At 38.3% G+C, this 288358-nt stretch overlaps 2 protein-coding genes and 1 long non-coding RNA gene across 4 annotated transcripts in view; 2 read left to right on the forward strand and 1 right to left on the reverse strand.

Moving 5' to 3' along the window:
- The window catches only part of LOC139083839 (uncharacterized), a 6807-nt gene extending 4006 nt beyond the window's left edge, over window positions 1-2801 (forward strand). Inside the window, exon 2 of the long non-coding RNA XR_011540818.1 lies at window positions 2658-2801. This is a non-coding gene — a long non-coding RNA (uncharacterized lncRNA). The remainder of the gene's footprint in view (window positions 1-2657) is intronic.
- An 8691-nt stretch (window positions 2802-11492) lies between these two features.
- PDGFD (platelet derived growth factor D) lies at window positions 11493-225946 on the reverse strand. Of its 2 annotated transcripts, none has more exons than XM_070623024.1 (7): window positions 225418-225946; window positions 87477-87681; window positions 84282-84462; window positions 41410-41472; window positions 37187-37385; window positions 23402-23616; window positions 11493-14141 (listed from the first exon to the last, which is right to left on the reverse strand). In XM_070623024.1, the coding sequence occupies exons 1-7, from the start codon at window positions 225539-225541 to the stop codon at window positions 14016-14018; spliced, it is 1113 nt and encodes a 370-aa protein (XP_070479125.1). In that variant the 5' UTR covers window positions 225542-225946; the 3' UTR covers window positions 11493-14015. The 2 variants fall into 2 exon arrangements, with proteins under 2 accessions (XP_070479125.1, XP_070479126.1); XM_070623025.1 differs by having other exon boundaries at window positions 87477-87663; window positions 225418-225940.
- DDI1 (DNA damage inducible 1 homolog 1) lies at window positions 122692-125167 on the forward strand. The gene has a single exon (XM_008531861.2). The coding sequence runs from the start codon at window positions 123857-123859 to the stop codon at window positions 125057-125059; it is 1203 nt and encodes a 400-aa protein (XP_008530083.2). The 5' UTR covers window positions 122692-123856; the 3' UTR covers window positions 125060-125167.
- Window positions 225947-288358: the final 62412 nt, after the last annotated feature.

A 288358-nucleotide genomic window follows, 5' to 3' on the forward strand; every position in this document is an offset into this window, starting at 1 on the left:
TCATGTAGAAATGTAAATTTTTTGAGGAGTTTATGAACTACAGAAAATATAGTTAGTTAAAAGCTTGATTTTATTTATCTCAATGAAAGCTCTTGTGACATGAAGAGGAAAAAAAAGCAAGGAATTGTATCCCAGAACCTATGGTTAGCCAAATTGAATCCTGAATGCAACATATCTGTATTAATTTTTGATAGCACATTATTGAGAATTTCCAAAGTCTAATGGTTTAAGCTGGGTTTATCTACCCTTCTTTAATTTTTGTTATTCCTGAAACATCACTTAACCAGGGAATATATTGTTACGGTTCATTGACATTTCTGGTTAATTGCAGATTAACTAGAAAATGATTTTTGCCTCGAACCTTACTGAAATTTTTACTAAAATGCCCACTTTTCTGACAAAACACAGGACCTTTCATTCATTATTTAACAAATAGTGGTTGAGCGGTTGCTATCTTGTGGGCCAGGAACATTGCTGGGCACTGGGGACACAGCTGGGAGGTTTGTCTAATTGGTAGTCAGACAGGACAATTTGTCAGTGTGATGCAGGGAGCTACAGGGTCTCAGCTATGTGACTGCAGTGCATGTCAGGGGATCCCAGAGGAGAGGGAGGTGTCTGTTCAGCCTTGGAACTGGAGAGGGGGAGACTCAGGAAAGAAGGACTCCTAAAAACAGGGAAATGCCGTATGTGAGGCAGAATTATATTCAGGAACTAATTCAGCATGTCTGGAGTGTGATAAGAGTCAGAAATGGTGAGAATGGAGAGTTATGCTAAGGAGTCTGCTCTTTATCCTAAAGACCATGAGCATTGTGGGGGACTAGAATTGGCTACCCCAAGATATATCTCTTTGGCGTGAAGATTATTTTGGACTGGTTACTTAAAAAACTGCAGACAGGAAAGAAACTCTGAAAAGTAGAATTTACTTACCCTTTGTTAAGAGACACTTACATTTGTAAAGGAAATCTCCATCTGTAAATATGTCTCCCTCTCTGTACCAGGAAGAAGGGGGGATGACCTTCTCTCTAGAATCTCTTATCAATGGGGAAGGCTAGGACTTAAATCTACATAATAATCTTACTCTTTTTTAATGTACTTGTCTGGTAACCTCCCTTAACTGACTTCCCCCACCCCCAACATCCTCCTTTGTCTCTAGCTGAAGATGATATTTAAGGTGGTGGCTTCAGCCATTTTGGCAAGTTGCTCAGTTTACCTGAGCCTCTCCCGTGTATACATGTTATAAAGTTCTGTTTAGTGTTCTCCTGTTATTCTGTCTCATGAGAATTTAATTCGTTCTCCAGCCAGAAGGACCCAGAGTGGGTAGAGGAAATGTCTTCCTCCCCTACAGCATGGATCCTTGTGTTTTAGGTAATGAAGTAATAGAATCAAATTTGCATCTTAGAATGATCTCTTTGGGAGCCTTGTAGGAGGTTGATGAGGGGAGGGGCAAAGCTAGGAGCAGGGACATGGTTTAGAGGGTATAGTAGTAATTCAGGCAAATATCATGAAAGCCTGGACTGGCTGAGGATGGAAAGGAAAGGCAGGATAGGAGAAATCTCCAACAGCGTAGTGATTTCTAAAGTGTGGTCCCATGACCAACAATATTAGCATCACTTGGAACTTGCTAAAAATGCTAATGATCAGGTTTCATTCCGGACCTACTGACTGAGAACTCCAGGGGCAGGGCCCAGTCATTCAGATTTAACCAGTCCTCCAGGAGATTCTGATGCATCCTAAAGTTTGAGAACCACTGCTGCAGATTGAGTTACAAGATTTGCTAATTAACTTGATGTTAGAAGAGGGGAGTAGGATGCCTCACAGGTATCTGAGCATCTGCTCTGGTTCAATGGTTCGCAAATTGAAGCACCGATGACACAGGGCCTCATGGTCATTGTCCTCAATATCACTTAAAAGTTTTAGGAGGACCAGCTTAATCTGTAGTTTAAACCGTTCTTTCTCAAATGCACCCTAATTGTTTTTTGTCTCCAACATTCTATGAAGACCTCCTAATGCTGAATGCGATGGTCATTTCTAAATCCTCATCCTGTTTGTCCCTTCAGCAGCATTTGACGCAATTGGCCACACATGCCTTTTAAAAATGCTTTTTCATTTATCTCCAGGACTCCTAGATCAGTGACACTGATGGCTCACTGAAATTAGGATAATTCAAGGAGGGTGTGTTTACAAACAGACTAATTACCAAGATATGAGTAGGATGTAGGGGAAGGACAGGTGGTAGGGCAGGAATTGGGGCCATCAGGAATGGAGTTGTCACCACCTTTGAAAATTTGAAGGCAGGAAGAAGTTACTGAAACTCCAGAGGAAATAGAATTATGTAGTACGAGCCAGCTCAGAGGGGAACAGTGACATTCTGTTGAGGGTCACAGCCATGCTGAAGCAATCTCACAGGGAGAAAATCAGGGGTATACATAGCCTAACTCAGTGGTTCTCAAAGTGTGGTTCCAGACCAGCAACATCAGCATCTCCTGGGAACTTAAACATGCAAATCCTCGTTTCACCCAAGAATTGGATGAGAATCAGAAACTCTGAGGATGGGGTCCAGCACTGTGTTTAACAATCCTCGCAGGTGATTCTGATGCATTCTTAAAGTCGAGAGCCACTGATGTAATCTTATTCTCTTCTTTCTAATCTCTCGTTAGGGATCCTTCCTGTGAGCCAAACCCAACCAGAAGCTGGAGGGAACAGGAGTCAGTTCCATTAAGATCAGCCACCGGGGACAGAGATCCAGGTGGAGAATGCTGAAGAAAGCATCTGGATGTGCAAAGACAAGATGCTCAGCACAACCCCACATGAGTCAGTTTTTCATTTTACTTCACTGGCTGTTCCTGCTCATTATCACTATCCCTTGACATCTTAATCAAGGATGCCCCAGAGTTTGAACTTCTTTTCTATTTACTCTCAACCCCGTTGTGATTTCAGCCAGTCTCCTGGATTTAAATGCAATCTCAATCTATCTAACACTAACAGCCAAATCACATCCCCAGCCCCAACTCTTCCCCTGAACCCTGGACTGGCAAATCCAACTATTTGCTTGACTTCTCTGTGGATGGTTATAGGCACTCCTAACTTACCATGTCTAAAATTAGGCTCCAGATCCCCTCCCCACAGCCAAGCCTCCTCTTGCCATAACATTCCCCATCTCAGTTAATGGCAACTCCATCAGACCTTTCACTCAGCCCCAAACCTTGGAGTCATCCTTGATTTCATCTTTCTTCTAACATCCTACATCCTATCCATAAGCAAATCTTGGCTGCTCTATTTTCCTAATACATCCAGGATCTGAGCACTTTTTACTTCACTGCTGCTCCTACACTGCTCTAGCCCACCACCATCTCTTGCTGGCGTTATCGTTGCATTAACCACCTCCTCATTTGTCTCCTGGCCTCTGCCGCCACCCCCTGCAGTCTATTCTTAACATCACCAGAGTTGTTTACATATGAGTCAAATCATGTAATTCCTCACCTCAAAATCCTGTGGAGACTTCCCGTATCAGCCAAGCTAGGTCATGCTGCAGTATCAGAAACAGAAACAACATCATCAGCTGTTACACAGATTTTTCTTTCTTTCTCAGGGTATATATTTACTGTGGGTCATCAGGGGCTCTGCTCAACATAGTCACTCATGGAACCAGGATGATAGAGGTCCTGCCTTGACATGTACTTACATCATCACTCCAGCAGTGGAAAGAGGATGAGAAAACATGCAGTGGCTTTTTTTTTAATTTATTTTTTGAGGAAGACTGGCCCTGAGCTGACATCCATGCCCATCTTCCTCTACTTTATATGTGGGATGCCTGCCACAGCATGGCTTGACAAGCAGTGCAAAGGTCTGCACCCACGATCTGAACTGGCGAACCCTGGGCCGCAGAAGCAGAACGCGCGAACTTAACCACCGAGCCACCAGGCCGGCCCCACAGTGGCTTTTAAAGATGTCACCCCACTCAGAATTGACACATTCCACTTCCACTCTCATTTCTTTGGCTAAAACAAGGTGCCTTGCTGTGCAATAAACCACTACAAAATCTCAGTCGCATGCAGCAATAAGCATTCATTTGTCATACATCTGCAGGCTGGCTGGGCATCAGCTGATCTAGACTAGGCTAGGCGGGGCATCTACTTTAAGATGCAAGTTGTCTGGGGTAGCTCTATTTAACAGGTTTCTCATCCTCCTCCTAGAGTCAGTGGACATGCCAGGGCATGTTTTTTTCATGTGATGGCAGAAGCTCAGGAGGGCAAACCCCACTGGGTAAGCACACTTCGAGTTGTCACTTGAATCATGTCTACTTCCATCCTGTGGTCCAAAGCAAGTCATGTGACTACAGCCACAGCCAAGGGCTAAAGAAGCATACTCTGTCTACTGTGAAGCCAGGGCGTGGGTGTGGATGCAAAGAAGGGGTGAAGAATTGGGGCAATAATCCAAATAAATAATCCAATCTATCACACATGACCACGCCTAATTTTACGGGCAGAGAAATATAATCCTCCTGTGTACCTGAAAGAACTATTTAAAATATTTGATGAACTCCACTAAAGATCTTTAGTTGGATATGCCAAAGTCCTTACAATGGCCTAAAAGATTCACTGAAATCTGGCTTCCTCTAGCTCCCTAACTTCGTCTCCGACCACCCAACATGGCTCATGCCATTCCAGCCCTACACTAAGGAAGCTTCTACCTCAGGGCTTTTGCAATAACTGTTCATTCTGTCAGGAATACTCGTCTAGTAGATATTTGCATGGCTTTCTCCTTTATGTCCTTTGGGACTTTGCTTTAGATGAACACCTACTAAACCTCCCATCCCCCAACCCTCCTTCTATCACTGTCTCCCCCACTGAGGCAGAAGATTCCAACGTTCACGTAGGATCCTGGGCCTGGGTCCTTGGAGACATTCTAGACTCTTCTGTCTTCCACTATATTTAAAGCTTTGCTTTTCAAAATATCCTGAGACTGTCTGCTTCTCACTTCCTCTACTTCGGCCTTCCTGGATGAAGCCTCCTCTCTCTCCTGAGCCTGTTTCCTTAAGTGATCTATAGCTTCTCTCTCATTTTCCTACAGCCAATTTTCTATCTAGTGACAGATCTTTTAACAACTTGTCATATTTCATATTTCACTCCCCTGCTCAAAACTCTAAGGACATCCCAACACACTCAGAATCCAAACTTCTAACCATGACCCATAAGATGCCCTATGAATTGGCCCTGTTTACTTCTTTCACCCCTGTTTTCTTACCATTGAGTTCCTTGTCCACTCCACCCTTACCCTCTTGCTGTCCACATCATCCCTAGCTTGTTTCTGCCTCAGGGCCTTTGCACTTGCTATTCTCTTTGCCTAGAATGCTCTTCCCCAAGATATTTCCACCCATTATTTCCTGACTTCTTTAGCTCTCAGCGAAAATGTCACCTCCTCAGAGAAACCTTCCTTTGCCTAACTTGCTTTGTTTTTCTTACAGCACTTATCACCGTATGAAGTTATGTATGTGTATATTTCCTGTTTCTACCTTGGTGCAAATTCCGTGAAAGCTAGAACATTGTGTGGTTCATTATCTTGTTCATTGTCCCTGTGCTGAATATTGTGTCTAGCTTATAGTAGATGCTTAATTATTATTAATTAAATGAATGAAGCTTGACGAGAATGTTCATTGATGCCCCCAGGGTCTACGCTTGGGGTTATAGGTGAGAAGGCTTTATGAAGAAATTCTTTAGTCCTGCCTCCTGTCCAATGACTTGGACAGATGGCATTACTATGTGATTCAGGACATGGGTTGCAGAAGAACTGCCTGGAGTTTACTACTTGTTGACCTTCGGTAATTTACTTGAACTCTCCGTGCTTCACTTTTTCATCTTTATGAAACATAACGTTGCTTTATAATAAAAGCTTTAATTTTTCAATTTCATAAAACCAATTATCAGTGGGTTATTATGAAAATGAAGTAAATACACGTAAGTTTCAGAAAAATTCCTAGCACGTTGTAAATATTTAATAAATGAACACAATTATCATAGTCAATATCCATTATTTGCAGCTTCTGTATTTGCAAATTTGCCTACTCCTAAAATTTATACGTAACTTCAAAACTAATACACTCAGCTCTTTTTTGTAGTCATCGTGGATATGCACTGAGTGGTGAAAATTTTGAGTTGTCCAACACACACGTTCTCAGCTAAGGTTGACCAAGTCGACACTCTGCCCTCTTATCTCAACTCTCATACTGAAATAAGTGTCTTTTTCATGGTCTATTTAGTGCCACATGTTTTGCATTTTTATGTTTTTTTGTTGGTGATTTTGTCATTTAAAATGGCTCCCAAGTGTAGTGCTAAAGTCTTGTCTGGTGTTCCTAAGCACAAGAAGGCTGTGATGTGTCTTATGGTGAAAATAAGCTTCATTTAGGCATGAATAATAGTGCTGTTGGCCATGAATTCAATGTTAGTGAATCAATAATATATATTAAATAAGGTGTCTTTAATCAGAAACATTCATAAAACAGGATTATATATTGATCAGTCAATGAAAATGTCGTGGCCAGAGGCTCCCAGAAACCTAACCCTGTATTTCCCCCAGAAGCTATGATTCGGTATTCGCTAATTCAGTGTTTGTTGTGATTTTATAGGACTCAATTACCAGGCATAACAAGAATCAACTGTATATTTTTCCTTCCACTCACTAATCAACTTCTCCAGAAAGTGGTTTTCACTCGAAACCTCTATTTCATCACAATACTTCCTGCCAGAATATTTTATTATCTGACTCACATCTGCACCCTATGACATTCTCAGAACCCAAGAGAGAAATTCCGCCAGACCTCAGAACAGGGGGAATGAGGGACCCCCTCAGGACTCTCAGCTGCCTTCTGAGTGTCGGTGTCCTTCTTCCCTCTCTCCCTTTGCAGTTTGACCTTCTCTGGACTTTTTGGTCTATATGGAAGAAGCATGGCAGCCAAAGCCATTGAGTTTTACATCCTCCCATCCAATTAACTGAAGACAGACTGACTCTCTTCTTGGTTCCGTATATCCTGAGAAAGACTTAGGACCCAGGTTGGGTCAGGTGCTGCAACCCTGGATATTCAGCTGAGGCTGGTATGTGTGTGTGTGGTACTGTGACGTGTTATTGTGGCTGCAAGTCTGTGTGTGATGTCTAGAGTCTAGAGATGCATTGTCTGATGTAGTAGCTCCTGGTGATGATGTGGCTGTTTACATTTAAATGTAAATTAAATAAACTTAAGTAAATTAAAAAGTCTTCAGCCATATCAGTCACATTTTAAGTGCTCAATAGCCATATGTAGCTAGTGGCTACAGTATTGGACAGTGCAGATATAGAACACTTCCAACATCACAAAAAGTTCCACTGGGCAGTGCCACTATAGATAAAATGGCTTTTCCGGGAAGAGGTGTGGAGGTGGTGGGAGGGAGGAGTGTTTCTGGGCAATTACATCAGTACGTATTGGCTACATCTTCTCTGCAATGCTTGATAAAACGGGCCCAGTCTCCTTGGAACAATTTCTTCCTCTGGCGCTCAGGATATTTTTATACTCTTGCAATTGCCCTGTGATCCTTTTCCCCCTCAATCTTCACCCTCCCCAAAGTGACTCAACCATTCCAGTGGCTTTTGACAGCTACATGTTGATGACTCCCAAATTTACATCTCATTCTCAGACCCCTTTTCTGAGCTCCAGACCCACAGACCTAACTGCCTGCTTAATAATATTGCCAACTGGATACGTCACAGACCATTTGACATTAATATCTCACAGTGAATTCTTGATCTACACCACGTCTCCTCCTCGACCCAGGCCCCTCTATCTCAATAAACAGCATCTCTATCTGCCTAGTTTATGATGTGAAAAGCCTTGGAAAAATCCTTGACATTTTCCTCCATCTCATTCTCAACACTCAATCCATCCCTAATTCTGGTCAAATAAACAGTCAAATATTTTTCTAATCTAGCCACAATTTTCTTTTTCTCATTTATAATGCCGCCATCTTAATGCACACTCTCCTTCCACTTTCCCCTGGCTAATATTTATTAAACTTTCTGTTCTTGCTCCAATGTCATCTTCGTAAAGAATTCCTCCTTGCTCCCAATCTAAATTCCACCTTTTAATGTCATCCCAAATTATGCTTTTTTTTTTTTTGAGGAAGATTAGCCCTGAGCTAACATCTGTGCTCATCTTCCTGTATTTTATATGTGAGATGCCTGACACAGCACGGCTTGATAAGCGGTGCGTAGGTCTGCACCTGGGATCCGAACCAGCGGACCCTGGGCCGCTGAAGCAGAGTGCGCATATTTAACCACTATGCTGCCACTAGGCTGGCCTCCATCCCACATTATGCTTCTGTTTTTTCAAAATATAATGGATTATTTATTTATTTGTTTAAGATCTACCCTTCCCTCTCTAGTTTGGTATGAGCAGAAAACATAGCTGTTTTATTGTTCCCTAACTCTGTCAACATCTGGCCCAGGGCTGGGTACTTAACCAGCCCTTGGGTAAGTATTTGCTCAATTTTTGGAATGCATATTTGTGAGCTTTGTGAATATCTTTTTTCCTTTTCTTTGTGGTTATGGACGTCCTTCAGGTTCTGTTCTTCATCTTCTCACGGTTTCAGCTTTGCCACTATAAGGATGACTCCCAGTGAAAATGACGAGACCTGGCTCTTCTGAGAGATGTGTCTTCTTCTTTCAGAATTCGCCTCTCCTTCCTGCCTCCTGTTTTCCCAAGGGAATACTCTTGCAATTCTAATCCACATGACACCTTCCTCCAGAACACCCCCATGCCCGCACTACCCTCCTCATCCAGTCATTAAGACCTTTGCATCTTCTTGTTAACCTTTCTCACTTAGTCCATGCAAATAGCACCCCTTAGAGATTTGCAATGCACAATACACCTCTTCCCGTCTCTGAGGTCTCATTTCTGGCCCTATTGTCTCACCTCTACAACTTGAGGAGCTTCCTAATTCATATCCCTACCCTCATCCTTCCTACAGATTGCCAATTTCCAAAATACAGAGTTGCAGAATTGTTCTGTTGGAAAGGACCTACAGAACATCTTACCCTCTGATTTTGTGAATGAGGAAACACACGTCCAGAAAGTGGCAGACTTGTCACTATACCCAAGGGCTTCTAACTTTCTCTCTGGTACTTTATGACACTTGCAGCCCCCACTATGCTCAGAAGCCCCCATGGCTTCCTCTTCAACATGTCAGAAAAGAAACTCCTTTGCTAGCCATCCGTGTGAGACTTTGTGTAACCAGGTGCTTACCTACTTTTGCAAACATACCACCAATTGTTCCTCTATACATTCCTTTCCTTTCGGCCGCTTGACTGTACTCTCTATTCTCTGAACTGCCCACATTCACCTTACTATTTTTGCTGGGGGATCTGTATTTTTTCTGTTTATCTCACCTAAAACATCTTCCTCTAGTTTCATCTTCTGTTGTGGATCACGGGTTTTGAACCCCTAAGCATGCCTGGTACATAGTATGTTTTAACACATTTTGTTGTTGAATGAATAAATGAAATATTTAATTAGTCAGTTTTCCCCATACTGGCTATGGCTACATTTCCTTTGATGGAAGTCAATAAATATCCACCACCATATTCTGAAGTTTGCACCAAAATGGACAATATTAGGAAATACTCACCTGACGCATTCAACTCTTAAAAAGCAGTGATTTCTTAACAGTTGGCAATTTCACCCTATTAAATGCTCACTTGGGATACCGTGCATTTGCTCTCCTGATCTCCTGAAATGACCCTCACCTCCTGTGCCTCCCCAAAACAGACATCAGTCCTGATTCTCTCTGACTTGAAGATGGGTGGGTAGAGACTGGTGAGAAAGATAGGGAATGTGGAAGTCACAGGGAGAAAAGGAAAGACGAGAAGATACTAGAAGAGAATTTTTGTTGCCATATGGCCTCAACCAAAGATATAAGTTAAAGATGGTGACCCAGAGGCTTTAGTTCTTAAAAGAGAATTTGTACGACAGGCATTATTTAAAATAGAAATGGGATACAAGAGTGATTTTAACATTCGGTTCCTGGCCACTAAACCTGGGAACCAGTATCCAACAGTTTAAAATAATTAGAAAGTCAAATGGTTTTATCAGAAAATGAAGATTTCTTGGCCCATAACTTGCTGCACTGAGTACATTAACCTTTATTATGGACTCAGCTCCATTCTCTTCTAATGTGATCTGGTAAAGAGTTTTTAGAGATCTCTATAGCAATGAAATTTATTTTAAAAAAGAAACAAATTAACTTGCAAATTCGGAACTGTAAGATGTTCAGCCAGCATAAAGTCTTAAATTAAGCGGTTAGTTGCTTATCCATTGTTGATGTCTATTATATTTGGGAGATAGCCCAGTGTCTTACGATAAGTTTTGAAGGGCTGTGTAGTCTTTAGCTAGATTTTTAAGAACAACAGAATTTGAATGAATGTCAATAAAACCAGTCAATTATAAATATTCTATTTTCTACCATATCTGATCAGAAGTGTCAATAAGCAAAATAGTATTTTCTAGGATTTCAGTCATGAATACTAATCCATGCATTTTAATTTAATGTTCTACCAGAGGACCCTAGGAGAATACCAACAATTTGGACATCTGTTGAATTATTCTTTGAGTAATTCAGGATATATGCACATTTCTGGAAATTAACTAAAATTCTTAACCTATTTGCATTAAAATACTGTTTATATACATGGCTAGTATGATTTTTTACATAAAAACCCAAGCATTATTTGAGTCTTTCCCCATCCCTCCCCGACACCTTGACTCATACAATAGCTGGTATTTCCGATGGTAAAATTTATCCCTGCCACAGAACACACATCTCTCTACTCCCTTTCCCCAACAATCTAAAACCACTCAACTAAATAAAGTGGCAGAGTTTCACCCAACACTGTGCAGCTGCTCTTCAGTCTCCAGTAGGATGATGATAAAGACTCAGCTATAAGCAAAGCCAAAAGTTCTTGTAGCGAGAAGAGCCCTCTTTACGCTTTGTACCACCCCTCCCAAGTCATAAGCCCCTAAACTGGTCCTCCTGAGCTGACAACACTGACCCACCAGCTGGGGTGTCCGTCTAGATAGGAAAAGGGGCAGTGAAAGAGAAAGTGGTCTGTGATGTTACTGATTTCAGGCCCCCAAGGAAGACAGAGGCTGTGAACTCTCTTAAGCGAGGAATGTCATGGGAAAATATATTTCATTAAAAGGCCTGTGGGGAACAAACAGTCAAACAAAGAAGCAACAATAAAACAACAAATAACAAAACCCAAGTCCGCATTGTGCCACCCAGCTTGAGGAAAGGGCCAGGGCAAAAGCCTGTGGTCAAGGAACAAGGTTTGCGTTCTTTCAACATCCTAAAACCAAGCCCTCAGAAATCACCCAATCTTGTCACTCCAAACAACTGTGTGCATTTGTGAAAGCAAGCTTATAACACTGTACACCTTTTAAAACTGCCATTGAGTACTAAATAATGAAGTAGTTTTGTTCAAAAGCGGTATTTATTTTTCATGAAGATAAGAGGCATATTACATTTGCTATAGACAAGACGATGAGAGGAAAAAGCTGCTTGTTACCGATATGACAAAAGGACATAAAAAATTCTACTTATGAAAGTGTTCTGCTCTATAAGAACATATTGAATGAAAGGCATTATTCCAGGTGAGTGAGCTGTGCCGAAATGCGGATTTATTAGGGTTTGTTTTGAAATGTAATTTGTACGGCGAGCTTTTTATTCCTTTGATGGCAATGAAACAGATTTATTGACTACGTGTTGAAAGTGCAATAGATAACAGATAACCAAGGGAGAAGTTTTAATAAAACACTCAAGAAAGAAGAAAGAAAAGTGAGGGAATATGCCTGCTTACATTTCAGCTAATAAATAAAAAGTACAGATAGGGCTTTAACTGAAAACCATCCTGGTTATTGCAGCCTGGAAGGTTTATTGAAAATGGAGTAGAACACTCTAATTTTTCACACTTACAGCTCCGAGGTGAGCTGAACAAGCTGGAGTGATGTAACACACATTTTGATTTGGATCCAGGAAACTGATGTTTTCATGGGAAACCTGCAAGTGGTCATGAAGGGGAAGAGCGGTTCCTGTTATGAGAGTGTCCGCCTCGGCTATTTCTGATTTTGGACAATTGAGTACTTAATTTTACCACTCACCCCCTGAGGTAAAAACACTGGACGTTTTTAGGGAAGTTTTGAAAGTACTTTAATAAGCATAGGCCTTTCATTTCCAAGAGCTGGGAAGAAATGAGCTACTAAGGATAGTTGAGAACTTGGTCCTGAGAGCACCATGCTTAGAAATCCAAGTATATTTAGGCCACTCCTCTGACACTGGGACTTAATGAGCCCCTGTCACAAATGCCTCACTCAAATTGGTAGTCAGTAGAGCCCTGGACTCCTGGAAGAAATCAGCTCTCCTTCTTTTCTCTCAAGGCAGGAAGAAAAATGTAGCGCTCTCTGAGCAGCCCCTGGGCTATCTTGATTTCAGAGTTGCTCTCTTAAGAGTCTTGCTTTGCAGACTGATGAATCACTTCCTATGCCTGGAGGCAGTCTCCTTTCCAAGAGACATGAAGGAGCCAGGGAGGAAAAATTACTCTAAATACCAATACCAACCATCAATGCAAAACCAGGTTTCTAGCAGTAGAACAGGGCCAAACTCGAGCTCCCACCACTTGTAGTGTCACTTCTTCGAACAAGCTCTATAGATTTAGAAAGAATGAGATCCCAGATCTGATTTCACTTAGTTCAGAAACAGGAATGCAGAGTGGTGAGTGAGTATCTGATTAGGGATTTACATCAATAAAATTGGCTTGTTTTAATACACAAAAGCTTTTAGGTTATAAATATTCCTTGAGGGCTTGCCAAATATAAAATGCCATTGTAAATCCATGTCTGTATATTGAAGAGACAGGAACACAAAAGCAAGATACATAAAATTAATTGGCACTGTTTGGAGAGTTTGAATCCATTATCAAATATGGATCCTGTCAAATATTCCATCCAATTTCCAGTTATGTTAATACTTCGATGCTCACTTTTTTGACTTTCAACTGCCTCAATCTTTCAATGAACACTGTTTTGACAGGCTCATGTAGACTCCCCACGCCATTCTCCAAAGGAGTTACTACTGTGGAGGGATGTTTGGAAAGGAACAATTCACAATTCTGCTACAACTTATAAACTGTCTCTCGTAAGATTATAATAATAAACTTTCTGAGAAACTTTTTTTGAGACAGGTGTTAAATGAATTAGCACGCCTCAGCAAGATACCTAAAAAGAAGATTTAATGACTTAATTTCTAAGGCACCTATATTACTATGGCATGCTTTTGGAGACAGGTGATTATTGTCTAAATAGGTAAGTATGTGGTGCATCTTATGGGAAAAATGGTTATGTTTGTGCCTTTTTCTCAGAAACCATATTTTTCCTTTCTTATAATTAAGAAGTATCCGTAAGAAAAGCCCATCTATTGGTTTTTAATATCCAAGGCGTTTTCTTGAAAAGAGCAAGATCCAAAATTGTTTCGTGATTCCAAATTTAAAAATAAACAAATTAATTCTTCCAAATTTTCCAAAAGCATGTTTCATGTATATAATATGTCTCCTATTTTGTGAAAAGATTTTAAGGGTCTAAATAACTCAACCATATGTAAGCTCTGGTGTACCTGGTTATATATACTGAATAAACCATTTGATCTATTTACACATAGACATGGGGATACATATATATATTTGTGTGTGTATATATATATATATATCCTGAGACACTATTATTAAATGCAATCCTATATTCTTGGATATAGAAGTTGATGATACACCTTTCTACTTGTCACAGCACTAACAAAGCTAGGTTGAAACTCAGCAACCGCTTGTATTCAATGCTTTGCAGGCTAGTAGTAAGTTCGGTTGCTGGTGGGAGAAGGGTCTCTTGCCACACCCTCCTTAAACTAAAGGCTCTTTCATGCTTAACGTAAGTATTGTATGTGCACATTCTTTTATCGAGGTGGTCTTGAGCTGCAGATACAATCACACCGCTCATGGTGATCCAACTGGATGTCAACGAGAGCCATGTGCTTCGCTCTGCTCCTCCTCTTGAAATGGCCAGGTTCAAACTTTAATACCTAGGACAAGAAACATATTTGCTGTTAGAAAGCCCCTGGAGTTTAACTCAACTAGATAGCACTTATTCTCTTTATGACAACTAGTTCTTAACCCTTTGAGAATCCAGAGAAAATTATGGGCTCACTATTAGAAGGTACATATGCAAATATTTTTACAAGCCATCATCAATTCCTCGAAGTAGAGGGGTCTAGTGATCCCAGAGTAATGCCTCCTGCAATTACCTACCTGCAGTACCAAGATGACCTCAGGTGTCCTAGCAGGTATTTACCGATGGCTTTCTAAGGGCCTGCTTTGTGCCAGGTGCTGTCCCAAATACTATCATAAAGATTCTTCTGACCAAAGGATGTGTTACAGAAAAATACAATACCAAGCATATTATTATCTCTGTGGACAGGACAATGAATAAAGTCATGAACGTAATATGCCGGTATGGCTAAATGTTTGATTGACATAAAACATTTTGCCCTGATGCAGGTCATTAGTGGCCATAAAAATATGAAAAGGTGTTTGTGTTCACACACACTTGTTAATATATAATAGCTTTTACAATTCAAAACAAATCAGGCTCCACTAAAAGCTTTGTACATGAATACCTGTGTATCAATACAGCATTTCTTAAATTAATAAAGTATATCCTTAATTTTTTAAATCAATAAGTTTAAACATAATTTTTTAAATTAGTAAGGTTAAGTAGAAGCTAACTCTTCCCGCTGTGGCCTTCATCGAAGTCAAACAGTAGCAGCACACGCACAAATGCTCGGAAAATTACATACTCGCTTTAACATACACTATATAGTCAGTTTAATCGCTTCTCTTCTTCACGTTCTTAGGTTCTGATTAGCCTTTACTTTTGATCTTGTTCTATTCTCCTTTCAGACTGTAAACTCCATCACGGCACCATCAAACAATTATGTAGCATTTTACAGTTTTCAAAGAACTTGCACAGCCGCACTATTTCTTTTGCCCTCAGGTGAACCTTGTCACCCAGTAGAGGAGACGTCTTCATTCCCATTTTGTAGATTAGGGAATTGAGACTCTAAAGGAAGCTCAGTGCCTTTTGGACCCAGGAGCAGGGCTTTTTCCTCCAGGCTCCTAGCACACTCCGACCCAATGCCTCTCCAATGTGCCTGTGATTTCCTTCTGTGTCTCAAAAGTGTGTTGGGCCCCACATGTGAGCGGGCGTGGTGACCTGCTACACTTTGCTTGGTATACTTTGGTCTTAGATGAAGGTTAGACATGGTGAAATCTTGCTTTCACATCTGTATAACTTTTCACGGCTTTCCCACAATTCTTTACAATAAATTATATTCTCAGCAATTTTCTCATCCTCACATTACCAGTGTGAAGTCATAAACAAACCAAAACCATGTCCTAGGAAAATAGGCCCAGAGTCCTCAGTACACATGCATCATAGTATGTGCACCCACTTTACTTTAGTATCTAGCCAAGCTGTTCCATAGGAGTTCCAGGGAGGAGGAGAATGAATCACTGTATTTGTTCAATGTTCCATCAAGCTAGGGCGCCTGGACTCTGCTAACACAGAATGGACATGGAGTCCCATTTGTAGAAGAGCTTCAAAAGAAGATTAATGAGTACAAAATTGGGGGGAAAAATAACATCCTAAGAGAGTTCATGAAGAATGCGCAAGTCTCAAAAGTATTTGATATTGGTAAAGCTGTCCAAATGCCTTTTTTTTTTTTTTTTTTTTTTGCTGAGGAAGAGTGCCCTGAGCTAACGTCTGTTGCCAATCTTCCTCTTTTTTTGCTTAAGGAAGATTAGCCCTGAGTTAACATCTGTGCCAATCTTACCCTATTTTTTTGTATGTGGGACACCTCCACGGCATGGCTGGTGAGTGGAGTAGGTCCATGCCCAGGATCTAAACCTACAAACCTGGGCCACAAAGTGCAGCATACAGAACTTTAACCACTCGGCCCCTGGGCCAGGCCCCCAAATGCCAGTTTTGATAGCTAACTGATACCTTTTTCTCTTGCAATTTTGCCATACTTACAATATGTATCACACACTCTCATATGATGTATTATGCATTCTTTCTATTAATTCGATTATAAGCACTCTGAGGGCAAGGAGAGCAAAAATAATCACTTACATTATTGAGTATTTACTAGATGCCACACACTGTTCTAATTGACTTGGCAAATACTAACTTACTTCGACTTCACTGCAACACTATAGGTACCATTAGGTACTTTCCTAATTCTGTCCATAGATAAGGAAAGAGAGAGATTATGTCACTTGCCCAAAGTCACAGAGCTAGTAACTGGTGGAACCAGAATTTGACTCTGCATGGACTAGCTCATGCCCTTTTCTCTGAAATTGAAACTTTTGTCTCTACAGCTCAGCAGTATATTGAGAACATAGTGGCTGCTAAAGAAATGTACCTGGGTGAACGTGGTGGGTGATGCCACCAATGCAGAAGTATGGGGGTGTGTGTTCATGTTCTCTCCTTTTTACTTCCTCCCTGAATCTCCTCTATGCCACCTCCAACAAACACAGGGGACAAAATAAGCCAGGAAATAAAGCAAAGGCCAAAATGAAGTGGCCCATACTTTGGACCACTTTTAATCCTTTGCAATTTTAAAATAAAATTTAAAGTACTGAGAGCAGAGTTACAATGACATTTGCCTTTCCCTGCTCCTGTGTTCTCTCCTGCTGGGTGAACAAGAAAATAAACTTGTTGCTTCTCCATGAAAATATAAGTTAAAAAAGCAATGGCTGAAGAATGCATTACATTTTTGGGTATTAAATAGCCCTGCCCATGACAGATATAAAAGCCCTACTGTGCCATATTTGGGCAGAGTGCCCTGGAAGCAGTTAGAGACTGGCGTCCTACAGCTTTGCCAAGAATTTCTCCAATATAAATTAGCCACTATTGTCCAAGACTATCTCCATGTAAACTAGATTTAGGGGTTGGCAGAAGCAGAGAAGGGAAATGGTTCCTAAGAAGATGAGCATATGATATGTATTCTCTGTTTAAAGAAGGCCATCATGAGAGCCTAATAACTTGCAACGACTAGCATCTATAAATTCAGTGCTCTGTCGATTTGCTTTCTCATCTGACAGCAAACAAAAGTGTGTGCTCTGGGATGAGAGCAGAGCCTGGGCAGTTTTTCTAACTGGTCTGATTGTTCGGGGATTTTCCCTGTGTTTTATATTAAGCAACATGAGGACAGTATATATGTGTTTTGCTGATAAGAAGAGAAAAATGAATTGGCAGACACTTTCCCAGACAAGACAGGAAAGCACTGTTTGAACAAAGTGGAAATTGGACTGCTTTTCTGGCTGATCACAGCACTGATGTTCAAAGCTTTCAGACCATGTAATAGTCTTAGGTTCAGGTACACAGCATTGAACAGAGGAAGAAAGCAAAGCTGATTTGAGAGAGCATGGAAAGTTAAAAGAAAAATGAAAAGCCTTTATCTGAAAAAGCAAACTGGCTGGTTATGGGTTATCTGGTCACCTTTAAAGGGAAAGAACTATTGAATTAATTACAGCCGCTGAAGGACACTTGCTAATAGGTGCCATCACAAAATGCTTTCCTATTTTCTGAGCTATGAGTCACAGCTGCAAACACACACGCTGAAATAAAAATTCACTGAGGAGCAGGCAGCCATTTCTTAGCACCTATCAGTGAAAATGGAAAAGTTGACGCCTCTCTACCACCTGGAAAACCACATGAAGCCAGGCAAAGTTGACTTTTATTAAATGGAGAATGACTGTGTCAGTTGGTGTCTTACACAGCACTACACAAAGTCAAAGATGCTCAGTTTGCAATTACCATATCACAAACGATATTTAACTATAGTTACTCGCCTTGTTGCCAAAAAACCACTGAATGAATCATTGCCATAAAGCTGTTACAGTAATAAAACAATACTAGGCAGAGAAGCTATCTGCTGAGTTGGGTTCTTGTTTATTGACAATATAAAAAAAGGTTGTTAAGGCCTTGTAACAGTTTTCAAATTAATGGCTGACATAGGAACACAAGTACATATTTCAGGACAAATGCATTATATAAACCTGAATCATTAAGAGTTTATTTAAGATTCTATCCAACTTCTAAAGCAGGCAGTATTCAGTACACATATAGTTTCTTATTTTAAGAAAAAAAAAAGGCTTCCATATTTTTGCTTCCATTTTTACTTCTGTCATGCTTATAGCCTCTATGAAAAATGTGCATAGAGTTAAGATTTTTAAGGGCTAATAGTCAATTTTTCTGAAACCTAAGTGACTACAAGCAAAAATATTTTGAGAAGGGATAACATATTATTTTCTACCTGGATAGCTGCTCAACTTGCAGGCAATAGTCACAGCAGAGGCTGAGGGCTGTCCTGGAAGGACTGATACCAAGTCATAAGACACAGCACTCACAAAGAAAGATACAAATGACAGAGTTCAGCAACGTTTTGCTGACAAGTTAAATTTGAAGGTGACCAAAGTGTGGGGGTATAGTTAGGGTCTATAAAACGCTCATGAAGTTTGAAAATGCAATACTGACATCTGTAGACATTAACTTCTAATAGAAATTTCTGTGAGCACTCTGGGGTTACCATGGGGGGCATTTAGCTGTACTCGTACCTTTACAGAACTAAACAGTTAAATGATTTTGGCGGCTCCTTAGAGGGTCAATGACTACATGTTCAGCCTTCCCATTGCAGAACACATAATGGAAGCCTAGCTGGGCACCAAATTTCAGAGCGTGGCATTGGCATTGAGTATCAGTCATGACACAGATGGGTCTTGTCTACCTGAGGAGTATCATGCCCCATGACAGGTTTGCTCAACTTCCGCAGGAAGGCCAGATGTGATGCTAGATCTAGAAGGGAGAGGATGTGAGCCTCTCGTAGTACTTAAACGAGAGTCCATTCACTTGGTGAGTCATCAGGGCTGTAAGGAAGTCAGAACTCAGAAAGCTAGCCCATGCTCTTAAAAAAATTCCACCCACATCTGTTTATGCTTTACAATCTTCAAATGCTTTCATTCACCCAGTATCCCCAGGAGGTAAGTAGCACGGGTGTTATTTTTGATGAGTGAATCAACTTTTTATAGCAGTCTATAAACATCAATTGCTCCAGATCATATCTTTATTCTTTTGCATTTACCTAGCACTTCAACGTCCCATTTGTTTATATTCCTTTCACAATTTCAGTAAGATAAGATTTTGGGGGGTAGGATAGAGTGTAACGATTAATGGATATCATGTAATTTCACGTCTGTCTGGGAACTCAAAACTGTAAATTAGTGTGGGGATTATCTGAAGAAACCTGAGGCCCTGGGAGGTTTTAAGCAGCTGGTTCTAGGTGGTCTCTCATGTGGCAGAGCTGGAACCAGAATCCACATCTTCTCTCTTCTAGTTGTGCACTTTTTTCGCTCTATTTTCCTCTTTCTCATAGGAAAACAGAGGAAAGAGGAAAGGCCTGCAAGACAGCTGTGTCATGGTCTCACTCAAAGAAGGAGAAAGGAGAGGAAGTAGGGAGACTCTATAAGCTCTAGAAATGCTATTTCCAGAAAAAGAACAGAAAAGAGATTTTCTTGACTTTTGTTATGGTTAGTTATAATTATTACCCCAAATCTCATTGCCTCTGCCATTGAGTAGAAATTCCTTGAAAAATTTTTTTTCCTGTCTCCTTGGTCTCAATTTGCAATTTTAGCTAAATTTGTTTCAATGACAGATGCTTAAAATACGTAAAACCTAAAAGTACTATTGTTTGATCTCAATTCTGAAGCTCAACATTTTATTACCTCTAATCTTCTGTTTCATATATAAATATCTGCTTACATTTTCTAACTCTTAAACTGTAATAGAAAGCAAATATTTAATACTAAATTCTACATTAAAATAAAAAGAATCCTCTAAAGTCACTTTCTCATTTTGTCCAGAGACAGAAATAATTCTAGATGTTATAAGTGTGCCAGAAACAGAGATGGATCCAGGATTGTGCTGTTCAAAATGGTAGCCACTAGCCACGTGTAGTTTTTTACATTTAAATTATTTAAAATTAAGTAAAATTAAAAATTCAGTTTCTTAGTTGTGTTATGTACACTTCAAGTGCCCCATAATCACGTGTTGCTAGTGACCACCATATTGAACAGCGTAAACCTGGAACATTCCCATCACTGCAGAAAGTTCTCCTAGAGAGTTCAGGAGGTTATGTCAACATCATGAAAAAATCATGAGACAAAGGACAGAGAAAATTAACTTCTTGTCTCTCTGCTGCTTCCTAAGTTTTTGGCTGTTGACTGAATGGACATAGCCAGGGAACCAGATGATGAATAACAGTAAGCATTAATTTAAAAGGTCACCATATTTCTAAGAAATATCCTATTTCTTCATTATGCATTATCAAGGAAAGATGAGAACTGAAACAATAGCATCTTCTATTGTCTACAAAATATGTTTTCTGGAGCCTCTCCTTTTTAAAAATCACTACCCAAAGTATCTTTTATATCCTATATATTCCAAGAGGCATAGAATGGTTGTTAGGAAAAAGGATACCTATAAAACTTTTTAGAAAAGGAAATACTAAAGATGGTAATATGGTATTGCACAGTGAAGAATGCTCAAACCCCTACAGGAGAAGTAGCAGGACCTGTGAAAAGAGCAATGATATTAGCATCATTAGGAGCTTTATAATTTCTTGGATTTTATTCCTTAAATGTTGAGTATTGAAATATTTGTGGAGCGTCACACAGCTGCTTATGTGACAAATTCTAGTCACCCTCTTAAGGTTGCTAATCGCCTATAGAAACTCATTTCACATCTCCTCAGTTACAACCAGGAGTGGGGGAAACTGGTTTCTCATTTCTCTGAGGTAAGAATACAGAGAACTAACAGAAGACGAAGATATTTCCATAATGAACCTAGCCCAAGCACCATTTCTGGAAATGGAACAGCCCTCTGCTCTTTTCCACAGGGCACTCCACAGAGTGATTGCTGGGACACATTTCAAGGGTGTTTTAGGAGTCCCAGGGAAACGCGCCAGGCGTGTTTGTTGCAGGTTTGCAGTTACTGACTGAGTGATGGCTGCTGTTTCGTTCCTTTGTCCAGCACTTGGCAGAGTGATTTTGTAGAGCTCTGCAGACTCCTGCAAGTAAAAATACTACTACACATGCTTCAAAGGGATGCTTCAGAGAGCAGTTTCACAAAGATGCCAGCATTTCAGATCCACTCGTGTGACCGAACAAAGAGATCAAGGGCTTCCTTCCTAGATATTAATTGTGAACAGAAATTTACAGGGAACAGCTATTGTGTACAGAGACAAGAAAGGAACTAAGAAAAGGACTCTTCAGAGCTCTTCAGAGTTAACTGTCTGCGAGGCAAGGGTCCTTTTGGGTGTATGTTTAACTCTGCCGTTTCCACAATATGGAATTTAAAAAATCAAGCTGTAACTTCTAGCTGAGCAGAGAGTCAGGATGAAAATAAAGCTCTCTACAAATACATCAAAGGCTGAACTCGAATATTTTTCCTCACAGTTATGACTAGGTAGAGATCTTGTCACTTCCTCAATTATTTTAACTCCAACCTGATTATCGCATTCTGCGTTCATCCTCAGGGTATGACTAAATGTTACAAAATTCAGGTTCTTAGATGCAAAGGACCACATCCAATCTAGAGTTCATCAGGTCATACAAAAATAAAACACAATGCATACAGACGATAGCATTCTTTGCATATGAGAACATTTTTTTTTCCTTTGAAAACTGTGGGGTGGAGTAAGAAATTCTTGTGACTAAGAAAATATGTTCTATGTAGGTCTAAAAAAATGTGTTTCCGCTGTCGAAGGTACGCATGGTTATTGTGGCCCACGACTTCCTACATTTCTCAAGTTGAAAATACCAGTTATGATGTATTTATTTTCATTTAGCTCAGAAGTTATCTCCTAACTTATTATTATTGTTTTATTGTTTTCAGGATAACAAAACAGTTTTACCAAGCTGGAGATTTTATTTAGGGAGAACTACCTATTCCTTTGCTTTGGTGGGTACTGATGAAAAGCAACTCAAACAATAATAGCAAACACTAATGTTTGCTTCACATTTTAGTTTATATTTTTAAATGTATTTCTGTAGGATATTTCACATCTTAACAAAATGCATTTCACATGCACTCCTTTATTTGATCCCAGAACCACCCTGAAGGGATTATCTGATATAATTTCTTAGTCCCATTTCACTCTAAACTTTAGTGACTTGCATTTGCTCCCCAAATCAGGAAGTAATAAAGCTGCTGTCAATGCCAGGAGCACCTCTAACTGCCCTTTACTCTTTCTTTAATGCTCAATAAAGTGCTTTCTATTTAAAAAGAGAGAGCACCGTGTTACTTGTGATAAGAACATAGACTCTGGAACCAGCTGATCAGAGTTTAGGTCTCGGCTCTCTGATTTATTGACCTTATTGACCATGTCACACTGGTCAACTTGCTGATCCTCTTAGGCCTCAGTTACTCCCCTATGAGAGAATAAAAATGGCACCCTCACAACGTTGCTGAAAAACTGCTGAGTGAGCTGGTGACTACTTATAATAGTGTCTGGCACACAGCAAATGCTCATGAGTGTTTGTTGGCACTATTATTAAAGGTTACTTTCTCCTTAGATTTTTGTTCCTCTTACATCATTTTATTTACTTTTGCTTATTTTTGCATAATTTCCCAGTTGATTTCCCAGGTAGCACTCAATAGTATTTAGGAAAAACTAGTATTTCTAGAAGAACAATACTTCCATATTTAGAGAATGAAAAGGTCTCTGATAATGTCTATTTTCTGACAATTCATATTTTTCTATCTTTGCTTAATTTTTTAATGACATGATTAAATGAATGTTTGGCTCTTAGGATTTTCTTAAAGCCATTTAGATTTTGCAGCCATATCCCGTAAATGAATACCATCATATTTCTACAATGAGGCCAAGTAAGCTCTGAAATTACTGCACCATACATTTGATTGATTATATATTCTAACAAGGCTGTTGTCAACCCACATGGTTTACTGTGAGAATCAGAAAAAGGAGTGCCTTCTTCAGGATGGACTTAATTCCTACCCAGGGCACTTGGCTTGGTAAGTTTAGCACGAGTGAAAGTTCAGCTCCAAATCATCCCCTGCCCTGACTGGGTGTCCTTGTGCAGTGAACAACCCGCACCACTGTATGCAATGGCCCTGAATTCCAACACACTATAGATTACAGGACTGACGCAGCTGAAAAGAGCTAAATGCAGCACTGCAACAAAATACTTGAGAATGACATACCTCGTGATACTTTTTCACAGTCTTCCCTGAATTACACGTACAGGACTTCCAGTTGACGGTTCCACAGCCACAATTTCCTCCACAGCGCTGCACAAGGAGGCAACGTGGAAAGAAGACGACGTTGGTCAGCTTCAGCTCCTCTCTTAAGTTGACCGAGTAATTCCTGGGAGTGCAACTGTAACGCTTGACATCATCATTGAGCCTGTCCAGGTCAACTGGAAGAAACACACACACCATGTAACAAAGCGCATGGCTGTAAACAAACACGCTCAGCATGTGTTTTTGGGAACAGAGCGGGAAGATTCCGAGAGGACAAACTTAACCAGGGATTGAGTCTGTCTTTGGGATCCAGTTACTACTCAAACACCAAAGGTGGAAAATTTAGTTTCTCTTTTGATCCTGTCTGCCCTTCAAAAAAAAAATCAACAACAACAAAGAAAAAAATGAAAAACTCTCAGCAACTTGGCTAAACCTATATCTTGGCTCAAATTTCCTTGTGCCTTGCAAAAAAAAAAAGTTCTGATGAAAGAAAACGAAAAGTTCAGCAATTTAAAATCATTGCCTTTATCTTAAAAAACAAAATAAATTGTTTCATGGTTCTAAATAAGTCCTGACTGTAAGCCATTACTTAAATTTAATTTGAACCATATCGAAGACACATTAGGGATAACCAGTCTAATATATTTAACTGGCAATGAAATTTTACTAGTAAATGTGAGGAAGAAGAAGGTCTTAGCTTCATTTTAACTCCAAGGTCAACCAAAATGTCCAAGGAAATTGCATTTTTTGGGTTGTGAATGTGATGCCTATTTGTGTCCTGGGTCCTAGAGGGCAGTAGAGCATAGTGGGTAAGCGCCTGGTCCCTGCAGGAAGGCTACAGCTGCCTCCACATTGTGGCTCTGCCTGTTTTGAGTTGGGAAGTTACTTAACTGCTCCCAACTCTGCTTTCTCACCTATAAAACGTAAGTAGTATAACTTGACCGATTTCACAGCAATATTCAAAGGATTGAATTTAGCTTGTGGTACTCAATCAATGCTCGTTATTCATCTTGATTCATTTAGATTTTTCCTCCATTTTTTCCCTTTAAAGCCAAATGGTCAAAAATTAAAAGAAAAAAAAATGTCACACCTTTCTCCTCTATTTCTCTCTTTTAGCCGTTACTCGATGTGAATGATTGTCAAGGCAGTATGGTTACTGGGACTTCTATGAATTAAGAGCATCACCCTAACTTTTCAAATATAAGTCATAAATGCGTACTGGAATTAAATTTGCATTATTGTATTAATAAATCACGTTTCAATTAGTGCTCTCAAAATCCATCCTATCATCCATCATTTGCCATCCGAATCCTCTGACTGATGAGCACACATGTGACTATCTTCTCACAAGAGTGCAGCTAGAAGAAAGTGCTTTGTCTGCACACGCTCCACCACCAGTTCCTAGCATACTTCCCATGTCACCTGCCAGGCCACCACAGAAGGAATCCCACAAATGTTAGGAAGATATCACCAAGTGTCCCCTGGACTCTAGCTCCAATAAACGTCTTAGTCTTAAATCAGAACTGCTTGAGGAGCAGTAAGGAGTGCTCTTTTGGGTAGAGCTCAAAGGCTAAGGATGCTGTCAGTGAAATGCATCTGAGGGAAACTGAAGGAAAAGAAGGCACCAGTGGGTGAAGAGTCCACTTAACCCCATGAAGTCAGCTGAAACATCAGCCATATGTCCAGATGACCCCTTGAATGAGGAATTAAATGGCAATTGGACCTACGCCCTGCCCTGGGTGCCTTTTCATATGCGCAACTCTCCTTTGACTCTCAAGGGCAGGGTTTTTCCCCTGTTATATGCTGAGCCCAGGACACTGGGGAGTCTGAATAAATGCTCCATAATTACTGCGCATAATTTATTGCTGTGTTTTTTCTTCCTTTGTAAAGGCATGTCATAAGTTTAGCCATAATCAATCCAGATTTAAATTGAATGAACTCTGTCTTGGGAAAGGAACCATTTTATTGCTGTTAAAGCCCTGAAAATAACTGCAAGCAAAGCAGGAAGGATTACATAAATGGATTAAGAAGTGCAGCAATCATCCATTACAAGTGTCACCTTGAGAGAAATACTGACGCTGGCCTGTGCATTACTGGGCTTGTGGACAGAGCTGGTGCAGAGGGCCAAAGCTGCTGCATGTGATAACGGGAATATATTTTGTCCAACACCAAGAAGTAAAGAGGGGCTATTAGCAGAAAGGGGCTGTGACGTGTGGGAAGTCAGAGAGGGAGAGGAAGTAAGTAACAGTACTGAGTGTCTACTTGAGTTCAGCCCTCTGCTAGGCACCTTACACATATGACCACATTTAGTTGCTCCCCATCCTTTTGAGGTGGGTATTACTTACCCAAAGTGAATAGTAAGTGGGAAAACCGGAATTGAAACCCTTCTCCCTTTTGCTCCAAAGTGTCTGCCACATCAAGCAGAATGGAGTGTGTGTGGTGGGGGACAGGTAGCCAACAGCTGAAGGAAGACTGACTTCTCTGGTGCTGTATCAGCTTTCCTGTGAAGGGTGTTATGTCAGGACTGGGGTGGTAAATGGCCACATCCTTATCCCTAGGATATACCGGAGGCAAATGACAGCATGGCTTCCCTGCAGGAATTTAGCTAAACCTCAAAGTGCCCTCAACAAACCAAGATAAGCCACGTATGCCTTACTGGCCTTGAAACAAAACTCTTCACCTCATAAAATTGTTTTACTGACTAGCACTGGTGACTTCCGTTTCCTACCCGCCGTGAAGAGATTTACAATGCTGTCAAGTTTTATGCATCAATTCACCGACGTGACTAAGAACTGGGGCCCAGTGTGACTGCTGTAGAATTCAGCTGCCCTGCTTTTCAGGGGACTGAAACCACCGAGGCACTCAATTTAGAACTAGAACTAAAAGGTTCTTCTGACTGGATGCAAATAACTTCAAAGCACGGCCGCAGACTTTCTGCAGGGGATATTGAGTTTCCAGTCAAAGAAGACTGATGAGGCAGGGCAGCAGAGCAGGGAGCCAGACAGGGGGCTGAGCAGCAATTAAAAGCTTCCAGCACTCACGTGCTCCGGTAGGAAGGGGGGGCTCTGGTGTGAGCCTTCTCGGGGGGAGGCAGGACAAGCACTACAAACCCAGGGACAGGGGCTGCCCTTTCCATTCCTGCTTCCATTTCCATAATGGAACGTTATAGGGCAGCAAGGATGTCCCGACTTCAATTCAAAGGCCCATGAATTTCAGCTAATTTTCCTTATTTTTCCCCAGGTGTACATAAAGTTACAATCCTTCTTTCACTGTCCTTTTGAATTTGAGTCTTGCCTTTTCATGAATCTTTGACCTCAGTTAAATTTTGGGGGCCCTGCCCTGAATCTTCTGGAAAGGCTGAGAAGGCTCCACCATACTCAAAGGCTTCCTCCGGCCAAGTTTATCCAATGTGGGGCACTGCACAGCGCAGCGGGGAGCACCCTCCTTTCTGCAGCCCCAGTCTCAAAGTGCAAGCCAGTCAGAGGTTCCTGGGCTGGGAGAAGAGTTCTGGGATCTGAGCACTGGAGCGGGAATGCATAAATCAGTGGTATATTGGTGAATGCACACCCTTGTTCAGTTTCTAACATAGAAAGGCTTTGGTGTGGGAGGATGGAGAGTCAGCTGGGCCTTTTTGATCCTGGCCATTTATATTCCTGAGTATCGGTCAATGTGAAATGTTCTTCACATATATGATTGTATGACATCCTCATAAATACTATGAATTACATACAATTACTACCTTTACTTTTATGGTTGAGGAAATAGAGCCTTTAAGAGGTTAAAAAAAAAAACTTGTCTACAGTCAGTGATAGAGCCAGAGTTCGAATCCAGGCTTTTTCATGCCTCTTGCACTCAGGAGCCCAGTCTGAAGATTTGAAGGAGGGTGCAAAGAGCAGCTTCCATGAGCCATGCTGGAGCCTTCTAACTTGAGGACCATTCACTGTCCAAATGACCTGGCTTCCTAGGTGTATTGATAGGCACTGACCTGTCATTTCCAAGATGTTGTCAGTTACATATACCCAAGCATGTGATCCTGTGCACACACATTCATCTGCCAGATTCTACTGGAAAAGTACACCATGTTCTGGCTAATGACCAGGCAACAGCATAGATAGCCTGCTTTTTTCTGTCGTATTGAGCAATATAACCAGTTTCATCTTTTTCACCTGAACTGAGGGGATTTTTGTCAATTCACGATCTTCATTTTGTCCTCATTTCTCCCTTAAGTCCTTCTTGCCCTTCTACCTGTAGTCTTTGTCATAAAAAGCATTCAAAGGCCCATGTAAAGAGCTGGATAGATTGATAGCCAAGATCTGTCTTCAGAGGGAACAAATGCTAGAATCCTAGAGATTCTTTCTAATTGACAGATAAAGCCAATATTAGACTTCACGTGCTTGGCAAGCACGGCATGGGTGGTGATGAGCTCATGATAAAATTTTAAAAGTCTTTTCTAAACTGATCATTTCGATTTTTTTGTAAATACAAAAATTCATTGTGAAACAAAATAATGTCCTCACTTTGAATGTAGGAAAGCATTTTTTTCCCCTCTCCACGTGTGTTTAATCCACTGCTTGTTTTGTTCAACTAGACGATGGTCAGTCTCTAGTTTGGACGATGGTGTCAAGTTTATTGGTTGGCTTTCACTGTGCTGGCCTTTCATCAGTTTTTATTCTGTTATGTGAGTCACCAGCCTTTTTTCTCTCCATCTTCCTGAGTCTGCTAGAGTCTCCAATTAAACTCCCACATGTTCTTAGAGATAGCCAGTAATCATTTTATAACAACCAAATCAAGCCTTTACAGTGCTAAAATGCTTTACAAACTCTTTTAGCAGGCACACACTAGCAGCCTATATATTTGTGCACATTTAGCACATGGTGACAGAATGAGGAGAGCAAGTGCTTGAAGTAGGGCTATGCCTTTTTTAACACCATGCTTTTGTCATTCTATTTTATCTTCTCTAGCATCTCAGTCCGCTACATCATTTTAATCTTCTGGGGCCCAAATCAAAAGAGACATTCACTCTACATGTCCCCTGACCCCTTTACTATATACTCACCACACATCCTCTGCCTTCTCCTAGACTGCTTACTATGGAGATCTTGCTTTATCATTTTCTTTCTTTCTTTCTTTGTTTTGGTGAGGAAGATTTGCCCTTAGCTAATATCTGTTGCCAATCCTCCTCCTTTTTCACTTGAGGAAGATCAGCCCTGAGCTAACATCTGTGCCAATCTTCCTCTATTTTTTATACGTGGGATGCCTCCACAGCCTGGGTGATAAGTGGAGTAGGTCTGCACCTGGGATCTGAACCCATGAACCCAGGCTGCTGAAGCAGAGCATGCGGAACTTTAACCACTCAGCCATCAAGCTGGGCCCTCATTTTCTTTATTTAGGTGCTTCTCTTCCACTAAACTGTAAGGTTCTTGGAAGCAGAAAGTTAATCATCTTTTTATCCCTCCTTTCCTAGTGCTTTGCTCCCAGTGGAAGGACCAAATGCAGCTCATTTAAGCCCACCTCTTCTAAAACAATTTGGAGTCAACAACTAGAAGCAGAGTATTGCTGGGGCTGGCCCCATGGCCGAGTGGTTAAGTTCGTGTGCTCCGCTTCAGCAGCCCAGGGTTTCACTGGTTCAGATCCTGGGCGCAGACATGGCACCGCTCGTCAGGCCATGCTGAGGCAGTGTCCCACATGCCATAACTAGAAGGACCCACAACTAAAATATACAACTATGAACTGGGGGGATTTGGGGAGAAAAAGCAGAAAAAAGAAAAAAGATTGGCAAATGTTGTTAGCTCAGGTGCCAATCTTAAAAAAAAAACAAAAAAAGCAGAGTATTGCTGAAACAAGCATGACATCTTTGTAGTCTAAGCATAAGTGCCATTTTAGAATATTTGAAATAACTAATTAAATCCACTAAAAAACAACTTAAGTCACTACGGCACTCCCTGGACGAGTGTTTCCGATTTAAAAAAAATATCTTTTGTGACTCTGAATGGATACCCATAAACTTGAAGTCAAGATTAGAAAAAGTTTAGGCCATTTATTTCCCTACTAATCAATTCAGATTTTCTTTGCAAGGAATAGGTAATCAATAACCATTATCTGAATGAATCAAACTACTGATGGTGTTAGGTTAGAATTGAGAAACTAGAGTTCTGGAACCAGCTCTACCAAGGATGAACTATGATGCATGAAGATGACTGGCACTAAGACCCATGGAATCTAGAAGCAGTGCCACACAGGGTAGAGGACGGCATCAAGAAGGCTGGCCGTCCAATATACGTCTCAAGGTGCTCAGGAATACGTCCTTTGCCACATGGGGAATAGTGCCACAATCTGTTATGTAAAGTGCTAAACATTTGACTTGGATGTTACAACACTACATTTATGATGTTTTGGGTGGGGGTGGGAGGTAAGGGAAATAGATGAATAATTGTAGTATTTTTCATACCAAGCAGCTAGGGGCTCTCAGCCTTTTTCAAGGTTCATAAATTCTCCAGGAGGAGTCTGTTCGTCTTTATGGACATTACAACCTCACCGTGATTTTCAGATTCCCTCTTCTATAAATCAGCACATAATTGTGAAAACTGTTTTCACATTTCAACCCCAATTTGGTAGTGCAAATAAATCTGGAAAGAAAAATTGTTTTATAACTTTTAATAAGGGAACATCGGGATATTTTAAATTTAAAATCGTGAATTTCATGACTCCATTTGCTGATTTAATTTCTAAAGAATGGAAACATTTACCACTTATATTTATGAAAATTAACCTAAATCACAGCAAAACGTTCCCAATCAGATAACTCCTAATTTTCAAGGTTTAAAAACATTGTTAAGCAATAAGCAAATGGAAATTTATTGGGTACCGACCATGTACCTGGTACTGTATGAAATGCTTTCACAAACTCAAGTCTCATTGAATTCTCATAATAAACCCTCACCTTAGAACTACTATTCCCATTTAATAGATGTAGAAACTGAGATGCAGAGGAACTAAGTGACTTGCCTAAAGTCACCAGACATACAGCAAGCATTTGACAACTATATGCCACAAAATCAATGGATAAGTGTGTGAATATCTGCAAGGCATTGAATTAGGCATGAAAGCAGCTGAGGGCACCATAAGGCAATTCTCTAATTCTAGCAACTCGTCACCTGGGAGAACGTATGAAGTAGACCTATGAAATGAAGAATAGGAAAACAAGTTAGGAGATGAATAAGAGTCAAGGAGCTCTCTTTCATTTACTAGTCTCTCTTTCATTTACTAGACTATGAGTCTCTGGGCTTTATACACCACTGAGATCCCCATAGCATGGGCTTTGCAGCCAACAAACTCAAGTGCATATCATGGCTCTAAACTTTGTAGCTGCCACAAAACCTTTCTGAATTTATTTCTTTTACTACATAAAATGGGAACGAGAGTACCCTCCTGCCAGGAAATTTATTAAAATTGAATGAGTTAAACGTGTTTGAAGCACAGGTCCAAATCCCAGCTCTCAGCAGTTATGTCCCACATTATTGTTGAAATGAGTAAAACAGACCAATGAGGTAAGGTTAAGAACAGAATCACCCAAACAGCTAAGATTCTGCAAATGGTGATCCCTAAGGAAAGGAAGGTCATGCCCACCTTGATCTACATGTCAGAAGGCAACGATTGTGTGTGTTCAGTTTAATTTCATGGGACTTAGCACAGTCCTTTCAAGTAAAGACATTAATGAGCCAGATCTCCCAGCACCAGCAGTTTCGGCATGAGCACATACATGCTCTAGGAAGGCTGTGGTGTCTCCTTAAGTCCACTGAGGTACTGAGAAAAAGGATGCTGCAGGGGTTCCCCAGTGCTTCTCAGAAAATGTGGGCACACGAACCACAAGGCAAACCCATTCATCTTTAACAAGAGTGACTACTATGGAAAAGGCACATTTGTTCACCCTGACACTAGAAGTTACCTATGGTTTTCCACTGACAGCTGGATTTTTCCAGTCAATTTGCATTTGAATCACATGCCCAGATGGGAAAAAGAACTGTGATGATGAAAGTGAGGTTAGGATATCCACAAAGGTGGACAACCCCAAGTAGGAGAAAAGCAGAAGCTGCACTGGCACTAGGAGGAAAGGGTCCTTGTCCCTGTGCTGTGATTTTCTTCAAACGTTTTATGTTTGTGCCCTTGTAGAAACATACAACACAATAAACAACCATATGGTTTTTATTAATGCTTTCTGGCAAACTGAGTGGGGAATCTAGATACTTACAAATCATACGGGTCATAAACAGTGGCTACAGTCTCAAAAAAAAAACTTTGCAAAGGAAACATCCAACAAGCAAAATGGTGCCAGAAAGTTTCTGGGTAAATAGTATCATAGAAAAGTTTAGTACTTGGCGATTATTTTGTAAACTTTTAATGAGTGTACTGATTATACAGATACTGAAATCTGACAATATTTGGATCCTCTGTAGGAGGCTCTCAGATCACTGATGATTATCCTAGTGCCTTACAGGGAAGAGAGCAGAGAAGTTCACAGAAATATCTTGGTTCGGTGCTGACTTTTGTATTCAAGTTATAATAATAGCTAGCATTTATTGAGGGCCCACTAGGTATTAGATCCGATTCTATTATGAATCCTAACACAACATGGCAAAGTGGTTATAATTACACCATTTTACAAAATGCAGAAGACAGAGGGTCCTGGGTCTATACATAACATCTCCAAGGCCACTAGTCTTAGGATTTGAATTAGCATTTTATTACAAGTTTACTTGACTCCAAAATCCATGCTCTTCCCACTGCAGCATTCTTTCTTTTGCTCTATTTCTATCAAATTCGTGGCAAACAATTTTAATATTGATAAAGAAAGCTTTTACTTGGTGCATACCACATGGTTCAGGAAACTCAGTGAAGCTAACCCTCATTCAACATTAGAAATTAGAAAAATAATATATTTTGATTAGTGTCCCCAGTACCTCTGTTTGTTTAATTTACAGATAGGTAGTTACAGAGGGATGATATCTTAAGACTGACTTATTTGATTCATCACTAGTGTCAGAAAAGGCCTTCTTGCAAATTCTTACCCAGATATCAAATAGGCAGACACAGAAAGTTGCAAGCATTCAACTCATGCTGACTTTTGCTGGTTTCTAAAATACGTCCATATCTTAATAACTCTGAAATTATTTCCAACCTTCTAAATCACTTTTGAAAGAGCAAAACTTGCATCTTCCTGGTTAGTGTGCAGGGGCATGACAAAGAAATACCTCTAAATGACTAATTTAAAAATAAAAGGTATTCTGATCTAAGAGAATTCAGAACCAATTCAAACATTTTGATACAAAACATATTTATTTCATTTAATCCTGAGTTTCTTATGCCAGTTATTTACCTACAAATAGTTTTCAAATTAAAGAGCCAATGTTTTAGTTCTTAGAGAAAAATAACGTCATCTAAGAAATCATGTAATTGGTATTAGAGCCTCGGAAATGGGTTGGTAACTGTCTCAAAGTTACAACATCTAACCATTTAGAGTCTGCAAAAATCATGTATTTCAAACCTGGTCATTTGGAATCAATTTAATATCAACATATTTGCTCCACTCAATATTAAAATACTGATTTTTTAAAAGCAGGGTACATGTCAATTTTGGCATGGGCATCAAAAAATGGCAACTCTTTGGGGAAGAACGTATTTTTATTAAGCATAATGGAAGTTCAAAACTATCAATTTGGAGTGCCCCAACAATTATATCCATATTTTTATCACAACACAAACTGGGAAAACAGGCTTCCCCCTTGCTATTATGTGTTGGATTTTTGTATGCTAAATACACAATCATTCTGGAAAGTCAAGTTCTCCTGGAATAAGCAAAAGAACAGATCTCACTTACATTGTTAATAACCATAAATCATCTCTCAATTAATGCCCAGTCTAGTTGAGCGCGAGACCAATCATTCCTTAATTTAGAGATGTCATATTTCATGCTATGAACTTGAATGAATATATACTGCCCCTAAGTTCAAAGGTATGTGTTTTAAAGGAATCACAGTATAGTTTCAGTTAAACTACAGTGGTCATGCAATGATGCAGAGGGTAATTATATGGTTTGTAGAGCATCCGTATAATTTTTTACCTAATTATGTGCAAATTTGCTATATCGTTAGCATGTTCTTCAGAAGAAGTAAATGCAACTTGAACTTGAAACAACTTTTTTTTTTAACTTTTGGGCAGCTTTGAGGTTGAAAGCATGAGGTTGAAATTATTGGCAAAAATTGGGTTTTGGAACTATAGTTATCTACATATTTCAACTATCCATGCTACCCTTTTATCCATTACCCCTTAGGAAACTGAAAGTTGGATGTATTAACTTGTTACATTATCTTCAGTCCAGAAGCTTTTACAGACAAGTTTGAGCTTATCTATTACTTGTGAATTCTTAAAAAGTAGACCTTAAGTGCTGAAGTTCTGGCCTCAGTACTTGGCAACGTTGTCTGTCTCTTTTCTCTCCCTCTTCTCCCCCAAACTTATACTGTCCTCATGCTTCCCATTTTCAACTCCTTTCTTAACAGAACTAAAAACTCACTGCCACCTGTTCTCCCTTCAAATAAACAGCAGAAGCAAAGCACAGAATGTAATTTTAAATATTAACTGTGTCTATTTCGTTACATAAATTCTTCACCCCGTGCAAACACACTGGGTGTTTTAAGTTTATAAACCTCTGTGTTTTGCATATTCACATTCAGGGTCATCTCAGAAACTTGCTCTTTGGTAACAAAAAACAAAAAACACACAAAAAAACCCCACTTTCGATCAGTCTGGGGAAATCAGAAGAATAGATGTTCAACAGATACTCATAAATGATGTTTGTCTCTGCACAACATCATTAAAAATTATTATACATACTGATAATAGGAAACTTTTTAGGGATCCTATAAAGCTCATGTTTTATTTAACACCCAGTGGACCTCCATTCTCTATAACTATTTTTCTGTTTTTAGTCTTTATTCACTGCTCCCTTTCTGATACATCAGGACACAAACCATGAATTTGTATTAAGTTCTAAAAGCTGAAAATAACAGCTGAAACATTAAACCTGAATTCCTTTGCTTTTGTGATACACACAGGTGGCTCAGCATCAGTGGAACGATAAACAATTAAATCAGCACATTTATACAAGTGCGGAGACAGTGGTGAACTGCCAGTATTAAACGAAACGGTACAGATCTGCCTTAGGACCATTTTAAACAAGAGATTAAGAAATGGAACCTAAGCCAACAGGGGAGAGAAATGTTTCCTCTGTCAGAAATAAGTAGAATGTTGCCTTGAATGCTCCTGCAAGGTTATTTCAGTAACCAAAGGCATTCTTAATAAAGCTACACTCCTTAGTCTGTGAGGTGGGTTTCTGTAAACTTTAGAAATATACTAATGCTGAAATATTAACGTCTTCGATTCCACCAACATTAACTGAGCAGCTAAAATGTGTCAGAGACTGTGCCAAGCGCTGCAGTATTGGATGAACTATGTCTAAACAGTGCCTCTCAACCCTGGCTGCCTCTACGGATCGATCTCAATCTCCCAGGAGCCATAAAATGTTACCAATACCTCAGCCTCACCCTCCGAGATTCTGAGCCAGTGTATCTGGGATAGGACTAGGCATCTGTAGTTTTTTAAAGCTCTCCAGGTGATTAAATATTCAGCCAGAGTTGAGACCTTTAGGTCGTAGGATCTCATATTCCCTTAAAGAAAATGAAAATACAATAGTGATGCAGTAGTAGGACAAAAAAATGCTGTGGTGTCCCAAGTACTCTGAACTTTGTCTAGGGTGGTGGGCTTCACTGGGAAAGAACAAGGAATAAGGAAGCCTTCACCAACGAAGTGATGCAAACATATTTCAGAATTCTAGGTAGCTATAAGTAGCTAACATTTCTTGAACAAGTACTATGTGCCAGGTGCTTTTGATGGCACCACTAACAATTACCGGAAGTAGGTGTTACCACACACACATTGCCAATGAGGAAACTGAGGCTCAGGAAGGATCACTGACGTGCTAAAAAATCACAAAACTTGTAAGTGGCAGCGTTAGGATTTGAACCCAGACATCCTGCCTCCAACTCAACACAATTTCTGGGAGGGAAAAAAAGTAATGAATTTAGGTGATTTTTAAATTTTAATATTTCCAAAAAACAGATGCCAAGAAGGCCTGCACCCTGAATAGTTGTAGTGGTTAAGATACTTGAAGACAGAATCAGACTTTGCCATTTCTTTGTGTAATACGATTTTTAATATTTTTTTGGGGGGTTTTCAAAACATGGTGAATATTTTACTTTCCTTTAAGTTGACCTAGTAGAGATCCAAAGACAGCAATGCCTTACAGAACAGCAATTTCTTCTTTGAGTTGAATCCAATCTGAGCCCTGGCGAGATTCAGTTGGAGAGTTACAGTGATCTCCATATGGCATATCTCCATAATGTCAGGGCCACCAGGGACTCTTGTCTTCCCTTAGCTGTGCGTTTTAAGTATATAAGATTATGACCTAAGCCATAAGCAGTAGATGTAGACAGTCATTAATTAATTAGTCATTTTGGCCCAAATGTCCTAACAGGTTGTGCTGACTGACACAGACACTATCTATGAAGCAGTCCAGGTTCACAGTTCTTAAGAGTACCCAGGATATTACAAACTATAGGAAACAAGCTGTATTTTAGCTAAATACCTTCACATTTATGATGCAAGCCAGCCTTACAAGACTTTTAGAATTTTAATAATAACAAATCTTATCAAGTAAAGCAAAGACATAGCAGACTAGAAATTACAATTTTATTCAATAAGAGGTAATTACATGTTATTTCTCTATTAATTTGAGTTAGACATTCAAATAAACATTCTCATCCTAAGATTATATCACTCTGATATAGGACTAGGATATTTATTTTTTAAGAGTTTAAGCATCATCGTTTTAATTTATGATGTTTTCTCTGCCTGAATGGTCCTCTCTTCCCTTCTCATTATACTTTCCGGAATGTTCCAATTGGATGTGTGCCCTCACACAGCTCCAAACTATCCCAAACTTCTTTGCTTCTTCCTTGGGGCATCTACATGCTATGAACCACTCAGGGCACCAAGCACGTAGTAGGTCCTCATAAAAAATTTGTAGAATGGACATTGAATGAGTACAGTTGAAATTATCCAAAGAGTTTTGATGACTGCTTTACTAGGAATTGCAATTTACTAGGATGATTGCAATACTAGTCAGTATTGTCTCCTGCCAATACTGACTGAGTCTTGGCTAAGTCAACATCATACCTATCAGAGAGGCACAGTAGACCATTACACATCTTTGCCATTGGAGGCAAGAGACCATGATTCTCATTTCCTCTCCACTAATAACTAGCCATGCAGCTGTTGGCAAATTATTTGCCTCCTCTGATTTTGGCTGCCTCCACTGTGTACAGTGGGGTTAATCATGCATTACTTGCCAAGAAGCACAAAGCTGGTCCAGATGATTTTATAAGGTCTTTCCCAGCTCCAAACTATAAGAAATATTTGACTAAATCAAACCTTTCTTAGTCCCATACAAACAGCTCAGCTTGGGCAAAACACAGAACTTCATTTGAAGGCGCTGTGAAACAGATATGTGATAAGGGACTGAACGTAATCATCTGAGTTAAGTGAATTAAATATATTGCATTGCTAATCCTGACTTATTATTACTATTAATACTCCTATCTGCTTATGTAGAATCTCCAAGGCTCTATTTCTTACCTTTCGACTTCCTGTCATGGTACGACCTGCCTCGATAATGAGGGGTGTCCAAATACAAATTCTCAAGATCTTCTTGCCATGATTCGGGATTGAAGTGCTTGAGCAGGTCTTCCACAGTATCAAATTCTGCAACTGTCTTGTCCAGAGCATCCGCCGTGAGAGTGGGATCCGTTACTGATGGAGAGTGATAGGACACCCCCTAAGATAGTGACATACAGCTCAGTGTACTCAGAAAAAGTCCATGGCTACGAAATACAACTATATGGAAGGAATATAAGCAGGCTTATGATTATGAGACATCATATAGATAAATATCATGCTAAAGTACTCTGCTATAGTCTTGCCATCTTCCTAAATAAGAGCAATTAATTGGTAAATGATAGTCATTCACTTTTTTGAAAATCAAAAACAGGCAGATAATAAAACTTTCACTTCATCTGAATTATAATCATTAAAAAAGACACAGGGAAATATTAAAATTAAGTCATCCAATTTCTTGGTTCAAGGTTCTCAAATCACCCATATCTATATCAACAAATAATGGTGAGCATTTAAATTCTGAACTCCTTCCAAGCAAGTTTTGCATAACCCATTCCATTCTCCCATGTTTAGCCTCCATGTCCCCTCTTTATAGGTCACTTAGCATTGCAGGTGTTGTGTGAGCAATGTTTGAATCTGCTCTGGAGACATTTTGGTAACATTTGGCACTTTAACCAGCTTATTTACTGTCAACAAGATTAATTAGGCATGCAACTGGCTCTCTTAAGAGTGGAAGATTCACATGGGAAGCACATTTGTTTTTAAAAAGTGCTGTAGCTTGCTAGTGATCCCAGTTGCCATCAAAACATTCTCAGGAATACTCTTTAAATGGGGACTGCAATGTCACTGAAAGTCTGGAAGGGATTATGTATTTTGCCATGGAATATATTCTCACATAAGCTTCCAAGCACTTACTTCACTAACCTTGGTACAATCTAGAGGTAAATGAGCCAAGATTCAAACATCTCTGTGAAAATTCATGACCCATTAATAAGGAAATAGAGAGCACACAGTCTCCAATGATTTCTAAATGTCTTTTAAGAAACTGCGAAATAAATAAGATTCCCCTAAGGGCAAATATCTCCTACCACGATGGGAAAATGGAAATTAATGAAAACTTGCGATCCTGCAACTTAACTGCAGTATCCTCTTGACAAACAATATGCCCTATAGAGTAGCAGACAGCAAAGCCCACATTTATATTCTCACTCTCAAGTAATGTTTTCTCTTTTTAACCAATCAAGGTCCAAAGGTCCATAAGTGATTCGATGATCACTTGTTCTCACAGAAATGGTCCCTCTTTAGCAAAACTGAGTGTGTAAAAGCATTAACCTACCATTGGTGTCATTGAGGAGCAGTTTTCAAATATGCACTGTAGGGGAAGGGGAGTGGGGGTAAGATGGCATTTGGAGAGGAGGGTGGAAGATATGAGATAGATTGGTGAAGGTGTCAGGCCAGCTCTTTACCCTAGGGGTGTGTGTGTGCGGGGCACGGGTCTCTGTGTGTGTGTGTGTGTAGTTGATGTAAACTGAACCCTGATTCAAGCACATCCTTTCTGTCTTTCACATCACTGTTGGCATCAAATGCTGGAGAAGGATAATATTATAATTCAGTATCAAAATTCCAAATTCCTGGGGCCGGCCCCGTGGCCGAGCGGTTAAGTTCGTGCACTGCTGTGGCGGACCAGGGTTTCGCCGGTTTGGATCCTGGGCGCGGACATGGCACCGTTCGTCGGGCCACGTTGAGGCGGCGTCCCACATGCCACAACTAGAAGGACCTGCAACTAAGATATACAACTATGTATCGGTGGGATTTGGGGAGAGAAAACAGAAAAAAAAAAAGACTGGCCACAGTTGTTAGCTCAGCTGCCAATCTTAAAAAAAAAAAAACCAGTATAAAAAAAAATTCCAAATTCCCATTCAACTTTGTATTCTCTGGATAACATACAGTCTACTTGGCGGATACTCACCAGAGGATTTACAGTTAGCCTTGTATCACAATAATGTGGGTCTAAGATCCAAAGAATCAAAATGAGCTGGCCAAAGTTAGGTGCATGGCAGCGTATAATAGCTTTGAAATTAAAATGCTTCCCTCTTTTTTGAAACAGAAGTGGGGACATCAATCAAGCCATTCCCACACAAGTGAAAGTTCCTTACAATGGCTCTGGGGAACTCCTGGCAAAGAGTTTCCTGGGGTTGCTCTTAATGGCACCTAGAGTGTAGTGTAGACCCAGACATCAATCTCTTTAACAGAAAACTGTGGAAGAGCTCTTAGTCCCTTAGGGGGAGGGGGAAATCTAACCTCTTCTTAAATTAGTCTGAAGAGCAAATCCAAACCATAGGTAAAATGTAAAACTGTCTTTATATATGAGCTTTACTGCTCTTTTCAAGTTTTGACTCAGAGCAGTTGACAGAAACACCAACGATGGTTAGGAAAATATTTATGAGTGACTAGGCGACCTAAGAAATCCATGAGATCATTTTTGCTTCCTAGGTAATGATTTAAAAATTATTTTTGAGAGAAAGAATTAACTGGGTGTGCCTCTTTCAACTGCACTATAAATTTGATCTCCTTTAGCTTTTGTTTTACATTTATAAAAATCAATTCCAAAGCTAACTGACTTACCTTAAAATGGTAACAATTTGTAAAAAATGTTCTGAAAACTGTACAGTGTCTTCAACAAAAACAAAGTATGATTTATACAGAAGTTAATGGTAGGTCCAAGGGCCCTTGCTCTTACTTCAGAAGGTTCTTGAAAAATGGAATGCTGAGGAAAGACGCTGAGCCTCCCTGGTTTTCCTAGAGGATTAAGCAGAACCTAGACTTGGAACACAACCCAGAAGAATTTCCAGTGGATATGGACCTAGTGCTGTGCTTAAGCAGATACTCGAAATGGATAGGACAATCCTTCTCTTTAGGAGGACCTGGATTATCTTGAATTAGCTAAGGGTCCTGTAAGCTGTAACTTCTAGATTTGGGGCAGGAATGATTAGACAACGCTGAGCTACCAATGCTGAGCTAGGTATAAGATGCTTGAGAAGCCAGGGAGCTCTTGACAGAATAGCACACTAGGTCCTAGTGGCAGCTGATGTCTACCTTGAATTGTCAGTCGGGCTGCTAACCATAGGCCTGCTGCCGAGCCTCCCAGCTCTGCAGCATCACCTGCCTGATTTTCATTTTCACCTGCCTGACAATGATTGCCTACACTTAGCTAGGTTCAGAGCATGCATTATGGACTGTCAAAAACAAACAAAACACTCCTAATTTCACCATTAGAGACCTCATTGAGCTCTTGATCAGATCATGTTGTTCTAATCCAGCAGCCACACCAAGTGAATTAAATAGCCACAGAATCCATGGCTGAGGAAATCCTGCCTTTGAGGGAATTAAAAAAAAAATCCCCCAGAGAGCAAAAGATAGCATATTACTTTTAGAAAAAATAAATCAACTCTGACTCAGCCACATTGACCCACTTTAGAACCAAGGACAAGCTTTCTCCATGCTCTTGATCTTTTAATGAACAACTGCATTTATTATTTTGTATTTTATTGCTACATAAATGCTACCCGTAGGATTGGTGAAAACAAGGTCTTTCTTTCTGTACAAAGTAGATAAGTCGACAGAATACTGAGAAATGACTAGATTTGGAGAAGAAAATGGGGGCATGAACCATTTTACAGTTTCAGGGTGAGTTATATTTTATTTCCAAGTCAAATAGAATACATTCTTGGTTTGCACTTAAGTTATCTTACTGTAAACACTGGGATTTTTGACATCTGAAAAGATCCCTGAAAATGTAAAGGTTAATAGCTTCCCCTGGAATATTCAAAAAATTATTTCAAAATTCCCCACTTGAGCCTGGGCCATGGATCAGTTTGATACGTTTGATATGTCTAGACAGTCCTTCTGTTGGAATGTTCTGCTTTAAAACTGATAAACACTTAAGTCATTGTCTATCCCATGTTCTTACAATGGGTACTGGCATTTCCTGGAAGCCTTTGAAGGAGAGTAAAAAAGGGCGTCTGACATAGCCCACTGTAACCTGAATGAAATAGAAGAATACATCATGCTTGAGATCTGGCTTTTGTCAAGCCATAGGTCCTTAATGTAGCTGAGTCATTCTGGGGCTGACCTTAGCTACTCCATCAGTTTTTTCACTGGCAACAGAAAAATAAATTACTTACTGAGATAGAGCTTGTGACTGACTCCCAGTTGGTCTCTGAGGCTGCTGCGGGTTGGAAATCTTCCTAGAAGGCAAAGAAACATCCACGCAAGTTTGTCAAACCTCTGTTCAATCCATTTCATGTACCGTTTCAACCTTTTAGCCATCTGAATCTTCTTCCAACTAAGTGACAATAGGAAGAAGGGCTGCATTCCTGCTGAACAGGTCACCATTTAAATGTCTTAAGCACTTCTCCTCAAGCGCCCTTCTCATTCATGACATGGACAACTGTATTCCCCTTTACTTATAAGCACTGGTGAAATGGAAAATGTGCAGACAGAAGTTCAGATTATAACTTGGCTATCTACTGGCTGAGTGACCTCAGGCAATCTACTTAATCTCTCCAGTCCTTCTCTTCCTCATCTGAAAAAGGCTGGTATGGGATGCTTAAATTGCAGGATTGTTTTGAGAATTGAAGGCATTAATTGTGTAATTATAACCAGCTCTGAATAAAGTACTTAATAAAGAGTAATAATAATTATTACCAGTATCGATGTTTGTTTTGATCTAGATTCTGCTGTCATGTTCAATCCTGCCTGCTGAGGTAGGTTACAATATCAGTGCTCTTTTCAAAGATAAATTAACTGATAAAAGGCTATCCCTGACTCCATCATGAAATGTCAGTAAGGATGGCAGGGGGAAAAGCATGGCTGTGGGAGTGACAAAGTACTACCCACTTGAGGAAAGAAGGTAAAGGGCAGATCTGAGAAAGTTAGTTATGTCAGAGAGGCCTCAAAGGATATATGATAGCAAACGACCTCAGAGCAAGAAACTTCTCTTGAAAGGCAAACTTCTCTCCAATTTGTATGTGACTTCCACGTTAATTACTCTAGCACCGGTAAGATTAAAAAATATAATGGGAAGGAAAGCTGACTCTACCATTGTTCATGTCACAGTTGGTTTCTTGACCCTACCCAAATAAATCACCTTAGTTAATTTCTTTCAGCCTGAACAGGGAGTAGGAGGTATTTTAAGATGATGCTGAGAAAAATTCAGCCACTCAAATCTGACAGCTTCTTTACCCAAGTATACTTACTGAATGAGAGCTAAGTATCAGGTCTAAATTTCATTAACATTTTGAGGAGCTGGAAGTGCATTTGTTAATTGCACACGATGAAACTGGTTTATATACAAATGTCTATGTTGAAGAAAATTTTGGTTGTTTACGAAGAGAGAACTAAGTCAAACGTGGGATTCAAGGGATGAATATCTATTAAAAATTGGCTAGACACCATTATTCTAATCTCAACCTCAGGGAAGACAGGAAGAAAGAAAATGTGGTCCCTGCACTTTGAAAGACAGAATATACATGAAAAAGACACTGAATTCCAATGGCAGAAGGATGTGTGCAAACAAATAAAGGCTGGCATTTATATGAGGCTTCATAAGCTGGTGAGCCGGTGAAATGAGGCAAGAGAGCCAACGGTTTCCCTATGTATTAAGAAACTGTTGGTGGGAGGTCATATACCAAGTAAGATAATGACATGAGCAATCCTCAGATCATAGATTTTCATTTTCACTTATTCATTCAATATCTGTTAATCTCAGACTATGTGATACATTCTAGGCTGAGGGTAGAATCACAAGGAAATAAGAAACTATCCCTGCCCTCAAGGAGTTCAAAATGTAAACATGTAAATAAACAGGTCAATAAACTCATGTGGGTGCTCTGATATTAGTCTAATCAGGACCCCATGGAAGGTAGTAGAAAATTCTACCTGCAGAGGAAGTGGGCTTGGAAACATTTCACATTAAGACGGTGACTCTTGAGATGAGTCTTGTAGACTCAGATAAGTGGATAAGTAAGTAGTGGTTATTTGCAAGAAAGGTAGAGTGGAAGACAGTCAAAGAGAGAGAGAGAGATCTAGACAACATGAGAAAAGTGCATAGAAAAATGAGCAAGTTACTGGAGAAAGTTAAGGAGTCATGTTGGACATAGAGTGTTTGAGGTGCCTATGCAATATCCAGGTAGAGATGTGCAGGAAGCCATTTGCTATATGAGAATGAACCTAAGAGTCTTGAACTTGAGATACAGATTTGCGAATCATCAGCACAAAAATGGCTGACATATAATATTGTGTAATTAATTAAAGCAAATAACGGATTATGTTGATCATGTGTGAAAATCAGAAGAGTGGCAATCTTAAAATCTTGGAACTGGAAAGAATTTTAGGATTATCTAATCCAACCTCTTCATTTTAATGATTAGAAAACCAATTCTCAGAGAGATAAATGGTGTGCTCCATATCATGTCGCCATCTTTTGGTAAAGCTTGGACCATTAGAGCCCATTCCTAAGTACAAACTGTGCGTTCACCTTTCACATCATTAGAGCTGGCTTGGATAATTGTAAGCCTGAGGGGAAAAGATGAAACAGAGCACGAAAGAGGAGTCAATAGAAAAAGCAAGAAAGACATAAAGCAGAGTATTGGTGGAAGGTTCTATGTAAGTTTTGTAAGTAGTGTAAGATAGGGGTCCAGTTTCATTCTTTTTTTATTTTATTTTATTTTATTTTATTTTTTTATTTTTTTATTAATGTTATGATAGATTACAACCTTGTGAGATTTCAGTTGTACATTTTTGTTAGTCATGTTGTGGGTACACCACTTCCCCCTCCGTACCCTCCCCCCACCCCCCCTTTTCCCTGGTAACCACCGATCAGATCTCCTTCTCAATATACTAATTTCCACCTATGAGTGGAGTCATATAGAGTTCGTCTTTCTCTGACTGACTTATTTCGCTTAACATCCAGTTTCATTCTTTTGCATTTGAGTATCTAGTTTTTCCAGATCAATTTATGGAAAAAGACTATCTAGTCCACTGTGTAGGCTACAGGATTCCAGTCAGAAACTTTAATAGGCACAAATGATAAAGGATTTCAGTAAGTCCTAAATAAAATGTGAATTTGTCTTCTCTTAGTAACATGAATATTAGACATTTAAAAGAAACCAACCTTTTACGTTATTTCAAAAGTTTGCCATTATTCATAAAAGACCTTCAAAATGAGCTTACAAAAGGAAGAATATCCCTTCCAAAAATAAAACACAGAACCTCCACATTTTATCCCTGAAAGGAGAATCTCAGCATGGGAAGGAAATCTATCCTCAATATGGTCATTCTCATCTCATCATCCCCCATAACCTCTTAAGTCCAAGACACGAAGTCTCTCAATTGCCTGTTAACTTTCTCCATGCTTCTACTTTCTCCCTAAAGTCTGCATTCTACATAGCAGCGAGAATTATCTTTTTCTCCCAGCTTTATTGAGAAATAGTTGACATAGAACACTGTGTAAGTTTAAGATGTACAGCATGATAATTTGATACATGTATATATCGCTAAATAATTACCACAATGAGGTTAAGTTAACCCATCCATCACCTCACATAATTACAGTTTTGTGTGTGTGTATAGTAAGAACATTTAAGATCTACTCTCTTAGCAACTTTCAAGTATATAATATAATATTGTTAACTGTAGTCACTATTAGATCCCCAGGACCTATTTGTCCTATAATCAGAAGTTTGTGCGCTTTGACCAACATCTCCTCATTTCCCCATCCTTCTGCCCCTGGCAATCACTGTTCTACTCTCTGTTTCTATGAGTTTGGCTTTTTTTTTTTTTAGCTTCCACACGTAAGTGAGATTATACAGTTTTTGTCTTTTTCTGTCTGACTACTTATTTCACTTAATGTTGTCAAGGTCCATCCATGTTGTCACAAATGCAGGATTTCGTTCTTTCCCATGGCTGAATACTTTTCCATTATACATGTAAAATATACATAGTTTAAAATATATTTAATGTAAAAATATGTTTTATATATTTTATATCTAAAACATATTTTTCACATAATTTATATATAAATATATATATATATATATAAAATGTGATATATATGTACCATATCTTTTTACTCATTCACCTGTCAGTGGACACTTAGGTTGTTTCCATGTTGCAGCTATTGTGAATAAGGCTGTAATGAACATGGGGGTGCAGACAACTCTTCAATATAGTGATTTCATTTCCTTCATATATATATATATATATCCAGAACTGGAACTGCTGGATCATATGGTAGTTCTATTTTTAATTTTTTAGGAACCTCCATACTGTTTTCCATAGTGGCTGTACCAATTTACACCAACAGGGCATTAAGGTTTCTTTTTTCCACATCCTGCCCAACACTTGTTATCTCTTGTCTTTTTGATAATAGCTATTCCAACAGGTGCGAGGAGATATCTCACTGTGGTTTTGGTTTGCATTTCTTTGATGATTAGTGATGGTATTTTTTCATGTACCAGTTGACCACTGATATGTCTTTGGGAAAATGTCTATTCAGTCTATTCGGGTCCTCTGCCTATTTTTCAATCAAATTATTTATTTATTTTTTGCTATTGAGTTGTATGAGTTCTTTATATATCTCGGATATTAACCTTTTATCAGATATGTGGTTTGCAAATATTTTCTCCCATTCTATAGATTGCCTCTTCCTTCTGTTGATTGTTTCTTTTGCTGTGTAGAAGCTTTTTAGTTTGATGTAGTCTCAATGCTTATTTGTCCATTTATTGCCTTTGCTTTTAGTGTCATATCAAAAAATCATTGCCAAGACTAATATCAAGGAGCTTTTTCCCTATGTTTCCTTCTAAGACTTTTAAGATTTTAGGTCTTACATTTAAGTCTTTAATCTATTTCAAGTTGGTTTTTGTGAGTGGTGTAAGATAGGGGTCCAATTTCATTCTTTTGCATTTAAATATCTAGTTTTCCCAACACCATTTATTGAAAAGACTATTTTTTCCCCACTGAGTATTCTTGGCTCTACTGTCAAATATTAGTTGACTGTATATGCATGGGATTATTTCTGGGCTCTCAAGTCTATTTCATTGGCATCTTTTCTAACTGTAAATCAAATCACTTCTGTCTTCCGCTTAAAACTCTCCAATAGCTTTCCACTGTACTTAGGATTTGGCCTTTTAAGATCTGCCCACTGCTTGCCTCATCTCCTGGTGTCCCTCTCTGATTTGATGTTCTACATTTCTCACTAACTTCACTCTCACTACACTGGCCTTCTTACAATCTTTCAAATAACACTCCAGGCTTCTTCTTCCCTTGGGTCTAAATCTGTTGCTGTTCCTTCCCTCTGCCTTGGATGCGCTTTCTCCAAGTGTTCAATGACTGGCTTCTCATCACTTAGTTCTCTGCTGAAGTATCAAATCTTTAGAGAACCTTCTTTGAACACTATTTAAAATATCCCCACATTATTGGTCATTCTATCCATGTAACTTACTTAATTTTCTTTAAAGCTTTTTTGATGATCTGAAATGATTTTATATCTGTTTTATTGTTAATTATCTCTTCCCCCAACTAGAATGTATGCTTTAGAATGTCAGGGACCTTTTTTTATTGTTCTCCACTCTATCCCAAGTTCCTAGCTTGGTGCACACTGCAATTTCCCTGGTTCCCACCGTACATTCAAGGATGACGTTTGGCTGTTCCCCCTAAGTACAAACAAAGCAGTAGTTTATAGCCAGAACCCATTCTGAGCAGTTAGTGCCTATGTCATACTGTTTGTTACATATTTTTAATATCATCCTGGGTAGATTGCTAGCTTTTTCAAGCTCCAGGCTAACAGAAGACAAACTTCATTTTTGTGGGTGCTCTTAGCAGAGCAGTGCCCTTAGCATTACTTTAAGAAATGTTAAAATAGAACAAACAGTGAATAATCATTTGAAAGGCATCAAAATAGTCCAGCTTACAATAACACATTTCTGTTCTTCGTTATAGCGAACTCAGATAAGCGCTTTAAAAGCCATGTCCCATTCTTCTGAGGAGAGAGAACTATTTGCCAGTTCCAAGAAGTAGGTACAAATTCAGCCCTTGCTTTCCTTACCTCCTGCTCCTGAAATGTGGTACGTCCCATCCTAAAAGAAAGGAGCTACTATTTTAGTTACTTTGTTCTCTCAGTCCATGTAGGGAATCTTAGCACTTTGGTGCTGTGGGTACCTTACTGAGGTCATCTAGGGGTCCAATACCCTCCCTTGAGAGAAGAGCAAAATAAAGTTCAGAGAGCCAAACGAATTGCCCAGCATCCCCAAACTAATTATTACTGGAGTCAAGACTAGAACCCAATAAGCTAGTGTGTATCTCTTAGTCACATGCTCTTTCCAATCCACCAAATAATGATATATATCATCCTATAATTGTAGGCATCTTAATCTGTATAGCTTTAAACTAATAACATTTATATCATTTAAAATAATAACTAATGCTTAGCTCATGTCTCACTTCAGAATAGTTCATAATTATATTTTGGCAGTGAAATCATTATTTGGAATTTTGAAATGAAACTCACTCCCTCGTTCTCTGCATTTTACTGTTTGGAGTAGTTTTGAACACAGATATAATTTTCATATCTTCACTTTTTAAATAGCTTAGTATGCACAGTTTGGTGTGTATGAGAAAAGTGCTACAGATTAGAAAGTTGGAGAGGTATGTAAAAATAAAATCTTAAAGTGCTACATAAAAATACAGATAAATATTTATATAATTATAGAGTGGAAGAGATATTTCTAAGCATAAATGCTGAAGTCAGAAAACATAAAAATTGATACACCTCACATACACAAACCATTGTATAAATCCCCAAAATACCAAAGACAGAATTGAAAGCATAATGACACACTAGCAAACATATTTGTAACAGATAAACAGTTAACATCCTTAAAATAAAATGAACTCATAAATCAAATATTAAAAAAGGGTATGTTACATGCAATACAATTTTACTAGAAAAATGTACAGATATCTGATTGAACCAGGACTGAAACAATAGAAAAGAAAAAATGAATTGGAGGGGGGTTGTGATAATTTACCCCTAAGGTCTTGTATGTTATATTACTCGATTAAATGGTCTAAGCCATGTATTACCTGGTGGAAAATAAAGGCCTTCTTGTAGAAATGCTTCTCACCAATTACTAAATAGAGAACTGTGCAAAGATGGGACATAAAAGGTTCTTGAATGATCACATTTGGCTCCACCTAAAACATGGCTAATGCAATACAAACATTTGATGTCTTTAAAAACAGCCATGAAAACATGAAACCCACCATAAGCTCCAGGGTCAGACAGACATTTTTTGGGCTCTGTTTGAGGAGAGTTTACTCACAGGCTGAAAGCAAAGATAGCTAGGAATGAAATAACACTACAGGTAGTGAATATTTTCCATAATAATCTTCACTATTAAAGACTAAGATATAAATGGGAATTTCCATTTTCAGAAAGGATATCTCCAGATAACCCTTCCTTGCCGTCAGTCACTTAGAGTCCATTCCAGAGGGCAGGTGGTATATCTTAAACTAGCAAGTGAATAATCCACTCATTCCTCCACCAAGGCAACCTTATACACATTTAATCGTTGAGTGCCTGCTAAGGATGTCCAAACGAATCCCTCTCCTGTCCCGTGACTGGGGAGTTGGGGACACTTGTCTTTTGAGTCTTTAGAGACAGCTGTTGCTAGACCAATATTCCAAACATTTGGGATGATTAGTTGTACCACCTGTTCCTGGATCTCACGGAAGATGGCTGTTCGTTTTTATCTTAGGTGATTATGCTGTACGTGAGTAGATGAGCCATAAAGTGTTCATTGCTCAGAGGGATGTATTCCACCATCTCTTAAAACAAACCATATGCAGTTACTTGGAGATTTTAAAAATCTTTCAGCCGAAACAATCTTTAACTTACCAAGGATGATTTATTTGGCCAAAATTTTAAAAGATATTTGTCAGAGTATTTTCCCTAATTTTGAAAATTTTTCTTCTGTTTGTTGTTTTATATTCATATCTCAGAGGCAGGAAATAAAGAAAACATCTCTTTCTTAATAGTACCTGTGCTTCTTGATTGATCTAAGGTTTAGAGGTGGTTCTTTTGTAATGTGAAAGAAACACAGAGGCATTTGTTGGCATTCATAAAACAATAATGAACAAATACACTATCAACATTTATTTCATCACTGAATTCTCCATTTGTTCATGACATTCTGCTCTGTTCATGACCCACTGAGGGAAATTCAAATAATGCTAAACTCAGAGGCTGGTGCCCTGGGATCACTTTACGGGGGAGATCCTTTAGAACAAAGACTTTTGATGCCGCAGTACATGAATTTCTGGCATGCAGTCCAAGAAATATACATGGAAACAATGATACATCAATATCTTAATGTTTATAGGAATAGAATAAAGCAAAAATTGAAAACTCTTAGGTTCAATCAAACTCTGTGATCCAACCAAATCTTTACAAGTAGATTTCATTACATGCTCATCATCAAACCAGCCCTTTTACAAGTGAAAGGCCTTGGCTGGAGGCCAGGTTTTATTGGTAACAATGTTTAATACAAGGATATCAAAAGTTTAAGAATCAATAATTAACAAGAACCAAAGAGCATCTTTCAGAGTTACAGAATTTGCCTGTGAAATTTAATATCATATATTCTTAGAGCTATAAGAAGCCTGGGCATGAATCATCCATTACTGGAAACACAATTTTAATAAAATAAATATATCTTTAATAATAAACATCCCTCATAGATAAGACTACTTGCAGATTTCCACTGAGCTAATTTTATAACTTTTTAATTTATCATTATTGACAATAAAGTACAATGTTTTAATTTAGAACTTCTAGGATTCGTCAACTACTCATCCATGTAATCTAATGTCGAGATATTTTGTAAAAGTTCATTTTTCTTATGTTATGGGACAAGGAACTTTTTATAATTGTTAGTTTCTGATTTCTTCAGATCAAACCTAGTGTGGGAAGTTGTTTCCAATAGGATAAGCAAAGACTAAAGCAAACACCAGTCCAATGGGCAAAGAAGAAAGCTTCTCCCGTGAGCAGACAAGAGGTCATCAAGTCAGGGTGGGGGCATCATGAGAGTCATAGGTGAGAGCTAGAGAAGGATCAATGTGTCTTTGCAGATAGAGAGAGAGGGTCTATTCAAATAGGAAAAGGATGAACAATGTGCAATTATTGTTGTGTACTATGACTTGAGGAAAAGATAATGATCCTGGAGAGGAGAGATGGATGATCAAGAAGGTTAATTAAAGCCTGTATTTGCCAAACAAGAACATCTTAGCAAGGGGCTGCACAGAAAATTGCCAATTGCAAAATATAACTTTGCTAATACCTTTCATTGTGTTTGATACAGAACAAATGATAAATGAATATTTAATTTACATCTAGAAAAATACTGCCAGAGGTCTCTCTGCAATGTGTTGCTGAAAAGCTAGGTGCAGATGTAAACTTTGTGAATAGCTCTCATAAACGCAATAAAGTTGTAGTTTAAAAAAACTCCATAATTATTCTGTAGTAAGAGCTGTTTTTGATGGAGCATATATTATGGGACCAGCACCGTATGAAACTCTTTCCCTACATTATCTCATTCATCATTTCTGCAGCTTTAAGAGATGAAGAATCAGGAAGGCAGGATGCTTAAAGTAACTTGCCCATGGAAGCAACTCCGGTTAATAACAGGTTCTGCAGATATCTGAACTTGAGGCTGACCCTCCACGCTCTTTCATCTCTGCTGAACTATTCTTCCTTTCATTTATGGAATCCTTTTATAAGATAAACAAACACCCCTGATTTGTGCTAAGAACAGGTTTTCATACATTCCTTAAATGCATTTCAAAAAGAACATTTAGTTCGGCTCACCAGTTGCCTGAAAATTATTAAAGATTGTACTTTTGATATTGTTAAGCTAATCTTAAAGACTATTTACACTACCAAGCTTAAAATGGATAGCTGAGGAAATTATTTTGCTACTCTAGGAAATTACAAGTTTGAAATGAAAAAAAGAAATATTGACCTGAATTATTCATATTTTCATTTCCTTGCACTTAGCACAATGCCTGGTACATGGTGAACACTCTTTTTGCTTTTTTTTTGTTGTTGTTTCTGTTGTGGCTGAGAGAGGAAGTAGTGTTTCATACTCGAAATTCAACAAACCATTTCACTTTGATTGGATGACTCTGTCCTGAAATTTACACTCCTAAGAACAGCTAAATTTCTCTGTACTTGAATGGCGCTATATAAATGAATTATCTTCATCTTGGCCAAAAGCTAGTTATATTATTAAAAGAAATATTAGAGAAAATGGAAATTACAAACACTATGAGGATTAAGGCCATGTCACCAAAATCCCTTAGCTGAAATAATTTCCTCTATGAACTCAAACTATTCCATTGCTAATTAAAACTCCTCAGGTCTGACTTTAGGGAAAAAATACCATTTGAAGTCCAATAAGCAAAGCCATAGTGAACACAGCTTGTCATACTACCAGGAAAAAAAGCACTCATGAAACGTTACTCAGCAAGTGATAGGTTTATAAAGTAAAGAACATCTTATAAGAGAATCAGGGGTAAGTCAGTCATAAAGCATTAAAAAAAGCTGTTCATTCCTCTTAAAAATATCAATATTGCCTAGGGAGGTGATTTTGTGTTGTCAGTAACACAGTTTCCCTGCACACATTCACCTTAATCCTTACACTGGACCAGTGTGCATGCATCAGAGCTGGCACCCATTATAATTATCATTTGGTACTACAGGATACAGCAAATGTAAAATATTTAATAGTCATGTTAATATTGTAGAACTATGTAAATGAAGTAACAGTTAACTCAAAGTACAACATTTTTCTTGAGGTGACTGTAAGGGGATTTCCAGACTCATTTAAGTGGTTAAATGATAGAGTCAGTTAACGTAAAGTTTGAACCAAACGCGTAGTACCCATACCCCTGCAAACCACTCTTGACAAGAGGTGAGATTAGCACATTCTTGACCTTGCAGTTCCTCTTTCCACTCCTCACTCAACTAGCGACTAATCAAATCAGGTTGCAGGTTTCAGATCTCAAAAGCAGGCTTGCTGTCTGGGCCCATTAGCTGAGCTTGTTGGGGCTGAGTGCCAAGCGCACAGGTCGTGGGTTTCATTCTGATAAGAGCTGGTAAAACTGCACAGAGAAAAACTCCATACTGTGGCCAGACTCTAGTTAAAGCCAGTGAAGGAGACCTCCTGGGAACAGACGCATGACTCAGTTCATATAACTTCATCATCACTCCTGAGTAAACAACTCACCGTCTTCTCCTACTGGTTGGGAAAATCACTTCTGAATAGGATAAATAGTGTTTAAACGAGAGATACTGCAATTTGAATCCTATTAGTTCCCGTTTATGAGCTTTTATATTCCTTTGTACTTTTGGTTATCAACAGTGAACAATAGCATTTTTTACTTTTGCCTGTCATTATGTTAGCAATATTCATCAGCAGTTTGAGTGAGTGAAAACACTAGGCTATGCACAGCAAAATTTTAATCCTAGATTGGCTCTCCTTTGCTTCCTGCTATGGTTTTTTGCATTATTACATGCTGTGTACTGAGAGAATGTAAATTCATTGCTGTATTTACCTAAGCCAAATATAATTACCAAGATAATTTGTGTTGTCAAAAAAAATTAAAAGTACAATGTGGGGCCGGCCTGGTGATGGAGTGGTTAAGTTTAGGCGCTCTGCTTTGGTGGCCTGGGGTTTGCTGGTTCAGATCCTGGGCACGGACCTACACACTGCCCACCAAGCCATGCCGTGGCAGCGTCCCATGTACAAAATAGAGGAAGATTGGCACAGATGTTAGCTCAGGGCCAATCTTCCTCACACACAGAAAAAAAATAAAAAAACATTCCACAAAAATTAAAAGTACAGTGCATTCCCAAGTCAAAGGGAAAATACTCTAGGGATTAAGTAAACTATCGCTGCTTCTCCACCGGATTGGGAAAACTCAGAGTTGACTATGTTGTTGCCCAGGCCCAATTGCTGAGACATTCCTTGCATGTAGATTTTTTTAGGCATACTTCCTGTCTCATACTTACACCTTATGCTTAGTTCTTTATTGTCAGCAGCACAGTTTGGGAGATGGAAGGGAGCTTGCACATCACTGAGTTCCAACTTCTCTTCACTATTTGACTAAGGTTTTTGAATGACCAAAATATGTAACTCACTGTGCTAGGCGCTGGGGAATGCATAGATGCCTAAGACGTACAACTGCCCTCAAGCAATTTATCATCTAGATTAACTCTAATTCCCTGCTCTTGTCATTCCTTTTCAACAACAGCAACTTGTATTCCCTTAATGGCTTAGCATTACATAAAATTATCTTGTTTATTTATTTCTGTACTTGTTTCCAAGTCTGTGTCTCTCCATTAGAATGTGAGCCCCTGGAGGGTGGGAAGTTTTCTAACATTTTCACTCCTCAACCCCCACACCTACAATAGGGTCTGTTAACTAATACGCATTCCCTAAGTACTAGTTAAAGGAAAGAATAAATAGACACTGCACTGCTGTGGGGAGCAAATGAGATGACTGAGGTAAGGCCCTAGCACATGGCTGGTACACAGGTGAGTGTTAATAAATATCTGTGGAATGAATAAAGGAATAATTCAAGACCTATAGAAATAAATGCTTTATTAGGGCCGTAAGCAAAGTCCTGTAGGTCTACAGAGGCAGGTGATTTCAGTCCAGCTAGGAGGGCTGGGAAAAGGTCTCAGAAGAAGTGGCCTTGGAGTTGACCCTTCATTGAGAATCAGAGCTTTTGATAGTCAGGGGAGCAGACAGATAGAGGGCAGAGCACGTACAAAGGCAGAGAGTGGCACGATCTTGGACCTATGAGTATGCCATGTGCCCAAAGTACTGGGAAAAATGAGGCTGAAAAGGAAGGAGAAGGACAAATCAGGGGTCATGAATGCCAGGCTTGACATTTTTTTTGGTAGGGCATTTAATCATTCATCAGGCACTTATGGACTTGCACTATTACTGACTACACAGTTCAAGGTGCTGGAGAGACGGAAATGAACAAGGTCACTGCTTTCAGGGAGCTTTCATCCTGACCATGCTTTGCCTACATACAAGGAAAACCAAGCCCCCAAAAGGCCAAGCGTCAGCAGCACTGGCAGATCTGGTGCCTGGAGCCTGGGTCTCTCAACATACGGTACTGCACGGCACTAACATGTATGGAGCTGGCCTTTAAAACAGCCACATCTCCCTCGCCCCTGCTCACACGGCTCCCTTTCTATGTGTACGATAAAAAAAGAGAGACAAAAGAAAACACTTCATCATCTTGAATTCAGTGATTTTAAGCAACATAATGGAATTCCTAGAAAACAAATGGTAAACAGCAGATGGCTATTCTGAGAGATGAGAATAGTGGAAAAAAAGGAAGACAAGAAATTCAGTGCCATTGGTTTGGAAAAACATTTTGGAATGCCCATAATCTTCTAAGGCAACCTTAGAATTAGGAGCCATTCCTTATCTTGGTAATCAAACCCCTAAAATGATCATAGTATTCTCCACTCAAATATAATTTCGCTCTATCTTATCCCTCAGCAGGGTACAGAATTACCTTTCTTCTTCAAGTAACAATTTGAATGTTTGCCTGATGAGAGGATTGAATAGATGAGAATCCCTTAAGTACTTTATGAAGACCCCTGAGGTTGGTCAGCGGGGACTGATTTGGTGGGATTCCCAAAAGCTATCTCTAAACCCAGCAGGGATCATAAAGATGCTAGAATACAAACGGGCCTGAATGGCTTTCATCAGAGGATCTCCAAGTACAAACAAAATAAAGCAAACTCCATGCCTTTAAATGAAGAACAGAGGAGTGGAGAAACTCCTTTGCTATTCAACCTGCTGAATAAGGATTGCAGCATTTTTGGTTGGTAGAAATTTACAAATCAATGTGTTGAAGCATTTTTAGAATGTAGCTTTGGAGACAGAGCACTCAGAATCAAATTCCACATGGAACGTTGACTGTGTGACCTTGGGCAAGGTAAACTTTCTATGCCTAAGAGTTCTGATTTGTTAAATGGGAAAAATACCATTTTTTATTCTCTCACAGAGTTAGGTCAGGATTAAATTAGATAACTCATGTGAAACTAACTGGTCCAGCTGGACATTCATTGCATTCTTTCCAAAACTAATATAGTCTTTCCAATATGCTATCTTTCTACTGAAAAAATGGCTATATTCATACCTCTGTAAAGGTGGCAATCACCTGTTGCAGGCTCTGGAGTCAGACTCTCTGAACTCAATCTCAGTTCCCCCACTGACCAGCTAGACCCCTTGTACCAATTACTTAGTTTCTCTGAGCCTCAATATTCCTATCTGAAAATGGAGATAACAGTAATTCTTGTTTCCAAAGATATTTTGAGGATTAAAAAAATCATTATATGTAAAGCTGTTAGAAAAGTGCCGGACACATAGAAAGTCTTAGACTTAACACCTTTTGGCATTTCTCTCCTTGGAAAAAATATTGATTGGCCCATCCAAACTACAGTGATCTAGCATGCTATCTCCTAAAATGCACATCATGGGGGCTGGCCCCATAGTGTAGTGGTTAAGTTTGGTGTGCTTGGCTTTGGCGGCTGGGGTTCACAGGTTCAGATCCTGGGCGTGGACCACTTGCCAGTCATGCTGAGGCAGTGACCCACATATAAAGTAGACGAAGACTGGCATGGATGTTAGCTCAGAGTTAATCTTCTTCAGCAAAAAAAAAGAAAAAAAAAGAAAAAAAAAAGATGCACATTGGGATTTTGAAATTTTCAGAGAGCTTTAACATCTCTCATCTCATTTCATTCTCCCCACCACCATATGACCTGGTTACAGGCACAGATACATTAGTTAAAATAATAGTTTGGGTCTTCTCAAAGAGGAGATTTTCTGATTTCTGACTGGTCATTTCTACAACCATTAGGCAAAGGATGTATGACCTCATATTGGACTTTTTTCCTGGGGAGAGAATGCATTCCTCCAGCCCCAGAACTATCTCCAATAGCCTCCCCACAAAAGTTGTTATGCCCCATCCCCCAGAAAATGACTGACTGCTTACTACTTGCTAGGCACTGTTCTACGCATTGGGAATGCATAGTCAACAAACCAAACATGGTCAATTTGGTCACGTGAAGAACAGATGAGACAGGAACAGATGTATGTAAAAGAACTCTGCCAGCTGTAAATTAGTATACATATAGAAAGGACAGTTATTCATGTATTCTTCAAAATATCAAACAAAAAAATTTTAAAGGGCAAGAACTTGCTTTAGAAATAGTTGAAGGAATTTAAAAATAAAAATTATATATGTATATGCTAACTACTCATTCATGCAGGAGTTCAGCCCATTCTTAGACTGGGTCATCTTTCAACCAGTCTCCTATCTTTTTGTGAAACATTTCTACATAACCTAATATTGCTATTTCTAACTCATGAATTAAAATTTGTAATTTTGGAGCTGGAAGAGACTTTATAAGTCACTGACCAGTGCTTTCAACTTAAAGACACTCTGCTGTCCCTCTCTACTGGGTCTGTCTTCTCAGGGCTCCTCTTTGGTGCCCTCCTTGTGGGAGAAGAGTACTTCCTGCCCCCTTGATAGTGGGCATGCCATGTGACCGCCTTTGACCAATGGAATATGAGAAGCTTTAAAATACATTGTATGGGTTCTACAATTACTTTTTTCCCTCTTATGCTTGTCTCGGATGGGGGCTGATCCTTTGGCATGAGTCCCCAAATGGAGACGCTACCTGGAGCACAGCTGCAGGGGATTAGCAGCTGATGTGTAACACAAATGAGAAGTGAACCTCTGATTTGTAAGCCACTGAACTTTCAGGGTTGTTTGCTACTGCAGTGTAACTTAGCAAACCACGACTATTTCAGGAATCAGTGTCTAGAGCTATTACTTTCCGATGGGGACACATCTAACTCATGAGAAAGCCAGAACGAGATGACATGTCTCCTCACTCCTGGTCCAGATGTCTTCCGCTCTAGCACATGCTTCAAAAAAAGAGTGTCTTTCTTTAAATAGTTCTTTAGACCTCTAGAGTGATTTCCAGTCACATATCTTTTTCTTCCCCAAATCCAGTAGTGGCAAACCGTGAACACTGCCCCACTCTGTAGCACCCTCTCAATCTCTACTCAACTCTGCCCTAAATCTATCAGTGTTAAAGGAAGAGAAGGAAAATCATGTTGGTTTCAGAGGCAACTGATAATACTGAAAGGGTCAGTGGATGTACTCTAGGAGGTGCATAGGGAGCAGATGAGGTCTATGTGGAAGATAGTCAGATGGAGTGGTACTCTTGGTCCAGGGTGGGAGTGAGGGACAATGTCATCTTGAATCCAAGTGTTACTTCAAAATTTATCCCAGTCTGTGTTCTGATCCAACAGATAGCTCCAGTACAGTGTACACTTCTCATAATAGTTCAGCAGATATTATCTCAGGTAATATTTACCTTTTAAAAAGGTAGAAATAGTCCAAAGTGTGGTGGAATGGAGAGGAGGTAATCTTATACTAGATGTATTCGAAAAACACTAATTCTTCTTCCGATATTTAGATCAACAACATGAGTACAAGTTTCCTCAAGGAAAAACCACTGGCATTTAAAATAAATCTTCTGTTATGTAAAATTTTATTTTATATGAAATGATACACAAGTCATAATACACAGACAATGAACTGCATTCACTGTGGTCGCTCTGCATTTGACAAGCAGGAAGCCAGGGGAAACTCTGAAACATTTAGGACGACTCTTTAACAACCATCTTTTAAAGCAATCTTTTGAAGATATAATAAACACATACTATAGAACCATATGATCTTTCCTTTTACATGAAAGATTAAGTTAGGGAAGACATTAAGGGTCATCTAGTTCATGGTCCAACAGAAAGCAACAATTGATTATCATCATCAAAAGTGGTCAGCCAGTGGTCTTTATTTCCAGGTACAAAAGCTTTATTTTATTTTTTGAGGAAGACTGGCACTGAGCTAACATCTGTGCCCATCTTCCTCTATTTTATATGTGGGACGCCACTACAGCATGGCTTGATAAGCAGTGCATAGGTCCATGCCCCGGATCCAAACTGGTGAATCCCCAGCTGCCAAAGAGGACTGAGTGAACTTTGCTGCACCACTGGGCCAGCCCTATAAAGGCTCTATTTTAAAATAAATCCAACAGTTGTAAAATTCCCCCTTGATTTTATGTGCATTGGAAGCAAAGTTTTGTACAATATTGTGTATACTGCTACGTTAATGGAATACTTGTGGGTAGAAATAATACAACTGAAATTCAAAGCTCTTCTCTACACGCAGAAAAGAACCTGGTACCCAAGGGGAGTCTGACAAAGGGTTGTGGGTTGGGGAGAGCTAATGATCCAGCTCCACTGTCTATTGTGTTCAAGTGCTGACCATAGTAGTTTCAGCCTTAATGTGAAATTCATGGCCCTTGAGGGGTCTTTGGTGAACTCCTGTCATTCTGACTGACAACTTTAGAGGAGGCCTCCTCAGTAATAGGAACACCTGTATTGAGCAAAATGGAAAACGCTGACACCTCAACAGCTTCTTGATATCCAGGCTGGAGGAAAGAAAAGTATCCCTCTCTCCCCACAGCCGATTAGATAGGAAACAGTGGCAGCATGGGAGGCTGGTCTTGGATTCTGTCTCACAGAGCCTGATTCAGTGAATCGACAGTACTGAGTACTCCTGCCTTTAGCACTGAGCTCTTCTCAAAGAGAACAAGAAAAAGGAGGGGACTTTTTTCCTATTTCCTTATAATGCGGAGAGAGAACTGTGTAATAACGTTTGATATATACAAGCCAAAAACTATTTGGGTCAGGCAAAAACCATCTAATTAGAATCATTTTATGCTCAGCTATGTGTAGGATGTTTCTTATTGAGTTACAGAGGATGGAATCGGGGTGGGAGAGGAGGGAAGAAAGACAGACGGCTCAAAGCAAAATAATATCACATTTAACCACAGTATCAAATAATGCTAGGTTAAGGAAGCTAGATATTTGCTTTCCTGCTTTCTATGGCTCCATTCATTTTTGCTCATCCTCAGTGGGGCTCATCAACTTCTACAGTCACTATTCAGCCAGTGCATATATTAGATTTCATCAGGATGAATAAAAGAAAAACATCCCCAATTCTCCTGTGGTAAGTGGAAGATACTATCCTTTTAAGAGCAACAGCAACAACAAAAAAAGCCATAAACTTTTGTAGAAGATAAGAATACAAGTTAACAAGAATCTCTGCTCTCAAAAGAATATTGCATTACCTTCTGCCAACTTCTTAGTTTACTGATGAGATAGAAAGCTGATGATTTATCGTTTCTACTAAAGAATACTGCTTTTGGGAGCTGTTTTAGTCTGGACTCCATGTTATCATCAAAAATAAAAGAGAAACTTTAAATTGGATTTCTGACACTGGTTGAGTGTTTTGAGTCTAAGAACTATTGAGGATATTAATTTTAAAATGGGGTACCATAAACACGATATCACTTCTGAGAGGCTACGTTTTGTGATGCCGTCTAGAACCATGCACCATTGGGCACAAACAACCCTGACACCCTTGAAGCCTTCAGTGACTACTCTCTTACTTGCCTCTGAAGACAGTACTTCCCTCAGGGCCCACTTAATAAGAGCACCCATTCTAAAAGCCTGTGAGGCTGGGGAATGTGGGTGTGGGCTGCCTCTCGTCTGGTTCCATTCTGGTACTTCCAAACCATTGATATTTTTAATACTATACATTCATATAACCCCAAATCTAAGTTAGAAAAGGGATGCCACTCAGAGTCAATCAACATTACTGGTTTCTTATATATTCTTTTAAAGATATTTTAGGCATATACAAGTAAACTCATATATAGTCACGTGTCGCTTAACGACAGGGCTATGTTCTGAGAAATGCATAGGGGCCAACCCCGTGGCCGAGTGGTTAAGTTTGCGTGCTCCACTTAGGCGGCCCAGGGTTTTGCCAGTTCGGATCCTGGGTGTGGACATGGCACTGCTCATCAAGCCATGCTGAGGCGGTATCCCACATGCCACAAGTAGAAGGACCTACAACTAGAATATACAACTATGTACTGGGGGGCTTTGGGGAGAAGAAGAGAGAAAAAAAGATTGGCAACAGATGTTAGCTCAGCTGCCAATCTTAAAAAAAAAAAAGAAATGTGTCATTAGGTGATTTCATTGTCGTGCAAACATCATAAAGTGTTCTTACACAAACCTAGATGGTATAGCCTACTACACATGTAGGCTATATGGTACTAATCTTATGGGACCACCGTCATCTATGGGGTCCATGGTTGACCAAAACGTCGTTATGTGGAACGTGACTGTATAGTCACCTCCTCTGAAACTCAGGCCACTCAGCTATTATTCCTTGCTTTCTACTGAAGTCCTGGCCACTTCCCCACATTCACTAACGACCACGGCACCTATGTCCTGGTATCTGTCTCACCCTTTGTTACCATCATCCTGGATGATGGCAGTGTCCATGTAGACAGCAGAGAGAATATCCCTGCTTTGCAGATCTTTGACTCTTCAACTGGAATGACCCTTCTTACGTATCTCCACTGCAGCAACTCCCTCTTAATCTGAAATCTTCAATGCAGAGTGCATTCTGTGGCAATGCCCTTCATATTCTCCTCAAACCCTCTCTTACCAATACTCCCTTACCACCTAGCTGTCCTGTGACACCTACCCTACAGAAGCCCTGCTCTGGAGAAATCCAATTATTCTTCAACATCTGGACTCCTTCATCTGGATTTCTGCTGGAGAAACATTACAAACCCACCACACACTGTTGCCTTTCTTTCTCCTGTATCTTTACCATTTCCCTCTACTTCTCTGTCCCATGCAAACTATAAAAAAATGTTTGAGTCTATTTACCATCTTAAAAAATATTGCTACATTTGATTCTAACTTCCTCTCTAGGTATCATTGCTTTAAATCTGTGTCCCTTTACACTCAAGCTTCTTGAAATGCTAGTTTATGCTTGTCGTTTACTGTAATTTTGATTCTCTCTTCATCCCATTGCAGTCTGGTTCTTGCTCCACCACTCTGATGAAGACTCTTATTATTTTTAATAGCTTCTAAATTGCCAAAGCCAATGCATCCTTTCTAGTCTTTGTTTTACATGACCTCTTTCTTGCACTTAACATTGTTGATGACTTCCTCCATAATCCTCTCTTCCTCCTTGACTTTTGTGATATTATGCTCTGGTGCTCTCCTTTTACTTCTCAATCCATTTCTTCTCTGGAGTCCCTTATTTTAATGTCTTCTTAAATGTCAGTGTTTCCCAGGATGTTGATACTTGATACTTGGCATGTAAGTAAACTTGTTGAATTTCCTGGCTTTAGCAACAATTTGTACATGAATGATGTCTGACTCCATATCACAGGTCAAGAAATCATTGGTGAGAATCAGATCATTTTGCAAAATTCCCTCTGGCCACTTCCCAATGGATGTCCCATAAGCTCTTTAAACTTAACACGTCCAAAATGGTACTCAAGAATTTTCCCACAAAACCTGCTCATCTTGTGTTCCCTTTCCTAGAAAAATTACAAGCTCCTTCACCTAACTGTGTCTATCACAAACCTAGGAGTCATCCAGAAATATTCCTCAAGTGCCACTAAATCCTTCAGAGTATACTTTCTTAATCCTTCAACACCATGTCTTCTAGTCTATGTTCTAGTTCAGGAGTTTATCATATCTCTTCTGGATTACTACGATAGCCTCATAACCAGTCATTCTCCATTCTTGCCCAATTGTAATCTGTCCTCCATTGGCCTGCCATATTGGTCTTAAAAGTAAAATCAAAACCAGAAGTGCTATACTATCCATGTAACTTCCAAGCCCCAAACCCCTCAGTTTCTGAATAGCTTGCGTCCTTTGCTGAGTCCATCAAAACTTTCATGATCTGCCTCCTATCTTCCTCTCTGACTTCATTTCCAGCCAGTCACTTATATTTCCCCAGGCTTTCAGAATTATTTCACGCTTTATCAGCCCTCTTAAATTTGCAGAGGCTGTTCCCTTTCCTTGGAAAGTTCTCCCAACTCTTTCCCATTTAGCTAATTCCACCTCATCATTTAAAACAAATTAAATCACTTCCTTTGAGAAGCATTGTTAGTTCTGATGTAGATGCTCCCTCCGCTGTGATGCTAGAGTACACAAAGACTCTTACAGTGTATTTTCCTGTTCACTTTCATGCTTCCACAGCAGCCAGTATAGTGCTTGGGATATATTAGGCTCTCGACAGACTTGAAGAATGACTGGGCTCCTAGGACATGGCGTGACACTGTCAGTATCAGATTCTTGATAAAGATCCATTATCTATCAGCTGGGAATTTAATCTGAAAGTCTTTAAACTATTTTTAGGTAGTCAGCTCATTTGTAAGCTATCTTTATTCACAAAGGTGGCTTAAAGTTAAAGGTTGGCTTATGGATTAATGATTTTTCCTATACTTAAATATTTCTAAATGTGTGACAACTAAAGGTTCCATAAAGCCATTTTCTTGGCAGCAAGACAGCAGGTGACATTTAGTTTTATCTCCAAAATTATTTTTCTTCTTGGTAAACAATTGAGGTATCACCCTTAACATGAATGCTATGAAGATGGGAGAGTAGATGACTAATACAATTATTTTAAGCACACGTCAAAAGAATATTTTCTCTATATCTCTGTACTTTGATATCAGAACTACTCCCTCAGGGGGTTTTAGTATTGAAAGTCAAGATATTGTGAAGATTCTCACAGACCCAACTCTGTTAACAGAGTCAAAGTCTATCAAAATTTATTCACTACCCATATTTAGTTTAGTTCAAGATGAAAACTACAGATTCTGACAGCAATAAAATACTCAGACCAAACAACAACAGTGGTTTTAATAATAATGTGAATTCTAGAACTGGAGAACTCTAAATTTGAATGTTGTGAAAAGGAAAGATCATTTTATAAGATGGGAAATATCTATATTAAAAAGTTGAACTTTTTAAAAAATTTTAACATTTATATTAAAAATTTTAAATTAAAAATATATTACATTAAAAATAGGTTTTACACTTTAGGAATTTAAAGGAAAGTAAAGTTTTCCTGACATAGATGATCGTGCCAAATCAATCTGAAAGAAAGAGAAAAGATGGCTGTGCTAATTATACACACTATACATTTCAGAGGGATTAAATTATTTACCTGACAAAGGTACCTCAGTCACTTTAATAACTTGCATAATGCACATGTATGGGTCCATGTGGGGGCAGACTTCACAGTGTATTTTAGACATTCTTTATATGGAAATGTTGATATCACATTAGATATAGACCATCTCAGTGTTGAAAGAACATAGAAATTCGTAAAATTATTTCTCTAAATATCAATAATTGATGGAAACTGGCTGTTATAAAATATCATGCGTAGTAGAGATTGAGCGTTAATAAAAAATTTGTTACGACTTCTTTGGTATCACTGAATCTAGAAATGTAACTACTTTACCTGAAATTTCAAAGGAGAAAGTTCTATGAAATATAGCAAGTGATGAAAAGCTATGGAGGGACCTGTTATCTCAAAGGTGCCAAGAGCCCTGCAGTCTGAAACTAGGAATCAATTGTTGCTCTGTGCAGTGCATTGGTAAGATGGGAGTCAGATTACCAAATCATTCTGCGAGTCCTTTAATATAAGAGGTTGACAAACTTGTGGGAATTTAGAGAAGAGCTGATTGATGAACAGGTTGAGGAAAATGACTTATGAGACAAGATTATAAAACTAAATACATTGTTTATCGACAAAGGAGTTAAGTACTTGAGGTATACCACATATAAAATTTTTCAGAGAGTGACTTAGAGGGTATGATACAAATTTCCAAGAATTCAAAATGCATCACCATGAAGGGAAAGAATTGTTTACGACGTTCCCTGGGGGCCGTAACTAGAAGTCAGGGCACGAAATTGAATAACAGAAAATGTAGTCTCCATATCTACAGAGTTTTCCCAATAGTGACATCTATTAAATTGTGGAATGGCCTCATAATGGAAGTAGTGGAAAAGCCATCTTGTAAGTCATTTCACACCAGAGTGGACAAAGTATTCAAAGATATACCTCTGGAAAGAAATCTACCCCACTGCTGTGATGGAGGGTACAATGAATGACCCATGAGAGCTTTCTTTTTCTGCTATTAGGGGTGTTATGTGTTTTTCACTGAGTCTCTGTCTTCTCTTGTGAATATATTCATGGCATAGCTTTAGTTTTATGTTTATTCTTTCAATCTCTTTTTGATTTTATTTTTCTAAAAGGCCTCTAGTTTGTAAGCCCTTTTACAATATTTATGCAAATATTTTATGAAAATCACATTTGTACCTAATATCCTGAGCTCTCTAAAAGGAAATTACTCTGCGGAAGAAGCAATAAAAGCAGTTAAAATGTTAATGCATTTTACAATGCAGCTCGAAATGTATACATCTAAGTCCAAACTTGTAGCCTTTGAATGCCGATGAGAGAGAAGGAAGAAATTTTTGTGTTTTATTTATGGCTATAAATCCAATATTAGAAAGCTTCGCTTTTAACCATTTATAAATGTCTAACTTTTTCATGTTTTATTGAACCCCAATTCTTTTGCTCATGGGCACTTATTATTACTGATTTTCTCTTATATGACAATTTAGGAGGAATGGATTAATGGCAATAGAAAGAAAAAAATATTTGATACTTTCTGTACTTTGAAAATAGCTGCTTAATCATGATCTTCTTAATGTTGGTTATGAAATATATACATATGTATATGTTTACATCTCATAAAATACTTGGCTAGATGAGAATTTATTGTAAATTTCAAACAATTGCCAAAGAAACAAGAACTTAGGACATTATCTTTGTGTTAATATCCCATCTCATGAGTAAGATCCATTTAAACATAGTAAGGAATTCTCCCACTATAAAGCTGTTTCTTACTTCACAATTGTTATAGCAGCAAAAGAACACGTTAGTTGTAACATGTACAGCACCTCCAGGTACTTTGTTAACTGTATCAATTTCAGGTCGCCCATTTTGGGAATACTCACAGCATGAATATAAAGAATAAAACACGCTTACAGTGACTCCTGGAAAGGGTCATAGGAATGAAGAGATGGTGAAGGGAGGTTGTGGTTTGTGCAAATATCCCCCAGCTTTCTCTTACATTTCATAATCCTGCCTCTTCCCTCCTTGTTGTTTAAGTCCTAACAGGTCCTCTGCTGTTCCCAATTCTCCTCAAATGCCATCTCTAAAATACTCCAGGAAATCACAAGGGTAACTTTGGGCAGTAAAATGTGTACAAATGGCTTAGAGTAAGGTTTCTCAAACTCCGCACTAGTGACATTTTGGGTTGGGTAATTCTTTGCTATGGCAGGGCAGGAGGTGGCCTATACACTGTAGAATACTGACTGGCATTCCTGGTTTCTACCCACTAGATGCCAGCAGTAACCCTCTCCCAGTTGTGACAATCAGAAATGTTTCCAGATATTGTCCAATATCTCAGGGTTGGGGAGGAGAGGGCAAAATCCCCCCCTAGCTAGGGAGCACTCTAGGGCAAGGTGGCAGAAGGCAGGAGGAGCCACTTGACGCACTCCCCTTTTTATTCTTTCTTTGGTGCATCTCCAAGGTTCTATGGAGAAGGAAGCTGCGAGAACACTGAGCTGGTATTAGTTGCTAAAAACATTGGTAGTCAAGGGGCTGGCCTGGTGGCAGATGGTATAGTGGTTGGGTTTACATGTTCTGCTTCGGTGGCTCAGGGTTCAGGGTTTGGATCCTGGGCGTGGACCTACACACTGTTCACCAAGCCATTCTTCAGTGGCATCGCACATACAGAGGAAGACTGGCACAGATGTTAGCTCAGGGACAATCTTCCTCAAGTAAAAAGAGGAAGACTGGCAACAGATGTTAGCTCAGGGCCAATCTTCCTCAACAATAACAACAACAAAAATTAGCAGTCAATATCCCATCCACATGGCATCAGGTAATACGATTTCGAAGCTCAGTTTTGTGAAAACTCAACAAAAGGTATTGATAGGCTAATGCACAGCCTCCCTGAGAAGAGGCACCCTACACCTGCTTATTGAGAATGTGCTACTGATAGATTCACGTCTAATTCTATAAGCCAATGACGGGAGGTGGAGTGAGATGGTGCAAACATTAACACACATTAATACACATATAGTGAGAAAAACATTTACCTAGAAGTCCACCATCTAACAGGATAAATGTGGGTACACTTCCATTTTGTGGTCTACAGTGTTCTCAACTCCAAGATGGGGATGCTGTATGGAGAACTCTAAGGGTTGCTTTCAGTTTTTGTCTATCTAGCTCCCATGAACTGGCCAAGATCAAAAGAAACTTTTGTGAAAGTCTGGCAATAACAATTTGTTCATTTGACCAATATATATACTGTGTCTGTCATCTATGTGCAAGGAGCTTTGCCAGGGGTTAGGCATACAGAAATCAATAATATAGCATCTTCGCTTTCATGAAATTTTAGGGTTACACTAAGGTGTAAACAAGTGTCATAAACTGTTACAAGTGCATAGTAGAAAAATGCAAGTGTGGTGTACACAGGATGAAGCGGCCACTTCTAACTGGGAGTGACTCTTGGAAAGGAGTTTTAAAAGATCAGAAGTAGGTGATAATCCTGCACACCTACTATGTGCCATCCTCTGTACCAGGACATATTGTCTCTGGTCTTGACAAGGACTCTGCGACTCACTCTTTCCACTTGAACTACAGGAAAACTCAGGCTTGGAGAGCTGAAAAGACCTCACTGATGGTCCTACACTGAGTAAGTGGCGGAGTCTGGATTCAAATTCCAGAGCCTTTATGGAGTCTCCTCTAAGCAAAGGAAGCATGAATTAACTTGCAGAGCCTGTGAACATGCCACACCTATTCCTGGAAATCTATCATGCTCAGTGTGGCTGGACAGGGTGAGAGACGGGCCAGGGTCAAGGATGAAGCTAAGGAGTGGTAGAGATACACACCACAAAATGCTTTGTTGCCATGCTGGGGTTTGGATTTTATCACAGATAATGGGGAGCCACAACACAGAAAAGTGGTTTTGAGAAGAGAGATAGTGGATTTGTTTGGATTTGAGCCTTAGAAAGCTCTTTAGGCTGCTGTGGGGAAGTGGGGTTCAATGACAATCCTATCGGCAGAGAAACCAGGGAAGAAAGAGATTCTTGGGTATCGCCCAGGGAGGAGATTATGGTGGTCATACCCAGACCAACAGAGAAACAGAGATAAAAAGGGCTCATAGAGAAAAATATTAAGGAGTCAGGGAAGTAAAAAGGGAGTTGCTCATTAATGACGAAAAATCTTAGCACTTTTCCAAATGGAAAGAGAAAAGACCACGCCTATATATACCCTCATTCCCAACGTTTTACTGTCCAAAGCATACCAGGATGGAATGGGGACTAAAAGCTGTAAGACATCAGAGTTCTGTGAAGTGGTGCTCCCCTCTCCTGATGTACTGCCACCTCCAGCAACGGAGCGAATTCTGTCCGCTTCTAAGAGTGACCATATAGCACTTTCCTGCACTTATTTCACAATCCACGTTCCATCCTAACTGACAATATTAAGCATTGTTTTATTTTTCTTTAAAAGCTAGGGCTAGGTCTCCAGAATCCCCCAGGGTATCAAGCTACAGCAGGTTCTCTATGATTATTTGTTGAACCAGCCACTCCAAACCCCTCTTGGTATAGTAGTTTAGTTATAGTTATATATTTATAGTTGTAGTATACAAGTATATATAGACAAATCAAATAACATATGTATTACTTTGTCCTATTTGGATTCAAATATACCACATATGTCTAGAAACAAACCTTAGTGGCAGTCCTTCATCTATAAAGAGTGGGAGGGCCCATTATCACTTGTTATATATTTGAGGATAATGGAATATATTGCATATAGAGGTTTTTCTTTTCTTTACATGGTTGCTGAGACCACCCATCCAAATAAGATGAGGCAGTAGTCATCCAAATTGAAGTGTGTTGAGAAGCAGAGTTCATAGACATTAAAGCAGAGGTTACAGAATTATTAAAACAGGGGAAGAGAAGAGAAGAGAAGAGAATGTGCTGAAAGCAGACTCACAGCAGCCACAGCAGAGGAGAGGATGGGGAGCCCGGAATGCCGCTGGTTCCATCAGGCACCAGCATCACAAGAAGTGTCATTCTCATTGCTGACAGCTGAGCAAACACTGTCACGTGTACCTTCTCTGTCTAAGCACAAAGTTTTCTTTTTAATTAATGAAATTGAAGGAATTTTCTCTTAACTGAAGGACAGAACAGTGGTGTCTTCAAAATGAAATCTGGTTTACTGCGAGAAGAAAATGGGCAATGTACGCGGATGGTGTTTATAAGGCAATGGAGCTGCTTTGTTTTCTTTTCTTCAGTGGCCACTTTGCAAAATAGTATTCATGTTTTGATAGTACTGTCTCCTAACGCCACCACCCAGAAAATTAACTCATAGAAGATGCGAACTAAAATGCTGTTTGATTTGAAGGGAGTGTGGAATTAAGAGAACTAATTAAGAGGTCTCTTTTTATGCAGCTTAAATATATTTACATTGATGAAAAGTGTGAATTCAATGATAGAAACCTTAGCCTACTGAGTTTTTTGATGGAATTAAGAAGCACGCTCAGTAGTTTGTTACAATATTTCAAAACTATGTGGGGCATTTAGATTTTACAAAGTGCTTTCCCATATCTCATCTCATTTAATCCTACTATGTGTTTGGTACATAATAGGTATTTTAGAAATGTTCACAGTCGTTCCAGAAGCTTACTGAAAAAAACATTAATTCATTCAGAAACATTTACTAAGTAACTATCACATGCCCCTCCACTAACTGATAGAGTCAGGCAATAGACACAATACAATTAAGGCTTGTCATTGTCTTTGAGGTGTTCCTAGTCTAGTGACACCTCAACAAGAAATGTCAACACACAACATGAGCTCTGTAAAATGCTATGGTGAACTCTGCTATCGAAGCAGTGAAATGAGTAACAAACATGAAGTGGGGGACAGTATCGTTAGAAAACAGTATGAATTCTGCAGCTCTGCTTTATAAATTAAGAATTCTTATCAAAGAAAATAGTTCTTAACAAGGACAGTGCAGCACATCAGAATCAGCTGGGGAGCTTTTTAAAATAAAGTTTTGCAGGCCCTTTCGCCAAAATTCTGCTTCAGTAAGTTTGGGATAAGTTCTGGGCACCTACAGTGAAAAAAAAATCCTAAAATGGTTCTAATGCAAACACTTGATTAAGATTCATTTTCTTGGAGCTGTGATGCTTCGTGCTGTCTAAATTATACTCTATGGTTTAAGCCTGAAATGCCTTTGGCTGATTTTCCTCCTTTTAGCTTTAGGATTTATCACTTTAAAATGCAAATACCTTGGGATGGGTAAGGCTTTAAGCTGTTATCAATCAGTGACTCATTTTGTTCCCTCTGCTTGGATTGAAAGGTTCCCCACCTCTTATTTGGGTCAGCTACTGGCTTCCTCTGTGAATCATTTCCTGACCACCTCTCCTTCCCTCAGACACAATGACTTTCTCTCTTCTCCCCTCCCACACCTTTCAGGTTGTATCTCAGTTACTGCTTATCACAAGTCCTCTTAACTTCACTGTCTCGAGGGCAGTTTTCCTACTTATCTGTATTTCTAGGACCTAGCTGGGAAGCTGACATAGAGACAAGATCCACAAAAATCTATGTAGAATGAATGAGTGACCGAATTAAGTAGAGAATTAATTTACAGCCTGGTCTACATGAAAGATCGGCCAGTCGTTTTGATGTTTGAGGAAAGAACATCTGGGCAGAGGAGGGTGGGGCAGGGTGGGTGAGGGTTGTAGATGATTCCAAGAGGAAATGGGGTGCACGAAAAATTAGCTCTGCTTTGCCATTCTGTCTACAACTCGCCTTAGAAATAATCATTTTATTTTCATGTTGGTTCATAGTATACATTTTCGTTACACAAGGAAAGGTCTTACAAAAGGCACAGAAGGAAACAGAACCATTTACAGTTGTTTATTCTAACTAATTGTACCATTAAATCAAAATTAGGTATTGGCCTGAAATTTGAATTTAGAGCTCTACTTTTAAAACATGATTTTCCTTCAGAAATGATTTCTTGGTTCAGACTTTGTATTCATATTTATTTTAACAATCAAAAAAACTCTTCTCTGTCAAGTTTATCTTCCATGGCTAAATGAGTTTCCCATTAGTCATCGTATTTCTTTTTGTCTGTTACAGAGATGTTTATTGTAGAGATTAAAATAGGAGGAGGTTTTCTTTTACCCCTTGTGAAAATAGCTGGTTTTAGCATTTCAGGGAAAAAAAATGTCAGTAGATCACCTTGACTACTTGTAATCTTGAACAGCTATACATTTTGGAGACCTGGCTAGCCTTTGAGTCAAAGGAATATTTTAAGGGCTGGTTGCACTGTGTTTTGTAGACTTAGATGAGGAATGAATGTCTTTCTACAGCAGTGACATCAAGGAACTTTTCAAATCCAAACATACATATTAAAACTTTATTTCAAGACATTTTCATGAACAGTTCAAAAGGAGGAAGGGACCGTACACCTAATGTAGCACAGCCGAATAGAGGTATAAGAGTTTTTGGCTTGCTGTCCTCCCAAATCTGTCTCAGGCTGTGGATTTTTCCAGCTGGAACTGGAATCAAACTGCACAACTGCTCGGAGGCCTGACATTACAGTAAGTTTATGGGTCTTCCCAGTGTTCACTTGGTTCCAAGATGATGTAGACTGACTGTACCCCCTCAAAATTAACATACTGCATCCTAACCCCCAATGTGATGGTATTAGGAGGTGGGCCTTTGGGAGGCGATTAGATCATGAGGGTGGCGAATTCACAAATGGGATCAGTGCTCTTATAAAAGAGGCCCCAGAGACTTCCCTCATGCCTTTTGCATTAAGATAATAGCAAAAAGACAACGATCTCTGAGCCAGGAAGTGGACTCTCACCAGACAGTGAATCTGCTAGTGCCTTGAATTTGGACTTCCCAGGCTCCAAAACTCTGAAAAGTGACTTTCTGTTGTTTATAAGCCACTCAGGCTATGCTATACCTCTTAAAGAACCTGGGATATACCTAATTTGATTCTAACCCTCCAAAGACATTTTAATGGGAACAGTAAGAGTAATAGTTCCATCTGTTGTACACAGAACGTGTATCAAACCTATTTATTTTAAAGGTAATCCTCAACCAGCCCTATGATGCAGGTGGGTCCTTCCCATTTTACAAATGAAGAAACAGCAGCTTGGATAGTTTGTTACGTGTCCCAGGCCTGAAAGATAATACATAGATTTGACCTTGAGTGTTTCTTACTCATATATCCTCTATCCTGTACAGAAAATCTCAAAAAATTCAAATCAGTGACTTTGGAGTGTCTTAAAAACCTGGAAAGCTCTTGAGGCCTCAGCGAAGACCCCAAGGAGTGAGAGACTATCAGAACCCCAAAGATCTTTTTACAATTATTAAGAAGCCCCGAGTCTTTCAAGGCTGCCGACAGTCTTCATGAGGAAGGGCAGCTCAGCAGCTGCATCAACAGAGGACTGCTGAGTGTGCCATGATGTCAAAATTACACAGTCTGATATAAGAACTGCTGAGGTCAGGCTGTTACTGATGCAATTACACACTCTTTAGGATGCAAACATACTGGAGACAGACTTTAGAATCAGAATGCCTGGTTATGTGCTTCAGCTCCATTCCACAGTTCCCCTGACAATTGACCCCTACTATGGCCCCCACACCTCTATCCTCACCCCTAAGCCAAGCCTCACCCCACCTCCTCCAATGCCAGTGAATCCTGACGCAAAACAGCTAAGGTCCATCAGTATGTTGGTATAATTGTAACATTAGAGTGAGAGGGAGCAAGACTTTTGGTCCTAAGTCTAGAAAAACATAGTCAATGGGCTGTTAGTATATCTTCTCTTTATACATTATTGGGGATTGCTTTCATTGCTTTTCCTCCAAATTATCAGATGCATCATATGCACTCAATGAATGCTTGTTGGTTCAGCTCCAATATTTTGAGACCTACTTTGTACAATGCCCTGTGATAGACCCTGCAGGAGTAAGCCACTCTCTACCCGCAAGGAGTTTTCACTCTAAGAGAGACAGTGATACATGTACATAGGTTTTTATGGATTAAAAAAATACTAGAGGGGCCGGCCCAGTGGCGCAGCAGTTAAGTTTGCACCTTCTGCCTCAGTGGCCCGGGGTTTGCCAGTTTGGATCCCAGGTGTAGACCTCCATACTGCTTGGCAAGCCATGCTGTGGCAGGGAGTCCCACATATAAAATAGAGGAAGATGGGTAGGGTTGTTAGCTCAGGGCCAGTCTTCCTCAGCAAAAAAAGAGGTGGATTGGTAGCAGATGTTAGCTCAGGACTAATCTTCCTCAAAAAGTAAAAAAAATACATATAAATAAAAATTATTAAAAAAAACTACTGGAAAGAAAGATCCCAAAATATTCATAGTGGTTATATTTGAGTGACAGAAACTATGGGTATTTTTTTTCTTTTTTACTTTTCTATATATTTTCAAAAGTATCTGGGATATCTGTACAGTATTTTTCCTTTGAGAAACCTTAACGTTGATAAAGAACTGCAATTTGGGTGCCTGACTGAGGGAAAGAGTATACAGTCATGTGCTGCATAATGATGTTTTGGTCACTGATGGACCACATATATGATAGTGGTCCCATAAGACTGGTACCATATAGTCTAGGTATGTAATAGGCTAGACCGTCTAGGTTTGTGTAAGTACACTCTATGATGTTTGCGTAATAACAAAATTGATGCATTTCTCAGAACATATTCCTGTCGTCACATGACGCATGACTGTAAGTGGCTGAGGAGCTACGGAGAAGTAGTATGTTTGACCTGAATATGTCTTTGACAGATAGAGGAAGGCTTGGATCCTTGAGAAAATATATATAGGAAAATTAACTGCCAGGGATTAGGGGTGGAAAATCATGAGGTAGCTGGGCCATCACAGCATAATGCTGTTTGTCTGGACTGACGAATATGTATAGGGAGAAGGGAGAATTGAAGCTAGAATGTTAGGTTGGGATCAGAACATGGAAGGCTCTCAGTGTCACAGGGAGGTGTCTGGACATTACTCCATAGGAAATTGGAAGTCATTTACAGGTTTTCAGCTGGAAAATGATTTGATCACACCTCTACTTTAGCTGGCAACCATGCACAGGACAGACTGAAGATAGGGGAGACAGGAGGTAGGGAGACCAATCAGGAAGCGATTAGTAGGGCCCAGCCAAGAAGCGATGATTGCTTGATTATTTATTCATGTAGCTCTCTTTTTCAGAGGTAGCTCCATGCTTTTCAATCTCTCTTTTTGATTTTTTTTTTTGCCTGTCTGGCTCTGATTTTCAATTGCAAAATAAGGGAAGAGTCACTTTGAATCTGTAGCTCAATTTTCTCACGGGTGAAAGAAGCAATGTTGAACGGAGGTCAGCCTTAATCTGTCACATTCTCACTGATAAAGGGAACATTAAGAACAGTTACTTTCAAGGCTAGATGAGTCTTGTCTCTATGATTGATTTCTAATTCCTTCGTTCACCTGGGAGAGGAGACTGAAGTTTCCCTAAAGTTCCTGGGATCTTCGACTTCCCAGTCAGAATGGCTGATCCTTATCGAAATGGAGCATGTCAGCTAGCTCTCCGCAGAACCAGAGGTGGGTAGGATTGAGTTCTCAGGGACTGCTACCAAAGAGGACTGATTAAAAAACAAAAGCATAAAAATTACTGTGGGCTTGGACTCTTCCTGGGCACACAGCCCTCTGATTGCTCTTTTGAAGGGGGAAATCCTTCTCTCCACATTCCTGCCTCAGCCCATAAATACGGAGACATCAACAAACATTTTTGGTCTCTTTCTCTATGAATTTCTTTTCTTCATCACTTCTTCCATCTTCCTTCCCTTACTCTACTCTTATCCCTTTTCCCCATTTCTCTCTTGGGCTGCCTGCTTCTCTTGGACACCAATCATTAGTAAGGGTCTGGACTCAACCACTTCCTCAGTCCATCCACTAAGCACAGCTGGGCTTGGAGTCGGCTGTCCTCAACAACTCTCCTGCCTGTTTGTGACTACTGTGACCAGACCTGTGATCTTCCATGCAGTGAGAGGGATGTGTAGGTGCACCCCTAGCCTATTTCATGGACCTCAGATCCCTCAAAAGAACCCTTGGGTCTGAATTTGCATCACACCAGTGTCATACCTACACTTTGGCTTTGGCTCCCAGCCAAGTTCCGTACTCTAGTTGTATAAGAGAGTCCTGAGCTTTGGCATTTCTTGATGACCGTTTGACTCCTTGATCTCTTTTCTACTGGCTAGAATAAAGAAAGGATAGTGGGCCAGCCCTGTGGCCGAGTGGTTAAGTTCCTGTGCTCTGCTTCAGTGGCCCAGGGTTTCACTGGTTCGGTCCTGGGTGTTGACCTAGCACCGATCATCAAGCCATGCTGAGGCGGTGTCCCACATGCCACAACTAGAAGGACCCATGACTAGACCACACAACTATGTACTGGGGGGCTTTGGAGAGAAAAAAAAAGAAGATTGGCAACAGATGTTAGCTCAGGGCCAACGACTAGACCACACAACTATGTACTGGGGGGCTTTGGAGAGAAAAAAAAAGAAGATTGGCAACAGATGTTAGCTCAGGGCCAATCTTTAAAAAAAAAAAAGAAAGGATGGTAGTGGTTACCACCCTTAACCTGCAACACTTTGAGCTGCCTCATCAGGATATTCTGAAATGCCTTGCTTTTCTTGCCTTTGTGTCTTTATGTAGGCAACACTCTCTTCCCAGGGTGCTCTTTCCTTCCTGACTCTGTCCAATGAAGGGAAGCAGAAAATGCTACCCCCAAAATATGCCACTTTGGCTTGAGGATTATTTCGAGCCGAAGGCAACTGAGAAGAAGCAGATGCAGGAAAAGCTCTCCGTCCTCTCCCACCTGCCTAGAAGCAGATAAATGGGTAAAGGTGCCCCACCTCCCCTCGACCAGGAAAGACAGAAGTCAAATCACCACAAACAACTTGAGACCCTTATCAGCCCAGAAACAGCACCAAAAAAACTACATAACAAACTTTGCTAACTAGTCTTTAGGCTCCATTAGTTCCCCCGTATATTTACCTTCCCACAGTTTGCTGCCCTAGAAACTCAAAGTACTTTCCCCTTGTTTTGCCAATTCTCTAAAAATTTATCGTTCTTTTCTTAAGATATTATATAAGCCCAAGTTCTAACCACCCCTTTCAGTTACTCATCAGTGAGTGCTCCCAGGTGTATGCGAGATGCATACGTTAATAAACTTCTGTTCATTTTTTCTCTTGTTAATCTATCTTTTGTCAGTTTAATTTGCAGGGTTCCAGACAGAGAACTTAGGAGGGTAGAGGGAAAAATAACTTTTTTCTTCCTTTATGTAGCAATCTCCACCTTTGCGAGGTTAAGTGTCTCTCTTCCTTGTGTGGCCAGAATATTCCATACACATTTTATCACTGCAATGGACAGAGTTTTATAATTCTGTGCCTTCTTCCTCCCAGAGCTATCATTTTCTTATTATTATCCACAGTTAGTTCTCAGAAATATCTGTTGAATTTACAAGTGAACATTAGGTAGAGATATTTTTTACTGAGGTTCTTCATAGCTTCTTAAGAAAGAATGAATGCTCCATTTTAGGCCTATCTTTAATAAGTAAGCCATTTTCTAATACAATCAAATAGCGTTTTCCTTCTTCATTTTTCTCATTTTTTTCATCTACCAAAATATTAGTACACAAAGAGTACAGTTATAGAGAGAAAGTTATTTATAAAGAAGCCCAGTCATTTAAAATCACTACATCTTTCTGGTTCTCAAGGATAAAAGTTTACTTGTAGCATGTCCATTTAATTATACAATTAAATATTAGATAAACAGGATACGGGACTGTCCAAGTGTCATTAAACAACATCCCTCTCAAAGCTGGAAATGTGTTTACTCAGCACGCGGGGAGTCATCTGCTCATGTGATTAGCACATGGGGTTTATGAGGAAAATTAATTACAGTAGTAAAGTATTATTTCAAACACTGCTGTGTTGGAAAGGACTAGTCCACATGGAAGGAAACATTCCAAAATTCAGATAACATGCAGACACAATATGTGTGGGGCTTTAAACTGCATCTAAAGGCTCATAGGACATCATGAATGAGAATCAGGGGGCTCCCTGAAATTTTATGCACAACTTTATTTATTTTTCTTGTATTTCAAGAAAAATGTATTTAAAATTTTTTATTGCAGTAATATTGAATTATAACATTATATAGCTTTCAGATGTACGTCATAATATATTTCGAATTCTGTGTAGACTACATCATGTTCACCATCCAAAAACTAATTACAGTCGAGCACCTCACATGTGAGCCTAATCACTTCTTTTGCTCTCCCCCCTCCCCTCTTCCCCTATGGTAACCACCAATCCAATCTCTGTTGCTATGTGTGTGTTTGTCATTGTTTTTGTCTTCTCTTTATGAGTGAGATCATACAGTATTTGACTTTCTCCCTTTGACTTATTTCACTTCGCATAATACCCTCAAGGTCTATCCATGTTGTCCACAAATGGCCGGATTCCATCATTTCTTATGGCTGAGTAGTATTCCGTTGTGTATATATACATAACATCTTCTTTATCTATTCGTCCCTTGATGGGCAGCTAGGTTGCTTCCAAGTCTTGGCTATTGTGAATAATGCTGCAATGAACATAGGGATGCAAGTATCTTTATGCATTTGTATTTTCAAGTTCTTTGGATAAATACCCAGCAGTGGAATAGCTGGATCACATGGTAGATATATTCTTAATTTTCTGAGGATACTCCATACTACTTTCCATAGTGGCTATGCACAATTTTAGATATATTTATTTTTCTTTGGAGGGGGTCCACAGTTTTTGTATGTCATGGATAGCACTTATGTGTGAGCTTTGTGACCATAGGAAAATTTATAACCTCTCTGTGTTTACTGTCTCAATTTGCAAAGTTACTTAACATGTGTTTATTGCCTCATTTATAAAATTGGCCCAGGCACTAGATCTCTAAGAGGTTATAGCTCTAAATTCTGTATTTTTCTTAGACCAGGCTTCAATGCAATGCGTGGTTGAGTAGCAGCAGACTGACTATTTACAACATGCCAGGCACTGCATTGAACATTTCAGATACATTGCCTTTTATGATGAACACTTACAGTAATCCAAAGGGTTAGATGCTATTATTAATTTTTATTATTATTTTATAATGTATTAATTATTATCATCATCATCATCAAGACTGTCCCCACTAAACTGTATGTTCTATGAGGGCAGGAACTTTGTCTGTTTTGTTCACTGGTTTATATCCAGCATTTATTATAGTGCATGACACATAACAGGCATTCAATAAAACATCTGTTGAATAATGCATTAAACAAATGCATGACTAGCAGATATGCCTTGAATTAGGCAGGACCAAATAATATTATCAGGGGATTTCACTCCACCTCACTTTCTTGTCTCCTCCTGCTCCTTTAATCTTTCTTTTACCTACATGTTCCTCCTCTCCTCCTCACCCCCACCTCCTGCAAGAACCCAACATCTTCTTTATTCCCCTCACCTACCACCATTTGCTTCTAGACCAACCATACCCTTCGTCAAATTATCGTCTTGGGATTATATTAAATTTGCTCTTCATTCTCTCATGAACTCTATTAAAATTCTTATTATGGATTCAGATGTTAGGAAAGCAATCTGATCAAAGTAAGCGATTCACTCAACCTTCCTAAAGAAATCCATGGTTCATCAAAATGCTCCCCGTAATTGGTGAAATTTTAGAACATTTGCAAAATTTTAAATAAGAACACTTATCTATCCTTACCTATAAAATGCTGCAACACTGAGACTCTGTCCTTAAGAATGTATGTTTCAACCAACATCCATTGAAGCTTGCAGGCTTGCCAATTTAGCAGCCTACTGCAACAATATTTCCTGAGGGTTTTGGAGCACGCATTGCCTCTCTTGCTCTGCTCTCCTCCTGTTGGACCCTGACCATGCCCCAGGTTTTCCTTCTGCCCCACACTTTGTTTGATATTTTGTCGATACTTTCTTGGTATCTGGCTTTAGCTGACCCTACGGTTTTAGAACCTTACCCTAAGTACTGAAAGACTTGAGAAATATCCAAAATAGGATAAGCTGAGATGACTCGCTCTTGACTGAGCGAGGAGTTGGCTACTGTTTTACTTTCCTCTCTTATGTTTGCTTCCTTCCAGGAGCCTGAATCCCAAGACACCAGAGAATTGCTACGGTCAAAGGAAAGATGTCTTCTCTTTTCTGTTTCAGGGTCTTAGCGTCTGCTGTTCTTTTTGCTTAAAGCATTCTGCTCCCATAGCTTCACATGGGTACCTGATTCTAACCTTCCAGGTCTCAGTTCAAATTTTGCATGCACAGATCTTCCTTGACACTCTAGCTAGAGTGGGCCCTTTCCCACTCACTCTCCATCACACTACTCTCTTTTATTTTCTTTCTAGCTCTTACTGAACTTCAAATCATTCACGTTTGTATATATGTACTTACCCTCCTATTTACCTAGGTGGTTACTGTCCGTTTCCTCCCACTATTATGTGACTTCCTGAGGGCAAAGACTCTGCCTGTCTTTCTCACTGTATCTCCAGGGTCCTGGAGTGTGTCTGGTCTGGCTCACAGTATTATTGCCTTTAATAAACAATATCACAGCTCTTATAGCTTCCAAACCTCCAGTAGGACATATCTGAAAGGAAGAAACTGAGGGACACAGAATCCACTGAGAGGGATCACAGCCTCACCTTGACTGTCTTTGGCTCTATATACAGTCTTGGCTGAGGTGGCCAGAACACCAGTGGATGTTCAGAACATTCAACAATTTGTGTGTGTGTGTGTGTGAGGAAGATTTGCCCTGAGCTAACATCTGTGCCAACCTTCCTCTGTTTTATGTGGGATGCCACCACAGCATGGCTTGATGAACAGTGCTAGGTCTATGCCCAAACCTGTGAACCTGGGGCTGCCAAAGCAGAGCACATGAACTTAACCACTACGCCACTGGGCCGGCCCCTCAACAATTTTTATCTGACTATGCAAATAAAAACGGAATTTCCACACATTTTATAGAGAAAGCAAATGGGGCCCTTTACTCTCTACCTTTGTTTGAGAATTCAGCTTAGGGAAATGAGGATAATTCCCCATCATCATTTTGTTTTTGTTCCATCAACTGGTAAGTTGTAGGTGAGCAAAATTAGAATCTGCAAAAGTTATTATAATTGAGAATTTTATCTTGTTCAACTTCTTGGTTCTATTCCTCCTTTTTCGTCTCCTTCTCCTCTTCTTTTTTTCCATCTTCTTCCTTTTCTTATTCTATTTTAAATAATTATTTGTAATGCAAAACCGTAATTCATGTAGAGTTTTAATCTCAATGGAAATCTTAACTGCACAACTTGAGCTAATTTCAAACTGCAGAGATACGCAGTTAAGTAACTGGTCTGATAAAATAGCTTTTTTTATTTTAGAGATTTTATAATGGCTATTAGCAAATTTCAACTTATAAAATAAACTAGAGTTTGTTAATAAAACAAGAAAGCTTTCAAATAACTTATTTTTTATTTTTGAATTAAAAAACAATGTACCTTATATGGAACATGTGCACAGACACACACATGAATAAAAGTTTTTGTTTGTTATAATGTAAAATAAAATATTTCTACCTTGGATGAAGGAAGTGAATTATGGTCAGAGGAGTGTACACCTGTGCACATGCACACACTGACAACTGGGATGTTTGTACAGGACTGCCAGCTTCGCTTGTCACCTGATATGTTAATAATTACATCAGTGATAATGATAACAAAAAGAGCATCAGATATTTGAGTAGTTAATAAGTTCTAGGCAGAGTGGTTTACAAAAGTTATCTACTTTCATCCTCACAACTACTGAATGTCAGGCAGTATTATCACAATTTTACAAACAAAAAAACTGAGCTTTTAGCTGGTATGGAGCAGAGCTGAAGTTCATACCCAGGCCTGCTGACTTCTCTGCATACCACCCACTGGAGCCCTGTAATTGGACACCTTTCCGATAATCTACTTAATGGTTTTCCAAAAAAGATTCTTAACAATTCATCCATTCATTCCCCAACAAAATAGATTTGAGGTGGGAGAGCCTGATTTATTTAGACAATCACGTCTTGCTAACAAGTGTTTGATAACATTACCCATTCTGCTTAATTATGCCCTCTGAAGGTACCTGCTCTCCTCAGAGGAGTGAAATCAGGAAAGAAGGATGAGCAGGAGAGCAAACAAATGAAATTAGGCAGTTCTTCTTAAAATTCCTATTTTATCAGGAAACAGTCAATTCAACAAGATCACTAAACAGCCATGTATCACGCACTGTGAAGAATACGCGCAGAAATAAGATACTCGTAGCCCCCTGAATAGTTTACTACTATTGTTAAAAACAAGACAACAGACACAAAATGGAGTCACTTACGCTAAGCACCACATCACCAAACTGAGATGAAACTTAATTACAGTTTTGTGTCTCCCAGAAACAGAATCTTAAACCAGTCAATTAGGAATCACCTGATTAGAACTAGTGTGATCTGCTTGATCAACCCCTGCCATCCTCTAAAAGAAAGTAACCTTGCAATAACCAATCTGCTTTTTTTGCCTAGTATAACTTCCTTATTCCTGCTCTCTTCTACCTATAAAAGTCCTTCATTTTGTACAGCTCCTCGGAACTCCCTTCTATCTGCTAGATTGGATGCTGCCCCACTCATGAATTGTTGAATAAAGCCAATAAGATCTTTAAAATTTACTCAGCTGAAATTTGTTTCTTATCGCCATTTATCTGGAAGAGACAGATATAGACACAACTAGTCATGGTAAAGGTAGGATCATTAGCACCATTATTTATTGACCACTTACTATATCCTAGCATGGTGCTAAGTATTTGTTATCATTTTAAAATCTTACATCAACTCCAATGAATATACCCATTTTATAGATGTAAAAGCAAAGGGTAAGAGACTTGTTTAATATTGCTGGTGCAATATTAACTGGGCAAACTTCCTTCAATCCAAAGTGAGCTTTACAGTAAAGCTCCGGTCCTATGTGGCTAGGCTGCCTTGCCCTAGGAGAGACTGTGACAGGTGCTGTAAAGAAGGTAGAAGAATGAATTCCAAGCACATCAAATAAAATTGTAATATAAGAATCACTCCTAACCAAAAATAAGTGATCTTGATGTTATCCATTAGTTTCCCACACTTTGCTGGAGTGAAAAATTGACTAAAAATGTACACTGGACTTGGTGTTCCAAAAGCGTTATGCCCAGGGACCATGCAGAATTGATTCCAGCCTAGTGGGCTCTTGTGGTTCTGGGCACTTACTCCTTACAGCCTCAGGGGAAGTCCTTGTATACCTGGAGAGTGGCTGAGGTAGGAAGAGGAGAGATGTTCCATGGAAGGCAGAGAGGTAGGACGGTAGAGATGGGAAGGGAAACGGTTGTGACCCATCCAAATAGCTACTTTCCATATTCCAAGAGCACTTTGACTCCTCAGGGACCAGTGTAAGGTTCAAATTTACCCGGCATCTACCATTCCTTGAAGGAGGGGCTGCAAAATAGCTGCCTCCAACCCCTAGGGGTTTTGTGAGCCTGTATGCATTTTAAAAATCATTATTTAAACACACTTAAAGAGGGCTTGCCATTTTTATCCTCCTCTCACCCTACTGATTTATAACTGCCCAACTTAGAGTTTAAGGCCAGTCGCTGCAGCACTTGAATTTATAAACTCGGCTTTAAAGTCTCTCCAAGTAAAATTTAAACACAAATAAAATGATCTTCCCAGTACATGGTCAAGATAAGTGATCTTCTAGCCCGGTTGAGCAAGAATCAAATGGAAGAGTTTTACCAAAAAGCCACACAGATGTAGAGTCTATACACACCTGAAGGTTAAGTTCATTCTACCTCTTGGAATTCAGCCACCAAAACACTTTGGCTCTAGTTGATCCTATTTAGTGCCAGAAGCCGAAGCTTATTAGGAGGGGAAAGAGAGCCTGGAGCTATTCCCAACAAACACAGACCAAGAGATCAGTAGGGAAATACACAAAAAAGTTCTAACTATCACCATTTCTAAAAAAACACAATTGAAAGTATGGTGGAGGTGAAGGAGTAAGTGAGTGGAGTGATGCCAGTTTACATCCAAACTCCAACACCCCACTTTACATCGGCTAGGAAATGAGCGATGGGCGTGCCCCATAACCCAAAACACCATAAACAGGAGTATTCATTCTTCCCCAAATCCATACCTGTACTGCCTTTTTTTTAAAAAGCAGTTATTTTGCCTTAAAGACACTATTAGAGTTAGGGTGTTTCTAACTGACTTATGGACCATTCAACTTATTCATAACCAAAGCTTCATAGGAAGTATATACATTAGTATTAACAGTGCTTGATATTTTAAGGGAGAAAAGCGATCCTTCACTAACCCAACCATCACCATTTGAACATGCCACGCCTGCTTTGCCCGTGAACAACTGAGAACAGGTGCATCACTGAACACATTAAAAGGCAAAGAAATGTAGAAATCAAAGGTTCACACTTCAGTTTTTAATGCTGCACAGGATTACATGAGTTTGCAATAATGTAAATCATGCTTGATGGATTATTTTCAAATTAAAAGTGGAACCAGTGTCACCACATGCTATTTTTTTCATTTACAATCTTCTGATGTAGAATTCATTGCGTTTAATAACTCACCATAATGAAAAAAAAACACATCAGATTAAATAAGCAAGGTTTTTCCTATTCTAAATTCTAAGAGGGAAAAAAACACAAATTGACTCCACTTATACTATTGTGTTCTATTTTGGCCTTCACACTTTGAAAAGGGATAGAGACAAACTGAACGAGTGTGAAAAATGTTGCTGGGAGAACAAAAAGCAATATGCTAAGAACAGCTGAAGGATTCAGAAATATTTAAGATGATATATAGGTAAAATTATCCCAGTGCCTCCCTGGGCTTAACCTATAGTGCCCAGTACTTCGGTCTTACTACTACTCCTCATTCTCAGGTGTTATTGCTTTTTAATTGTTTATCATCTCCACCAGACTATAAGCTCAGGAGGTCAAGAACTCTGTCTTGCTTGCCCTTGTATGGACTATACCTATCACAGTGTCTGACAATGGACAGGAACTTTTCATATTGTTTTGTTAATGACCGATTGATTAAACAAGTGATTGTGTGTGACCCAACAACAGAGTTAACCACAACGTAGATTTTGGCTCAATAAGAGGTTGAACATTTTGTAACAGTCAGAACCATTTAAAGTTGGAAATGGCTCCTAAGGCATTTAAGTAGAGGTGAGACCACAAATAAGCATGGGTGCAGTAAACAAGAATCAAACTCTTGGGTCCTGAATTGCAATTTCCCATCTTTAAGATGCTTGCCAACCCTGAGGCTCTATGATTATAACATAGACCCTTCCCAAATTTGGGTCTTAATTTAAACTGAAATCATCAGGACTCTGTTCTGTGATTGGAATTCCATAGACAACTTTTTGAACCAAAGACGTTCAACTCCCATATAACCTCCGATTTAGCTGAATGTTTCTGACTCCAGTTGAATCAAAGGTAATATGGCATCTGCTTTACTATAAATTATTTTACTTTTTCTATTTACTATGCTTTCTTTCAAAATGTGTGGGCCCAAGGTTGACTTAATAGCTCCAAAATGGTATTCCTTACTAAAGAAGGCTTTAACATTTTGGCCACAGGCAGGAACAAAGAATATCATAGGGAACTGATAAAGTTCCCTCACCCTCACACCACTGTAATTCATCATAGAAAACGATCTCTATACTTCAAGAAACCAGTGTCTGCTTTTAATCATAGGGTGGTTAAGCTACTTACCACAAAAGAATAATAAATCTTGAATCCAGGTTTAGCCACAAAGTAGTCATCAGACTTGAATGTTATTTTAATTTGGTTTGTTCTTGATGTTATCCTTGGAGGAACCTCCTTGTGTCCACACCATCGTCCTCTAATAATGGTACTGGTTTCAGATATATCTTCAACTTCCACAAAATCATACCTAGTATCAATTTGACATAAATAAACAAATTTTTATTAAAGTAGACTTTGAAATTCATACTTTCACTGAGACATTAAAACTAATATATGTGATTTCTCATGACCTACCATCTGAAATGAAAATGATAACCTACAGAAATTTTAAAAGGAAAGTTAGTTTTCGGATTAAGTTTTCCAAAGTCAAACTGCAACAATCTGCTCTGAGAGAACTCTTATACACATATAGCCATGAAGGTTCCCAAATTATCAACAATCAAAATGGGCTAATTTCTGAGCATCTGGCTTAAAAAGTTTTCCTAGAAAAACTAATAACTATAATCTATTGTTTTAGGAGATATGGCTCTAATTATATGCCCAAATATTTACTATGTAAAGTTTTTCAAACAAATTCCTACTTTGAATTAATTTACCACATTCAATGCTTCCTTAACAAAGTAAATAATCTATATCTATACAGTATATAGAATCAGCATTCTCATTCCAGAAAATAATAGTAAAATAAAATAAATCTCTATCTTCTCTTTTCAGAAACTGTCTTTCGGAAGGATCATATCATAAACTTTGCTATTTATCATGATGGAAAGCAAATGGCTTTGTTAAGCAATGTGTGCTAACCAATATTGGAAATATCTGGGTTGTTTAAACCAGGGTGTGAATGAGCTTAAGACCATAGGTTCACCTTTGGCATTGGTCAGAGAAACATAGAATGCTAGGATTAGGGAAGACAGGAAAAGTCTCTTTAGATATTCCATATAACCATTTGATCCTCAAGGTCCCTCCATAGCATCCCACCTTTCCATCACATAGTAGGACATCTTCAGTGACAGACTTGACAGCTTCCAGGGATTATTTATTATTATCTATTTTCAGATACCCAAAATCTTGGAACATTCTACTTGATGAGCTGAACCCTTTGCCTTTCAGTTCTGGGCGTCAGTGTCTCACTCCTCTTCTCTACTTTTCCCCAAATGACTCCAGATGCTAAAGTCACAATGCAAATGATGAACATTCAGGGTGAACAGTGGCAGAAATCTCATATCCATCTTATACTTTTCTGTCGTGATTGGCAAAAGGAATCAGCATGAGAAACATCATGTCTGAATATGAAGAAAATCCAATATGGCTTTCCTGGTTTTACCCATGCACCTCAGAGCTTTTGCTGGATTGGGTAAGCTAATCTAAGGAGTTAGTGAACCTAATGATATTGTGACTAAATTTTGTTGACAGTGATTTATGAGGCCTGCATGTCTTCTCTTGCCTCAGTTTCCTTAGGAGCAAAATAAGAAGCTTTATACAATTTTACCAGCTGAATATCTCTTGGGTGCTTTGTAAATTAATTACTTAATGTTCACATGGTGTTCAGAAGGTGAAAAGTACTAACCATATTACAATGTAAACATCAAGGAGGCCTTGGAACAGATGGTAGGAAATCAATTGCATTTCATTTTATATATAATATATGTAAATCATATTTACTACACAAGGCATGAGTATACCTGAAACTTTGTTAATAATACAATAGGTCACTTTCATTTTTGAAAAATACAGCATCAGTGTAATTTTTATGCTGGATCTGAAGTCAAGAAGGCACCATTTTGGTTCAGGGAAGGCTCTGAGGCAAGTCTCTGATCTGTCTCTTTCTCTTCCTCCTTTCCCCTTTTTCACCTCCTACTCTTCCATCTCCCCTCATAAATTTTGAGGAGCAGATAGATTCGAGGAAGGGTCTGGAAAGGAAACCATCCTAACTTCCTCTTCTATTTTCAAGGCCAGGATGCAGAAAGGGCTGGCTCACCACCAGGATCAGACTCCTGCTCCGTAGTGGCCACCCGGCTTCCCTTGCATGTCATCACCTTTAACAATCTTTTAATAGTGTTTCGGTTCTTCTTTTCCACCATCTATTTTTTTCCAGCACAGAAAATTAGTTCTCCCTTTCAAGGTTGAAAAGACACAAGATCCGCTCTAGTTTTTCTCTTTGTAAATATTAACTGGCTCTTCCTGCATGTAATTGTCTCTGCTTTCTGGCATACATTACCCTCTATGGTCCCAGAAAGTAATAGTCATTGCTGTTATTCTTGAAAAAACAGCAACATAATAAAAGCTGTCAGCATAATAAACATGCAACAAAGGACAGCCAAATTTGAGGCATCTTCTTTTTTATTATTCAAAGAAAAGTAAACCTGCTGAAAGGATTTAGCAGTTCAGTAGTTCATTGGCAATGCAGAACAAGCACATGCAGTAAAGACAGAAAGAAAAAAAATCCTCCCCAAATCTTATACATGCTAATTATAAGTGAATAAGATGTCCTGAGCAGACAATTCAAAGAATAACAGCCAGGACTTTCTCTGATAACTATGCTAAGAGGGGAGATTTTCAGGCATAGCTTTCACTTTCTACTGCTGACCCAGAAACTACAGGAAACAGACCATCTGAGGAGCATGTGGACCCTGGGGTTGCCTTCTCTTCCTTCTTACACATATCTGAAACCTCAAAACTGGGATTACAGGGTGAGGCCCTGAATGGTCCTTGCATCCTCCTCTCCCAGTGCTGGGGGAAGTCATTACTATATATCAGTTACAGGAGCCCGGGGCAGCTCCTGGAGCAGAGCGGCGGGGGGGAGGGTACACTCCCTAAGCCCATGGCAGGCTTGGACCAGAGCCACATGAAGGGCAGGTGACCTGGGATATTGGATGCATCTACCTGTTCACAAGAGCTGCTCTATGCCTGGTCAAGGTAGGGGCCTTCAGACCCCCGCCTTCCCTGGGGGTCATGCAGTCTGGCTCTGACGGTCACGGAAGTGAGTTTCTGAGTTGTGCCGGGTTATCATGCCCTCTGCAGCAGCAGTCTAAGCTGCAATTTATTTTGCCTGCTAGGACTGACATGAAGGCTCTTTGAAGAAGAGTGGCCCATCTTGGGTAGGTCCAAAGAGCCCAAAAGGGAAGCGTGATGTGATGCTTTAAACTCATCTTTTTTCCACACTGGAATTGCACTCTAAAATGGGGTTTTCTTCCCACTTACCTACAGATATCATTTTCTGCTTCCTCTAATCCAAACTGATTATCAAAGGCCAGCTGTATCCTTGTTTTCTCCTGGGAATGGAGCCGCCATGTCAGAAGCAGGTTCCTGGGGTAGCTGTTCGGGAAGCGGGGACTCTGCACATGGCCGTTTCCTGTCACCTGGATGGTTTCATCTCTTCGGTACAAGTCTGTGAGGTGATTGCTCTCTGTTAGTAGTCACAACTTGTAGAAATTAGTATGTTGCTCCAATTACAGGAAAGCAAAAAAAGAACAGTTTAAAACACATCACATTTCAAAGCACTTCTTGATTTTGTTTAAAAACAATGGTAGCCTTCTGGCTGAACAACACATATATTTCTATTATTATCCCCTGCCTCCCCAAATTCTTCACAAAGCTAGACTTGATGCCCGATACTTTGTACGTCGGGGCTTTCTCAACATCACTTATTTATTTTTTTTGGCAAGGAAGATTGGCCCTGAGCTAACATCTGTGCCAATCTTCCTTTACCTCATATGCAGAATGACACTACAGCATGACTTGATGAATGGTGTGTAGGTCTGCGCCTGGGATCTGAACCCGTGAATCCCGGGCCACTGATTCTCAGTGCAGGAACTTAATCACTATGCCACTGGGCCGGCCCCACTCTCTCAACATTATTTTTGACAAGTAAAAATTAACAATTATCTCAGAACACCGATTCATTTCGATTAGAATTAACATAAGCAAATAACTTCAAATAGTTCATCCTTCCTCTTTTCCATGTAATACAAATAAACTTTTTTCTTACACGGACAGTGTAACAGTATATCTTCAGTGATTAGCATAGGAAGTACTTAATAAATATTGTTGAAGGAATGAATGAGTGAGAGAAAAACAAATGAAAAGAATCTAATGGCATTTAATGACCATTTAGTTTATATTCAGTTGACATTTTCCACTGGATTTCTCTATCATGAAAATTATATATTTTTTGCCTTAGTTTTTGGTGCTTAAAATGGGTCCAGGGGCCGGCCTGATGGTGCAGCAGTTAAGTTCAACTACTTTGCTTTGGCAGCCCGGGGTTTGCCGGTTTGGATCCCAGACATGGAACCATACACCACTTAGGAAGCCATGCTGTGGCAGGTGTCCCACATATAAAAGAGAAGAAGATGGGCACACATGTTAGCTAAGGGCCAATCTTCCTCAGGAAAAAAAAAAGAAAAAAGAGGAAGACTGGCAGCAGATGTTAGCTCAGAGTTAATCTTCCTCAAAATAAATAAACAAAAACCAAAAATAAATAAATAAAAATGGGTCCAATTCTCATTCTATTTTCTGTGTGTTTTATAATAAAGAATTTGTCCTGTGTTCCTGAGAAGGAACTTCTAAATGCTTAGAATTTCCAAAGTGATGGTAGTGTCTCTGTTATTCATGGTAGGCCCCTGAGCACCCCCCCTGAGTTTATGCTACTGAGGTGATTCACTGTAGACCCTAAATAGTTTCAGGATGGGGGCTGGCAGAAAGAAAGACCAACCATGTGATTAGAGAGTTAGGGCTTTAAGCCATGTGATATCAGCCTGACTTCCTAACCTCCCTGGAGCTGAGGGTTGTTGGAGATGGAGTCGAATTACTTTGCCAGTTACTTCAATCAATCAACCATGTGTAGAGAATGAAACCCCAATAAAAACTCTGGTCACCCGGGCTTGGGTAAACTTCGTGGTTGGTGATACAGATTGTTGTGCTGGGAGGGTGACCCGTCCTGAGGACACTGAAGTTCCATGCTTGGGATCTTCCCAGACTTCACCCTATCTGTCTCTTTATTTGGCTGGTCCTGATTTGCACCCTTTAAGGTAAAACTGTAATTGTAACTACAGTGCTTTCTTCCTTTTTTTTTTTTTTAAGAATTTTAATTTCTTTTTTCTAAGGATGCTTTTTTCTGGTGAGGAAGATTGGCCCTGAGCTAACATCTGTTGCCAGTCTTCCTCTCTCTTTTTTTTTCTCCCCAAAGCCCCAGTACATAGTTGCATATCCTAGTCGTAGGTCATTTTAATTCCTCTACATGGGACGCTGCCTCAGCATGGCTTGATGAGTGGGCCGCTCAAAGCAGAGTGTGCAAATTGAACCACCATGCCACCGGGCCAGCCCCAATAGTGCTTTCTGGAGTTCTGTGAGTTGTTCTGGCAAATTCTAAAACCTGAGGGGCTTTTGGGGAACCCTCAACTTGTAGCCACTTGGTCAGAAGTGCAGGGAGCCTGGGGACTCCCAAAATTGCAGCTGAGGTCTGACGTGCAGTCTTGGAGGGACTGCGCTCAGCCTGTGACATCTGACCTAACTCTGGGAGTCTGTATGGGAACTGCACTGCACAGTGGAGCCATTTTCATCTCTCCCAATATCCAGAGTTATTTGCATTTTAGATGTTGGCTTTTTAACCCCTGCCATAAGCAAACCTCCAGCCACAGTCTATTTGTGTTCTCCCGCAGAGAGTTTACTTCGAACCCTGTAATTCAGTCTATAATTCTGTGAGCCTGGTCAGGGAGGCCTAAATTGCTGGTGGAAACCACCGAAAAGTCGGGTTGCTGAGGGAGGCTGTGAAAGCTTTCAAAATAAGAGAAGGAGGATGAACAAGGAATCGGCATGTGAAACACAAAAGCTTCTCTCCCTTTTATAAACGTTCTTGTAGGTACGGGAATTTCAACTTTTTAACTCATACAGTGTTTAATGTGTTGCGCTTGCCCAGTTAAACTTTGTGTAGGAGAGAGAGTCCTAGGCACAAAGGTAGCCGAGGTTGCTGATGAAGTCCACACTCCCTGCCTCAAGGCTAGACAGTGGCTCTGCAGTCACGTCTGGCCACCTCAGGTGAGCTCAGCAAAACACAATCTCCTAGGGGCCAAAAACATTTTTGCCAGTTTTCCTTCATTCCTCTCTTCTCCTTGATCTTATGCTGAAAATGTAGCCCTAAAAATTACTTGTCTGCTCGTTTTGGCATAATGGGCTTGTAGGAAATGAGCGAAAGCTGTTTTCTAGGGAGAAAGATGTGAGCTATCAGCCAGTCAGTCAACAATCATTCTTTAAGCACAGACTCTAAACATAATGCATTGTGGTATTTTCAACACTTCTATCACTTGAGTTAAATACTTTCACAACTTTTGCCACACTGTCTTACCTCGGGTACTATTATCTATTTACTATTTCTCTAAATTAATATTATTAATCAAAGGTAAATCTATTCTAAAAGAAAACTTTATATCAATAACGTAAATAGCAACTAGATACCATTTGCCATTTTTTATATACCTATTAAATTTTAAAACATCTCATGTTCAGATTCCTCATTTGTAAAATAAGTTTTAAGCACATTTTCTCTTTGGTCTCTTTCAGGGGTAATATTCAGTGGTTTTATTTTATTTTTACTAGTCAAGACGCTAAGTTAGATTTGGCTGCAGTTTAAGAATATTTAAAGAAGAGTGCCTCTCTTTCTGGACCTGAAAAACAAAGTTGATGGTTAGCACACACTTGTAAACAATGCACAAAGGACAATTAAGAGCTGAGGGCAAATGCAGTGCTGTCGAGGGATGGCCACAGGGATGGACGGACGTGGTGAACGCGAGGTGTGTGGCTGGGATCATGGTAAGAGGCCTGCCCAGAGCAGAGTCCAAGCGGGCCCTCGTGGGACACATGGGGGGCTATGGGCTGTAAAGGTAAGCTATGGAAATGTTTGAAAGCCAGGCAAATGTACCTGCACTTGATATAAGTGGAAAGAGAACAGCTCTGGAAAGGGTAAAGGTCTGTTGAAAGGAGGATTAGCCTGTTGGTGCTAGGAAAGATGAACTGGGGGTAGGCACCTGCAGTGGGAGTGTCTCCTGGAAGGGAGCAGCTAGAGTAATGAGGTTCTGACTTAGAAGCGCAGGTGGCAGTGAGGCCGCATCAGGGTGAAATCAACAGGAACTTGTAGTTAAGGAAGGAAGGCAAAGGGACGAATCACAGGTAGGAGCAACAAGCTAATCGCAAAGCCAGGGCCCAGTGCAGTAATGTGGGCACACAGGGACACTGGGAAGGGAACGCGTTTGAAGAAACGTAAGCTCGGTTTTGAGGTGCTGATGAGGAATTCAAGTAGAAACTTCAGTAGGCTCTGGGGAAGACAAGGCTAGAGCTGAGTTGGGAGAACAGAACAGATGAGGCTTCATCTTAGAGAGGGAAGAGAGGAAGCCTTGGGACCACTGAGCCCTTTGAAGAAGTATCCTGGGAAGGGAGGCCAAGGTGAAGGGGCAGGCAGACATGAGGGCAAGTGACAAAAGGAATGCCCGGGGAAATCAGAGAAGAGATGGCTGAGAGGGAAGCAGGAGACCCACAGCAGCATGGCGTCCTCATCAAACCGCCCAGGAAAGAGGTGATTTCAAGGACAGAGCAGTAAATAGTGTCCAATGGAGAAGTGAGACTAAGAAAAGATCACAGAATTTGGCAATAACAAAGTCAATGACATCCTTTACAAGTGCACTTGTAGAGATTTCTGTAAATAAAAAAGGGACCTTTTTTTTGAACATCATTAAAGGGTAGATTGTTTTAAACAAACTGATTCCGGTTACAAATGAAATGCCAATTATATTTTTAAGAAAGCTGTGGTAGGGGTGGGTGGGAGAGGTTTCCTTATTATGTAGTTTGATTAAGACAAAACTTCTTTCCAATTTTATAAAGCTACCACAGACCTATGTTGCACTATATTGAACTAGAGGCAAAAAAGAAAAAAAAAAAATCTCGTTTTCTGATTTATTTTCCCTTCAAAACAAAATACTGACAAAATACACATACACACAAACCAAATACGAATAACAACAAACACTTTTATGCTCCTTATTTTGTGTGAAGCATTGTTCTAAGCACTTTGTGTGTTTTTTACAGGATCTAAACTCTTTGTATATACGACCTTGTGTGTGTGTGTGTGTCTGTGTGACTATACATACTTAGAACAACTCGCTGAGATAGATGCTGTTATTATCATCAGTTGACAGATGAAGATTCTGAGGCAGAGAGAGGTCAAATAACTTAGTAAAAAATGGAGTCAGAATACAAACCCAGGCAATCTGCTCCCAGAGGTGAAGCTCTTAACCACTGTGTTCCTTCTTAGTCTGAAATTTGCTACAGGCAGTTTTAGACTGCTATCTGTGTAATTCACTTTGACTTTTGAATCACATTGTTTACATATAATTTATAACTTCATGCTGACTCAGGGCTATTCTTAGCACAAGAATGTAATGAATTATAGATAGTACGGAGAGCAATTATAGATACAGAACCTGAGATAACTACCAAGTATTATATACAAAGCCACATTCTTGAACGAAGGCATTTATTTTGGTGTGCCAATAAGAGCTAACATGTATGGAGCAATTATTATGTGGCAGGCACTTCAATAAGTAGCTTAGTACTCTACTTCATTTAATCCTCACAACTCCATGCAATTAGTAACATTCCCACTTCACAAAGGATGCTCAGAGAGTTTAAGAAACTTGTGACCTCACAGAACAAAGCTAGTGGTGGAATTAAGATTTGACCCTAGGCAGTTGATCTTTAGAGCACAAACTCTTAACCAGAGCACTGCACTAGCTGTTAAAATGCAAAAATATGAAATCTATCATTTTTCATAGAGAATAGTTTCTATGTGTGTTTATATGGCAAGAATATAAGTTCTTAGTTTACATTTTAATAGAGAAAGTGTTTCACATCCTTATAAACTGAGTTATGCATTTGACTTTTTTTTTTAAAGCCAATTAAAATGAAAAAAAGAAAAACCAAAATGTTACATTCGTCTCTTCTGCCTTCAACCCTTTAAGCAAACTCAGTTCTCCCAAACAAGTATCCCAGGAGCGCAGGAAACTCACTGTAGGCACCACCACTTATCTCTGGGATTCATCTAGAACAACTTTTTTCCTCAAAGTGTGGTCCCTAGACCAGCATCAGTAGCATCACCTGGGAGCTAGTTAGAAATCAAATTATTGGGGACCACCCCAGACCTACTGAAGCACAAATGCGGCGGTGGAGCCCAGCACTATCTGTTTATTAGCCCTCCAGTTGATTCTGACTCTCCCTAAAGTTTGAGAACCACTGACCATCTCATTCATTCTACTATTTTGCTTCTCATTCTTGATATCCCTGCTTCCTCTACCTCCTTGCTTTGACTCCCTACCTCATGTCCGAATTGTCTTCTTACCTCCCTGGCTCATGACCTGTCTTGGACTCAGTTTCCTGTCTCTGACCTTGGAACTTCTTCTAGGAAATCATTTCTGGTACACAATGACCTAGGGTAAGAGCTACCTACTTCGATGCCTCTGACACCAAGCAGCTGGGTCTTACCCCTTATCTACATTTCCCAATTTCAGGAATATCATTCCTGGTCCCAATAGACGTATTTGGTAATCCATCATCATGAAGCTGGGTACCTGATGGTTACTGTAGCTATGGAATAAGAACATGATTGGCTTTTGACCTTGTTCTCGACACAGACATAGAGGAATCCTGTCAACTTGATGTTTACTTTTTTAACTTGATGCGTGACTTGGGTCTCGAGGATTTGTGAGTTTGTTCTGAAGAAAGAGAATACCTTTGGGGAGGTTGCAATCACCAGACGGCTGGCCCCCAGTAGCCACTGCAGATTGCCCAAGGGCTTATTGGGAGTGACCCCTTTGTTTCTCCAAAGTTTCTCCTCCCAAGCCCCTTAGCTCTATAAAGCCCCCTGCTTTGTGGTCTGGTTGAGGTGGAGTTGAGTGAACCCAAGTTCTTACCTACTCATTTTGGCCTATTTGAATAAATCTTTCTCCATCTCTAACCACTGATGTCTCAGTGTTTGGCTTGCTGTGCATCGCACACACGAACTTGAGAAAGAGGTTTGGTATCAATCACATATTAAAATGTTTAAGGAGAAATGAAATTTCAAATACTGGTAATACTTCTATTTCTTCTTCTCAGATCACAATATTATCTATGACAATATAAGATGCAAAGGGCAAATGCTCAGTGGTTGAAGTAAGGATTAAAATATTTGATCAAAGCTTCCAAAGGAACAAACTGTGCCACATCACCAAATTCAGTGGAGCGGTACAGACATACTGATTTGCCCCACTTTCCACATAAGACATCCAGAAGCCAGCAGCATGACTGATAGGCACAAACCTTATATTCTGCAGCTTATACTCTACAAGCCAAAAGCAAAGAATGGCCATTGAGTCAGGAAATTCCCAACTTGTGAAGAGATTTATTACAAAATTCCACTTGTAAAATGGCTGTTCCATGATCATACAATATATCATGGAAACCATGTTTGCCTAGAGTGTAGCTGAATGATACATAAACCAAACAGTCCCACTTACGCTGCTCAACAACCACAATAAAACCACTTAATTTGTGTAGGGTGCAATATAGTTTACGAGTATCCAATTTTGCAAGTCTATCATAAATATAAGTTGACAAAAAAGTAGGCAGTAAATATCATTGCTCTCATTGTTTTTTCTCTTAAATTAATTGTTTTGTCACTTTAATAGGGAATGAAACCAACAAAGAGTAGCTGAAGTGATTTGTTGCAAGTCAAAAGAATGGAAGGCTGGTATGTGTAAGAGCGGAATCTTGAATTCAGCTCTAAAATGTTCTAGTTCTGGTGAATTTCCCCCACTAAATCAAACAACAGCATTAGACATACCATGTCAGCTTTCTGGCTTCTGTTTCCTAAACTGATACTTTAGGGATGGATAATGGGGAATTTAAGATTCCTTTCAGGTCCAAATGACATGACACCTCAACAATTTTCTTTCAAGGGGACGGAATTGTCAGTGTTTTGACCGAGACTAACAGACGTGAGTGAGGCAATGATGGGACAACAGAATCTAAAATCCCAAATCTTCAATGGGATAAATAGACACTTTTTTCATCTAAAAATGATATTATATAGTTGTATGCTGTCATCTAAAATAAGAGTTCAAATGGATGATTTCAATAAGTTGTTCAAATACATATTATTTAGGAAAATCTTTATTTCTTATCAACTAGAAAAGTGTCCCAGGCACATACCTGGCCACTTAAAACATCAATTTGTGCCGAACACGTTATGGAGGAATTTAAATAAATCCTTTAGTGTAGAAACAGTGTATTCTATTTTTTTGCTATTTTTAAATCTACGTAGACTAGGCTTCTCTCTGAGGCTGGTTAGGTACAAGAGATAAAAACTAACGATATTCAAAGGTGCTTGATAATTTCTTGAAAAGTTTCATAGGAAAGTAAAAAAAAGAAAATCATATGCAGAATATTAAATTCCTTCAGGGAAAGGTCAGTGCCTTGCCAGCCTGGGCATATGGAGACACACTCAAAATATATGTCACATACAAACACGGGTGGATGGTTACTGCAAACAGTGCATACTCAGAGTTCTTAAAAACTGAAAGGCATTTTGAAGTAAGATAACAAATAAAAGGCAGTTTTATCAGAAATGAAGTTGAAAAATGCCCAAATATTCTATTTCTAAGAAATGCAATTTCAATGTAGCCCGTGGGCCTGACATCGTGGGATCACATTTAGCATGAATATTAAAGGATTATTTGGGGGAGAGTTTCACTGAAATGATCCTGCTTGTCATCTGGATTAGACATTAATTCTGAAATGACTACCTCCTTTTCTGCACTATTTCCATCAAAACCTGTGCTACCAGGTTCACCATGGCCAGGCCATACCACTCTTTAGAAAGCTGTGACTAAGAAAGAAAAAATCAATGCTGGAATCAAAGCAGGCGAGTTTGCGGTTATATTTGGGGACTACTCTCAGATCTATTGAGCAGTATATGAAATCAGGCGACTTACTAGATCCCACAGGCGCTCATCCTACAGAACCATCTAATTCAGAACAGCAAGCTCAGCAGGGCCAATCAAGAGACAGGACTGTGCCTTGCCTAAGGTATTATTATTATTACTACTAAACTACCTCAAATAATCGTTGCAATCTCCCTTAACAAACAGCAACATAATACAGAAAAGTGTCCTATGACCCAAAATAGAACCTTCATCGTTGAGACACAGTGCAGAGCCTTGCGGAAGAGGCAAAAAAGAAACAAGGGAGAAGTGGAGAACATAAAAGATAGTAGGGCAGGGAGTCCCTAATTTTAAAATGAGTAGGTCAATTTGCAGCAGAGACCCTAAAATACACAATTGGGATTAAACTGAATTTAATTAGATAATTTTCCATAAATTATTTCCTACCTTAAAAAGCACAAGATTGGAGCTTCACCATGTGAACTGCTAAAGGTGAAAATTAGACTTGGTTAACAATGTTAGTTTAAAGATCGGTGTGAAAGCATTTTCAACATTTTTTCCCTCTGTTTCCTAAGGCACTGAAGCTGGCAATCAATGAAAATCAATGAACTAAATTCCTCTGGGACTGTTGGTGGGGCGAGGACGAACTTAGTTAAGGAATTTGGGTTAACACCTGGTACATGCTCCTGATAAGAACGAGTCTTCCAAAAGCCCAGATGAGCGCTCAGAAAACAAGTCACCTGTGCTCACTCTGCTTTTAAGCAACTCAAGAGCAAAGCTGATTAAACGTCAGACATTTATTTAGAATTTTTCTAAGAAGTCAGTGATAATACAAAACCTTTCTGCTTCTGAAGATCTGGAGAGGAGGGAGTTGGTCATTTGCCAGTTACATATCTTTTCTTTTTTTAATTACAGTTCCTTTTGGCACAAACCAAGGTGTTAATGTTTTATAAACAACGTTCCTCACTTCCTCATAGTAACAATTTGGAGACAATGTTTTTAGAGAGTAATCACTTGATAATTCCCTGAGCTCAAAATTATTTTTAAGAATTTGAGTCCATCAAAAAAGAAAAAAGTAGCACAAAGTCCCTTTGAACATTTGCCAGAAACAGTCACCAGGAGTGTCATAATGCCCAAGTACCACAGTGATATTTATTATTCCTCACCTCACTAGATCTTTTTATGTACAAGAGTTTATGTTACTGCACAACAGTGAGCAATTATACTCTTTCCTTCAGAATAGCTTGTTTTTACAGGTAGATTACAGAATTGATTATAAAATTACATTAAAATGCAAATGATTTTGGTCTAGTTTTCAGAAAATTAAAATTAAAGATTGTCCTAAAATAGCCATGCTATATTTTATCACATTAGGAAAATTCATACTAATTAATTCTCTGATAATTCTCTTTTCGTCCATTGTAATCTTTCTGTGTTGTGATATTGTTGTTTACATGTAAATGATGTGGAAAAAATGAAACAAAAACAACCAGAATAGTGGCAGATGGGGAAGGGCGATGTTGAATGGCATGACACAAAGTATTATAGATTAGGCTGCTGAAGAGAGAGATCTTTTCAATCATACTAATTTAACACCCAGAAAACAAGACATCCATAACGACAAAAATATTTGCTTTAACCACTGCCAACACAGTTTATAGATACAGAAAGATAACAAGCAAAATAGAAAAGTCATACCCAGGAAGAACTAGATTTATCATTTTTTCTAGAAAACATTTATTACAGGAAAACCAACATTCTTATGAACATCATGAAGGAAGAGTAAAGTATGAACTTTGAGTATTCACAGAGAATGACAATTTTCTGAAATTATTTTACAGAGTAAGTTTCAGGAGGAAGTAGTCAGTCCAACAAAGCTGACATGGGATTGAACACCGTGGAACAGAGAAGATGATCTTGAAATATCTTAATCATTAAAACTTGATTCGTGTGGCAAAGACAAAGCATTTTCTTAATCATATCTGACTAAAGGGATCATCAATTCCTAGGAGAAAATGAACTTGGAGTTAATATAAGAATCACATCACTTATTATTTGCGGTTTGCATATACCTATTTCTATATTTAATACATACATTAGTTATATATCATATAATATATACAAACACACTACGATATCTATAATTATATTTAAATGTTTGTTAAACTATATGGCTTTAGTGCTATTTATGGAATCAGCCATTTTTCAATAGCAAATTTCACTGAATTCCAGAACACTTTTTTCATATATTAATATTTTAAAATAGGGAAATATCTTATTATTACTGTTAAAGGTGACTGTCCAGCTGCTAGGAAGTAGAGTAAGTTGTGACACGGTTGTCATAGCTTTTGTGTGTGTGAATGTAATCATGCTTAGGAGGTAACTATTCATCTGATTTCAGCCTCCGATATTTACATTGGTAGCACCATAAATGGAGGAATTACAGCCTGTATTTGGATAGCTAACTCACTCAAAATGTCTTTATAAAGGTCGTTCTATGATGCAGCACTATAATAAAAAAAGTTTTGTGCATATAAATGAGTAGAGAAAAAGAGATAAAAAATGTAAATATAATAAACAATTGAGAAATGATATTTCATCCATATTTTCTTATAAATAATCAAGTGCTTTACAAGACCAAAGCGGAGAAGATGAACACAAGGAAATAAAGCTCAATTTTGATTTGTTATTGAAGTTCAAAAAAATAAATTCCCCTCCTACCTCAGACAATAAAATTAAAGGCAGTAGAAATTACTACCACAGATCTCAAAATAGGTCAAAGAATTGTGGAAGCTATGAGAAATTAATGCAAAGAATTCATGCATTGTGACGGTGATAAACATCTGTCAAAAGCTCATGGCTTTCAAGAGAATTCACTCTAGTCATATGTAACTCAGGTAAGCAAAAATGATATAACAATTAATTAAGCAGAAAAATGGAGATGAATTCCCAGTATTCCTCAATAATCCTGAAAATTCTTCTGAGTCCTAAAGTGATAAGATAAGCAAATGAAGACCACATGTACTGGTTATGAAAAAGATCAAGTTACCTTGAAGCTATGTATCAATAATGAAGGACAGAACTGATTTTGAAGACTTTTGAGACTCAATTAAAAAAAAATGGCTTGGATTTGGTCTATAACTGGGATAATGAAATAAAAGAGGCTATACTCGAATGAATAAATTCATGCTATTACCAATTTATTATAAAAGAGTTTTGTGTACTTTTAATTTGGATCTTTTTCCCCCACAAAAGCTATTAAATCAATGTTGGGTTTTACAATGGAGGGTGCTAATAAGTCTCTTCAGGATTGTCACCTGGTCTGGTGAGCCTCCTCCACAGATCTTCCTTGTACTATGCATAGTCATAGAGTGGTAACCTCAGGAGAGGTTTGGTTATGCTAGCCTAAAGCTCAGCAGTTTTAACCACAAAATTTTATTTCTTGCTCATAGTGCATGTCCACTTCGAGTTGGTGGGGCTCTGCTTTACGTTTTCTCGCTTTGGGACCCAAGCTAATGAGGCAGCCTCATTGTAAAATTAAGTCATGGCAGGGGGAAACCAGGAAATGAAGAATCACCCATTGGATTTTTAAATGCTTCTGTTTCCATTTCACTGGCCAAAGCTAATCACATGGCCAGACTTAACTTCCAACAGGGTGGGTGCCTGAAAGCAAAGGAGAACTGATAACTGATGAACAGTTCTAGTGACTATTGCAGTGGTTTACTTGCTTTCCACACGCTGAAGTGAAGGCTTGACTTGTCTCTTTATTTTCCAACTGGTAGCATAATCTATTCATACACTGAATAACATCTCATTGTTATTTTACTATAAATCACGGCAACGGTGGTGGGAGAGATAGTCAGGAGAGAAACAGAGAGGGGCAGAGGATTCATAGATGAATACTTGATGACTATAGAAGAAAAATAGTGCCAAGGTGCCAGAGAAATGTATTTGAGTCAGTGATCTGGATCTTCTTTAGACTTGTTGTCTTGTTAGAGATGGCAAACAGGTTTTACCTGGTAGGTAAACTTGAAAGGTGATGGCTTCCTGCAGTGCTATCTTAAAAAGGATTCTAAGCCTGTGTCTATTTTAAATGGGGAAAAAGGGAAATGGTTACCAATGTCTGGCATGGGCCCAGAAACATAAAGACAGAAGCATGTTTTTGCTATTCTTTTTTTGTATCACTCACTTTAACACTGAATCATATTCTAGGTATCCTTGTTACTTTACATTTAGCTTTCCGCTTACCTGTTCAACAAGATTATAAATTTCTAGATAGCAGTGTTTTTCACAGTGGGTACCTAATAAACTTGTCGATGAATATTTGCTTGGAAGTAACACTGAAAATAGGATGGCTTATCTGTCTAGGAGCAAAAAAATCTCTGGGCAAATTAAATTCATGTAGCACATCATTACATGTATTTCAGAATATCTGTGAATGTTAGGTTAAAATTTTCACAAAAGCTAATACTTATGAAATATGTCCCAGGCACTACAATAAGTGCTTAACGTTTAGTGGTCTATTTAAAGCTCAAAAGAACCTATGCATTTGTCCTTATTATTATCACTTACTCAGAAACAGAAAGTCACTTGTTTATATATACAGAGATAAATTTCATTCTATTCTTTATTGACAGACATCATGATCTATTTTAATTGCATCACCTACTCTAACTTTAAGTAGTAGACAATCAGATTTCTGTAACCAGTTAAGCAGATCAAGAAGGAAGAACTGAACAAATGAGGTTAATATTCTCTGGATTTCATTCTCCTCATCTCCACATTTTACATATCCAGTTGTTCTGGTGCTGGTCACAATACATAGGCAAACTTTCTGTGGCCCCAGCACTAAGCTCAGTTCCTAGCATCAATCAGATGTTAATTTAAGTGTTTGTTACTGGAGTAAATAAACAAACAAGTAAAGGAACAGTATGAGTTCACAGATGATACTGCAGAAGAGAAAGACTGTTTTCTATCTCAGGTAAGATTACCCTGCTTACTCTCTCTAACCATAATTTTAAAGCAAAAATTTAACAGCAAATAACGTTATCTTTGATAGGGAAAACTAAGTTAATAACTAAGACATGGTCATATGTATGGAATACATATACTTGATGGAGTCAGACCATCAAATTAGGAACTTTTAAATATTCTAATACATATTATCTTTCAGAGATTATTAAAAATGCTTGCAATATAGCCTTGGTTTATGAAATATATGTCAATATAAGGCAAGCTTACTTACTTTCTGGACCACTCCTGTGGTAATCTAGAATCATTTTTTCAGGTGAGATAGAACAAAAAGCCTGGTCTTAAATAAAGGACAATTCATACTAGCACTTAATGACTATTGAGAAGGATGGAACTGTGTGTACACAAATTGTTAAAAGGAATCTATCTAGGAACCCAAACAGGCATCTTCAAAGGCCTACTGTGGTTTATGCTAGAAAACTAGAAGGCTATATGGAAAAAATGAGTAACGATATACCAGCATTTGTCTGGCTTCCCTAGGAACCCCTGTATTAATAATGATCAATCTCTAATGTGACTAGCAGAAAAGAAATCTGAATTTATTTTCTGGGATAAGACCAAAGGAGTCCATCAATCTAATGCATTTACTGAGATCTTAAAGAGCATCTGATGGGAATCAGGAGCTGCATTTAGACAGTGGAATAGGTTCATGTTTCATCCTAAGTATGATGCCACTAGGCAGGATAGGTTCTTCCATGACTATTGTTTTCACAAAGGAGAAAAGAGAGAAATTTCTATTCTCATCATCTTAAGGCTTCAAGGATATTGCCAGTGTATCTGTTGCTCTGAACTGTTATTTTATGATATTTTTTATTTTATTCATAAACCATGAGTAACTGCTTTTAAATCTTACTAGATTTTATTCTGAAACACACTCAATAAAATTCTAACTTTTAAATTGAGCTAGAGTTACTAATCTTCTGTGTGATTGCTACAGACACCATGGTATGAGAAGCCAGTGACCGAAACAAGGTACTATTTTCTTCTTAGATTGAGAGGCTACAGTTTGAAAAAAAATGCAGATTTTGTTTATTCTCAAGGGGTCTTAGGTGTGAACAAAGCTCCATTTTTAAATAAGTCTTAGAAAAAGATGAATTTCAGAGGCATGAAGAACTACAGGCCATCTCTTTTGGTACTTTAAAAGAGAAAAGAAAAGGAAAGACAGCATTGCCTTTGCATCTGGAATATAATAAAGCGTTTTAAAGCATCTGTGCACATAGGGAAATCATCTATTTAACATTTTCCTTAAATAATACAGTACATTCAAAAGCATGGTTTCTAACTACTATATGTCTCTACATTAGACCTAGAGATATATAAAGAATAAAATAGGGTGTGTGGAAGCGTGAAAACTGAATAAGTTAAAAAGTGCCAGAGTATTAGTATGCATTAGACTACTTAGAATGGCATATTTCACCAAATTATGATACTGTGTGAGATTTTTGCATGGTTGTCCAATTTAGCTAATCACACATTTTCCATTTCTATTTTCACTGGTGTTTAAAAACAGAGACTCAAAGACAACCCTTCCATGCATATAAAGAGCTCACATGGGCTCTTTCATCATGGGCTTAGTCATGGGCTTCCACCTTTCTGTTCTGCCCTGCTGGTGTGTTGGCTGCTCTCCTCAAAATATGACAGACAGCTCCAGCAGCTCCAGCTATCTCCTCCTCACAGGGTCGGATTCAGGGGCCAAGAAAGGGCTTCTTCTCCACATGATCTCTTTTTAAGAAAGTAGAAACCTTTCTGGAAGCCCCACGCTCACTCCTAAGCAGGCTTTCTCTCCATCTCACTGGAGAGAATCTGGGCACATTCCTAGGCCGACTCCAGTCCTGGAATAGGAAGAGAGTTACTATGACCGGCTCACACTCACACAACACAGTGCCTAGGCTGGGGGTAGCTGAGCCTCCCCTGAAGCCCAGACACACCCATCAGGGTCCTGTGAGCTGAAAAAAAGAGGCAGGAAAGCAATAAGAGTGGCCAAGAATGGCCGTGATTTAACAGCTAGTGTGTTTGTGTTTTTATCAAGGCTTAGATGGTCACTTGAAATACACATTCAACCAATATTTCCTGAGTACATTCTACTTCAACATGGACAGGGTACCATAACCACAGTCAGAATGAAAAAATTAATATGACACAGTTCCTGCTCTGAAAAGGGTGTTAATAAACTGTTTGATATGAATGGAGGTTGTCAGTAAAATCTTTCCTTCCACACTTGGCATGTAGTGCCACTTAAGAAATATTGGTCACATGAAAATGAATTTTGTGAAAAAAATCTCCTCTGACTTTTTCAGCCCTCTTAGAAATCTCTCTCTCCCTAGAACCATCTATTAACGTTCCTTGGGTGTTTTTCCTGTCTATTATCCAGTATATAGGTACAATTACCAATGACATCAGATAGGAAGATTTGACGTCCATCCATTGCAGGCTGAGTCTCAGTCCACTTCAGTCAAACTTAGTCCTCATCTCCTACTTTCTCCAGGTCAGGTTTTCAGTCAGGCATTCAACAGAGTCTTCACATTGTCCTGTCCAACCACTTACCTACTTCCATTATAAGAAAGATAGTCCTTCCAATTAGCGGTCTTCATAAACCCCGAATGCTTAAACACTAAAGTGTTCGATAAATAATAACTGAAGTGTGTAAGTCTTGATCTTTTCTCTAATCTGTGGAATTCTTTGTGGTTGCCTGAAATATGTCTTATAGACTAATTCAGCTGACATTGCCTACATCTTCACCTTCCTACATGTACCAGGATGCTAACCTTCGTGAGGGAAAACTGAAGTCTTATATAGCTATTCCTACCACAGCCTTACAGAAAGTAAGTGCACAATATTTAATTGTTATGAGTGTTGTAGATAGGATGCTTGGCATTTGCTAAGCAAGCTCTTTAGTAAAGGTGTGTCACTGTCATTTATATCTCTAGAAAGATTTGAAAACTGGAACAGTGACTGTTGCTGTTCTCATTGGTGAGTAATTATGGGACAGAGGAATTTTTAAATTTAAAAAAAATTAACAGAGCACCTTACAATAATATGGTAAATGATGATGGGGGGAGGGAAATCACATCTCTTGGGTCAGGCATTGTGACAGAAAACTTAATATGTGCTATTTTATTGACTTTGCCTGAAACACTAACCCTTTTCCTGTCCTCCATTTCCCATACTGAAAACTTCTGGAAAATAAAGACTGGGTCTCATTTACTGTTGTATCAGGGCCTAATCGGGGATAATAGGAGGCATTCAATAAATATTTGTTGAAAGAATAAAATTCAGAATATTCTTGAAGCAAGACACTTCTGTGCATTTACATGTGAGGAAGCAGTACGGAAGTTAAATGATCAGTCCATTTGTTAACTGACTAGGTTCATTTGCAGTGTCGAGGCGAGAATTCACAAACTCTACAGCCAAATCCATAATGTGTGCTTCTTCCAGACTGCCTCTGTAAACTAAGATGTCTTTTGGAGGGTCTGCCCAATTCATATGATACTCATGTCTCTGTGACTAGCAATCCAGGGGGTTCCCAGGTGGCCGCCATTCCTCACAGGTGAACTATGGCCAGCAATGTTTGTACCACATCATTGGGCTCCGGGTCTTGCACATTCTGTCTGCTATGGTGTGTCCTTTTCAGTCTCCCTTCACGCCCCACTGAATGAATTCATCCTTGAGTCTCAAATGCGCAACACAGTGCTTGGCACAAGATGAGGCCCAGTAATATCTGAGAAATAAATTATTCAATGAAAATGAAAGAAAAAACTTTTCCTTATAGTCAACCAAATTCTACCACATTACGACTTGTACCCATTTAATCATAAACTATTAGGATATTTATCTAAATTTATTCTTTTGTGCCAAGTACCACAGTAGAAGTTATAGGGCACAAATACAAAAGACACCAATCCTAACAAAGCAAGGCACAGAGATGGAAAAATCAAAAGCATTTAGTCCTGAATGACAGCTCCAAAAAATTACAACAATTTTCCTGGAATAGTGCATTGAGAAGCTTCCTAAGATACAGATATGCACTGGGGGCAAGAAGACCAGGCCTCACCATTAAAATCTATCCTGAGCAAGGAAGGGGGATAAATGACCATGCACATCTATTCGCTAGTTCTATTGTAAAAGGGCTAATATGAGAGAGCTTTTTCTTAAAACAGTGTGTTTGAATGGAGTGTTCTGTACTACTTTCTAGCTGTGTGTCTTTGGGAAAAATCACCTAATCTAGGTGGCACTTTCCTCACCTGCTAAATAAAAATAGTGACCACCCTAACTTCTCCATGGAACTGTTATGAGGATGGAAAAAAAAGGAAATGCTTCACAAAATCTAAAGCAGAAGTGAGAGAAATGTCATTTAGTTAAACACACATATGTCTCCATCTCTACATTTTATTATATATGTTAATTCTACAGAAAAACAACACAAAGGAATAAATAAACAACGAATTCTAGGCAGCAAACATTTTAGGAGTTCAGAGGATGGTGATGCAGTTTCTTAGCCTGATTTATTGCTTCAGAGAATAGAAATAACATATGTAATAAAATGAAGAGATGGAGACATATACTTAATATTTTAAATTTGGCTTTCCTTGACACTATTTCTAGAAATGTTAGACCTTGGAGCTATCTCATGAATTTTCTTCTACTAAGTTTGAGATGACTGTGAGTATCGAGATAATACACTGAAAATATAAACCCCATAAAGTGTGACCTGATTTTATCCATTTAATCTCCCAAAGATATTACAAATAATTTATTGATAGCTCCTAAATGAAAATAAAAAATGGAAAAAATGTTCCAATTTAATAGAATGAGATGATATGTATGACAAAGCAGATAAGTATTAATAATAGCAGTAATTATTTTATTATATCACAACTGTATTTTCATAGGTACCTTGTACACATCAGGGAACACAATAAATGTTTCTAGAATATGTTGAAAAAGACAATGGAAAACATCTTTTTCTATTTACATCTAAGGAAATGATATATTTTAAGAGTATAGGGCTTAGGACATGGTCATATTTGTACTCCATTTCTCTTATGCCTTTACATAACTGCTAAGTTTCATATCTATCCTAATAACATAGTATTCCTGGCATGAATCTGCACTCCTAATGGAATAGTTTCACATAGTCAGGACCATTAATGCCAACATAAAGGTACTGTATTCATTATGTTTTAACTTCAGTTCTGGGGATTTGTGTATAATCTATAATTAGTGAAAGAACTGAAATCTTGGATTAAGGGATCCATTTTTCTAGACAAGTTCTAGGGTAATACTACTCAAAGTGACTGTTTACTGTGTCATGAGGAGCTTGAGTCAGGTTGAAAATCAACATACTGCTTCCTTCATCAAAAATTTCTTGCTACAAAAAACAATTTTAGCAAACTAAACATGTACTTAGGGTCACAGTTATCTACATTTGGTGCAAGTTCCTTATCTTATTGTGGACTAACAAGAAAGGGCTCATGGGAGTGGAAGCGGGTCCAAGGATCACGTTTGAACTGTGATGATCTAGGGAAAACTAGAAATGGATTGATTCTCTTCAGTGTGATCTACTGAATCACTAGTCTTAACAGTTAGACAAGTATTCTAGAGCTTCCTTGCACAGCATTTTTTGAGAGAGAAAAGGGAACTGGGGCCAATTCTTAAGTGCATACTATAGTAGATTTCATTATTTTTCCAGTTCTTCATCCTTCCATAGTTTCCTCATTCTTTGCCACATGACTTTCTAGTAGTCCTTCTAGAGTTGAACAATTCATTTTCCTGCCCCATTGATGCTAGACTTGGGAATATGACTTCACTGAGACAACAGAACGCAGGCAGAAGTGCTGGCATGCCAGTTCTGAGCCTAGGCCTTAGGAGTCATTCTGTGTTTCTATTCAACCCTCTTGTGCTTCTGCTATTGCTATGAGGAGCACATGTACTGGGTACCCTGTTAGGCTAAGGATGAGAGACACAAAGAGCAGATATAGATCCAAGCTGAATGTAGGAAGCAACACCATAGGAGAATAAATAATTTTTGTTTTAAGCCACTGAGTTTTGGGATAGTTGTTACACAGTTTATTTTGTAAATAGGTAACTAATACATGTATAAGGGGAAGCTTCCAAGAGTCTGGGTGGAGAAGGGCTGCTGAGATGGATAGTGCTGGAGCAGGTATACTCACACCTGGTGACAGGCGTGGCGGAAGAGGTATTAATAACTAGGCGTATGGGGAGCACATTCAGGCAAGTGTTAAAAACTCCTGATCTCACAAGTGCTGAGAATCTCCATCAGGGCCCTGATTCAAGGAAAGGACCATTCTTCCTTATTTTCTTCCCCAGTTAGTGTAGCAAAGAACAAAAACAGAGTGCAATGCACAAAGACCAGATGTTAATGAAAGCAGAATGTTTCAAACTGGGATTAACAGATTTTAACCATTTACGAAAGAAGAAGAATTTTAGGCTAATAATAAAATGCAATAGGCTGACATATACCAAATTGTACTCTTTAGTTTGCTTTCTTAAAATAGTTGTCTAAAGTAAAAGCAGAGTTCTTATTCCACAGTTTGGACTCAACTGATTTCCCACTGTTCTTTCCATTTTCCCTTCAAGTTCAAACTTAATGGAGCCCATCAGGATGGTGTTCAAGATTGATATTTGGACTCAACAGCTGAGAGAAACAACTGCATTAATTTATGTAGCTTCTGTGAGTAGCCTGGACGAACAGGACTGTTTATAGAATAGTGCTTTCATAATTATTATTTAGAGTGTGCTACTACAATAACATATACTTTCTGTAGCACTAACAAAGAATGGCTTTTATCCCACCAATTTCCTAGGTCAGTTTCCAAAATACCTGGTTCCAACCACACTACGAGGAAGGAAAAATCTGACCTAAAAATTGACAAAAATAAAAGTGAAACAGTATTTTATCTTGGTTTCTGTTTTTACAATCTTAAGCCAAAATTTAGTGTATATATCTGAACCTCAACCAATATTTAGTTAACTTTAGGTATGTACACACACACTAAATTTCCAGGCCATTTTTGCTGTTGTTATTAAAGTTTCCTGGATACTATTTGGGTAATAACTATATAAAAATGTAAAAACTGTTTTTATTTCTTCAAAGCTTTATTGGTTTGTATTTCCATTAGTCAAAAATGAAAACTATGGAACAACTATTGCCTTAAGGAACAAAACATATACACAAACCTTTGATTTAGCAACCATAGCCAAACTCTGCAGCAGCTCACTTAATAAAGTGGCTACAGCCATTTTGGGGGGCTCCCCAGGGTGAAATGTTCCACTTTGTATAGCCTTGTATATAATTAAAAATCTGCCACAACAATAACCTTGAATATCTTCTGGAATAAGGTATAATTAAAGAACCAGAATCTCTAGTAAATAACAGCTGCAGGATAAGCAAGAAAAATGTCTTCTGAGCAGTGTTTTACTTACATCTTTCTGAACTACAAACTTCTTTGCTCCAATGCATTTCAAATAGAATGTCAAGCATCCTGTCTTTTCAGGGAGCTCTTCATCTCAAACGATTCAGTTGTTCTTTGCAATTAAGGCAAAATTTCTTTCATCTCACTCAAGTCACCAAAGAAAGACTTATATAATCATTCCAGAAATGTTCCTACCTACTGGGCAACATTTAACAAGTGCTGATTTTGAGTACAAGGGAAAAAAGATGGCACTGACTGTTCTTTTATCAGTAGTTCTGGCTTTTTCATAAAAAAGCACACTATTGATCCATTCTTAGTATATTTCACAATTTCTCCTAATGTCTAGTGTTAATACAGGTAAACCTCAGTTTACTGCGCTTTGCTTTATTGCACTTCACAGAAACTGTGTTTTTCACAAATTGAAGGTTGGTGGCAACCCGGCATCAAGCAAGTCTATCGGCACTGATTTTCCAACAGCATTTGTTCACCCTGTGTGCCTGAGTCACATTTTGGCAATTCACACAATATTTCAAACTTTTTCATTATTGTTTTATTTTTTATGTTGATCTGTGATCAGTGATCTTTGATGTTACTATTGTAATTGTTTTGGGGCACTACAAACTGCACTCATATAAGACAGCAAACCTAATCGATAAATGTTATGTGCTCTGACTGCTCCACCCAAAGGCCATTCCACCATCTCTCTTCCTCTCCTCAGGCCTCTCTATTCCCAGAGACACAACAGTGTTGAAATTAGGCCAATTAATAACCCTATGATGGCTTCTAAGTGTTCAATTGAAGGAAGAGTCACATATCTCTCACTTCAAATCAAATGCAAGAAATGATTAAGCTTGGTGAAGAAGGCATGTCGAAGGCTGGGATAGACTGAAAGCTAGGCCTCTTGCACCAGTTAGCCAACTTGCGAATGCAAAGGAAAAGTTCTTGAAGGAAATTAAAAGTGCTACTCTAGTGAACACACGAATAAGAAGGCAAAACGGCCTTATTGCTGATATGGAGAAAGTTTTAGTGGTCTGGATAGAAGATCAAACAAGGCACAACATCCCTTAAGCCAAAGCCTAGTTCAGAGCAAGGCTCTAACTCTCTTCAATTCTATGAAGGTGGAGAGAGTAAGGGAGCTGCAGAAGAAAAGTTTGAAGCTAGCAGAGGTGAGGCTGGTTCATGAGGTTTAAGGAAAGAAGCCGTCTCCATGACATCAAAGTTCAAGGTGAAGCAGCAAGTGCTGACATAGAAGCTGCAGCAGGTTATCCGGAAGACATAGCTAAGATAATTAATGAAGGGGGCCAAACTAAACAAGAGATTTTCAGTGTAGACAAAGCAGCCTTATATTGGAAGAAAATGTCATCTAGGACTTTCACAGCTGGAGAGGAGAAGTCTACGGTGGGCTTCAATGCTTCAAAGGACTGGCTGACTCTCTTGTTAGGAGCTATTGTAGTTGGTGACTAAGTTGAAGCCAACGCTCATTTACCATTGTGAAAATCCTAGGGCCCTTAAGAATTACACTAAATCTAACTGCCTGCGCCTATGGAATAACAAAGCCTGGATGACAGCACATCTGTTTACAAAATGGTTTATCAAATATTTTCAGCCCACTGTAGAGACCTCTAGCCAAGAAAAAAAGATTCCTTTCAAAATATTACTGCTCACTGACAATCTACCCAGTCACTTAAGAGCTATAATGGAAATGTACAATGAGATTAACATTGGTTTCATACCTGCTAACCCAACATCCATTCTGCAGCCCATGGATCAAGGAGCAATTTCCACTTTCAAGTCTCATTATTTCAGAAATAAATTTCATAAGGCTATAGCTGCCATATAGTCATTCCTCTGATGGATCTGGGAAAAGTACACTGAAAACCTCTGGAAAGGATTCATCATTCTAGATGCCATTAAGAACATCTGTGATTCATGGGAAGAGGTCAAAATATCAACATTAACAGGACTCTGGAATAAGTTGATTCCATCCCTCACAGATGACTTTGAGGGGTTCAAGACTTCAGTGGAGGAAGTAACTGCAGATGTGGTGGAAATAGCAAGAGAACTAGTATTAGAAGTGGAACCTGAAGATGTGGCTGAGTTGCTGCAATCTCATGATAAAACTTTAATGAATGAAGAGCTGCTTCTCATGGATGAGCAAAGAAAGTGGTTTCTTGAGATGGAATCTACTCCTGATGAAGACGCAGTGAAGATTGTTGAAATGACAACAAAGTGTTTAGAATATTACATAAACTTAGGTGAGAAAGCAGTGGCAGGGTTTGACAGGACTGACTGCAATTTTGAAAGAAGTTCTACTGTGGGTAAAATGCTATCAAACAGCCTCACGTGCTACAGAGAAATCATTTGTGAAAGGAAGAGCCAAGCAATTGATGCAGCAAACTTCACTGTTGTTTTATTTTAAGAAATTGTCACGGCCACCCCAACCCTCAGCAGCCACCACCCTGAGCAGTCAGCAGTCATCAATATGGAGGCAAGATAAGGTTGCTGGACCATCAAAAAGATTATGACTCGCTGACAGCTCAGATGATGGTTAGCATTTTTTAGCAACAACGTATTTTTTAATTAAGGTATGTATACTGTTTTTTTAGATATAATGTTATTGCACACTTTACAGACCACAGTATAGTGTAAACAATTTTTGTATACACTGGGAAACAAAAAAATTCACGTTACTTGCTTTATTACAATATTCACTTTACTGTGGGGGTCTGGAACCTAAAGCACAATATCTCCAAGGTACGCCTTTATCACATAAAGGCAATCTACTGTTAAGAACTGCCATATATGTTTTCCACGAAACATATTATGTAGTCATAGAATAAAGATTAGATAAATATGATCTGGAGATTTGCTACACACATGTTCCACATTTCTCTTCCAACAGTGAACTAGTATAATAGCTACCATGGACTCTCAAATGGAATTTTATAGGTTGGCAAAATCCCTATTACAACTTACATATTTATTGGAAAAATTCTCTTGGAAACTATTTCCCTATTATGTCTAAAAGTCAAACTCAGAGTGAAATTACCACAACCTGTGTCTCTCACATCAGCTATATTTCAATATACAAGCATTGCTAACCTAAGAAAAAATGGTGTACAAACTTGGGACACCTTGACTATGTTAATATGATCCCAAACACTTCTTCAACATTTTTGCTTTAGACAACCTCTTATGAACTTAAACATATGTGTCATATGTGTAACATTAACTAAGGTTCTGAGGGAGGAAAAGATCACAAGAGTGAGGAGGTGCTTTCCTTTGGGACCCTCGTGAACAAAAAGGTCTCACAAAATACATAATATGGCATTTAGTAAGGAGTTTTCATCTTGAGCTGTAAATCTGGATGATAAAAAAAGGTAAATCAAAGGATTAATATCTCCAAATATATGCTTAAGAATACATTTGAACATGATGATATGATATGAATAAAAACAAAACACTTTTATTCATAACTTATCATGCTGCTATTCTTTCCATATTTCACACATAAAACAAATTAGTCAGAGAACGTGAATTTTCTTCAAAGACCCCCAATAAGTCGACTGAATTGCATACAAATAACTGATATTTTAAGTCAGTGTCTCTCTAATGTTTGCTAATATTGTCAAAACAATGAGAGATACACATAAGGCCTCTGTCAAAAATGTGCATACAAATTACCCATTTGCACATGTAAGTGTCAAATCTGCATAATCTCTACTGAAGAACTAATCTCAAGAAGTGGTGGGCAGAATATGGAAGACATCCTTAACCAAGTATCATAACATGACTGATGATTTAAAAGAAGCCCCCAAATTAATGCCAGGTAGATTTCTCAGGAATCAACAGGATATCAACATTGACATTCTTTTTTAAAATGTAAAGAAATTTATGCACAGATCTAAAAGCGTCAAAGTAGGGAACTGAACCTCAGTATATCCAAAGTCCATGCCTTTAAGACTTACGTCAAACTGTCTGCCTGATACATTTTATTACACACTGTAATTACTGAATATATATAAAACTGTGAGATTTACTGACAGGACAGATCCGAAAGAATCTCAATCAGCTGAGAGCAACCGTTGAGAACACTGTTATAGAACATGTAGAATTAACTAAAGCTACACACCCACACTGAACCCTGATCCAGGCAACAAGATTTTGACCAGGTGATGTGAGGTATAAATACATTGTGTTGGTCTTTTTGTAAAATATACATGAATTGTTTGAGACTCTAGAAGAAATGATTTGGAAAAAACACACACAACACAACAGATAATATGTAACTCCTGCCCCACCCCCAAATTTATTTATGGTTCGTTTCTCCTCAGATGCTAACCCTGAGACAAGTATGTGGGACGTCATCCCAGGGAATGCAAGGGAGAAAGTGGATAAACTGAGAAAAGGCAGGAGAAAAACCTAACAAACACTTATCACTGTGGGCAACTGCAGTTCAACCTCTCTGAGGAACCATATGGAACATACTTCAGAATTGCCCCACAGAAAGAGGGAGAAGCTGGGGTATTTATCTCGAATCCCATCTTTCACTGTTTGAGAGTTGTTCCTGGGGGCAATAGAGCCCAGCACTTCCAGGCTGCGGAGATCTAAGCTCCCCAGGAGGAGAGAAACTAAGACACAGGGCACTGGAAATGGGAAGCTGTCAGCATTTACAAGAACACACCGTGGGTTCAGGGAGATGAGCTGGGGCAGCAACATATCCGCTTCAAAAGTACAAGCATCATAAAATCTCAGCTTTGTTTATTCAGCAGTACTGTCTTTCTAAAGAACTGATCAACTTTTACAGCCACTGAGTCTTTCTGAACCCGCTTTCATTTCCTGCTTTTCTCTTGGATTCACCCTCATCCTCTGACTATCAGGTCCCATATGGACTCTTTACAGAGGCCCTCGGCTGCCCTTTGCATTTTTGCCTAATATACGAGTATAGCAGGTGGGGAGGCTAGGGTAGGTAAAGTTGTGTTCCCGCTGCTCCTGCCATTACTGCTTTGGCTCCTGACTCCGTGGCCGTGGCTGTCACACTATCCTCTTGACCACCATCCAGCTGAATTAGGGGAGACTGTATTACACTGAATTAGCAGAGGCTGGGCCCAGCCCATGAATGTGCCAGTATAGGTGTGTTTCTCTGCAATCTCTCTCAATGCTCTGCTTTGTCTGCACTCTTGCCCTCCTATTTTGATCCTAACCTATGCCATCCTGAAAAAAAGCCTGCCCCTTGCTCATACACCCAAAGCATCAGAGACTTACCTGTTTTCTAAGAGACTCAAAAGTACCCTTCCTGCACCTCAGGATCCATTAGTGAGGGCAGGAAAAAAACAAGAGAAATTGTATTTGTATTTATTTTAACTGATCCATTTAAAATATGTATCCTTTTCATATTGTATAACGTTATACACACACACAATACTACATACAGTTTATAAAAACATACATATTGAGAGAGTGATCAAATTTTTTTGTTATTTTTTGATTTACTACGCCACACTTGCTCACTCTTAATTATGTGGGATTGCCTTTTCACTATGTTCTGTCTGCTCAAAAATTCTGTAAGCACTTTATGAACAAGGACCTTGTTCTCTACTTTCTTTTACTTACAAGAACACTTTGTAGGCTGATATGGTTAAAAACGACATTGAATAAATTGTTGAAATAAGGCACTATTAAGCGATTTATGGATTCAACTTTTGAAGAATATTTCCAGGTTTTGAAACAGATTTGGTGATCAAATCTTGCTACTATCCTGGACAGCTCAGAGTGCAAGGGTGAAGGGAGTAGGAACAGCTTTAAAAGCACAAGAGCAGCCAATCCAAGTGGATAGGAGGTTAAGATTAATCTACATGTTCCCTTCAGGATTTATAAATGCCACCTCATTTTTTACTTTTCCAGGTTGTTAATTACTGTTTCTACTCATATGAGGAAAAAATAACTTACTTCAGATAGAGTGATTTTCTATTTACAAGACAAATTCAAAATAACTGTTATGTCCACACCAAAATCCAATAGAAAAGAGATTATTGTCATCACCCCCATTTTACATAAGAGGATAATAAGGCTCAGAAAAATTAATGCTTTGTCCAAGGGCATTCAGATAATAAGTGACAAATTCAGGGAACCTGAACCCTACTTTTATGACTTCAAAGCTACAAGAGGCTTTCCATCTTACTGATCTGTATATCTTATCCAGTTCTGGTGTGTGTGTATGACAGTTTTTCCAGAGCTACAGATATAAAGGACTGTTGTTTTATACAAGGACAGAATAACATATCTTAATTAAATTTTTGTTACTAGTTTTTGAAGATGCCTGTATTTTGTTGACTTTCTTTTTTGGTTACAGAGGCAGATTGAGTCGCTATTTTCAAAGAACAGAATTCACAGCCTTCTTTGTAAGAAGTGATTCACTAAGAGACTATTTTATTAAAAGTACAGCATGAATTTTTTTCTCTGAGGTATCTTGTATCTAGGATGAACCTAGTTATTTGAGATGAAAAATTCAGTACCATAAAGGAATGATCTTACCTAGGACTATAAAAGAGAAAGTGTAGACCTGAGGCTAACTGCTGAATAAATTTGCTACATATCCACCCCAACAAACACAAATTACATCTCCTACTTGAAGCTGTCATTGTTTGGTTTTGTTTTTTTTTTCAGGTTGGCTTGCTGCAAATATAGGAGCTGATGATTCTATTTGCTTTAAACTTTTCTATAAAGAAATAGTCTGAGAGCCCAATTTTAATATCGGAAACCATGGCTACAGTGGGTCTCCATTATTTGATGTGAATCTAATGCCAGTATATTTCATGTTGCATAAACAGTAATTTACGAGTTATCCTTAGAACATTAGGTCCAGTGTCTCTTAGCCACAGGCACGAAGGGCCCACCACAACTGTACATTCGAGATGAAAAACACTGCAGTAAGAACATGAAATAAAATCAAGTCTTTGTTCAAAACTAATAGTGTTTTAAGCTGTTTTGAAGACAAAAAGGAAATACAGAAAAACAAAAGACTCAAGAACAGTTTTGTAAGGTTGCCTGAGACATTGCTGTCCCATTTCATGCATGATTTGTAAAGAAAAAGAATCAATGATTCCATCTTCTTTCTCTTCAACATCTGATGAGTTCTTGTCCTCTGGAGGCCTCCAAAGAGAGACTACTTACGTTCTGTGAATAAGCAGCACTGAAATATTTTACCAATACACGAGTAAACAAGAGCATATCAGCAGTTAAGCACATTTTATGAGCTGAGTGAAACAGAATATTCATAAGTAGAATGGAAATGATAATGGAACAGAGGATAGGCATAGGAGTGTCACATCTCTCAGAAAAGAGAGATTGCCCATGGAGACATTAACACTCCCAAACCATTCTAATAACAAGAAGGAAAATGCTCTGGACCTGATGTCATTTAGATGGTCTAAGGAAGAATTCTTGTATCTAAGCTACTAAATTTGATTTTTATGAGAAAAATAGAAGGTGAGTTGATTTCTCTTTTATTTGCTATCTTTTACAAATGAAGCTTTTGTTTATCAGGCTTTGTTTCTCATTTTCATGGTTGGAATACAATTAAATTCTATAGACAGATGGGCTTTAGCCATGCTAATTACCATGGCAATCAATTCACTCAGCTGTTGTTTAGAATAGAGAAAGCTACATAAACAACAATCTGGAAATTTTGTCTTTTATAGACAGTTGTAGAAACATTACCTATCATGCATATAATTCATGAAATATCCAATTGACCATGTTGTTGTGGTACAATGGGCTTTTTTATTTACTCCAGATCTTTTCACTATTATCTCTGCCCTGTCAGGAAACTAACATACTTCCCTGCTGCAAAGACAACTGGATCCAAAGTGTTACCATAAATAAAATGACGTGCCATGTAACTAGCTTTTGGGGTGGCATGGCCAGTGGCTGGAGGCATCAGATCCTTCCTGTTTGGGTGAACTGTATGCTACTCCTCTGTACCCTATAATTAGAAGTCTCATGTGCCAGAGGTGAATGTACGTGGATAATATGGAAATTGGCTACTTTCAGAAAGTTTTGCATTGTGTCATAGACACGTGTGTAGTTCCATCAACACCTTCTTTAAAATTAAAGTATGATCTCCACTAATTATACACATTCATATTAAAAGGACCCACAAAGACTTTTGGAAGTTCCAGATGTAGCTTCTTCTCATTTCCTAATAAAATATCTGCACAAGCTAGAGTGTAACATAAGCTAAGACTGGATGGGCAAGGTAATGCCAAAGTTTTGGAGGAATCTTCACTAGCAGATGAAGGGGAACTGATAAAAAGACCTATGCAGATTTCAATTTGGGCACTGCATAAGCTTTTCCATCATGAAATAAAGACTGTTTCTTAACTCAACTAGTCAGACACTGCAGCAGAAAGAAACATGGGCAATTCATTCTGTTTGTGTCTGTGTGGGTGCCTGCATGAATCTGGGGTTGAGGAGACTGCTTTTTAGGAAGGCCAGACTACTCTTCCTCCCCTGCACCAATCCTACCATCCTACTGCACCCATTTGGTTACGGCATTTAAAAGGAACAGGAAAACGTATGTTTGCGCGAGAAGAAAGGAGTCGAGTGAGTGGTATGGTACGTCTCCAAACACAGGTGGGTAAAATTTGACTATGGCGGTGACCAAATCATTCTTCCAGGCCCCACTCAGTGGCACTTTCTCCAGTGAGCATTCTGCACAGTCCCATCCACTCCGTGCACTCCCCTCCTGCAACAAGTTACCTTTATCCCTTCTAAGCAAGCACAGCATTTTATTGACACATCTATCATGACTCTTATTCTTTGTATTACATAAAATAATTCCAAGTGCATGAGTCTTATCTCCCCTAGTAGCTATCTCGTTCTGTGAAGGAGGAAAGTGGCTCCTATTCATCCTTCTGTCCTCAAAGGACCTCATCCACTGACTTGCTCACAGGAAGTCATCATTAAATATTTACTATGAGAAATTATTAGCATGTTTCTGAACTCATCTCCAAAAAGTAAAAAGTCTTAAGTAACTATGGAAATGCTAAACAAGTCTATAACTTTCCAAATACATATACTTCTGGGCAATTAATGAAACCAAGCCAAGACACTTCCAAAGAATGATGTTGCCTTCCACTGACTTTCCACCAGGAATGACTATATAGGAAGGATAAAGAGGAAAAGCACAGAAATCACAAGTAAGTTAGAACTAAACAAAACAAATACAAATAGTGATTTCAAACCTTAGCAGCATCCTCCTGGCAGCTCTCAGAAAGGACTCACAAAGATCTAGGATTTTAGTGCTACTCTTTCATGTGGACTCTTGTCCAGTGTGCGGGTCTGTGGTTATTTTGCCGTTCATTCAAACATTTTGGCTTATACATCATGATCAAGACCCTGTGTTAGGAACTTTGGAGGTTTCAAGGTTGAATACAATAAGGTATCTGACATAAAAAAAAAAACTAATGGAGGAAATATCTCATGCAACTAATTTTAATGAAATACAGATATAATTTCTAAAATAAAAGTATAAGAAAGTTCATAAAGGTGCTGACTTGAAAACTTCTCTGCATTGTCCTCTAGTTGATATTTTGGTCTAACGTACACCATTGTTCTTGGAAGTTAAGGAACTATGCTCAGAAATACACGACTTTTCTATCAACTACCCTAGAAGAGATAGACACCTAGGTGATTGAATATTAACACCACATGGAGGGAACCAGCTAATTTTCTCATTTTCAGGATAATACGCTATTACCTAAATGTAATGATGAATTCATATAGAATTAGCATTAGTATTTTGACAAAGAAAACGTATATTGAAGTTATTAAAGTGTACTTGAACTTATGAATAGGTCACATTGGTATTTCTAAATTATAGTGGAAGTGTTTTTGAAATGAGTTGATTACGTCATTATAAAAGAGTAAACAACAAAAAATGGTTTGAATGATTTTCCTCAATCATAGCTGAATTCAAAACATAAGGTCCTATTGTCATTCTATTACTATTTTGTGTTACATGGTTATTCTCCACATAGCAGGAACAGGAAAACGAAAACATTCCTTTTCTAAGAGACACTGAAAATTAAGAAACAAGTAGCTATCTCTGTGGGTCAACCCACAAAGCCATAAATTATTTTTATCCTGTTTTTAATCTGTCATACTAAATTCATTTAATCAATAAATGTTTCTCTCACAAATTATAAGTAATCTCCAAAGCTTCAACAACAAGGCTTGCATCCCCAGATCAGAGTGATTTTCACATAATTAAGACATTGGAAGGGCCCATAAGGCACAAAATTGTAGCAGCAAACATTCTTACAAGTAAGCAAATACACACACATGTATATTTAGACTTGGAACATTAGCCTTACATATTTTGAAAAAGCCAAAAGTTATCAAGATATTATAAACATGAATGTATATACGCACATACGTATAGACTTGCAAAGTATATACTTTGAAAATGCCAAAAGTTATCAAGAGATTATATTATTTCCAACATGCAATATATAAATAAAAATGCATCTCTTTTTATGATAAAATGTTAAAATGATAATCTATAAATTCAAGCAATAAATAAAATGCACCATAACAATACTCCCTGCTGGAAAATGACATAATCTTTTCACTGCACTTTCAAAGTAATTGAAAACATGTTCTGAGTGTGCACTTGCTCACTCTCTCTCCACATGTGAGTGCAAGTGTATGTGTGCATGTGTGTGTATGTGTGGGTCTTCTGTCCATATTCTGTCTCCTTAAGAAAGGAAAAACCACTAGCTGAGTTCCCAGCAGGGTGATACTAAATTCTCAGGTCTCATAAGTTTCTTCAATTACATATCTATTTACATATTTGTTTAAGAGGTCTTATCATGGCATTTAAGCTTCAAAGACAAGCAATACTAAACGTTTTCTTATGGGAAAACTCCAAACACACTAAAAAAGCTTGAACTTTCATTAGACCACTTTTAACATCTATTAAATAATTAACTATCTGAAGAAAGGTTTATTCATTTGTGACAGTTCTGACATAACATTGTATTATTGTATAGCAAATAGAAGAATAGTGAGAAAATTAGTTGTTTAATCTATGAATACAGCTTTCAAAATTCTGCATCTTTCCTAATTTGCATTGAAAAATCTCAAGTGATGATTTAACTGTCTTAATAAGTCTCAATTACACTTTATTTTAAAAGTAATACCAAGCACATTAAGAAGGAATCTGAAAACAGCAAACTAATATATTCTACTTAACGTGGATTATTGTATATGCTACATAATGACATTTATGCAGCTACTCTTTTTTCACAAAAACACCACTTATTTTGCTCTGTAAAGAAAGAGTGCTTGAAACATCAACTGACTATACTAAGTGGAACCATCAATTTTATGGATTTTTTTTGCCCCAGTAAGTTTTCATAAAGAGGCAAATTATAAAAAGCATTATTGTAGATTTATTCTAAAAATAACTTTGGGGTTATTTACTTGGCCGGTATGAAATCACTGTCATCTTTTCTATTTTCTGGGTACTTAGGCTATACAATAGAATTGATTTTCTGAGTGATAGCCCTGAGACCTTGCAGGAGTCTCACTTATCAAAGAAAGATTCAATTATGTTCCTATTTTGTACTTACTAAGGAAGAAAAGTAAGGGAATATACTTCACAAAAAACTCCTCAAGAAAACTTGCAATAGCCTTCAGTTACCTATATTAGCACACCTGGAAAATTCAGATCCCCCATTTCTCAGCGGTCTGTGCAACAGGGATTTATGGTATGAGAGCATTTTATATTTAGGAGTATTTATATACACTCCCAATGATCCTCAAGTTTATCACATAATCAGAAGAGGTTTCTGATTAAAATTTTGAGGTAAGAGAATTATACACATCGTACTTGAATCATCAATAGTGCTGAGTAAAATGAAAGAATCAAACAATATGTAAACAGAAGTACTAAACAGCCCCAGGAGGCTGTATTTATCTTTTCAGATTCCAAACTGTTTTGCAACAGAGGTTTAAGGCCTGGATGGGTGGCTGGACCAAAATCTGAAGAATCCCTGCCAATCCTGACGTCCTGTGATCTATAGAATGATGACAGTTAACTGGCCAAACCTTGAAGCTTTTTGATTTATATGTTCTCAGAAAAGGATAAAGTAGTTAAAAGCACATAAATGCAAAATGTCATCAAAAGTAAAGAATTATAGCAAGATAATAAAACATAGCACATAAAGCTTAACTATGTTCAGTATCAAGGAAATGGTAATATACATATATACTAAAAAAAGATACTAGCTTCTTTTGATGTGAGCCCTGAATTCTTGCTTTGCCAAAAAAAAAAAGGTTATTCTACAAAAATAATTTTATCCACTGTTAAAAAAAAAAACAAACCCCAGTATTATCTCTCTAACTTAGTAAGATTTTAAGAACAAACTGTCCAAAGCTAGTTGTGGGGAAGGGGGCGGTAAGGAAGATAGAATAGAAACCTCCCTGGCTTCTCATCTGTTCTTTAGCAGAGTAATTCGCACGTGACATGTCTCACAGTATAGTTGTTCTCAAACTCAGAAAAACCAGTATTGATCTCTGAGGAACTTACCAGGATGCTAAGAACCACAGAAGAAATGTATTAACTTAATACTGCTGGGTCAAAGGGCCATCCATTTCCACAAATAGTGAAAAATAGCTCTAAATGATTCATAATTCTCTACAAGTTACAATGCTGGATTTTTTTTCCCTAAAATTGTAATAAGTCCTTCATATCAGAAACAAAGGCTGAGAAGAGGATGGTCTGAACCTTTCTCAGCCTTTCTCCCCCCAGGCCCACCCCGACACGGCTGACTTCTTGTCACCTTTCTAAGCCCAACTCTTTTGGGAAGCCTTCCTTGCTCAAAAGCCCTCTCCATCTTCTTCATTTATGCTCCAGACATTATTAATTTCTCCCTTGCTGTGTCGGCTTCTGCGGTATTTTTTTCCCCCCCTCCCTGTCCCACCACCAATTTGTATGTGTGTCCTCTTGTAGACTGTGAGCTCCTTTAAGAATACAGCCTGTATTTAACTTTATTCATGTGTCTATCCCCAGAAGCACATGCTTCCCACACACTGGGCATTCAGTCAACATTTCCAATATAAATGAATATGGGTACGGAAACATTATGATAATTACAACAATGAGTGAGATAAGGTCTTCCATCTGAGACAAGCATAAGAGAAACAGGAGGCAAAAAAAAATTCTTTAGGCTAATGCAACATCCTTCTCTACGTAGTGGTGCCGGTCTTCTGGCAAGACTTGAATTAAGGAGAGGGGATGATGCAGAGGAGTTTGACTATTGTTTGGTCCATATTAAGATACGCCCAGGAAGACCAAGCCAGGCAAGCATGAGCTCTTCACAGCGCATAACACTTTGTGAAACAGAAAGAAAAATAACTGGCACTCAAGGATTTCTACCTAATCATCATTTACCTGAAGGACCTCTTTACCCTTACTCTGCAGGCCTCCACTCTGGTGTGCGTGTGTGAGGGGCTGTGCCCTCGGGTCAGAGAGTGAGGCTTATCCGGCCCCAGAGTGGCACTCATCGTGCATTTTACTACAGAATTGATATCAAATTGGTCTCCTCAAAGGTTCATCTTGCTCGTCCATTGAAGGTAATGGCCTATTTTTAACCAGTCTCCCATTTTAGAGACCCTCTGTGCTATCCACACACTCTCCTTCTTTTACATTCCCCACATCCAAAGGGTAAACACATCCTGTCCATTCTACTCAAGAAACATTTTTATTCTCCACTGCTTCGGCTTTAGTCTTCCTTAGATTTTCATACTCTAGCAACTGCTCCCTCTTTGAGCCATTGAGAAAGCCTCTTCCTGTCCCTGCTGCTACTGTGTGTCCTCCATGTGTCATGAGAAACCTCTTCCTTAAATCAGTTAAATGAAAAACAATAAATATTACAAATATCTGCTTTAAATCTTTTCCCTTTCCTTTCCTTTCTCTTTTTCTTCCCTCTTTTTTTTTGGAGAGGGGATTCTTGCTTATTGATAATATTTCTAATCCTTGGACTCTTTATAAATTGGCTCCAGTCAATTTTCTCCAGCTTCATATCCTGTCATTCAAATGCATGTACAAATTTCTCCTGTTACACTGCATGTTTCACTTTTCTCTGGAAATAACAGACCTTGTCATGAATTCTTGCTTTTGTACATGCAGTTTTTTTTCGTCTGGGGTGACTCTCACCATTTTTCACAGAAAATGCTCATCCTTCAACACCCACCATGTCTCCCTGTCAGAGAAACATCCTCCGTTCTGCTTTCCTTTATTATGCTGAATGTAGCCACGTAAAAGCACTTTTCTCCAGTATTGTGATTTACCCATTTGCCATCAGTCCCTCCCTAGAATGTGAGCACCTCAGGGGCAGGACTCAGGCTGCCCTATCTTTCATATCAAGCACACAGCATGATACTTGCTATCTGAGAAAAAATACTCACTGTTTGGAGAATAAGTAAAAGTATGTAGGATACAATTCTCAAACAAACAAAATGGATGTTAACATGCTGTTTAGGAAGAGATGAAATAATCTTTTTTTTTTTTAAAGGATTTTTTTTTTCCCTTTTTCTCCCCAAAGGCCCCCAGTACATAGTTGTATATTCTTCGTTGTGGGTCCTTCTAGTTGTGGCATGTGGGACGCTGCCTCAGCGTGGTTTGATGAGCAGTGCCATGTCCGCACCCAGGATTCGAACCAACGAAACACTGGGCCGCCTGCAGCTGAGTGCGTGAACTTAACCACTTGGCCACGGGGCCAGCCCCCTGAAATAATCTTTTTCATATCACGGGTTAAATAAGTTTTGAAGGGCTAGCCTTGGAACCTAGTGGACTCGAGTAACTTCGTTTCTATGGGAATGGGCATTCTAAGTTCCAAACAGCACACATACAAATGAACTTTGGAACATAACATGTTACCTCAAGGTTCCATAGGGCCAAGCAGCAGGCACTGAGGCTGGCCAGCGGCCCCCAGACTGGTGAGTGGCTGGGCCTCTTGGAGAGGTGAATGAACCTAAGCGAGGCACCAAGTCTTGAGGAGCAGCTGAGCCATCAACAAAGACCAGCTCCAGTCAGCCAGAGAACCATCCATACCCTCTGCCTACCTGGCCCTCTGAAGCCCATGCCATGCTGGTCACTGTGTACTGCGTGCGGAGGGACCTCTCCGAAGTAACCTTCTCCCTCCAGGTCAGCCCTGACTTCGAGCTCCACAACTTTCGGGTCCTCTGTGAGCTTGAGTCCGGTGTTCCTGCTGAAGAGACCCAGATCATCTACATGGAGCGACTCCTCACTGACGACCACTGTTCCCTAGGCTCCTATGGCCTCAAAGACGGCGATGTCGTTGTTTTACTTCAGAAGGAGAATGTGGGACCTTGGCATCCCGGACGGACATCAAGCCTCCCTCGAATTGATTTCAGTGGGATAGCCGAGCCTGGGACATCCAGCTCCCGGCAGCAGCACCATCAGCAGCAGCGTGCACCATCAGCCCAGAAGGCCCATGGCCTGGACTCTGGAGAGAAGATGAGGTCTGCTCAAGGTCTGGACAGCCCCGCCTTGATCCGAAGCATGCTGCTGTCCAATCCCCATGATCTGTCCCTGCTGAAGGAGCGCAACCCCACCTTGGCGGAAGCCCTGCTCAGCGGAAACCTTGAGACGTTTTCTCAGGTCCTGATGGAGCAGCAAAGGGAAAGGGCCCTGAGAGAGCAAGAGAGGCTTCGCCTCTGTTCAGCTGATCCATTTGATTTGGAAGCTCAGGCCAAAATAGAAGAAGAAATCCGGCAGCAGAACATTGAGGAAAACATGAACATAGCAATGGAAGAGGCTCCAGAGAGTTTCGGACAAGTGGCCATGCTCTATATCAACTGCAAAGTGAACGGACATCCTTTGAAGGCTTTTGTTGACTCAGGAGCCCAAATGACCATTATGAGCCAAGCTTGTGCGGAGAGATGTAATATAATACGGCTGGTTGACCGACGGTGGGCTGGGATTGCTAAAGGAGTGGGCATGCAGAGAATTATTGGCCGAATTCATCTGGCTCAGATTCAAATCGAAGGTGATTTCTTACAATGCTCTTTCTCTATACTCGAGGAGCAGCCCATGGACATGCTTCTAGGGCTAGATATGCTCAGGAGACATCAGTGTTCCATTGACTTGAAGAAAAACGTGCTGGTGATCGGCACCACTGGCACACAGACTCACTTTCTTCCTGAGGGAGAGTTACCTCCATGTGCTAAGCTGGTAAGTGGTGCTGGGCAAGAAGAGTCTTCAAACAAGGAAGCAGCAAATACTACTAAACATTCAGTCATGGATTCAGGAAGAAAAAAGCATTGAGGCAGGTTAAAAATAGGCCACCACCTTGAGGGAGTCTCAGGTTCCGGGAAATTATAAGACATGAGCTCACTGGCAATGTAATCATTAAAAACATCAGTAACAACTAAACCTGGCCTTGGGTCTAAGTCCTCAGATCTGTCACTATGTCAGTCATGATCGCTTGATCTCAGCCCCTCTTCCATTCCCCTTATCCAAAGATCACTGAACCTCATCTTACGAAAGCTCTTCAGGCTCTAATTGTTTTCCAGATAATCCATGAAAGGAAAATCAGCCTCTTCCTTTGGAGACACTGTCCTATCAGATTACAGAGTGGCTTGTCCAAACCAGTTGCTACTTTGCCGAATTCCCCAGAAAAAGCCATTGCTGCAGACCCTACAAAGCATCTACATAAAACAATTTCAAGTCAGCACTAACAATTATTTATATTCAGAGAAATATGTCTATTTTTGCAGATTTTGTTTCCTTTGGGAAAAATATGAAAAATGGTGGGTCAATTATACTCTTGAATTGATTAATGCAGTACTTATAAATGTCTGTTTTGCACACCACAAGGGCCAATTTCCTTATATTTTACATCCTTCCTTCCCCTGCACGTCCCTGGAGTCATGCTCACTGCAATCTGCCCTTAAAGGCTATTTTTGCCATATTTGAGAAAATGGATTTTTCTCCTTGGATGTCCTAACATAATTTCCTCTTTCTCTTGCATTCAAAGAAATTCTGGTTGTAAAACAAAGGCAATCAAGTAGATCTTTTTTTTCTTTAAATTATGGGGCTTCTTGGAAGCCTCGTGGTTACATTGCAATGGGAGTGGGAGGGAGCAGCAGGCAGTGGTCCAGGCCCCCCAGTACTCATTTCAACTAGATCAGCTCCTTTGTTGGGGGGAAAAAAATCTGCTTTATATATTAAGCTGCAACATAAATATTGTGTGAACAAAGAGTTTCACTGTTAAAATAATATTCAAACCTTCTCAATGAGAAGATCTCTAAGGCCTCATTCAGCTCTACAACCCACTCTGACAAAGCAACTCTCCATTACTACGGATAAGTGCAAAACAGAAGATCCCAGACTTAATTACAATCCATGTAAAACACCTGAGACTAAAGCTCCAGGGGCCGGCCCTGTGGCCGAGTGGTTGAGTTCGCAGGCTCTGCTTCGATGGCCCGGGGTTTTGCGGGTTCGGATCCTGGGCATGGACATGGTGCCATTCATTGGGGCATGCTGAGGTGGCGTCCCACATGCCACAGCTGGAGGGACCCACAACTAAAATATACAACTGTGTACTCGGGGGATTTGGGGAGAAAGAACAGAAAGAAAAAAAAAAAGAAAAGACTGGCAACCGTTGTTAGCTCAGGTGGCAATCTTAAAAAAAAAAAAAGTACTCCAGCTGCCCAAGGACATCAGGCTCCGAAAACATTTTAGGGCAATAATCCATCAAGACTGGCATTAGAAAGAATAGTGGATTCAAAGTCAACAAATATTTGTTCTGATTCTAGCTCTATATTACTTAGGCAAATCAATTCACCTATTACACAACTTAGATTTCTCATCTAAAAATTGTTTCGGAGGGGAGAGCTATTTTCAGGTACTAAGACTACATTATGATCTAGGATATTCTTCTCTACGATATCCTACAGAAAAAAAAAATCCTCCCCTATAATCACCATATCCCTTTCTTGGTCTGCTTCTTGGTGAGACTAAGCATCTTCTTTCTAAAGAGAATCAGCTCTTCCCCTCCAGCCACCATCAGTTCACCTCCTAGTTTCCTTCTTCCTTATAGGTGTTCCTATGCTCATATTCCTCAGCCTTTCTACATCTGCACCAGCACCAAGGCTTACACCCAGGAGAACTGCTATAAATGACCAATGGACAAACTTCTTTTCTACTTTTTCTAATTAAGTACTGTGACTAGAGGAGAACTGACTGATAAATACATGGATTCCTTCACAGACAAAAATATGCAAACTCCTCAGCATCTTCCACTGGACTCAATTTTCAGGCCCCTTTATGCAAAAAACATCTTATTTGCATATGTCACATGAGACTGCTCAACATAAAAGTTTAGTATATGGCTTATCAAGATATCTAACCCATAAAAGCCAATCTAAAAATCACTGAATCTTTAAATTAAAAGACAATTTGCACAATATCAGATCTGACCATCCTCATTCTCCCTTCCCAGAGGAACATCTGTTCTAAGTAGCTATAATGTTTTAGGATCAGTCTCAGCTATAAGTCCCTGTTTCTTATTTTGAGCTGAATGCTATTATTCCATAACTTTCAATAAATTAGTCTTCACTCTTCCTTTTGCCAACAACACGTTAAAAATTTCTCTGGCACGAGACAATCCTTTTAATATATGAAATTGATGTCATCTTAAATATTCTCTTTTGTAGGCTTTCACCAAATTCTTTAACTGTTCCTCATAGGGTAAGTTTGGAATCACCTAAAAATTTCTGTCACATTCCTTTGGACATATTCCAGCTTCTAAAAATATCACTTGAGTGAATGGATTTGTAAATTAAAAACACTTTCATTGAATTGAAAAACAATGATCTCAAAGAAAAGTCAATAAACAGAGTGAATTAATTAAGCAATGCCCTTACTGATTAATTTTTTACACTGTCTTTCAAATCAGAAAGTATTTTAAAAATTAGTTTCATGGATTTAAAGTCTTAACCTAATCCTGTGTACACTTGCATAGATCTTAATCAATTAAATTTTAAATGGATTAGGTTTAGTAAAAGGCAACATCTTTTGCATGTCTACTACATAAATCAGGTGCTATGCAAGGTACCTTGCATTTATTACTGCCGTTAATTCTCAGAATAGACCCTCAAAGTAGTTATCATTAACTCCATTTTGCAGTTGGGAAATTTAAGGCTCAGAATTACTATGAAACATTCAAATATTCAAAGCTTAGTGTTTTTTAAACTTTTTCTTGACGACAATCTACATTTTAGATTATGATCCATTTTTATGTCACACCCACACACAAAACACATGCGCATACACAAGTCTATCTCTGAAACAAAAAGTTGTTGAAATAATATGACATGTTTTATCCTTTCCTAGTCTATTTCTCTGAAACATTATATCTTATTATTTAAGAAAGATAACAGACATGTCCCACTAATTGTATCCCACCAAGGTATCCTGATCCACAATCAGAAAAACACTGACTGACCTACCAGATGGCCGAATTCAAGTCTTTCTGATTTCAAGTTCTTTCCACCATGTAACCTTTACTTGACACATTTTAATCCTAGACACCAGTTCAAAATCGTCACAAAATTTCATTAACTTGAATTCTCCCTCCTGTTGGTGATTAAGCTGTGTACAGATGATGGGAAGTTTGGTCTCAAGTTTTCACAAAATGGGAGAGCCTTTAGTGTTCAGAGTCTCCTCCCTTGTTTAGGGGAATGCTTTCCCAATGCCAATAAATGGCCCAACTGCTTATGTGCGGGGGTCAAAAAAAAAAAAAAAAAAAACCCCTACAGAAACTACCAAAACACTAGCAGTAAAAATGACAACAGAGTCCAGTTAGTGACATTGATGCGTGCAAATCACTGATACTTTTTAACTGATAGACTAACTGACTCTCTAGACATGACATGAGTTTGGAAGGGGGAATATGTGAATTAATGTAATTTTAGATTAATTTCCCTCGTCATCTCAAGGGGTCCTTGTAGTAAAGTGCTGGTAGCGTAAGATTTTAGAATGGTGATTGATGTTGTAGGGTAAGACTTTGATGGATTTAAGTGATTACTTTACCTGGAACATGCTTATGTTGGTAACCAGCATCTATTATTTGGACACAGAATCAATATATCAATTAACCATAGGATGATAAACTCTGCACTCTCATCTGGAGCACAGTCCCATGTTGCATTCTAGGGACTTTAACATAGGAGGAAATTATCTTGTGATTTTTCTAATGATGTTCTTAAAATAAGCCTATTGGTTAGAAATACAGATTCACAAAAGTCTTTCTCAAAAAGAAAAAGAAAATGGTTTCTTCTCTTGTTTTTTTCCCTCTAGTTCCTCTAACTGGAAAAACAGTTTTAGTCTGGTAAAGTTGCCAGTTGCTCCATCTAAAGGCAATTTAACTAGTGTTTGCAGTGGCTAAATCCACCCAGTTTGCCTAGGCCCGTTCTGTCGTGAAGATTGATAGTCCTGAGTCCTGGCAACGGCCTTAGTCCCAGGCAAACCAGGACAGTTGGTCACCCTACAAGTGTTCGAAGAGGATTTTATTTTTGGTGAGGAAAATTTGCCCTGAGGTAACATCTGTTGCCCATCCTCCTTTTTTTTTTTTTTCGCTTGATGAAGATTAGCCCTGAGCCAACATGGCTGATGAATGGAGTAGGTCTGCAGCTAAGCAGAGCATGCGGAACTTTAACTACTCGGCCACTGGGCCAGCCCTGGTAGTGCATTTTTAATTTAAAGCATGTGGGCATGCTGTGGGCACCTCCAAACAAGCTGCAAATTTAATAGGCCTGAATGATCAATGATCCATGTTATCAGTATATGTCCAAATGTTGAAAGTAGAATATCCCAATCTATTTTGTATAGGAGAAATAACTGTATTTAAACTCATTCATCAAATATTTCTGGACTGGAAAGTTAATCATTTAAAAGTTGTAAGAAAATCACATTTTAAAAGAAGTGCTATAAGTATTTAATGAAAGAAACCCTATATATTTTTTCAAGAAAGTCCACAATGTAAGTTAAGCTGATGAAACTTCTTTAATTTTCCCTGGAAGTGGTATATATTTATGCATCTGAAAAAATGAAATGAGAAGAAACTGATATCAGAAAACAGAGACATGGGCTTCAAGTAAATATTTAAATTATCTCTGAATTTGGATTATCCTGAAAAAGCACTGATAAAACAAAATTATATCATTTTTTTATACTTACAGTAAGGACAGTGATGGACTGAATTTAAGCCTTAAAGTAAATTCTAGGTTTTAAGTTTTAAAAGAATGTTTGAACAAAGGAGCAGAAACTTGAGAGAGAAGCACAAATAAATAATGATGTTACCTTCATGTTTATGTTAAGTTGTCAGGGAACTATTGGAAGGTCAAGATGCAATGAACAGAATGGAAGGTAGGATTGTACAATGGGGAGCAGTGAAAAGACAAGCAGCTTCTGATAAAGAGATGTGCTTATAGACTGCAGATGATGGCTAGAAGAAGAAGATTTGATGAGCATCTGGCTGAGGGGTGGAAAAAACATGGGAGGGCTTATGAGTCTTCAGTTGAAAGCCACAGATTTGGGGGATGGGAAAAAGGAGAGGAAGATATGACCAGATTGTGGTGTTGCCACGGAAGCAGAGGTCTAAGAAGGAAAAACAGGTCAGCCACTAACAACCAGTGTGCCAAACAATTTGAAGAAAAGCAAAATGACCAAGTTTATCTTTAACCTTCGCCCCTGGAAGAACAATAAAACCTGTGACAAGGGCAGCTTTCGTAGAACTGAGGGATGATGGCACAGAGAAGTTGATGACATCAATGGTACATCAGAAGCACATACACAAGGCAACTTTTGTTGTCAGTTGAGTCAGTTCTTCAATTCACTGTTTAATAACTTCATTTCTAGCATATCTGACCAAAAATTTAGAACTAAATGATATTAGGAAAAGTTCTATATAAATATACTGGAGTGAGTGCTATAAACCTCATTCTATCAGAAATAATTGTACGAAGTTAAAGCAACAGATGGGCAGTTAAAGTAAAACAGAAACAAAGATATTCTCTGTTCAGACACTGCCAACTGTCATCACTTGGTCTCCAAAGCAGTAATTGACAGAAAACAGTCTCACTGATATTCCATAAGCTTTGGAGGTTATGTCCCCATATGGCAAGGTCTCCACTGTCAAAACCTCATTATATAATGACTGTTAAGTGTCTGGTCCGAAAGTGCCTTTATTAATGCTAGAAACTAAAAGAATGCTTGCTCTTTTTCTCTAAGTGTTCAATAACTAAAAAATTGTTTAAGTCTTATGAAAAATGGTAAAACTCTTCCATGCTATCCAAGGATTTTCAATGATTCAGGTTAAATCATTTAAAAAAAAGTCATTTAGCAAAAATTCCAAAAGAACAGCGGGAATATATGTTCAAATGCTTTATTCTTTGAAAAACATTATAAACATATTTCGGGTTGTAGCTAAGTGCTATAAATGTGGAAGTTTCAAATTTCCATTTGCACTCTTAACTTTACAGCACAGCTTTATGAAGGTCTAAAGAACTTGGCAGCCAACTAAAGGGATGAGTTTAAGTCCTTGAGGAAGTTCAGAGAATAGGTTAGTGATTCAGCATCCTTTAGCTGAGATGCCACGGAGAATAGGTGAAGGTGATTAGCCAGATTAAAGGCATTATGTTCATTTATAATTGGCCAAAATAATTCTAGTATACACTATCTTTGATAGTGATTAAGAAACACTGACTTATTTCAGTCTACCAAGATACATATGAATAATCTAGTATACATTTTTGAGATGACTACAGAGATTACTGGACTCTCTATATAACATCTCATCAATGAAAAGCTGTGAGTACTGTAGGCAGAGACATAAAGAAGACCATGTTTAGCTTTAGAAGCCAAATGTTTCCTGAAGAATGGTGCAGTCATTGAGTCACATACTGCCAGGAGATTAGGAAGTCGGCTAAGAATTCATGGCTAGATTTGGGAAGGTGGAGGTTGTTGGTAACTTTGACAAGAATGACTTTGTGGGTGTGGTGGGGAAAGAAAGCTTAGTCTGAGAAAGTTGAGGAGTCAACTGGAGTGAAGGAAGTGGGGAGAACAAGTACTAACAATACTTGCAGGAAAGAATTCATCTAGGGAAGTGGAGAAACATCATAGTAGATGAAGGGGCCACAAGAGCATTTCCTTTACTACAAAGGTAAGGATTTCAATATGTTTATATGTTGACAAGAATGTCCAGTGGGAAGGAGAAATGGAAGAAACAAGAGAGAACATGGTAACTCAAGAAAGCACAGTCTTTGCATATGAGAGAAGAATTGGGCTTAGACAGCAGGAAGAGTTCATTGCTTGTAAGGAGAGGGCAGGCACAGTATATAGGTGTACACGCAAGCAGGATGGCAGATCTGATGGCATGAAGATGAGCTAGTTCTCCACTATCTTCTATTTTCACAGTGAAATAAGAAGCAAGGGCACCAGCTAGGAGTGAGATGAGGGTTGAGAGCGCTGAAGGATTGAGGAGTCAGGGGAAGATATGAAATAGTCATCTTAGAGCACAAGAGAGCAAACTGAGTAGGAAAAGTAACTGAATTTCAGACCAATTCTCAGGATCTACTTAAGACTCTAATTTAAATATTTTAAATAAAAGTAGCTATGCTGATAGAAGAAACACTGGACAAAGAAAGCGGGCATTTTGGTTCTATCACCAATTTTGCCACTTACTGGACACATGTCTTTAGGTAAGGCATCAAACTTCTCTGGGCCTCAGTTTGCTCATCAAGCAGCATATCTGCTACCACTTGGAGGCACCCAGAAATGCACAGCGTACTTTGGATTGTCCTGGAAACTACTGGCTTTTAGAACTCCAGGTCCCAGAGTCCTCAATGTCCTTTAGTGTAGGGAAGAATCCTGTAAGACATGACTGTCCCTCCCAAATCTCCAGCAGTACTCCCCACCGTGAGAAACACAGGGGCAGAGGATCACACCATGCGTCCTTCCAACTCAAAGAGTCTAACTGTAACTTTAGGTGTCCATGTCAGTGGAAGCTTACACTGATGGATAAACCACACACCCATTTAATTCACACTATCAATCCTCCCCCTCACTCCCCAAAGCAGTTTTTAGACTGAAAATAGGCTGCTAACGAGGCAAAATGAACAGAAGTTGAGTTTGCCCTTGTTATTTCCTCGCGGCTTAGAGGTACTAATGAGCAGTGAAACAGTCTATAGATTACAGCCAGGAAAAGGAAGAGCCAGCACAGGGTGATCCTGAAATGAAAAATCAGCCCTCTATTATCATGGAAACCGTTGTCACTAACTATCATAATAATTAAACAGAAGTGCTGCCAGCAAGAGAGCCCAATAGTAGCAAAGAAAGTTTGGTACACAGGTATCACCAGTGTGGTATTAGATAGCATCTCACTACCATAAATAGAGAAAAAATTAATTTTAATTAATTTGACCATGACGCCCCCAACATGAACTGAGAATGAGTTGACAAGGACAGGGCAATTATTAAAGGCAATATGTCAAATTCTACTCAAAAGATCAGTGGGGTGCTGCAGGCATTGCTATTACCGACCTTTCTAGCTGACACCTTCATTAATGATGTGTAAGAGGAAAACCAGCATGTGAATGGATTTTCAAAAATGATTCTACTGAGGGAGATATTCCAAATGCTAGCTTCCAACATCACAGTAATAACTTAAGTAGAAATGAATACAGAGGTTCCTGGGAAGATTTCAAATTCAAGGCAGGCAATTATATAGTGAGATAACACAGATGAGAAAAATTCTAGGTGAAAATCTTAAATAGTAGGATGGTAATTCCTGAAAAGAAAAACCAGTGATTACATAGTTCTCAAATAGTTTTATTACTCACATTTATTGACTAAAATGCCTGGCAGATATTATAAACACGACCGTTTCATCTACAGACTATAATCAAATATAGTACAAATATACAAATTGACAATGTGCTTTGTTTTTGACTTTTCAAAAATTAAAAAAAACATTTTTGGTATAATTTTTTTTGAGGTGAAATTCACCTAACATAAAATTAACCGTTTTAAAATGAGTAATTCAGTAGCAATTAATATAGTCACAATGTTGTGCAACCACCACGTCTAACTAGTTCCAAAACATTTTCGTCACTCTGAAAGGAAACCCTGTGCACATCAAGCAGTTGCTCTGCCTCCCCCCTGCTCTAGCCCCTGAAAGCCACCAATCTGTGTATGCTCTCTATGGATTTATGTATTCAGGGCATTTTATTTAAATAAAATCATACAATATGTGACCCTCTACGTTTGGTTTCATTCACTTAGCATAATATTTTCAAGACGCATCCACCTTGCAGCATACAGTACTTCATTCTGTTTTATGGCTGAAGCCAATGTGCCTTAGAATTGCAGTGTTAATTTCAAAGCATGGCATGGACCTACCTCTCAGTTCTGAGTGACAACAATAAGCAGAGCCCAGCAGAAATCCAGCAAAATCTAGCCTACTCTGATGAGTACAACTCTTAAGGAAAGAGGAGCAAAAAAGAGCCTATTTTATTAATTTTACTACTAGGAATCATTCATGAAATGGAAGATGCTACTATTAGAAAGCCCTTTCTTTGCTTCCTAAGTGACATTCAGATCTTTACTAAGGAGACATAATTATTGAGGAGCTGGAAGGTTTGGAATTCCCTACCTAGGATGTAGAAGGTGCTCAGAAAATGTCTGTTGAATGAATTACAGTAGGAATCAAAGAGATTACATGGTATTTTGGTGTTTGTTTTTTATCTCCAACTAGGGCTGATGCAATATCGTTTACATGAACAGAGGGAGTTGTTTCTGTGTCCGGTGTCAATCACATTGATTCTCAAAGTTATCATAAACCTGGTTCTAAACTGGTAGTTTGATCCACACCAGGGCTGGTGGAGCAGGTTGCTTTTGTATGAAATGTCCTCAGTCGGCTGCAGAAAATGTCAGAGAAGATTTTCCTTTTTCCTTTTTTAGTCCACATCTCCATCCTGTGGGATCTTGACTCTAACAACATCTAGTACAGAATTTCTATATTTTTATTAGCTGTCAAAGATACAGCAATTTATGAAACAGAATATTGGTCTTAACTGTCATTTTCCATGCTATGATTTTAAGTCACACTTTTCCTATTATTTGGTTTACACGCTTATGATTTAATTGAAAAAATACTTTCTTATTATGAAACCTGTAATGGGGAACTTCTTTTAAGAACTTCAGTCCACTGAACTGAAGAGGGATAGCTATCTAACCTGATTCCCTAATGATACCTTGGAGGAAAAAAATAAGCCCTTTCTATATTGCAAGAGTTTGCAGAAAGAATACTAAGAAGCTGAGAGACCGTTTACAATGTATAAATTTTCCTCCAAGGAGACATTTTGTTCTCTTTTATATTTTAGATAGTTAGGCAAAAACATTATGCAAAATAACTGAAATTTAACTCTTTGCTTGTGTCTGTCTTTTCATACATGTGTATTTTAAAAACTGTGGTCATTTTATTTGCTCAGTTTAAGTGAGATGGCAATTCATTCCTGCAGAAATTAATAGTTGTGCAAAGAGCAACTGGAATATAATTAGCTTATGACAAAAAGCTCAATCCCATGCCTATGAAAATATGTTAAATAGCTAAAATAGCTATAAATTGAAGATAAATTATTTACATCCTTTAATGTAACTGCAGTCATGTATAAAACCAAATTGCATCCACATAAAAATGAAATTTGGGGGGCCAAAATCAGTTATTTGGAATATAGTTATAATAGAAGATACAGAACAAGAAGCACATATATTCAACAGAGCAGGATTTTATAAACACTTGCATAGTCCAGAAAAATCAAACCAGATATAATACTGAGACACAAAACAACACATGTTCAGTGTAAAATTTGATGAATCTATAAAATTGGATGGAACAATGCCCCAAACTCTTGCAGCTTCCAAACTGCAGGGCAGTCTTGGTTGTGATGGCACTTTGCCACATAACAGAGATAAAAGAGATTTACAGTGCAGCAGGAGGCAGAACAAAGACATTTTTAAAGGTAGAAGATTCATGAATTATAGAAGAAGCAAAAGAGGCCAGTAAAAGAGGAGGCATGATGCTCTTCACAAGACCACCTTGCTGGAAGCCCACGACATCCACCATTATTCCAACATGCCACCATGAGACAGACAGGTAGTCTCTAGAAAGCTTTATATCAAATCCTGTAGCAGCAAACACTGGCATCCACAGATTACATGATTACTTCATAACTGGATTTTGACTATTGGGAAATGATTACTGGAAAGGAGGAAGAAAGCTTCATGTTTCTAGGAAATAAAGTTCTGGTAAAACGATAGCTGCCTATTTGCACAGTACCCATTGTGGTTTTGTTGTTTAACATTCTCATCCGCACATACACAGTTGACCTTTACCAGTGATGGTTTTTTAACTTCATTCTACCTGATGTTGGTCCAAGAGTGATGAAATAATCTATTTTCCCCATCAAATATGTGATAATTTAAAAGAAATAGGATAACCATAACAAGAAAAGAGGTGAAAGTCTTGAGCAGGAAACCCAAACACATATATGAGAAATGGGTAAGAAATACGAACTAATGTTCAATCACATTAGAAATAAAATAAACACACGGGCAATGAGGCATCATTTGTAACACTGGATTGACAAAGTGTTCAGATAAGGCACTTAAGAGTAGAAGGGGAGAAAACAAGATTAAGATGGTGAGGAATAAATAGGAGGGGAGAAAGTAATGACAGCAAATGTAGAGAACGTTTTCAATTGTTTAGCTTCAGAAGAAGAGAAACAGTGCTAGCTGGAGGGGACTAGACGGGCAAAGGGAGGGTGTATGTTTTTAGATGGGAGATACTTGAGTTAAGCTGAAATGCAAAAGGAAGCCACTGGTAAAGGTTAGAGAGAGGGGAAAAGAAGTGGTGCCAGGGAAAGAATCCTAGAGAGAAAGAGATGGCACAGGACAGGTGGAGGGATGTCTCTTAGGCAAGAGGAGGGCCAGGCCGAAGATGGAGCAAGTTTAACATTCCTAAGCCCAGTAACCTGTTACTACCAGTGGCTTTTAGCAAATGCCATGTACGTTCAGAAGCAAATCTCTGGCAGGTAAAAGGATGTGCTACTCCATTGTAACACAAGAAGCAATTCAATTCAAAGAATTCATTATAAGGAATTAACATATATATAACATATTAACATATAAATAAAATATATTTATATAGACTCTCTCTATATATACTATATATATACATATACACACACCATATATAGTTTTATATACACAGTCTGGCAAGCAGAATCAGATTCAGCAGCAAGTATTTATCAGAAAGAATGTAGATTTTAGAGTCACACAGACATGGGTTTGAATTCTGGCCCTGCCAGTTTCTAGCTCATTCTTATTCATTGCTGCATTTTTGACATTCAGTATAGCAGCTGGCTTAATAAATATTTGTTGAAGGAATAAATGAATAAACTTTCCTGACTTCTTGAGCTTTGGCTCCCTTATTGGTAAATGGAAGTAATAATACTTCTAACTCAAGTGTGTTACGAGGAATAGAAATAACATATTAAAGCAGTAATTCAGTGTCTGGCACTTAATTGGAGCTATGTGGTAAATATTAATAACAGTAAAAACGTTATTATTTGAAGAATTAAGAGAAAGGTTATATAAATCAGAACTTTATTATTCTTAAAATCTGAACTACACCATTAATATGATCCATTTAAAATATTTTTTACTTCGAGAAATTTTTCCAGAATTTTTACTAAAGTGACATAATAGATATTGATGTGTTATTTCCCCAGTTTGAGTCCTTTGGAGGTGCCAACTACAATGATCCAACGTGCTATAGAAATTACTACTGAAGCACAAGCATAATAGAACTGTTGCCATAGAAATGCTATTTCTCCAATTTGCTTTCTTCATTTGGATGTGCTTTCTTCATAAAAGAGTAAAAAAAAAAAAAAAGAAAACCCAAAAAATAAAAACACTGAGAGTAATTTCTGTTTTTTAATTAAATTTTTCTTTTTCTGCCTTTTAAAATAACATGCCTAATGAAAAACAAAAATCAATAAGCAGAGCCAGAATATTCACCACCACCTCCAAGTTAAAAGATTAATCTATAATTCAATATAAAATTGGTAAAAGTCCTTTTACCCCCATACTGATCTCTGGTTTTAACTATATAAAATCTATCAAACAATAAATATTTTTAAAATGTAGAATGGAAAGAGGGACAGAGCAACCCATATACATGTCAGATCATCTACAAACATAAATCCATCCTATGCCCAAGTTGTGTCTCTTCTATACTCTTTTCCTGTGTTGTACATGTACTGAATATGAAGCAACGCCTTTATTTGCAAACATATTTGTCTGGACACGTGTACTGGGCTGAATAGTGTCCAGCAAGAGATATGTTCAAGTCCTAATCCCAGGTAGCTGAGAATGAGACCTTATTTGGAAACAGGGTCTTTGCAGGTGTAGTTAAGGATCTTGTGATTAGATCATCCTGGATTTAGGGTGAGCCCTAAATCCAATGACTTGTGTCCTTACAAGAGAAGAGAAAGGAAGATTTGGGACACAAATACACAGAGAAAAAAGGCCATGTGAAGACAGAGGCAGACAATAGAGTAACGTAGCTACTAGCTAAGGAACCCAAGGATTATTGGGAGCCACCAGAATCTAGGAGAGAGTCATGGAACGGAAGTCTCCCTCAGAGAGGAAGCAACCTGCTAACACTTTGATTTTGGACCTCTGGCCTTGAGAACTGTGAATGAATGAATTTCTGTTGTTTTAAGCCATCAAGTGAGGTAATTTGTTACAGCAGACCTAAGAAACTAATACAACATGCAACAAGGAAAGGGAAGTAGGAAAGCGATCTTTGTTGAGCACTGACTATGCTAAATGCTGTGTATTTAATCTCACAAAACCTGGAGGAAAAATTGCCCCCTTTTACAGAGGAAGAACTTAAGGATCAGAGAAGGAACTTTCTCGAAAATTATCACAACTCAAATTCTAACAGAGACTGGTTCAGATTAATCATGGATTAAAGTAAAAAATATTTTTGTTTGAGTGATATTTTAAGTATTACGTGCTTTTGTAAACATATTCTTCCTTAACAGCATGGCAATTGCTTCTAAAAAAACTATTGCATTTTAAAACAATTTTTCTTTCCATATTTATATTTTAATAAAATAGTTTAAAACCAATTATTTTATATAAAAATCAACTGTACTTTTAATGGATTAGCAATGAACATTTGGAAATTGAATTTAAAAATTTTCAATATCATCAAAAAAACTTCTTATGGATGAATCTAAGAAAATGTGCAAGATTTGTATGCTGAAAACTACATAACATTGACAAGAAAAATTAAAGAACTCCGGACTGGAAGATCCAATATTGTTAAGATGTCGATTCCTCATAATTCGACATCTAGAATCAAAGTAATCCCAACCAAAACGCAGCAGGAAATGTTTTGGTAAAAATTGACAATCTGATTCTATGATTTATACATAAAACAAAGGACCCACAATAGCTAAAATGATTTAGATAAAGAAAAAGTTGGAAGTCTCACAATACCTGATTTCAAGATATATTACAAAGCTGCAGTAATCAAGATAAGTTGGTATTAGCATATAGACAGTGATATACATCTATGGAACACAGTAGAGAGTCCAAAAAGAGATCCATACGTTTGTGGTCAGTTGGTTTTCAACAGATGTCAAAGCAGTCAAATGCAGAAAGACTGGTCTTTTCGACAAATGGTACTGGTACAATAAGGCATCTATCTACCAAGAAAAAATCTTTTTAACTCAAAATGGATCATAAACTTCAATGTAAAGCCTATAAAACTTCTAGAAGAAAACATAGGAACACCCAAATGTCTACGGACATTTGAATGCATAAACAAATTACAGAATCTCCATACAATGGAGAACCATTCAGTAATAAAAAGGAATGAACAATGGATACCCACAACAACATGGATGAATCTACAAAGCATAGGCTAACTGAAAGAATCTGACACACAAGGCTACATACTGCATGATTCCATTGATCTGATGTTCATAAAAAGGCAAAACTATAAAGACAGAAAACAGATCACTGATTGCCAGTGCCTGCGGATGGGGAGCGGACTGACTATAGAGGAGCGACAGGGAACATTGTCAGGTGACAAAAATGGTCCATATCTTGATTGTGGTGATGGCTACACAACTGTTTATACTTGTCAAAACTTGATTTGTACACCTAAAAAATGGTGAATTTTACTATCTGTAAGTTACACTTCAATAAATCTGTCTAAAAAGCTATTTCAATGGCAAAAAGGAAGGTTTGGAGCTAAAGAGTTTGAGTAGCTGTGAAATACTATTTGTCCCTTTAAAGTTTTATTAACACAGCTGTGTTCTTCAAAAAGTCTGACATTCCCGAGCAATTACAAATCCTAAACATTCCTAAACAACTACAATCCAAATACGTATCTTTGACTAAAAAGCGAAGACCTTTTTTTTAATAACTGTCAGCACTGTCATTACCACAGGATTCCTGATCATCCTTATATCTTTATTATCCATTGTTTTGATAAACTAAGCACAGAGTACCTCTTTCTAAGTGAAACACCCCTCCCCCCAGTGAAAATAGCCCAAAAGTTTTAGCTCTATGTTGTTACAATATTGTTACTAAGATCAGTTAAGTCAAACTTAGTTCTCTAATTAATTTATTGAGCTTTCCCAATTTACATTGTGAAAATTCTCACTTTATAGCTCTTTCCCACATGCTATGCGTTTTTTCTTTTTCTTCTGAGACCTTGTCTACCTCAGGAACTATAACTAATCCTTCAACACTGAGGGAACAGAGCAGCTTCCTCTCCAAAACTCTTGCTGCTGTGTCATGCTGATTCACCCATTTCTCCCCTGAGCTCCAGGACTTCTACCTAGTCTGTTTCTAGGATAGCATCCCTCTAACATTTATTTGTCTCTTCTACGAAAATGAGAACAGGGATTCTAGTTTATATCTCTTTATTTGTCCAACCCTTAGCAAAGTGCCTAATACCTAGAAGGTGCTAAATACAAGTATGCTTTGAAAATCAATCATTTTGAATATCGGCTGTCATTTCACTGCATGGGAGATTCAGCCCCAGCAATAGAATGGCCTAAATGGGCGATAGCCCAAGGAGAGACTTCAGAATTAAATGGCACTGGAAGGACAATCGACTAAATCTTAATTTGATTGTGCTTGCCTCCTATTTGTTTCTTTTTCATAAAGGCATTGTGTCATCCCCAAAGACCTACTAATGGAGGGTTGCATCAAAAACATGCAGAACTAGAGCTGCAAAGGATTATATAGATTCACTCTGTTATGAATCACATTCTGACTGTGTACTGGCATCTTCACTTCTAGATCTGGGTATCGCCCAGATCAGCAACCCAGGGAGGCTCCAAGCATCCAGGTGCATTTGGGTGTAATTACACCTTTCAGACACTACACTCCCAGGTTGACTGTATTCTGAATCACATAGCTTCCTCTTCCCTGGGCCAGGTTTTCTCACCTCTTATAGACAAGGTGAGCATGGTTCTCTGGGCCAGGTGGCTGGCCCAGAAGCCTGGAGGAGTACAGTTCTCTTTATACTGGGCCTGGGTACCCGTCTGGGTGGCATGAGCATAGAGGTATCACCACTCTCTTCCAATACAGGGCTGGGAGGGGCTGAAAGATGGCCTCCAGGTTGCTAATTCAGCCCTAGTCACACTGTCCAAGCTTAGATTCTGCAGAGGTTGGAGACCAAGGGCAACTCTGACTGCCCTGTTAGTAGAGATTTCTCTTCACACTTCCGTGTGTCCAGAGCAATAAATGCTTAATAACTATTTATTAGACGAATGAACAAACCTACTTTGTGCCAGGCCTTTTTCAGGAACCACATTTCCCATATGGTATATTCAGGTGTGCATTTTTGATACATTTTAAAATAAGTTTTTCTTTTACTTATTTATTTATTTATTTTTGAGGAAGATTAGCCCTGAGCTAAAATCTGCTTCCAATCCTCCTCTTTTGGCTGAGGAGGACTGGCCCTGAGCTAACATCCGTGCCCATCTTCCTCCACTTTATACATGGGATGCCTACCACAGCATGGCTTGCCAAGTGATGCCATGTCTGCACCCGAGATCTGAACCAGGGAACCCCAGGCCACTGAAGCGGAATGTGCAAACTTAACCGCTGCCCCACTGGGCCGGCCCAAATTAAGTTTCTCTGGCATTTTGTTGTTTCAACTTGAAAATCAACAAGCTGCAGTTCAGGCAGGTACTGACCTCTCCCATCCCAGTATGATTCAGGCTTGTGTACATCTCTATTTTCTGTTCATATGCTTTGTCACGTTTCATAGAATGATTCCTAACTGAGACACATCTCCTCTCATCAAAGCTAAGCTCATCTAAGATGGGAGTAGGGGGGTGGAGGGGAGATTCAAAGACATTTTGTTCGGGCCTTGGGAATAAAGGCTAGCAACTGCTGACTTCAACTCCTACAGTGATGGTCATCCAGCTCCCAGAATGCTCCCAGGGTTTCTCTCTGTCACACAGAAACAAATACCTTCAACCAGCATTCCAGTTAGAACCTTGGGCCAACTCTTCCTGGAATGTTTCTCATCCCTGTTGTTCTTCTTGGCCACAGAAAAGGCAAACTCTTCCATCTGTTCTTTCCTAGCCTATAATCAAACTGGCTCTGTACTTCCTTCCCTGTACCTCCCTGACTCTGTCTACTAAAAAAAAGATTTTTTATGAATTCTAATACAGGATGTCAAAACTGCATAATCAATGTTATCAAGTTGATATGAAATAACCCATTTAAGTTTTGAATTAAATTATGGGTTTTGTTGTTGTTGTTGTCAGATTGCAAAAATATCCAGGTGGCAGTTCAACACTTCGGAATATCTTAGAAACAATTATCTATATTAATTAAACATGCTTATCCACTCACTTAAATCCTCAATTTGGTGCAGCACTAACCAGCTGAGAATTGACATACAAAGAAAACAAATAGATCATTATGTTACTACGAACATCCTCTAAATGGCTGCAATTAAAAAAAAGTAAATTCAAACCTACTTCCTGAGGACAAGGGGACATGTTTGAAAATTCATATTAAAGAGAGAAAACAAAAATGTCTTCAATCGGATTAAGCACCATTATCCACAATAGACATGCTAATGAATGTGAGGATCAGATATGCAGCCTTCTCTGGAGGTACAAATATGGAATATCTGTCAGTGCTATTAATTTTATCTCCCACATATTCTTACAAAACTTTGAAACATCTATCACTTTGGAACAAAGAGCAAAACAAAAACCTTCTAATTTCAAACCTCCATACATTTGGGTTATATGAATACTTTATGAGGTGCTTCCCCTGGGTTCCAGCAAACTAGGGCAGTCGCCCCAGGCTCCAAGCTTTGAAAAGGACTAACAGACATTCATTCAATTATGCTGCTGAATATTACAGAATGAGGGTGGAGGGTGGTGGCCAGGCTGTTGCGGGTAAGGAAGGTTGTTTTCTCCTAAAGCAAAAGATCTTGAGGTCTCTCTATAAATACATACACTCACTCCAGCATCATGACCAACATTCAATAAAACAGGACACCTCTCAGAGAGTCTTTTAATCATTTGTCTTCCCTTCTATGTTGTTTTAGATCTGTGTGTGTGTGTGTGTGTGTGTGAGTGTGTGCGCGTGCAAGAGAAAGAGAGGGAGAGAAAGGGCTACTTTGCTGAAGAAGCAGAGCGGGAAGACTAACGACTCTGGGCTCTGCAATAATTAGATAGGGAATCCTGGGAACACTAGTGAGTCATAGTCTCCTCATCCTTAAAATTTAAGTGGATTTTCTTTTCAATGACTAAACCCGCCCCATCAAAAATTCTATGTTGCCTCAAAGGGCAGAGGAGGAGAAGAGTGGAGGACCAATGGAGGGTGGGAAACGAATGAAGAAAGAAGCAGGCCAGTTCAGAAAGTGTGGGTAACTTGTTCAGGGCTTTACGTTAAGTGGTGAAGCCTGGATTTGGGATCTGGGCGGCTGGGTTTCGGAACCTACCCCATGCAGGCCATGACTTGGTGACTTTCAACACGAAGTCACTGATATAACCACAAGTACATTCATAACATCTAAAGTATAGCCTTCATGGTTGATTTTACTACATGTTTATAAGATAGAAAATAGAAATAGTATTTTCTTTACAATGTGTCCTTTCCCACTGAGCTGAAACAGTTCACAGATATCCTCTAAAACTGACTATGTTGATGTGTTGGGTTTATTCATTAAATCATTCTGTGATAAATACCTTGACTGGGGTTATAAGGCAATCCAATGAAAGTACTGATACATATGCTATAGGAAGTATACTTCCAAAGTATCCTTTAGACAGATGCCCAGCACACTTCTGAAGCATGTGGGAACAAATACGTAACTATCCTTTCTGCAAGGCAGGTAGATGCTTTCCTAACACCCTCACAGGCAGAGACACAGAATCAGTTAAGATGTTCAAAAAGTCAACATGGTACATAGTCAAGGCAGGCAAAGCACTTTCTATAACTGGGGTTTCATTTCCAAAGGAGTATTTTGGATTTTTATGAGTTTGGAATATTGTGTTGATAAAGTAAAAGAGGTAAAAGAGAAGTGAAATGGAGGGAAGAAGGAAAGAGCAAGAGAGGGGACATCACTCTACTTGGAGCCCTCACTCTGGACCAACAGCCACATTCCTGCAGTGCTGTATTTTCACATTTAATCCTGGAGACATTGCCTCTGTGCACACTGCATATTCTGATTTTGACTTCAAACGGAGATAATGCCTAATTGTTCACGCTGCAAATTAACAGAACCTAAAGTTAATATAAAATACAACTACTACTGGGCACTATTTCTAGACCTCAACTGTACACTTCTCTAACTTATTCAGCTGTAATCAACCATTGTGCCAACTCATGTCTTACTAAAGGTTTATATTCTTTAGAAAGATTTAGCATTAAAAAAATTCTCATTATGGAACATGAGATTTTAAATTCCTTATAAACATTTATTTTTTATAAAGAACTCATAGAAGGGCTACTGGCAATGAAACATAAATAAAATAAGAATAGAATATAAAAGTTAAAATAGAAATGACTTTTTAAAAATTTGTCAAAAAATTAACTGGGAATGGAAAATTCTTCCCTGCTATTCACTGCTTAATCACCTTCAGTATGGAAGTGAATATTCAAAATGCAACCTCTGGGCAAAGTCATTTTTAATGTTTGTGTAATTCTTTCTTCCACTTTCTTTATCAAGGTGTTGTAGAGAACTATCCTCAAATCATTTGAAAACATAAAGCATTGACTCCCCTATATATTATACCTTGTATATATGCTAGAACGAAATCTTGTTAAAGTGCTAGAGACTTCTTATTCTGTCCTGAAGGATCTATAGCATATATTTAATAAATACTGAAGAGATGAGAAAATAAATCACTTTGACCAGTCAATAAAGTGTAGAAATGCAAATACCTGAATTATTCCAAACATTCTAAATAGAGTATCTTGGTGGTTAACCAAAATATTTTCATTTTTACTTGGAACATATGGTATCATATTTACAAATTCTCGCAAACTGACAGGATATAAAGTTGAAAGCGCATTTATCGTTAAACATAAAGAAGCATCAGCAGCATGTCCTACCTCGAACTGGAAAAATGCCTGAATTTGGTAGGAGAATGCTATACCTTCCTCGTGTTCTAGAGCTTTTGATATACCGTGATAGGAATTAAAGCCATGATTTGTTAAAATCACCAAAAACTCCTTCTTTAGGGCCCTATAACAAAGCCATAAAATAAATTTTTAAAATACTGAAAAGCCCCCGTTGAACTGAATTGGATCATATGTTTTGTCATATATAGTCATCGAAAGGATCAGATGCTTCAATGGATGAAGAAGTGCTAACAATGTGTTTCTTTCAGGAATCTATGCTGGGACTGGTCTTGTTACTGTCAAATCTGAAGAGTGAGCACTCAGTAAAACCTCTAAGTGAAATGACACAAACACTGTCATAGTAGCTTTCAGACAAGTAAAAAGAAACATCCCTGTAGACAATAGACTGCTTGAACTAACACCCAGAGATAACACAGTATAAAGAAAGTGCTTGGATAAAGTGACCCCTGAATGTCCTTAAGAATCTATAAAGGAATGCTCAGGGTATCTGGAGCACATTTTTAAGGATATCTCAGAAGGAAGTGATATAAAATCCCTAGCGTCACTGTATAAAACACTGGGCTCAGTCAGCACCACTATTGATCCCAGACGGTACTGACATAGTGCCTATGATCAAATCATACGATCAAAGCCCACTCACCCTTTGAGGATTAGCTCCAATGTTCCCGTTTCTTGAAGTCTTGAAGTAAAAGTACTCACACTACCAAATTCCAGGAGAATCTGGTTTGTACATCTCCAACTACTTTCTCTTGCACCCTAAGCTGTATATTCTAATTCTTCACATAGTTATTGAGGACCAAATATGGCCCAGGCATTAGGCTGGGTGCCTGTGGGGAAGGGTGAATGGAGCACAAAGATGGTATATTTCATCTGAAGATTTCAAAAGCAAGGATTCTGACATTTATTTAGTCTTCTCTATAGAGTATATGCTGAATAGATACATGCATTATAAATGAAATGCATGCTTTAGTGGCACGTCAGCTCCCATGATTATATACACCATTTCAAACATTTCTCTAGAGACAAAAATACCTTAAACTAAAGAAGGTATTTCTGTATGTGGACATTCCGGGGAGTGTAACAGACGTCTCAGGCAGGATGGAATAAGGGCTTATGTTGTTTCTCAATTACATTTTGAAAACAATTTCTTTTCAAATAGTGGATACCTGCTAAACGTTTCTTAATGGATTGAATAATTGTCCTGACAACATTAAAACAGCCAGCTGAAACATGTACCAAGCAATTTTTCTTGTTTCATATATATTAAGGAAGAAACAAAGGTACTGCAAAATCAAAAATCTTTTTATTGCAATTCAATCAACTTCAATACATATACACACATGCACATGCAAGCACCTTTAAATTGTATTCAACGTATTACTAACTGTACCATAAGAGATCTCCTGATTTCCCATCAATAAGATGTGAGACCATAAGAAAAGAAGGAGGTCAGCCAGGTGCACTGTCTCCTTTAGCAAGCCAGGATAATTTTAAAGAATATTAGATTCAAGGAGAAAAACAGAAAATTTAAGATATTTTGAAGGATAAATGGCCTCTGCTCATGCCCGCGGCCTAACTAGAACTAAATGAATTTCTAGCCTTGAAATTCCTGCAGTCTCTTTTCTTTGATCAGCTAAAAGATTCTGAATACACAGAGCTGTTATGCTCATCTGGTGTCTGCAGTAATGGCGGATAAGGAAAACGTATTAAACCTGAGTTAATTAAAATGCTTTTGCTTTATTTCTTTGGTTGTTTCATGGGACAATGTTAATAAGATTGCAGGGGAGAGGGAATTATATGTGTGAAACTGCCAAAAAATTTCAGTTAAGTGAAAGAGAATCATGTGTTATCACACACTTAAACGTTAACACGTTAAAGAGTAAGTTTCTTTTCCAGGTAATTGTTTTTAACATAGGAGATCAGAAAGCAGCTAGTTTGATGGTGTCACTTCCCTATTTGGAAAACTGAAACAATAACAATAATGGCAACACTGTGCTTCTTTAGGTTATCTTGTTAAACCATACTCACACCATATGTGGCAGAGACAAAGGTCTCCATTTCAGAGATTAAGTATAGGATCAGGTTTGAACCCAAATCTGTCTGGCTCCAGAGATTTTGTAACAAACCACCAAATTGCTTTGTTTCTGACTATTTTCTACAGGCAGTGGACATATGCTTAACCCCAAATGAGGGGATACATTTTCATTAAAGTACAACCAAATGCTAATGATTATTTTCTTTTTTCACTGTGACTACCTCTCCTCACGTAGCTTTTGTAATCTGGGATTAAAAAAAAGTCTCAGGATTTCACAGTGCACAGCCATGCTTTTTTTCCAAAGTGGGACTGAATCCAGACTACAATTAAATACCCCTCTTACAACAACACATACAAAAGTACAAAATGAAGTCTTCCCTACGGAGTATATGCTGAATATATAAATTTGTTGGAAATGAAATGAAATGAAACGTGTGCATTGGTGGCATGTCAGCTCCTATGATTATATACACCATTTTAAACATTTCTCCAAAGACAAAAATACCTTAAACTAAAAGAGATATTTCTGTATGGGGACATTCTGGGGAGTCTAACAGATATTTTTGAGGCAGGATAAAATAAGGCAATACAATACACTACAACAACATAAATATCTCGGGATATTTATAGAGAAGGCATTACCTACACCCAGATTATGATTTACTAAAGTGTTTGACCTTCAAATATCTGGGCTTCTGTGAATATTCTAGCAATGACTAGAGGTAGATAGCAGCTAATGCCCAGTGGATGCCTCTGGCAAAGAACATGTTGCTTTAGCAGACAAGGGTTCTGAGGAAAGACCAATCCTATCCACTTATACAAAGTCCCTTCACTCCAAAAGTAGAAAAAGGCCAAGTTCTTGGGTGCTACCTAAGTTGGGCCCAAACAAAATCCCACTCTTCAGTTTAATATTGCTGGCAATCAGTAAATAGCTATCACATCTATTATATAGTATCCTCATTTCATATGATGTTAAATTGGGATTGACCAACACTGATTAATTTTTTAAAGACATTGATCACCAATGGAAAAACATATATTTATATATTTGTGGATCTATCACTTTTTAAATATGTGGATATAATTTGAAAATTACTAGAATAATACAAAAAATTTACAAATACCCTTCATCGAGATTTTGGCATTCAATAACAATTGCTTTATCCTTCTTTCTCCCTTTTCTCTTTTTCCTATATGTGTGTATTTTTATGTATGTATTTTTCTCCTCAACTCTTTCGGAGTACGTTGCAGACATGATGTCCCTTTACTCCTATTTCCATGTGTATTTTCTAAAAGCAAAGAATTCTCTTACATAATCATAGTACAATTGTTAAAATCAGGAAATTGACATTGATCTGACAGTGTTATCTAATCTACAGATGTTACATACTTTATTCAATTTCCAAATTGTCCCAATAATGTCCTTAAGAGCAAATGAAAAACCAAGATCTTGCATGGCATTCAGTTGTCATGTCTCTTAAGCCCCTTTTAATCTGAAACCATTTCTGAGCCTTTCTTTTTCATGACAGTGACATCTTTGAAGAGTACAGGCCAATTATTTTGTAGAACAACCATCAGTTTGGGTTTGTCTGATGTTTCTTCATGATTAGATTCAGTTTGTGTGCACTTTTGGCAGAAATACCACAGAAATACTGTGTGTCCTTTCCAATGCATTGTTATCAGGAAGCCCAAGCTGTCAATTAGACTCCCACAACTGACAGTTTTTTATTATTTGGTTAAGGCAGTGTCTGCCCTGTTTTTCCACTTTAAAGTTATTTTACCTTTTGTAATTAATATATATCTTATTAAGAGAGATTTTGAGATCATGTAAGCATTCCGTTACTTCTTAAACTTTCACCAATTTCTTTTAGCATCTATTGATGTTTCTTGCCTGAATCAATCATTATTATGATGGCTGACAAATGGTGGTTTTTTAATTCCATCATTCCTTCTACATTTATCAGATGGCTTTCTACTGAAACAAGAGCTTCCTCAGATGGGCTCATGGATTCTAACTTTATTTAATAGTTATAATCCCCTTATATCATAATTTTGACATTCATATTTTCCTAGATTTGGCCAGTGGGAGCCCATTCATGTTGGTCCTTGTGCCTTTTTGACCTGTCCCCATTATTCTTTGAACACTTCCTTATCTTTTGGCACATAAAATTTTCCAGGCTAAACTTAGATATTCCCTGCCCTAGCGCTAGAATTTGCCATTTCTCCAAGACGCCCTGGTCCATTTAGCAGAGAGCGTATTTAGCAACCAAGAACTAGGTACTAAGTTGGTTCATTCCTACTATAGTGTCACGGATTCTAAGCCTTCTCAGAGAACAGAGCTAGGGAATAGATGTATCTAGCTATCTGTATTACAATCCATCAGTTCACACTGATACCTCAGATACAAATCTAAAATCACAGGGTTCATTCTATCCTTCCCTCTTACTATATTTGTACCTCCCTTCTCCAACAGTAAGAAACTTGGTTCCCATTATCCACAATATACTTACTTATTTGTTCAACCGTAAAATGAATACAAAGTAGTTTCACAAAGTATATGAGAACTAATACTTGATTTTAAAAAACGTGTGGCAGATTGATTGCATCAATGGCTGCAACCTCTCTTATCCACACTTTCAGTTAGTGCACACCACCCTCAGTGCCTCTTGCTTTGGCCAACAGGCCAACAGCAAACTTAACATGGCAAAGGCACGGAAAAGTGCTTGCCCATTTCCATTTCCTCTTTTGGACTCCTGTTACCACCATAACAACAATTTGGGCTAGTCTATGGGAAGATAAGTCAGGTAGTCCCAGCTGAGTAGGTCCCAACCAGTCAGTCCCAGGCCAACCCATCATTTGGCCAAAAGCATCTGCCTGAGCCCAGCTGAGAACAACCAATCCAACTCAGATCAGCAGAAGCACCCAGCTGACCTGTGATCTTGTGAGAACAATAAATGGTTGTTGTTTTAAGCCTTTAGTTTTGACGTTTTGTTTTACAATATTATTGTAGCAATGGACAACTGATACAAAGGGTCTAAAATTTCCTGTAAGGAGGGATATTTTAAATGTTTCTTGGTGTCAAGAGATCAAAAATTCCAACACAGCTTTTCAAATAGAACTTGATAATGTGATTATAAAATTTAAATATATAAGTAAGGAACCACATGTGAAGAAAAGCAGATATCAAGGCTGATTATGAGGAAGTGTGGTACTGATTCAGGTCCACACAACTAACCAAGGAAGAGTGGAACGCTAAGTTGCAGCGTATTCACAGGAGTCAGTATGAACAAATTAAAGCAACAGGGATCAATATGGTTGAATCTTAGTAAAATAACATTACGTGAAGAAGTCAGTCTAGAGAGATTATCCACAGTGTGACACCTGTTTTATATAATAAACAACCAGCAACAGAATTATATACAAAGGAAAGCAAGGCAGGGATGAGCAGGAGATCAATGATGCTGATTTTCTTGGGTTGGAGAAAATAGGTGGATGGAGAAATGATATGGTTAAATGTAAGTCATTGTAAAACTTCTAGCTCTTGTTTTGTGGAGTGAACACACAAATTTTTATTACAATATTTAAAAACTAAATAAACTAATTTCATGTAAACAACCATGTAAAAGCAGTCCACAGGTGGACTAAAAATGCTGTGCCATCCAAGGGAGCTGGGAAGTGTGCTACAATACGCAACATATATTGGGTACTATCTAACTTTCTCTTCGTGATCCAGGATCATCGCTTTGTAATGCAGTAACATGATAATGCAGCTTGCAAATGTGGCTGAGACAAAAACAGTAACTGGTCACAGGAGGGTCCTGTAATTTGCTCTCTTCAAAGAATCCATATATCTTGGCCATTTCTTTCTCACACGCAAATAATTAAGTGAATTATGCTATCAATGAATTCACAAACCTCATTACTCTAATGAACCATTAGCTGTATTTGGCTTTATAAGCAGAAGCCTTTGGCAAAACATACTAAGTCTATCTGAACTCACTATTCTACTTTTCAGCATTTAAAAAAAAAATTATACTAAGTCTGAGGGAAACTTTTTCCCTTTCTTCCCAGTTGTTACCTAATACGAGACTGTGCTTATATGGTAGAATAATTTCAATACTTTAAAAACCGTGATATATGTCCCCAAGCCAGGTTGACTACCACCTGCCCCTCTCCGCTGCGCTCCCATTATAGCTGGTATGTATCTCTCCCACACTCACTGCCATGGACTGTGATTGTTTCTCTCTTCTCCTAGACTACCTCCACAATGACTTCTGCATGCCTCATCTATCTGTGTATCAGTAGCCTTTACCACCTAAAGTATTTCAGAGGACTTCTTCTTGATAGCTCTGTGCTCTCTGTGTTCACCATTAAAACTATTCCCAGAGTTACTTTTTATTATTATTATTATTTCTGATATATAGTGTGATCACATCACTCTTCAGCTTACAATTCTTCAAATGTTTTCCATCAGAGGACAGAATAGTGTTTCTCCAGCATCTTGCAGAAACAGTTCTCAGGGATCTGCAAGCTCTAGATGAGAATTTTTGAATTGTGTGTTTTCACTTCAGATTCATCTTTTAAAAAGTACACAAAATTATTCTGAATTATCTAGATCATTTCTTATTAACCTTGCATCATACTGGAATCTCCAAGGAGTGAGTGTCTGATAAAATATCAATCCAAGAAGGTTCACACCCAGATTATTCTGATGTATTTGTTCTGAAAGGCGGAATGGGTCATGTTTAGGAATCTGGACTATATTCTCTAGGCAAGAGGTTGTTGTAGAAGGATTTTTAAAGAAAGGACAAGATAAGGGTAGATCTACATTTGAAAAAGCATTCTCAACAGCTCTGTGGATGATGGATTATCTGGTGACAAGCCTGGAGGCAGAGAGGCCAAAAAGAAGATACTGAGGACAACCAGGTGAGAGATGACAAGTGCTGGATTTAAGGCGGTGTAAGTGGGAACAGAGAGTAAATTATGAAAGAGAGAGAGAGATGTGAAGGAGTTAAGAAAACAGACTTAGAAGGACTCTGGTTTGGGCAACTGGTGGTGTCATTTCCCTCAAAAAGAGGACAGCAGAATAAGTTGGGCTCTGGAGAGAGGTGAGTGAGAAGTAATCAGTTCAATGCTAAACAGGCATGTCAAAAACCCTGCACTTGGGACACCCAAGTGCAGAAGTGCAGAAGAGATTAGCATTAAAAATGTATAGAGGAATAAACATTTACTTCCAGTTTGCATGACTGGACAAACTACTGTAGCTTCCCTCCTTCTCTGTAACTGATCTAGATTTTCTCATGATCCCACATCCCAAAGGATAGCAGGGGAAAAAATTCCCTTGTTTGATAAATGTATTTCAGTGCGTGTGGTAAGAGCATCATTCTATTCTAATCAATCTATTTTAGGTAAATATTCAATCGATTCAAAGTTCAGATTCTCTAAGAATTTTTTTTCACCCTTCCCCCATCCTTCAAAATGGCATATGAGTGAGGGGAAAGCTTACAGGCCCTGGGAGCCAGGGGAGGGGTGATCATGCTGTCCTCTGGTCTCTGCAGACACGCCCCCGGCCCCTCTTACCTCTGAGCACTGGCCACAGGGAACATGCTGGCAATGCTGTCAGTCCTCTCTGGCCAGTTACACATAGGTTTGCATCTACTGCCATGGACTTTGCACCTTGTCATGGTCTCTTGAATCTCTCAGCCTCCTTTGACCACAGGTCTACTCTATTTAGCCAGGCCACATGACACATCTTTATATCCATGGCCAGAGAGGTGGGTGGTGGCTGTGTAATGGAGAACTTCTGCATCAAGTGCACACCACATCTGCACCATCTAACCAGCAGCATTAACTCAGGCTAGTTATACAGACATCTTCTTCCATTAGTGCTTCACTAGTGCTTTTGAGATGTGTCGGACAGCATCTCTCCAAAAGGCTGATACACCCACCAACGCTAGGAAACCAGCCACTAAGTACCAAATTCTCAGAATCCTCCTTTCCTATGTAGGCTGTTTCTAATCTGACAGTGTCCCTTAACTCTTCTTTCTTATTCACTCCCTTACTCCATCACTCTCCCACTCTCCCTAATGCAGACTTTCTTTTACTTTCCCCTATGTCTTATAGGGGTCCCCCTATACTCAGTTCCTTCTCAAGGTGGTGGATGACCTCTCCTGGGGTTCATATTGCATATGAGACACAGGAGGAAAAACAAACTTACCTATTAAGGGAGATAGCGTGGGAGGTATTTCAAAATGTAAAAATATCCTCATCATCTTCACAATAACTTTATAAGGTAAATATTTTAATCCTCATTTTACAGATAAACAAAGGGAGACTCAACATGCTTAAGGAATTCCCCACTTTGGCAGAGCAGAAGTTTCACAAATGAAACTAGGCATGCTGGATTTCAAAGGTGATTTATTTCCACTGCCTCATGCTGTGTTTGGTGGACTAATGAGATAGGACATGGCTGGCTGTGTTGCTCTAGCTCCACAACTTAACCACACGCAGAAGGAAACATCACAACTTCAAGTGGATTTTATGACAGCCCTTGCCACTGTGTTTCTCATATGCGCATCTGCTGCCCACACACAGTAAAGACGCTCTGTGCCTATGTGACCCTAGCATTTTAGAAGAACATCTGCTCTCTCTCTTTTGACTACTACTCTCTACTTTGAAAGTATATATTTCTCATTTCTTTGTTTCTGGGTAATTCATTATGTATTCCATGTGGTTTAGCTCCTCAACCTGAAAGTCCTATAAGATCTCAGCTGAAATGCTTTTGAGTGTATTAATATGGATTATTCCATATGTAATTCATGTTGATTTTGGAAGCGGTCCACTGAAATATTATTTCATTTTAATAAGTTGATTGTATTTTGACCAAAAACGGCCTTTAAAGTAATCACTCCCATTGTATAAACTATGTAATGTTTAGGTAGCCAGCTGCTTACCAATGAAGGCAGAAATATTATAACAAGTCACATTATTTATTCACTTTATATATGTTTCCTAAATAAATGTAAGAATTAGCATCGTCTAGGCTTACTTGTATTTAAAGAAAGCTCTCACTTAGCAATTTGGCAGATTAAGAAATAGTTTTCCATTTGATGCTTCTTAAGGTCTACTTTGAATATTGCTTAAAAATAATTGGTTAAATTGCTATTTTCACTTGAGCAGATAGCATAATTTAATTTTTCTCAATTCTGACAATATCAACTACAGATCTGAAAAAAACTCATCCAATGAATTCAAACCAATGTAGGTGCATTAACTGAATAATTCAGACTCCACTACCCAGGCAAGTGAAAGAACTAGTCTGCCTTAGCATCTTCCTATCCTTAATCACCTCAGCACAATCAGGAGGGATACTATTTACTCAAGAAAGACCTATAGAACTGCAATAAGCCTCTTTGCCACCCCAACTTCTTTCTAAAATTATCAGATTGGTACCCTGAATTTCTTGAACAGATACGCTAGTTCTACTCAGGGCCACTTTAAATCTCTGTCAATGATTATCTTTACAAATGCTCTGTCCAGTTTTCCCAACATGCATAGTAACAGAATAGTTTTAATCTGAAAAATTAATCTCTACATAAATACCTATACATTACCACATCCATGAATGAATTATTAATGGCAAGGTTATAAAGAAGAAGGCTGGAAAAATGATTTAATGGCATTTATGCATAGTATAAGCTTACATTTCCAGGAGAGCAATGAACCTCTATAAATTTATATGTTTTGCACATGCTTTGAAGTCTATGTCGTACTCTTTGAATTAAAAGATAATGGTGCTGACAGTATTATTGCCTATGCATACAAATGTGGCAGAAAAGCCCAATGAGATACTCTTAGTTTTCCCCACTAATTCTACAGTAACTGGGACTAAATAAAGTGAAAAGATGATTGGTACAGTGTGTCCTCTACTGAGAGAAAAGTGGAGATTTTTTATGTCTGAATCATTAAAATCCATTGTTAGCACTGCCCTGACCTCAAAGCAGAATTTCCAAAGACTGTAATTCATTATGTCTTTGGTCTTTCAACACTGCAGCCTTTTGATGCTATCAACAAGGGAATAAGTTATGATATATGTGCTTATCAACTGTAAATAAATAATGCTTAAGCCAAAATAAGAACCATCAAGTAATATCAACTATCACTAGATTTGAACTATAGGCCAGAAATTCAATACTTTAAAATTATATACGGGATTCAGTAATTTGATTATAATGTATGATCCATCTAACTCATTCATTCACTGAACAAATATTTTTAAACATCCGCTCTGCTCAGGCACTATATTTGATGTCCGGAACATAATATTGAATTAGGTACAGTGCTTGTCCTAGAAGCTTACAGACTGGTATGTTTCCAAAACTGAAGCAAGTCCTATGCCCACAAGAGCCAATTATGATGCTAAATTGTTCGACTTAAATAAGAAGGAAAGAAAGAAGAAAGGAAGGAAGGGAAGGGGAGACAAAGCAGAGAGAGATGTTGATTTGAGTGAAGCCATTTAAACAAAATAAAAACAAGCCTTTTGTAAGAGAAGTAAACTATTCTGGTAGCTCACACTTTGTGCAATCAAATTAATCAACAAAAATGACTGTATTTGGTGCTGCAGGGAGCCTAAAGACTAACCTTGTCTTACAGTATTTTATTGTTTAATTAGGAAACCAAGAATTATTCAAAACTGTATTCAATTTAACTGTTCCATGGGTGGTACAAGCAGTAAGTCCTACAAAATATAACTGAGAAAGTGATCACCAGTGTTCTTTTTTCATAATAAATACAACAGTACAACTAATATTTTTGTCAATAAAGGCAATAATGCCAAGGATTATATGAGAATGAAGAACCAAAGTAGCAAACTTCAATGGATTAAAATCAATTCTACTCTAAACTAAGATCAATGAATGACAAACTGCAGAATTGAACTTTTAATTTGTGAGTTTTCTCTTTCTTAAAAAGAACATAGAAAAGCATGGACATGAAATGCCTGACTTTCATATCACGATAGCTTACCACATGAAGGTAACAATCAGTAGTAAGTTATTTGTCAAGCACAGATTTCTTTCACCACATGCATTCAACATGTCATTACTGAGTCTCTTATGTGTGACTATGACATTACAAGGTGGCTATTAGTGACTGACATGAAAGCAGCAGAGTAAAGGGAGGGATTTCAGGCAACACTGTTGTTACTTCTAACTTATCATCAACCTCCCTCTCTCTTCGCAACCTCAATCATCCCGTGGCCCCTGCTGCACTCAGAGTCGACTGGAATCGGCAGGCAAAAGATGGTTATAGAGACCATATAGAAAGACTGTGGAAAACAAAGCATTTAACTCTTGGTTTTGAAAAATGGAAGGATTTAGACATACGAAGATGGAAGGTGAATGAAAAAGGCTTGAGCTATACAGAAACGCAAAAAAGACTGAAGATTTGCAGGGAACATGTTCAAGACTTAGGCACTAACAGAAGAATCTGATACTATACCTTTTTAAAGTCAGATATTTTGAATTAGTTATTCAGCCAAACTGTCTAAAGGAAAGAGCTTTCTAAAGGAAAGAGTTTCTCAAACTTCCCTATCAAAGAATCATTAAAGTTAGAGGAGAGCAAATGTCTAAGCAGCCTGATCTAAATATTTTAGTCTTCTAGAAATCTCATTTAAAATTTGAATTAGACTCTATAATATATCAGTTATGTCTTAGTATTAAACTGATGGCTTAAAATATCTTCTGGAAAACAAACAGATTTTGACATCGTTTGGTTAATATGTAAGATATACTTGCACTGAATCTGAAACGTCTGTAAATTGGGCTGAACAGAAGAGATCTGGCATTTACTGCATGCCTAGAAATTCACTGCACACCCAGTTTCAGACCTAGAAAATTTCTTGTCTCTATATTGGTATCACAGTATTTCATGTATATGCTCCGACATGTGTTGGAATAGCCAGCCTCCACTATGTCCCTCTGCCATGAACCTTGCTTACTCCTCTTGGGTACTACCCTCACACATCGAATTAGGGCGACCTGTATGGCCAACAGATATTGAGAATATTGTGTGACTTCTGGGAATATGCCATAAAAGACATTGCAGCTTCCATGCTGGCCTCTTGGATTGCTCACTCTGGGAGAAATCAGCTGCCACATTATAAGGACACTCAAGGACCCCTATGGAGAAGCCCGCATGGGGAAAAACTGAGGCCTCCAGTCAACAACCAGCACTACCGCACTAGTTATGTGAGTGAGTCAACGTGGAAACGGATCCTCCAGCCTCGGGTAAATCCGCAGATGACTGTAGCCCTAGATGACATCTGAACTGCAATTTCATTAAAAAATGGAGTCAGAAATGCCCAGCTAAGCCATCCCGAATTCTTGACTTATAAAAGCTCTAAGAGAATAGACATTTCTTGTTTTTTTAAGCCACTACATTTTGGGATATTTTGCTATGCACAAAGATAAGTAATACACAAGTGGATACAGATGGCAAATTATTTTTTACTTCTTGAACTATGTCAAGGCAATATCTGAAGAGAGGTGTGCATAATCCTAAAAGTAAGCTGGTGGAGTTATATTTTCAAACTACTGTTGATAAGCAATTCAATGAGTTAATCTTGTTTTGTGTGACAGATTGAAATATTCTCTGAATCACTCCTCAGTTTGTCTTGGAAAAATAAGTCATCAGAAGTTATTTTTCTTTCACTAAGAAAGCTATAATTTCTATCAAATCCAAATGAACTGAGTGCCACAAAGAATACACAGTCCATATGATCAATTCTCTTCATTCAACTATAAAATTGTATTTTTATGGTAGTAATGTTGATAGAAACAGTAAAAAGAAAAACCAGTTCAGTTTTCCAATTGCAGCTATTGATAAGAATATTCAGCTATAAAAAATCTGCAAAATAAACCAAATTTATGAGAACAATGAGATCAGCCATTTATCCAGGTCTTTGCCTTTTGTCATGATATACCAGATTTTCCCTCTGAAAGAAAAGCCACAATTCAAACTTAAGTTTTAGCATTTTAACTACCTTTCTCACTTCAACATATATATTCATAAAATAAGTTTTTTAATTTATCTTGCAATTCATCACAAATTTATCTAAAATGATGGGTATTTGAAGCACTTGATTTTATAAATTTGTTTAACCATCCCATTGAAAAACTGAGGGAACTATGGCCAAAGTCTTTAAGGAAGGTAATTCTTTTTTTTTTTTTTGAGGAAGATTAGCCCTGAGCTAACTACTGTCAGTCCTCCTCTTTTTGCTGAGGAAGCCTGGCCCTGAGCTAACATCTATGCCCATCTTCCTCCACATTATATGTGGAACGCCTACCACAGCATGGCATGCCAAGTGGTGCCATGTCCGCACCTGGGATGCGAACTGGTGAACCCCAGGCCATGGAGAAGCGGAAGATGCGAAGTTAACCACTGTGCAACCAGGCCAGCCCCAAAGGTAATTCTTAATAAATGTAGCCATACCCTTGGTACAGTCTGTTGAGTTCCCAAAGTTTTGCTGTTTATAGAACTGTCAATTATTGCCAAGCTTTTTCCCATTTGCTTATCAGTTGGGCAATGTGAAGTTTAATATATCTTTGCTGATGCCATTATATACATGAACAAAGACCATTAAAGTATTAAATTTAATAGCTCCAAAATAATATAGATATATGGGCAAGAACTCAAGCTCTCAATTAGTTGTTCAGGTATACATTCTCTGATGGTGTTAGATAAGGGTGCCTTTCTCTCTGAATAGCTACCTCTTTTTGACCCAGAAGAGTTTCAACTTGATCTATGGCAAGGTTTCACAAAATCTTCTCCCATTACGTGAATCTCACTTTCAAAAGCCATTCTGAAACTGGTCTTGAAGGAAGTTCCAAGAAAAGGATTATTTTCTGGGTTTGGTTGTTTTTTTACCCTATAGATTACAGTCATGATTTTTTTTTCTGTTTAGTTACCAAAACTACTAGTGACTTTCGTTCAAAATTTGCAGGCTTGAATTTTTGGTTCATCCATTTTTAAAGGTCAGTTCTAAACACTAAGGTTTAGGCTTATTTGTAACATCATAGTTAATTAAAACACATAAGTTTTAAGAGTATCTTACCATTGTCTCTAAGTACAAATATACTAGTTGTGGTTGACTGTAAACCTCTTCAGGTTCCTCTTTTTGTTAGTCACAATCCTGCATATTTCAGGTTGTTATAAACTGCCCATATAATGTATTGGTTCATAATATACTAGTTTCATGTTTATATTACTAGTAGGAAATCAAACTCATCAAATTTTTGGAAGTTAGATGAAGAATGGTATAAAATTTTCAAAAATATCTCAGCATCTTGGTCATTTTTTAACTAACTGTAGGGAGAAGTGAAATGAACAAGAGATATTGGTTTGCACACAAAACATTTGATCTGGCCAAAGGTGGGGAAAAGCTGAAATGATGTGTGGGAGAAATATTTTTAATACAAAGTTTAAAGTACCTGGCTTATAAGAGACAAAAACATAACTCAAAAATTGTCTGTAATGGTTTTTGAGGGCATCCCAAGAAATGGAACATTCCCCAATAGACAGAAGTCCCATTACCTTTTATTTTCCTGAGCCCTGATCACTTTTATTCTATAACTTGGTGTTAATACCACTAGATTTCCTGATAACACAAAAGTATCAAATTTTCCAATTGCTAACTGCAGAGAAGATTTGTCTATGCTCTGGGCTTTAAAACAATAACAAAACAAAACAAAATATGGCATTGTCCCAACATAGATAAACTGGATCGTGTTGATATCACATGTCATGTGACCTCTGGGAACCTTCTCTGAACACTTATGAGAGAATGAGGGAGAACAAGTAAATAACACCTTGTTTTAACTTTGTTGATCCCCCAGAAGGGCCTCAAGGGCTCCCAGGATTTCCTGAACCACTGAGAACCACTGAGTTATGTCTTGGATGATAAAGAGGCTGGATTTTAAGGAAAGGAAGTTCACGAGACAATTTTAAACAGGGAGTAACATGATTTGATTTATACCTTTTTGAAAAATCACTCCTCTGGCTTCTATGTGCATAATGAATGTCTGGGGTAGCTGATGGCAGCAAAGAATGCGGCAGAGGGACCTAAGTGACAGCAGAGGGATTGACCAGGAGGCTACTGATGCTCTCCCTGCAAGACACTGTGGTACTTTGGACTAGAGGGGTGGCAGTGAAAATAACACTGATGTCGTGTATATTTGGTAAACAGCATCTACAGGTCTTGATAATGAAGAGGACGTGGGAAATGAGGGAAAGAGAGGAAACAGGGAACAGATATACTTTGCACCTGCACTAGTATACGGACAAAGCCTGGAGGAGCAGCAAGTTTTAAGGTAAATTTGGCAAAGGAGAAAAATGTGTGTATTTAGTAGTACATATACTTTTTTTTTTTTTTTTTTTTTGCTTCTTCGAAAGCTGCTGTTAAATTGATGGTGCATTTAAAACCAACATCTTATATTTAAGGGACTATCCTTCTTCTCTATTCCACTATCATCTAAACACAGATTAGAACTAAGTATAGATTTTAAAGGCAGTTTTATAACTAGCAATGCACAAATGTTTAACGATTCCATTTCCCTCTTCATGTTGTTGGTACCTTAGTTAGAAATAAACATAGCAAAGTTCAGACCAAAGGTTATTAACATTAAGCAAACATATCACCCAAACACTGTAATAATGCTCACTTTTTTTTCAGATACTCATCTTGCTCAATTCCCTTAGAGGATACTATATAAACAAAGTCATTTTACTGAAGTGAAAACTGAGGCATATGTTTAGACCCAGATGTAAACAGAGATGCCTCAGTATTGGCAACAGATAATTAGAGTGTCCGCTGTGTGCCAAGTAATGTTCTTATAACAGATTCCAAGTCACAGAGTTAGAATTAGTGGTCTTTAGCTTATAATGCAATGCCAATCGCTCAGCTGATTTAGACAGAGAGAGAGAAAGAAGAAGAGAGAGAAAGCAGTTCCCCTTTTGTATCTCAGCTCTTAGGCCCCCTTTTTCCCATCTTTTCAATGTATCTGACACATGGTACTAAAAAACAAAACCTATTCCTAAATTATCTCAGTACGATCCCACAGAATCCAAACACAAGCCATTTGCCCACAGATTACTGTTTGCTCACGACTTCCTTATCTTATCCTGAAAAACTATTCAAGACAATCTAAGGTTCAGGATGCCCAGGGACACCTTTTGAAATATTTTATACCCAACACAGAGAAACTGTATTTCTATTCAGAGGTGTAGTTCATGCCTTACTGCTGTGCTCCAGGCAGGTAGATATTTATTACCCATTAAAAAAAGACCCACAACATTTTCATTTGGAATAATGGGCACAGAGATCGGGACTAATTTATAACAAATTTCCATGATGTGCCTTCTTACATACTCAATGGTCCTGTCATACTAAATTACTTATTCCCTGAACATGCAATAGCCTTTCACCCATTACACTTGCTCAAGCGAAATCTTACTTTTCCATCTAAAAGAAACTGAAGCTTCACATTCTTTGTGAAGACATCCCCATATAATTAATCGATTTTTTCCATGCTTTCATTATATTGTGCTAATAACTACCTTCTCACTATACTCAAATGAGCAGAGTGACTTCCTTCATGGCAGAGCCTGTGTCTGGTTTCTATCTGTGCCACATGTCATTAGTACAAGCTCTTGTGCATGGTGGGTGCTCAATACATTTTCAGTTAAAACACACACAGACGATTCTGCAGACCCATAATTACTTTTTAACAATTACAAGTTTAATCTGTTCAGCCTGCCTTACTGAAAGTTCTCCAAAGGTGAGAATTACATAAACTAAGTGTCTACACATACTCCATGGGGCTCAACATATCACTTATTTATTGACTGCTTAACAATTTGCCTCTAAGCACTAAATTCATCTTCATACTGAGAACCTTCATTACCTAGAACAACCACAAAGGGCAAATGTATGGATACGTAGAAGCATTACATAAAAGATTTCTGAAATATAAGGGATACCATGTTTTATAAACATGACATTGCAAAATTAAAATTTTTGAGTTTGGACTCCTTGTCTGGATATTACAACTTGGGAGAAGCTATGACTCAATAACAGATGCCTTCTCTCTGGGAGAAGGGAAGGCAGACTGTTCCAACAAAGCAGGAAACTTTGGGAAGGACTCACAGGGGACAGTCATGGAGACCTTCTTGGACCAACAACCAGGTCAACCACATCAGCCTCAAAGATGAGTGAGGCTAAGAGATATCAGAACAGCCAGACTACTCCCTCAGCTGGGGAGGCACTCTTAGAACTCACTGATCAAAAGTCTTCCCCAGAAAAGTTCAAAAGGTGCAGCTGTTCATTAGCCCCTTCAAGTAAGCATGAGCATCAAAGTGCAATGAAGAAGAATAGGAAAAAGCCCACTGAGAAGGGAAATGAATTATAAGATACTACTTCCATCTCCAAGGAACTCCAAAAGCTTTAGGGAAGCAAAACAAATCAACTAATTAGAGAGTAATAAACATATTCATCCATAAGTGGTAAATTGGAAAATTGTGAATCAAAGATTATCTTCAAACATGAAGCATGCAATGGATTTTGGAGCCAAGAGAGAATATTTCATGAAGAGAAAGGTTTTGGACAGGATCCTGAAATATGGGAACAATTTGAATAGGTGATGAAAATTGGGGTTCATTTGGGTGCCAGGGAATTAGTTTACACTGAATTTGGAACCATAGGAACTAGGGGGGACAAAAGGGTCTTCTCTGAGGAGCAGGCAGAGCTTGAAGCCCTAGGAGGCAGTAGTCACTGTATTACCAAAGCTGGAATCATAAAAAGCAACACTGTTAAGCAACAATTAACAGATGACCACAACATCCTTGGTTTTCTAGGTACAGAGAATAGTGCACTTTCTAAGTGAGTTTGATATTAGAAATTCCAAGTCTATAAAAAGTAAAAATTCAATTGTAAGAATAAAATAACATCATACAGAACTTTAATTACATCAGCTCAGAATTTGCAGTTTACCAAGTGCTGTTGCAAGAATTACATCAACTGATCTTCACCAACCCTCATGGGAAATTATCATCTCCACGTTATACATGAAGAAATGGGTCTTGGCAAGGTCAGAAGTCTGTCTATGGCTGGCCAGTCAATGAGAGCACCTCTACTTGAAACTGTATCCATTTTCTATCACAAGATGAAGCCTTAACACTAAGAAAGAATTTACCAAAGGATGCTTTAAATGAAAGTCTCTTTGATAGATGCGAAGCAGAATCTATTTGTCACAACAAAATTAACACAACTTATCAGTAACATACTTATGATAAAATAGCAAAGGAAGCACAAATTGTAGATTTTATTGGAGCTGCTCACTCTCTCTGGATACAGAGATTTAAGATTCAGTTCACCTGCCTCAGAGGCAGACAGTAGAGAGTAGAACATAAAATTCCTCATGCCCAAATTAAGATCAACAATGAAAAACTATTAATGTCACTATCAATCAAATATATAATTTTTAGAAGATTGATTGGAGTGCCATCTCTTCTTCAAAAAGACAGGATGGGAAAGTAGAAAGAAAAGAAGAAATCTTAACTATATTTTCTCTCTTTTTTTCCTCCAAACACTTTCCTTGGAACCATGTTATGACACCACTAACCATAACAAGGTATGAATCTTATGGAAATCGATTTTCCATCTTTAACACTTGGGTTTGTAGCTTCCAAGTCTGTACAAAATTTCCAACTACAATTCAGCATTTGTGAGATCACTTTTAGTGCTCAGTCAATGCCAAAAACCAAGGTACAGCAGAACAAGCACTGTGGAGAAATTCGCATTAATTGAAAAAAAAAAACCTCACAACACTATTTTTAAAAATATCATTTTTCAAGGAACATTTGCTTGCAATGAAGAAAGCCAATGAAAGGCAATAAATGACTCTTTTTCTGTTTGTGCACCATTTCCTAGGTAGGCCCAGCAGCTAACCATGTGCTTTCCCCCAGCTCTGCCCAGAATGCGCAGCATTATTGATCTCCTAGGTCTCTCCCAGGAGCAGTCCACGTGGAAGCCGCAGCCATCACCGAGCCTAAGATGCAGTTTATATTATGGCTTTAAAACAGATGTAGTAACTCGGTCTGCAACTAGTCTCTTAGAAGCCCCTTAGGCAAAATACCAGGCCTAATGCTGAAATCCTAAAGCATTCCCCAGAAACTCTAAGCCAGCTAAACACTGTGATTTACACAGCTATACAGCTGATGCCTCAGGTGTGCAAAGAAAGCAGCACTGTAAATTAAAACAGAAGTTCTGACAGTCTGTGACCAAAACATGCTTGCTTATATGTGTCTGAGCATATGGCAGAAATAGTTTTATCAATGGTTTTTCAGTTGAACAGTTAGAAATGAAGAACACGTTGATAATTTATTTTTCCTTTCTTAAGAAATGCTTAACACTGTAGAATCAACTACGAAATATTCTTTTTAAATTTTATTTTAAGGGATAGATACCATAAGGTCTTTAATCTGTATCTAAGAAAGAAAAGTTTCCTTTGTTCAATACATTTCCATGTTTCAGCCCTTCTCTACTCCTGCAGGACGCAGAGAGGTAGTTATAGGAAACACTTTACCCAGTGTGACTGAGCTAACAGCCTCTGGGGTGTATATTCGAAAACTGATGCACATTTTATTCACTCCAGCAACAGTGCTCTGTGCTGTGGCACTGTGTACTTGCAGGAGAACAGACAAGCTGTCTTTAATGAGTCAGTTTTCACAGTTTGCTGAAAAGATTCCCTGACTACGTCCTTCAATGAGGAGTAAGCTGAGACGTATTCTTTAGGAGTTAGGTTTTATGCACTTAGAAGTGAGCCTACACTGTTTATGTAATAAGTAATAATAATTACCATTATATAACTAATGGTTTCATAATACCGATTTTGACTTGTTCCAAAATCTACACCTCATTGCAAAAATGATCTAATATTCAGGGACTGGTAGGTGCAACAGACCGTGAGGATTGAGTAAGCTGTCAGAAATAACTACAGTCATATCTTTCTGGATGGAAACAAATCTGGCTGGCAATAAAAGAGAGGCTGACATTATATAAGCGTCCCCAGCAATGTTAAACAAACTTTACCGATGATGCTTTTCCATATATTTTCTACACATTATCCCACGTAATTGTCACATCAGCCCTATGAAGGAGGGATGACTACTCCTAGTTTAAACAAGAAGAAACTAAAGCTTCGAGGAGAAGTAGGGTCTCCCAGCAGTAAGATTAAGTAAGCCAAAGCTCAGAGAGCAAGGAGATGTTCCTAAGATCACACAGCTAATAAATGTCAGAGCCAGAATTGGAAAGTCTAGAAGTCTGACTCAAAGACAATGAGTTTTCAACTATACTATGTGGTCTCCTAACAGCTTCTGTAGCTTCTTCACGTCTAAACTAGCCTATGGCTACTGCTTACTAGGCAACAGCTGAAATGTTTTGGGTCTATTAACTCGTTAAATCCTCAGAACAACTTCATAAGAGAGGTAATTTTATTATTCACATTTTCCAGAAGAGGACAGAAGAGTGCCTGTGATCACACCGAGGAGAACTCCCCAGAGCCCACTCCTTTAACCTCCACACTGTCCTGAGCCACTAAGCACAAAGACAGCAAAACAGATGGCCAATTTGACCCATTATGTTTCCCATTTTAAAATCAACTAGAATTAGAACGATATTCTGAAAAATAATAGCTTTTCTCATAGATTAGAAAATGTCACTCCCAAAGGACATGTTTTTATAATTGAAACATGTCTCCAGGAAAAAAGGTACTAATTCTGCCCTTCTTGAAAGAAACGATTGCATATTATGTAGAGTTATATCAATGGCACATGCGTAAGTAATTATTATCAAAATTTTGAGAAACATAACCCCCTTTATAACAAAACTACACAAATGGTGTTGGCTTTTTCCAACATGATTAAATGTGCTGAATTACGTTAAAAAAGTAGAAAGTCAATAGTGACTATAGGGAAAAAACAGAACATGATCATCTTGGGGTTCTAAAAATTTATCCTGCCCTCTCATTCCCTCTCATATTTTTAAGGCTGACCCAAGAAGAAAATGAGTCACTGCACAGGTGGGCTGAGAACATGCCAGGTCCAACACTTTCCTGTGACATTAGACAATAGCTTAGAAAAAGCAAGTTTAACCTACTAGAAAATTATAAAGTAGATGGAGTTTGCCATGGTTCTTTTCCCACTTGCTTTTTGAGTGACTCTCTTCTCAACTCTGAGGTCTCCCAGGTCCTGGGTGCAGGCATTCATCTTGCTTTCAATCAGCTGAAATGTAAATGCTTCTAAGTTTCAAGCGAGTAGCTCTTCTAGGAGAATTTGACTTTTCACTGGGAATTCTGTGTCTTCAAGATGAAAAGATAAACTTTCATGATAAAATTTGAGGGGAAAGTGATGGGAGTGGTGAGAGATTTCAATCATTTTCCATAGGTCAGCCCTAGAGGGGGTGGCATTAATGCACACAGATACACACATAATCACAGCAACTGACTGCTCCGTCCCTGCTGAGAAGCCAGGAATATTTTCCCTAGTGTAGGTGTTTTCAAATGGAGTGCTGTGGAGCCGGAGAGTTCCTCTGGGGCTGCTCCGATAGTATGGAGAAAATTGAACGGACCAAACCCTGCTCCTCCTCTCTCACCGTGAAACAAAACATCTCTTCTTTTATCAATTTTTTTATCAAGATTCTGTAGAACAGTTCTCAAATGGGTACACTGCCCATAATCTCCTAGTATCCTTGCTCTTTTGTCCCTCAAACTTCCCAAATCTTTCCACCCCTCACTTTTAGCCAATGACTTTGCTTCCCTCTTCACTGAGAAAGCAGAATCCGTGAGAGTTCACTTCCCTCATCTAATTACATCACCAAATTACAAAAGGTTATGGGTCTCCACCCATCTTCTCCTTATCCTTTCTTAATAAAGGCCAATTCTTTACATGCCTCTGACTCCCGTTAATTCTCTTGGCCCTTCTAGTTGTCTTCTCTCTTTCTATTCCAGCATCTCCCATATTTAAAAAACAAAATCATCCTAATCTCACAATCTCTTCCAACTATTGCCTGATTTCCAATTTCTCCATTCCTTCAGAGAATAAAATTTTTAAAGCGTTGTCTACACATGCTGTCAATATTCTCTCACTCCCCATTCATTCTTCACCTCGTTCCAGTCTTGCATTAGCCTCCCCTACTCTACCAACTCTTCTTATCTTACACACCAAATGATCTTCATCTTGTTAAATCTGATTGGACATGCTTTGATTCCTAAATTATCAGCCCCCTCAGTAGCATTTGGCATATTAGCCGTCCCCTCTATCTTGATATCATCTCCTTTTTGATCATTAAATCAGCACAATTTCATGATTTTCTTCTAGCCTCTGCTGGCTTCCCCCTGCTATTTTTCAGTAGTATCTGCTGACTCTTTCTCCTTTAACCGAACTCTAAATGTTGAAATTCCTTGGTAATCAATCCTGGCTTCCTCTTCTTTCTCTGTGCATTCAGTCTCCTTAGGTCGTCTCATCCATTCAATATAATTTCTATGCCGAAATTTATATCTGAGGACCAGAATAATATATCCAAAAACCTACCTGAGATACAAGAATTGCAGACTTACCTTCTCCTAAATTAAACTTTTCACCTTCCTCCTCAAAGTCTGTCTTCCTGTTCAATAAATAGCATTATCATCTAGCCAATTGCTCAGGATGAAATCCAAAGCTCAATCTTGAGATCTCCCTCTCTCTCACCATCCTTATCCAATTGTTTCCCAAGTCCTATGCAATCTGTTATCTATCACTATATCCACTTATACTTTTTCAGTTTTTTTCTCCAACTGTACTGCCAAAACTTTAGCCATGACTTCATCCCTTACATAGATAAACGTAATAACCTCCTAGCTGGTTTCTCCCATGCACTTCCTCCCCATTCCAATGCACACTGCTGAGTTATATTCTTAAAATACACATCAGGTCATGATGCTTTCCTTTTTAAAGCCCTATAATGACTTTCTACCAAATTGAAAACAAAATTAGAATTCCTATATACACCCACAAAATTTTGCATGATCTGACTCCTGCCTAGGTTTCCTATCTTCCTCCCAGCTCACAGCACACCAACCAGACTGGTCCCCTGCCAGTTACTTCAATGCATCAAGATCTTTCCTGCCTAATATTTCTTTTTCTTGTAAGTTTCTCTACCTGGAAACGTCTTCCCGCTACTCTTAACCTCACTCACCTATACTTACTCTTGAGATCTCAGTTTAAATATTACATCCTCAGATGTCTTATCTGACCACTTACATAACCTAAATTAACCCAGTATTATCTTATTACAATATATTTATTTATTTTTGTTTGTTTTATGTCACCTAACTAAACTATATTCTTCATGACGGCATGAATTAGATCTTTATTTCTTCAATACTGTATATCCAGCACCTAGCACAGTGCACAGAGGAGCTGCTCAGGAATTATGCATAAATTAATAAACAAAAAAAGATTCTGACTATTGAAAACCATGCTTTCCACTGAAGTGTGGGCATCCCACTCAACTATAATCAGGGCCCTGTAAGTAGGAGGTTGGAGAGAGTTTTACAAGCTCCTACATTCACTCACATTATGACTCTGCCATCCATGCCTAAAATTTCCATTATAACATCTAGTTCTCAGAGATTTAAAAAAAGACAAAAAGAAAATGAGAGGAAGGAGGGAAAGAAGGAGAAAAAGATTTAATTTTTGCAGTTGAAGACATCTTATATGTAAGAAATATTCCCACCATTTTCCTTTAAGATTTGGCCTATAAAACATGCTCCACAGAAAAGCTTATCATCTCTGTAATGAATACTTGCACAGGCAATCTCCATTACTGCTAATGTTTGGAAAGGCCAGATATACAGCTCCAGTCTTTAGAAGGAAGCATCCTACAAACTCTAGTTTCATATTTATCTCTTCATATATATCACACTAGAAATGAAATCCCTCTTACTGATATATGAGCAGATAAAAACGCAAATTAGCTCTATTAGTTCTGGAGCAGATTATTTCACAGCCCATACTTTGAAACAATAACTCATTCAATACTCCCCCAGTGGCATGAAAGAATTAATACAAACTGCAGATGTGCCTAAACATATTCCCAAGAGAATTACTTAGGCAGCTGGAGAATATGGCATTAAATTTTAGAATCTCCTGTTATTATTACAGTTAAGTTTTCTGCAATGGGTTCCTTGAAAAGATAACAATTTCAATCTAAAATTACTAACTGAAGTTTATAAAATGAGCCACAATTTGAGTTTTTTCTAAGTACTTGTTCAAGAATCCAAATGTCCAACAACTGTCTTATTTTTCCTAAAAAAAAAAAAAAGGCTACATAGTTGCAAAAAAAGACAACAGAAGCTCTCCTATCTTTGGCTACCATAATGGGAATATTGGTCAAAATATCAGGAATGATGAGAAAACTGCAAATGGAGAGCATTGCATTTATTATATAATTTAAAGCCAAAGAATGAAAAATAAGGCATGTGAATGACACGTTTATTCAACTCTTGATTTCACCCAAGAATGAGTTAAAAGAAACAACGGACAAATTACAGTTACCAATAGTCCCCAAACTCCATTTCTTCATCAGAAACCATTTTTAGACTTTACTAAACACAAGGCACTCAGGGTGAGGGAGGACGCATAGAAGATACACATGTCCTTTCATGCAATATGCATCATGCACGCAGTCATTCAAAAAGCATCTCTTACAAATGTCTTATTCTGTAGAGGCTTCCGGGATCACTGATTAAGTTGCCTCATTCAAGAGTGGTCAATATTTAATAACCTGGATAACAATTCAAGCTATCATTTGTAACTACGCACACATGTATATATGCGGCTGGTGTAGGATGTAATTAGGGAGAAGATATCCATGGCACACTTTTATCCAATGGTTTAAAACTTCTTCTCCAAAGGGTATAACACTAGTTGTGCTAGGGAGTAGTGATGTGACCAGACTGGCTAAAAGGAGATGGATTATATGGTTAGGACTTGAATAATCACAAGTTGACTTAAGTGAGGTCACTATTTATTTCCTCTTGTCTTAACATAGCTTTTCTACTAAATAGTTTTGTTCTTCAACACGTCAGGCCTTACAGTACTTCTGGAAACTCATTCCTCTACTCTTGAAAGAGAGGGTAAATGAGGTCAAGAGATTTGCCCCAGACCTCAGCAAGAACAGACACTCAAGGGAGCTGTTGATTTTTTGTGCAGCACTTAGATGAAAACTCATATGGTTTCAAAATAAAGTCATAAGCACACCAGGCCATGGACCTTTACCAAACACGCTCAGGTACTGAGGCATTTATTAGGGTGTTGCTACATTGACAGTTTTACATCACAGTAATTACAAAGAAAATTTTATTGTATTCTTTCAAGACATGATTTTGTCACATACAAAGGCATTTCCAAAATGCAGTAGTCAGACATGAACATTTTCACACTAACCAGAAACTGAGACTCTGCATTCCTCTGTGCTTACAGTTCCTCTGTGACAAGGATTTAATAACACCTACCAGTTACTGTTGATGAGAAAAGAACAGGAAGAATCTAGAACAATGCCTGGTACAAGCAAGTTGGTCAGTAAATAGTACAATCCAGCCTGCAAAGAGTTCACAAGATGCTAATATTACACAGAAACTACTCTGACACTTCAGTAACAGCAACATTAATAATGATAACACATTTATAGAGTAGCAACTGTTTTCTTCAATTGTGCTGTTTTACACAGATTTTTCTAAGAATGGTTACACCAACTCTATGAGAAGGTCCTGTGGTATCCTTACTTTGCAAATGAAGAAACTGAGGTTTAGGGATACTAAGAAGTCTGTCCAACTGATAAACAACTGAGCTTTGACCCGTACCAGGTCTGTTCTTAAACACAAATATATTGCCTCCCCCTAGCACAAGCCATTTCTGAGTGGGGCCTCCTGCAATTTTAGAGCAAATTTCAGACACTTAAAATAGTGGATCTATCACTTTAGAAGGAAAACTCTAACTTTGCTCTCCAAAAGCCCCGACCACCTTCTTTTTGCATAAAAATCACTTTGAATCATTAGAAAAAAGAATCTCCCCCTTAAAATGCCAACACAAATAGTGCTTTGCATGAGAACATTTCTGTCATTGCTGAGATGGGTCACCAACTTCTATTTGAAAACAGGCTACTCCAACCACACAATTTGTTTGAACTTGTAACAAATATAAAAGCATCCACCTGGTGCTTACTACACACCTGTATCCGGGGCTAGGTTTTTGTTTGGTGAGAGTAAAGCAAAGATTAGACGTGGTGGCTACTTCTGTTCAATTCTCCTACCTCTTTGCTGGGCTTGAGGCTCTGTGAGATGCCAACTGAACCTTCTAGAAGAGATGAAAAAAAGAAGGAGGAGGAAGACAGTTGCAAGGTCTGCCTCTCATGGGGTGGCAGTTCCCTTTAATTTACACTTTCAGCTGCTCTGGTGAGAAGTATTTGCTAATTCAAAGCCGTCTAAAAGGCTGCAAATCATATATATGGAGGGGAACTATTTTTCTCTGTTTTGCTTAATTTTATTCATCAAATACAAAAAAGAAGGAAAATGCAGTGTGTTACACAGAAATGGACAAGCCACATAAAAATTATAAAATCTGTTGGAGAAGATCTTTGTCTTGTTTTTGAGAAGGCAGATGAAATTCCTCATATAAATTATTCAGTATATCTAACATCCATTGAGGGTTTTCCTGGAACCAGTTCTCACGAAAACACTACCAGAATGTATTAGATGTCTATTTCACGGAACAAACTGAGATACACAGAGCTCAACTACTTTGAATAATACATAACAAATCAACAGAGCCAGAATTTGAACCTCCCTGGTCTTGACGGTAGGAAGGACCTGTGTTCGTAACCAAATTTCTGAAAGAGATCTTGCACCTTAAATTACCCAATCTTGAAAAACATTAATAAATAAGCAAGCAAACAAACAAAAATAACTACAGGTACCATCTAGAGCAGAGAAGGTGAAATCTGGATTTTATAGGGTCTCAAATTTGCCTCCTGAATGTTCTTCCCCTTCCAAGTTCTATAATAAAGAAAAAGATTACCAAAAAGAAAAGTGAAAAGGTAAGCCAATCATATGGTTGCTAAAGTTCAAACTCTGACAAATGTTTAGTTATTTGTAACAGGCCCATCCTTTGTCCACAGCAAGAGTATAAATGGAGGTTGACACAGAGTATGTCTAAATATTTAAAAGTTATAAATCAAGTGAACAAATTGTTTAACGAAACATATTTCATCTTCCTACCTTGAAAAAATCACTTAAATTGCTTCATTAATATTTTGAAAATTTAATCAAATTATACTAAATCTTAACATTTCTTAAAAAATAAAAATATTTGCAATTCTAGTATGTAAGTAATCCATCTAGAATAGAGAATAATGCTTAGTTCTGTGCAAAAATCTACTGCATGCATGCCCCCTGAGAAGAAGGGTTTGCGACGTTAATTACTCTTCTCCCTCTCTTAAGCACTTTCACCACTTGAACCCTCAAAAGCAGTGTCTCTCTGCGCCTGGCAGCCCATGTATCTCAGGACATTCAGACACAGATGCCCTGCTGAGGACTCAGCATAAGAAATGCACAAAGAGGCTCGCGGGGCCTGAGTGGGCAGCAGGCCACACTTTGCCAGAAAAGAGCAGAGGATCCTGAGGCACCAGGTGCTCATGTGCTGTTTCACATTTGTACGTGTGTGTGTGTGTGTATGTGCACATGTGTGTGTATGTGTGTGTGATCAGCAGAGCCCACAAAGATATAGCACCTAGAGCACAGGTCTCTCTAACTAAGGTGGTAATACTTGGCAATATATGAAATGACATCTTATTTTGAATTCACATATGGGCTAAGAGCAAAGGTTCTGGAGCCACATTACAGGACTCCAAATCCCTGTTCCCCATATATTGGTCACGTGACCACAAATAAGTCACTTATCTTTTCCGTGCCTTAGTTTCCTCACTTGTAAAATGGCAATACTAACAGTGCCCACCTCACAGATTTGTTGTATAAGTTTTAAATGATCTAATACATGCCAAGTGCTGGTATACTGTAATGGCTACATAAATGTTACCTTTTTATCTTTATAAATATAACCAGTCTCTTTTGTATTTTTCTCCATCTGCTCTGTAGATCCAGTTAAAATCCTATTTGTAAGTATCCATTTGTACCTGCATCTTTCACCTGAACAGAGTTCTTTCCCTTTCTCAACGGGCAAAATATCCAAACAAACATAGAAAATTATGTGTATGTGTATGAAAAATCCACCCAATATTGTGAAAATATTCCATTAATGATTTACTACACATCCACACAGAAACTTCTCCAATGAAGAAATGCTGTAAGTCTCTGAGTGTATGCATCACTGGAAACAGGTGGTAAGATTCAAAAGTACTTCGTAAAACAGCTGTTACCTCAAACACTGACACCACATGCAAATTGACATATATCTACAGGAACACTACACAGGAAAACTCTTATCTTCCACTAATAAGGACTTCCCTCTTGCTGCTCATCACATACATCAGTATGATGCAAGATAAAACGTAATGATAATAACAAGTAACATTTAAATGAAACAACTTAGGTGCCCACCACTGTGTTAAGCAGTTTACATGTATTACTCATACATAAGCCATATAGCCACACAGCAACCCCACGAGGGGGCTCCATGATTATCATTTTATAAGATGAAGAAACAGAGTTTAAGATCACTCATATGGTACTTTGTCCAAGACGACACAGAAAGTTAACAGGTGTGATGATATTTGAACCCACGTCTCTGATTTGAAGCCCATGCTCCCCCATAAGCTCCTACAGTAAAGAGAAGGGAGAGCTAAAGTGACGCCTATAAATTTTGGTTCTCATTATGACCCACTGTTCATTACATTGTGTTTTGTTAGTAACCAGTTTTCTCAAATTACGTGACCTAACTAACAAGTCACAGACCCTAATAAAATGCCTGCTAGATAATGTCACCCCACTTAGACTAAGAGATCAGAGCTGAGAACAAACCATGGGAAGAAGAAAAATAAACCATGTCTACATGGGTAAAGGAAAGTATGTGGTCAGTTATCTATCTAACTCACATAAAACTATTCTTGTAAAAGAAAAAAGAAGTTTGTATCTCCAATTATTCAAACTGTTCTTGTTAGGAATATTTTCATATTTTCCAAATGCTTATTCTGCTTTCCATGCCATTTTCTCTATGTGGAGTCAGTGATATTCTGGATAGAGGTGAAGGCTCATATAATTCAGCTGTAAAGCCCATAATTTCCAAAATGACAGAAGGAAAATAACGTCACAAGATAAAGGAGACGGATAGTAAAAGTGGATGAAGTACAAAGTTATCACATAAAAGAATTCCTGGAATGTCTTCTTGGGTTTTGATGGAGAATTCATAATTCTTCAAAGAAAAAGTAAACTTCTAAGTAGAAGTTTGTATATCATGAATTAGAAAAATGAACTTAAATTTGAGACAGGACTACAAAGAAGTCTAGAAGGGTATGTATGGTTGTCAGAAATTCCAGATAGAATGACTGTAGAAAAAAAAAGTAAAGTTCATAAAAAAGTAATTTTAGAAGTATTGTTAAATCTTCACTTAAAAAATTAAACCAGCACCACAGGGATTTTTAAATCATACATATATTAGAAACATAAATTTTTGTACTGAGCAGCAGAATAAATCCTTGGTAGATGATTTAAAAGCATTCACACAATGTGCCTTAGTAAACTGTATAATCTCAAACTTCCATGCAGTCCAGTTGTATACAAAATGAGGTAATTCCAATTTTTCCATACTTTGGCACTATTTGTTTGCAAAGTTCCTCATGAACCCACTAATTGATAGCATATGCTTACATTTTTCAGCTCTGAAAAATGTTAGCATACCACCAAGAAACACAGCCAGACTTTTACCATGTGTAACATACTGGGTTTTTTTTTTTCAGGGACAAAAACCAATACCTCTGCAATAGTGTAACTTCCAAATAGCGATAGCAGAGAACTTTGTTTCTGTTTCTGGAAACACGCATAATTTATATTAATACAGATCACATGCCAATTAAGATTCTGGGTGAGACGCTGGAATTGACACACAAAAGATAAAAACTGCACAACTCGTTCTGTCACTCAGCTAACATTGATTGTCTATTCTGTGCAAGGCATTTTGTTGTATGTAGTGGGAAAAACAAAGGCTACTGGTTTTAGGCCTTTCACAAACCTAAGGTATAGCGGCAGAGATGAGGCAAGACCTCATTATAAGTTGCAGTGGCCAGAATTCTATGGTGATCCCCAACGACCCATGCCTTTGTATAATCCCGTCCTCTGACTGTGGGCAGGACCAATGAGAATAAAGAGATATCACTCCCATGATTAAATTACAAAATATGATAAAGGTAAAAGAATTCTGCAAATGTAACTAAGGTCTCTAATCAGTTGACTTTAGATTATTTCCAAAAGGACTAAATCAAGTGAGACCTTCATAAAAACGTCTAGACTTAAGAGATAAGAAGTGCCAGGGATACCCTGTTGTTGGTCTTGAAGAACCAAACTGCCATGTTAGGGTGAGGGTCACGTGGCAGGAAATGGTTGTTGAAGACTTCAATCCTACAACCACAAAGAACTAAACTTTGCCAACAACCACTGAGCTTGCAAGAGGACCCCAAGCTTCAGATGAGATGGTAGTCCTGGCTGACACATTAATCTGCATTTCAGCAGAGGACCCAGCTACGCTATGCCTAGACTCCTGAGCCAATGTTGTGAGATAATAAATAAGTGTTATTTTAGCCTGCTCAGTTGGAGATTATTTCGCAGAAATAGAAAACTAATACAAAATTCAGGGTAAACGAAAAATGCCCTAGAAAAGATGAAGTGTTACGAATTTCAGAGAGAATAAGACCCTGTTTTTCTCCAATGACAAAATTCACTGCTGTTAGACTAAAGCACTCTGGAGTCACTTAATAGCTGTGTGACTTTTGGCAAGTTATTCAACTTCTTTGTGCCTCAGTTTCTTTCCCTATAAAATGGGGAATAATATATAGAGTTTGTGAGTGTTCAGTGAGAGAACACTTTTCTAATGCTAAGGCCAGCTTCTATCACAGAGTAAGCTCTCCATAAAATATTATTATTGTTTTTGCTATAATTATTATTTTTACCAGCATTATTAATTTAACTAAAGAAAACATGTCTGTATGTCCACTACATACCCAACATCTAGCCCAGGCTGAAAAATATGAATGAATGAATAAATGAGAGAGAATTTTGGAACGGCTTCATGGAGACTGCAGATGACTGTGATTTTGGCAGTCCATAATACTTTTTAATCCTTTATTCATTAAAACAAAATTATTTAGCCCTTCAGAATCCTTTTCATCACAATGCCCAGAGCAGGTACTACCAAGTGAGAGTTGTTGGTACTGGAGATGAAACTTATATGTCATACTGAAACTAGAGACCAGACTGAGATAGGAAGCCTAGGAAAGATTCAAAAGATTTGTAAGGACCCAACAACAGTTTGGTCATGGTTTTAATGGGAATAGGAAACCATAATCCAGATCTTCCCTACTATATCTTTTCCCCAAGCCCGTGACTGCTGTTCTCTAAAATTCACTCCAATTACTTAAAAAGCTGCTGCCTGAGGGTCTGGCTTCTAATTTAGTATGCATCTAGGGGGAGACTGTGATCCTCCCCAGAGACCAAGCAAGCCAGCCGACATCTCCCTTTCTCTCTCCCTAGCCCACTCCAAGTCACCAGTATCTCTCTGGAAGGAGCTGGTGCCCCAGCGCTTTTGGCAGCCTCCTGAGGAATGGGCCCTCAACTGCCTGGCTCTGCCAACAGGGCTTGCATTCAGAAGACCCACAGGACTGTAACCAACAATGAAAAAGTTCTCAGTGGGCTCAAGAGCACCCCTGAGCAGCTATATGCTGGGCCTAGTGCTGAGGGAGCAAACAAAAATGCTCTCTCTCTGAACAGGTCTAACTACATACTTTCCCAGCTTCTTCCTGAGGATCTAGCTTTCAACCACCTGCATCTAAGTGCTGACTGCTATCCTCCCCTTCGGGACACCACTGGGTCTCAGCACATTCAACTACTGGGAGCCACTAAGAACAAAGAAAGCTGCTTGGACAACCACAAAAGTTTGAGAGACAACAAGGAGCACAGGATAGCCTGATTGATGAGGTCCATCTCCTACACAAGACCACTGTGTCAAGACTGGGAGAGGTGGCTCTTCTTTATAATGCACAGAAACCAACATAGAGAGTCAAGGAAAGTGAAGAATCAATGTAATATATTCCAAACACGACAACAAGATAAAATTCCAGACAAGGATTTTAACAAAAGAGAGATAAGTGATATATCTGATAATACACAGTTTAAAATAAAGATGTACACTGAAGTCAGAAGAACAATGCATGAACAAAGTGAGAATTTAAACAAAGAGATAGAAAATATTTAAAAAGTACCAAACAGAAATCACAGAGCCAAAGAATATAATACTTGAACTGAAAAAATCAACAGAAGGGTTCAACCTCAGACTAGATCAAGCAGAAGAAAGGATCACTGAACTCAAAGACAGGGCAGTGAAATTCATTCAATGAGCAACAAAAAGAAAAAAAAACGAAAAAGAGTGAAGGGCCTTATGGGACACAACAAAGCAGACCAATATACACATTATAAGTGTCAGAAAAAGAAGAGAGACAGAAAGGGGCAGAAGGCTTATTCAAATAAATAATGGCTGAAAACTTCCCTAACCTGGGGAAAGAAACAGACATCCAATCCAGGAAACTCAGAGAGTTTCAAGTAAGATAAATCCAAAGACACTCACACTGACGCATATTATAATTAAAATATCAAAAGTTAAAGACTTAAGGAGAGAGTCTTAAAAAGCAGCAAGAGAAAAAGAACTTGTTACATACAAGGGACCCCCCATAAGACTATCAGTAGATCTTTCCTTGTCAAAAAAGACAAGAGATACCAAGTGTCGGCAAGCATGTGGAGATAAAGGAACCCTCGTACACTGTTGGTAGGAATGTAAATTGGTTCAGCCACTATGGGAAAGAGTATCAAGGTTCCTTAAAAAATTTTAAATAGAACTACCATATGATCTAGCAACCCCACTTCTAAATATACATCCAAAGGAAATGAAAACAGAATCTCAAAGAGATATCTGCACTCCCATGTTCACTGCAGCATTATTCACAATAGCCAAGATATGGAAACAATCTAAGTGTCCACCAATAGATGAATGGATAAATAAGATGTGATATATATCTACTAAGTGAAATAAGTCAGACATAGAAAGACAAATATGTATGGTATCACTTATAGGTGGAATGTAAAAAGGCTGAAATCACAGCAACAGAGGGTAGAATGGTAGTTACCAGGGGTTGGGGGTGGGAGAATGGGAGATGCTGATCAACAGGTACAAACTTCTAGCTATACAATGAATAAATTCTGGGGATCCAATATACAGCATGGTGATTACAGTCCATAATAGTGTATTATAACTTGAAAGTTGCTAAGAGAGTAAATACAAAATATTCTCACCACAAAAAAGAAATGGTAATTATGTCATGTGATGGAGGTGTTAGCTAAAGCTATGGTGGCAATCATTTTACAACTGATAGGTTTATCAAATCAACACATTGTACACCTTAAACTTACACAATGTTATATCTCAATATAGCTGAAAAAAAAATTCACTGCAGTGATGTTACAGAACTCTGATCATGGCTTGGTGATGGTAGTATCTATGAGGTTAATTGTTTGGTCTATTTGCATTTTTGTCTCCCTTCTCAACGGTAAGAAGATTATGAGGATTTTAGGAAAGATTCCAATAACTAGAATCTCAGAATAAAATATTTGACAGCAAGTGGAATGGAAAAAAGGTATAAAAGTGAAAAAAAAATCTCCTTAACCATTACGTGCATCACCAAAAATGCTTTTAATCCTAGTGCAAACAGTTTCAACTCAAGAAATATACTGTTTCTGTTTATTGAGTGAAATTCTATGGGAGGAAAATGTTCCCATGATGGTTATTATCTAAAAGTGCAAGAATTCTAGGTATTTATTAATATAACAATAACAATGACTATAACCACACAAACAGTACCATTCCTAATGGACTCAATGTTTATTTCCTACTTTTCTCCAATTCTTAAAATTCCTATTCAGGAGAAACGAAAATTCTACACACGAACAGTATGAGTAACAAATCCATCCTATAAGATCTGCTTATTGATTATTTTTCCATAAACAAGTAAATCCCATTCTCCACCATTCTAGCTTCTGGAAAACTTAGGCAACATTCTACTGAAAGAAACTGAGGCTGGAAAAAAAAGAAGAAATGCTGCTGTTGATAAGAAAATGACAAATTTTAGACATATGCTCATTCTACAGTTTAGAGAAATTATTTTTTAGGAGTTACAGCGAAGCAGAATAAATGATAAGTGACTTCCTGAAATATACCCATCCCATATGGATCCTGAAATATAATATACATAAGTAATTGGGAATTATAAAATTAAGCATGATTAGAAGTCATGGTAAAACAGCTCAGACTTTTAAATATCTATTATTACTGCATCTAAACCTACTCTAAGGAGTAGCTTGTACCCTGTATAACTTGATACAGAAATACATTACCACAAATTTCAGTCCTTCAGACTAAGGATTTTATTGGTTATATCTTAATTGCATGTCAGTCTCAAATAAGACTGTAAGACCAATGTAACTTTTCCAACAATTTTTGTCATCTGCATGTTGTCTGTCATTTCATACAATTAAAAATGCAAATGTATTTATTATATTTACTAATTCAACTAATGAAAGAAAATGTAAAGCAGGATTAGGAAAATGAGAACCAATGATATGATTTTAAAGATTAAGTAGAGGACCTATAACTGAAAGAGGACTTGATTTAGTCAGAATGTTTGACCATCATTGACATCATTGTTGGAGCAAGTTTAAAAATTAATTTTGTAGGGGAAATTGTCTATACAAAGTTTACATAAGTTCCCCAGAAATCAAGAAGGTATTATTAATTTATTTTTCAATCATAAAAAAAACAACACTGATTGAGCATCTCTTTTTTGCTTGACACTATAGTGGGCAGTGGAGATGCAGCCATGTCCAGGCCAAAGCTCCTGTCTGCATAAAGCTTACACTCCTCTGGGAGGGACAGATAATAAACACGTAGCCCAAAACATAGTAACAGATAGCAACACATATAATATGGAAAATTACACAGGATACGTACGAGGATGGAGAGTGAAGAGTGGCTGGGAAGGAGTTGGGTAGGAACATGGCATTAGGGCAAGATCCATCCAAGGAGGTATAAAACCCGTAAGTAACTATGTTATACGCAATGTATAGATCAGTCAACTAAACCACTGTCTGACAATTTTGCAGATAATTTAAAACGATTCTACAAAGATGTTTTGCCAAACCAGTTAAGATGAACCTTTCAGCATTATACCTACTAATTCCAGTTAGCAAGAATCAACACTAATGTGAGGAGTTGTCAAAGACTGGAGAACAAAACTAATGTTTTATAAATCAAGGAGCACATCAGAGATTAAAGAATAAAATATAAGTATAATTCAACGTAATTAATGTATAATTCAATTCAGTCAATGTAAGTTTCATTAAGGCAGAAATTTTTATCTGTTTGGTTCACTGCTACATCTCCAATGCTTAGAACAGAGCCTGGTAAACAGAGGTCCTTGATAAATATTTTGTTGAATGAATGAATGAATGCAACAAGCAAAAAAAGTGAATATCTCCTATTTAGACAAAACACCGGAAATAAGGCAAAAAAGTACAGGAAACCATCCCTTCCATCATGTAACTTACAGGCCAGTCAGGAGAAGCGTATCTATTTATAAACACAGCAGAATATAGTAAGGACAGCTTTTTGTAAGCATAGTGAAAGACGAAGAGAGAGGGAGGAAAAGAGATCTATCAACTGATTGATTCCAACAGGAAAAATCAAGAAGGACTTCAAGGAGCAGGCAGAAGACAGGCAAGATTTGGAAAGGGCTGTGAGGAGGACAAAGGTTATGACAAAGACTCTCCTGGACCAAACAGTTTTTTCTCTAACAGTATTACACACAAAAACAAAAAGTGTTTAAAAACAGAAAAGAAAGAGCAAGTCCTATTCAGGGAGGAGTGAGTAATCAGCTGTGACTGAAGTGAGGGGGAGGGGACCGTGCTGCGGAGGTCCTTCAACGCGACCCTGTGTAATCTGAGATTGAGAGTGAAGAGAATTCTAAACCGGAGCTGCTCAATATTCCCTCGGAAGTTTACCAAGACAGAGTAAGTTCTCAACTCAAAGTGGCATGCAATACATATGAAAACAGGCTTCTCACAAAGAGTATTTCAGAATGTACTTCTTTGACCTAAGCACAATATAGAAGGGCAGGTGCATACGCGACCCACAAAGAATCCGCCTGTTTTGCATTGAAGCTATAACACACAGTCTAGAAGAGTTATTTCTAAGTGATAACTCCACATCTTGCTCTCACTTAGAGGTTTCCAAAATTTTGTACCCTGAGATTGTCAAGTGTTCGCACCACTTCTCCATGCCCCACCTCGGCCTTTCACCAATGAAAAACTTTCCACAATTTTTCAACAAATTTGGGAAATTCTATCTGCAAGGATGAAAAATCCAAGTGAATTGTTAACTGCTTATACATATTGTCAAACAGAGAAATACTGGAATATCTAAAAATACTGAATAAAGCTCTACCAACCCAGAGGGGAAAGACCTATTCAGAAATGATGGAACATTTTCCTCTCTGGGTCTTATCTTCCCTAGAAATGAAACGCAGGGACTACTCCCGATGTTCTGTAAGGTACCACCCAACTGACTAAGTCACCAGTTATGGGAAACTTCTCACCCATGGCTAAAATTAAAGAATTGATCCATTCCTTCTGCTTTCATTAGAAATCTTGCTGTATCACTTTTTTTTCCATTCCAGGTAACACTGTTCCCTATTATGCCTTCATATTTGAAGAAGTTCTGATACTTAAGCTTTAGCTAAATGACAAATGGATGGGAATGTGCAAACTAATCTATTTCAAATCAAAGCATGGCTACTATAAAAATGAATGAAAAAAAATACCCAAAAAGCAAAGGGAGCCACCTGCTTTAAGGACGTCTATCTTAGTCAAATCTGGTGAAAGCACATAAGAAAGCTCCTTCAAACAGACACAAGTCTGAAAACTTTAGCCTAGTGTAAAGCTGGGGCTCTCAAGGTTGAGGAGAGCAGCCTATGGGAATAAAAGTTTTGACCATGGAATATGACCCATGTTTCTCAGTTATTTCTATATCTAGAATTTCAGAATCATCGGTTGGAAAACTTCAAAGACAAAAGAATTACAGACTCTTGCCAGTGTGTGGAATCATGTCCTATCACAGACGTTTTTACTGAGAAGCCAATGAAGCTTCTCAAGGCCCTTCCCTTGCAAGTGCTCTTCCCAAGGTTCTGGGAGAGGCCCTAGCAATGTGTTCACCAAATCCTATGTTTTAGTAAAATTTGCAAAGGTAAGATATTTTGAATGCAATCAATTAAGACCATTGTCTCTTTCCATTCTTACATTTCATCAGGCTCCCTCTCATGTCAGGTAGTGAAGGAGTGTGCAGACACTTGGTGAGTCATGCTAAGGAAAGCGGAGTTGGGAAGACACTTAGTTTGGGTTTAATGGGCTATATTTATGCGGTCCACAGCCATGTCCTTGTATAGTCAAGTAACTGATAATGGTTCTGGTGTAGGAATGGCTTCCAGAAATATCCTACCACCTACCATCCTGACTCCTCATGCACCTGCTGCCAAGATCTGGAGTCACAAAGTCAGAAGTTGTGTAGAGATATGAAAAGATCCTCTGGGGCCTATTACTGGAAGAATAGAGGTAGTGGAGGAGAAGCAAAGTTTGAATGTATGGAGCCAGTAGAGTTTACGGAAAACTCTTCTAAATGTTTCAACTCATATATGACAGACACTTCACGGAGGTTTGCAAGAATCTGAAAAGTTCACATGGCATTGCTAATAACAAGTTGTGATTCTAAAAGAAACTTTTCTAAACTATCATTAAATGAAAAGAAAAATATTGTGACTAGCAATGCTAGAAGAAAGACAGCATTCTCTTTACAAAAAATAAAATTATAAAATCATGGAAGAAATAATCCAAGGGTATGTAGTCAAAAATATAGAAAAACCATTATAAAGGCATGTTAGTCACTTAACTAAATTTCTACTTTTTTCCTTTTTTTTGAAGATTAGCCACGAGCTAACATCTGTCACCAATCCTCCTCTTTTGTTGCTGAGGAAGACTGGCCTGACTTAACATCTGTGCTCATCATCTTCCTCCACTTTATATGTGAGATGCCTACCACACCGTGGCTTGACAAGTAGTGCATAGGTCCACACCCTGGATCCAAACCAGCAAACCCCGGGCCACCGAAGTAGAACGTGGGAATTTAACCACTACACCACCGGGCCAGCCCCTAAATTTCTATTTTTTTAAAACTAAATCCCCCAAATTGTTTAAGCTTACAACTACACAAAACCTGGATAACTCTTTACCCTCAGGTCAATTTATGACTCACATCTCTCTTGATGACTTTATATAAGAAAATCTGATGGGTAATTTTTAAAATAAATTTTAATTCATATGTAGATGGCAGAGGTGTAGGAAAAAGGGAGAGATTAGCACATTTCTGCTTCTCTCTGTTCAGTAACAGATCAATTAACGAACACTTTGGGAAGAGAAGATTATTCTGAGACCAGAGGAGTGCACCTCTTGGCTGGTCTGGTGGCTGTGCTAGAGGCCAGGAAGGAGGAAATAACACAACTGTCTCTGGCGTGCCTGCCTGTATTAGTTTTCCAGGGCCACTACAACGTATTACCATGAACTTTGTGGTTTAACACAAATTTATCATCTAATAGTTCTAGAGGTCAGAAGTCCGAAATGGGCCTAATTGAGCTAAAATCAAGGTGTCAACAGGGCTGCATTCTTCCAGAGACTCCAGGGGAACCTTTCCCAGCTTCCAGAGGCCTCCTACATTCCTTGGCTCCTGCTCCTCTTCGTCTAACTTCCAAGCTGGCAATGTCAGGCCAAAGTCTTCTCATGCTGCCATCTCTCTGGCTCTCACTCTTCTGTCTCTTTCTTCCACTTATAAGGACTCTTGGGATCATACTGGGCCCATCAGATCCCCCAGGAAATATCTCCCTATCTCAAACACAGCCGATTAACAACCTTAATCACATCTGCAACCTTAATTCCAAAGTAACTCCACCACCCATAGCAGGACATTTAAATTAAAGGAAGTGTGTTTTTGAGAAGTGAATGATTTCCTTTTTAATCTAACAAAAGCAACTGAAGACACAAAGTGACAGCAGGCATCACCATCGCTTTGTGATCTCCCACTGCTTTTCATTAAAAACAGATCTTTGAATCCAAATAGATTAGATTTCAAGGAACAAATCGAAAGTTTAATTTGATTGTCAACAATGCAGACACATTGCTTTTTTCCTCAGGCATCTATAACATCTTTTTTTCATCCAGGTGACAATGTGAATACATATTAAGGGCTCCATATTTGGAATTTTAATGTAGTGAAGCTATTTTCACCAAATGAAATGTTTTAAAAACCTCTGTATCTGTTGTGAATACACTTCACAGTGCTCTGAAAAAAAGTGTATCTAGAATTACAGAAATTTAGAGCTAGAAAGAATATCTCAGAGTTCGTCCAGCCCAGCACTACTCAAACTACCTGTAGTGAAGGGCCAGCCTTCGTTTTTAATTTTCAATCTGCCATCCACCATTAATTTTGTAAAACATAATAAAAATGAATTACTAAAAAAAAAAGAATTACTACAAAATAAAACAATAGAAAAGCAAAATGTATAAGAATACAAGTTCTAATTTCTAGCTATTAGATTCAACAGACATACAGTTATTCTGGCAGATTATGTATAATTTGTAACACACATTCTCAATTTCTGTACTCAACTCATCACAAATGATTTAGTTTATTGGTCATTACTGGCTCCCAAACCATACACGGAGTGACACTAATAAAGTCCCCTTATTTTTTGAAGAGCAAAGAGAGAGCCATAAAAATTTCTTTTTTTTTAGCACTGACAACATACTAAGCCTTGAGCTATATTCTTCACAGATATATTTTTTTTAACTTTTTATTAAGATTATTATAGTTTACAACCTGGTGAAATTTCAGTTGTACATTATTGTTAGTCATGTTGTAGGTGCACCACTTCACCCTTTGTGCCCTCCCCCACCCCCCCTTTCGCCTGGTAACCACCAATCAGTTCTCTTTGTCTATATGTTTAACTTCCACCTATGAGTGGAGTCATACAGAGTTCGCCTTTCTCTATCTGGCTTATTTCACTTAACATAATACCTTCGAGGTCCATCCATGTTGTTGTGAATGGGATGATTTTATCCTTTTTTATGGCTGAGTAGAATTCCATTGTGTATGTGTATATATATATGTATATGTATACCATATCTTTTGTATCCAATGATCAGTTGATGGGCACTTAGGTTGCTTCCACATCTTGGCTATTGTAAATAATGCTGCAATGAACACAGGGGTGCATGGGACTTTTGGAATTGCTGATTTCAAGTTCTTTGGCTAGATACCCAGTAGTGGGATGGCTGGGTCATAAGGTATTCCTACTCTTAATTTTTTGAGAAATCTCCATACTGTTTTCCATAACAGCTGCACCAGTTTGCATTCCCACCCAACAGCGTATAAGGGTTCCTTTTTCTCCACAACCTCTCCAACATTTGTCACTTTTTGTTTTGGATATTTTGCCATTCTAACAGGTGTAAGGTGATATCTTAGTGTAGTTTTGATTTGCATTTCCCTGATGATTAGTGATGATGAGCATCTTTTCATGTGTCTATTGGCCATCGTATATCTTCCTTGGAGAAATGTCTGTTCATGTCCCCTGCCCATTTTTTGATCAGGCTGTTTGATTTTTTGTTGTTGAGCTGTGTGAGTTCTTTATATATTATAGAGATTAACCCTTTGTCAGATATATAACTTGTAAATATTTTTTCCCAACTAGTGGGTTGTTTTTTTGTTTCAATCCTCACAGATATTATTTTGTTTAGTCCTCAAGAAATCCTTTTTAGGTAAACAGCATCCTTATTTTACAGTTGAGGAAACTGATGTCCATAAAACATGGCACATCTGATAACACAGTTAGCAGCGAACCCCAGGGATATCCAAGTATCTTCATTCTGTTTCTATGTGATACTTAAAACACAACCTTCGATAGAAAAAAGATTTATTTGCTTCAGCTAATCAAAAGGCTTGTGAAAGGAAAAATAAACTTGCCCTTAATTTCAGTTTTTAAGAGTGCCAGTCTTGGACTTTGTACAGCCTGGAATTGTACTTTGATCTTGATGATTTTGTATAGATATGAGAGGAACATGGAACAAAAGACTAAATGGATAAAAAAAAATAATGCTAAAAGGAAAAATTACTATTAGTCCAAACTGGGGCACATAATGCCAACAGTCCTACACGCTCCACACAGCTGTGCTTACATTTTTCCCTACTAATGTTAATCCCTATGATTTAAACCTCTGGGGAGTTTGAGGAGTTTTGTTATTTCTCTCCTTTTTTTTTTAAAGAATGTTTTCCTGGGACCTTCCACGGTACTGAATATTTACTAAATACGGTATCGTATTTGGGAAATAATTCACTTTTTTCCAAAAAAAACCAAAAAACCAAAAACATAAGTAAATACAAACTTAAAATAGGTAAAAGACTAACAGCATAGCATTTTGAAAACTTCTGACCATAACAGTGACTATTTGATACCTGCGAAGTAATGATCAGGTCCTAATTATTGGCCTGGGTGCTGCTTTTGAACAATGAGGTCTTTTTTTCCTATAAAATGGCCTTTGAAAGAGAAAGAAAACTTTAAGTTCTATCTCTTTGTCTGCATATGAAAAACAAACAGGGCACCAGGCCAATTATCTAGACAATTCAAGTAAAAAGTTCTTGAAATGCCTCGTTAATTGCCTCAAACCACTGCTTTATTTGTCTATGGAGACAAAAAGTATGGTTGCTTAGTGAATGTTAAATAATGAGTACAAGTATGTATTATTAATATGTGTTCTATCAATTTTTAAACCTGGTAAACTATGAGTCAATAATATCCTAAAGACAGGAATTTGACTAATTAAATATGTTTAAAGTGACATTCATTTGTCTTTATCCTGAATTCATGAATTCAAAGGAAAAATAAATAACTTCTTGACAAAGCTTGCAATTTTAATGCAGACTTTGACAGATTTTTCAAATGCCCTGTGTTTTGTACATAACTGTATGCCTCTGATACCACCTTCCTGGGATTTGATATTTCTCTACCACTACTTTTTCCTTTCCTTTTCTCTGTTTTAGTGTCTACTGTAGAGATTGAGTGCTGACTCCAGATAATCAAGAAAAGTAATAAAAAAAATTTGCTCCTAATTGGCAAAGGCCCAACTAGCACAGTCCTTCTGTAGCTACTGACTGTATTAGCCTTGGTAGTCTTCTCTCCTCTTTGAGTAAGGCCAAACCCATCCACCAAAGCTCAGTTCAAAGGGTGATTATTAATTCACAGAGTCACTGCCTGCCTAGTCTACATCAAACTCCCTGCTTGGGAAACCATGGTGAAAAGGTGATCCTTCACTCACGGAGTTGACGATATATCTAAGAAAACAGACACTGCCCTGCATCTGCAACTGTGGAAGAGGGTTAAGGGTCCTTAAGGGCAGCCAAGGAAGGACAGAGAGTTTCTACAGAACTTTCTGCGTGAAAGACCTAAGATGGAAATAAGCAGGGAATATTCAAGGAACTGAACCTCATCTGAAGCCTGCATGGAGGCAGAGAACAGACCACGGAGCTGGATCACAGAGGACCCACAGTGATGCAGGCTAGAGGTAATAGGAACTCAGACTAGGGTGGTTGCAGTGGAGATGGAGACAGAAAGCTTTGGAAGCTATTGAGGAGGTGACACAGAGCTCACTGGGAGATAAGATACAAGAGTGAAGGAGAGAGAAGAATCAAGCAGGCCTCTCAAAAATCCGGCTCAAGTGGTTGGCAGAATGGTAGAGCTACTCAATAAAATAGAAAACACAGAAGGAAGAGCATATTCGGAAGAAAAACAAGATTGATTTTGGCATATTAAATTTATACGACGTTGAAATTTATATGATATCGGTGAAATATGCAAGTAGAGATGTCCAGTAAGCAGTTAGATATAAAAAAAGTCCGGCTGACATGGAACAGCTAGGAATCAATAATAAACAGACGGCAATTGCAGGGATGAGCATTAACGAGACTACCCCTCCAGAAAGTGAGCAGAGTGGGAAGAGATGAGGGCTTAGACAGAATCCTGGAGAAGAGTGACCTTGAATTTATCAAACCTTTTTCTACATTACGTTAATAGTGCTTTCAAGTGGACGGTACCAGGCTCCAAATGCTGTGTTTTCCCAGGTATTTGGTTTGCAGGCGCAAGCCAACTAAAGTCCTTACTTCCCTCCTCGCCTCCCAACTCAGCAACAGAGTACCTCTGTGCCAGTCTCCTCCAGCACAAATATAACAAATATAAAGGGCAAAGAGCAAAATAAATGCCAGTATATTTTAGGAGTTGTCAGGAGGGAGGAAAGGATCATTTTGCATATTCAGCTGATAAGTCAGAGCAATTTGTGGGCATTTTTAGGAGGTAGATTCCAGTTAAGGCATGAAAGGACTTTAACTATAGACTCAACAGCTGTGAATGGGCTGTATGACATGGTGGTGAGTCCCCTTTACCAGAAGTCCAGTGTCAACATCCATTAGAGCCGCCACAGAGGAGATTTCTATCAGTCGAAGACCAGCAGTTAATCTTTATGGCCCTCATCTTCACTAAGTATAATTATTATAAACATTTACATTCATTAAATCAGCTGTGTTTATGTTCATTTGTTTCTCACTTTTTCAGAACACATTCACCAAATTCATTTATCAAAGTGGCTATAAAAAGTTTAGATGCTTTAGTTTATACTAGTTTACAATGAAGCAGAGTTTTGATAAGCAAATGTAATAACTGTTTTAATGATGTAATGAATCTTTTTCAGTATTGTCTCTAGCCCAAATGATACCCTTTCCTAAAGACTATAAAAAATGAGAGTTTCCCTTCTCCAGCAAAGCTGCACTACACGCAGGCTTTCCTACTCCATAAACAGTTTAAGAATTTAAGACAAAGGATCTTAAAGAGTCCAGCCAAGTCAGTAAAATAACTCTTTATACATCTTCAAGTAGAAAACAATAAAAACAATTGTTTAGCTAGCGTTTCTTTTAAAGTAGATGTCAAAAACACTCATTTTTAGACTTATAATTGCCTTTCACTATTAAAATTGCTACAACAAAGAAGTACTCTGATGATCTTCAATTACCAAGCTCTTCGTATTGACTAAAGAACTCCAGCTTCATCTGTGGGCAGTCCTGCTAAGTTTTAGGAACAGCCAGAACTTTGAAAGCAGTAATGGAGAGAAGGATAGGTATGAAGGCAATAGTTGGTTTCGAGCCTCAAGGTTTGGTTAGAAAGTGTGCCTCCATCACAGCATGGCTTAGAAGTAAAGAAGCATGTGCTTTGGAATCTGAATTTCCTGCTTACCAGCTATTTGACCTTGAATAAGTTAATTAACCTCTCTAAATTTCTTTATCTGATAATAGGGCTAAATATATACCTCATAAGGTTGTTTTCTGGATCAAATAAAATAATACGTATAAAGGGCTGCACATAACAAGTAAACACTCACACATACTCTTTCTTCTTATTATTACTATTACATTATACTGAGAGAATTTCTACCTTAAGTAAAGTGCTTGTGAGAGATCTCAATTTCAGATTTTTTAAGTTGTTCATAAGAAAATTATCAGGGACATGTTTACTTTAAAATAGTAATTATAGATTATGTGTATTCAGACCTAGGTTCAAATAAAACCACATAACATTACCCCAAAATGTTTCTTGTTTATAGACTCTCAACAATACCCCACTATTAGGAACATGTTAAGAATCAAATTACATGTTATTACATCCCCGTGTATTTACCAATGACTCTTCATATGAGCACACAAAATTCTCATAATCTTATTTGCAAAAATATCAAACTCCCTATAATTTTGTTAGCATATGTATGGCATGAGTACTCCTGATGCTAAAGTTAGGCAGTGGGTAAAGCTGTTTACACCATCACCAACAGATGATGCCAACGTACATTTAAGGTGCAAGGTGTTCATTTCAGGAGCTAGAATAATGCTGACACCATTGCAGAGAGTGGGCATTCATAATCTCATACCTATCATATAATGAAGACCAAAGCTTGAAGGCTGAGAGTACAGCAGCACAGATTGACTGTGTGGGGTCGCAGAGGGGCGGGTTCAAGGTAGGTCCTTTCCACCAGTCCTGATGTTTCCTTCCACGTGGAGAGACTTCCACAAGCATGATGTCGCTAGCCTCTCACTGCTCCCTTACTTACTCTCAAAGAAGAGTAACTTGGTCGGCACTTAGAGAGTTTGCAATGAAAAGCTGGGCATGTATAATCCTCACTGTCCTGCCCTGAGTTCACTGGAGCAGGACACTGGGAAGGCCTCCCCTAGTCCAACAGTGCAGGGATCTAAGACTGGGATTCTGTAAGCGGTAAGAAACTTCACACTTAAAAGCATCCTCTAAAACCAGTTTTACCAATATTTTCTGTCTTGCCTATTTTTTGCCTATTTCACAGAGGTTTCAAAAACCAGCTGGGGTAGGCAAGTACTATTCATTGGGTCTCTTTAAACTCAAACAAGGTCAATTGTTAACCAGTTGATTTTTAAGGAGAAAACCAGCCTTTGTTGAGCACTTATGATGCGCCAAGCATTATGCTAGATGCAAAAGAAATAATTAACAAGTAATTCCTGTTCTTACGAAGATTAAGTTCTAGTAAGAGAGGGACACATATATAGAGCACATCAATCTAAAACGGCAAAAGCAAGACATCTGACGCTCTCATATCAATAATTTGCACAAGTCTCTGCTAACAGAGGCTGAGAGATGTGCTTACTGACAGGCATAGGCTGCAACTCCACCTCCCTTCTTTCTACACAGCAACACACACTGCAATGCAAGGAAAAGGAGTTCTAGGAATAACTGTGAAAGAACTCTAATTTAGAAAAAAAAAATAATTTGCAAACTACAGTACCTTGAAGTAACAAATTACCTGAGCTCTCCCAACTGCACAGGAAGCCCCCATGGAAAGTGAAAGTGCTATAGCAGTCATGTTTAAACTCTGCTCTTTGGAATTTTCTGGAAGGGGAGGAGAATTCTTAAAGACCTTCAGGGGCTCAAGGCCCTGTAGGAGCACGAACCCTATGCCTACCATCACACCAGCTCTGTTTTTTCTTACTTTATATACTGTCATTCCAGAAAGGACTTCTAGGAAAAAAAAAAAAAAGCTGAAGAAGGATAGAAAAACATTATCTAAGAACTGAAGCGTGAAGTAGGAAGTGGCAAGAGCTAAGGTTAGAATGGGAGCTGGAGGTCAATGAAGCCTACTGTCTTTTAGGTGAGTAATTTTCAAATTTTGCTGCATATTGGAATTGCCTGGGCATCTTTGAGAATTACTGATGCCTAGATTGCACCCTCAGACTTTCTGATTTAATTAGTGTGAGGTATGATCTGGACTTTGAGACTTTTAAAAGTTTCTAGGTGATTCTAGTGTGCAGCAAGTCAGAATCACTGACAGACAAAAGGGGACCAAAGCGACAAAGCTGAATTCACTTCTCAAAAGGTCAAATTCATGTCCTGTGGAAGTCTAGACTCTAACGTGGTTCTAACACTAAACACTCACTAAATTCCAAACTATCTACGCAAAGGTAACTGCACAGAGTAACTTTTAATGTCACGTTCCAGTCCTAATACACTTGTATACTAGCCAAGGTTTTGTGTGTTGGTTTTGCAAGCAATGAAAATAATTGTGGCTCAATTAAATATATGTATATGTGTGTGTGTGTGTGGTGTACGTGGATGCAGAATATCTATATGAAGGACACAGAGAAAGCTCAACAACTGCAAGAAGAATATGAGCAACCAATGAATGCTAAGGACAGGATCCAGGGAAGCTCCGAGAGCTTCAACACAACAATTCAGAAACCTTCTCCTAGTTGACAGCACTGCCAATTAGTTATTTAGTTTTAATACTAGTATTTAGTGTTCCAACAAATTTCGTCTCTGTGCCTCTCTCCATTCCCATTAGAAATTCCAAGGAGAAAGTTATGAACCCACCTCATGTCTTAGAAATGCTCATGGATCAATTAGTCATGACCAGGAAGTATAAAAGAACCAGCATGGAACGGCATCTGACAGAATTGTTATGAGCTGCACAGCATTCCGGCCTCCAACCTCCACCCCAAGCTTCTGTCCACTGTAACTTACTTAGTGTTAAATCTACCCCACCCACCTGAGAAGGGGAGGAGAGTGTAAAGGGACATGGGGACATGACCTGTGCTCACTGATAAAACACAGTACCGGCCGATTATACCTTAGAAAGGCTATGACATCCTGAACAAAGGGAAAAAGAGAGAGATTAAATGGTGGTCTCCACAGAAATGGACTAATCTATCAAAAACGCTGCATAGGTTAAAATGTGTGCCCAAACACAGCCCCACCCAGAGAGGAGATGCCCTTCTCTTGGCCCACGTCCACTAAATGCCAGTGTTACCCTCTATTCATCAGGAAACCAAAACACCCCTTGTGTTTCCAAACACCTCTAGCGTAGTAGTTTCACCCCCAGTTGAGACCCTCCCAGTACATCAAAAGGCTGGCACAAAAGGAAGACTTCACAGACAATTATGTGTATATTTCTCCTTTGTTTTGCAAGCCTGCTATAAACAATGAATAAGAGATGTTTACTATCCAAAAAATACTGTTTCAGAAGAGGCAGTATAGAATTGCTTTGGAATGAGAAAAAAAATCTGTTTTGGAATTCTGTCTTCTCATTCAGGAAACTTAATTTATTGAACTCTAAAATGAGGGTAAAAATCACAGCTACCTGGAAAACCTACTGTGAGGATTAAATGAGATAATGCGAATAGACAATGCACATGAAGTCCTTGGCATTGTCCCACCACATTAAAATATGCCCAGTGAATGGCAGTGATTATTATTTTGCTGTCGCTGCTATTACTGTTGTTCATAATTCTTAATTACAATACTGCATTTGAAAATTAAATTACCCTCATGGTGTCCCAGAAATGCAAAGTCCAAAATCCAGTGATTCAGCAGAGTTTCCAAATAAATGCTGTGACCACCAGTTTAATAGTCAACATTGCAAATGTTCTGCAGCTGTACCTTGGACTTCATGGAATACGCTGGAAACCTATATAAATCTTAAAATGCAGGAGACACAGCAAACTGCAAGGAACCTGGCAGAGCACATGCAGACAGCTGCCTCCTATTCGAGCTCTATATTTTCCTAACAACTGAAGTCTCATTTCGTCATTGTCATCTTGGTTTTTCTTGTTTTTCCTTTCTCCTTTGGGCAACTTCAAAAATTTTTTTTTATCTTTCCAGGTAGCACTGTGTGGCAACTATTTAGGCACTACAGAGAGTGGTTTAATGATGAGGAAGCCCTGACACACTTATCTTCCGTCTCCTGAAAATAACATGGCACGAAGATTTTACAGTATTTCTTATCAACTACTCCCTTAACCTACTATGTTTCCTCCTGTGATCATCTTGAATCACGAGCAGACACATGGAAATAAATATCTGCCTTCCCAGTCATGTCTCCAGGAACACGTTCTTTTTCGTTTTTACTTACAACATAGAAGAGAAGGAATAAAGAATAGAATAAAACCTTGCTATCATGGTTGCAGGGGGTATTGCGCACCAACATCAGATGCTTCCTTGACGCAGCAGGGTGCAAAATTTACCATCTTAAAAGTTGGCACCAAAGTTCCTCCTAAAGAAGAAACTTCAAGTTAAATACCTTGCTCAGTTTCTTGGAGGTGGAAAGTGAGATGCGAAGGCAAGAGTTAAAAGAGTACAGTAAAGGGAAGAAATAGCTAATCCATGCAGAATAGGAAATTAAAGGGGAACTGTGAGTGGGGCCACAGTATGGAAGGGAGAGAATGAGAGAGAGGGTAGAGACAGGTGGGGGCTGAAAAGTACAATAGGTGGAGGCAGTCTGCAGAAATTCAGGCTGGTGGAGGCTCGGGAAGGGCATATGATGAAGCAGAAAGAAGACGCTCTACATTCTAAGTCTTTTTTAATCTCCTCTTTCTCTATCAAAACTTTGAGTGAAATCTAATGCAACCCTACATCCTTGTGAGATGGGGCTGTGAAGGGAGGCACAGGCACTACCAACAAACAGCAGGAGCAGGAATGTAGCTGTTGATGAGGGGCAGCTTTTTGGGTCTCTAGGTGGTGATCTGCCGCAAAGTGATGAATAATGGACACAGAAGTTCTGGGAATGACACAGAGAAGCAGCAGAACTGACTGGAGGTGAGCAGAGAATAGTCCACTTTTCTCCAAATGCCCAGAGAGGTGATCTCAGCTACTAGGAGAAGGGCAAATTCTGAGCTGCATAAGTTAATGTCTTTGACTGCTGAAACACACAAAAGAAGATAAAAATATCCTTACATCAGCCGTGGCTACACTCAATTATACTAGCCTTCTTTGCTGGCTGAACAAGCCATGTGTGTTCACCCTCTGGGCCTTGACCTTCCAGTCCATCTCTCTGGAATGCTCTTGGAGCCTGGCTCATTTTTGTGAATTCAAGCTTGGGCTCAAACATTCTCAAAGATACCTTCTCAGGCCACCTCTCTAAAAGTACCTCCCCTCCCCTTAATTTAGCCATTTTCTTTGCTTTTCTTTTTTTTTTTTTAAAGATTGGCACCTGAGCTAACAACCGTTGCCAATCCGTTTTTTTTTAAATTGCTTTTTCTCCCCAAATCCCCCCAGTACATAGTTGTATATTTTCAGTTGTGGGTCCTTCTAGTTGTGGCATGTGGGACGCTGCCTCAACATGGCCTGATGAACAGTGCCATGTCTGCGCCCAGGATTAGAACTGGGGAAACCCTGGGCCGCCGAAGCAGAGTGCGCGAACTTAACCACTCGGCCATGGGGCCAGCCCCTAGCCATTTTCTATTACCTCTTCCTGTTTTAGTATTTTCACTGACCTTATAATCACCTGATATTTTTTGGTTTATTAATTGTATTTCATGGAACTCAAGAGGCCACCAATTAATTATCAGATGCGCTATTATTGTGTATTCCTAACAAAGCAAAATGCTGCCAATTAAACTAAGACAGGATATTTTCCTGCCATTTTTAATTCTGATTGTACACTTAATTAAAAGAGACTGTTTCAGACTTATTTATCCATTGATTTTTATCATATATCGCCCTTTACAAACATAAATAGGAAGACATAAATGACATATGTTGTGTACTGTTTTACAGTAAAATACAAAATTGTAGTCATTCTTTCAAAAATGAATATTAGCTTTAGTAATATTAAATTTAAGTGCTCTGTTTCTAGCCTTCTGGCAGGAACAATAATTTTATGTCGTAATGTTAAATCACAGTGTAATATTCTCAAAGACATTTTAAATGGCAACTAAACTCAAGCTGTGGACACATAACACAACTCAATTGGCAACAATATGCCCATCTTTTAACCAGTTTGGGCATAGCAGGAAATGACAGCTACATGAGACTGCTGCCTGGCCAATGGCAGGGAAGACACTTCAATTGTAAGTTGCACGTGACGTTAAAATTGCTAAAATGTGAAACAAAATGTGTATCTTAGAATCAGCACAATAAGCTGATTATTTACCATCTCTCTCACTGCCTCTCCATCTTTACAATATAAGGTCTATGAGAGCAGGAACCTTACCTATATATCCCTAGAGCCTAGAACAGGTACTTAAAAAATATTTATTCAAAGAATGAGATGTGTTCTCTCTTAAAGCTGATGCTTTACCATCGAGAGTAATGTAGGACGGGGTAACGGCTGTGAAGGCAATTTCTTTGTCAACTTAATGACAACTGGCATTTCTGGTCTAGTAATTGTGCCTTAAAGGTTTGCTGCCACCAATGAGAAGAAATGCCATTTAATCTCCTTAGACAGAGACATCGACCTAGTGTTTTCCTTTAAGTATCCTAGACAGCAATGAACTGTAAAAAAAAAAAAAAAAAATGAGCTGCTTGGTGATCTACTCTCTGATAAGATAACCTCTAGGCTGAAATTCTCATTTGCAGAAGCCTGGTAAAGTGGAGATAATGTGACAAAGTGCCACGAGGATGAATCTCTGGAATTACATACCATAGTCTCCATTAAAAACATAATATCCCCTTCAGGTTCAAGAATTCTAGAGATTTAAATACCCCCTGACATGGTGAGTGTGCCGAAGGAAAGGAAATAACAGAAATTCAGGTTGTAGTAGACAAAACTCTCAAACTTTTATCCAATAGGATGATTTAACTCACATCAATTACTCTTAGGTCAACTTCTCATTGTTTTCTCTGATGCTCTCTCTTTGCAGTTCCTTGATCATAGTATACTGAATGGATAAGAGTTCTGATAAAATTCAACAAAAACCATGCATCTTTTTTCAAAAATTCTGCACAAGTGACATAATCTTGACATGTACATACCCAGATGAATTTAAGACATTATTAGAAGAATTTCTTGTTTTCTTTCTTCTCCCCCTGCGTTGTACAGAGATGTAACAACATACTTGCCTACTTTCCTACACACAGACAGAAAATGCTCAGTGACCTCAGTTTGGGTTCCCGGCAGCCTCTTTTGCAACCTCTTTACATGGGGGCTCCTCTTTCATGGTGAATTTTGCTGGTGTCTCCTATTTGTATTATCTTTTCAATTCTCCTCTTTATACTCTATAACATGAGGAAAGCAGGCTTGTAAAACCATTCTTATAAGGAAAGTAGTCTAATGAGCCAGCTACTCCAGATAATATACTTCTGTACAGCATTATTTTAAAGAATTCTTTATGCTGAATATTTATGCTCTTATTGAGACCAATATCTTCTCCTTATGTGACCAATGCGTAGTCTTACATGGAGATTATAAGAGTACAATTAGCTGATTTGTCAAAATAAAACGTATTTCCTTAATATTAAACCTACCTTTGCATGATCTTCTGAGAATATACCAAATGAACAATGTTATTGCACAACATATTATGCAGTGACTGTATTAGTCAGGACGGGATGGGTTATGCTGCAGTAGCAAAACAGCCTGGATATCTCAGTGGCTTAACTCAGTTTCTTTCTCACTCGCATAAAATCCAAGCAGTCGGGTCGCCCTCCTGTACCTCCACCATTTGGAACTCCAAGGTTGCTGAACTAGAGGAAGAACCTGATGGAAGACACACTGACTCTCAACTGCCTCAGCCCAGAACTGACAAATGTCACTTCAACCACTGTTCATTAGCTAGAATTAGTTATGAAGATATAAATAATAAAAAATAACTCATAAAGTGATGCCTAGCCTACAGTAACATTCAATGATGTTTAGTTATTATATTAATTTGAATATTACCATTTAAAGATATTTAATACTACCATTTCAATTCATTCTTATTATATTTATATAACATATAATATTACTATTTCATTATTATTATTATACTTAACAATTCCATTTTATGGATTGATTTTGAATCCTGCTCATTTTATAATATTATTTTCCTCAATAATGAAAACTGAGTAATGTGGATAAAAATTTTCTTGAAATTAGTAACACATCCTACTTGAATAACAAACAAAACACGTAAGTTCTTCAATCTATCCTTTGTTAGTGAATTACAGCTAACAGAGAAAAATATTATATAAGTGCTTGTAAATACCAATTTTTTTTATCAGTCTTTTTCATCACAATCTTGGTGTTACCCTTCAAATAATGGTCAAAGAATGAGATGTGTTCTTCCTTAAAGCTGACGCTTTACCATCCAGAGTAATGCAGGATGGGGTAACGGCTGTGAAGGCAATTTCTTTGTCAATTTTACTTTTTACTTAGTCAATTTTACAAAATTTAATTTAATTTACAAAATTTACTTCGTCAATTTACAAAATTTTACAATTTTGTAAATTTTACTCTAACTGTCCTTGTAATATCTGTAGTGCACACACTTAGGGCCATGTGTGGCTACAGAAATTCCAAGAGCCCCAAAATGAGGAGTCATGTTAAAATGTTCAGAGAAGGAGTGAGTGGATTGGTACATTCCACAGTATTCTCTAACACGTTTCCTTGAAATCCACCAGCAGAAGCACCTACCATGGCCATTACTCTTACACACAAACAGTCTTGTCTCCTTCCAATTACAGTTGAGCTGATGTTATCTAAAATATCTTGAAAAATAACTTAAAAGTAACCCATTTCATAGGTGCCTTATTTTAGTTTGTTCAAAAATTTAAAAAGAATTGTTAAAATTTGACAGGTTGTATTTCCTGTCAACAAGATGAAAACAAACGGGTATTACGCCCTTAATTTTACTTATACTCAGAGCAAGATACCTCTGTCCATAGGTTTCACATCCAATGCATTAGTGAGTTTTATGAGCTCTACTTCCAAAATATAATCTGAATTCATCTACTTTTCTCCATCTCTATGGCTTCCATCCTAAATCAAACCACCATAATTTCCTATTTGGATTACTGCAACCGACTTCCAACTAATGTGTTTCCACTCTTAACCCATCCTTATTCGCTCCCCACTATAATCGATTTCCCCCTACAGCCAAATTGATTTGCTTAAAATTCTGCAATACAAGACCTTTCCAATGCATTACAAAAAAAAAATCCAATTCAGCTTGCAAAACCCTAGAAGATCTGCTTATCTACTGTCACTCTAGTTCTACGTCACCATGGGCATTAGTTTCCTAAGGCTGCCATAAGATATAACCTCAAACTCTGGGGCTTAAAACTACAGAAATTTCTCTCTAACAGTTTTGGAGCCTAGAAGGTCAAAATCAAGGTGCTGGCAGGGCCATGCTCCCTCCAGAAGCTTTGGGGGAGAATTCATTCCTTGCCTGTTCCAGCTTCTGACGGCTGCCAACATTCTTTTGCTCACGGCTGCATCACTCCAATCTCTGCCTCCACCTTCACATTGCTTTCTCCTCTTCTGTGGGTCTTCTCCTCTTCTGTGTCTAATCTCCGTCTGCCTCTCTCTTGTAAGAACACTTGTGGTGGCATTTAGGGCCCACTCAGATAATCCAAAATCATTTCCTTATCTCCTCATCACATCTGCAAAAACCTTACCATATAAGGTTACATACCCAGCTTCCAGGCGTTAGGACCTGATATCGTTGGGTAGACATTGCTCGGCTCAAACACCACGCTTCAGTGCACTGGCTTGCTTTCTGTTCTCCTGCCTTTAGGTGTTTGCACTTACTGTTCCCACTGGCTGCAATGCTCCTCCTTCCAATCTTCACAAAGCTTATTCCTTGATATATTGGGGTCTCATTTCAAATGTCACTTCCTGAGAGTTCATTCCTCTACAATCCACCTAATATCACCACCTCTCCACCCCACTCACTGTCACAACTCACAAACCTTTTATTTTTTCTGAGGTACTTCTAACTTTTGGAGACCATTCTATATAAATATATAAATAATTATTAGTGTCCTTTGCCTCTTCTTCTCTAGAAAGCTTATGCCATGAGAGTAGGGACCTTGCCTTTCTTGGCCATTGTTGTACATGCATGACCTAGAACTGTGCCCAGCACTCAATTATTTGTTAAATAAATGGAAGATTAAATGGTGCCAGCATCCAATAAAATAACACCCAACGAAGATAATTTTTCTAGTTTCGATTAATATATTAAATCTTTATAAATGATGAATAATGAAATAGGGATTATGAATAATTTCACCAAGATTTTCGTAGGATTTTAGAAGCTGAGGCAGTTTTTAAAAGCTGGAAGAACTTCTGTAGCTGAACTTCTTTTTGGCTGTTTTTTAAAAGTCATAATGATAAGCAAAGTTTTGAAGTTCTCATTATACTTCCAGCTTCTATGCTGAAGAGAATACAGCAAAGATGCCCAAACATATTCATGCACTTGGAGTTGTCTAGTATAAATGATGGAGATGCTCCAGCATACTTAACTGTGATGGTGTTATCTGTGACAAGAGCTCTAGTCCTCTGCAAATGCTATCCTCCTTTAGGAACTTACTGACATGTTTCACTATGTGCATCCAGTTTTTAATTCATAGCAACTGACTGTCTCCCCTGGAGTTAAACAGCAGTAACAATCACTAGTATTTATTGAGATGCTACTATGTTATATAATGCACTAGACTACTATATAGACTAGTTATATAATGCATGAATGCAAGATCAGCGTTGAATTCCATTCTACTGAATAAAAAACAAACCAAAATAACAAGAAAACTGAGGCTCAAAAACGCTGAATAATCTAATATGTGGCAGAGCCCTGAGCCCTGGTGTATCCTGCATCCAAGGTCTCTGCATATCATTCACCAGTGACATGACCTGGTAAAACTGAAGATACCTAGCAGCCGCCAGAATGAATACCTCTTAACTACTGATAAGGCCCCCATGTCAGGATAGACATCTGTGTGGATCACACCCATGCTTACTCCTTGTTTCACCTAATGAATCTCTGACAACCACATGCATTTCTCTAACATCAATCATTCCTATCACCCACTAATGAAATATACAGGAAGCATGAAGATAGCAATTAAATTTTTAAGAGGTCTGTTTCCATTACCCTTTGCAAGTATAAACCCAGCTGTGCGTATCTGAATGGCAGTTTAGGTGTTACAGACACACATATATACTCACATACACGCAATGCCATCTGTGGAGTACTACATACCTGCAAAATCAATAATGGATTACACACATTAAACACTAGCCTTAATTTTTTTTTTCAGATGCTAAGTGTTTCTAAGGAAATACATCCCATTAATCATATTTAGAACATCCTAAGTATACTATTAAAAGAAATGATCGTGTTGGATTAGAAAATTTATCACATATACAAAATGGAATTCTAAACTGGGATAATAAGCCTCATTAAAAACTCAATTAATTCCAGTGGTACAACCCCAGAAACAGAGGAAATGAGGAGTCACGCTACGGCTTTGACGATCTGAAGTTCCCCGTCTAAAGGATAGATTGATTCATCCATTCACTCATTTATTAAGCACCTCCAATGTATCAGGCCATATGCTAAGCTTTGAGAACTCGCACTCCACATGCTTATGAAGCTCACAGGCAGTATTTTGATTAAGACCAAACCTTAATTAGGGGTAATTTGGTTCTAAGCAGTAGAACCCACTCATTTAGCTTAGGTAATAAGGGGAATTTAGGGGCAGACACAGAGAGGTCTTCTAGAACACAAGGCACTATGTTTACTCAGGCCTCATGACAGGGGGAAACCGGTAACTCAAAGTCTCAAACAGAGGTCTGCTCTCTGACTCCCTGCGCCCCATGGGCTGCACATCTCCAGTCTCCTTTTTCTTTTCTGGCTAGCTTTCTTTACTCTTGTATGCATGGAATAGAAAGCAGTTATTCCACTCAGTTTAGCATTCAATGACCTCCTAGCTCATTAGAGTTTCTTAGCCCAAATTCAAGCTTTCTATGAGAGAGAACCTGGTTGACCCAGGCTGAGTCAAGTGTCTGCCTTTGTCCAATGTCCTGGGGCCAGTGGAGCAGGGCAGGGGATCCAATGCCCTCTCATCAAGGACTGCAGTTGGTCTCTTAGAGAAGGGTCATGAGTAAAGGAGGTAAATTGACCACTATGTTTGTTTTACTAGTAATTAGACAATCACATTTAGATGGTATTATATCCATATATAATTATATGGATATCTATATAATTATTATAATTATATAACATATATCCATATAACACTTAGTACAATTATGGAACTTAGTATAATTTGGAACAAAAGAAGTTCTAAATAAATGGTGGCTATACTTTTCAGAATCGATAATACCACACAGTATCGAGTGTTATAGGAAAGTAAGGCCAAAGATCTGGGACAGCCCAATGCAGGGGCACCTGTGTCAGTTTTGAGGGGATTTAGGAAGGCTTATGAGATGAGCGAGTGAAAGATGAGGAAGTACAGGTAATGATGGGAGTTTGTGTGAGAGGTGGGGAAAGACAGTATTCTAAAATGGTGCAGTATATATGAAATCTCAGAGATGAGAGATAACATGCTATTTTCCAGAAATTTCAAGTGGTTTAGATTGCCAGAAGCCCAGGGTGTATGTTTGTGCAAAAGCTGGGTGGGATGAGGCTTGAGGCGTCTGAATAAGTCAGAACATGGGCCTTACTAAGAAGGCTATTTGGTGGCATTGAAGAATTTTAAGAAAGAGAGGGACCTGATCTGATTTCCCCCTGCTCCTTGCAACGTGGAGGACTGGGGGTTAGATAACAGCAGGAAGGGAGTGGGAATCTTGGTTGATAGGAGTGCCATTCACCAAGATACAGCTTCCCAAAGGCAAAGCCGCTTTACAAAAGGCTGGGATGAGTTTAGTTCTGTGCTTGATGAATTTGAGTGCCTGAAAGTCAGCTATGAGGTCTATAAGGAAACTGAACGTAACGGTCTGCACTCAATAGAGAGGTCTACAAATGGGTGGAGGGCTAATGAGAAAATATATAAAATGCATGCTCCAAGAGCTGCAGGAATACAGAAGTAGAGCCAACAACTCTCAGGAAGGCTGGGGAAGGATTTTTAGAGAAGGCAACACTGGATTTGAGTGGGAAGGAGAAGAAGGGGCCTCCAGGCAGAAGGGGCAATGGGATGGGGAGAGAGGGGGGGCTCTCCCCACAGAGAGGAGTGCCAATGCAGGGGCAACTCTATGAGCCTCAGCTTTGGAATCTGAAAAAGGATGATATGGGGTACCACTCAGCTCTCTGTACACAAGACCTAAAATTGTCTCTACGATCAGTCCTTGGAGACTGGACAGCCAAGAGAACCAAGGCCATATGTGACTTAACGATCTAGCTACTGTCCTATAACGGTTCAACAGAAACAAAAATACCTTTGTGGGCTTCCAGGTAAGCATGACACGCTGAACAAGCACGTTCACCTTCCCTTCCTCACAAGACCCACAAATCATCACCTCCCAGTGTCAAAAGACAAAACATAATGTCTAAAACAGACAAATCTAGAAACAGTAGAATATGTGAAGAAATAATACAACAAATGTCAATTAAAGAAAATAAAGAGTCCTCTAGGAATTGGAACTTGTGCATAAGAAAGGATTGGAAGGACCACCGTTCATCATTATAAACCCTGAGAGACTTCTGTTTGATTTTTTATATATATGTATCATTCTGGTGAAAATAAATGTTTTATAAACTACATAAAAGACGTGAGAATGAGATTCAGCTCACACGTATTTTCATAAATACACCCTTTCCAATAATAAATAACATGAAAAGCATGATTATGACGTACCAAATCTACGTCAATGTTTGCTCTGCCAGGCATTTTCACCCTGCACAAATACCAATCTGTCAGCACTTTTATGCTTTATTGCAGATAAACTATAAAGGATTATCCTACCTGCCAGACTAAGTACTCTTAAGAAACACTCAAACATTTGGGTCAACTTCCTAAAAGATTTTACAGTCATATTTCACTTACATACACATAAAACTTTAAACTAGAAGGGACTTAAGAGTATAACCATTCCAATGCCCTCATTTTGCATATGGAAAACTAAGTACCATCCCAGAGAATTTGCTAGAGGTCAAACAGCTCAGCAGTGGCTGCACCCTCAGACAACACAGAGTTCCTCCTTTCTGGCCCATTCTTTGTTCCACTAAACCAGCATTTCTCAAGCTCTAATCTACTGAACACTAGGTCCACTATACCAAATGGCCTGCACAAAATATTAACACTATTGTCAATACTAAGTGCATTTTTAATTTGTCTGTCATTTAGAATTTCGGTAACAAAAAAGGATCTTTAAACATTGAGCCAATACAGAATTGCATCCTAAATGAAGAGAATGCTCCAGCACTCTCCTTATGACATAGCCATGAATAAGAGAGATTCAATCCTTGCCTTTTCTGTAGCTTGTCAACACATCATTCCAGCAGAAGAAAGGGAGCACTATACAAAAAATATAATAAAGTGTGCTGATTGGCACTAAAAAACTTTATGGGAAGTGGAACATTTTGCAATATCCCGAAATCACAAATATGCCTTCGGATACAAAATTTGCAGCATTGTTTCTAGAATAAAAGCAAAGTATATTTGGTAAATTTTATCATTAGTATAAGGAAAAGCCATAGCGCTCACAAAAGCCCTGAGCCCCTTTGGTATTCCATACTTCATAAAGTGGCGGTCGATTTCGTAAATCTCACTTTCTTGCCATAGAGCACCTTGACTTGTTGACTGGGTCACTGATTGATGGTGCTGGCCGACTTCCACAAAACAATTCTGTGATGATTGATTGTGATCTTCCATTGTCCCTAAAATTATTCTGCTACTGATGTACATCACCTTTTTGTGCTTCTCACTGACTGAATGTCTGGGATTCTCTGTCTGGAATTCTGTCTGCCATTTCTGCCCTTGCCAGAAGACCACTTAACACCCAGCTCAAGCTGCCTTCCACAGCCTTTGCCAACCCCCACCTGCTAAAGTCCATACTCACCCTTGTCCAGAGCACAGAGCTTCCCCTCTGCAGAGAGTTCCCAGAGTTTTGCCTCTGGCTATGCACAAGCCTGTCTCCCCAGAAGAAAATGAGCTCCGAAAGCAGAAACCACGCCGACTCCTCCTGCATCCTCCACCTTTGGCCAACAGTTGCTAGACTGTAGGCACCCCTCAACCTGGCTTATGTTATGGAGATGAATATTTTCTGAACATTTTCTTATTAGGAACAAATGATATAAATCCACAAGTGGTGATACCTAATGTACTGTAATAATTCTATGTGTCAAAGAAAAAATATGAAATGAGGTATATTATGCTCCAAATTACCATATTTATTGAATAGAGAAAAAACTGACAACAGATTTTAATTTATACCTTAACTCTTTTTTCATTAAAAAAGTCTACTTTTAAGAAAACCCAATGAGGAAATCTACATTTACAAAGCAGTTATTTTAGACAGAGCTTTGCATTACAAAAGGTGTCCTCTGTGGCTCATTTAAACAGTAAAATCCCTGGTTAGATTAATTTTATTTTCCAGTTTTTAAAATGCCCTGATTCTCCAATTGGGTTAAATAAATTCTTATGTTTCCTCCCAGCCGTATGTGTATTATCAAGAATGTTTCTGGGTCCATAAGTGATATAAACTTACATATATGTACTTTTAAATTCTTCTCACATTTGATTAGGGAGAACCCTGCATTAGTAAAGCATAAGTTCTTTAGCTCCTTGCTACTAAACGTATGGTCCACAAACAAGCAGCATGGACATCACCTAGGAGCTTGTTAGAGATGCAGAATCTCAGGCCCCCCACAGACCTCCTGAATCTGCAGAATCTACAGTTTAACATGATTCCCAGGTGATTTATATGCACAATAAATTCTGAGATGCACAACTTCAGTCCACGTACCTCTCCTTCTTTGTAGTGTGAATGTGTCACTTCAAAATAAAGTAACTAAATGTCTGTAGTATTAAACACACAGTACAGTTATACCATACAGTTTATGGTCCAATGAATTTTTTCAGGCTACTTTTAAGTACACATGATCCCATTTGATTCTTCCATTTTCTGTTCTAACAATGCTGCAACAGAATCGTATTCTTTCCAGTTGACAGATGACACTGAAGGATCATGTAGTTAATGAGAGAGTTGGTAATGAAGCATAGGACATCTAATTCCTAATGCAGGAATCTCATGTACCACATCACATGCTCAGAGCATAAGACAGGGTGGGGGGTATGTGGGGCGGGGGGTGGGAAATATAACTTCTAATGGAAATAGTTGAAAAGTAAAACAAGAGAAGTAATAGACAATAAACGGGAAAAGTGAGCACCAGGTGCCCCAGGAGAAATTGTTCTCTGATAAGTGGTGAAAGAACAGGTTTGTATGGATCTGAACTCAACTAGAAATAACCCCTGAGACGAGAATCCAATCACGGACGCTAAAGACTAAACACTAACACAAAAGTTACGTGTAGAAGCTATTGCTTTCAGATGGACAAAGGATAATCCAGTGATTTTTCACCGGCAACAACAAAAACTTCACACACAATGACATAATTGGAAGCAACTGCATATTTCCTTGGGTAATAAAACTCTCTTCCGTGAAAACCAGCATTAGCACAACACACAGTGACAAAGCTCTGGGCCCCTGCCACCTCTTAATAAAGAACTTTCCCTGAACAAAAAAAAGCAAAAGAATGATCAGGATAGACAACTACTCAGGTTAGTGTATAAATTAAATCCTAATTAAATCATTTGAATATCAGAACAAATATAGCACAAAATTGTAATGCCAATTAGCATATTGTTTACCAGTCATTACCATAAAACAAAGAGCAAATGTAACCATGTTACTTTAATAAGATCATAATTAGAGTAAATTACTTCAGCACAAAATGCAAAGAATCATAGCAAGATTCACACACCAATATTCCAGTAGAGACAACATAAAGAGATTGAGCTCACTTACAACCACTTAGTACATGAAAAATCCTGTAAATTGAATAATCCTCTGTGTCCAAAAGTGCACTTTTTGACACACAGGAAGGTTAGTTCTCTTTTTCTTTCCCCTAACCTCTGAATGAAGGAGACCTCCAAGATCGTAATTTTGGAGACATTCTCTTTTTCCCCTTCCCTTTCTTCCTTTCTGAACCCCACCCTTCAATGTCCATGAGTCTAACACCAAACTCTCTCTGGAGACCAACTGTACATTTCTAACCACCTCCCCCTCTGTGTGTGATCCTGGCAACTGAAGCAACACACCCAAACCCAATCATCATTTCTACCTTCTAATTTCCCTATTGTTGTTAATGTCTGAACCCCTTTCCCAGTTAATCCAGGCATTTGGAATTCTCTTCAGTGGAATCTAAACCCAATCAATTCCAAACTCTGTTTGTTGATTTTATTGCTGAAATCTCTCCCTTTCTTTCTAGTCTCCTGGCTAACAGCTATATGTAGGTTTTGGTGATGCCTCATCTGGCCTATATTAATAGCTTCCTATCTGGTTCTCACTCGTTCTCCAATTCATTTTAACACGGCTGCCCAAGAGCAAAGGGCTTCCATGGCCTGGTCCCACATTACGCTTGCTTGCTTCTCTCTCTCCTCTCCTCTGCACAGTGCTGCTCCCTGATGTTCCTTCCAGTTACTCAACATGACTTCACTTTCCTAGAGAAGAGATGGCCCTACATTCTGCTTAGTCCAGTCTTGCAGCCTGTAATGCTCTCCCTAAATTCAGCTTTTGAAAAGGGTCTCAGGAAGTGATGGTCACTCCAGCAAAATCCTTTAGAAATGTTCGTAAGTCACCCCAACATAGCCAATGCTTTCTGTGGGATTCAACATTGTGATGCATCAAGGAGCAATCATATGGGCCTTGAAACTGCACTTCCATATGGTTCAGAATCACCTGCTCTCAGGGTGTCCTGAGTGATGCCAGGAAATCGGTCCTGTAACTACAGAGAACGCTCCAGGGAAGAGACGCTCTCTGAAAGCAATATGCCTCAGGCGTCCTCCGTGGTACTGAGACCACCTGCTCCCACAACTCCCTGAAAGATGATGGCTTCAGTTTTAGGGAGCTATGGAGGTTTTCCTTGTAGCGCTTATTTCAAGAATAGGGTTTTATTATCATTAATATTTTCTAAAGAAAATGAATTGTTTTCTCTATTAAACACACAGTTTTAAAAGATCCACTGTATTTTTATATGCTGTGTGTGTGTGTTTTTAATAGGAAGCTGTAACTTCCTCTTTGGTATAAGGAACATCTCCAGATCAGGAACTGTATGCTGGGGCTATTTTTATTTCGATTAGGTAAGATTTATACTAAAACCAATATCAATGTCTAGCCTACACATTTCTGAACACACTAGAGGGGAGCAGATATGAATTAGAAAGGGTTCTTGAGCCAATGCTTGTAGAATAAAGCTGTAACACTGTCCTTTTTGGAATTCTTATTTGATTATGGCCTCCCTGAAAATAAAAAACCTTGCAGCCCATTGGACTTTACAGGTTTGGTTTCACCCATCTATTTCTATCCTTAAAGGCATCATTTACATTTTATGGCAATTCTGAGCTCTTTGGAAAAGAGCTCTTGGGGAACCACCCTTGCGTGGTTCTGGGATGGAGGCCCTTCCTCAGGGCTCCCCTGGCATGTTCATCTCACAGCATTTACTCTCATGCATATAATCTACTGGCCTCAAGAGTCTCCCCAGCAAACGGGCTCCTAAGGTGGAGAATCATGTCTCTCTACCATGTCTCTAGCAGCTAAGTGCCTGGACCATAGTAGATATTCAGTAAGTGCCTGACAAATCCAGCAAAAACACTTCCAAAGTGCTGATTAAAAACTGGGAAAGGATTTACATTTTTTCCTTGGTTATATTATAAAACTGATCTGTCTACTTTTCAAATCCAGCTAAGATTATTTAAGGCAGCTTAGATTTCTGTTCTTTTTCTTAAGACCAGTTTGTATTTGCATACATATTGCTTTTAGACATTAACGAAAGCTTTGACGGGCAACTCAGAAATGGATTTCATTCTCACTTCCAACTTTATTCAGATCCCTGCTTTTATATATAGAAAGCAGACTGCTAAAAAGTCAAGCCTCCCCTGAAGAGGCTGCAAACTGCCTTGATCTACAACTTTGACTTGAATATACTCCAGTTGGCTGAAGGTTGAGATTATAAAGAAAATAAAAAACAACAACAAAAAAAGGAAGAACCACAAATTCTCAGTTCTTAGCACTACTTCTTCATTCAGAACACAAAAAATATACATATAGCCATTATATTTATCATAAACAAGACTGAACTGAACATAGCTTTGGAGGGAAAAGGTAGACATATTGATGATACAACCAACAAGGTGTTGGTGAGCCCACTTTCTTTCATTCTTATCACCAATCTTTACTGAGAGCCACAACTGCGATATCTAACAACAGACAGGAGGCATCTGCAGAAGTATGGGAAAAGCAACAAAGAGGTTGCTCACGAGAAAACTTGAACTTGAATCTTGACCCTTCTCTGTCTCTCTGTGTGACTTTAGGCAAGTCACTGCACCTCTCTGTACCATGGTTTCATCAATCAATAGAGCAAGACGACAGCTTAGACTACCTCGAAGAAGCCTTCTAGCAATAAAAGTTAGTGAGTCTATGAAGTCATCACATAAGCATATTTTACACATATCTGTCACTACTACTTGTAGTGAGGTACAACTTTCTCATTTAAGGTATACTCTGAAAAAATGTGGAAGTGTGAAAAAAAATCTGATCAACAACTTAATGCAGACATCTAAACTCCCTATCATTCACTAAGTGCTGTTTCCCAAACATTGCACTAAGAGCTTTACATACATTAGCTACACTTAATCTTCACATTCTCTTAATAATAGAGGTGTTTTTATTTTGAAGCCTGAGAGAGGTTGAGCAATTTCTCAAATCCATAGCTAGCAAGTGGTAGGGGCAGGATTTCAGATGAGGTCTTGTTACCCTTCATCATTATTCCATCCAGCCTCTCCTCAGGCTTCATTTTCTTTTCATGTTAATGAATTTCATTAACCTCTGTTGGGATAAATGGATGTTCTATTATACAATACATGCGCCTCTTTCTTATTTTTTTTCTCTACACACATTGGGAACCCTCTTATCCAACATAGTTGCAACAGTACTGGATTGATCAATTTAAAATGCTAAAGTGGGGAGTTTTACATTTTATTTTAGCTTAAAACATATAAATGTGCATTCCTGTGATCAAGTTCTGATGAAGTACAAAGATCTTTACTTTGAGAATGTCTCATACTGATAAAATTCTTTGTGATCTTTCTTGCGTAAGCCATATCCGTAACTTACCCATAAGTTCCAATTTCTCTTTCTTGAAAGTAGAGAAAAACTTAAAGACATACGTGAAAAAATTTATACATAGAACCCTTCAGGCTTTTTAGATTTATTTTATTTTCATTCTTTGTAGAATAGTTCTGTTGTCTCACTTATACTTAACTCATCAACATATTTCTTTAACGACTCACCATTAAAGTTTGGATAAAGTATTCAATTAAGTATTTTTGGAAACAAAACTCTTTTTTACACTCACATTTTGCGATGTCATGCAATATTTAATTAGATTATCTCATTATACTAATGTGTATAACTGGAAGACATATGTTTGCAAACAAATACAAGAGACTCTTGAGATACACAGATCTCAAGGGTGGAAGCAGAAATGCACCCAAGGGAAGAAAGGCAAGAGGGCTGCAAGCACTGTGGGCACCAGTCAGTCAGAACGTCTTCAATGGAGACTAGAGCACGTGGTTAATCCAGCTCTCGGGTAACAGAACTCCTGCAGCATTGGTTTGTTCTTCTGGTCGAGGCTATTTCCACATTTCTTCAGAGGAAGCCTCGAATGACAAGACATGTATCTTAACACCAAGGAATGATCCAGATTTTGTGGGGTCTGACGCTTATACAATTTGAGATGATTTCTTTAAGAAAAAGAATAACAAATTATAAATAGAAAATTAGGTAAGAGGGCCTTGGAGGGGACCTGGCAGGGGAGGGGGCCTGAAGCTTAAACTTCATTAGCTTCCAAGTCAGTCCACTGCTGCTACCCACAGAAGACACTTTCCTCTCGCTACAAGTTTGAGCTTCACCTGAAGTGCAGTGTGCTGATGTTCATTCACTCATTCAGCAAGTGTTCACGGAGCATGTCCCATACATCAGGGATTATTCCAGGAGCCAGGGATACAGTAGGGAATGAATGAGACAAAATCTCTATTCTACCAGAGCTTAGATTCTTGGGAGAAGACAGGACATACAAAAGTAAAAACAAATGATATAATTTCAGTTCGAGATAAGTGAGAATGGTGCACACCAGGCACGAGGGTGTACTAAAAACGTAGCTGTTTTTAAAACCACTTCTCTGAAAATGAAAAGTGCCTTATGAATAAAATGTTTTCAACAATAGTAGGGTCATGCTGTGTCTGGACACATAGAGAGTTGTGGAAGAGATTCAGCGCTCAGGCAGCAGTTCCTTCCTTAGAACAAGCCTTTTCCATCTTGCGTGCTTGTTTTAGAAACTAGGTACACTGTCCTGAGGCTCTTCATGGGACGAGACATCAAAATAGGCAACTCAGATTGAGTCCTCCACAAAAGGAGGAAATAAATTCTGCAGCAATGAAAGTTTTAGAGGGCATCATTAAACATGAGCTTCTCATGGGAACATAATCCAATGAGATGCTCCTAAAGTGAGTCGAGTAGAAACAGGACCCTCATAAGCCATTTTACTTGATATAGGATGCTTTTGCTTGCCTAAATTACAAGCCAATGAAAAGCCCATGCCAAAAAACACCCAACCAAAAGCTTTGTAGAAATACCTCAATTAGCAAAAGTAGGAATGGTTTATATTTCTGTGATCATTTTTAATCACCTCTCAATTCTGGGCCTAGAGTAAGTGGTAGATCTGAGATTTTTAAAATGCAGAAGAACAGTTTTCATAACATTTAATTTTCCTAAAAACAGCATGCTCCAAAAGTGTGCTATCCAAAGCCTCTAAATCCAAGCAGATATGGGTTATTTAATGAAAATCTGTATCAAATATATAACAGGTTAAACGCCCCAAAAACATGGCAGGATTTTTTTTCACAAATCTTATACTGATCAGCCAGAAAGAGTAATTTTAAAAAATGGTCAAGTGATAAAAGAGAATGTATCATTACCTAAGTCAAATTAAGTTGTAAACGAAAAAGAAAACCAATGCTGGTTAAACACAGCTTTTTCCCATCCATGGCAGGGAAATGAAGTGCCAGCTGCTGTTTTCATAAGGAGCTTCTCAAATATCAGAAATTTTGCACCTGGCATATAAACTGAGTACTCTGGTTGACTGTAAGCTTATTAGATGACTGTAAATCTTTTTAAAACAAGAGAATCCATGGAAGTAACCAGAAACGTCAACTGTATCAATGTTGATAGAATAAGAAAACAAAATATAAACCACATAAAACTTGCTCATGCTGGGTTATTAATCTCCCTAAAAGGTGACTCAGTCAATTTCAACACATTATAACAAAGTGTCAGAGAAACAGCTTTCACAAATTAAATACCTTCTATGTTAGCAAAAGACCAATGATAAGTTGTATTCATCTAAATAAATGCTCTTAAGATAACTGTGCTATCCAAACCGGTAAAGACTAGCAACATGTGGCTACTGAGAATTTGTAATGTGGCTAGTCTGAAACAGGATGTATTGTAAGCATAAAATGCACATCATATTATTAAGAGTCAATATGATAAAAGGAATATAAAAAGAAATCTTATCTCTTAAATATTTATTAAACATTGAAATGATAATATTTAGATGTAGACTGGGTTAAATAAAGTATATTATTAAAATTAATTTCATGATTTCTTTTTATTTTTTTATGGGGCTACTAAAAATTTTTAAATAGCATTGGCTTGCATGATACTTCTACTGGACAATGATGGCCTAGAGTACCAAGAATTGGGTTCAATTTCAGCTAAGGGAATTCAACTGGAATTCTCTGATTCTGTCCTAAACTCCAAATTTCCAATAATCCTAATATTTGCAAATATTTCATCTAGATATGTCTTTTCTATGTTCCATCACCTAACATACAATATCGTCACTGCACTAAAACATATCACGTTATATCAGCATACTTTCCACACTAATAAGTACTCTGTGGATGGCAGCTATTATCGCATAGTCAATTAACAAAGTAATTACTATCACATCATTTTCAAGATTTTTCCCAGAACCTAGTATAGAAACTGACACATAGTGGACTCCAGCAAAAGTGTGTGGAATAAACAAATGAATAAATGTATGAGCCAACAAATACATAAGTGATACACTTGAGTTAAGGAAAAATTTTAAGAATCAGTGAAAAGATAATGAAATAGGATCACTGCCCTTTTCATCATGTCAGGACTTAATCTTATTGGAAAAAGAGAAAAGATTCAGAGCCAGAACTTTCAAAATATTCTGATATGGAAGTAGGGCAAAAGTAAGGTTTGTCTTACTAGAGAATTCTCAAAGGCATAGGTCTAAATGTATCATTTAATTGTCAATATAGATTTAATGGACAATGAAATTTCATAAATGGTTAGAAAACTGGGCCCAACAAACAGGTAATTCAACTATTTATCTTTCATATCAAAGACCCTTTATTAGTTTCCTGTGGGTGCTGTAACTAATTGCCACAAACTTATCGGCTTACAGCAACACACATTTATTCTCTTACAGTTTTGGAGGCCAGAGGTCTGAAGGCAGTTCAATGAGCCAAAATCAAGGTGTTGGGAGGGTTGTGCTCCCTCTGAATGCTATAGCGGAGAATCTCTTCCTGGCCTCTTCCAGCTTCTGGTAGCTGCTGGGATTCCTTGGCTTGTGGCTGCATCACTCAAAGCTGCTCCTATATCACATCACCCTCCCTTCTTCTGCCTGTGTCAAATCTCCTTTGGTTTCTCTCCTATAAGGACACTTGTGGTTGCATCAGGGCCCACTCAGATAATCCAGAATAATCTCCCCAACTCAAGTTCCTTAGCTAAATCACATCTGCACAGTCTTTGCCATATAAGGTAGCATTTAGAGATACCAGAATTAAGACAGGACATCTTTGAGGGCCATTATTCAGCCTACTACAGACCCCAATACACAGTTTTCCAATCTACCCAAAAGCATTCACTAAAAATGGTCATTTTTGTATAGTGCTTTGCAATTTTTATTAAAGCTGGAAGAACACAACCAAATTTGTTTCTGTAGCAATTATGTGCTATTGCTCACCTATGACTGATTACTGTCTCACACCTTCATAGCAAGCTTCAGGTCTCAGGTTCCTACATGCTCACCATTCTGCCTACGTCTCCTTAGGATCTGATAAACTGTAATATTCTTAGAGGATGACCTCTCAGTTCTTATATCATAACAACACTCTTGTCTCCCCAAATAACTCATTTTTGATAAACCCATTCACCTGGCAAGTAATGAAGAGTCTCTAGAGACCTCCTGCAAGTCTAGAGTGGCCAACTAGCTGGCTGTGTGTTCAAAGGAAACTCGTCAACCATAGCTGTGCACATGCAAATGTTGCTCAAAAATGATTTACAACTAATCCATGTTTCTAAATCAGACTTTCATGAATTTTACACATGCACACAAACTGGATGTGTAAAGGGTACAACGCAATAAAAGTCATGACCATTAACACAGATGACCATTACTCTTAATTTTTTAAATGTATTTGGAAAATATGAAATTTCTCGAGTTTAATTTACATTCCCAACCAAGAGAGGGAGTAAAAAAAACATGATGCACAAAGCTGTCTTTTTTCTACTGCCATCCGGTGGTCAAATAATCATATTGCATCTCACCTATTAAGTTGTCATAATGGGTTGGTAAGTGAGCCCACATATTTACTTTTATGGTTCAGGGACATTTAGCCTAACATCTGAACACACAAAAGAGAAAATCAAGAAAGTATAACTCACTGTTCTACAATTAAAAGTTACTTCTCTACAATTAAAAGTTACTTCTCTGCTCATTTTAATAAATAATAATAATAATAAGCAATAGAGATTTGTCTTTCAATCTTCAAATAACATTGTACCCAACAATAGCTTAACCAATACCACTTTTTCTAAACAAATATTAGCATAGATGATTTACGGTTATAATGTGGTCAACAGGATAGAGTCTTCCAAAAAAGAAAATCCCAAGTCACATAAGGGTGGCACTCAGATGACGCTGCCTTGCCCTATGCTTAGTCACATACATAATTTATCTCTTTCTCCAAAGTAAGAGCTTTAACAGACTAGAGACTGTGCCTTAGGCTTAACTGTTTCTACTTCAGTGCTGCACCCAGAGCTTTGCACGTAGTCAGTATTCAATAAATATTTATCAAACTAATGAGTAGTGTTTATGCTTACTGCGGCAGGGTTTGATGAAAAGTAGTAACCTAAAGAATTCAATCAAAACAATATAAAGCCACAGTGGCTTTTCTCAGGGTACTTAAATATTCTCCCCAGATGCTGTACTTAAACTAAACTCCAAATGGCTCTCTGCATTCTCTATTTTTTTAAATTAACAGCTATCTAAAAATCCTGTAATTATATATTTAGAACTTCAACAAACTTTTTGTTTTTATAAGAAAGGTATACTTTTTTATTCCATTCAATAGTAACTCTCTTGTTCAAGCCTCAGTAAAATGACATACAGTGTGAATATGTTCTCTCTCTATAGATAAATGTATAAACAGAATGGAGATGCATTAATCTTTCCTTAATCTTCTATAGTCAATCATCCAGACTGAACCTTAAGACTTGTTTCCTGATCCTTAACTTACTTTCACTCTTTCTTTTGAGCTTTTATTAAGCAGTGGGAATTTCATGTAAAACTACTCAAATGCTAACACTGGAAAGGAAAGGATTCATTTTAGTCAGTGTATGTACTGGGGTGGTGGGGGGCAGGGAGGAGGCGTTTGAAAATTCTCCACATTTCATAGATGTTAGTCCAAACTTAACCCCAAAATGTCATGCTTATGCCTAGCAGCAGTCTAAAAGTATGTATAATCTTGGCATTCTCAACAAAGTCTTTTGGAAACGCCATTGTATACAGTGGCTTCACACCAAGCCGCTGTATACAATGGTGATGAAAACAGTTGGCCACGTTACAAACAGTTGAGAAATATCAGGTATTATCATACACCCACAACCATGAATACCACCTACTTTAAAAACATAACACATAGTTGATTACTTCATGTTCACTGTGCATACAGTTCATGCAAATAAGTGTTTTTCTCTCTTGCCTCCCTGCCTCCAGATTTCATCCACAGAGATAGTGCACAAGTTACTAAAGCTTAAAGTGTCCATAAATTAATTTTCTAACCATGGCTTTCGCTTATCTGCTTTTCCTCTTCTATTCCCTATCTTGTTCAATGATACAAACAGCCACCCACTTAACAGAAACCTGACAGTCACCCTAGCTTGAGAGTTTAAACACTCCTTCTCCCATTCTTTTACAACCTGATAGTGAGCGGGCTCCTGTGGCCCGACAGGCAGTCATAAAAAGAAGGCAATGATTGGTTGACTTACTGATCCTTCAAACCTCATGGAGCTTCTCCTATGTGCCAGGCAACAAAATGGACAATGAGGATGCTCAGCTGTATTAAATACAGTGAGTATGCTCACATCAGCAGATGTCAGATACGTAAATAAGTAGTCTCAGTGTAGGTTTTCTGATGGAGCAGTCAATTCTACATGGGGAGGGCTGGGAGTCAGGAAGCCTGCAGGGAGTGGCATAATTCCTCTATCTAAAACCTGATGCCTGGTCAGTACTCTCACTCAACAGTTCATTCAAAGATAATTGTGATATGTCTGGAAGAACAACGACAACAAAAAAAAGACTAATTCTGTTAAGGAATTCACCACTGGATGAATAACCTAATATTCTAAAAACTAATTATTTTACTCTCAAGCCTACTGAATTGGAGAGTTTACTTTAACTTAATAAGTAGTGTTAATAATTTTAGTTTTAATTAAATTAGTTTACTAATTGTTAATTAAGAATTCTGATCCCATCGGGCCGACCTGGTGGCATAGTGGTTAAGTTTGTGCACTCTGCTTTGGCAGCCCAGAACTCACAGGTTTGGATCCCAGGTGCAGACCTACACGCTGCTCATCAAGCCATGCTGTGGCAGTGTCCCACATATAAAATAGAGGAAGATTGGCACAGATGTTACTTCAGGGACAGTCTTCTTCAAGCAAAACTCAGGGCCAATCTCCCTCACAAAAAAAAGAGAAAGAAATCTAAACCCAACAGGATCTAATCCAAAATGCCAATAAAATTCTTTTTCATTTATCTCTTAACTAATACAGATCTATTAGTTACCACTAGAAAAATGATAATAATAGCTTATCATCATCCAGTCTACAATCTTTCTCTTCCATACATTGTCATACTAAGCGTTGTCAATTTTTCTGGTTGAAATCCATATATACTTAAGCTAATACCTCCAGTTTAAGATCCTGGTAAACTTATCAAACACATAATCTAAACTTTCCTTTATGACTCAAGAACATCATTTTAAAAATCAGCAACTTTACTGGGCTCTCATATAGTAATTCCCTAGTGACATATGGAGATAGGTTGTGTCTTAGTCCATTAGGTTTAATATAACAAAATACCATAGGCTGAGTAGCTTATAAATATCAGAAATTTATTTCTTGTACTTCTAGAGGCTGGGAAGTCCAAGATTAAGGCACCAGTAGATTCAGTGTCTTTTCCTGGTGTTCTTCCACGGTGAAAGGGGCAGAAGATCTCTCCAATGTCTGTTTTATAAGGGCACTAATTCCATTCAGGAGGGCTCCATCCTCATGACCTAACCACTTCCCAAACGCCCCACCTCCTGATACCACCCACTGGGGGTTAGGATTTCAATGTATGAATTTGGGGAGGACACAAACATTCAGTCCATTGTAGGCTGGAACTATTTTCAACTTATTCAATAAAAAGCCTAAGCCAGTTGTGCTTGCTTAGGTCTTAAAAATGCTTTTCAAGGCCTGAAAATGTAAGAGGAGACAGGAAAACTGTAAGCTCTCACTTTTCAATACTAATAGTGTGAATAACTCGAATCAGTCCTGTTCTCTATTCTAACACCATGTGCCATGGATATGGAAACCACATAAGCAAATGTGATGGAATTACACGGAAAGTAAAGGCAAATGGTCTTTTAGTGTCTACCACATGAACTTTATGAACTCATTTATACACATTATGACACTGATTTTGACTTCTAAGTGTATTTGTTCCATATTTATTAGTTCATTTGGTTGTGTTTCACATAGGGGAAGTTGCTGAATAGCTAAATTCTGTAAAAGCAGACCTTTGCTATCTTGCTTGTTTTAAATGTTTCAGTGAAATGCAGAACTTGTCAGCAGCTTCTTACATTGGGTCTAAAATGACTTGTTCAAAACTAACACAGCATATTCAACCCATGTTCACAGCTCACACTCAGCAATGGTCACTGAGCAACTTCGGTCCAATCTGAAGGCATGCTGGACGGCAAATGTCAAAAATCAAGAACCCTAATATACACGGTTTCAAATCATGTTTGACTCACTCTTATAGGCAAAGTACTGCAACCAAAACTATCTGTCTTCATAAACACACTACAAAAACATGCTCAAGTAAAAAACCTAAAATCTGAGAAAAGATGGCTCCTCACGATGAAAGACAAGCTCATATGCCCGTGCTATGATGCTTTCCCCAGACCTCCCTGGCTCCCAGTTATACAAAACCACTAACCTGCACACGGCACAAATCACCAAAAAACAGTATTAATCTACCAATATTAAAGCTAATAGATGTCAGCATACCATGGGGAGGAGCAGAGAAAAGATACATTATTACATGCATCATCAACACTTGTAAGAAACAAGGCAGGCTTCATTCTTGTTCTGAAAAAAAAAACTGTTGGAAGAAACTATTTCTTCCTGTCTGTGCACTTTACAGTCTCCTGGGTTTATTCCTTTATTTATGACCTACACTTGGTCCTGAAATACTGGATGGGGAGGCAGAACATTTTTGCTGCAGAATTTGTCTCTGATTCTTTCATTTTTTTGCTATTATATATTATCCCCCTGTAGCTTTTTGCTGAAGCTCTCCTTCACAGGAAAGTTAATGTAAAGACGGTCCCTTTTAAATTGCATTAATTTTGAAATGTGGGAGTTTGAAATAACTTAAACACTAGACAGGTTACTTTCGTGATTTCTATTACCCTAATGAGACAGCTAACAACATCTAACATCTGGCATGCTGAGCTGCAGAGGGGCATCCGGGGCAGGGGATCTCAGCGAGGCCCTGAGGTGCTGGGCACCTAAAATTTGGAGATTTGGGGCAAGGGAAGTCAGTTACAACCTCCACTATCACATTGAAAATGAAATAATTCCATTGAAAAGGAAATAATTCCATGTCCATGTCCCAGAGGCAGTGGAGGTGTAAGAGGACTGGCTCTGATCTAGCACTGGCCTGGCTGACTTCTCAGGAACACCATCATTCAGTATACAAACACAGGACAGGCTATATCTTTCTCCAAATTAAATCTTTCAAGGGCTTCCAATAGCCCTCAGCATAACAGCCAAACTCCTGACCATTACTTCCCAAGGCTTTCACTAGTGGGCACCTGCTCACCTATGTTCTCATCTCCAAATCTTGGCAAGTGCTTTCTCTCCACCAGGAAATTCCACCCTCCTTCCTCACTGTCCCCAACTTCTTAACTCCTACTCACCCTTCATTTCCCCAGTTAGAGATCACTTCCTCCAGGAAGCCTTCTCCAGTCTCTTAAGTCTATATTAGGTACTCCTTGTGAATTCCCATGCCCCTCTGTATTTCCTCCATTGAAGCACTATCACGCCACACAGTGATGTCACCCTTTTTTAACTGTGAAATAATTATTTTTCCAATAAAACTTGTATGATGAATTCAAATATGTGAAACAGAAATGTGGAGACACGTGGAATTGTTCTGTTGAAGAAGGGCTGGAGAACCTGAAGCTACACATGTTCTGCCTCCCCAGTAGGTCTGCAGTGACCCCTAAAGAACTTCGGGAGAATCCTGGGACTCTCCAGAACACATCGGAAAGACAACTGCAACACAGTGGAACTTAATACTTTGTCTACATTGTCCACTAAACTATAGGCTCCAAGAAGGCAGGAACCATGTATGTTTCATTCATAATGTGCTAGATAACCAAGGATCTAGCACAGAAACTGGCAGATATTAGAGATGCAATAAATAATTGTTGAATAAATGAATAATAGTTACAGTGGAGGTCAGCAGCAGAGCTCAGGATAAAGAACTATCTGTACGTTAGTTTTCATCCTTTTATCTTTAGGGGACAGTCCAGGTCAAGTAAAGAATGACCTGAAAAGAGAGAACTTTAAAAGAGGCCAGATAGCTCAGATACCAACTCACTAACTCTTGATCCGTGATGAAAGACCAATGCATTACTTAAACGACATGGCACAGATGAATTAGAAATATCCTACATTTGGTTTGCTTAAAAGATGTCCCTATTTTAATAAGAGGAAGAATTTTATTAAGATGTTCAGAGAGTCCCTTTTTAAGCTAGTCAGATCATTTCAGCAAAGAAAGTTCATGAGTAAGTTCCAGAAGGAAGATGATTTGCTTTATGACTCAGCTCCCAAGGACAGAGACATAAATACACATATCCTTCCAGACTCTTAGAATGATTGAGTTCTGAGACCACACATACTTAAGAGTCCTGTGTGACAGTATGCTTATCACTGGTCCTTAGAGATCAGTGACTCTGGGGACATTGTTCCATTGTTTGACCCTACTGTTCTGAAACAATAAGTTCTGCTTTCATTCACTGAAAGGGAAAATCCTGTAGACAAAAATCACTGGCATTCAAAGAACACACAATGGTCACTACTCTAACTCTCAACCTACCGGCATCTTCCACTACATAGTATACAGACACCTGGCCAAACTCCCCTCTTTAAAGGAACCTCTATTACATACTATAACCTATGGCAGCAAGCCAAAGCCATGTTGCATTTAAAATATGAAATCACCACTATGCTCTATAAGATTATGAAGCTTTAATATCCTTAGAGTTGAACCAAAAACATCAACACAGAAGAACACAAATTTAGACACTGATTCTTAGCTTTCAGACACTTTATAAATAATTTGTTTATATTGTCCTTTGTTTTCTTGCCTTCCCTTTAAGCTCTGATCTTTGCACCAAAGTCAATGTGCTGTCATCAATGATGACAATAGAAACTCATGTTATTTAAGAAACAAGCTTGACTACTTAAAAATCTAAGACCACAATTACTAAAACTGCAGGCCCATCACTACATAATGACCATGTAATAGATAATTCAAGTACCGGCATATTAAACAACCAAACGGAACTAAATTCAGAATCATTACCACCAACACCAGTACTTTCTGAAAGCAAGAAGAAGTCAAGGAAATGAAGAGCGCATCTGTATTCTTAACCCCCTAAGCGGGAAGTTCTCTCTAGTTAGATTTAAAAATAAGTAAGTAATACTGTCAGTTAATTGCTACCTTTATACTTCTTGATCCACACTCTGAGCAACACCAATTGTGGCCAGTTATTACAAAAGCACCAATTGCACAGGCACTAAAATAAGAATGTGTGGATGCTATTGCTAAATTAAGATTTTCTCTGTGCCAAGAGGTGGGTTAGAAATGGGTAACAGAAGTAAATAAGCTTGAGGAAGAATAATAAATATGATATAAGGAAGTATAAATATTCAATTAAGTACTGCAAAGTATTAATATTTTAATCCTTCTTAGCTGTAAATCTGAGTTTACTCCTGGAGACTGACCAAATTCAACCAGCCTCCTCCACTGGGTCACCTCTAGCCATTCTGCAGATGCGGAAAAGGGCTCTGCAGATATCCCCTTTAGAACAGGAATACATTGTGATGGAGAGTTCTGGAAGGCCAGGAGATAGCAGCAGACCAGCCCCCTACACTGGCAGAAGGACAACTATCATTTATCAATCCTAATACTCTATTTCCGTATCATTTCTTAGCTACTCCAGTTATCCGGAGCTATCAGGTACAGGTAGATGCAAAACAAGCTTTTTTTTGTAACAGGTTGGACAGACTCCAACACATCTCATGCTCTAGACAGGATGCCTGCCCTCTTTGTTCCTTTCTGGATGCCAATATTAGGTAGCAGCTAACAGGGTCAGTGGGGACAAATCAATGGCACTCAGGTGTGAAAACAGTTTTATCATTAGATAATGGTTTCTAAAACTCCTATTCAAGGGTCATGTCTGACTCTGTTGTGATTTGCTACCATCTTTAATCTGAGGGCCAGATCTTCCAAAGACCCTAAGTTAATGTTTGGAAACTGATCTTCTATCTGTCCCCATATTATATTCCAGGTCCTTGTCCTCCCCAAGTTTATATCCTGTCTTAATCTGGAAGTCAAAAGAGCAAGAATATTGTCCTTTTTAAGGAGCCGTTAAGGAACCCTGCAAGAGCAAGTTAAAAATGTCTAGAGTCAGAACAAGGCTTTCATTTAATAAGTTACTACTTACTCTCATCAGCTCAACTGTCGCCATTAAGATTTTCCAGACACTGTCTAGGCTTTTTCAAAGATCCTTTATTTTCACTTTCTCACCAAATCTCTATGGCAGTGTTTCTCAATCTATTTTTCATTATCATCAATCCCCCCTTAAGGAGCCTTTTTGGACAGTTTTTTCCTAATCACCTCCCACCATGAGACATTAATGCTACAGATATATTGTCTACCTGTTTTATGTACTGGCCCTTTGGAGGACCACAAACCGCGGTAATAGCTAAGATTTTTTCACCCCCTAAAATCCAATTTTGCTCCTTTTGGGCAATACTGCCTCTCTTTGAGAACGCATGCCCTGTAACACCTAAGAATAAGCTGCCTCTTAAAAATTCCCTAAATTAACAACAAATTATGAGTGTTAACTTTTTTTACTCTGTATATAACAATTTTTTTTTAATCTAACTACCTTTCCGCCCTTCCTATTCTTGTTTATAAAATGAGATTGATGGTGAGGAAAGTATTGAAAAATCTGAACTAATCAAAACGTGTGTGTGTGTGTACTGTTGGGAACTGCAAAACAGCTTTAGCTAAAATACGAAAAGATAAATCCAGGGTAGTTTTTAAAATTTTGATTAAAAAAAGCATTGCTTATATAGACTAGACAGACGTACAGAGTTTTAACAATGAAAACTAAAATGAGACTACTCTTTTCCAAAGAAAAAAAAATTATGAGTTGCATGACTTGGTTTTAGTTGAAATCTTGAGTTACTGGGCAATGGTTACATACTTTTCATTTTCTGTCCTTGACTTCTTGTAACTGATACTTTGGAGGCTAAGGATTACAAAATTATGGCTGTGAAGTCATGCAAATTATAAATGGCATTTTACTCTATGCAGCTGAAAGGGCATCTAAAGTGCAAATATTAACAAATCTAAAAATTCAACTAGGAGAAGACCGTCTCATAACACTAATGAGTGAAGTAAAACTATAAATCATTTTCATAGGTGGTGATTTTTACGGGAGGTGATTAGTTTGGTCTTGAGCCTAAACCTTTTTTTTAGGTTTAGTAAGAAAATGTTGTGCTTTAACTAAGATGGAAGGTTATCAAAAATGCACTGCTAGAGTATTTTATATAAAAACACTGTGATAACGTTATTCCATAAATATAGGGGGTCTCTGGCCAGGAGGTGATTCTCTGGCTTCCTGTAGGCCCTCTACACACTTACAACACTTCAGACGACTTGAGCACACTGAGATCCACAGTCTACTTGTCAACAAAAAATATAATAGTTTTTTTGTGTGTTTCAAAGTCCAAAAGCCTTTCAGTGAAGTCAAATTGAGAACATACCAAGAAAGAAACTGATAAGAAAGTGAGATGGCTAATATGAATTTACCAGAGAACAGTCAAATGTTGCCAGCTCAAACAGTGAAGTCATTAAGAAGACCTTGGTGATCTCTTTAGGGGATGTGTTAGAACTTGAAGCAAGAAGACGGAGAGAAAGATATTACTGATGAAGGAAAACAACAAAGACTTATGGGTCAGTTCAGGTAGATGGCAGAAAACAGCTGCAAATTACTGGAAACATCAGCTGTAGTTGAGAATTGAGGAATAAATCAACCTCAGATCTTGGTGGAGACGCAGAAAGTAAATAAATCCTATTAACGTCTCTGGGACCCAAGGGCCCAGGTGTCCTCTAGAGAAAAGGAAAACAAACAAGGCTGCTGGGACCTTGCTTAGGTTAGCTGTTTAAAGAGCTCTGCTTCTTGCAAACAGTTGGAAAGCCTTCTATGCAAGGAAACTAATAGCAGGATCCTGGTCCCCCTGTGGTACGCATGAAACCCCAGAAGCCCTATTCTCCCAGAATCTGAGTTTCTGAGCCACACTTCACCCCAAAGGGAAAGTCAATTCGGGGACGAAAAGGGCAACATACTGTACACCGCCACCTCCTCAAAATAATCTACAAAGGTTTTCGCTCTGTTTCATATACGACTGCGGGACTGAAACGCATCATTCCCTCCTCCCACCAAAACAATAAAGGTCAAAATAAATCACCCAGACAAAGCCACTCCTGAGTTCCTCCACCTATCAGAAATGCCCCATCGACCCGAGTTTCAAGTTCAAAAGATTAAGAGCCTGACCGAGGGGCGGCGCAGCCTGCAACTTTCTGCGACTCCAGGATCCTGGGATCAGTGACAACTGGTCACCAAAATGACTGCTCTAGGGTGCAGCGAGAAGAGCCACCTGACCCATCCGATCCCCTCCAGCAAGCGTCCCACACCTCCGTCCCACTCCGGAAAAAGGGGCTCCCTCAGCACTGGGGACAAGCACGAGACACCGCCACCCCCACCACTCTGCATTCTCGACTTCATTTGAAAAACTTCAGAGAGAAGGAAACAACCACGACGACAACAAAAAATGTGCTTTTTTTCAATTTAAAGAATAATAATAAAATCTGAGTCTCTTACCATCTCGCCTGAGGTTGGCGCTGCGCAGAGCTTTGATGGATGCGCTCTGCGGAATTGCAGAAGTGTCCCGATAGCTGCAAAAGTTTGCGCAGACTAGAGTGTAGATGAGGATGAGCCGGTGCATTGGGATCAGCGACCCAGGGACAGCGCCGCTCCAAGAGAAAGCCGGGGTCTGCTCCGGGACGGAGGCCACGCCGCGCTCTCGCCGCTGCGCTCGCCCCGCGCTTGCCGGGCCGCTGTTGCTAATCGCTGAGCTCTCCCCAAACTTCCTGCATGCTGAACTTTCTGAGCGCGTGTGGGTGCCGCACTTCCTTGTGGTGCTGAGAGTTGATAAATGGTGACGGGACAAACAACAGGTTGACGTTTGTTCGCCCCCTCCGGTGGCCAGCAGCTGCAGCACAGGCTGCAGGGGGCGGGCGGCGGCGGCCCGGGCAGGCCAGCGGAGCAGCCGCGTCCTCCGCCTCGGCGCCGGCGCCCCGAGCTGCGCGCACGCCCGCTCCCAGCCCAGCCCGGCGCGAGCGCTCCCGCGGCCCGGCCCGGCCAGACCCGCGCGGCCACTGAGCATGCCCAGTTTGACAGTGGGCCAGGGCTCTTCCCACCTCCGCGGGGTAAGCCCGCGTCCTTGGACTGGAAAGGGAGCAGAAAACAAGGTGGCCAGGAGGGAGTGGGAGAGGGTAGCTTCCCAGTACTTGTCCAGAGGTGACTGGCTCATCCACCCGCAAGACGGAGTTCACCCTTGGTGATGGTGGAGGTTAGGGAGGGGGACTAGAGCTGGAAGCGTTTAGTTTACAAATAACCAAAATCAGATTCTCCTTAGTCAAGATTTCACTATGCGAAAAAGTGGGAAAGCGCAAGGGCAAAGCAGCTAGGCTCTGAGTTTCCTTTGAGCGTCAGTAGGTGTGACCTTAGCTGAGTCAAGGTTCATTTCTGAGGGGGAAAAACAGCCCGTCCTTCCTATCTCCTAGGGCTCTAGGTGTGACAGGCCCATGTGGTGAAGCGTACAGTCAATCGTCACGGGTGTTTTTATATGCCCCATCCCAGCCCTGCACAAGAGAAGGGGCTGGAGGTCAGGGTGGGGTCGGGCAGGGACAGAGTGGTAAGATGAAGTCGTCAAGAGAGAACACTGTGTTGTCTTCACAGCCCTTAGTAAGAGGCAGGGAACATCCAGGCCTTTGGCCTCCCTCCTTGAAGTATCTGGAAGCTTAGAGGTCCAGAGGAATGGCCTCTGGATTCCAGGAACTTCTACATCATGCATTTATCTCCCTGGGGTAGGGAACTATATTTGAAACAGGAGTGTGTCTAGACTCTGCTGCTCACTGGTTTTGTCACCTTGAGTAAGTCATTCTCTTGAGCCTCACTTTCTTTACTTACAGCAGGAGAGTAGCAATTCTTGGTTTGTATGGTTGTGGTGAGAATTATATGAAATAATTTTAGTATGTGTTTTGCTTTGTTGGAAGCTGAAGCCAAATCCAAATTGACATAATTTCTCAGCTGCTCCCCTGTGAGCTCTACAAGAGATGTTTTCCAGTCTCTTTTAGGCCTTCCAGCTCCTGAAAGAGTGAGGTGTGTGTAGTAAGTGATATCCATACATAGAGAGCTGGAAACGGCTGAGAAGGGTAGAAAGTGGAGGAAAATATAGACTTGAGCGATTACACCATCCAACGCTGACTAGGCTACATGTGTTCTTTCCACATACTTGAAGATTAATGTGGTTCATCTCTTGGCATTTTTGTCCATAACAGTGTTTTACAAACTGCAACTGTGTGTGTTGTGAAATCAATTTTGCGAGCAGCATTATTATTTTTTTAAGACATTACTTTTTAGAACAGTTTTAGGGTCACAGCAGAATTGAGGAGAAGGTACAGAGATTTCCCATATGCCCTCTACCCCCAGACATGCATAGCCTCCTCCATTGTCAGTATCCCCCCCCAGAGTGGTACATGTGTTACAATTGGTGAACCTACATAACCCATCATAATCACCAAAAATTTGCATTATGGCACACTCTTGAGTACATATGGTACACACAAATGTTACTTGATGGTTCACTCTTGGTGTTGTACAATCCTTGGGTTTGGGCAAATATGTAGTGACACATATTCATCATTACCGTATCATAGAGAGTATTTTTGCTTCTCTAAAAGTCCTCTGTGCTCCAGCATTATTTTTTAAATAAATAGAATGGAATACAATAGCTTAGAGATTTAATTATCAGGGTTCATTGAAGATAACATTAAATATTGTTTCATGAATATTTTGTTTCAAATACACACAGTGATATAAAAATTATTTCTGTGGGACATGATCAAAAAAGTTTGAAAACGGGGCCAGTGGGTGGTGTATTGGTTTAGTTCACTTGCTGTGCTTCAGCCACAGGGATTTGTGGGTTCGGATTCCCATCAGGGACCTATGCTCCACTCATCAGGCTGTGTTGTAGTGACATCCCACATACAAAATAGAGGAAAATTGGCAACAGTTGTTAGCTCAGGGCCACTCTTCCTCAGCCAAAAAAACAAAAACCTTGCAAGCCACTGGACAAAAGGCCTGCTCACATTGTCTCAAAAACATAAGAAATCACTGAAAGAGGCACCAAGGGGAGGTATAAAACCTGGGTTTTCATTCAATGGCTTATTCATTCAACAAGTATTAATTAAGCATTAGACTTTCCCTTTTGCAATGCCGTGGTCTAAAGACTTTGGGGATAAAATAGTGAACATGAGAGATAAGGTCACTAATGCCTTGAAGCTTGCATTCTACTGGAAGAGAGAGACCAAAAACAAGTAAAAAGGAGAAGAGGATCAGAAATTGATGGGATAGGAGTGATGGCTAATTAAATTATATGATACCATTTTTAAAAAGTGGTTGGAAATGCTCATTAAATTTCATACCTAGCTCCTGACAAGAGAATATAGGAAAAATGAGAAAATGTGCAAATGGCTTATGTTATTATGACAAGTATGGAAATGCTAAAGAGGATTATTTATCTCAATATTGTATATAAAATATTGAATTTAAAGTATTCAAAATAGTGTTGTCCAAGATACTAATAACGTGCATTCACAAGGTGTTATGAATTCATAACATCAAAATTTTAGCTGTGATTAGTAAAGACCATCACATGTGTCAGCATGTTCTTGATCTTTAATGTCAGTAAATATCCAAAATCAACCATAAAATGAAAACATTAGGGAACTGTGCCTAACCAATTGTTCTGAAACTGGTTTTCCACATTACCTAATAATTAATTCTTACAAATTAGGTCAATTATATCAACTAAGATATCATTGTACACAGAATAGGTGTTTAATAAAAATAAAGAGGGCCGGCCCCATGGCAGAGTCGTTAAGTTTTCGTGCTCTGTGCTTTGGCGGCCCAGGGTTTCACTGGTTCAGATCCTGGGCGCAGACATGGCACTGCTCATCAGGCCACGCTGAGGTGGCGTCCCACATGCCTCAACTAGAAGAACCCACAACTAAAATATGCAACTATGTACTGGGGGGATTTGGGGGGAAAAAGCAGAAAAAAAAAAGAAGATTGGCAAGAGTTGTTAGCTCAGGTGCCAATCTTTAAAAAAAAAATATATATATATATATATAGAAAGAGTGGAACAGTTCTGGTATCAAGATAAAAGATGATTGTTTCAATTTACTTTTCACATGTATCTTAAACTAACTTAGCAAAACATTGAATTTGCCACTACATTTGAAATGCGTATAGGTCAGTTAGAAGAACGTGAGCTAACACAATGAAATCCAATTTATAAATATTTATTACTATTCAGAATAACATAAATCATCTGTTCTGTGTTTAACCATTGTTCAATGACATTTATATAACTATAAATATACCTCTATTGTTCAGAAAATTTTTTTAAAAATATAAGAGCAGCTTATAACAGGTCTGTGTAAAATGGCATTCATCACAAAGAAACATTCTAGATGTAATGATTTGATAAAAGGGTAGGTTAGGATGTGACACTATTTTTATCATATATTCTTTTCCTTACATTAATAGGACACAAGAATGGTGTTTTCCATTCCATTTTCAGATATGCTTGGTTTCTTTCACTGACTCATAAAAGTCACAGTGGAAAAGGGATGAAACATGGCATGACCTTTTTGAAGTCTTCTCATTTCTGTAAGTGGCTCACACCAGTGTTTTTGGGTTTTTTTTTTTAACTTAACTTCTACCAGCCTTTAATTTATAACTTATTGAAGGAATTTTGACTCTAGTAGTCATGTTATGAGGCCTACTCCATTCAGAGAGGGTGTCCCTCTGTTATTCATCCTCCACTCGCTACATCTCAGAAAAAGCAAAACACCGTGACAGGAGATCCTAATTCTGCTCTGCCTCTAGGCTGCTGAGCTTGGTCAACATTGAACTTTTGTGGGACTTAGATCCCTTCCTGTGAAATGGGAGTGTTATGCCAGATTACCTTTAAGGTTTCTTTCAGAAATCTGAATATTTTGTTTTATTTTTTAAATCTTGCCTTCACTCATAATTCTTCCATGTGCTACATGTGTAGCTTTATCAAACTCAAATGTATTTTAGATAGTTGTTAGAAAGTCTGGTTATACACAAGAACAGAAGTTTTCTACAAACTTTAATGAGCTTATATTTTGAAATTTCATTAACTGACAAATTTTTATATATTTAATATATTTAACATCGTTTTATTAAATGCTAGATCAAAGGTTGGTTTATCATCTAACATTAATTTTAAAAATTGTGTTTTCTTTTAAAGAAATCAATGGTTCAAATATATAAAACATAGCTAAGGAGAACATGTTTTAGTATTAGAAATAACTAAATAGATGAAATACAGTTGATTAAAATTACGACAAATTTAGAAAATAGACAAAATTAACTCTGATCCTTTAATATATTTAACAAAATGATTTTGACTTGTAATTTGGCTCAGAAAACTGGATTAAACTTAGTTTATTTTTGAAATTGAATAAAAGATAATGTTTGAATATTTGGTGCCAAAGAACGACATTAAATATTTATAAGATGACAAACTGTGGTAAATTTTCTAAATAGTTCCGAATGATTTGAAAGACCTAGAATACCAGCAAGGTTACAGAATATTTTATATCAACTATGTGCAAAACACATTATTAAATTATGTTGACTCATCAAGAAGCATACCATTTTTTAACCCATCCAATGGCTGTCTTTTAACAATTAAAGTTATCCTTTTGTTAAACTCTTTCATATTTTAACTGACTTGTTTGCCATGTGTCATATGTATCCTTTTATCCCCATTATTATTAATAGTAAAATAAGTTGTAGAAAGACTTTTTAAGCACCTTTTCTTAAAAGCATTACGTTCTCTGTGTTTAAAGAGGGAGGAAATGACTCAAATCGGAGCTCTTTGGAGAACTGAAACTTACTGATTTATTTAATTTGTTTCAAAGCAGCATCATTTACTCTTCTTTCCAATTATTGGTGAGGGAGCCCATTCCCTGAGCATTGCCTTTCCTCAACAGGCCATGGCACTGAGTTCCTTCTTGTTGACTATTTCTCTTTAAAACTGTAGTTTCAATAGCACATACCATAAAAATACAAGACAACTGGTATTGATGTTCTCTTCTACTTGGTAGACTCAAAAGCAAACCTATTTCTATTTTCCGGGTCCTAATTTGAAGAAAATCACAGTACACGGTGATACAACCCTAAGCCTGTGTGTTCAATTTACACTACTCTATAAACAATGTGTATATATCATTACTACATATTACCTAGATTCCTACATAGCAATGTCAAGTACAATTTATCCAGCTATAAAGCTGATCCATTTTGAGCACTGACTTCCAGAGCTGATCTTTCAAAATTGGTTGTAGGGGAGATGATCAGCTTGACTTTTTGATAATGAACAGGTCGAATCAGTCCGTCAGGTCGTCTGTTCTGTCAAGCATTAGTTTTCTTTTACTTCATTGAATTAACTAGTGATTCAGCTTAATGGAATAAGTCATTGAGTAATAAGTTTGTCTTGTAAAAGTATTCCTATATCTGTAATTTTTCTTCAGCTTAGATATATTTTTTATTTCCATTTATCCATTCTTGAGCTGCATTATCTAAATTTAAGATTTCAAAAATGAACATGTTGCCTGTACTGCAGGATTTCTTCCTTAATTGATCTGGGATGTCTGCCAGTCTCCTTTAGAATTCTGCACTTTTATCTTTATAAGATTGGCTTATATCCAGTGAATTGTTATACTTTGAGTTCTCCTCTTATGTTGCCATTTTTTTGAGCAAGAAATTGGTGTTCAAGTCTTTAAATATTTGTTTCCTTGAGTAAGAGTTTTAATTAAATCAAGAAAATCTTTTATTATGTTTATATCCCTTGGAATTCCATATTATACATTTATTCTCCTGCTCAGTCAAGCCAATATTGAATTTATTAATAAGACAATATTTAAAACTTGAGTGAGTATTTTACTCTTATTAATAACTAGATTCTTTTGTTCTGTCCAACTAATTTAACCCTTCTGAGGTGTATTCTCCTCCATCAAGTTGTTGCTTTTAATAGTTTGGGGTTGAGACCATCTTTTGTGTTCTAAAATCTTTGTTATCTTTTCAGTCTTCCATCCTTACATTTTAGTCTAGTAAAGACAATAAAATTTCACTGTGGAAGAGAAATAAGTATTGAAAGTGTGATGCAAAATGAATGATATAGTTTACTTCAAATAAGCTAACTGGCGGTAGAAAAAAAATCACATCACTAGATACTGACCCTGATTCTTCTCTGAGATTTTTTTTTCTTTCCAGACCACAAAGAATTTGTTTCCTGAGTAAAGACTGGAAAAGTCCTTCATACGAAAATTTTTAAACTTCTACAAAAGGGAGACTGTTTTGACAAAGTTTGGACAATATTCACTAGTCTCATTAACATAATGTTATGAGTATTTTTCAGTATTAGTCAGATTAACTAATTAAAGAATCCTCAAGTGACCCTAAAGTGTAATATAATGTGGCATCTTTGAAAGGTCATGACATATGTTCCATGATTATATTCTTTATGTTTGAACATAAGCCACTTTCAAAGCTATGAAAAGTCACTTCTGGTTCAGTTTGTTGGCCATTTCTGTTTTGGAGTTGGCTGGAGTGAAACTAAATCTTTTAGAGAGCTTTGAAGGAATAAGCAAGCTTATTGACTTCATGTGGAACGATCAATGAGATGAAATCTTTCTTTGTTTGTTTTTTCTTTCCTTTTTTAAAGATTGGCACCTGAGCTGACATCTGTTGCCAATCTTTTTTTTTCTTCTCCCCAAAGCCCCCCAGTACATAGTTGTATATTCCAGTTGTAGGTCCTTCTAGTTCTGCTATGTGCAACGCTGCCTCAGCATGGCTTGATGGGTGTTGCTAGGTCCGCAGTCAGGATCCAAACCAGGGAAACCCTGAGCTGTGGATGTCAAGTGCGTGAACTTAACCACTCAGCCACAGAGCCTGCCCCAATGAGATACAATCTTAAGAATGGACTAGACAAAGTAAAAAACAATAAAAATGTGACAAAGAAAAGATGTGGGAAACTATAGGGAAGAAGTACATCATTTCAAGATAATGAAGACAAAAAATATCTACCTGTTCAACTTATAGTTCTTTAAATGACTTAGCTTTAAAATCTGTCTGGGCGCCATATATAAAAATAGGAAAACTAATATTGATACTGATGAAGCCAAAAAAAACAGTGAAGTATCTGTGTGGAAACTATGTCTTAAGAATTATGAAGATAAAGGCTTGAGATATGTGAGTGTCGAGGGAGAGTTGGGGTAGGAGTGAGGGGTGCAGAAAGACATAAAAATGGTTTTTAAGTACTTAGACGTGAAGACCTATTATATGGAAGAGTAATTAAATTGTCCCTCCTCTACAATGCATATAGAACAAATAGATAGGATAGGAGGTGCATTCTAATTAATACACAATTTGGAAAAAACTAATTGATCTGTTCAAGAGTGAAATGAATTGTATCTTAAGACAGAAGTTTTTTTGTTAATTACTGAAAGCATTATCACGGGAACTGTGTAAATATCAGGAGTATTGAAAATTAAGCTACTTCACTAAGAAGTTTAAAAGGCCCTAAAAGTTTTTTTCCAACTCTAGGATTTTGAAATTTTACGGTCATCTCTCCCCCAAGATTATTTAGTTTTTGAACAGTAATCCTATCATGTACAGCACAGCTGGGAATTTTTAATAGTTCTCTTCCAGATTCTTCCCGAATGTTTTTAGTTATTAGCATTGTTGTCTAGACCCCCACTGAGGCACGGCAGCATTCTTAATATGGTCCTAAGGCAAAAACGAGGGTGATCTTATATATAAAAAATATGTAAATTAATTATCTTCTTAATCTGGCCAACATCTTGAATAGTGCTGTGACTACACATATATTTTTCCCTAATGCATTACAGTTGATGTAATAGTTATTCCAGCACAACATTAATTTTAACAAACTCAGGAAAGTTGTTGAATTCACTATTGAGGCCAAAAATAACTGCAGAAAATATGAAAATATTAAGGTCGATAAAATCTGGTATAATTGTTTTTCAGATTGTTTCAAAAATAACTTACTCAGCAACTTGAAGGAACTGTAATAAAAGTGAGGAACAGTCTCTGAACAGTCAAACTAGGTGTTTCAAAGACCATTCTGGAAAGTGTGTGTACTTTACTCTGTGGGAAAACTTAGGCTCTAATTCAGAGCTGGCTTGGCCTTACTTTGTACATCATTTTAACCAATTCAAATATCTGGTTTCTCCATTAAGTAGCAAACTGGAGGGTGGAACATCAAGAATAATAAGGGAGAATTCAGAGTAAGGGGGGATTTTTTTAAAAATATGTAAAAAGAAGAATCTAAAGGGGCCAGCCTGGTGGCACAGTGGTTAAGTTTGCACGTTCTGCTTCAGCCGACCTGGGTTCGCGGGTTCGGATCCAGGGTGCAGCCATGGCACCGCTTGACAAGCCATGCTGTGGTAGGCGTCCCACATACAAAGTAGAGGAAGATGGGCATGGGTGTTAGCTCAGGGCCAGTCTTCCTCAGCAAAAAGAGGAGAACTGGCAGCAGATGTTAGCTTAGTGCTTATCTGCCTCAAAAAAAAAAAAGAAGAATCTAAAACTCAACATGGCAGTATGTAGTTATTTACTATGCTTCTAAACACCCTGATTTATGTTTTAGGAGCTCATGGATCTCTACAGAATGTTTCATTAATTACAACATATAATAATGGTGCTAAATTATTGTAAAAATTTTTAAATTCTATTGGCTATATTCTATTTAATATGGTAAAGTTTTACATTGCCTGTATGGAAATTTGCTATAAAAACAGTTTAATGTTAATCATGTGACATATATGTATGTGTATGCAAGTTAACTCCAATTTAAACCCAAGCAATAGTTGTTAGCATGTGTGAAAATATCTTTGTCAGAAATCAACCCTTCAGAAGTTGAGTGCCTAGTGCCTCACATAGCTCTATTCAAGTATACACATGAGGATTTGGTTAATTTATGTAAGCAATACTAGAAATGACTTTTCATTAGTGAAATGAAGAGTGTCCTATATATGTAGTTGATATGAAATATTGGTCAGGCCCCCTCTCCTTAAATGAATGAAATATAAGAATTCAGCAAGGTCAGCAGGTGAACATCTTTGATGCAGAGCACCATCTTGACTGGAGCCCCGTTGGATCTGCGTCCTCCCACCTCACAGAGCGCCGTGTCTCCTGACCCAGTTACAAAGCCAGCTAGTCGTACTGCCAGGATACTGCTGTGTTCATCTCAGTATGAGTCTGTCATGCAACATGCTGTTTGGAGTGTCTGAGGAGAGTTGGACTGTCCCCAGGTACCAGGGCAACTATAAGAGCCAGCTATTTGTTTTGTACTTGTTTGCTAATAATATTTGTTTGGCATATATATGCTTCTATTGTAATATAACAACCAGTAGGAAAGTTGTAGGAAAGGGAACATTAAACTTCATCCACCCTAACTACCAGGAACAACAAATATTTACCCCCAAAGCCTAGAATTTGCTTCATGGTCATATTGGCTTAGGTCAGTTTACGACACAAACATGTGTTATAGGGTTGTGTGACCACAAACTGTATGATAGAAGGCAAATAATTCTGTCCATAAATAAGATTCCGTTACCTTAAAATTTACATCATGGCCATCTCCTTTGGTAAAACTGGATAAATATGGAGTTACCTGTATTAAGATCACATTCAACCCCAGATTTCTGGAAATTTAGAGTGCCACACAGCAAAGACAAAGCACTGCAAAGAAACCCTACAAAGAGGGGTTGGCCCCGTGGCCGAGTGGTTAAGTTCGCGCACTCCGCTGCAGGCGGCCCAGTGTTTCGTTGGTTCGAATCCTGGGCGCGGACATGGCACTGCTCATCAGACCACGCTGAGGCAGCGTCCCACATACCACAACTAGAAGAACCCACAACGAAGAATATACAACTATGTACCGGGGGGCTTTGGGGAGAAAAAGGAAATAATAAAAATCTTTAAAAAAAAAAAAAAAAAAGAAACCCTACAAAGAATATTAACTAACTGTCTTTTTTCAGGGGGTGTTTTTCAAAGCACAAATCTTATAACATATTCTATTTTAAAAGGTTACGTAATCAAATAATTTTCAGAGTCTACATAATTTGTCGCTTTTAGATAATCACAAAGGACATCAATAATTACAGGCTCTGAGACAGCTGTATTAAAGAATCTTATTTAACTTTGCTTAATCCAGCATTTTCCCAATAGATCGGACACTTTTTGGGAAATTCTGAATTAGAAGGAAACCTAACTTGGGCTCATCTTTAAATTAAATTCTGTGGTCATTATTTGGAGAGGAACACTGACAAACTAAATATGAAGATTACTAGAAAGTGAGGGAAATGAAAATAGTGAAACATGAAAATAGAAGACATTGTAGAATACGTATAAAAATAAGCTTTTTCATACGTAAAATTGCTGTCCTAGATAGGCAAAACAAAAACTACTTAACATATTTGTCAAATAGTATGCCATATATTATCAATTCTAAGATGCATTTCTTCTCATTTTAAACAGCTCTAAAATTAAGATAAATATTTTGCTTCTCTCAAACACTCTTGGCCAATTGGTACTCATAACATGGAGGACATCAATTGACACCCCTGGTAAGATTAAGAAAACCCAGCTTCAAACCTTGCAAGATGGTGTTGGTGGATAAGTAGAAAATTTCAAAGACGATAGTGGAGCACTCTTTCAATAAATGCTGTATCATCAACATTCTCGATGGCCCAGAAAATAACATTATATGGAAAAACACTGAGTTTAATAATTCTCAACCAAAAAAATGATTCAGGAGAGTTGGATTCTGAATTGGAAGAGGTTTCAAGGATTCTTAAACCAAAGTATTTTGTTAATATTTTCATCTTTATTTATGCACAGGAGTAATTTAAAAAATTACATATAAGTAAGTTTGAAAGAGTTCTTTGAATAAGCATACCATTTCTAAAGAAAACAAACCATGAATTACCTTAATTGGTAGTTTATTTGACAGCTTATTTTTTCCATTTCTCAAGGCTACACAAAATAATGACATATCTTAAGACTGCATCTTACCTATGTTAATGCTAATTCTCCAATGGCTGCTAGAATTTTAAAATATCCATCTTGGCATCAAATTTCTCCAAAGAATTTAATAATTCTTTCACTAAATTGTTTTTATTTTCTACCAGATAGACATGTGTGTTCAGATTGACTGTTTTCAGGAAGTCATGGAGAACTGATCAGCTTGAAAGATGTTTATGCAATGGTTAAAATGACAATACTTGGCATAAACTCTTTGCAGTCCAATTGATATTTTTTCAGTATGTTAGTTGACCCTCCATAATGATAGTGGTGAAAACAATAAAGTCGACAAAAATGCATTAAAGAATTATGGCTGTATGAATCTGCAATTACCTGATAAGATCTTGGCTGAAAATATGACGCATGAGTTTCCTTTCTAAAATCTGTGATGAGAATTTTGTCTACACTGAAGCTGCTTCCAGATTTTTCATTTTGTGATTATGTCTCATCACTGACTGTTGGTTGTGTTACACTTCAGTAGATCTGATATTCAATAGTAGAAAAAATATGATCCCCAACATACATACATTCCTTTTTATTTATTATATATACTTTCCTCTTATAAATCAGCAGCTTTAACCTTTTTCTTTTTCACAGGGAGTACTAAAAATGAAAACCCTACCGTATATTTAGGGAGTTATGCTTCACTGCAATATGACTATAAAATCCATCTTCATCTCTGGGGAAGGTAATGAATTAATATAAGTGTCTTCATAATCCAGCCTTTCACCCTCCCCTCTTTTCTAATAAAAGCACAGACAGAACATTGTGAAGCTCAAGCTTGCTCTAAAGAAAGCAGAGCTTTACAGAATATAACCTCACCAGATTGTTGGTGAATTATGAAGGAAGAAAGGCATTTATTTTGAGAATCATGAGCATTAAAATATTTATTGAAGATTAGAATTTTGCTCCGTGGAGGTGTAACTGTCTCTTCAGGAGCAATGTCTGAATTAAGTTGGTCTCAGCAGGAAGAATGTGATTAATTTGTAAACTATTAAATTATCATGATTTTTTCACTTTTTCTGGCAGTTTTTGCCATTAATGTCAGGTAGCTTATGTTTAGTCTTTGTGATTAGAAGTGGGACAAGAGTATCATAATATAAATGCAGATTCAGTGTCCTCTAAAATTTGCATTGTCTTCAAATTTTATCTTTATTATATCATTCCTGTGGATACATCTACCAACAAAAATTTAAGGGAAGATGCTTGGCACATATGTTAGTGTCTTTCATTATGCAAATAACTTTGCCAGATTAATGAGCCAATAGTTCCATTTTGAAACAATGAGTTATCCAAATTTTCTGCTGACATTGGCTGTAACTACTCACACTGGCTTATATGCCACATTTTTAAGTGGAGTTGGAATTTGAGGTTAATTTAACTGTTGATAGACCTGAGGAAGGGGAATACATAGAGGGAGAGATCTTTTGAATCAGATGACATAAAAACTACATAGACAGACAAAATCTTCTCTCCAACAGGAAGCTTTAGGAGAAGTACAAATATAGATGAGTTTTAAGATACAACTGTTAAGTGAAGGAACAAAGTTAAATGTTTATGAAGTAAATCTTGAGAAGATAGTGCATCATTATTAGGATCTGGGAGTGTTTCAAAGATGGGATAATTGCACGTGAAGCAATATGGCATTGGTATGAGAGGTTAGAGCATGATTTATGGAAAAAGCCCCGCTTTCGGGGCAGACAGAGGAGGATCAGAGGATGATCACTAAATGTGATCTTAGGCTACTCACTCAAAGGATACTTTCCTCATATGTAAAATGGAGAAATAATATTATGTTGGAGGTTGATTATATTAGTGCTTGTCACATGGAAGGCACTATAAAAGTGAAGGCTACCATTTTAATAGTAAAAGAAGTTAACAGTCCAAACAATAGTAGGGTAGAAAACATAGCACTTGTTTTCGGTCACATAAAAGTGTTTGGCATATGTTTACTTATGGGAAAAAGAGATTAGAAAATATGAAGGTGAGACCTGTAGAGAATATTAGAAGTCAATTGGATGGATTGCAGGGTTCAAGGCGTTTATTGACTGCCTGTTCTGTCTTGCACTAGGTGCAGAGATACAGCAATAACAAAACACTCAAAGAAAGAGCGTTCAAATATAGGTGATACAAGTAAAATATCTAGCAAGTTAGAATATGAGCTATGGGTAGAAAATAGAGCAGGAAGTGGGATTATGAAGTGCCAGTAGTTGGTGAGGGTGTGTTGAAATTTTAGACAGATTATTGGTCAGGAAAAGTTTCTCTGACAAAGTGACTTTTTAAGGAAAAAGCTGAAGGAAGTGAGGGAGCAAGCCATGCACATATCTGAGGGAAGCACGTTCTGGAGAGGAAACAGCAAAGGCCCTATGGTGGAAGTGTGCCGATGTTCCAGGAACACTGAGAGGACAGTATGGCTGGAGCAGAAGGACTAAGTGGGATGGTCGAAGGAAAAGGAGTGGCCTTGTCACAGATTATTGTAGGGCCTCGGGGGCATAGTATGAACTTTGGCTTTTACTCTGAGTGAGATGGGAAGTTGTTGGGTTTTGAGGAGTGACATCTTGTGACGTATTTTAACAAAGCCATTTCAGCTGCTGTGGTAAGAATAGCTCAAAAAGGGAGGTAGGCGTAAAAAGAAGATCAGTGAGGAAGCTTTGCGTCATACAGCTGAGAAATGGTGATGGCTGGACTAGACTGGGAGAGTTGGGGGTGGTAAGAAGTGTTCAGATTATAAATAGATTTTTAAGTGAGCCAATAGAATTTGTTAGTGGATTGAATGCAGGGTATGAGAGAAAAGGAAGAGTTACACATAATTCCAAGAATTTTGGCAACTGGAAAGATGGAGGAGACTGAAGGAGTATCAGGTTTGGAGGAATATTAGATCACAGTCTTGGGCATGACAAGCTTGAAATGCTTTTTAGACATCCAAGTGAAGATGTCAAATAGGCAGTTGGATATACAAGTCATAAGATGGATAAGATGACTTAGGGAGTGATTTTGGTAGAAAACAAAATATCTAAGGACTGAGCCCTGTAAATAGCAACATTGAGAGGCTGGGGAGAAAGGCTGCTGAGAAGGAATGGCCCAAAACATGAGAGAAAAAGCAGGCAAATGTGTATGCTAGCAGCCAAGTGAAGAAGATGTTTCATATTAATTATGTGAATTAAAAAAGCAAAGTAGCAGTAAAAAGAGATAGCCGAGACATATAAGGGCTCTGTTAAAAAATTAAAGGAAAAAAGTATATTGCTCAGTAGAAAACAATAGATGGAAAGAAGATGAATGAGCTGAATGCCCTATTAGAAGAAATTAACATTCACTAAAACATGCAGATTCTTGAATTAGAATTTTTCATGGCATCCAGGAATTTTGTTTTCAGACAGTTCCACAGGTGATTCTTATATGCACTACTGAGGTTAAAAAAATTAAAATGGGAAACTAGATTCCCAGGAATAATTAAAAGAGCTATCTATAAGTGTGCACATGTAGGTTGTGAATATCGAGGGGGGTCACCAGTTTGTGGCTCTCACACTCATGATCTGTATTTTCATCCAAGAACAGGATTAGATTATAGCCATGCAGAGGAGAAAGGTATTGCTTTACTTTCAAACTTAATATCCCTTTCCACCAAATATGTTAGAAAGCTCAAATTGGCATTTATTTTTCCACTTCACTTTATGCTCTGTGGGGAAGGAATAGAAAATTGAAAGTGCAAGGCCTCCTGTGGATTGCCTCTGTCTCTAAGGCACAGTTAGACAACAAGTGCAGTAGAACTCATCATTACATTGCTCATTATTCCATTGATCTGGTGATTTTGCATGTCAAAAAGGATCTCCCTTCCTCTACATAAGCACAACACGCACGTGTGCGTGCACGCGCGCACACACACACACACACTCACACACTTCATTCTAATATGTGAGCAGCTTGGGCTTGTGGAAATCCATTTCAGTGCTTTATGGGAAATTTCAGTTGCTCACATGTCAGAGCAAGCTTTTACCTTCATCTTTAGGGTCTTGGGAGACCTCCACTTTATAGAGTTGGTCAAAAAATATTGAATGTCCATGAGAAGGATGGCTCTGCAGTAGCAGCATTAAAAACCATAAGGTAGGGTTCTGGTTCAGTGAACTCTAATTGTATTTGGAAAAAATGGAAGAGATGAAGGAGGGGAGGGGAGTGTGCACATTCAATAAGGAATATGGAAAGAGTTTCTAATATTTATCTTGTGCCTTCTGCATTCCAAATACCATCCTCTGTGTTTTACATTCATTATCTCATTTTATCCTTTCAGTTCTATTAGGTAGAATAGATAAAGAAGCTGGAGCTCATTTACCCAAAGTTAAGAAATGGAAAAATTAGAATTATGTATAGGTCTGTCAGATGATAACTTCTGTTTTTCCATTGTGCCATGCAAACACTTTTGAAATTCAGCAGTACTACCGGAATTGCTGAATTATACTACAGATCTTGCATTACAATTATATATGTTACACCGTTCAGATGCTAGCATCTCAAGCATGTGGGAAATATCTATGAGGAATGTATATCGTGGCAGAAATAACTATGGTGAGCTATCAATGTAAAGAGTCCTAAGTTACAAGAAAATCTACCATTGCATAAGGAATTTCAATATACAACACTATAGGGAAATGAGAGATACAGAGTCCTGACAGATGCACTTTCTCCAGTTTACTGCGTCTAGCATCTTATCTGACCTCTACTCCTCCCTGTAGGTTCTGGATCACTAGGTCTTCTTTTTCTAAAGAATGGATGTTTTCCAGTTATGCTGCTCCAGATACCTTCCCTGGCCGAACTCGTTCTCATGAAAATGGATGCTCTGAAGGATTATTATTAGCCCATCACTATATCTCAACTCTCAATAATTGTTTTCTTTCTTCTTCTCACTTAGTTCTGTCCATAAGTGGCTACATTCTCAATTGAATGTCTCTTTGTGACCCTCATCTCTCCCTCAATAGAGGTAGATTTTTCCCTACACGTATGAGATTTCCTCTAGCCATAGCTTCTCTCTTCTTAGGACACAGTCCCTTTACGTGGAACGTTGGTAACACTGCTGTTAGGCTTGAGGAGGTGTTCTGGGATACAGGAAAATGCTCTGAGAAGCAAGAGATAGAGGTTTTAGTCTAATTCCTGCCCTTAACTCATTATTGAGTCCTTAGCAGGTCACATATGTTTCCTGAGTCTGTTTTCTCGTCTTTAAACAAAGTATTTTGACTAAGTGATCTCCGTAGTCTTTTCACCATCTAACATCTCATAATTCTATGATGATTCTTTTCAAAAATACATTCACAGAGCGATGCATTTTCCTTGCCTTTGTCTACAGCCAAAAAAGATGTACACATGATTCACTATGGGGATAAACCATCAAATGCTATTTGTATAAAAAGCAAGGCATTTTTGGATGCAAACTTTATTTTCGTAATAACATTTATCTGTTTTTCTGATTATAAAAGTGACACATTACTGTTGAACAAAAATTGGAAAACAGAGCATATAAAGAGGAAGATCAAAATTACACATAATTCTTCAACACAGTGATAATCACTGGTTACATTTCAATGTTCTTGCTTGCCTGCTTCTTTGTTTGTTCAATAGAATTGGGACCATTTCTTTGGTATACCGGTTTTTTTCCTTCAGTGTATTATCCTGTGTATTTCATATCTCATTAAGTAACCTTAAATGATTTAGAAATGTCATTTATTTCTGCATAGAATTTTTTATTATTGCCATACCTTACTAATGCAATAATCTCCTGTGGTTGCGCATTGCTTATTTTCAATATTGCCTTATTTTGAATAATAATGTATAAATATGTGTGTACATGTATGTGTTCAATTATTTCATCAACATAAATTCAGAAAATTGGAATTGTCTGGTCAAATATTATAAATATGTATTAGGCCTCTGGATGCAGTTACTGAATTGCTCTCCAGTAAGGTGGCACACATTTTCACTTCTACCAGGAGATTTGAGAATACCTATCTCTCACTGTTCTTTCCAACAATGTGCATTACCATTAAACTGTTGTCGATTTGATATATAAAATAGTTTCTCATTATATTTTTAATTAACGTGTATGTTATTACTAGTAATAGTACTAGTAATTATTATGAAAATACATTTATTGCTTCAGTTGCCTCAAGACCCAGTTGATCTGGACCTTCTTCCTTTCCAACCACCTTTCCTATACAGTCATACGCTGCATAAAGACATTTTGGTCAATGGCAGACCGCATGCGTTATGGTGGTCCTATAAGATTAGTGCCATATGGCCTAAGTGTGTAGCAGACTATACAATCTAGGTTTGTGTAAGTACATTCAATGATGTTCGCAAAAGGATGAAATTGCCTAACAGATGCATTTCTCAGAAAATATCCCTGTTGTTAAGCCTGGCATATGATTCCAGTCTAACGGATCTTGCTGGTCTCAGATTATGCTAAGTTTGTTTCCATCTCAGGGATCTTGACAATGCTGTTGGTTTCCTCTCCTTGCAATGTATCCTTGTCTCCAAATCTTTGCAAATCTCACTCTCTCATTCCATTCTGTTCTGTTCAAATGTCACCTTCTCAGAGAAGCTTTCTATGTGCCCCTCATCCAAAATAGCCTCTCTCCCTATTATTCTATAAATATTTCCCCTTCCTTTGTATAACATTTGCTTGCCACCTGAAATTATGTTGTTTATTTGTAGAATTACCTCCTGTTTACTATTTTACTGTCCGTCTTCTCATGAGATTAAAAGCTTTCTGAGGGGAGTGAGTGTGACTATCTTATTCATTCTGGTATTGATTCCCACCACTTAGAACACTGTGTAGCATATACTAATTGCTTAACAAATATTTATGCAATTAATTATATGAATTTTACCTGTACCCATCTGCCTTAGTCAATTTAGGCTGCTATAATTGAAATACCATAGACTGGGTGGTTTATAAACAACAGAGATATATTTCTTACAATTCTGGAGGCTGGGAAGTCCAAGATCAAGACATTGGCAGATTCAGTGTCTGGTGAGGCCATTTCCTGGTTCATCTACAGCCATCTTCTCACTGTGTCTGCACATGGCAGAAGTGAGTGAGAAAGCATTCTGGGGTCTCTCTCCTAAGGGCACTAATCCCATTGATGGTGGTTCCCTAATCACCTCCCAAGGCCCCACCTCCTAATACCATCACATTGGAGCTTAGCATCTCAACATATGAATTTTCAGGGGGACAAAAACTTGTACTCAGTCACATTATCTTTTTACTTGGATGTTTCTCTTATTCTTATAAAAAAGATTGCAATAGAATAAGACCATTAATCTTATTAATTCTTTGTCTGATATATACGCTACCAATATTTATCCTAGTTAGTTGTTTGCCTTTGGAGGGGGGGATGAGTGGAGGAATTAAACATTTGTGCAAAAGTTCAAAATTCTTAAGAAGTTACACTTGTTAAACTTTCCTTTTATGTTTCTCTTCTCTAATATTATGCTCAAAAAGTCTTTCTGTAGCCTAATAACTGATAAATACATATAATTTCTTCCAGTTTCTTTATTCCTTTTTATTGCTTAATTCTCAAATTCTGGAATTTATTTTGATGTATGCAATTTGTCTTATCACCCTTCTTTAAATTGAATACAATGAAATTCAGAAAGAATTTTAAAAAACTGCTTACCAACCTAGAGTTTCTTACTATGAAGATCCCCTTGGGTAAATTACAGGAAAGTACTGCAGTTGGGAAACTTCTTTTTTTTAAGCTTAGCATGTCTGCTACTGATTACAAACATATTCCCTTCTCACTGGTAACCCCTGAAACCATTGTGATATGTATGCAAGGACAGTAGTTACCTACAAGATAGAATTTGAAAAGCACCAAAAACCTATCTTTCAAAATGTGCTGCTGTTCCTAAGAAAGTGTATGAATATCATTCTTTGTACTTAAATGTGATCCAGTACATGTTACTTGTTTTGCATATATTATCTCACTTAGTTTTCCCAGGAAAAATTAGGTGAGGCATTAATTCCATTTTACAAATGAAGAAATTGATGATTTAAGAGGCTAACTAACATTCCTAAGGTTGTACGGATAGTAAGTGGCAGAATTGTGGTATGTATGTTATCACAGCCAATGATAAAAATTGCAGTTGAAATGTTTGAGTGACTCCTGTGAGCCAGTACAGAACTGTCTATTGCACAGCTTCTTTTGTCAAATACTCACAGTAACCTATTATACCTGTTTGATAGATAAAGTCATTAAGATTTAAAGACTTGCTCAAGGTCACACAACTACTATGGTGCACTGCTTCTAATAATACTGCTTCAAAATGCCTCATCCTTTGGGTAAAAGTGATTTTAGTTAAAGATCTGTATAAACTAGAGTAGGCTAGGCTAACTCTCATAACACTGAGACCCCAAAATTTATATGGCTCAAAATCAATTAGGGTCCTTCTATGAAAACTTAATGTATCCATTACTAAAAAAAAAAAAAAATCACACATTATTAAATTGTACATTAAAAATAACAGGACTTCAGGGAAAGATAGAGTTGAGAAAGACCCTTCAAACCTGTGGAGCTTTGTAACCAGAGCACTAAAAAAAAAGAAAAAATGCTAGTACATTTAAAAAAACTTGTTCCCTACTATATGACATCTTGAAAAGGCAAAACTATGGAGACAGTAGAAAGGCCAGTGATTGCAGAGGTTATAGAGGAGGGAGAGATGAGTAGGTAGAACACAAGGAGTTTTAGGCCAGTAAAACTCTTCTGTATGACACTATTATGGTGGATACATGTCATTATACATTTGTCAAAAACCACAAAATGAGTGATGTCAGCAACATGACGGAGTGAGCTGTTCCCTTTATCTCTCACCCTTTGAACTGCAACTAAGTGGACGTGAATTGACCAACAGAGGATACCCACACTGCACAATAGGACACCTGAGAGACATATGCAGCTGTATCTATGAAGCTGGATGGACTGGGCCCCTGGAAAGTAGTGGAGATAGGTGAATACTCCCCTACCCTTCCCCAGCAGCCCTATGTGCATATGAAAATGCTTCCCCGGCTAGTGGGAGTGCCCATAGTGCTGCTGTGGTCCCGCAAGTGGGAATGCACCTCGGCACAACTGTGGGAAAAGGTGGTGGCAGTGCTGAGCCACACGTGAATGCTTTCCCTGCCAGCAAAAGAGCCCACCATGCTACTGTAGTCCCAACAAGTGGCCAAGGCTTGGACACTGTGAAGAAGCCTCACCCTCCAAGCTCAGTAGCCAGTGCGATGGTAAGAAGAGGCTTTAGCAAATCTACACATGCATGCAAACGCTTTCCCAGCTGGCCGAAGTATCCATATTGCCACTGTGGCCCCATCAGTGGGAGTACACCTCAGCATGAGTGTAAGAAGTGGAGGCAGCCCTGACCATGAACATGAATGCTTTCATGGCCAGTGGGAATGTCCACCATACCCACATAACTTCCATCAGATAAGCTGGGATCAGAAACACAGCTCCTGCTTCTTCTCAGTGGTAGCAGGTAAAATCTGCAACCTGATACTACCACAAATCCTCCAGGAAGGGATTGGTTCATCAAACACCATGAGAAACTGCAGCAATAATTCAGAGCAGAAGGAAAAAGACAAGTCTCCAGAAACCAGTTCTGAAGTCACAGAAATACACAATGTAAATGACAGATAATTGAAAATAGATGTCATAAAGAAATTCAACAAGTTACAAGAAAACTCAGAAAGACAGTTCAATGAGCTCAAGAATAAAATTAATGAGAAGGAGGAATACTTCACCAAAGAGACTGAAACTACAAAAGAAACCAAGCAGAAATTTTAGATATGAAGAATACAACTAATGATATAATACAAATAATCTAGAATCCTTAAAACATAGAGCTTACATGATGGAGGAAAGCACTAGTGATTTAGAGGATAGAAGTAAAGAAATGCTTCAGGTGGAAGATGAGAGAGAACAAAGATTTTTTAAAAATGAAGAAATTCTTGGGGCTGGCCCCGTGGCCGAGTGGTTAAGTTCGCGCGCTCCGCTGCAAGTGGCCCAGTGTTTCGTTGGTTAGAATCCTGGGCATGGACATGGCACTGCTCGTCAGACCACGCTGAGGCAGCGTCCCACATGCCACAACTAGAAGGACCCACAACGAAGAATATACAACTATGTACTGGGGGGCTTTGGGGAGAAAAAGGAAAAAATAAAATCTAAAAAAAAAAAAAAAATGAAGAAATTCTTTGAGAAATATCTGACTAGATTAGGAAAAGAAACATAGTGATTATAGGTGTTCCAGAGGAAGAAGTGAGGGAGAAAGGAGCAGAGAGTTTGTTCGAAGAAATAATAGCTGAGACCTTCCCAAACCTGGGGAAGAGCTGTAATTACATGTAAATGAAGTTAATGGAATTCCTAATTACATCAATGTAAAAAGACCTTCTCCCAGGCATATATTAGTAAAACTGACAAAAGTTAATGACAAAGAAAAAATATTACAGGCAGTAAGACAGAAGATAATAACTTAAAAAGGAATCCCTATCAGGCTTTGAACAGATTTCTCCACAGAAACCTTATAGGCTAGGAGAGAGAGGAATGATATATTCAAAATACTGAAAGACAAAAAGTTTAAGCCAAGAATACTCTATCCAATGAAACTATCCTTCAGATGTGATGGAGAAATAAAAGCTTTCCCAGATAAACAAAAACTATGGCAGTTTATCACCACTAGCCCTCCCCTACAAGAAAGGATTAAGGATGCCCTCATAACTGAAACAAAAAAGCAAAGGTCTACAAAGCTTTGAGCAAGGAGATAAATAGACAGGCAAAATCAGAAAACTGCAGCTCTTTTTCAGAACAGAGTAGCAAATACTTAATTATAACTTAAAAGGTAAAAGGAAAGAAAGTATCAAAAGTAACTATAAACACTTGAACTTAATCACAAACTCAGAATATAAAACAGAATAATTTGTGACACCAATAATTCAGAAGAAGAAGAAGAAGAAAGGGATGGAACCTGCTTAGGCTAATGGAGATAAGAAGCTATCAGAAAATAGACTATCTCATTTATGAGATCTTTTATAGAAACCTCATAGTAATCAGTAAACAAAAAGTCAGAGCAGAGCCACAATTCATAAAAAAAGAGAAAACCTCCACAGTGATATGGCAGTCAGAAATACAAAGGAAGAGAAAAAATAGAAATATAGAACAACCAGAAAACAAGAGATAAATGGCAGTCTTAAGCCCTCATGTATCAATAATCAGTCTAAATGAAAATGGACTGAATTCTCCACCAAAAAGACTTGGAGTAGCTGGATGGATTAAAAAACAAGACCCAACAATATACTGCTTCCAGGAAACATGTCTCAGCTCTAAAGACAAACACAGGCTCAAAGTGAAGGGATAGAAAATGGTACTCCAAGATAATGGCAGACAAAAGAAAGCAAGTGTTGCCATAGTGATATGAGACAAGCAGACTTCAAGATAAAAAAGACAATGAGAGACAAAGAGGGGCAGTATGTAATGATAAAAGGGACTTTCCACCAAGAGGACATAACACTTATGAATATATATGCACCTAACACAGGAGCACCAAAGTATATAAAGCTACTATTAACAGACCTAAAGGGGTAAACTAACAGCAACACAATAAAAGTAGGAGACCACAATACTCTACTTACGTCAATAAGTAGATCCTCCAGACAGAAAGTCAACAAGGAATTAGTGGATTTAAATAAACACTTATCAGATGGACTTAATAGATAGATATAGAGCATTCCATCCAAAAACAGCAGAATACACATTCTTCTCAAGTGCACATGGAACATTCTCAAATATAGACCATATGTTGGGAAACAAGGAAAGCCTTAATAAATTTAAGAAGTATTGAACTCATATCAAGCATTTTTCTGACCACAATGCTATGAAACTAAAAATTAGCTACAAGAAAATAGTTGGGAAAGTGACAAATATGTGGAAACTAAACAACATACTACTGAACAACCATTGGGTCAATGAAGAAATCAAAGAAGAAATTAAAAAATACCTTGAGACAAATGGAAATGAAAATACAACATACCAACTCTTATAGGATGCAGCAAAAGTGGTTCTAAGAGGGAAATTCACAGCAATACAGTCCCATCTCAACAACCAAGAAAAATCTCAAGTAAGTAATCTTAAACTACACCTAACAGAACTAGAAAAAGAAGAACAAACAAAGCCCAAACTCAGTAGAGGGGGGATAATAAAAATTAGAACAGAAACAAATAAAAATTACAAATTTTACAAATAAAAATTAGAACAGAAACAAATGAACTATAGACTAAAAAAATAGTAGAAAGGATAAATGAAACTAAGAGGTGGTTCTTTGAGAAGATAAACAAAAGTGACAAACTCTTAGCCAGACTCACCAAGAAAAAAAGAGAGAAGGCTCAAATAAATAAAATTAGAAATTAAAGAGGAGATATTACAATAGATACTGCAGAAATATAAAGGATTATATGAGAATATTGTGAAAAACTATATGCCCACAAATTAGATAACCTAGAAAAACATGGATAAATTCTTAGAATCATACAACCTCCCAAAACTGAATCAAGAAGAAATAGAGAATCTCAACAGACCAATCACAACTAAAGAGAGAGAAAGAGTAATCAAAAACATCCCCAAAATCAAAAGTCCAGGACCAGATGGCTTCTCTGGAGTATTCTTCCGAACCTTCAAAGATTTAATACAGACCTTTCTCAAACTATTCCAAAATATTGAAGAAGATGAAATGCTTCCTAACTCATTCCATGAGGCCAACATAACCCTGATACCAAAACCAGGCAAGGACAGCACAAAGAAGGAAAACTACAAGCCAATATCATTGATGAACACAGATGCAAACATCCTCAACAAAATATTGGCAAACCAAATACAGTAATACAGTAAAAGGATCATACACCATGTTCAAGTGGGATTTATACCAGGGATGGCTCAACATATGAAAATCAATCAATGTGATATACCATATTAACAAAATGAAGAATAAAAATCACATGATCATCTCAGTAGATGCACAGAAAGTATTTGACCAGATGCAACATCCATTTATGATAGAAACTCTCAATAAAATACATATAGAAGGAAAGTACTTCAACATAATAAAGGCCATATATTACAAACCCACAGCCAACATCATGCTTAACGGTGAAAAACTAAAAGCCATATCTCTGAGAACAAGAACAAGGCAAGGGTGCCCACTCTTGCCACTCCTATTCAACACAGTAATGGAAGTTTTTGCCAGAGCAATTAGGCAAGAAAAAGAAATAAAAATAATCCAAATTAAAAAGGAAGAAATGAAACTCTTGCTGTTTGCAGATGAAATGATTCTATATACAGAAGACCCTAAAGAATCCATCAGAAAACTATTAGAAGTAATCAACAGCTATAGCAAAGTTTCAGGGTACAAAATCAACTTACAAAAATCGGTTGCATTTCTATACTTTAAAAATGAACTAACAGAAAGAGAACTCAAGAATGCAATCCCATTTACAATCACAATAAAAAGTATAAAATATGTAGGAATAAATTTAATCAAGGAGGTGAAAGACCTATACAATGAAAACTATAAGGCATTATTGAAAGCAATCAATGATGACATAAAGAAATGGAATGATATTCCATGCATATGCATTGGAAGAATAAACATAGTTAAAATGTCCATACTACCTAAAGCAATCTACAGATTCAATGCAATCCCAATCAGAATCCCAATGACATTCTTCATAGAAATAGAACAAAGAATCCTAAAATTCATATGGGGCAACAAAAGACCCCGAAAAGCTAAAGTAATGCTGAGAAAAGAGAACAAACCTGGAGGCATCACAATCCCTGACTTCAAAGTATACTACAAAGCTATAGGAATCAAAACAGCATGGTATTGGCGCAAAAACAGACACATAGATCAATGTAACAGAATTGAAATCTCTGAAATAAAACCACACATCTATGGACGGCTAATCTTCAACAAAGGAGCTAAGAATACACAATGGAGAAAGGAAAATCTCTTCCATAAATGGTGTTGGGAAAACTGGACAATCACACACAAAAGAATGAAAGTAGACCATTAACTTTCACCATACTCAAAAGTTAACTTAAAATGGATCAAAGGCTTGAGGGTAAGACGTGAAGCCATAAAAATCCTAGAAGAAAATTTGGCAGCACTCTCTTTGACATTGGTGTTAGAAGGATCTTTTCAAATACCATGTCTAAGTGGGTAAGGGAGACAAAAGAAAAAAACAAACAAATGGGACTACATCAGACTAAAGAGCTTCTGAAAGGCAAAGGAAATCAGGGACAAACAAAAGACAACCCACCAACTGGGACAAAATATTTGCAAATCATATATCCAACAAAGGGTTAATCTCCAAAACATATAAAGAGCTCATACAACTCAACAACAACAAAAAAAACAAGCTGATCAAAAAATGGGCACAGGATGTGAACAGACAGTTTTCGAAAGCAGATATACAGACGACCAGCAGGCATATGAAAAGATGTTCAGCATCACTAATCATAGGGAAATGCAAATCAAAACTACAATGAAATATCACAATACTCCTGTTAGAATGTCTATAATTACCAAGACAAAAAATAACAAGTGTTGGGGAGGATCTAGAGAAAAGGGAATCCTCATACACCGTTGGTGGGAATGCAAACTGGTGCAGCCACGGTGGAAAACAGCACGAGATTTCTCAAAAAATTAAAAGTAGGAATCTATGATTCAGCTATCCCACTGCTGGGTATTTATCCAAAGAACTTGAAATCAACAATCCAAAGAGATTGATGCACCCCTATATTCATCGCAGCATTATTCACAATAGCCAAGATGTGGAAGCAACCCAAGTGTGCTTTGATGGGTGACTGGATAAAGATGTGGTATATATATACAACAGAATACTAAGCCATATCAAAGGCAAAATTGTCCCATGGATGGACCTTGAGGGTATGATGTTATATGAAACAAGCCAGATAGAGAAAGATAAATATTGCATGATTTCACTCATATGCGGAAAATAAACAAACACGTGGTTAAAGAGAAGAGATTAGTGGTTACAGAGGGGAAGGGGGCTGGTCGGTGAGTGGAAAGGGTTAAAGGGGCACATATGTACAGTGATGGATAAAAATTAGACTGCTAGAGGTGAGCACAATGCAGTCCATACAGAAATTGATGGATAATAAGATACACCTGGAACTACATAATGTTATAAACCATTATGATTTCAACAAAATAATTGAAAAAAAGCAGAAACATTTCAAACATTAGAGTATAAATTAAAAAAAATAAAAATACCCTCAAAATGAACCAAACAGTGAATCCTTGTGTAAACTATGGACTTTGGATGATAACAATGTCATTGTAGGTTCATCAGTGGTAACAAATGTACCAATCTGATGGAGATGTTTATAGTAGGGGAGTCTGGGTTTGTGGGAGGTAGAAGACAGAGAGGAAATCGCTGTACTTCCCACTCACTTTTGCTGTGAATCTAAAACTGTTCTGAAAAAATTAAGTGCCTAAAAAGAAAAGACATGTTACATTCCTAATAAGTAAGAAAATACTTGGAAGCTACCTTTAAGAAAGTAAGAGAAAAAGGGTGGAAGAGTACAAAGAATAATTGAGCTTCAGAATTATGGAGACAAAGACCAGAGAAGACCATCCAAAGTTTGTGATGCAGAGCAAGGGACCAAACTCAGACAAATATGGAGTAAATGAGAAGTCACAGCTCTTTATTGCTCTGTGACTCACTCTGTTCTGCTATATTAGTAGAGATGGTGCTCCACAACTGTTACTTCATGTCACAAACCATTAACATACCAGGGAAAATCACATACAAAGTCACACTACTTACGCATGATTCAAAATCACTTTCTTGTTTAGCAATCTTATCTGAGATAATTAATTGTAGATATTGGAGCAGAACAGATTTGAGTGGTCTATTTCTTCCTCAACTAACAGTATTATTCCAGTGAACAGGAATATAGACTTAAGGAAGCTTTCAGGGTGGCCTTGGGGTGCTCTCCATTTCAACCAGTCGGGAGGAGAAAGACCTCTGAGAAGACTTTCTAAAAGATTTTCCTAGGCCAATCTTTGAAGAGGTGCTTATTACTTCCTCTCACATCCCATGGTCTAGAATTTAGTCTCATGGTCATGCATAATGGGATAGAGCAGACAAAATGAGATCCACCCTCCAGCCATGTACCCAGGAAGATGAGAGCATGGATTTGTGGGCCAGTGGCAATAGCATGTGCCAATTATAATCAAAAGCGATTTTATTGCAAAGCCTAAATCTGGGTGGCTACTACTGACCAAATGACTGGACCTGTAACTTCTTGAATATGGACTGTCCCTGAAGGGTCTATTATAGCACCACTGGCCTTATAAAGAGATGGTGATGAGGTTAAAGACACATGTTCTTGGAAGGGTCAGACATCAACATTTACACTGTATACTAAAGAAAAGAATTTAATGCCTAATGTGAAAAAAATACTATGTGCTTACCTTTAATATTTTTTGTTCTTAAAACCTTGTATTCTAATACCTTAACTATAGTACTGTCACTTGATAAGTGAGGTAGTATGACAGATGGAAAGAGCACAGGACTGGTGCTGAGAATACAGCTCTTCTCAGTATCTGAACGATCTCCAAAATTGAAATGTATATTTTTGCTAGGAGCCCGAAGCCCTATTTTTAACATAAATAGTATACACAAACTGATGGAACTTTAAGTAAATGAGAATTATATATTTTTTAAAGATGAGTTTAGGTCAGAGAAAATGAGATTCAAATTCTGACTCTACCATATTTCACCTGTGTGATTTGAAGCAAAGAGATTGATTATCCTGAACCTAAGCCTCTTCATCCTTAAAAATGGAGATGGTAATACCTACTCCATAGGGCTGTTGTAAAAATTAAAGGAAGTCACCTTTATAGTTACAGACTCAATAGAAAGGCTAAGAGGTTTGGAGTCAAAACAAATGAGGGTTTTAATTCTGGCTGTGCAACCTTGGACAAATTATCTGATCTCTCTAAGTTTCAGTTTCCTCACCTACAAAACAGGACTAATGATAACATGATACACCTATTCTTAGGATGGATGTATATCATCTGATAATGTGCATGGTGCTTTCATTCATTTAAAAAATATTCATCGATTGCCTACAATGTGACTACTGTTCTGGGTGTTCAGGAGATAGCCCGGAAACGGACAATGTCCATGTCTTTTATGGAGTTTATCTTCTATTTGGAATTGAGGGAAGGGGGTAAATATAAAATAAGCAAACAAACAAATAAATAGGGAGCTTTTCAATAGTAATTATCAATAAAAAGAGCATAAACCGAGTAATAAAACGGAGAATGATTTGGGGTAGAGGAGGGCTACTTTCCATAGGATGGTCATGGAAATCATCTTCAAGGAGGCAATATTGATCTGAAAACTGAATGGTGGAAAGGCATAAAAGACGTGCAATTTCAGAAGAAGTGTTTTCTAGACCGGGGAAAGGAGTCAATGAAAAGGCCTTGAGGTTGTAAGGCAAAGGTCAGCTTTTCAGAAATATATTTGCAAGCGTGGAAGCAGAGAGATGACAAAGGAGACTGCTCCTATAGGCCAGGTGAGAGGAGACAGTGTTTTAGACCAGGGCAACGCCAGTAGAGAATAGAAAGAGTGAACAGATACAGGGACATGTTTTGGAGGTATTGCTATCGGATTGTATGTGAGAGCTGAAAGAAAGAGATAAATCAAAAATGACTACTAGAGGTTTGTTTTTTTTGTAGCTTGCTTTTTTTTTTTATTAAGATTATGATAGTTAACAATCTTGTGAAATTTCGGTTGTACGTTATTGTTAGTCATGTTGTAGGTACACCACTTCACCCTTTGTGCCCTCACCCCACCCCCCCCTTTCCCCTGGTAACCACCGATTGGTTCTCTTTGTCTATATGTTAACTACCACCTATGAGTGGAGTCATACAGAGTCCGTCTTTCTGTGTCTGGCTTATTTCACTCAACATAATACCCTCAAGGTCCATCCATGTTGTTGTGAATGGGATGACTTTGTCCTTTTTTATGGCTGAGTAGTATTCCATTGTATATATATACCATATCTTCTTTATCCAATCATCAGTTGCTGGTAGATTTTTGACAACATGAAATGATAGCAGATCACACGTGGTAGGTAAATTTTAAGTGGTAGTTATATTATAATCGTATATCAAAGCTGTTTTTAATAAATGAAGACCTGATTAAACTGATGATTATTTTTCTTTTCTGAATAATTCCCATCCCTCTCTCTCCCTTCATTTTCCCCTCCACCTATTAAAGATCCTTGGAAGCTTCCAGGGTCTATGTTTGACTTTTCTTCTCATGTTACTACTTCCTGTGGGGAACAGGGGACATTGTGGAGTAGATACAGAGAATATAGAAGGTATTAAAAAAATCAACACTAAAAGAAGGGCCTTCCAAAGACAATGGTGTCAGTGCCATGAACTGTGGAGTGTGAATTCATTGATTCTCTATACCTGAAGCTAAAAATAAAGAAGGTAAAAACGAAGTAGTTCTTGGATTTGCTCGCAGTGTCCTAAAAATTACGCCTCCACTATGCAGTCTTACGGTGTCCAAACCAAAAAGCCTGTGGTATTCTAACAAAATTCTTTCTCCACCTCCTTTTTGATAGTTGCATGCCATTGAAGGAAAAAAAGAATTCCTCTGAATCTATAAGTAAGAAATACCAAGGGAAAAAATAACTGCAGTTTTCATGATTTTCCCTTCTGCAAATTTTCCATACCATCCCACATTTGACAAAAGGGAGAAAAGTAGGTCTAAATGAGGAACAATAGAAAGCAATATTCAGGACTCACAAAACTTTATTTTTTTTATTGAACTGTAATTGACATACAATACCATGTTAGTTTCAAGTATACAACATAGTGACCCAATATTTTTATAATTACAAAATGATCACCACAGTAAGTTCAGCCACCATTAGGTCCCACAAAACTTTAGCTTGAAAAGTAGAATCCTTGCCTTTTACTGTGTATCTATGGGCATTCTGCTTTCTTCAAAACAGCTTCGCCATGCTAAGATTTCTCCCTCTCAAAAGAAATGTTTTAGTGGTTATAGTTGAATGTGAGAGGGACAAAGGGAACAAAATGTACTTAATTATGCAAAATAGAATTTTTTTATGACTTGAATTCTTCTCCCTACCGTCTACTAAGAGTAAAACAATCATAAAACATAGTAACATAATTCAATACTACCTTTCAAGATTAACATAAATTTCAATATAGCAAAATATTAAGCTAACTTCTTCTAGCAAGTTTAATTGGGGAATGAGCAAGCCCATTGTAAGCAATCATGCAGAAATATCCACAGATATATTTAACCATAAAACATATTACCCCAGAAAATGAAAATGAAGCACTTGTCTGGTCCAGATAATTGTAGCACTTAACATGCCAGAGTCAAGCATTCAACGTAGATGAATATAAATTATTTATGCTTAACTCAGTTAGTGTCCCCAAACTATAAGCTTCATCTTTAAAATAGTAGTTTCTTAGTGGGAAGAAAATGTAGTATTTGCTTGAAAGCTATGCACCTCACAGTGCTTTCTAATAGACTTTCATGTCTTCATTTGCATAAGCAGCACAAATATTCTACCCTGAGGTAATTCTGTGGTCCTCCAGAATTTAATATTAAGTTGCTAAGCATGAAGCTTGGCAATTGCTATTTATTTCATAGACGTCTGTTCTTCTACAGCAAATGATAAAAACAGATGCCTCTTTCGGGGGTAATGATACTATTAAGCGTCATACTTTTGATAAGTTCAAAATCCATCATAAATTATAAAAAATTTAATTCCATAAAATAGCTATATTGATTATCAAAAAGTGTGTTATGAAAATATCTTGGCAACCACTTTCCTGGGGTTTTATTCTATTGCTTAAAATTCCTTTAAAATCAGAGAAAAATTAGAGTGAACATATCCTGGGTTGCAGAATCAACAAATGTCCCATCAAAGCTCCTGGGAGTCTCTGGGAAGTGTATGAACTATTTCTTGCCATTAAGGTCTCAGTAAACAACAATTACAACTACAGTTGATGGTCAGAGCATTTCTTAACAGAATCAGTTTCTTGTCAAGTGAATGTGTTCTCAGAAATTTCCTCATCTCATTCTGCACTGATGTAACTAACAACTTCAGTATGGCCAGTGTTAGGCAAAGTGACTCATTCTTGACACTCGTAAAATTGAAGAATGGAACTGATCACTAGAGAAGGGCCTAACGTAGGAAGAAGCCTGCAATTTATGCAATGATTCCCGGTGTAAATATAAATGCCTGTCTTGGAGTAACTCCTGCAACCATTCTCCTACAAAGAGTTTTATGAGATAAACTTTCAGGTTTTCTGATTTGGAATGCAAAGCTTGCAGTCCCAGTTTTCTTGCTCATGTTGATATTATTCGCTTGTCACCAATAATGTACTTTCTCAGATTTGGTGCTTCTTTCTACCTATTCTTAAGCTCAGCACGAGTCTTAACAGTGGACAACATCCACCATAGGAAAACAGCATGCAAGGTCCTGATTTTTCATTCCAAATAAGATCTGAAATTTGCGGATGGGATGAGCCTACACCACCCCTCTTAACATTTTAGGGTATCATGTTTCTCCATGATTAAGTATAATACATAGCATGATCATGATTTTTTGGTAGCAAATAAATTATTGATCATTATATGTTAATAGACACTAAAGAGCCTCTCCCACTTCTTTCTTTCACCATATCTTCCTCTCCTCTTTGAAAATTGTGGTAAACTTTTAATTAAAAAATTAAAACACTTTGCTTGTTTTATGTTTTTGTTCATGGATGTAAAAGATAAGTTGAAGGAACCTGCCCACACACCCAGATTCTCAAAGCTAAGGTAATTATTCATGTCCTAGTTAGGATATTTTTTCAGTTGTAAGTAATAGACTTATTCAGTCTTGCTCACGGCAAAGGAAATTTATTGTAAGGCATCAGGGAGCCCAACACCTATCCAAGATTGGGAAGGAAGAGCAGTCAGGCCTCCCCAAGATGGAGGCCGGGACCCGGGGAGTGAGGGACAGAGGCTGCTTGTCTTTTGGGGCCTAAGGCCTCCAGTATTCTACTTCTCCCTGGGTTTCAGTTTCCTTCTCCCAACCACCTCCCTGCAAGACAGTAATATCTGTCTCCCAACCACCTCCCTCCAACATACTGCTCTTATGTAAGTTTGAAAGGATTGAGGTCTTTGAATTGCCTCCATAGGCTTTCTATAAACTCATCATTGGCTAGATCTTCCTCTGTTATCACGTGGTCCAAATTACTGAGAGACAACCTGATTGGTGTACTTTATCTTTTGAAGCCCAATCTCTTACAAGTTATAGGTAGGGCTAATGCAGATAGGACCCATTTGTTAAAGTCTCTCCATTGGTCTACTCAGCTGCAGCAGAAATACTCAGGATGGGGGTGATGGTAAGTAGGGTGGGAGGTTGGGGGAGGAGTGGTGAGGGTATCTGGCCTGTGGGACAGTGGGCTGGGATTATTTCAGAAAGATAAGGTCAGAACAAGTAATGAGTGGCATTTCTAATTTAAAGTTTTTAAACTTACGCACTCAAAATGCATCTTACAGCAACTATGCCATTTCTTTATATTTCATTTCATAATAGAAAATAAATTTAAATTCATGTTCTATTTGGGTATTCATTCATGGTGTAAGGCTTCTTCATATCCATAAATGTTTATATATAGTTTTCATTGAGAATGATGCTGAGCACATGACATCAGAGCATTTGTCAATATTTACAAATAATACAATTCATAGGTCAACTAGTGTCAGCCTGAAAAATAATAAAACCTCTTCCTATGCTTGTTAGTTTGGAAAAAATGATACTATATTTTATATATGTTGATGGATAGATAAATCATGTGAGGACAGTTCATGTAGTATGAGATTAAATACTTATTTGATAATATGTATCAACATTGCTTTGAGAAAATAAAGTCAAGGGGCTGTACTAATTAAAATACTGGCATGCTGCACTCAGGAACCAGCTCCGAGTAGGCAATTGATTCCTATCTCTTATGCACGTAGCTGGGGACTCAGACTTGGGATCGTGGAAAGAACCTTTAAGTGTGAGGTTTGGTTTTTAACCTGTTAGCAGTATGGTGTTAGACAAGCCAGTTAATCTCTCTGGGCATCAGTTTCTGTGTTTATAAAATGTGTCAAATAATTTGTGTGTGCGTAAGCACTTTGTAAACCATAAAGCATTACTCAAATACCAAATACTTTTACTCCCTTTCAAGATGTAGATAGAGGAACTGAAATGAAAGAGACTCTTTCTGTCTAGTTCAGTTCCAATGCTCTTATATAGACATCAACTATAAATGGATAACCTGTTGTCTTAAAATCATTAGAAGGATTGAATACTATAATTATACCTATGATTTGCTGTGAGCTCATTTATTGTAGCATTTAATCTTGCGTTGTTCAACACAAGGGATTTAAAACATGTATCTTGGGTTAATTTTCCAACGCTGATGCAATTGTTCCCAAAATATTTTGTGAGAAAAAGAACAGCTAACAGGAAAAAAAAGAAAAGATGTCTAGCACTTTGTGCTCTCAAAGGCAAAAGTGTTCCTTGCTAGGTCAGTGGGATCAGGTAACTGCTAAATACACAAGCGCTTGGCTTGGTTAGCACAGATTTAATCTTGTCTCCACAGAAACCTAGCATGTTCACATACATGACTTCATTTCTGAAACATATATACACGTCAAACATTATTAAACGATTATAAGAATACTTTTCAGCTAGAATTCTTTATAGCTAATATTAGAGGCTATAACATCCTTATCCTAATGCTATTTCTTTCCCTTTATTTTATTGAGTTGAGTCAACCATCATTTGCTATTTTTAAGCAAGTAATTCAGGATATGGGGCTAGGCGAGTGCTAATCCATTCTTCATGCTTTTATTGATTTGTTCAAGATATCACTTCCATAAACAACAGAACAGATAGTGCCAGCTGTGAGGACTTGATCACTGTTCTTACTTAGTATGGGTTACTGTGGTGGACTATGCCTGGCTGGGCATGGGAAATCCCTTGATGGACATAAGTGGAACTCCTGGGTTTTGCAGAGAAGGCTTAGATAAAGACAGATTGCCTCAGTTCCAGCACAGCAAAAAATTTAAGACTTTGAACATTCAGCCTGTGGAGACAAGCTTTGCTGTATTGTAAAATTATGGTCTTACGCATTTAAAAAAATTGTTTCTGGTGCTAATGTGACTTGAGGTATGTAGGGCAGAAGCCTGTAATTCCATATGCTTTTGTGATGGTGAATATCTGCTCTGTGAGGGCTGCCTTAGCCACTGAGCTTGGGGTGCTCCTCTGTAAGATGCAAGAGGGCAACAGGGTCCACATTCTTCCACTCTCTTCAGGGTCTCATTACTTTCCTTTGCATGACTTATTAGCTTCCTTGGGAATAAGCCTTGAACTGAGTTCAAATTGCCATTTTTATTCTCCTTGATCCTGGACCCAGACTCTGATCTGGTCTAATTCAGTTACTTAAGGTTTATTCTTCTAAAGGAGGCACAAAAAGAATTCCTGGAAATATTTCCAATCCATTCCATCCATCTCTTGCTTTCAGCGGTTCTACATGTCAGGGGCAAATCTATTTTTGTTTTTGCTCTGATATACATTTTCTGGTTCAGCTCGATTGCTAAAGAAATATATTTTTTCAAGAGCATATTTCTCTTAAAGGCAGAAATAATTCGTTTTTGTAAAACATGAGCAGGGAACCTATGGGCTGAGGAAAAATTCTTGCTGGGCATTTTATTTCCTTTAGGCTGGGGATTTCTAAAAATATGGACCTATGGCTGACCTCTTCATTTTAAATAGCGTCATTGTTACTTATTTATTCAAATATGTGGATGGATGGTGGTGTGGGTGGGAGGGTAATATTTTTATTGGCATGAAAACTGACAAAGTTCTGAGATATGTTTAGTTCTGTCTTACTGCTTATTATTTCTATGTGGCCTGTGTCCCCTCTTTAACAATAAAGAAGCAATCAAGTGAAACACAATAAGAACCACCTTGCCTTCTCCATTGGCAATTTTAAAGACAGCCGGTCAACTTATTTCTAACCTTTATTCACAATCCAATGTGTATAGTGCACTAGCATGAAAAAGACTGAAGAGAAGATGTAAAAAGCACAGAAACCATGGTCTCAGTTTAAAATGCTTCAGTTACTTCTCTTTGTACTTGTAATGAAACTGAAATTTTTAATGTGGCCCAAGGCACTGCACCATCTGGACCCTGCTTTTCTCTCTAATGTTCTCTCTTCTCATTCTTGCCCTTGCTCTCGACACTGGTCACACTGGCCTCCTTTTCTTTGCATTAACATGCCAGGCTTTTACACACCTGGGCCTTCTAACAGGCTATTCCCTGTGTGTGAACAATTATTCCCCTGCTCTGTATTTAGTTGGCTTCTAGTCTTCCTCATTTAAATGTATTTATTTATTTATTTTAATTTTATTTTTAAAAATTTTTCTTTCTTCTCCCCAAAGTCCCCCAGTACATAGTTGTATATTCTAGTTGTGAGTGCCTCTGGTTGTGCTATGTGGGAGACCGCCTCAACACGGCTTGATGAGCAGTGCCATGTCTGCACCCAGGATCCAGACAGGCGAAACCCTGGGCCGCGAAACGAAGCACGCGAACTTAACAACTCGGCCATGGGGCGGGCCCCAGTCTTCCTCATCTAAACATTATAGCAAAGTAGAGAAGTTCCCTGGTTAACATCTGAGTAAATTCCAACCCTTCTTCTCACCATTATCTTTTAACTTTACTCTAGTTTCATTACAGCACTGTTGCTATTTGTATTTATTTTATTATTTGCTTGTCTACTTTGTTGCATGTTTCTCCTACTAGCTATATGATCTTGGGAAAGTTATTTAATTCCTCTGGCCTCAGTTTCTTCATCTGTAAGTGTGGATAATAAATAATCCCCCTAATTTTTTTTATAATTCATATTAATTTTGCTAGTTTTTACTAGAGCGTTACAGTTAAGACATTAACTTATAAATTTATGTGGTATGTTTGGAAATTAAACTAAAATAACACAAATCCTTCTAAAATGTGATGTGCCAACAAAGTTTAAACTTTTGCCACTAATTAGGATTTAGATTTCAGATTAGGCAAACAGGTTGATTCTGTGATGTGTGTAAAGGTTGGAAGGACAAGGGAAGAGGAAGATGTCAGTAAATAAAGTATTTCACAGAAAATTTTTAAAATAAAAAAAGATAATTAAGTTTTTAAATGGATAAGTTAATGTTCTAACTTGTGGGTATAAAGTACAGAAAATACTTAAATGACAGAGTTTTATTTTTTTAAGCAAAAAGCAGCTTTACAAACAGTAATACTCCTTTATACATATATTAAAGTAACAATGTGCTAAGAGTAACAGTTGTATGTTAAAGAGTTGGAAAATGAATGGAGAGTTCACTATTCATTTGCACATTACAATTCCCACCCCACTCGTCTCCCCTTTAGCTTATTAAGAAATCAGACAAGTACATTATTTGCATAAGAATTCCTCAACATTTAAACAAATTCCTTTTGACTAATTCTTTTCCAAAAACTGGAAGCAAATAAAATACCAGCTCTGCAAAAATGTGGAGATTAATGAGTTAATATACACAAATCATTTAAAATAGTATTTCACCTGGAATAAGAACGCAACAATTTTAGCTGTTATTATCAGATTGTTGGCTATGGAAGTATCAAATATTTTGAACAAGTTCTGGTACATCTCAGCTACTCAATAAAATTTGTGAAATAAATGAGCAAATGAATGAATGAATGAATGAATGAGTGCATGAGCCACAATCAAGAGAGCAATTGAAAGAGCTCTGGCTTGGCAATCAAAACACCTGGGTGCTAGGTTAATTTCCACCACTTCGCTTTGTGATCTGAGGTAAAAGACAATGTTCTTTTACCTCATTTTCCCAATCAGTAAATGATATACTCAGGCTAGATGACCTCCAAACCCCTTCCAATGTAAATATTCTATGATTCTGTATCAGTCATGTAGACCATGAGTTTAACATTTTGCCCTTCTTAGAACTTAAGAACTCTCTGTGAAGATTTAGAGCACCCACCCTCTCCCAATCTTACTGAATTTCTAAATGACTTCTGACAATCTGGAATCTTTCCTAAGCACACAGACCGAGCTACTCCTGTTTAAGTCCTCTTGAAGAATAATCTGGAATTTTCTAAGGATTGATATGTAGTAAGATCACAACACACAAACAATGAACCAATATTTTTCAAATGACTATTATATTCCAATTTCCAACCATAGTCTCTTGAATATATTTTATCATTTAATGCCACATTCCTACAACACAAGTATTTTAATGCCCATTTTACAGATGATGAAACTGAGGCATGCACTGAGCAAATTGCTGAGGCTAGAAAGTGAATTAAACCCTCTGGAATCTGAATTTTGTTTTGTTATGAGAACTTTTAAGGTCTACTCTCTTAGCAACTTTTGAATATATAGTACAGTATTATTACCTATAGTCTCCATGCTGTACATCACATCCCCAGGATTTAATTATTTTATAACTGGAAGTTGGTACCTTTTGACCTCCTTCACCCATCCTCCACCCCCCTGCCTCTGGCAACCACCAATCTGTTTTCTGTCTCTATGAGTTGTGTTTTACTTTTGGATTCCACATATAAGTGAGATCATACAGTATTTGTCTTTCTCTGTCTGATTTATTTCACTTAGCATAATGCCCTCAAGGTCCATCATGTTGTCACAAATGTCAGAATTTCCTTCTTTTTTATGGCTGAATAATATTCTGTTATAAAGATGTCACATTTTCTTTATTCACTCATCCAGTGGTGGAAACTAAGTGTAGGATTAGTGAAACTAATTCCACCAAGTGGAAACAGCCTGGAACACTTAGGTTGTTTCTGTGTCTTGGCTATTGTAAATAACGAGGCAGTGAACAGGAGGATGCAGATATCTTCAACATAATGATTTTGTTTCCTCTGGATATATACCCAAAAGTGGAATTTCTGGATCATATAGCAGTTCTATTTTTAATTTTTTGAAGAACTTTCATTGCGTTTCTCATAGTACCGGCACCAATTTATATTCCCACCAACAGTGCACTAATGTTCCCTTTTCTCCACATCTTGCCAACACTTATTTCTTGTTTTGTTTTGTCTTTGATAGTAGCCATTCTGACAGGTATGAGTTGATATCTCATTGTGGTTGTGATTTGTATTGCCCTGTGATTAGTGATGTTGAGCACATTTTCATGAACCTGTTGCCCATCTGTATGTCTTCTTTGGAAAAATGTGTATTCAGATATGTCCATTTTCCAGTTGGATTGTTTGGGTTTTTGCTATTGAGTTGTATGAGTCTTTTATATGTTTTGGATATTAATCCTTTATCAAATATATGATTTTCAAATATTTATTCTCATTTGATAGGTTGCCTTTTCCTTTTTTTGATGGTTTCCCTTGCTCTACAGAAGATTTTTAGTTTTATGTAGTCTTACTTGTTTATTTTTCCTTTTGTTGCCTTTACTTTTGGTGTTAAATAAAAAAAAAATCATCACCAAGACCAACGTCAAGGAGTTCACCACACATGTTTTCTTCTAGGAGTTTTATGATTTTATGTCTTACATTTAAGTTTTTAGTTCATTTTGAGTTTATTTTTGTGTATGGTGTAAGACAGGGGTCCAGTTTCATTCTTTGGCATGCAGCTGTCCAGTTTTTCCAAGACCATTTATTGAAGAGACTTTCTCTTCTCCATTGTATATTCTTGGTTTCTTTGTCATAAATTAATTGGCCATATATGTATGGGTTTACTTCTGGGTTCTTTATTCTGTTCTATTGGTCTATGTGTCTGGTTTTATGCCAATACCATACTGTTTTGATTACTATTGCTTTGAAATATAGTTAGAAATCAGAATGCATTATGTCTTCATCTTTTTTTCTTCTTTCTCACTTTGGCTATTTGGGGACTTCTGTGGTTTCATATGAATTTTAGGATTATTTGTTCTATTTATTTAGGGATTGCATTGAATCTCGTAGATTATTTTGGTTAATATGAACATTTTAACAGTATTACTTCTTCCAATTCATGAGCATGAACTACCTTTCCATTTATTTGTGTCTTTTTCAGTTTCTTTCATCACTGTATTAAAGTTGTCAGTGTACAGGTCTTTCACCTCCTTGGTTAAACGGAATCTGTGTTTTTGAATGAGAAAATGAAGGAGAAATGATAGGAAGGAAAGAATGGACTAAATGAAGCACTTACTTTAAGGACAGTAGTCAACAAAAGTGAATTTTCAAAGAGAGGCAGAATATCTATTTGCCCTGAGTTCAGTGATTCCCTGAACACCCAATCTTCACTTCACTTCAAACACGCCCATCACTTTGGGATGATTCTTGAGACTCGTGCCAGATTTTTGCCTGTCAGAATGCTAGGAATGATGCACCAGAAAATGTAATTTTAGTAAATACTTTAGATAATTCTTATATACACTATAATTTGAGATCCATTAATCTAGTCTTTTAGTTTCTTATTTTATTTTTCCCTACTTTCTCCCTTCCTGTCCAATCTGACACCACTTCCCAATTTACTCAGCTTTGAAGAAATATTTTATTGTATTAAAAGCTTTCTTGCCACTACACACATTCAACATTTTGTCTTTGGTCCTTTTGTTTCGTCCTCTCATAAAACATTGAATCAATGTCATCAGCCTTGTCTTGCTCATACACCTGATCTCACGGATCTTGTTTCAGGAATTTCCAGTTAGGAGGACGGAACCCACTACTAAAGTGTGGTCATCAACCCACCTGGCTTCTCAGAAATCCTTCTATGCGTTATTAATTTATTCTGCTACATTGTCCATAAATGTTTAACACAAAAACATTCCCATCTTCCTTAAGCCTCTCTGCCACCCTCTTTTTTCCTGAACCCCTGCAACTGGAATTGTCATCCTAAAACTGGGCCCATAATTCTCTCTCTGCCTGAAGTAACCAACTCTGACCTTCCTTTCTTGGCTCATAGCTACTTACATTTCATATGCAGTTTAAACATTTCCTCTGTATGAAATCTTTCCTGACCTCCTAAGATAGACTTAACCACTCTGTCCTTTGAGACACTATTACGATTTTTATCATAGCACTGCACTTATCATCCAACCTGGGACACTTTAGAAAGTGAAAGGATGCTAGCAAAAATTACATTATCCACTAGGTTTAAGCTGGGACTATCCTGAGAAAATTGGGATGTGTGGTCCCTCTATTTATAACTCTTGTACATATGTTTACATGACTGTCTTCTCCTATTTGGATCCTCATTGACAATGCCATGTCTATCTTTTTACCCACAACTCCTAGCATAATCTTTGGCCGCTAGTCGCTGGTTGGTTGAGTGAATGAATGAATGAAGGTTGAGTCTGTAAAGAGCATCAAAGAAAAAAAAGTCCAGGGTCCCAGGCACTCTGCGAATCAGGTTGGTAACATTTTCTCAGTTTCTGTCCATCCATTTTCTTGCCCCTCACCTTTGCCCTGGCACATGACTCATTCTATTGATTCTTCAATATTCCATTTTTATTTGCTCTTAAGTTGAAGGTCTTGAGTTGAAAAAGGAGTAAACAGAGATAGCCCTTAAATGTCAAATAAAATTGTTCTTCTCTTGAGAGTTTTCATGACTTTGAATATTTTCTTACTTTTGTTCTCCTTCACCAAATATTTTAGAAGATCAAAGATATTTTGCCCCAAATTGTTGTACCTAGACATACTTTTTTTATTTCTTTGCTTGCTTTGAAGCAAAATTATCTCAAAACATGCCGTTGATCTTGGTCTCCTAATGCATTGACAATCATGCCAAGCTCAGTGAATAATTATGAAGTAGCTTAAACTGTTGACCTTTGTTCCCTCTGTTTTTATGCTCTTATACCCTCATCTGTGCACCAATACAGCATGGCTTGAATATTGAAAGTAGGACACTGTTGTAGGTGTTGAGGATTCCGAGACGAAAGAGACATAAGCCCCGCCTGCAATGAGTTTACAATCAAGCAAAAATTGTCCCTGACAGCTTAACGCAGTCACTGTAAAATGCTGCATTACTCTACGTCAGTGCCTTATGCTTCATGCATTTCCTTCACCTTCCTCCTCCCCCACCACAGTAGAACGTATTCATCAGCTGGAACATTTGCTTTTCTATGAGACTTTCTATGTGAACTGACGTAGAACTCATGGTACTGAGTAATAATATCTGCTCTAGTTTAGATAAAGGCTAAGGCACTCCGAGAAAAAGCTATAAAATATAGTGGCTGTCTGGTCATAGATGGGAGGGCAAGGGGGAGAAGGATTCCAAAGAGGCATAAGGAAACTTTGGGGGCTAATGGATTTATTCATTATTGTGATTGTGGTGATGGTTTCACTGGCATATACATATATCAAAACACATTAATGGTATGGTTTAAATATGTGCCGATTACTATATGTCAATTTCATATATCAATAAAGCTGTTAAAAATATTGCAGCTTAAATAAATGTTCATCTCTCTTTCATATATGTTTATTCTGTGTAGTCTGTCATGGAAGTTCTACTTCTCAGATCATTCAGAGACCCAGGTTTCTGCTATCTTTTTGCTTCTTCGTCTCCCTAGGGTGTTGTCTTCACCTGCATAGTCAATATAGGTTTTCCCCTCTACCTTCTGAGATAACTTCACAAGAAGGAGAAAAAGCCACACTCCAGGGAAACTGAGTCATCTTATATCAGAGATAATGTGGAAGTTGCTCTTATCCCTTTACTCATATCCTTTCTCTCAAATTTAATCGTATAGTCACACCTTATCTTCAAGAGAAACTAGGAAATCTAGACCCCCACCAGATGGTTTTGTGTCCTACTAAAACTCTAAAAGAAAGGAAGAAACTGAGAATGGGATTTGGTGAGACAAATAGCCATCTGCACAGTAACTTTATTTATTGAGTGCATCCTCTGTGCTATACCCTGTGCTAATTGATTATATTAACTAATTTGTTCCTCCCAACCCTTCTGTGAAAGAGAGGTTATTATTGACCTTATCTAAAGGACCTGTAAAACACATGGGGGCATACAGGCTGTACACGTGTAATTCCATGATCATCCATCACATAGGCTATTGAATGAATGTTGCCCCTGGAGTTATGTTGCAACTGAACCCTAGGGCCCTGTCTAGGACTTAGGAAAGTTTATGAACATTCCCAAGTTACTTGCAAGGCTGGTAAGTGGCAGAGCTGGAATCTGAATGTGGTGTGGATGGCTCCAGAGCTGTGCTCTTACTTGCCACATGAAACCTTGTGCTAACATGGTGGGCAGTGACTGTGCCTTAATGCATCACCCCTCTCAGCTAACTGCCTTGCATTTTATTTGGGCCTTTATAGAAGAAAATTCTTACTCACAGGTTAGATCAGTGGTTAACAATATTTTTTTTTTCTGTAAAGGTCCAGATAGTAAATATTTTAGGTTTGCGGCCCATACGGTCTCTGTCACAAATACTCAACTCTACTATTATAGTGTGAAAGCATGCCTAGACAACATGAAAATGAATGAGAATGGCTGCGTTCCAGTAAAACTTTATTTTAAAAAACAGGTGCTGGACCAAATTTGGCTCGCAGGAAGTAGTTTACAATCCCTAGATTAGATAGGAATTTGAGGCCAATGCAGGATGTTTTAGGGTAGCCTGATATTTTGGGCACTCCTGTGTATAATGAGAATGACTTTTATCTACATGTGCTGCCATCTGGATTTATTGCTAACATCCTGGCAAATAGGAGCGATAGGCTGGTATCATGGCTGTTGCCCTGAGCCATTCTACTTTGTACCCGAAGAGCTTCATTTTTAAATTTTAACCTTAATTTATAGATTTGAAACATTACCAGGCAAACCCTGTTAAGTCTTTTCCTCTAAATATCAAGAAAATATTGTAAGAAATTAAAACTTCTAAGATGATAATGTGAATTACTTGTCTATTTTTATCTGTCACCATTCCTTCCAGTACACTCAGCGCTCTACGTCCTCTATTGCTCATCAAGTGTTTAACAGACCAGCCCTTTCTTGTTTCCCCCAGGCCATCACTATTGCCATTGCCCCAGTTAGGAAACTCTTCCTCTCCTCTCTGCTTGGTCAATCCCCATCTGTCTTTTAAGGCCTGGGGCAAATGGCACCTCTTCTCTGGAACATCTATGACTGGCCCTCCTCCTGCCTTCAACAGCAGATTATTTCCCCCTTATCTTTATTCCTATGCAATTTATTACTCTATCATTGAATTAGCTGTACATTTTTCTGCCCTCCTGATGAAGAGTGAACATTCTGACCAGTAGAACTGTGATTGTTCATTCTCTCACATCTATGATAGCATCTGGCACATGGTGAAAACACAACCCATACTGCTGAATAAATGAATGAATGATTTGTACTTAGCAATATGCTGTGGTGTCTTAGTGACGTGAATGCAGTGGTAATCCACAAATCCTTATTGAACAACTTCATCAGTCTTATGGATTTTAGATGAGTTGGTATTCTTTATTGAAAGGAGTTAAATAGGGGCCAGCCCAGTGGTGCAGCAAAGTTCACACGTTCCACTTCGGCAGCCCGGGGTTTGCCGGTTTGGATCCTGGGTGCAAACCTACTTACCACTTGGCAAGTCATGCTGTGGCAGGCGTCCCAAATATAAAAAAAAGTAGAGGAAGATCGGCACAGATGTTAGCTCAGGGCTAATCTTCCTCACCAAAAAAAAAAAACGGAGTTAAATGACTCAAGGATTAATAAAGCTGGTGGTGAATACTACTCTCTCTCTTTGCAAGGAAAATTATATACAGCGGGTAAATTTTGAAAGTTTCATCATGTTTTAATTGAATTCTGATCTTGTTAGCTTGCTGTTTAAAATTCATCAATGGTTGCTCATTCTGTCTCAGAATGAGGCCCAAAGTCTTTAAGACAATGGTTCTCAGCATTGGCTGCACATTAGTATCACCTTGGGAGCTATTAAAGATGCCCATATTTGGGACCCAATCCAGACCAATTAACTCAAGGCATCCGGGAGGAGGACTCAAATGTCAGAAGGTTTGACTCTCGCAGGCAATCCCAATATGCAGTCCAGGTGAAGAACCATTGACCCAGCCTGTAGTTATGCTTCTCATTGCTAGTTATTTTGCATGGTAAAAAGTTTGAATTTTCATTCTAATGTAGCAGGAAGCAGCGTGATCTACCTTACATCTTGTAAGTGTCAATGGCTGTTGTGAGGCATGTAGATGGTAGAGGGGCAAGAGCTGAAGATAAGTGGAGCAGTTAGGAGGCTATTGATGTAGTAAGTTATAATTGTAACAGTCAATGATTCTAGAGGAAAAAAACGTTTTCTGCTTAATTCTTAGTTACCCATATAATTCAGTTAATGAGAAGAACACATTTTCAGAACATTATAATAAATTGCAGTTTTATTGTGCATATGTGTCACATTTATCATGCCATATATTCCTTTTTAGTTATTGAAGGACCTCATGCACACTAAGCATTGAAAGCTTTATGTAATTATATCTGACTTGCAAACATCTCACATGTCTAATCTGAGATAGCCATTGCCTTATAAACTTTTACGGTGCATTTTAAGGCATGTAAAATTTAATATGATTTTGAATAATCACTTTCATTTAAAATTTCAGTGGTTAATATGCACACAAATTAAAGTTTATTAAGAAGGTAAATGCCTAATGAGCAGAAGGGCACGATAAAATGTTGCTGAATTACAAAAGAAGCATTTTTATTACACGTTTCATTATGTTTCAGTGCTGTTGTGTGACTTCTGCACATTGATGTTTGCAGCTGGTCCTCCCAATTCTTACAAGCCTGCCGAGATACGCCATGTAGCTGCTTCTTGCCCTTTTCTCCAAATCTAAATGAGGCTTCCTCTAACTGAAACATCTCTGTGAGACATACGTATGTTCCACCCATTTATTCACCAGGCAAATATCTATTGAGCATCTATTTTGTACTATACCGTACAGGGCCCTGTCACTGACAAAATTAGCATAAACTCTTCTCTAATGGAAAATAGAATCTAGAGTATCTACAGTCTGGTATATTCATGCTCTCAACATTTATTGAGCTTCTATAATATTCAAGGCATTATTTCTAACAGTTCGGAAATTTAAAATTGAATCTAGTGTGCCCATGCATGTGCGACGCGCGCGCGCACGCACACACACACACACACACACAGAATCAGTCCTCAAATAACATATGATAGGGAGTTAAAGCAAGTAAATGGATCAGTCGTCCATAAATTCAAAATTATTATTTACTATAAGGCATGAACACATCTAGTGCTATGGGGGCATAGAGGAGGGAGAAGTTACATCAACTGGAGGCCTGGGGGGAAACTGGGGAGGACTTCACGAAGGTGAAGGCATTGGATGTGGACCCTGAAGGATGAAGAGGACTGTGTATTCAGAAATAAGTGCAGTACCTTCCTTTTAAAGCACTCACATGAGTAGGGAGGCAGAAAAGCACAGAATTAAAGTGGAGCTGTGTATAATTCTAATAAACATATGTGATTTAAAAATACAATCTTATTTCCTCAAAGGCACTGTGTCTTTACTTGAGAAATAAGTATAGGGAGAGTGGCAGTCTTCTTGGAAGCTTCGGCACTTTAAGAAAGGGGACTCTGATATCAACAAAGCCAGCTCCCAAAACAAGATATGTCCAAATTTAAGAAAATCCAGCTCCTTTGCCCTTAAATTATCAATTGACAAGTCTGGGTTTGCTTAACGTTAGTTGTTGACCATAATCTAACAATTCTCATGCAGTGAGGCTTATTTTCCATTTTCGGATGCTTGCCCTTCTTTTTCTTTCTGGTACCCTTCAATATTGCATTTATCCCTTAAGGCAAGGTAGCCTTCTATTTGTTTTTGTACTATGTAGTCAGTTCAACCAGCATCAGTGAACCGGAGGGCTATATAGATATTAACTGAGTGGTGAACAGTGCAGAACTAATGGTTAGAGCACATGGCATCCCCAGGTAATCATAATCGCCACATTTGTAGTGTTTTTTACGTGCAAACACTCCACAGAAAACTTGACATCCATTAACATAGTTAACCCTGACCTCAGCCAGGTGAGGTAAATACTGTTATCGGTCTCCTTTTACAAAGAATATTGAGGCTCAGGCAGCTCAAATGTCTTTACCAAGGTCACACAGTTAGGATACAGTTAAGCTAGTGCTCAAACCCAGGTTTATAAAAAGTCAATGCCTATACCCACAACATTGTGTTTTTTTTCATAAGAGTTAAGACACTGTTCTAAGCTCCACTCATTTGCCTCCGTCCATCTTCAGGCCTCAATACTAGTATCCAGCTTCCCTTTTGGGCACAAGACTTTTATTAACTTCGATAGTCATTCTATCTGGATTCAATATCTCTTAAGAACTGGACCCAAACAGGTAGTCTTTAGGGCAATGAAACATTGGGAAGAAGTCAAAACTCATCAAATGAAAGAGGCCATCAATAAATCAACAAATTGATAGCTTGAATTGGTGCAAAGTGTAGTATTTTAGCAGGATTCCACAGCAAGAGCTGTATGGAGCTCTGGAACAGCAATCTCAGCAAGGTGAAATCTGAGGTCTGAGGAGAGGGGCACAATGTGCCTACCTGGAAACCTGACAGCAATGGAATGCTGGGCGAACAGCAGTTGGCAGAAGTCCATAGATCCTTGTAGGACGAGGTTTTATAATGCTGGCACTCTGTTTTTCTGGGCAAGAAACAACAGTTTTCCAAATAGCAGAACTGGCTAGTAAGGGAATACTAATAAGGAGACGTTAGAGGACAGGACACCAAGCCATTAAGGCCATGCTAAAAGGAGAACGGTTTTGGGATGGAGTGGAGTCCAGAAGGACAGAATCACAGTGGACTGTGCTGAGGAACCGCAGCCAGCAGTCTCTCCATCTGAATTCCCAGCCTCAGTGAGTCACGGCCTCCTGGCCTGGTGTGCGAAGGAAGGACATTTGGCGAACAATTCTGCTGTGCCATTTCTGCAGCTTCCACTTGCGTGGGTATCACGCAGTATGATTGCTCCATATGGCAAACCAATTTAAAACAATCCAGTCAGGGCTCCACCATTTCTAATCAATTTCTGAAGAAGCTTAAAGGGCTTTAGAGACAACATGGTGAAGGGAAGAAAATCTGTTAAAAAAAAAAGTGAAATCTGTCAGTAGGAAAATATTTTAGAGTCTGAGGTCAGTCTGGCAGTAGAATAATCAAGACATCAGCATTTCCATGTCAAAGAGGAACTCAGAATTAATGAGGGAAATACTGGCCCATTTCTGCACTGCAGTTTTATTTAACTGAGCTAACAACTGTTTATGAGTGTGGTGAGGTCAACTCTAAATTTATGTGGAATCCAAGGTTGAAGAAAACTAAAGGCTTGGTAAAAATGTTTTTTAAATTCCTAGAAAATAATATACACCCCGAAACTGTTTTTAATAAAATATTAGTAAATATATGATACTAACATCTTCATATACAATCAACAAATAAAGAAAGTGTTTTTACAGGTTTACACAATACCAACATATTCACATGTGATACCCAAGTAAAAGTGGTGTTTTTATGTTTGAGAATATAACTGGGCTACCACAAAATACTGTTACTTTCTAATAGGACACATGGAGGACAATTTAAATTGAAATTCACGGATGTGGGCAAACTTTGTAGGCAATGATTTATACTACTTTTAAAGCATTCTGATATTTTTTCTATGAGTGCAATTATGGCAATGTTATGTTTAATATAAAATAATTATTCCTTGATAACATCTCAATAACTTTTAGGATGACTTCACAGGTTATTAGGTCTTTAGTTAGGGAAAATTCTGTCATTTATTTTCTTTGTCAGAATGCATGAGGTATCTTAAATGCATTCACTTCATTCTAGAAGTATAAAAATTTAGAATGTTTTTATTGAGGTCTTTTTAGTTTTTTTTGGTGAGGAAGATTGGCTTTGAGCTAATATCTGTTGCCAATCTTCCTTTTTCTTGCCTGAAGAAGATTGACCCTGAACTAACATCTGTGCCAGTCTTCCTCTATTTTGCATGTGGGATGCTGCCACAGCACGGCTTGATGAGCAGTGTGAGGTCTGTACCCGGGATCCGAATCCATGAACCCCAGGCCGCCAAAGTGGAGCAGGTGAACTCAACCAGTATGCCACTGGGCCAGCCCCTAGAAATTTAGAATTTTGATTTCAGAGATTGAGTAATATAGAGTTTGGTCTCAGGGTTTACAACACAATGAGAGATATGGACAAGAAAAAAGTCAACATCTGTGTTTGACATCTAATGTAACTGGGGCATCTAACTCTGAGCAGATGGGGTGGACATGGGTATCAGGAATATTTTAGGATTAACGTGCTAAGAATTAGAATAGTTTGGGTAGAAAAATGTGCTATCATTTTGGGTTCCTGTTTGTTGAATAGGAGAAATCTATTTATTCATTAGTTAATAATGGCTTTTTTTTCTGACCAGCATCTCACCAGTTTGAAGAAGATAGTCATCTGCTCCTCTGTACATCCTGAGAAACTCTAGACTGCAGTAATGGGGAGCCAAGGCTAATGGGAATATGCTAACTTACTGCTTCCCACTTCTGATCCTCTTTCTGTATTCTTCTCCTAGGTCTTAACTTAGTTTGAATTTTTGTAGTAATGATATGGGGCATGTCAAAGTCATGGAAACTCTCAGAAGTTATAGCATAAATATTGGTGAACATTGTTTTTACACTGAATTGGTCTATATTTTCTCTATATACATAGCCCATGGAACAGTATTTATTTATTTGAAATTGTAGCAGATGGGCATTATATATCACATTTGATTATCATCAGATGTGGTAATGAATCCATATGTCAGAGAAATATATTCTACTCTCTGCTTAAGAAATATTTCTTGGTCTTAGAGAGAGGAAAGCTGAAACAGAGAATGCTTGAATAAAAATAAATAGCATGAAAGCAACATTATTGTTTGTTCCAGTCAAGTTACTTATAATAATAATGAGAAATACCAGATACTAATAATATATGCAAAGCTATTTTGCTTTTGCACCCTAATTATTTTCAGTGTTGCATAACTCATTAAACATGAGCAACTGGTATAAAACATTCAAATGACTCTGCCATTGTTTATATTTGAATCATGAACTCTTACAATCTTTGTCTTGTGATTAAACAAGAGAAAGTTTATTTCCAAATGATGTTTCTTAAAAAAATGATCAAAAGGCATATATGCAAAATGGGCCCATCTGAAGTCTGAGACTGTCAAAACAAATTTTTCCAGGAGAAATAAGAATATGTAAATGTTTTGGCTGGATAGAAATCTATAAGTTGTTAAAAGTTATCTTTCAAGTCAAAGAAGTGACAAAAAATGCAAAACCAGAGGACAGCTCTTCAAATAAATTAATTCAATTTAATTCAAATTATATGTTAAATATGTATTATGTGCTCAGCACTGAGATCATGTCAACATTTCTCTCTGTCCTTTATTTAGATGGTTTGGTTTAAAAAGATCCTCCTTCTTCACAGCCTTTCAAAAGTAGGAGACATTGAGAGGCTGAATTGACCACTGAGTCAATTTTTTCTCCAAAATTTTCTCCAAATGATTGTGGGCAACTATATTGAATAACGGAACAATACAATGATAGTAATAATAATAAAACAAATTGAAACTTCCTATTAGCGTGAAACCACTGTGGACTGGGTAAACTCGCCTAAATGTTTCTGGTCCAGGGAATGCAAGAACTTAAAGGACTCAAGAGTCTATGTTGACGCAAAAATGTTCTGGTTTAGACCATTTTCTTTTCTTCATTAGTTAATACAATCTCTTTACAGGAGCATCATGCTCTTTGGTTTAGGGCACATTTTGTTGCTTTAGTGGATATTGAAAATCCCAGATGACTCCATTCCACAGTAGAGAACTTAAGACGGTTAAAAGCCAGGTAGAAATGGAATGGGCAAAAACAAGCAAGGAGAGGGCAAAGAAAATGGTTCACGCCAATTGCTGTGGGCTTGAGTTTAATTTTATTGGCGATCTTCCTGTTAGTGCTCAGTGAGCTGGGCCTTATTTCAGCTGGTTGTTGAGTTGACAATTGGGCCATTTATTGCTACTCTTCCCTATGAAAATCTTTTGCTGACATTGATGGTGACACTTGTTTTTCACAAAAGAGAGGGATATATTACTTCTTGAAACCTTTTCAGAAATGAAACTTAGATAGTCTGATATTAACATACAGTGAGTTTCCTCCCTGACCCTCTAGTTTAACACGGATACCTTAAGAATAGGCCAGTGTTTTAAAATAAACACACACTTTCTCATTCTTCATTCATTGGTTTAATAAATACTTTAGCGCCTCCTCTGAGCCAAGCACTGAGCTGGGTCCTGAAATTGGATGGTGGGCGAGACAGATATGCTGCTGTCATGGAATTAGTCAGCTGTTGAATCCTCACTAAATGTTCTTGTCCTGTGTTATTCACAGGCCCGTACTTTACCTCTATTTTCTCCCTTTTCACATTAAGAATTTTTTCTAAATTTGGGCTTTACATAATCAATTTTAATGTTTGATGTTTGTCAACCAAGTTGCTTCAAAAAAATCTTCTTTGGGAAAACGCACAGACTCTCATGAAACAAAACTTACAGAGTGTGGTTGAATTTCCCAAACCTCAATGGAAAATTAAACCGAATGTACCCTGAATTGTCCTCCTGAGTTTATTTCTCAGACTAATCTATAAGCTCTGCTGGAAGGCAGAATAACTTACTTATGGATCAATAATAAAGTTCAAGAAAGATGGATGTTAATGAAATTGCTGAATATAAAACACTCTAGAAACCTCAATAATGCTGTAAATGTGAATAAAAATATTATATTTTGTGGTGAAATGTATCAGCAAAAGGAGTTGATACAGAGTACATTTTCAGGTGATCTTTATAAGCTCCAGGTGTTGTCAGACAGCATTCAAAGTCAGGCACTTACTAGAAACATTCTTCCAGCATATTTTATTACTGTTATAAAATAGAATATATACATGAAATCATCAAGAGCAACCATACCTTTCCTTTCGTTGGATACCGTTATGGCATCCTGACATAGCTAGGTCCTGAAAATGCCCAAAGCATTCGAGAGCCCTCCATATGTAGAGAGGGATATTCAGACCGAGACTGACAGAGAAATGGGCATTTCCGATGGGCATGGTAGAGTGGTATACGCCCATTAACCTTGGCTCATTTCTTTGGCTGTGAATAGCCTAAGCTAAGCTGTCTCCAAGAGTCTGTTACAAAAATAAGACCATGGGGATCACTGAGAGAGATAATTCTTAAGTTAGAGCCTCCAGAAGCAGAGCCTGAGGAAACCGTTTGAGAACAAGTAATTTATTTGGGAGATAATTCTTGGAAGTACCAGGAGAGGAGTGAGCTATAGAGCTAGTGAATCAGAAAAGGAAACAAGGTGAGTACAGTGTGTGTTAATTTGTAGGTTAATCCGGTGAGCAGCAGGGCTCAGTCTTATCGGAGACCCATGGGAGACACCACAGAAGATGCATCAGAGTTACCCAACCAAGAAAGTGGAGATCTTCTTCCAACTCCCCATCTGTCATTGATTTGATGACTTCTTGCAGGGACATTAATTTTCTGGCACTTCCGGCTTGTTCTGCATGCAGGCCAAGCATGCTACCTCAGCCAGAAAAATAAAAATAGCCCTTAAGTAATTGCAGTAAGAAAATTTCGTCATTTAGAATGAGTTCTGAGAGGTTATAAGTAGGGATGTGATAGCATCTACTATGGAGGCGCATGCTGAAATATATTTGTCCAGTAAGGTGTACGTAATGCAAAAAGAGTCGATTAGAGCTGCATAGACATGGGTTTGAATCTTGATTTGTTTGCTCATCAGCTAGGTGACCTCGGTTAAATTTCTTAAGTTTTTTGTCACCTCAGTGTCTTCATTTATAAACAAAGGCAATGCCCTCATTCAAGGGCAGTTATAAAGATTAAATGGGACTATGGATATACAGGTTAACACAGAGTTAGACACTTATTAGTGCCTAATCACTAGAAATTTGTGGTTTATTTATTCATTCAGTAAATATTTATTAAGTATGTACTATGTGGAGACCTGTGGTACATGTTAGAGACATAGAAATGAACAAAACAAACATAAAACCTCATGTAGCAATGTTCCACCAGGAGAGACACATAGTGAATAAACATACATAAATATTTAACCTACTATTATTTTTAAAACCCTTTCTTGTGCCCTCACTTAGCGGGTAAAATGATCTCTGACTCTCTCATCTTTCCGCTCTCTTTTTAGGGTGCTTGTCCCTTTGCTAGATCCTCCCAGTACCTCTCCTGGGACTTAGTGCTCCTTCTCTGCTGTTCAGGGCCACTCCAAATGTACAATTTCCCTTCTATCAAAACATATACAGTGTGTTTTATTTTGTAGGGAGGTATTTTCAGTTTAATTATCGTATCGTTCTCAGTAAGGTGTCAACAGATGGTGTGGTTTAATGCATTGCTTCCCTGCAGACTTTTCTATCTTTAGAATTTCAGCTTAATAGAAGTGGCTATTGTTATCAGGAAGTCCTTTATGGTGATCACCTCCTCTGTCTGAAAGAATAAGGAAGAAGAACATTTTAAATGATTGCGTTTGGATGGGCATTTTATCTCATTTGGTCCTCCTAACCACCCTATGAGATGGATATTAGTGTTGAGTATCAATATTACACGGATAAAGAAGTTGGAATTTAGAGAGGCGTTGACTTGACTAAGGTCACTCAGCCACAAACTGTGAAAATAAGGATCCCAAATCAGGTCTAACTATAAAGTATGTGAATTTTTCTAATGCATGGTACCACCTGACCAATAGCACCTGATAAGAGCTTTTTCTTTGACTTTACTCAAGTAAGCTGATTACAATGCATGTCTTAAAGTGGGGACCATAGGGAAAATGAGATCACTGGAATGAATAATTACAGTGTTTGCTTGCTTGGTGACAGTGCTGGGGGTGGGGGGAGGAGGGTACATCACACATCCCTGTAGCTAATGACTGCTGTGTCATTTGGTTATAATTTGGAGAACTAAAACTATTTGGCAGAAGACGTGAAAGTTAAAGGAGAGATGCCGTTTTCTGTTAAGCACCAGAGATGCCATCTGGGTATGATCTTCAGACACTGTTCTTCCAAAACACAGAACATGCGAATGGCTGAAAACAGCAGAGTCAGACTTCTCAATGCGCTCTGCTGGATGAAGCCAAGATGGCTAGGAAATGGCCGGGCTAAAGGACATTTTCAAAGAAATGCAGTTTTATTATCTTGAAGGACATCTGCTAGCACTACCAACAGGGGAATAGGTGAGAGAAAGAATGTGAGACATAGAGAAAGACAAAATTCAGCCTAAAACCATGCTCTTCTTTTACTAGCTTTGTGATCTTGGATATGTTTCTTTCACTACTTTGATGTTTAGTTTTCTATAAAATTGAGGTCATATTATCTACCTCAGAGAACTATTATAAAGACCAAACTTGATAATATGTGTATTACTTAGATGTTGACCAGCTTGGTTAAAAATGAAGTCAAATAAATATTTAATAGGACTTTTGCTAACTCCTTATTTACCTGCCAATTATTTTCTGGATTCTTTAAGTGGTGTCTTCCAATGCATCATGCATCAGTCAAAGCTGCCACATACTGCTGGCTTTAGTCTCCTTAAACTGCACAGCTACCTCTGGCCTCAACTACTCCGAGGAACTCTCTTGATCTGAGAATATTATTCCTGGAATGATCAGAAGGTGACAGTCACTTTAGGAATGAGAAGAAGGAACTCTTCCTCTGCCTGAGTTGGCTTGGTTAGGAGAGTTGTTGTGGCCCCTGAATGTTATGTAATTAACACGCATGTCCATCACCCCCACTCCCACCCATTTCTCCAAAATCATACTTCCTAACTTCTCTCACATCACGCAGCCAAAAGGAGGCAGAGCCAGGATTCAAAGTCTAGTATGACTCACAGAGCCAGAGTTCAGAAACACTCACCTCCACTTGCTTGACAAGTGGAATGGCCTCTCAGGTGAGATACAGCATTCAACCCCACACACAGCCAAAAGAACACCCCGAACCCTACCCAACATGGCATGTGGCTGCAGGAACCCCCGCTCCTCACTTGCCTGCAGCGCCATAGGGTGAAGACTCATCTCAGTGGCTCTATTTATTCCTCATCAGTCCTAGTTTGTCATTAGTCATGGTGGGGCTCCAGCTCTCAAATCAACCATTTCTTTTGCTGTGTTCCTCTTCTTTCCAGCAATATCTCCTCTTATCACTATTCGAATTACAGGGACAAGTCTCCTCTCTACCAATTTTCACTGTCTTGATGTCCATCCCCCTCCCTCTAAAACTAATTTTTGCCTTTTTGATTGCACCGTTCCCTATTTTGAGGATTACATTTCCCAAGATTAAGTATTAGATTCACAAAAGAGCAGGACCCAGGACTCTGTCAACTGTTTTCCTTTCTAGAAACCAAAATAAACCCTAAGTTAAGATTCAGGTACCAGGATCCATTTCTATTTAAGATAGAAATTCCTACAAAATCTGGGGAATCTTTACTGGATGGAGTTAATCTTAGGGCAATTCCTGGACACACTCCAGGCAATAGTCACAAGAACTACATACAAAATCCAGGCAGCTGCATTTTAGTCACCTGAAGGTAATTCTCTAGACTCTGCTTTTCAAACTCAATTTTAAAATTTTAGTCTTTGTTCTTACCTGATTTCCTCTCTTAGGCCTTTTTCTTCTATGTCCCAAAGACCTTCATATCAAAAACTTGTTTGGACTGAATGCTTGCTTTTTTTTTTTTATTTGCTGAGGAAGATTTGCCCTGAGCTAACATCCGTGCCAATGTTCCTTTATTTTGTATGTGGGTCACCACCATAGCATGGCTGACAAGTGGTGTAGGTGTATGCCTGGGATCCAAACCCGTGAACTCAGGCCACTGAAGCAGAATTTGCTGAACTTAACCACCAGGCCACTGGGCTGACTCCCTGAATGCTTGGATTCACATTTTCTCAAATACACTGCCTCTCTGATCAGCCTCCTAGATCTTAACCACTATCCTGACCCCAACTACCAGGATAAGACTATTATTACTCCTGTTGTTATGAACTGTTCTAATGTTCAGTCCACAAACCTCTTGTATGCTTTCATCAACACTTCTTACTCAGTAACCCCTCTGGCTCTTCATTCATTTTTCCTTATTTCTTGCCTTTTATTTCTCAACATAAACCACAAGATTTGGCAACCAGTTATTAGAGTCCCTGCTCTCCTTGTATCTTATTCTGACTTTTGATTAACCCCTTAGACCAGGTAACATGAATTTTTAGAATTTCCTCTCACACTGACAGTATCATCAGGTAAGAGGTCTTTAACATCCTCTCCCCGACTCTAGGTGGGTATATACTTTGCTTCACCTAATCGACCCATCACAGTGTGCATTTGAAGAACAATTTTGATTTTCTAAAGTGTGATCTTTGGTCCAGATCATGGCTTACACTTGTTCTCTGTTTCTCTCTAGAACTGGAGTGAACTCTATCAACCTCCAGCTCCCGATCTTTCCTCCAGCTTTCATTCACTGAGCCAATACCCAGCTGAGCCCTCTTTAGGGAAGACTATGGTGACTGCCAGAAAGCATTGTCTTTGAGGCTGTGGGAGACGTGGGAGAAAACCAAGATTAGCAGGGTACAGGCTCAATCCTATAGGAACTTTCAGTCTCATGAGGACATAAGAGGACAAAAGCTCCTGGGATGCTGGGGGGTGGGGGGTGAAGAGGGAAGTGCTCCTTTCCCCCACAGTGATGATAATGAAGGGAAACATTTCAAATGATCCTTGAAGAATAAGTAGGTAAGAACAATAGTTAACACAGATGGGAAAATTTGAATTCAGGTGATCTGACATCCTATACCTACTCTTAATCACTATTTCTTAATGCCTCTGCATGACACTTAATAGACAGAGGAAGAAAAATTTCTTCCAGGAAGAAATCAATGAAGACACAGACACAGAGCTCAGAGTATAGTCGATTTGAAGGAAATAAATGATACCTCATTTGAAAGAGAAGAGATGCAGTTAGAAAGATATTTGAGGTCTTTGAATGGTTGATAAGAATTTAGAGAATAATTTGATCCTTAGCTGATTCAGCAAAGTTTTATTGAGCACCTACTAAGTATGAGGCATTAAGAATGCACTAGTGAATAAAACAGTTAAGCAAGTGAGTAAGGGAGACTTTATTAAAGTAATTTTATTTCAATTGTTGGGAACAAAATTGAGTAGGTTAAAGAGACTAAGTGGAGACAATGACATATTATTCTCCTAAAAATGGGTAAGATGAGGGGGCCGGCCCAGTGATGTAGAAGATAAGTTCATGCACCCCTCTTCGGCGGCCTGGGGTCTGCCAGTTCAGATCCTGGGGGCAGACCTATGCACCACTTATCAAGCCATGCTGTGGCAGGCATCCCACACAAAAGTAGAGGAAGATGGGCATGGATGTTAGCTCAGGGCTAATCTTCTTCAAAAAAAGCAAAAAGAAATGGATAAGATGGTGAGATTGGCCCAGTGGTGTAGTGGTTAAGTTCATGCTCTCCACTTCAGTGGCCCAGGGTTCACAGGCTCGGATCCTGGGCATGGACCCAGCACCACTTGTCAAGGCACACCATGCCGTGGTAGCATCCCACATAAAATAGAGGAAAATTGGCACAGATGTTAGCTCAGCAACAATCTTCCTCACACACGCACACAAAGGATAAGATGGAAGTTATAGAGATAGGACAGTAGCTTGAGGAGACTGGAGAGAAGGAATTTGGGGGCTGGGGATTTTGAGTGTGTCTATAGAATCAGAAGTAAGAGAACCCGAGGGGGGATAAATTAAATAAATAAACTGGGAATAATTCAAGGGACAATTTTACAGGACTCAGTGCTGAATAGATGTGTGATTGTATAGATTTGAGATTTAAGACTTTACAGATAGAGAGCTCTACCCTGGAACAGAGTAAGGCACTTCCTTTACTGAGATGGGAGTGAAGGTGGTAATGATGGATAAAACCATAGCTACACCTTGAGCTAGAAGAGGGAAGTTGAGGATCTTTACACATAGTCACTACTGTTTTTTAAATGAAGGAAGTTAGATCATTTGCTGAAACTGGCGAGGGAAAGGATAGAGTTCAGGCCTGAGGAGACTTTATAATAATTGCTCTGGAGGCCAAAAGAGGGGCTCAGCTGGGGCCAGGTGAATGAACAGCTGAGACTTACTCTGGGCCCAGTTTCACAACCAAAAGTAGATGTGAAGAGCTCACAAAGAGTTTCATGAATATCGCATTGAGTACAAAGATAAAGGAAAGAAAATAAAATCTTAATGACCTGTGAGCATGTGGAGCAGCACAAGGTGGTAAGGCAAGTTCAATATTTTTATCTTTCAAAAGAACTGCAGGCAAGGGAAAGTAGCCTAAAAGCAAAAAAGAATGCAAAGGGTTACTATCCTGGAAAGTCAATGGTGTGCAATAAGAGATGGCTTTGATTTTTCTGCTTTTGAATACAGGATGTGGGTTTTACAGGTTTGAGTTATGGAGTTTTACATCAATGCAATATGACAACTCGGAAGCTTTTCTGCAAATAACCCCAGGGTTTTCACTACTCAGCACTGTTGACCAGCTGAAAACCACCGAAGTCATCAACCTTTCAGTGCAATTTCCCTTTCATTGAACCTCACGTCTTCTTCCCTCCCAGCTTTCCTTCATCTCTTCTTCCTTCCTGTCTTTTTGCTGCTGCTAATATGAAGATTCTTCACACACTTCAGTTATGCTGTTATCACTATTGGGGAGATTACAATTTCTTATTTGTCTAATGCTTACAGATTTATCATAAGACATTTATATAGCTTGACTTCTTGATAAGTATAGTATTTCCAGACAGTGATATCCATAAACAATCAAAAGCGATAAAGTAAAAATTGAATAAAGTGCCATGCATATGCCTAAGGTCAGAATTTTATGCATCTGTACAAAACCAATTCTACTATGACTCCAATCCTAGTACCTTGCTATGTTTTCATCCAAGGATGGTCTAAAATTAATGCTTATTCTCTGTTTGGCCCACATTAGAAATCATCCAAAAGTTCTCAAGGATTAACATCATATAGCTTTTTTCCTAGCTTGAGTAGGGATTACTAAATCATCTGGTTGACATGGAGAGAAAGAATGCAGAAAGAAAATTTATTGTAAAATGATGTAGAACTTGACTAATTAAAAAGTAATAAAGAAAGACATTGAAGGACAATAGTTGGGGTTGTAGCCTCAAAGATTACAGGGAGTCAATATCTTACAAGGTGTAAGGTTACAATGTTTATATTAAGAGGGACCATTTCTGTCCAGGAATTCTATGAGATGTAGACAACTGGATTTTCCCCACTTTTAGCATTGAATTGCTGAGCTGATTTTTTATTCCCCAACAAGTTGCCTCAACATTTTTGCTAAATTGAAGTGTTTTTCTCGAGACCAGTGCTCAGTCCTATTAGACTTAATGTCCTCTTTTTATAATAATTCTCTACACCAGTGCTCAGTCCTATTAGACGTAATGTCTTCTTTTTATAATAATTACTTTTTATGCCTGCTTTAGAATTCTGAAATGAAATTAATAGATAATAACCTATCTACAAGCAAAATTTTCAAAATTCAATATAATACCATAACTGTACTCCAGAGATGTAACTACTCTGTATTTCAAGGGAAGTTGGTGTTTTGCCTTGTTATTCCAAGAGTTGTTCACTATTTTGGAAAATCACGTCATCAATGGAAATAATGCTTGTAGAATTTGAGGAGGCAACACCACTGTAGCAATCTGCTTTTGAATCACATATAGATTCAAGCATTTGACTACTTTGATATGTCTTCAAGTGTAGTCATGAAAGAATATTTACATATTTAAATGCATATTATATTAGATTAAATTATTCTCTTTTATTTCTCCTTTGTATAATAGAGAATTTTATTGCATTTGTGAAATGTATGGGTTACCTATTAATTTCACTTCAGAGTAATAAAGCAGGCCGGCAGCGTGGTCATCTCAAGACTCAATTGGGGCTGAAGGATCCACTCATGTGATTATTCACAGATTTCAGTTTCTTGTGGGCTGTTGGACTGACGACCTCAGTTTCTGCTGTGTTGGCCTCTCCACAGGGTTGCTCACAACATGGCTGCTTGATTCTCCCATAACAAGTGATACAACAGAAGGAGAGAGAGGGAGGGAGGGGTAGGGGGAGAGAGAGAGAGAGAGTGAGTGAGTGAGCCTTGAAGGATCAAGGGTAGGTGCTGAAAATGGAAACTAAAGACTTTGATAACCTAATCTCGGAAGTGACATCCCTTCACCTCTGTCCCATTTTATTTACTAAATACAAGTCACTAAATCCATCCCACGTTCAAGGGGAGGAGATTACACAAAGGCTAGAGCCAGAAGGTGGGGATCATTGGAGGCATCGTAGGTTCCTACCCGCCACATGTGTCTTTGGAGTTTTTCTAAGACCCTTCCAGTGGAAGAAAAGAGAAGGATGGGGTCCATATCTTCTTTCTCCATCTTCTCCGCTACCTAGCTCACCTGATGATCCCCAATTTTGCTCATTGTTTCTTCCCTCACATTTCATTTCAATTCACATCATCGGGCTCTGTTTTGAATATGTCCTTTCTCTGCCTTGGTCTTTCAACTCTTTCATGCTAACCTTAAGAAATTCTGTCTCCAGTTTTTCCCCTCTTCTTTTTTCTTTTCTCTCCTGGATGTATAAAAGATCCCACCCCACAAAAAGACCCCTGTAATAATTTATATATGTCAATATTAAGGAAAATAAAAGAATAGCCTCATATTCTGAATTAAAATTTATAAAAGAAATGTAGCTGCACCCTCATATTCCCATTTCAACTAACTCCTTGCAAATTCCCTGAATCTTTCAGAATTTCTACAATTCTTCACTTGTGTCCTCATTTTACCCAATTGAACACTCTTCTCCATGTAATCTCTTTAGAAATAGATATCAAATATCTTATTTGATCTGTGTGTTTGTTTAACTTAGTTACTACCATTCCAATATTTCTTACCATATTTCAAGGAAAATGTGCAATACTTGCTGGAAGAGCTTTGGACATCCTGAATAACTTAATCAACACTTATGAGATGACATATTGACGTGAAATAAGTACTACTCTAGAGGCCCCAACTCCCGAGTTCTAACTCTAATACTGCCTGTTACTAGTCCCCTCACTGGTCACATTACCTTGGTCAAGGCACAACATTTTATGACATAATAAGATGTATATATATACTCTCTGCCCCTGTTTCCTGACCCAGAGATCCTAAAACCCTTGTACTTTTCTGAGTGATAGGGGTGCTATGAGTATCTTTTGTTCTAATGTTTGGTCTTTGATCCTGGTTCCTGACACAAGAGCTGCTAAGACCTTTGGAATCTCCAGAGAGATGAGTGACTTTTTCTATGCTAATGAGATGACTGGTGTCTGGGAGCCCCTAGATGACTTCAGGATGGGGGCTGGTCACCAGAAAGACCAAACCAAGATGAGAGCTTGGAACTTTCAGCTCCACCCTGCATTCCCCTGGGAGAGGGGAGGGGCTAGAGATCAAGTTCATAATTGATCATGCCTGTGTGATCAAGCAGTCATAAATATCTCTAAACTACGTGGTTTGGAGAGCTTCTGATTTGATGAACACATCCATGTGCCAGCATAGTGGTGTATCTCAATTCCATGGGGACAGAAGATCCGCTTCTTGGGGTTTGTGACCCTTCTGGACAACTCCCTAAGTAAGTCTTCATCTGGCTATTCATCTATATCCTTTATAATAAACCAGTAAACATAAGTAAGCATTTCTCTGAGTTCTGTAAGTCATTAGGAAGTTATTAAACCTGAGGATGGAGTTATACGAACTCCTGATTTATAGCTGGTTGGTCAGAAGTACAGGTGACAAATGTGGAACTTGTTACTAATGTCTGAAGTATGTTGGGGTGGGGGGCAGTCTTGTGCAACTGAGCCCTTAACCTGTGGGGTCTGTATTAATTCCAGATAGTTAGCGTCATAATTGAATTGTAGGACATCCAGTTGGTGTAGGGAGAGTTGGTGAATTGGTCAGTGTGGGAAAACACCTCCATTTTTGGTGTCAGAAGTGTTCTGTGGGTAGAGGAAAACAGGAGTTTCCTTTTAATCTTTGAGCCTGGTTTTGATAATTTATATAAAGCAAATCACAATACCCACAAACGCCTAAAGGGTTCCTTCCAAGATTGGTAAAAAAAATAGTGAAGATGCTTTGAAAACTGTGACATGTTAACCAGGCTTAAAGGATTATTATTATATGTACCATTATTTCTGTGGGGAAAGGCCTTCCAAGTTCAAAATAACACTCATGTAAATAAACTTGGAAAAAACAACCCATTTGTACACTGGGAATTTCCTACATCGAAAACTCATGTTTATACAGATAAAATTGTCTGAGTAGTTCATGCATAAGTCCTGATAAGGAAGTTAATGTGGATGGTTAAATTTTAAAATTTTTGCCTGAGTTATATTTCAAATTAGATTCTCATGTCATTGAAATAGAGAAGATAGAAGGAAGAAAGTGAAGCTACAAAATCTGCCAATACAAAGATTTGACTTCAGTATTATAGGGAACCTGCATAACACTGAGTATACGATAGACAATTAATGAGTGCCTTTCACATAAGGCAGAGCAAGTTTAAAATTGCAACTATATAACCACAGGAAATCAAATATGAGGTATAGGAGAAGCTATTGATTTTTTAGTTGGCTGAGCAACAACAAAATGAAGCAATTAGGCACAGTGAGCTCTCAAGATAGCCTTCAATATAGACAAATCAATGCAAATATTTGTTATTCCTCATTGTCCTCATATTCTGAATCAAAATCATTTTGAGTACCCGTGCATATGATGTGCTGTGTGTATCACAGAGAGCTTTAAGATGTTATTCCGTAATAAGCTCGAAATGCAACTTTACCAATGAAGTTAGCAGAAGCAGCTTTGTTTGGTTCTTCAAGAAACTGTGTGGTGAAAATCAGCTTTTAACAACCTAAGCTAAAGCTTTAAATGCTTTTGGCTGTGACTGTAAAAGGCAAGCCTGATTAACTACTCACTCCTGAAAATTCAGATTCCAGCTTGATGTA

The sequence above is a fragment of the Equus przewalskii genome, chromosome 6 (assembly GCF_037783145.1).
Source record: "Equus przewalskii isolate Varuska chromosome 6, EquPr2, whole genome shotgun sequence".
Classification (NCBI taxonomy): Eukaryota; Metazoa; Chordata; class Mammalia; order Perissodactyla; family Equidae; genus Equus; species Equus przewalskii.

Bases quoted from the DNA above. Each gene is read 5' to 3' on its own strand.
- DDI1 (XM_008531861.2), top strand. From the start codon at position 123,857: ATGCTGGTCACTGTGTACTGCGTGCGGAGGGACCTCTCCGAAGTAACC.
- PDGFD (XM_070623024.1), bottom strand. From the start codon at position 225,541: ATGCACCGGCTCATCCTCATCTACACTCTAGTCTGCGCAAACTTTTGC. The intron at 87,682-225,417 runs GTAAGAGACTCA...GACTACTAACAG, and splicing joins CGCCAACCTCAGGCGAGATG to AGAGCAATCACCTCACAGAC. The intron at 41,473-84,281 runs GTAAGTAGCTTA...TTTGCCTTCTAG, and splicing joins AGATTTATTATTCTTTTGTG to GAAGATTTCCAACCCGCAGC.